The 288,358-nt window shown below is 48.8% G+C and overlaps 10 protein-coding genes across 11 annotated transcripts; 5 read left to right on the top strand and 5 right to left on the bottom strand.

The window, feature by feature from the left end:
- The first annotated feature begins 73,192 nt into the window (after positions 1-73,192).
- On the top strand, positions 73,193-75,488 carry LOC310954247 (retinol dehydrogenase 14-like). Its single transcript, XM_083923627.1, has 2 exons — positions 73,193-73,516; positions 74,662-75,488. The coding sequence occupies exons 1-2, from the start codon at positions 73,274-73,276 to the stop codon at positions 75,277-75,279; spliced, it is 861 nt and encodes a 286-aa protein (XP_083779753.1). The 5' UTR covers positions 73,193-73,273; the 3' UTR covers positions 75,280-75,488.
- Positions 75,489-87,729: 12,241 nt separating this feature from the next.
- LOC310955027 (protein YIPF7-like) lies at positions 87,730-95,896 on the bottom strand. Its single transcript, XM_083924749.1, has 6 exons — positions 95,806-95,896; positions 94,348-94,470; positions 89,764-89,900; positions 88,706-88,851; positions 88,389-88,570; positions 87,730-88,283 (listed from the first exon to the last, which is right to left on the bottom strand). Exons 2-6 carry the CDS (start codon positions 94,467-94,469, stop codon positions 88,121-88,123), a joined length of 750 nt encoding a protein of 249 aa, XP_083780875.1. The 5' UTR covers position 94,470; positions 95,806-95,896; the 3' UTR covers positions 87,730-88,120.
- Positions 95,897-99,204: 3,308 nt separating this feature from the next.
- Positions 99,205-103,969, top strand: lamtor3 (late endosomal/lysosomal adaptor, MAPK and MTOR activator 3). Its single transcript, XM_083923834.1, has 7 exons — positions 99,205-99,286; positions 99,536-99,585; positions 100,372-100,406; positions 100,853-100,911; positions 101,468-101,601; positions 102,586-102,649; positions 103,633-103,969. The coding sequence occupies exons 2-7, from the start codon at positions 99,577-99,579 to the stop codon at positions 103,704-103,706; spliced, it is 375 nt and encodes a 124-aa protein (XP_083779960.1). The 5' UTR covers positions 99,205-99,286; positions 99,536-99,576; the 3' UTR covers positions 103,707-103,969.
- Positions 103,970-106,235: 2,266 nt separating this feature from the next.
- On the bottom strand, positions 106,236-116,547 carry dapp1 (dual adaptor of phosphotyrosine and 3-phosphoinositides). Its single transcript, XM_083923737.1, has 9 exons — positions 116,433-116,547; positions 114,843-114,965; positions 113,711-113,844; positions 112,504-112,634; positions 110,550-110,597; positions 110,253-110,315; positions 110,052-110,137; positions 107,165-107,252; positions 106,236-106,712 (listed from the first exon to the last, which is right to left on the bottom strand). The coding sequence occupies exons 1-9, from the start codon at positions 116,486-116,488 to the stop codon at positions 106,689-106,691; spliced, it is 753 nt and encodes a 250-aa protein (XP_083779863.1). The 5' UTR covers positions 116,489-116,547; the 3' UTR covers positions 106,236-106,688.
- A 2,740-nt stretch (positions 116,548-119,287) lies between these two features.
- On the bottom strand, positions 119,288-153,046 carry atp10d (ATPase phospholipid transporting 10D; the record flags this gene model as incomplete). 2 transcript variants are annotated; one of them, XM_083924666.1, is made up of 23 exons in its annotated part: positions 152,946-153,046; positions 147,627-148,006; positions 146,594-146,788; positions 139,651-139,855; positions 138,660-138,745; positions 138,391-138,497; positions 134,777-134,908; positions 134,498-134,610; positions 132,915-133,167; positions 130,752-130,993; positions 130,226-130,417; positions 128,698-129,382; positions 128,506-128,612; positions 127,345-127,471; positions 127,059-127,243; positions 126,000-126,306; positions 125,731-125,807; positions 124,498-124,623; positions 124,168-124,368; positions 123,416-123,496; positions 122,152-122,256; positions 121,806-121,993; positions 119,288-121,365 (listed from the first exon to the last, which is right to left on the bottom strand). In XM_083924666.1, the coding sequence occupies exons 2-23, from the start codon at positions 147,911-147,913 to the stop codon at positions 121,170-121,172; spliced, it is 4,197 nt and encodes a 1,398-aa protein (XP_083780792.1). In that variant the 5' UTR covers positions 147,914-148,006; positions 152,946-153,046. The 2 variants fall into 2 exon arrangements, with proteins under 2 accessions (XP_083780792.1, XP_083780793.1); XM_083924667.1 differs by lacking the exon at positions 119,288-121,365 and having other exon boundaries at positions 121,802-121,993.
- A 1,772-nt stretch (positions 153,047-154,818) lies between these two features.
- On the top strand, positions 154,819-159,008 carry commd8 (COMM domain containing 8; the record flags this gene model as incomplete). The annotated part of the gene is given in 6 exon segments (XM_083924521.1): positions 154,819-154,836; positions 154,974-155,057; positions 155,059-155,157; positions 155,991-156,143; positions 156,471-156,626; positions 158,800-159,008. Coding segments are annotated over 6 exon segments (531 nt in total). The 3' UTR covers positions 158,821-159,008.
- A 2,052-nt stretch (positions 159,009-161,060) lies between these two features.
- cstf1 (cleavage stimulation factor, 3' pre-RNA, subunit 1) lies at positions 161,061-164,526 on the bottom strand. The gene is made up of 6 exons (XM_083924878.1): positions 164,429-164,526; positions 163,895-164,090; positions 162,973-163,250; positions 162,692-162,889; positions 162,209-162,599; positions 161,061-161,640 (listed from the first exon to the last, which is right to left on the bottom strand). Exons 2-6 carry the CDS (start codon positions 164,061-164,063, stop codon positions 161,381-161,383), a joined length of 1,296 nt encoding a protein of 431 aa, XP_083781004.1. The 5' UTR covers positions 164,064-164,090; positions 164,429-164,526; the 3' UTR covers positions 161,061-161,380.
- A 7,151-nt stretch (positions 164,527-171,677) lies between these two features.
- Positions 171,678-215,126, bottom strand: gabrb1 (gamma-aminobutyric acid type A receptor subunit beta1; the record flags this gene model as incomplete). Its single annotated transcript, XM_083924668.1, is given in 10 exon segments — positions 171,678-172,019; positions 173,313-173,566; positions 175,767-175,919; positions 176,993-177,136; positions 182,661-182,743; positions 197,894-198,114; positions 214,674-214,741; positions 214,862-214,913; positions 214,915-214,954; positions 215,047-215,126. Coding segments are annotated over 10 exon segments (1,437 nt in total).
- A 16,062-nt stretch (positions 215,127-231,188) lies between these two features.
- Positions 231,189-259,514, top strand: gabra2a (gamma-aminobutyric acid type A receptor subunit alpha2a; the record flags this gene model as incomplete). Its single annotated transcript, XM_083924820.1, has 9 exons — positions 231,189-231,256; positions 234,548-234,660; positions 235,470-235,537; positions 239,666-239,886; positions 240,587-240,669; positions 242,888-243,031; positions 246,344-246,496; positions 257,583-257,785; positions 259,212-259,514. 9 exons carry the CDS (start codon positions 231,189-231,191, stop codon positions 259,512-259,514), a joined length of 1,356 nt encoding a protein of 451 aa, XP_083780946.1.
- Positions 259,515-270,081: 10,567 nt separating this feature from the next.
- Positions 270,082-285,575, top strand: gabrg1 (gamma-aminobutyric acid type A receptor subunit gamma1; the record flags this gene model as incomplete). Its single annotated transcript, XM_083924520.1, has 9 exons — positions 270,082-270,137; positions 276,874-277,034; positions 278,917-278,984; positions 281,175-281,395; positions 281,665-281,747; positions 283,661-283,798; positions 284,637-284,789; positions 285,010-285,212; positions 285,294-285,575. The coding sequence occupies 9 exons, from the start codon at positions 270,082-270,084 to the stop codon at positions 285,573-285,575; spliced, it is 1,365 nt and encodes a 454-aa protein (XP_083780646.1).
- Positions 285,576-288,358: the final 2,783 nt, after the last annotated feature.

Below are 288,358 nucleotides of genomic sequence, written 5' to 3'. Positions count from 1 at the left end.
AAAGGGAATAAAATAGAGGGAAATCTTACGGAGTAAAACTTTAAAAGCTCTTTTAAAGCAGGACATCGCAGGTTCATGGCGTCTAACTCTACACAACCTTAAACTGTGCCTTCTGAATCATTAAAGTCTCGCAGACAGTGAAGTGTCTGCTTTGATGGATCATCCCGTAACTACAAATTGCGTCTGTAAGTGTCATAAACGGTGGGGAGTGTATTCCGGGTATAAAGATTAGTATCCAGTTTTGCAGCTTTTGGAAAAATGGTTTTGTAATTGCTTTGACTCGTGGTAGTTTGAGCTGTTGGACGCAGCATCGTGTTTCAGCCAAACCTCCGTCTCAGCAGTGGAGGAACAAGGGAAACTGTGCAGATGTGGCCAGCGAACACTGCTGATAAGATTCCTGGAGTACGACGGCGGAGCAGAGCTGCGGTTTTGGGAACTAATAAGGAGAGGTGCATTTGAGCGGCCTAAGATAAGCCTGAGTTTGTATTTAACTTGATTGTTGGCCATCTGCGCCTAATCTGAGAAGCATTTAAGGAGACTTTAGAGACAGTGAGAGAAATAATTAATTGCTTATGAAGAGAGGGCCTTGCCAAGGACCATATAACAAGAGCCCCTGCTAAATGAAGCATCATAATGTAGGAATGTCCAACATGAGCCCTATCAGACCGAGGCCAGTCAGCACTTGGCTCATAAACACACTGTTTGGTGCGTTTGGAAGTAAAGGCCCTCGTTGTTGGCGTCTGCTCCTCTTCGGCTTTATTTGCCTTGTAAACCAAACAACCAAACACTTCAAACCCAAAACGCATTGCATTTCAAACTTCTCTCTGCTTCTGGTTTGCAGTGCCGTGGAGGAGGACACCCTGAACCGCCCCACACACAGTAATATAAGAAGAGAATAGAAGCTGAGGGCAGGGTCTCTGCAGATACAGACACCATCACACACTTCTATAGGCCGAGTCTACCGATCACTCTGCAGTTAGTGTCCTCACTGAGCAGAGGGGGCTGCTGGGAGCCCCTTCACTCTGCAGTTAGTGTCCTCACTGAGCAGAGGGTGCTGCTGGGAGCCCCTTCCCCGTCCCAAAGCACTCCCAGGCGCCACTTTCTCACTACATTTAGAGACTTTTCACAGCTTCTTAGAACTGGATTTAGAAACAGAGCCTAGAGCAGTTTAGCTCCTTATTCAGAGCATCAGGGAAAAGGGAGACATCTGTGCTGGGCCTCATTCAGTCCCATGCATGTGGCTCAGAGTCCAGTTCAGGAAACAGTCTCTGGGTCCGTCTCTGTCCTCTCACGCAGCAGCACTGTTGTTGTTATGTGACGCCGCGGGGTCAGAGGTCGGAGGTGGGGCCATGACGCCGTCCTTTAACAAAGTCTGAGCTTTCACTGTCCAGACCACAACGCCATGGGGGGCGTTTTCAAATCTTCACACCCTGGGACCCGGTTTCTAAAGATCCTGTTTTCAGGCACCGATAACGTCGGCTGCTGTGGATGGAAGACTGAACCAGACTGAAGTTGTGTGGTTACAGGAAAACACGACTCTGTGTTGAGTTATGGGAAAAAAAACATGCTTGTGAAGTCAGTGACCTCGACGTTTGACCTCCAACACATAATCATTCATCCTTGAGTCTTGTGCCAAATGTGAAGACATTCCCTCCAAGGGTTCCTGAGATATCAGGTTAAAAATGTGACAAACAACTTGAAAACATACCTCCAGCCACAGCTGTCGCCAGCGTGCTGGCATAAAAGCAATAAACACAGTTAATAATAACACTGGTGGGTTGTGGGAGTGTTGACTGTAGCAGATTCCTGATCAATTGCTTGAGTATTCCTGAAGAGTGGACCTGACCGCAGACGGTCGGAGGTGGGGCCATGACGCTGTCCTTTAGCAAAGTCTGAGCTTTCACCGTCCACACCACAACGCCATGGGGGGCGTTTTCAAATCTTCCCACTCTGGGACCTGGTTTCTAAAGATCCCGGCAGATAACGCGGCTGCATGTGGATGGTCGGCCAAAACCAGACTGAAGTTGTGCGGTTACAGGAAAACGCGTCTTTGTGTGAACAGGCCCAACGTCTCGGTCGGCTGAAATTCTACCTACTATTCAACCAATCAATTGCGAGGGAGGGCAGGGGGGTCACAAGGGAGTTTTTCATATCTATTTTGGAGAACCAGGGACACAGATCGCACCAGGGATCCAAAACCCACCGAATTGAACATTGGGTCTCCAGCAATACACCTGCTGAGTGTGGATGAACGGTTCAAGAGATATGCAAGGAGATAGTAAGGTGTAGCCTAATCCGTTCAGTCACAGCGCTGCTCTGATGACACATTGTTGGCAGCTGTACTGTTAATATTTTAGTCCTCTGACACCAAAACTGACGCTGAGTTTGTTGTTGTCTGCAGGAAGGTCCTCGGTGTAAGTCTTCCTTTTACTCTTTAATAACACTTTTGCAAATGAACCACGCTCATAAACCGAGCACCAGCAGCTTCACATGGCAACTTTAGGAGGGTCGATAATGCTAATGATCAAATCTGGTGCCTCCTGGTGAACAGGTGCCATTTATCAGGCTCAAACGAGTGATTTACAACACATTGGTGCGGTTAAGAGAGTCAGCGGATCCAACTTGGAACCATCACAAAACAAATATGATAGAGACGACGAGTCCCACAGAACACGTCGTTCTCGTAAACTCAACGGTCGTTCAAGTGAACGGTCGTGAAATCGGTCAGAAATGGAACAAGCAGCTCGTGTTCCTGTGCAGTCGTCGTTGATCGTCCACATAGCGACGTGTTTGTCTGCAGAGCAGGTGTCATGCCACCGACAATTTATTGGTTTAATAAGGACTGGAGCTGGAAGTCAGGCGTTGGGTGTTGGTGACAATAAGAAGGAATGTTTTGCATGGAGGAATCCTTCGCGGCTTCCAGCTGCCAACTTTCACACAATGCTCATTTGTCAGAGAGACGCTTTTGGAAAACACCTTTCATTCTTTTGGCGCATTTCGGGATCAATTTCAGTTGAGTGCGTTGGACAATATGGCTTTTGTCTCACTTTCTGTGTTTATCTCCCAGATACAGACAGCAGATAAGAGACAGACAGACGGACGGAGGTATGGTGCAGGTATACATGAGGCAGCTGTCAATCACCTGCAGTGTAAAATCATTTGCAGATCACGTATGCGCTGCTTTACTGGGTGAATCATACGGGTAGTAGTCATTCTTTACCAGAGTCCATTAGTCACTGTTTTGATTACTCACTTTGTAACGTGTCACACCGCACCACATTGTCTTTCCAGCTCTTCAAACATTGTTAATTTTACTTTCTCTGACAATGAGACGCTCGGCAGAAAGGAGCCGGTGTGTTCTGGCAAAAGGAAATGAAAGAGAATCTGAGAATGTGAAAAGTAATGAGGAAGTCGTGTCACAGTAAGACGGCAGATAAGGAAACAGGGAAGAAGATCCAGCTGCTTCCTTCACTGTCATACCGGTAAAACAACACTCCCCGTTAAGTGCTGTGCGGATCATATATGGGTTAAGTCCTCTTCAGTCGTGTATGACCTTTTTTGGGACATCTAAAGTGCATTATGAGGGCGTTCATAGTGAATTTAATGAACATAATGCTTTATTATAACACCGTATCAACAGAAATATAAAGAATTATGGTCTAAGTGGCTTCTGGATGCTCAGAACTGGTTCTTAACTAGAGGTTGACTGATTATAATACATTTTAACTACCTACACACACCTACACACACCTACACACACCTACACACACCTCAACTACCTTCACACACCTCATCTACCTACACACACCTACACACACCTCAACTACCTACACACACCTACACACACCTCAACTACCTACACACACCTACACACACCTCAACTACCTTCACACACCTCAACTACCTACACACACCTACACACACCTCAACTACCTACACACACCTCAACTACCTTCACACACCTCAACTACCTACACACACCTCAACTACCTTCACACACCTCAACTACCTACACACACCTCAACTACCTTCACACACCTCAACTACCTACACACACCTCAACTACCTACACACACCTCAACTACCTACACACACCTCAACTACCTTCACACACCTCAACTACCTACACACACCTCAACTACCTACACACACCTCAACTACCTTCACACACCTCAACTACCTTTACACACCTCAACTACCTACACACACCTCAACTACCTACACACACCTCAATTACCTTCACAGACCTACACACACCTCAACGATCAGCTGTAGTGAGGACTCATAGCGTGCAATAACAGTATCATCACTGGTGGCAGACTGCAGATGTGCATGTGTTCCTTCTCTCCAGATGTGTAACGTTGAACCTTTCCAGTGCAGGTCCTTGTTCTTGTCGTGGTGTTTCTTCTGTTTGATTCTTTGGTCACAGCCACGGTGACAAACAGCTCTTTACCTTCACACACAGATCATCTGCTGAAAGCTCCTGTCCTCCATCTTTCTTTGGGTCGTTTTTGGGGAGGGGTGGATTCAGTGTGTCTGCAGAGACTGGTAGCATGGATGCTCATGTGTGTGAACAGAAAAGTAGACGTGTGTGTGCTTTATACTCACGGGCCGGCTCTCACAGAACCTGGATGTGATCTCAGGGACAAATATAATTACACCGCGGGCCAGATTTGGCCCACGGGCCTGAGTTTGACCCCCCTGCTCTAGGCTGACAAATTACAATATCACAACTTCAGTTTATCAGAGATAAGAAACTGTTTTCACCACAAATACATTTAACTGTTTGTCATTCATTCATCTTCAGCCTCTTGTCCCTGTCGGGGTCGTGGGGGGGCTGGAGCCGATCCCAGCTGACATCGGGCGTGAGGCGGGGTCCGCCCTGGACAGGACGCCAGTCTATCACAGGACACATAGAGACGAACAGAGACAGACAACCATTCACACCTACGGGTGATTTAGAGTCATCAATGAACCGAACACCTGCACGTCTTTGGACTGTGGGAGGAAACCGGAGAACCCGGAGAAAACCCACGCAGACACGGGGACAACATGCTAACTCCACACAGAAGGGCCCCAGCCGGGATTTGAACCAGGAACCCTCTCACTGTGAGGCAACAGTTCATTGAAACATATTCACCAATATGATGTAGGCTATGATTAACCATAGTGGAGGAAATCACTTTGTAACACTTTATACTGTATGTGTTCATCCATGCTGAGTGTGTGTGTGTGTGTGTGTGTGTGTGTGTGTGTGTGTGTGTGTGCAGAGATGAGTATCCAGACTGGGCCTCTGGCCTGCACGGCAGCTCTCCACGTCGTACCTGGGAGGACCCGACATGTTGAGTCGTGCTTTTATCCGTCAGAATAAGAAGCTGGATGAAAAACAGGTTCTTAACACTGTGGTGCTCTGTGAGCGAACACATACAGGTGTTTGTTATGTTAAGACTCACCATCGACCAACTCCCCAAATTCCTGCCTTAAACTCTTTCACATTATGTGTCTGTGTGTGTGTGTGTGTGTGTGTGTGTGTGTGTGTGTGTGTACTGTCAGACACTGCACATTAAAGGCAGCACATCTCATTCATGTGTGCCCGTTTGAACAGTGACATGGAGCCGACTTGCTGTCAAAGGTTCTCATTGTGAGGAAGTCGCAGGCAGGGCCGGGCGCTGTGACCCAGAATAATAATAATAAAATGTCACAATGTTTTCACACCTTCATAAAACAAACAATAAAAATGATTGACGAAAGCCCTAACGACAGAGACTTCCTGTTTGATCCAATCAGGAAGCTCCATACAGCGCCACCTCCAGGCCTGGCATGTGTACTACAGCGTTTGGAGTCCCTGCACCTGGTTTCCTGTGGACGCAGAGATTTATACAGCGACTTCCTGTTTGATCCAATACAGAAGTGCCAAAAACTGCAGTTCTCTGAGTGTCCACTAGGGGCAGGTTTCATAACAGAGCAGTTTCTCATTGAGCCCCATGTTAAACAGGCCGTTTACACAGCATCATTAAACCTGTTTAAGGACAAAAGAACATTCTAGTCTGTGTGTTTAGCTCAGATCTCCATGACAACACTGAGGGGGAGGGGCTAGTTTTTATTTTATTGGAGGTTTAAGTTTATGAATAATTAGGGGCGTGGCCTCTTGAGTGACAGCTAGCCTCTGGCCCTCACTTCTCCTCGGAGGTAAACGTCAGCCAGATGGACGTACGCCCCTCCCCCCCAACGTCACATACATGCCCTTTTTTGGTCAGAGGAAATGAGGCGGAGTCAAAATCTGACAAGATGGAGACTCGTGTAGGCGAGGACGATTGGATCAAGGTGAGAGAACGGACCTGACGGAGTCGCTACGTCAGTTTTTATACAGTCTATGGTATTTTCATATGAAGGAAGAGGAGACAAGAGCATCTGTAATCCCTGGACTGCATTCAGTCACTAAAACTCACTCTAATGTGCTCATGACATGGTCTAGTTTAAGGTCAGGGCCATTTTGGAATGCTTGAAATGCTTGGAATGAATTTATTTTATATGATATATAATAATTTCACTCATCTTTGTGACATTCACATCAGGAGTTGCTTTGCACATTCAGATTTCACTGTAACCATAAACCCCAAACTCCATTTCCTCCTTCTGTTCTCACTGCCCCATCTAATTTGAGTCCTCTGTCCTTCTATCAATCGTTTTGCACCATTATGCCACCATTACTATTGTATTGTTTTCTAGTTACTACCGCACCGTTGTGATGAACAGAGAGCTGAGGAAGGCAAAGCTCTGGATCTACCGCTCAGTCCTGGTTCCTACCCTCACCTGTGGTCATGAAAGCTGGGTCAGGACCCAAAGAACCAGGTCCAGGTCCAAGCGTGTGAAATGTGTTTCCTCAGGAGGGGGTCTGGAGTCTCCCTTAGAGAGAGGGGGAGAAGTTCAGCATCCGTGAGGAACTCGGAGTAGAGCCGCTGCTCCTTTGCGTTGAAAGGAGCCAGTTGAGGTGGTTCAGGATCATCTGGTAAGGATGAACCCTGGGCGCCTCCCTAGGGAGGTGTTCCAGGCACGTCCAGCTGGGAGGAGGCCTCGGGGAAGACCCAGGACCAGGTGGAGAGATTAGATCTCCACACTGGCCTGGGAACGCCTCAGGATCCCCCAGTTAGAGCTGGTTAATGTGGCCCGGGAAAGGGAAGTTTCGTGTCCCCTGCTGGAGCTGCTGCCCCTGAGACCTGATCCAGGATCAGAGGCTGAAGATGAGATGAGAGATGTTACTATAGCAGTTAGATCATTTGTGTTGTGTCACTTTAGTAATTGTGTCTTGTCTTTGTCTTGTCTAGTCGACGCATGAGAGAGACACAAACGTCTTGTTCATGTGGAGAATTGACCATAAAGTCGACTTTGACTTCAGGAGTTTAGTTAACAGATGCTCGGATGTCCTGCTGTCACTCAGACATTTGAATCCACCACAGACACTTTCCTGGTTCATGGACTCGCTGGAGTTACACGCTGATGTATGAACCTGCCAATCACATTAATTACTGATTAATTAAAGCTTGTTCAGGAGGACTCTAACCCCGGCCTAACCTTAACAAAGCGGGTTTCGTGCCTACTCGCACAGGTTCCCACATGCACATCCACATCCACATCCACCAAACACTTCCCTGCCAATGGTTATTAGGCAATTCCACAGAACAAGTGGCAATTATGCACCTGGGAGCATAGGCGTGTGAAGTGTATGTATCTATATTTATCTGTAGATAGCTTTCCAGTTGTGTTCTTCAGAGGGGAATGCATTGAACATGTTTGTTGGGCCCCTGCAACGCACACACGAGAGTGGGTAAGAAACTCCACAGGGCACCTTTGACCCCAGTGAAGGAGCATCAGGAAACACTAACATGAGTCCATTTGGAAAAAGGCGTATGCATCCAGACGGCACTTAACTGGGTTGGTGTGGAAGGAGATGATGAAACAATGTGTTTTGTTGCTTGTCGGTTGCTTATGAACGCAGCTCACCCGTGTGAAAGGGAATACGATATGCGACATGCACACGTTTTCTCCGTTCGTCTTCACCTTTCCCCGGGAAATGTCTCAGCAGCATCACAAGCAAGTGCGTTCAGGTCTGCGCCCAACTGTCCTGACACTCCCATCAAATGAAATTCAGGTGTTGGCAGCTTCCTCGCGGAGCTGGGACCTTACTGCAAAATGGCTCCAACGGGGCCACATTGGAGCATGCTAACGCTAATGCTAGCGCTTATATGGCTTTGTTATCTTTACATTTACATTTGCTTCTACCATTACATTTTTTGTTTGTATGTTTAGACATCCGCGTCGTACCGCAACCCCCCCTCCTCCTCTCAGCCAGTTTTCATATCTGCAGCTATTTGAATATGCTTGTATAAACAATAACAGTGCGTCAGCCGCGTGAAGTATTTGCCTGCGGGCGGTTCAGCCTCCCCAACAGACAGACAGCACAAACCTCCTTTGTCTCACCTGAAGAACAGAAGTTGTATTGTGGTTAAGCTGTTTCGCTGCAGAGGAATGTGCTGTTGAGAGAAGCCAATTGAAAACACACACCTGTTTTCTCTGCAGATAGCATCGCTGGTGTCACAATGACGGCTGCTAATTTTTGGACGCCCAGAGATGAAGATTTATGATTGATTTATGGCATTAAAATTGCTCTCAGTGAGGTGCAGAACAGACAGAAGGTGTCTGTTTAGTGTGTAAACCGAAGCCTTTCCAGAACTTCTTCTTAAAGACTCCGTCGTTGGCGTGTTTGTGGACGGTGCTGGTGGTCTGTAGGTCTCTAAGTCCATCATGGATGCTTAGATACCTAGGTTACAGCGCAGTCTGCTTTCAACCCGGCCTTCTAAAGATATAAACACACTCTTTAAAGCTCACACCCAGTACAGTGAAATAAGCTCCACGTTTTAAAAAGATACATGGAGTCACACTGCTCTCTTCTCTGTCGTTGGCGTGTTCATGGACGGTGCTGGTGGTCTGTAGGTCTGTTAGTCCATCATGGATGCTTAGATACTTAGGGCGCCCTCCCACTGTGCCTCCGTCCCGTGCCCCGTGCTTTAGGGTCCTTGTCCCCCCCTCCAGGCCCGTTTGTACTCACACTTCCTGGGCCTCGGAGAATGCTTCTTGCTGCCTATACGTCATCACGCCGTAACACGTCACACGCATTGATGACGTCATCGCGATGCGTCTCTTTGTTTCCAGATCTTTCCGTAGACCTCGGAGTTTTTGTGCGTCTTGTCGACTGTTTTTGAATCTTTTCATCGACCAAATCTGCAGTAAACACTCCACCTCCGCATCACAACAACGTGAACTTTTCGCCGCCATTGTTGTTGTTATTAAATGTCCGCGCATGGTCCCTCCTTCTTTTTTCTACGTCCGAACAGGCGCACATAAATGAAGTCAGAACCGCCGTAGGCCTCTTGCTCGTACACGTGCCACGCTCATGCTCGTACATGTGCAAACGTGCTTTACAAAAGCCCACCTCTCTCAGGCGGGCCGTGGACGGCCAGCTGTCCGCAGTTATGCACGGAGCGGGTGCACTCACACTGGCCAAACGCACTAGGCTTTAGCTGAAAAAACGATTTTGGCCCGGTACGGAAGGACTGTGTGAGTGCGCCCTTAGATTTCTGCGCAGTCTGCTTTAAACCCGGCCTTCTAAAGATATAAACACACTCTTTAAAGCTCACACCCAGTACAGTGAAATAAGCTCCACGTTTTAAAAAGGTACATGGAGTCACAACGCTTTCTTCTCTGTCGTTGGCGTGTTCATGGACGGTGCTGGAGGTCTGTAGGTCTCTTAGTCCATCATGGATGCTTAGATCCAGAGAGGGGCGTGTAAAGATTTCCCGGGGAGCTGGATTTCTGCGCTTTCAACTCTGCCGTCTAAAAATAACCTTCATATACAAATCGATGCCATGAGCAGAAACATTCCATAAGGCTGCAGGAAGCATAAGTGATGTGTACAGTAGGGTGTGGACCGCATAGGTTTTGAGTGAAGTCAGAGTTTGTTTCATATTTAAAACACATTTTTATCCCAAAACGTGTTCAGGGGTGAATTCACAGGAGGGTTACGCGGCTTCTGCAGCTGCTGAACCTGCAACAATGAGTCTAAAGGAAACGTGTTGTTCTAAATGCACCTGCAGAAATACAGGCTTAAAGGGTGACTATGGAGAATGAGCAGAACAGCGCCATCTAGTGTCTCAACATCTTTGTTGCAGCATCAAAATATAAGTCCAGCAGTGGGGTTGCCAGGTTGGTCAGACCCGGCCCAGTAGCTCCAGGAGAGCGGAGTCTGTTTGAGCCTGTTTGAACCCGTCCCCTCCAGAAAATCACAGCATCAAAACAAGGATTAGAGGAGTTTGACTGACAGTTAGCGTTAGCCGTTAGCGTTAGCCGTTCCAGCTAAGTGCAGATGAAAGTGATGTTAGCATCAAGGAGCAGCGTAGCCATGTGGGCGTGCGTTTGAATGGCGTTCCTCTCCTTTCTCTCAGTCCATGGAGTGAATGCTCGGCCTATAGTGACTCTGGTTGTTGCCCGTCTCCGCTCACTCAGCTGCTGGGACAAAGAAGCAGCTGCAGGATTGGCTAACTCCATTTCACCCAGTGCCAGCCTACAGTAGCTGCACCCAACAACAGACAACCCTGGCAACCAGCAACGCCCCAACAGCTCACTGCTCCTGTGCTGTTTGCATGTATTTAAATGAGGTAATATTCATCTAATTGGCCCCTTTCTTAACAAATGGGCATTTTTACAAAAAAGAATTGGTGCCGTACACAGTTGCAGTAAAATCATTAGTGTCTTCAGAGCGTTGGAGGCGATGAAGTGCTTTTATACGGCGTGTCCTAGACTTCAAATCAGTCTTCTTTTACAGTGTGAAGGTGGACGGGAGTCCTGCAGCACTCCAAGGTGTTGAGAAGAAGAAGAAGAAGAAGAAGGTGTTGAGGACGTTTTCGTTTTGCACTTTGCTGCAGAGAAGCGCAAAAGGACGCCTATAACATAACAGCTGAGAACGGCATTTCGACCCTCCGGCAGAACAACGTAGCGTCTGCTTACGTATGAGAAATGTGTGTAATGATGTAGTGTGTTTGAAGGAGTGTCCCATTTCGTAGGGGTAGATTGTTAACGCAGAGGCGAGGGGGAGGGGTACCAAAGAGAAATGGGATTGGGCCGCAGTGTCGGTGCATTCTTCACCGCGTTCACACTGAACTGATTGTCTGGACACTTGCTGTCAGTTTCCCATTCACTGATCACTGGTCAGCTGTTAGCCATGCATGCCTGCTGCTCAATGATCCTGCTAATGCTCAAGGTTAACGCAGGCATTTGATCTTGTCTCTGGTCCTAACTGTGATGAAGACGGATATCGAACCTGTCATTTCCTCACTGCATTTCATGGTTTACCCCAGAACAAGCATCAGCTGCTGCACGTCAGCGTGACGTTAGCGAGAACGGAAGCAGCAGCCTCACACCAGAAGAAATAGAAACAGGGATGTTTTAATATTAAAGTATTTTAAATGCTTTATCTGCTCCTTATAGAGCATTATGGCACTCATGATTCTCCTTTGCAGCACGGTGAAGGCATTCAAAGGTCTTTTTTTAACCATTAATGCTGCTAAAAATAACTCTGCAGCAGCATGAGAAGAGTCCCTACACACAAAACAAAGCGTCATCAGCGTAGTTAGTGAAGCCAGAGTTTATTAAAGAGTGTTTTAAAGACTTACCTACTGGCCCCTGTACCAGCTCCTCTCATAGTAAAGTCCATTACAGTGGAAGGAGTCCATTGGTGCTTTGTTGTGTGTGTAGGGACTCTTCTCATGCTGCTGCAGAGGTTTGCTGTTATTTTCAGCAGCATTAAAGTTAAATATTGCATCAGTTAATAAATACAAATGTGAGTTTTGTTTCTGCAGCTTTAACTAAAGTCACATTCAAGCACTTTCCTGTCACTCTTTTAATAAACCACACTAAAAAGATACAAAATGACCACAAAAAGATGCAAAATGACCACAAAAAGATTCAAAATGACCACAAAAAGACTCAAACCCACCAGCGGCTTCACTAACTACGCTGATGACGCTTTGTTTTGTGTGTAGGGACTCTTCTCATGCTGCTGCAGAGGTTTGCTGTTATTTTCAGCAGCATTAGTGGTTAAAAAAGACCTTTGAATGCCTTCACTGTGCTGCCCCGAGCTAATCACTGTTAGCTGCATTCGGCTGTTAGCATCTCTCCTGGATTTCTCCGTTGAAAAAGACCCTGGGATGATTTTACACCTGACCGTCCAGCGTACTCGCTCAGACCACACCCATCTTTGAATCATGTTGATCTAAACTACACTCCTGTTACGTTTCCTGTATCGTGCACGGTTTTCCAGCACTGTGACGAAACCTGGTCCACCTTTATTTCGCTCCGCTGTCTCTGTGAAAGGCGTAGAGACAGAAACGGGGGACGGATCTGTTGCAGCTTTGAGCTCGCAGCGGAGGAAGTCCCAGAGCTGTGACGGGGGCTAACTGGCATCTGTGTGAATGGGGAAAGCTAGAGAGGAGCAGAACAACACACATCAGTGATGGAGGACTGGGTTTAACTCTGCGTGCACGAACATTGAGAAGTTATGAATCCGCTGTTGCTGTTACACTTCTTTCATTCAATAAAAACGACTGTAACCGATACAAACAGGATAAGTCAGACACCACACGTGTTCTTTTCTACGTTTGAAATAGTTTTGTCTCAAAAAGAAGAAGGATTAAATGGTTTAAACTTAATTTAGGGTGTTTTCACAGCAGTTGCGGGTGCGTTTTTCCCCAAAGAGCAGTTCTTCTGGGCGTGTCTGAACACAGCAATCAAACTCGGTCGTGGGACAAAACAACAGAGCTGAGATCGCCAAGAAATGGTGGTCTTGACTTGCTTCCAGTCGATCCCCGGAGCGGTTTGTTTGCAATCGACCCAGCAACCGAAACGACTGTGGTTCACAGTCCAACACAGTAGGTGGGCATCCGTCATTAAACGGAAAGAAGAAGACTTGCACCGTCCATGACGGGGTGCATCATATGTTTACAGCGTGTCACTGAGGCCTCTTTTAGCTCCTAGAGGACACTTTAGCACACGTTTTGGCTCCTAGAGGACACTTTAGCACACGTTTATGCTCCTAGAGGACACTTTAGCACACGTTTTGGCTCCTAGAGGACACTTTAGCACACGTTTATGCTCCTAGAGGGCACTTTAGCACATGATTTGGCTCCTAGAGGACACTTTAGCACACGTTTATGCTCCTAGAGGACACTTTAGCACACGTTTTAGCTCCTAGAGGGCACTTTAGCACACGTTTATGCTCCTAGAGGGCACTTTAGCACACGTTTTGGCTCCTAGAGGGCACTTTAGCACATGATTTGGCTCCTAGAGGACACTTTAGCATACGTGTAGGCTCCTAGAGGGCACTTTAGCACATGTTTTGGCTCCTAGAAGACACTTTAGCACCTGTTGTGGCTCCTAGAGGACACTTTAGCACATGTTTTGGCTCCTAGAGGACACTTTAGCACATGTTTTGGCTCCTAGAGGGCACTTTAGCACACGTTTTGCAACAATTGGGCCAAGAGGGGGCAGCGACCTCCCCTGTGCACGCCAGTGGTTCACTGTGCCAAGATACAAGTTTAACTGTTCAGTCAGAACTTTTTATTACAGCCATTTTGTTACGATTATCGGCTTCTAACAATTATGAAAACAAGAAAACCGAGGTATTATGATAAAATAATTGTGCTATATTCAGTTTTCAGCGATCATTTCATTGTGTCTTGTGTTTTAAACCCAACCCTCTCCATTACAGCAGTGCACTGAGTTACTGACGGGAGCTGAACCAATGCACGGTGCTTTCAGAGTCATTGGGTAACTGTGGGATCAACGATCGTGTCCACACAGATCATTTTAAACTGATTTCACTGAATACGTTTCTGACGCGGCTTCTTCTCAGCTGTGTTAAACCTGACATTAATTTACTGCTTGTTAGAGCACAGAACAGACAGACAGAGAGAGAGAAGAGTGCATCCCATCTCACTCACACACTGTAAACTATACACTGTACAGTATATTCATTTGATTCCCGCTAGGGCTGCACTCTCGCCATGACGCATTTGGTCCTGGGACCCATGTTGCATACCTCAGGCCCTTGTCTAAACAGGAAAAGAAGTTTGAATCAGTAGTCCTTTGTAGTGGATAAGTTTGGCGGGCAGCCAGCCAACTCGTCTCGGTGTAACAGCGCTACAGTGAGCGGGGCGGAGGAGGAGGATCCCGATCTAATGACGGCCTGCTTCACTGGCTCTGTTTACATGTGCTGAGGAGACTCTTCTCGACCTCTTCCTCGTGTTGCTCGGGCTTGACTCGAGGCAGGTTAGAGAACAGTGTGTGCAGAGCATTGTGTGTGTATACGCCATTCAGTGTGAGCATGAACACAGTACAGGAGCGGTACCACGACACAAGACGTGAGGTATTTAATATTAATATTCATAATAAACTTTATTTGTACAGCAACTTGCACACATGACATGCAGCCCAAAGTGCTTTACAACAAAGAGGACACGCACTAATGTGCCAAACATGAATATAAGAAAAAAGACAATAATAAAACCCACTTAATAATACAATAAAAGAGAGAGTAAGGATTAAAAATAGATAATAGAATTAAAGTTCAGTTAGAATTGGGTAAAAATGACCAGGTTAATTAAAAGTTAACCCTCCTGTCGCCCTCAAATTTGTCTAACACCATTTATTCTAGGGGTCAATTTGACCGCAGTGGTCAGCACTGTCGCCTCACAGCGAGAAGTGTGTGTGTGTGTGTGTGTGTGCATGTTGTCCCCGTGTCTGCGTGGGTTTTCTCCGGGTTCTCCGGTTTCCTCCCACAGTCCAAAGACGTGCAGGTGTTGGGTTCATTGATGACTCTAAATCACCCGTAGGTGTGAATGGTTGTCTGTCTCTGTTCGTCTCTATGTGTCCTGTGATAGACTGGCGTCCTGTCCAGGGTGGACCCCGCCTCACGCCCGATGTCAGCTGGGATCAGCTCCAGCCCCCCCGAGACCCCGACCCCGGGATAAGCAGTTGAAGATGAATGAATGAATTTAAACATCTGTAAAATGATCCTAATCAATGTGTTACTCAAGTGAAGTCGGGTCCTTTATGTTTTTATTTAACAGAATGAAAAATATCACTGATGTTAAACTGCATGGAGGGATTTCTGTGTGTGTGTTTTACAGTAAGTCTGTTATTTTAAGTGCTATTTTGTGTTATTTGTAACATCTGGAATGAAAGTAACGTCCGTTATCAAGGACAGCAGCATGAATTTGACCTCATATAATATTTGAATTGTAAAATAAACAATAATAATAATGATTAAATCATCCAGATGATCAAACTGACCCAAAGGAACACCGATGCCACAAGTACATGTACGATAAGAACAATAAAAAAAATATATAATCATGACAATTTTAGGTTTTTCATGAGTCGTCCCCATAAAATGAGGAAAAGTCAGAAATATAAAGCAAAAAAACACAAAAAGACATCGTTATTTAGAGATTTTAAACATTAAATGGGGTCAAATTGGCCCTTAGGAGAACAGGAGGGTTAAAGTAAAGAGATACGTTTTTAACTTACTCTTAAAAATAAAGCTACACTGTGAAAGAAATGGCCATAATTTTAGATTAAAACATTAAAAATGAACTTACATTATAAAAAAAGAGTAAAGAAGTAACAGTTGTGAAGTCTGTGTATCTGATATCTACTGAAGTTAGCATGCTAACCAGCTAGCCACCACCACAGCTTCCTTCCTGTTTGGTCCAATCAGGAAGCTCCGTCAGCGTCAGTTCTCTGAGTGTCCACTAGGGGCAGGTTTCATAACAGAGCAGTTTCTCATTGAGTCCCATGTTAAACAGGCCGTTTACACAGCGTCCGGTACGCTACGTCCATTTTTCATACAGTCTATGATCGGGATACAGCTAGACTCTACGGGGACCCATCCATTACAACAGCCTCCTAAATGCAGATGTCAGGGCGCACTCACACTGTCCTTCCGCACCGCGCCAAAACCGTTTTTTCAGCTAAAGCCTAGTGCGTTTGACCAGTGTGAGTGTAACCGTACCACGTCTAGGAGCGCCATGCTTGCCGTCCACGGCCCGTTTGGGAGAGGTGGGCTTTTGTAAAGCACGTTTGCATGTGTACGAGCACGAGGCCTACGGCGGTTCTGAGGTCATTTCCTGTGCGCCTGTTGGGACATAGAAAAAAGAAGGAGGGACCATGCGCGGACATTTAAAACAATGGCGGTGAAAGGTTCACATTGGTGTGATGCGGAGGTGGAGTGTTTACTGCAGATTTGGTCGATGAAAAGATTCAAAAACAGTCGACAAGACGCACAAAAACTCCGAGGTCTACGGAAAGATCTGGAAACAAAGCCACGCATCGCCATGACGTCATCAATGCGTGTGACGTGTTACGGCGTGATGACGTATAGGCAGCAAGAAGCATTCTCCGAGGCCCAGGTAGTGTGAGTACAAACGGGCCTGGAGGGGGGGACAAGGACCCTAAAGCACGGGGCACGGGACGGAGGAACAGTGGGAGGGCGCCCTCAGTTACATTTTTTATGTTTATCGTTTGTTTAACTGACACAAGTTTTACCTAAAGCCTGAAACTCTCTCACACGGTGAAATGCTGCCCCGCAGTGTTTAGAAGCGTGTTGCCAGGAACTACACCTTGCACCTTTGTGTCTTATCCTGCCAATAACTGTTTAGTCGTACGTGAATGACAACAGGGACTTGCTCGTACTCGCCGACTCTGCTGCCGTCCAGCTCCGAGGACTGATTGTTGAGTGTTGAGGATGTCGTGTCGGAGCTGTGGGACATCTGAAGCGCAGCAAAGCCAAATCAGAGCCATGGTATAAATGTGCAAATATTACAGAATGAGGACAAAATATTTTTCTTACTTTGAAGCTGCAGGGACGTTAAGGGGAAAGGGGGGGTTTGGGTTTCAGTTATCTGATTACACCCATCATTTCAAGAGTCTCACATGTGGATAAAAAACAGATAAGTTGGGATAAGAAGACACATCTGTTCTCCTTAATGCATCTCCGTTGGCCAGAAAACAAATCTGGGCGATCCGTCTTGGTTTTCCCAGACTACATGTAAATCAGAGTGGGCCCCACACAAACCCAAAGCAGCACCAGATGAGTAACCCGAGCACTTAAGCAGGTTAGTAACAACAATAACACTTTAAGTAGGTCGCTAATGGTGCTTGTGTACCAATAAATCACACACAGATGACTTGGTTGGAAAACTATGAGCTCGACACTTGTTTCATCGTCTTCGTCACACTGTTGCTGCCAAACCCTCCCACACACAGATCAGCGCTCCCTCAACAACACAGATCAGCGCTCCCTCATCAGGCCTCGGATCAGCACTGCAGCAGCATTCGCAGCTCTGATGCTGGGTTCTTCCTGTTGCTTCACTCCTGTTGGAGAGAGGGACGCACCTCCCTTTCACATTTTAACCCCTCTCTAACGGTTCTTCGTTGTTTCCGCACTGACAACAGTGAATGTGCACGGATAGAAAGGGCGTAGTTAAATTAAAGCTGCAGTCGGCAAATCTGGCAGATGGAATTGACTCAAATTTTGAGTAACTACAACTCTCACGCCCCTCCCCCTCTCCCACCGAGCTCCTCCCCTCCCTCCCATTGAGTGCTCGTCAGTGTGCGTGCACCAGATTCCTGTGAACGTGCCCGTGTCTTCTCTCATCAATAAACAGCATGGAGTACACACTACATGGACGTAGGCTGGCTAACTTACCCGTAGATAACAACTGCTAACGTCATTTAGCGCATGCTAGCTTGAGGCGTGTGCTTTTGATATTGTAACATGCGCGAGCGTGGAAGGGGGATCTGTGGCGTGTGCACAAACTGTGCCTGAGAGTCAGCTCTGAGTGGACACGATGATACGGGCTCTACGCGTTCTTTTCCTAAAACACGATAATTTATGTTTTTCTATCGGAGCGTCGGCTTCAGTGAATATGATCAAACTAATGTCACCAACTGGGATTTTAAATATTGAATTAAAAAAGACATAAAAGAAGAAGAGTCTTTCAGCACTGACTGTTTGGAAATGACTAACGCTTCATCCACACACGTTTTAATTTGAAAAACGCACATTTTTTGCCACATTTATGCCTCTGGATAAAGCTCCGTGTATATGGATATCATATCTTATGTGTTGCTGTATTTGTTTGTTTTAATTAGGCTCCCCATTAACATTAGCATAACCGTTAGCTTTGTTTTTCAATGACTTCCAGTCCGTGTTTTCCACAACCCTTACCGGCGTATACGTGTGTGACTTTCATTAGCACCTCTGAAGAAACCTCTGATCTTACGTTTCACCATTGTTTCACTTTCAACTTACAGTAACAGTAACATTCTGCTTCCTGTTTACATCGGCCCACACGTGCCCAGTATACGTGAAAGGTCACATGATATTTGTTTTAAAACAATTTCCCCCTGGGGTTATTAAAGTATTTCTGATCTGATTCTGATTTAAGTTGTGTTGATATGGAGCTAAAACGCTTCTGTGGATGTAGCTTAAGTTATTTTACCGTGGTTCTTTCGAGTCCGTAGCACCTAAGTTATGGAACGCCCCGCCTGCACCCTTAAGGCCCCTACACATTATACGCGGTAGAAACGCTGGTTGCGCCCATTGTAGCGGCGTGCAACGCTCAGATTTGCCTCTCTGCCGCTGCGCTCAAAGTTCAAATCAGTTGAACTTTGACCTTTCAAAAGCTCAACCAATGAGTTAGAAGCTTTGAGTGTGACGTCTACGTTTCCCAGGCAACAAGAGAGCGACATCAAGCCAGTTAGAAAGACGGAAGAAAAACATATTGTGTGTGTGTCCGAGTTTCCCGAACTATTTAACGTTACATTGAAGTCGTATCACGATCAGAAGAAAACGTAATGATGGAGGTTGATCAGCATCACAGCAGGTTTGTGAACAGGCAGTTTACGAGCTAACAGTTGTTTTAATACCAACGTTGACGTTTAACCATTTACAGCGTCTCTGTGCCCGACCTCGCTGTGAGCCCAGCACAAAGAGCTTATCATGGGAAGGCCCCTTTACGGTCTGTGGTGTCTGTGGATCCTCTTAAAGGACAGATAAAGATAAATCTGTTTAGACAGGCATTTGGTTAACCTGTCTGCATCAGGTCAACTAGACGTCTACTGGAGGTCTTAATTGTGTATTGTGTTTCCTCTGTGTTTCTGTGTGTCTCGTAAAGAACTTTGTTTGTCTGTCAAAAGTGCTAAATCCATCTAGTCAGACGTAGTAATGCGTAATGTTTTTCAGCTAGAAGTCATCCGGCCAATCAGCATTGTGAGGAACTACTGGCAGTTGAGGGGGTAGTTGGGGCTGACGATCCCTATGTTCCCCAGGTCCTATGTTCCCTGGGTCCTATGGTCCCCGGGTCCTATGTTCCCCGGGTCCTATGGTCCCAGGGTCCTATGTTCCCTGGGTCCTATGGTCCCCGGGTCCTATGTTCCCCAGGTCCTATGGTCCCCGGGTCCTATGGTCCCCGGGTCCAATGTTCCCCAGGTCCTATGTTCCCCCGTCGCATAAGCCTCTGCCTTCGGATTTAATTCAGCATTTTGTCAGGGTTAGAGGTTACGTTACGATCAGGGTTAGGGGGTGGTGTCAGGGTCAGGGTTAGGGGGTAGTGTCAGGGTCAGGGTTAGGGGGTGGTGTAAGGGTCAGGGTTAGGGGGTAGTGTAAGGGTCAGGGTTAGGGGGTAGTGTTAGTGTCAGGGTTAGGGGGTAGTGTTAGGGTCAGGGTTCGGGGGTAGTGTTAGGGTCAGGGTTAGGGGGTAGTGTTAGGGTCAGGGTTAGGGGGTAGTGTTAGGGTCAGGGTTAGGGGGTAGTGTTAGGGTCAGGGTTAGGGTTATGTTTAGGGTCGGGGTTAGGGGGTGGTGTTAGGGTCAGGGTTAGGGGTTACGGTTGGGGTCAGGGTTAGGGGGCAGTGTTATGGGGTAGTGTTAGGGTATGGGTTAGGGGGTGGTGTCAGGGTCAGGGTTAGGGGGTAGTGTCAGGGTCAGGGTTAGGGGTGGTGTTAGGGTCAGGGTTAGGGGGTAGTATTAGGGTCAGGGTTAGGGGGTAGTGTTAGGGTCAGGGTTAGGGGGTAGTGTTAGGGTCACGGTTAGGGGGTAGTGTTAGGGTCAGGGGGCAGTGTTAGGGTCAGGGTTAGGGGGTAGTGTTAGGGTCAGGGTTAGGGGGTAGTGTTAGGGTCAGGGTTAGGGGGTAGTGTTAGGGTCAGGGTTAGGGGTAGTGACAGGGTCAGGGTTAGGGGGTAGTGTTAGGGTCAGGGTTAGGGGGTAGTGTCAGGGGCAGGGTTAGGGGGTAGTGTTAGGATCAGGGTCAGGGGGTGGTGTTAGGGTCAGGGTCAGGGTTAGGGGGTAGTGTTAGGGTCAGGATTAGGGGGTAGTGTTAGGGTTAGGGTGGAAGTGTTAGGGTCAGGGTTCGGGGGTAGTGTTAGGGTCAGGGTTAGGGGGTAGTGTTAGGGTCAGGGTTAGGGGGTAGTGTTAGGGGTCAGTGTTAGGGTCAGGGTGGAAGTGTTAGGGTCAGGGTTCGGGGGTAGTGTTAGGGTCAGGGTTAGGGGGTAGTGTTAGGGGTAGGTTTAGGGGGTAGTGTTAGGGTCAGGGTTAGGGGGTAGTGTTAGGGTCGAGGTTAGGGGGTAGTGTTAAGGTCGAGGTTAGGGGGTAGTGTTAGGGTCAGGGTTAGGGGGTAGTGTTAGGGTCAGGGTTAGGGGGTAGTGTCAGGGGCAGGGTTAGGGGGTAGTGTTAGGATCAGGGTCAGGGGGTGGTGTTAGGGTCAGGGTCAGGGTTAGGGGGTAGTGTTAGGGTCAGGGTTAGGGGGTAGTGTTAGGGTCAGGGTTAGGGGGTAGTGCTAGGGTCAGGGTTAGGGGGTAGTGTTAGGGTCAGGGTTAGGGGGTAGTGTTAGGGTCAGGGTTAGGGGGCGGTGTTAGGGTCAGGGTTAGGGGGAAGTGTAAGGGTCAGGGTTAGGGGGTAGTGTTAGGGTCAGGGTTAGGGGGTAGTGTTAGGGTCAGGGTTAGGGGGTAGTGTTAGGGTCAGGGTTAGGGGGAAGTGTAAGGGTCTACATAGACCTATTTGCCGAGGAATTCGGCACCGATAACAGACCGGGGAAAGCGGGGAACACCAGACCTTCTTCTTTAAAAAGGGTCTTCTTTAAAACCCGGTCCCCTCCCAAAGACGTTAGCTTAGATGCTGCCATAGCATCAGTTTGATCAAAATTGGAGAGTGTGTCAATGACACTTAAGGCTGTTTTCGATCGAAAATATGTTTTGATTGACTCCAGCAAGAGTTTGATAGACAGATGGTTCATCCAATCCCCTGCCAGGTGTGATTTGAAAGCATCTGCCCTTTCCCAAACACTTTCTAACGAGGCCTGGTCACATGGTTCTGTGAAACAAACCATCTGACCAGGCGGGTTAGAAGTTCTCAGGGTGTGTTCCTAAAATGTAGCTTTGCTTGGAGGGGAAAATGCTTACCCAACATCCTGGATATGCTCTGTGTAATAGTTACCAAGTGTTACACAGAACACCACCCACACAGAAATACCCAAAGTGACCCAAACAAGTGGGATAATGTTCCCTTTTCCTCGAAACATTAGAATCAATGTTCACTGACAAACCAACGATCTCGTTTGTCAGGGGACATTTGATTCGATTTTAGCGGAGTGAGTAAACTGGAGTTTTCATTGGTAATGCAATATTTTCCCTCTTGTATTGATTGTATCTCGTCGTGCCTTTAAGCTTGTCATTTCCTAATCTGCCTCATGTAAATCCTCTCTAATTTCTATTTTCCATGACTTCAGTCTGTCTTAAGATGGGAGCGTACCTGTGTTCCCCGGGTCCTATGCCCCGCTTTGTATGTGACCGGGGACCTTTTTTATTAGGTCTGCTGTTCCCCACTTTTCACAGAAAGGGTGCTAAGTTCCCCGATCTACCCCCAACCCTGCCCCTAACGCTTTAGGGTCCTTGTCCCCCCTCCAGGCCCGTTTGTACTCACACTACCTGGGCCTCGGAGAATGCTTCTTGCTGCCTATACGTCATCACGCCGTAACACGTCACACGCCTTGATGACGTCATGGCGATGCGTGGCTTTGTTTCCAGATCTTTCCGTAGACCTCGGAGTTTTTGTGCGTCTTGTCGACTGTTTTTGAATCTTTTCATCGACCAAATCTGCAGTAAACACTCCACCTCCGCATCACACCAACGTGAACCTTTCACCGCCATTGTTTGAAATGTCCGCGCATGGTCCCTCCTTCTTTTTTCTACGTCCCAACAGGCGCACAGGAAATGACCTCAGTACCGCTGTAGGCCTCGTGCTCGTACACGTGCGCACGCTCGTGCTCGTACACGTGCAAACGCGCTCTACAAAAGCCCACCTCTCTCTGGCCGCAGTTATGCACGGAGCGGTTGCACTCACACTGGTCAAACGCAGTAGGCTTTAGCTGAAAAAAACGGTTTTGGCCCGGTGCAGAAGGACAGTGTGAGTGCACCCTAAGTCGCACCCCCGGACAAACTACGAGAAAAACTGTGACATATAATCCGAAACATACGGTAATAGTTTGCCATTAAGAGTCTATTATTACAAAGGATTAGATTAAGATGGGGCAGCCGAGTGTTTCTCATAGATGTGCTACCTTTCCGGCCGGCTTTAGTCCCAGGACGACATGACGCTTTAACACAAACAGTGTAGGTAGACACAGATAATTCCTTGGGTCATGTAAACGTTGCTGTAGAGACAGGCCTGTTTTAGATCTGACACACACACGGCTTCTGGCGAGGGAAGACACTTGTGGAACTTCCGGCAGCTTCCCTCTCGCTAACGCTCGTGTTTTGACAAGAAATTCTTTTTGTGAGCCACTGTTTGAAATGTGGGGCTGTGTACACAGTGAGTGTGAACGCCTGCACCCCTCTGCTGCGGACGCCCGCGCTCCGCTCAGGTGGTTACTGTGTGTGTGTGTGTGTGTTACTCTATGAATGAAAATAAATACATATACAGTACGGAGCAAAAGTTTGGACACACCTTCTCATTCAACGAGTTTCTTTTCAAGACTATTGACGTTGTAGATTCACACTGAAGGCATCAACACTATGAATGAACACATGTGGAAATATGAACTTAACAAAAAAGTGTAAAACAACTGAAAACACGCCTGATATTCTAGTTTCTTCACCTAGGAGCGCCTAGGAGCGGTACGCTTGCCGTCCACGGCCCGTTTGGGAGAGGTGGGCTTTAGTAAAGCACGTTTGCACGTGTACGAGCACGAGCGTGCGCACGTGTACGAGCACGAGGCCTACGGCGGTTCTGAGGTCATTTCCTGTGCGCCTGTTGGAACGTAGAAAAAAGAAGGAGGGACCATGAGCGGACATTTAAAACAATGGCGGTGAAAGGTTCACGTTGGTGTGATGCGGAGGTGGAGTGTTTACTGCAGATTTGGTCGATGAAAAGATTCAAAAACAGTCGACAAGACGCACAAAAACTCCGAGGTCTACGGAAAGATCTGGAAACAAAGCCACGCATCGCCATGACGTCATCAATGCGTGTGACGTGTTACGGCGTGATGACGTATAGGCAGCAGGAAGCATTCTCCGAGGCCCAGGTAGTGTGAGTACAAACGGGCCTGGAGGGGGGGACAAGGACCCTAAAGCACGGGGCACGGGACGGAGGCACAGTGGGAGTGCGCCCTAAGTGATGTTATCAGCCTTGTGTGTTTGCAGACACTGGCTCATCAGAGCTGCAGTGCTTGAAAATAAGTGGTTTTGATTCAAGACAAAGGGAGAAATGTTCTTCAGCGGGGGACGAGCGTGTTTCCAAACTAAGAAAACACTGAAACAGGTAAAACATGTGGTTTCTGCCATCCACAGAAAAAGAAAATGATTTGTAAGTTCACATTTTTGTTGGACACAGATGAGGAATACATAATGTGAGAGTGTGAGTGTGTGTGTGTGTGTGTGTGTGTGTGTGTGTGTGGGGGGGGTTATATTTGTATCACACCTCATAAATCCACACTATACAAATCACAGCTGCCCGCGGCAAATGCTCAATATTCCCAGCACATGGGGAAGGACCTGCTGCAGACCCTGGACCTGGTCTCACCAGCCTGGTCTCATTCCCGGGGTGCATGGCCGTTTGTCAAAACCCTCGTACGGAGTTATATTTGTGCCACATTCATCAAGGAGCACAGGGAGAAAATATATTTTGCAAGCATGTGAATTATACTTACTATACTATGAACTATGCTTTTTTACAAGCCTTTATTTATAGCACAGACAGGAAATGGGGTGAGAGAGGGGGGGAGACATGGAGCAAGGGCCGTAGGTTGCAGTCGAACCCGCGGCTGCTGCCTTAAGGACCTTCAGCTTCTTTACACGGGGCGACTGCTGCAACCACTGTTCCACCCGACGCCCCATTAACTATACTGTTAAAAGAAATCATAAGCGAGCAAAACAGTATTTTGAGAACCACCAAATTTAGTGCCTGTTTCTATTGTCTACCCCACTTTCCAACGGGCACGCAATTTCAGGGACCACAACTGCACCATTGAGAGTCTTCTGGCAGTCTGGCACTGTCCCGGTCGATGTCTGGCTCATGAAGTTCCTCCAGAGATAAAGCTTGGTCTTCATGTTCACTACGTCTGACGGAGCAGCAGTGGAGAAGACCAATGTGAATAGATGAAGTCCGACAACAGCACCTGGAGAATTGCACCCCAGGAAACATGTTCTATTAAATATGAAGTGCGTGGGTTCTCCGGTTTCCTCCCACAGTCCAAAGACGTGCAGGTGTTAGGTTTGTTAATGACCCTAAATCACCCGTAGGTGTGAATGTGATTGTGAATAGTTGGCATCCTGTGCAGGGTGTACCCCCGCCTTACGGCCAGTGTCAGCTGGGATTGGCTCCAGAACCCCGCGACCCAGTCGGGCACAAGAGACTGCAGATGACGGATGGATACCCACATGCTATTTTTCATGTTAATGTAATAGCCCCTCTCGATCAGTTTTACTCATATGCCAGGTCACAAACCTGCCCGCTGCGCTGCAGACCGCTGCAGCCGCGGTCTCAATCTCTCCCCTCTGTCACTCTGAACTTTACCTGAAATCTCCATGAAAAAAGAATGGATAGCGGACGGGAAAATGGCGCCCATTTAAAGCCGCTCAGTGGCGCGGGTTCCCTTAAGGACGCCTCCATTTTTGGTTCTCGTGAACACGGGAGGACAAATCTTTGCGTTCCCGAGTCCATGCGCGAGCGACGAGCACGAAACAACACGAACAACAACATAAGAAATCATCGACACAATGCAGAAAAAGTGTGAGCAGCAGAGTTGTGTCTCTGTGCCTTTACGGAGACGGGACCTAAGCTGCTGGAGATGTTTAACTACGGCTCTTTTTAGCCGTGCACCCTCCTTCTCCTGCACATTACTCCATTTTGGTCGGGTCTAAAATGATGAACACATGTACATTCTTTTAGTAACTTATTCTGTAGATAATTATGAGCCTTTCAATTGGAGGTGAGCTACTCTTCCCCGCATGCAGGACCGCCACTCAAACAGGCGAATGCTGCAGTCCGCGCTCGGTCGCTAAGCCCATGGCGGCCTGTATTTACTGATGACCCTAAATCACCCGTAGGTGTGAATGTGATTGTGAATAGTTGGCGTCCTGTGCGGGGTGTTACCTCGCCTCACCACATGGAAAATGTTCTGCTCTCATCTGTTCTATTGTATTAGACTCTTCTGGCTGACGCGACGCGATGACGTCATCAATGCATGTGACGTGTTACGGCGTGATGACGTATAGGCAGCAAGAAGCATTCTCCGGGGCCCAGGTAGTGTGAGTACAAACGGGCCTGGAGGGGGGGACAAGGACCCTAAAGCACGGGGCACGGGACGGAGGCACAGTGGGAGGGCGCCCTTAGACTCTTATGTCTGGCCTCTGAGCTATTACTGTTGTATTCTACACAACGTTGATCTGAAACACACAACTACACCTGCAGCTGCATCTGCATCGTGTGTTTTTGTGTAAGACATATGTAAGTTAAATGTTTAAGACGTGCAGCCTGAGTGATTACAGCCGAGTGGGCAGATTTTTTAAAGGCACTAAATCAACGCTCCCTCTGGATGCTTCGTATTTGAAATGTCCCGGAAATTAACCTGAACTGAAGCCGCTCTCTGTCGGTCGAAAAGCGCTATCTGTGAAATCGACTTCTACTCTAATTGATATTGTGTGTGAAATGAGTGCATGCTTCAGTTTTTCACCAGGACAGATGAGGTGGAGGGGACACATGTGCACAGCAAACCTCCGCTCTGGCACAGTGGATGACTCCCGGTGCATCTGACAGCCCCTTGTACCCACTGTCAGCGTGCCTGATGTATGGCTTCTGAAGAGCCCGGCACACCCTCGTCCTTGATGTGTCGTCCTGTTTAACCGCGCTTGAGAAATCCTTTTTCTGTGTCGCTCTTTGAGGGCCCTATTCCCCCGTTGAGTCACTGGCGGTCATAACGGGGAAGGCGTCAGCGGGGCGTGGACAGGCACGCCACGCTCGCATCACTCACCCCGTGTTTGAGTTTCAGTGGCAGAGAGTCAACAGCGCTGAATAGAAGTTTACTGAAGCAGGACAGAGATGAAATGACGGCTTTGATCTGAGTTCAAACGCAGCAATTTAAAATAAATCAGCTTTTAGCGAGGGACACTTTTCCTCTCCTGAACACTAATAGGTTATAAAGCCGGCTGCAGTCGTTGTTGCACGTGATAGGATGATGACCAGCCGCTCTGGATGCTCACAGATACACAGCCACTGTTACGTACTGTACACGTGTTACACCTTTTCCTCAAAGCAAGTTCAGTCCAAAGCAACTGGACTTGGTTCTTTGTCAGGAAGACGTTTCACCTCTCATCCAAGAGGCTTCATCAGTTCATGTACGCATCTGACCAGGACCAGGACCAGGACCAGGCTGGGACTGGACCAGGACCAGGACCAGGACCAGGCTGGGACTAGACCAGGACCAGGCTGGGACTGGACCAACTAACTGCTGTGGAGATCCAGGTATTTAACCTCTCACAAGGCCGAAGATGTCACTGGGACCCTTTGTGCTAAGTTGGACCAGTCCCAGCCTGGTCCTGGTCCTGGTCCTTCAAAATAAAACAGGAAATCCATAAGACAGAAAACCCAAAGACAGGACAGACCTCACCGCAGTGTGACACTTAGTGGTTAAAAAAAGCTACTCGGTGTTAGCCTTGTCTGGCCATTAGCGACTGTCCTGGGCTTCAATGCTAGTGGCCGATGATGTCACTTGGACCCTTTGTGCTTAGTTGGACCAGACCCAGCCTGGTCCTGGTCCTGGTCCTTCAAAATAAAAGAGGAAATCCACAAGACAGAAAACCCAAAGACAGGACCTCACCCCGGGTAGACACTTCGGATGGTTCAGCGCTCCGCCCTAAGCTACTCGGTGTTAGCCTTGTCTGGGCATTAGCGACTGTCCTGGGCTTCAATGTTAGGAAGTGATCACCCACAAAAACCTGTCACCGTGGCTTATTTGATATATATTCATGCAGAAAAAGGTTGTTTTTTGCCGGAGTTACGCTGTAAAAGAGTTCCTTTAATGGTTAAATTGGTGATATAAGCCTCGGTGTTTGAGCGCCTGCTGTCCGTTAGCGATTAGCTGGAGTGGCGGTCGGTCCCACTGAAGTCATGGAGAAGATGCTCAGTCTGTGACCACAAAGGCTCAATCTGGTGTTATTGAAGTCACTTGTTGCTATGCACGTCCGCCTGTTTATCTCTAAAAGCGTCTTAAACGAAGACTAAGTGATTTTTTTAATACACTCTGCATGTTTTCATTTGGGCTCTTGACAAAGCTGTCGAACGTCGACAGCTGCAACATGATGCAGGCACTTTTTCAGGCACTCAGTTCAATAAAAGAACTTCCCCCATCCTCCTGTAAGACACTTCCCCTCCTTCTGTGAAGGTTCGGAGGCCCGGCTTTTGTCATTCCACCTTAAATGAGAGAGATCGTGTGTATTAAGCATGTCCAGTTCCTCAGAAAGCTCTCTAAGTAGCTTTACTGGATGAAGGGTGTTCCTGCTTCTTATCAGAGCTATTCCCTCTGCGGTGAGAGCTGTCAGAGAGGCCATAAAACACTGTCCTCCCGCGGACTCTGTCCTCTCTCTCTTTCGCTGTCTCTCACTTTATATTGAACAGTTAAAAACACTGTTTCTATCCAGAGGGATGACAGCATAGAGGCTCCACTTCTACTTCTATTATTTACCCCATTGATGATCAGTAAAGGGTTCGTACAGGGCCGTAAAACATATTTCTATAACACGTGTGTGCAGTTTGTAAGGTTGGATAGTCTCAGGTCCCAGGTCTGCTGCGTGGTGATTTATTAAACAAGAAAAATTAATTCATAAAGCACATTTTAAAACAGTTCACGTCGGACAAAGGGCGGTGCAAACCAGAGCAGGTCGCTGAAACCACACACACACACACACACACACACACACACACACACACACACACAAAAACCTGACACACAACCGAGGCCCTATTGGTTTCTGTATGCAGAGTTCATATCAGCTCAAAGGCATAAAAGGTCAGCCATTGATTGGAGATTGGACCCTTTGGCAGTCTGGGTCTGGCCCCTGGACCCGGGACCAGGTACCTGTCACGGGTGCTGTGTTCTGGAGAAATTACAGACAGGATGAGGACGACTGACCCAGTTTACACGGTCTTACAGTTACAATATTAAAGTCTGGATGAGTTTCTCATGATCTTTGGATGAAAGCAACAGTTTGATTTTGGATTTTGTCTCAAACAGCAATTTAGGGTGCACTCCCACTGTGCCTCCGTACCGTGCCCCAGCACGTTTTACGGGTAAAGTCTGGTTCCTTTGACCAGTGTGAGTGCAACCGTACCACGTCTAGGAGCGGCACGTTTGCAGTAAATGGCCCGCTTGGGAGAGGTGGGCTTTTGTAAAGCACGTTTGGTGTGTTTAACAGTCATGAAAAACTAAACACAGAGGCGTTCACCAGGACAGCTATGGATTCTCTTCCTGTTTCTAACATCTGCCGTCACTACGGTAACCGCAGACGCTTTCAGCCTAAAGCGTCCAGTTAACGGGTCATTGGTTAAACCCAAACACCTGCGTCCGTCTGAGCAGTGATGACAGTTTCAGGACCTGCAGTGGACTCAACCCGGTCCACCTGACACCGGGTCGGTGCACGTCAGTGTTTCTGAGGCTGCGGGCTGTTCTCATGTCTCATTCTGCTGCTGGGGTCTGTGCTGACCTTTCCTATCCTTAACAGAAACATCCAGTACCAGGACCAGGACAATGCTTGGACTGGGACTGGACCAGCACTAACGAGGTCCAGACCTACTTCCACCAACGACTGTCACTCTAACGACGTTCGTTGGCACTTGGAGACAAAGGGTTCCAGTGACATCATCGGCCTTGTGAGAGGTTAAATACCTGGATTTCCACACCAGTTAGTTGGACCAGTCCCAGCCTGGTCCTGGTCCTGGTCCTGGTCCCTGTCCAGTCCCAGCATGATCCTGGTCCCAGCCTGGTCCTGGTCCTGGTCAGATGTGTACATGAGAGGTGAAACGTCTTCCTAGACAAATAACCAAGTCCTAGTCCTCTACTCAGTAGAGCTGCCCGACAGGAGTCACACATGACCACAGGTCTTTCCTGTCCTTCTACGTCACAACTACATGTCCAGCCTGATTTTTCCGGGTTGAGAAACCCCCGAACCCCCGTCTTAAAGAGCCGGGAATGTTTTCAATAGCTAGCGACGCGCCTGGTTAGCGGCTGTGATTGAATCTTTGACTTGTAAGCAGCACCGGACCCTACCAGCCCACTTTGACCCCCTATTTAAAGTCCATACGTGTTGTTGCTGTAGCCTGATAACGGCGAGGCACCCATCTGCAATCACAATGTTCCAGTTTTGGTTGAAAAAGTCCTTGAAACAAAGCTGAAGAAGGGGGATTTCTAACCAGTGAAAGGAACAATAAAGACCACCTGTGTTGTATTGTGGGCAGTTAAAGATGGAGCGCAGCCTTTCGTGGACGGAGAGGGTGCCAAATCCTCCAGATGTCTACCATTGCTGCACAGATTTATTGGACGGGTTGAGTGTGAAGAGCATGTGAAAAACATGCTGTTAGCCAGAGGGGCTCTCTGCAGAGGAACCAGATCCTTCTTCAGCAGAGATGATGTGGTTGTTGTTCTTGTGATACAGTGGGAATTCAGAGGTTATGGAAGAACGTTTTATTGTGCGTGTTCTCTGAAGATAAAGCTTAAAATGTAATACCCGACGGGTGTACAGTGCTGGGGTAAGGCCTGACCCCTGGTACGTGGCTGGATGTCAGGCTTTCTCCTTCCTCTTCCTCCTCCTCCTGCATGTTAGCGTTCTCAAAATCCTTTCGCCGTGAAGGAACAGCAGGGAACGACCTCCAAACATGCAATCGACACAATAAAAAATGGCGAGTTTTCACTGAGATTTGGATCAACAGAGAATATATTAACATTAGTGTTAAGGTTTGTGTTTGATCCGGACCCAAATGCACGACTTGACTCTGGTTCAAAGTGCAACAAACAGTCGCACTAATGTTCGAAAAGGTGCAAGCATAGGTGTGAGGTGGAGGGCCCCAGAAGCATTTAGAGACTCTGGAGGTGACGGATCACTCTGAACGGGTTTGGATCTACGGTGATCAGCTGATCAGTGACACAGCGGCGCTACGTTCGCTCTCAAAGTGAGAAACACAGAATAGTGTCAGTTGGATTTAAGGTGGACGTGTGATTCACACCGAAAGAGAGAGAAGGGGGAGAGAGAGAGAGAGAATGAATGCAGCAAAGGTCCGCAGGTTAGAACCCCACCCGGCTGCTGCAGCACTCATTTAACAAGCCTGTGTACAGATGCTCGTGCACAGATCATTTTCTGCGCTGCGTTCTTCTTCTCCACTGGATAAAAGTGTCGACTCTACTTCCCCGTGTTGTTGTGGCGTCTGTTCTACCACACGCCACATCCCGCTGAGAGCTCCGTCCAATCAGCAGCCGGCTTCTCTCAGGGGAGAAACACGGCCCTGCTCTCCCACAGGGAAACAAATGGGCGCTCGAGCGACTCACGTGCAAATTAGGGAAGTTTCGGCGAGATAGACCCGCCTCATTTCAGGTATTTGAGCCCAATGGAAACGCACCTTAGGGTGCACTAACACTTTCCATCCGTACCGTGCCCAAACAGGTTTCAAGGCTAAAGTCTGGTTCCTTTGACCAGTGTGAGTGCAACCGTACCACGTCTAGGAGCGGCATGCTTGCCGTTAATGGCCCGTTTGGGAGAGGTGGGCTTTTGTAAAGCACGTGCACACGTGTACAAGCACGAGCGTGCGCACGTGTACGAGCACGAGGCCTACGGCGGTTCTGAGGTAATTTCCTGTGCCCCTGTTGGGACATAGAAAAAAGAAGGAGGGACCATGCGCGGACATTTCAAACAATGGCGGTGAAAGGTTCACGTTGGTGTGATGCGGAGGTGGAGTGTTTACTGCAGATTTGGTCGATGAAAAGATTCAAAAACAGTCGACAAGACGCACAAAAACTCCGAGGTCTACGGAAAGATCTGGAAACAAAGCCACGCATCGCCATGACGTCATCAATGCGTGTGACGTGACTCTATTTACTACCTGCAGACATTCTCTGGAGCTTAGCATCATGATTGTTTAAAGAAATGCAAACAAGTCAGAGCGTTTCGGAAATGCATTGAGGCGTTAACACGTGAAATGCGGCATTATGTAGCGACGGCGTGGTGTTTTTCTACTTCAACCTTCTCTCCATTGTTTTTCAGCGGTGTGTAACGCCACTCTGGGGTCGGTCGGGGTCACGTCATGCTGACTTCTTGAATGCACATCTGAAACAAATACCCGCTGAGTCATTTCAGGCCACATTCATTTCTGTGCGGTTACGTGATCACACATGAATCATTATTCCTACCTGTTAATCACATAAGAACAGAGGATTCATCTCTGACCTGAGTACAGTCTCTCAGTGTTAAATGTACTTAAGCGATCCCTGCTGTGTGTGTGTGTGTGTGTGTACACACTCCTGGCTCCTTTGGAGTGGTTAAGCAGCAAGTCCGAAGTATGCTTAAGAAGTCGGTGCTGGAGTTTTCCCAACACACCTGTTCTTTTCATTGTGCCTGGATTCTCTCCCCGCGGGTCTGTGAGCTCATTACCGCAGACACAACTGCATCATAAATAAACACTGGACATACTTTATCAATTAAACAGACAGCGCGGATGGTAGCTCGACCTCCTTTGCAGGAGAACGTGTTATGAAAGAACACAAAGACTACACACGTACATAACATGTCCACTGTTTTATAGAGCTGCTTAAGTCTGGAAATGTACACAGTGACCATAAGGAGGTGTTGGTGTTGTTGACAAAGATGGTCCTCTGTGCCGCTCCAGAGGCCTAACTGTGGGTTACAGGCACGTACGCGCCACACACCCAACTCTGGTTTCCTGTTTGGAGCACCATCGAACACCACAGGAGTCCGAGGTGTCGCCCTGACGTCACGTAGGTGAACAGCGACAGCACATCTATCCACAGCTCAGAGGAGACACACGGTAAACGTCAGTACATGTCAATGGCAAGTTAATCGACTGTTCTGTGTTCAGAACTTCACAAGAGAGCTTGCTGGCTGCCATGAACCCACTACATGAACATTACTGTCACGGCCCGTCTTATTTTAAGCTCGGACCTCCACTGGACCGACTTGACTCCTCCAGATTGATCCTCATGGTCTCAGCAGATCCATCTGAACTCTGGTTTAAAGATCTTTATGAAGGGGTGAAAATCCTGGTTTCTGATTGGATAAACCATCTGTCTATCACCAACATACGGGCCAAACCAACCAATCAGATGACTGAAGCGTGTGACGTGCTAACAGCGTGGAGGCAAAGCTCAGAAAGGAAACAACATGTGGGTAAAGGAGATTTTCCCTTTGTGTTTAACGTGAATTTACGGATCAAAGGCCCAATTTCAGGAGCCCGGTCCATATTCAACAGAAGGATCCAGAGAACAAAGAGTTGCTCCAAACACCGGGGACTCTCCAGGGAGTGTAGTCCGCGCATGGTCCCTCCTTCTTTTTTCTACGTCCCAACAGGCGCACATAAATGACCTCAGAACCGCCGTAGGCCTCGTGCTCGTACACGTGCTCACGCTCGTGCTCGTACACGTGCAAACGTGCTTTACTAAAGCCCACCTCTCCCAAACGGGCCGTGGACGGCAAGCGTGCCGCTCCTAGACGTGGTACTGTTGCACTCACACTGGTCAAAGGAACCAGACTTTAGCCGTGAAACCTGTTTGGGCACGGTACGGACGGTCAGTGTGAGTGCGCCCTCAAAATGTATTTTTGTTTGCATGTCATGTATATTTCCCATCATGCTCCGTCGTGTCACTGCCGTCCGTAGTGACACACCGTGAGGGACCGTGTGACAGGCACTTGGCGGTCAGTGGGCAGTAGTTTTCCACAGCTGTGTGTGTGATAAGCGGCCTGTTGAGTGCCGCGTCTGCTCTGTGTGCAGCTCTACATCACAAGTGCGTTGTTTTCCATCCTCTAAAGAACATATTTACTCAACGTGACTAAAAACTGCATGTTTGATATGTGCACGACACGTCATTCATTCTCTTTGCTTAGGAAAGTTCCAGAGTCCCGGAGCATTTTTCACACGTTAATTATTAATGAGCTCAGCTGATGAGAGCGATGTCTGAGGCTTTTGAAGTGGCACCACCTCGATCGATGTCCGTCCACCAGGTAAACACTCAATGAGGCTTTCTTCTCAGCTTCATTGTCGGCCGGTGCTGACGAATGTGTCGACCTGGTGGTTCCCTCTTTTGGAGGTCACATAGATCGGCAGCCTGGTCCACGGTTCGAACACTCTCTGAGGAGTTCTGTATTCAGAACGCTGTTTTTGAACCAAGTCCTGCTTTGTAAAAGGGACGTTTAGGCTCATTTTAACAACGTTACCAACCACTTTCATTTTCTCATACTGTGTCAGAGTAGACCTGTATTCACCCTGCCTGAAGACGCTCCGTTTTGGTGCCTGTCCTCTTTTATTAAGGGCGCACACACACTGTCCATCTGTACCGTGCCCGAACAGGTTTTACGGGTAAAGTCTGGTTCCTTTGACCAGTGTGAGTGCAACCGTACCGCGTCTAGGAGTGGCACGCTTGCCGTCCACGGCCCGTTTGGGTGAGGTGGGCTTTAGTAAAGCACGTTTGCACGTGTACGAGCACGAGCGTGCGCATGTGTACGAGCACGAGGCCTACGGCGGTTCTGAGGTCATTTCCTGTGCGCCTGTTGGGACGTAGAAAAAAGAAGGAGGGACCATGCGCGGACATTTCAAACAATGGCGGTGAAAGGTTCACGTTGGTGTGATGTGGAGGTGGAGTGTTTACTGCAGATTTGGTCGATGAAAAGATTCAAAAACAGTCGACAAGACGCACAAAAACTCCGAGGTCTACGGAAAGATCTGGAAACAAAGCCACGCATCGCCATGACGTCATCAATGCGTGTGACGTGTTACGGCGTGATGACGTATAGGCAGCAAGAAGCATTCTCCGAGGCCCAGGTAGTGTGAGTACAAACGGGCCTGGAGGGGGGGACAAGGACCCTAAAGCACGGGGCGCGGGACAGAGGCACAGTGGGAGGGCGCCTTCTACGTAGATAAATTCACGAAATTCGCAGAAATCACTAATGGCAACCAAATCCTAGTGTTTAGAGCTGAGCCAAGCCGACTCAGACGGTCGACAGGGCTCAAGTCTCAATGCAAGGACTTAGTTATTCGAGACTTTGGTGTCTTTTAACATGATAATGAGTTTATAGGTCAGAAAAGACAGAAAGCATCATAGGTCCTCTTTAAGGAAATAAAGCACTAAGATGATGAACTCAACCAACAGCCGACACAAAACCAGGAAACCCAGAAAACACTAAACTAAAGGCAAAGGCTGCACCAGCACCACTGCTACACACACTAGGAAACAAATACAAATACACACACACTCACACACACACAGCTCTGAGACAGTGTTTGTATTTACACCTGAGAACAGGGAGAAGCTCTCATCACCTCTGATGGTGAGATAATGAGTCAGCACTGAGCACTGGAGACTCAGGGCATATGAAAACTCCCCACACCTGGGCTTCATCAGCGCCAATCAGTACCACACACACACACACACACACACACACACACACACACACACACCTGACTGCAGTGAGCGTCTCAAGAATAAATCAGGGACAAATATTTCTGTTGCCATAAAAAAGTGAATTTTGTTTAATACTTTTTGTGTGTGTGTGTGTGCGTGCGTGTGTGTGCGTGTGTGTGTGTGTGCATGTGTGTGCGTGTGTGTGTGATAGACCTGAAGATGATTTTCATGATAGAGCAGGTTTTATTTGTGCCTCCATCATTTCTTTATTTGCCTTTTAACATCACTGCGTAATGGAAATGACTGTTCTATGAGGAGTTGCTTCTGCTGTAGCTCACACAGTGCGGGTGTGTGGGTGCGTGCGTGTGTGTGTGTGTGTGTGTGTGTGTGTGTGTGTGTGTGTCTGGGAAGCTGAGGCCTGATCTCTGCACTGTCCCGTCACCTCGCCCTCAGATTTCAACATTCGCTCCATCACTGTCACTGCAGCGCCGCCGTGTTTGCTTTCCTGGGGAGGAACCGCGGACTGCAGCCGATGACACGCGTGACTGTGCACCCACACCGCCGCGGACACGTCCAGCCAGGCTGACGGATCGAGGATGCTCAAGCATGCTTTGGTGGTTCGGTCACACGTCTTCAGATGAAATGTACTGAGAGTTTTAATCCAGTGTGTTAATTGTGCGTTGATCTCTCGGTTTATTCCAAGTCCCCGTCAAAAAAGGATCCCTGCGTTTTCTCTTCCTGTAAAACTGTTTCAAATGTTTGGTGACTCATCCTGAGCTCAGGGGCGTTCATGAGAATGGATCCAGTCCGATGAGACTTCGCCACGGCGCTCCAGTAAAGCAGTGTGTTCCTGTTGCAGTGTGTGAATGACATCAAGGATTCTCCGTACTGAGGAAAGCACAGGAAGTCGTGTGGATGGATGAAACGTAATATACCTATAATTTAGTCATGTTTCCTTTTTCTAACATGAGAAAGTTCATGTTCTCCTGATTTGTCTGAAAATGACCTTTTAGCGTAAAAGTGTTTGGGTGGAAAACGGGTCAAATGCTTAGTTCAGGGACTACGGGTCAAAAGAGAACTGGTCATAAAAGTGTTTACATTCACGTCTCCCATAAAAACGAACACACTCAGGACCTGCTGCTCGTCTCCTGCAGAGGCAGAGCAGTGGGCAAACACACAGATACAGGAAATATAAAACACTATATACGACATCACCAAGCCCCGCCCACAGCTTCCTTCCTGTTTGATCCAATCAGGAAGCTCGGTCAGCGTCAGTTCTCTGAGTGTCCACTAGGGGCAGGTTTCATAACAGAGCAGTTTCTCATTGAGCCCCATGTTAAACAGGCCGTTTACACAGCATCATTAAACCTGTTTAAGGACAAAAGAACATTCTAGTCTGTGTGTTTAGCTCAGATCTCCATGACAACACTGAGGGGGAGGGGCTAGTTTTTATTTAACTGGAGGTTAAAGTGTATGAATTAGGGGCGTGGCCTCTTGAGTGACAGCTAGCCTCTGGCCCTCACTTCTCCTCGGAGGTAAACGTCAGCCAGATGGACGTACGCCCCTCCCCCCAACGTCACATACATGCCCTTTTTTGGTCAGAGGAAATGAGGCAGAGTCAAAGTCTGTGACAAGATGGAGACTCCCGTAGGCGAGGACGATTGGATCAAGTTGAGAGAACGGACCCGGCGGAGACGCTACGTCTGTTTTTAAACAGTCTGTGGTTGTTGAGTTCTCCCACATTTGTTGTAACGTCGTAGCGACCTCTTGTGGCAGCAGGACCCCTGTATTTCCTGTATTCACGCTGTTGTTTTGATCGGTGAGTGAAGAGATGTAATGTGATTACACCTTATGTTGAATGTTATAAGCATGTTGGTGTACGCGGGTTATACAGTAGGTAACACGTCCGTGTCGTTAATATTGTGTTTATTTTGTGTCGTTTCAGTTGATTACCTGGCGAACGGCACGGTTACGGTTCAGGTGCTAGCTAGCTTAGCACGCGCGTAAAGGAAAGCTTACGCAAATAAACGAGTGGAAAACATTGAGATAAGATAAGAAAAACTTTATTGTCTTTCACAAGTGACAGAAATTCGTCTTTGACAGGACAGGTTCAATTCAGACAAAATAAATAAATACGTACAACACAGATGTCCGAGTCTGAGTGTGACACTGTTTCACCGGTTTAACGCGCCCTTTACGGCGGGAGTAATTAGGCAAGGCAAGGCAACTTTATTTGTAACGCACCTTTCATACACAAGGCCGACTCAAAGTGCTTCATGAACCTTTCACCGCCATTGTTTGAAATGTCCGCGCATGGTCCCTCCTTCTTTTTTCTACGTCCCAACAGACACACAGGAAATGACCTCAGAACCGCCGTAGGCCTCGTGCTCGTACATGTGCAAACGTGCTTTACTAAAGCCCACCTCTCCCAAACGGGCCGTGGACGGCCATTTTGAAATCGATTCTCTGACGTACAGGAAGCCAGTGTCATGATTTAAGAACTGGCGTCATGTGCTCACATGTTCTGGTCTTTACTGTGGTGAATGACAGTATTCTGGTTGGCAGATGTTATTTGTCCTGGTTCTGAATGAGTTGATGCTATGACATGTATGCTACATTATTTGAAGCTTTGGTCACGTTTAATATGAACACACACACACACACACACAGACACAGATACAGTATACATGAAATCGTGTCCTTTAAAAGATAAGCGATGCACAAACTTGAGACTCCTGGAGCACCTGAAAGGAAACCCAGTGGATCCAGAGAGGGGAAGGAGCCGTCGCGTTCGCTCGCTGGGAGTCTCTGGAGGAATTTAATGGTCTTATGATGACCTCCTGGCCGGGGCAACCGTGGGCTGCAAAGCTCTGGGTTTAGACAAACACAGGACCCTGGGGAGCATTACAGCTCTGAGGGGCGCTGACAAGCATGATTGGCTACATGTGGGATATTTATTTAAAATTTCACATATTGTTAATTCAGCTCTCGTGTGTAACGGCCAAGAAATGTTAACCATTTGAAAAGCAACATTCTTGAGCTCGGCTTTGGCAGACGCCGTCCGAACGGGGAAATTAGCCCAAAACACTGTTTGGTTGCACATGTGAGGTCACACTTGCCAAAAGGAGTGTTTTCTTAACAATTTCTTCACTTAGCAACGTCCCAGGCTCCGCTTCCCCCTCTCTAAACACACACACACACACACACACACACACAGATGGAGAGAGAGAAGCTACTCAATCAGTCATCAATCATTTCGCTCGGCAGAAAACAATTACGAGCGAGCGCCGACGGTTCAAACATGAAACGAATGTCAGAGGAACATGCGGGCCGAGCGCTCGCTCTCTGCGTGTTAAAGAGAGATTCTCTTCAAACTGAGGGATCAAGATCAAGGTTATGTGTTTGAGTCTGGAGCAGAGCGGGGGACACGCTGACTGCCGTCCTGAGAGCCACGCTGGTCTTCAGTTCCCCCGTTTAGGTCGGGGAAGGGCGTCGCCATTCAGGATTTAATCATTTAATAAACAAAAACTGTTGTTATATGATCCAGTACACATGATAATATACAGGCGTATGTAGTGTCGGTGAAGCATCCCATGAATAATAACTCATCTCATCTTCAGCCTCTGATCCTGGATCAGGTCTCGGGGGCAGCGGCTCCAGCAGGGGACCCCAAACTCCCCTTTCCCGGGCCACATTAACCAGCTCTAACTGGGGGATCCTGAGGCGTTCCCAGGCCAGTGTGGAGATCTAATCTCTCCACCTGGTCCTGGGTCTTCCCCGAGGCCTCCTCCCAGCTGGACGTGCCTGGAACACCTCCCTAGGGAGGCGCCCAGGGTTCATCCTTACCAGATGATCCTGAACCACCTCAACTGGCTCCTTTCAACACAAAGGAGCAGCGGCTCTACTCCGAGTTCCTCACGGATGCTGAACTTCTCCCCCTCTCTCTAAGGGAGACTCCAGACCCCCTCCTGAGGAAACACATTTCACACGCTTGGACCTGGACCTGGTTCTTTGGGTCCTGACCCAGCTTTCAGGACCACAGGTGAGGGTAGGAACCAGGACTGAGCGGTAGATCCAGAGCTTTGCCTTCCTCAGCTCTCTTTTCGTCGGTGCGGTAGAGCGACTGAAGCACCTACTCAAGCCGGACCAACCTACCAGTTCGGCCCCGGATCGCTGTTTCAACTCGTACGAGAACACACCAAACCAAACCAGAACCTGCTCTCTTGTGACGTTCCTTATGTTAACTTCTTTTTCTCCCTGTCTCACCACAGACCGTGTCGCCCTGAGTTTGGACCCAGTTACCACAAAACCCAGAGCACCGGAGCCCAGACCCCTTTTCCATCTCTGAACCGTCTGAACTTCATCCATTCAAACCACGACCTGTTTTGTGCATTCTAATAAATGCCCCATTATTGTACTTAAGTCTGGGTCTGCGTCTGAGTCCTGGACACCGGTCCTGACAGATGACACCAATAACCCCTAACAAAGGCAACGGAGCAACAAGTCCCGGGTCTGACAGTGAGGTTGGACCCGAAGCTTCAAGCGTTCCCACTCCAGCAACAGCAGACGGGCCAGTCGTGTTGAAGTCCTCAGCTCTACGTCGACGCTCTTTGACACGTTATGCTACTATCATACATGTGGGAACCACGCGGATGAAAGGAAAACACGATGTCATTGATGTCGCCTGCTTTTCATTAAGCATCCATTCCAACGCAGAAGCAAATGTTTCTGCTCAACCTTTTAAATTACAAGCATCAGTCAAAGTGTCATTTACGCCGTTAATGTTCGGTAATGATGAGAGCTGTGCACTGAGAAAAGCTCTCCCTGTCCACGCAGCACAAACTGTGCTAAGTAATGGCATGTTTAGTGAAGAGAGCCCCGCCTCGCCTCACTGCGTTCACTGTGAGCTCAACTGCGGATAAAATGCCCGACAATTAGCAGAGTTGATTGCAGTCGCGGAGGCTGCCAAGCAGCAATTTCCATTGTTAATAACCAAAAGAAAACATTTATGTCTGATGCTGGAAATTGTTTTGCTTTTAGCGGCAGTGGCCCTCAGCCATCTGTGGTATTTTATTATAATTAGCTAGAAAAACAGCAAAGACTTGGACCCGAGGTGCCTCCAACCGGAGTGACATATTTTTCCAATTAGGTGCCATTTTACAAATAACTGTGTACACTCCTAACATACATACCAAGACTGTGAGCCTCTATGAGCACATTTCATGACTGATAACGACGTGAATCAAAGGATATGAGTTGAGTCAACAGGTGCATTCCTTATCATACTCTGCCGTGTGACATATATGGAAAGATTTTTATTTTAGAAAACGCCGTAACACGTCACACGCATTGATGACGTCATGGCGATGCGTGGCTTTGTTTCCAGATCTTTCCGTAGACCTCGGAGTTTTTGTGCGTCTTGTCGACTGTTTTTGAATCTTTTCATCGACCAAATCTGCAGTAAACACTCCACCTCCGCATCACACCAACGTGAACCTTTCGCCGCCATTGTTTGAAATGTCCGCGCATGGTCCCTCCTTCTTTTTTCTACGTCCCAACAGGCGCACAGGAAATGACCTCAGAACCGCCGTAGGCCTCGTGCTCGTACACGTGCGCACGCTCGTGATCGTACACGTGCGCACGCTCGTGCTACTACATGTGCAAACGTGCTTTACTAAAGCCCACCTCTCCCAAATGGCAAGTATACCGTTCCTAGGCGCGGTACGGTTTCACTCACACTGGTCAAACGCACTAGTGCGCCCTTAAAATAAAAGAATCAGTGAAGCAACACTGTTCAGCAAAAGGCAAATAGAAATAACTGTGTGCAGAGACTGTGAGCATGTATGAGCACATTTCATGACAGATAACGACGTGAATCAAAGGATATAAGCTGAGTCAACAGGTGCATTCCTTATCATATTCTGCCCTGTGTGTAATATATGGACAGATTTTTATTTTAGACATTTAAAAAACAAACTAACATCATCGACGTAGTGTTAAAGTCCCAGTCCCAGTCCCATATTCACTGAAGCCGACACTCTGCTCCGCTAGAACGACAGAAATCATCCGGTTTTAGGATAAAACGGGCCTCTTTGTGCACGTAGAGCCTGTTTTTTTGGGTGTTTCTTTTATCCACAGCGCCCGTATAATCCGGTCCAGCACAGAGCGGACCGTCAGGCACAGTTCGTGCACAGCCACAGACCACCCCCCCCCCCCCCCCCCCTTCCCAGGGAACACAGGTTTGATGTTCCCCCCTTTGTTTGTGACCGAGGAACATCAGACCTTGTCCGATGTTCCCCGCTTTTCACAGAAAGCATCCTATGTTTCCACAATCAGTGCCGAATTCCCCGGCAAATAGTCTTATGTAGACCCTAACACTACCCCCTCACCCTGACCCTGACCGTAACCTCTAACTCTGACTAAATGCTGAATTGAATCAAGGAAGGCAGAGGCTGATGCGCCCGGGGAACATAGAGGTGACCCCGCCTTTTCTACGGGTCGATCATCTGCGTGTTTTTAGTCAAGGTAGGTTTTTGGCTTCATGCACCACAGAGACGTGAACGGGGCTCCGCATCCAATGCTATATCCAGTTTCTTTATACATCCATGAAACAGCCACGACGTAAGCAGTTCAACAGGTAGCAGCTTTTTATCTAAACCTAAAACCACCTCCTGTAAACCTGAACTGAGGTTCTGTGTTTAAGACACTGTTGCAAAGGACGGGTCCTTAGAAAGTCTAACCAGCAGAAATGACTCCCTCAGCGGAGGGGGAAGGTAGACGATGCAGCCTGCCAGCTCCCCGGCTAAGTGGGGGGTGTCTTCATGCAGCCAGGTCCCTGTAATCATCATGACGCAGCTATCAGTGCTCTCAGGTCGTCCAACTTGTTGATGAGACGGCAGGTTCAGTGTAACCCGACTCCTCCAGATGGATCCTCCTGGTCTCAGCAGATCCATCTGAACTCTGGTTTAAAGATCTTTTGTGAAGGGGTGAAAATCCTGGTTTCTGATTGGATGAACCATCTGTCTGTCACCAACATACGGGCCAAACCGACCAATCAGATGACTGAAGCGTGTGACGTGCTAACAGCGTGGAGGCAAAGCTCAGAAAGGAAACAACATGTGGGTAAAGGAGATTTTTCCTTTGTGTTTAACGTGAATTTACGGATCAAAGGCCCAATTTCAGGAGCCCGGTCCATATTCAACAGAAGGATCCAGAGAACAAAGAGTTAGAGCGCCCTCCCACTGTGCCTCCGTCCCGTGCCCGGTGCTTTAGAGTCCTTGTCCCCCCCTCCAGGCCCGTTTGTACTCACACTACCTGGGCCTCGGAGAATGCTTCTTGCTGCCTATACGTCATCACGCCGTAACACGTCACACGCATTGATGACGTCATGGCGATGCGTGGCTTTGTTTCCAGATCTTTCCGTAGACCTCGGAGTTTTTGTGCGTCTTGTCGACTGTTTTTGAATCTTTTCATCGACCAAATCTGCAGTAAACACTCCACCTCCGCATCACACCAACGTGAACCTTTCACCGCCATTGTTTGAAATGTCGGTGCATGGTCCTACGCCTGGCGTAGGCGTAGGCCTCGTGCTCATGCTCGTACACGTGCGCACGCTCGTGCTCGTACATGTGCAAACGTGCTTTACAAAAGCCCACCTCTCCCAAACGGGCCGTGGACGGCAAGCGTGCTGCTCCTAGACGTGGTACGGTTGCACTCACACTGGTCAAAGGAACCACACTTTAGCCGTGAAACGTGCTCGGGCACGGGACGGAGGGACAGTGGGAGTGCGCCATTAGTGAGCGGCTTGCTCCATAGCTGCTCATCTCATCCGTGGAAGCCTCCATGACGTTTACACTCAACAGTCTCTTCTCATTTCACTTAAATCCACCTCTGAACCACCGCTGATTGGTTCGGCTGCTGCTCAAACTTTACAGCGCGTCCATATGTGATAGACTCTATGCTTTGGATAAGCACCATACCCATTTTGTCCCTATGCACCTTGAGATATCACCACTCACAGAGGAGATTGAGTGGCCTAATCGCTGTCCTCAACTCAGTGATGCACCGTACTTCATACAGACAGCTGTGTTTCATCTGTCCAACAGCGAGGGAGCAGAAGCTGAGTACTCACTCCTCTCCAACATCAATACCGAGGCCGTATCTGCTGTCATGATAAAATAGCGATTGAAAGAGAAGAGCTGGAGCCTAAATACCTCTTAAGAGACTATCAGAGAGTGAGCTGACCTCTCCTCTCTGTCTCCCTGCCACAGTCAGGGAGGCTGCCTTATCATGCCAACACACTTTTAAATAAGCAGTGAAAAATCATAAATATGCACAAAACGTGACCTGAGGGATGTGCTACGGAGCGCGCTGAACATACCCAGGGTTTCTTTGGATAGCCTGGATCGACAAATACAAAACTCAAATGCAATCAGAGTTAAATGGTTCCAAGAAGCTCACTTTAGAGTTTGTTTGTCACTTTGTAAGTGAAAAGATTCGGCTTATTGTCTAAAGATAACTTTGCCAAATGCAGAACTGATCTAACCTGACTCTTGAAAGATGAATTTCCTTCCTCCCTGACTCCTCCCAGCTCCACTCAACCATCTGGGGTCGCTCCAGAGGAAAGTGATTTCAGGTGCTCGAGCCAATCAGGAGGTTTTATAGATGTGACGTAGCTGAGAAGCGACTGTTGTGATTCAGACGACAATGGCGTCTCTCATGGAGGAAGCAGGCGTCAACATGGACGCTGCTGTTTCATCCGCGTTCTCCGATCCAGAGAATTTTCTTCTTTAAAAGAACCAGAGAACGGCTCTGAAGGCGTTTGGTGTTGGAAACCATGCCGGCTGTTCTGTTTGGCTTTTCCCTGCGTGGCTCTCATCAGCGTCACAGGTTGGTTTCCGATCTGACGCCAAAGTCTACGTCACCGAGCTTTAAGGAGCCGATCCGACACCAAAGTCTACGTCACTGAGCTTTAAGGAGCCGATCTGACGCCAAAGTCTACGTCACTGAGCTTTAAGGAGCCGATCTGACACCAAAGTCTACGTCACTGAGCTTTAAGGAGCCGATCTGACACCAAAGTCTACGTCACTGAGCTTTAAGGAGCCGATCTGACGCCAAAGTCTACGTCACTGAGCTTTAAGGAGCCGATCCGACACCAAAGTCTACGTCACTGAGCTTTAAGGAGCCGATCTGACACCAAAGTCTACGTCACTGAGCTTTAAGGAGCCGATCGGACACCAAAGTCTACGTCACTGAGCTTTAAGGAGCCGATCGGACACCAAATTCTACGTCACTGAGCTTTAAGGAGCCGATCGGACACCAAAGTCTACGTCACTGAGCTTTAAGGAGCCGATCGGACACCAAAGTCTACGTCACTGAGCTTTAAGGAGCCGATCGGACACCAAAGTCTACGTCACTGAGCTTTAAGGAGCCGATCTGACACCAAAGTCTACGTCACTGAGCTTTAAGGAGCCGATCGGACACCAAATTCTACGTCACTGAGCTTTGAGGAGCCGATCTGACACCAAAATCTACGTCACTGAGCTTTAAGGAGCCGATCGGACACCAAAGTCTACGTCACTGAGCCTTAAGGAGCCGATCCGACACCAAAGTCTACGTCACTGAGCTTTAAGGAGCCGATCTGACACCAAAGTCTACGTCATTGAGCTTTAAGGAGCCGATCTGACACCAAAGTCTACGTCACTGAGCTTTAAGGAGCCGATCGGACACCAAAGTCTACGTCACTGAGCCTTAAGGAGCCGATCTGATACCAAAGTCTACGTCATCGAGCTTTAAGGAGCCGATCTGACACCAAAGTCTACGTCACTGAGCTTTAAGGAGCCGATCTGACACCAAAGTCTACGTCACTGAGCTTTAAGGAGCCGATCGGACACCAAAGTCTACGTCACTGAGCCTTAAGGAGCCGATCCGACACCAAAGTCTACGTCACTGAGCTTTAAGGAGCCGATCTGACACCAAAGTCTACGTCACTGAGCTCTGAGTATGAGCTGAGACCCTCCAGACCAGGTTTGGTTGAAAGCATCAGTTACCATGGTGATACAGACTCCATAAGTCAACACACCTTCGTAGTACAACCCTCTGCAGGCTCCAGTATGCAGCAGTATTGGGCTCAAAACAAGTAATCAAGTGTTGGAGGCTTAATTGATAATTGCTTCATCAGGTGGTGGCAGTGCAGGGCTGCATGTTCTGTAACTGTAGAGTAATCAGTGCAACACGGCCAAACTCCTCAGGAGCCTGAAGTCATCGCAGCAGTACACTTAGAAATCAAAGCGGAGCTCGATGCCAGCTGTCTTGTCGAGCACTTTAGGATAGCTCATGTAACATAATACAGTTTGCATCAAAATCTCACGAACTGCAGAACCCACTTCCACAGCAGAACCGTACGAAAGCAGGAAACATTTGAACCGTTCCTCTCACAGAGATGAAAGCAGAGTGTTTCCTCTCTCCAGAAACAGATGGGGAGGTTGGCTTCGCTTTAGAAAACACTCAATCAAAACAAGATTTCATGTTGGAACGGCAACGATGCGATCACTCGCTCAAAGTTCAGCGATCGACTCGCTTAGGAGGCGTGTTTTGTTTCCTTCCCAGACTTCATCCATCGCACCGCGTTACTCACCGAAGTCACCGTCAGAGACACTGGTGCCGCGAGGTCAAACGCGCAGCTGACGGACGAATTACACACGCCTAATCTGTTTTCGCGAGACTTTGTTCCCATGGTAACGGGCTCAGGGTGTCAGGGGCTACTCTGAGGCCCCCCACCTGTACACAAGGAGGGGGATATCCTCCGGTTCAGCCATGAGCTCCAGCAGCCAGACGCACAACAGCAGCTTGACAAATGAATGCAGATATGTGGAAATAATTACCACAGGAGTAACGGTAATACAGACGGATGAGTGGCGAGCAAACGTAATGCAGCGTACGGTGCTCCAGAGGTGACAAATGTCATGCAACAGGAGCTATTTTGACTTTTTGATACGACAAACGTTACATTAATGTCTTTGATTAATACATTTGGGAGTTCAGTTTTAATGTTTTCATTGTATAATATAAAATATTTCCTTGCTCCCCTTTAACCCTTTGAATCTTGGGGCGCCCTCCCACTGTGCGTCCGTCCCGTGCCCCGTGCTTTAGGGTCCTTGTCCCCCCCTCCAGGCCCGTTTGTACTCACACTACCTGGGCCTCGGAGAATGCTTCTTGCTGCCTATACGTCATCACGCCGTAACACGTCACACGCATTGATGACGTCATGGCGATGCGTGGCTTTGTTTCCAGATCTTTCCGTAGACCTCGGAGTTTTTGTGCGTCTTGTCGACTGTTTTTGAATCTTTTCATCGACCAAATCTGCAGTAAACACTCCACCTCCGCATCACACCAACGTGAACCTTTCACCGCCATTGTTTGAAATGTCCGCGCATGGTCCCTCCTTCTTTTTTCTACGTCCCAACAGGCGCACAGGAAATGACCTCAGAACCGCCGTAGGCCTCGTGCTCGTACACGTGCGCACGCTCGTGCTCGTACACGTGCAAACGTGCTTTACTAAAGCCCACCTCTCCCAAACGGGCCGTGGACGGCAAGCGTGCCGCTCCTAGACGTGGAGCGTTTGCACTAACATTGGTCAAACGCGCTAGGCTTAACCCTTAAAACCTGTCTTGGCCCGGTGCGGAAGGACAGTGTGAGTGCGCCCTTGGGCTTCTTGTCCTTGGTTTTTAACTCTCTTCATGCTTTAGCTAGGTATACCATGTATTGTTTTATTTTATTTCAATAGTGTCACCACAGAAATTTGACACCAAGCCAAATTATTATGTTTTTTTATTATTATTATTATTATTAGTTTGGCAGTTTTTAAGCCTTTATTATAAAGGACAGACAGGGAAATGGGGTGAAAGAGAGAGAGGGGGGAGACATGCAGCAAAGGGCCGCAGGTCGGAGTTGAACCCGGTCGGGTGAAAATAGAGGATTTGATTTCTAAACTAAGCAAGAAGTCGTTTACAAGTAAAGGTAAGATATGCTGCAATATACAGTGGCACTGGTGTTTTAAAATGGTTTCCAGCTTCCTGTTCGCTCCTATTCTCTCATCCTATCCTGTCGGCGTCCTACTGTATGTTTGTAAATCTGACTTGTGAGTCAGTGCCTCCCCAACCCCAACCCTCACTGCACGTCACTGACCAATACAGCAACAAATCATGTGTTCACTACTGTACGTTCAGCGTATCGTCCTAATCTGTGACCCTAAACTGTGACTGAGGGATCCCATAAACTCCAGTTTGACGTAAACTGATTGTTGCCCTGTTTGTTTCTTGGTGCTGGTCCTTCAGTATTGTGACAGTTCTTCTCATTCGGGTTCAAACTTCACTGGTGCCGTCTCAAACAACACTCCACATTTCCCAACCCAACAGAAACACATTGGTGACAAAGTCGATGAGAGGACCGAGGCCTCCCGGGCCCCACGCTCTGGCGCTTTCAGTGTTGTGCTGTGTTTTGTGTCCTGGTCTTGAGGCACTGGGGACATTCCTGGCGCTGAGCTCTTTGGTCTCAATTGCAAGCAGCTGCCCACTCCCATTTCCAGAGAGCAGACTCTATCTCCCTCAGGATCTGCTGCACATATTCCTATGAAATCATTCCAACAGGGTAGCTTTTAAAAGATGTCATCTCACATTTGCTTTTGCTGTCCGTGGGGAGATTGCACTAGTTTACACACATCATCAGGTGGGAGGGAACGTCATGGTGCTGCCCCCTTTGGTTTCCATCAAAAGCTGTACATTAAAAAGGGAATAATTGGTTTTAACGTTTCAAAAGATGCAGCATGCGATGTTGTTAGGCCTCTCATGCTGTTATATTATATATTAAACTGTTTGCAAAACCTCATGTCATGCTGATACTGATGTTTAATAGTTGATGTTTACTGTGTTCAGCGTCTAAGGGCGCACTCACACTGTCCTTCTGCACCGGGCCAAAACAGGTTTTGCGGGTAAAGCCTAGTGCGTTTGACCAGTGTGAGTGCAACCGTACCACGTCTAGGAGCGGCACGCTTGCCGTCCACGGCCCGTTTGGGAGAGGTGGGCTTTAGTAAAGCACGTTTGCACATGTACGAGCACGAACGTGCGCACGTGTACGAGCACGAGGCCTACGGTGGTTCTGAGGTCATTTCCTGTGCGCCTGTTGGGACGTAGAAAAAAGAGGCAGACGAGGAACAGGAAACAGGCAGACGAGGAACAGGAAACAGGCAGACGAGGAACAGGAAACAGGCAGACTAGGAACAGGAAACAGGCAGATGAGGACCAGGAAACAGGCAGACGAGGACCAGGAAACAGGCAGACGAAGAACATGAAACAGGCAGACGAGGAACAGGAAACAGGCAGACGAGGAACAGGAAACGGGCAGACGAGGACCAGGAAACAGGCAGACGAGGAACAGGAAACAGGCAGACGTACTCGTGGTCAGGACAGAAGGCTGGTGGATTAACCGGGGCTTAGAGGCGAAGGTCAGAGGCAAGTCGGGTCGATACCAGGTAAGCAATCTGGGAACAAGTGCTGGAGAGTCAGGCATGAGAGCGAAGACAACCTGGCAAAGAGTGAGTGGAGTGAGGCTGCATATACGGGGTTGATTGGAGATGGTGAGCAGGTGAGAGCAGCAGGTGAAAGCCGGAGACTGATCAGGGGTCAGCTGAGCAGCAGAGCAGGGGAGGAGCCGAGCAGACTGTGACACCCAGTGTGGACCTGAAGGTTGATCATGTAAAGAACAGGGTCCGCAATCAAGAACATTTGGCCTTCCCTCAAGGATCACCCCTAAAACGCACTTTCATTCCCTAACTGAGGTTTTCAAATCAAATACCGTATTTTCCGCGTTATAAGGCGCATAGAACAGACGCTACAGTGGAGGCTGGGGTTACGTTAAGGACCGCCTCTAAACCCATTGATGCTAAGTTGGCGTGCTAGCGCTGTTGCCTTCAGTGGAACAGTGATCGTACGGACTCTTCTACTTGCTGCTCTCTGTTCAACAACCCACTGTTGGAGTTTGTCCTCCAGCTGCAGCCGTCTCGCTCTGTTCCCTCTAAACTCTGTTTAGTCTTCTTTACTCGGCGCAGGTCGTCTTGTTGCTTCCTCCACTTCGGCACCATTGATTGGTTCATGTTCAACTCTCTGGCTGCTGCTCTATTCCCGTGTTCTGCTGCGTGACTAATGGCCTTGAGTGTAAACTCTGCGTCGTGAGCGTGTCTCTTAACAGGAGCCATTTTGGGCTCTTTACACGATTAATGAAGATAAATAAAGTTTACAGTTGCACATAATGCTCGGTGGCTCCTTCCTGATATGAATCCATAACAGTCTGTAACGTGAAGTATCCGTAACTTGTGAGTTCTTCTTATTCCCTCCACTCATAGTCAACAAGTTATCATTATTATTATTACATTTGACATATAAAATCTGTCTCTTTTTGTAATCAGAAGTTCTTTACTGTACCACTAACACCTGAGGCACGTCCACGCTAAGGCTGAGCAGCAGAGGTGATGTTATTACACATGAATCAAAGGTTTTGTGTTGCGTTGTGAGGTCGGTAGGTGCCCCCCCCCTCCCCTCAGTGAGACAGGAGTTATGAATATGTCCCGATGTGAGGAGCAGACTCTACAGTAATCACTCTTTTACTCCTTCAGATCCTTTTTTTTAATCCTGCATACGAAGAAGAAATAATTACACAGTTGAGTAAAATGCAATCGGGGTCACATTCCTCTGCACCGTTGACACGAATGGAAGGGAAGACGACGTATGCAGCGATTTTCTTTCTTTCAGCAGCTTCAGCAGGAGAAAGAAAGACGATGACGTTGGAGCAAATCAAGCTAGCTCCGGATCACTTCGGTGTGATCCAGCGGCCGTGACACGGAGGATTGTTACAGGAGAGCTGCCAAGAGGAGCTGATACCATCAAGACCCTTTCATACCTCCACGTACAACTGCTGTAAAGACACTGAGACTTCAAACCACAACCTTTGTTCGAATCCTGACCAGGAACTGTTGATGCCTTAGGTCGCACTCCCACTGTCCATCCGTCCCGTGCCCAAACAGGCTTCACGGCTAAAGTCTGGTTCCTTTGACCAGTGTGAGTGCAACCATACCACGTCTAGGAGCGGCACGCTTGCCGTCCACGGCCCGTTTGGGAGAGGTGGGCTTTTGTAAAGCACGTTTGCACGTGTACGAGCACGAGCGTGCGCACGTGTACGAGCACGAGGCCTACGGTGGTGAAAAATTTGAACTTTCCAAGCGCCATTTTGTGACGCTGTGCGGCGACAGCCAATCAGTGTAGAGACTGTGGTTAGTTCTCAAATAACAAAACAACAAAAACAAAGAAACCTATCCAAACATAAAGCCTCGTGACTTCTCCTCGTATCTACCTTGGTATCGTACATGCTCTCTCTGAAGCAGCTGAATAAAACAGAGCCAGTGCTAATGTCATCAGTAACACCTGTGACTTTTCTGCTTTGAGAAGTCAAAATGTGCGTTGTGAACGTCACAAGTAATCTCCACCGTTCAGATGGCAGCAGAAGTCTGAAAGAAAGATCGAGCGTAAAAAAAAGGATGCAAGTGAAGGCAAAATCAACACGCTGCAGTGCAAACTCAGGTCAAGTCGACAATACTGAGGGAGAAATGCGTGCTTATAAATCTATAAATGTACGGAGTCGAGCAGCGGAGGAGAATGATGGAAATAACCGGGGTGACTTCTGAGAGAGTCAGAGGCTAAGCTCTTATTCAAACAGTACAGACACACACATTTATTGCAAGGAGACAGATTGTTAATCTTAAGTGAAAATGTACTTTTTCTGTTCACGAACACAAACATCAGACGTAATCCCGTTTTTTCAAAGTTGAAAAACAAAAATGAGCATGTCCTCCAAATTAACAGAGAGAGTCTTCTACTTCTACTGACTTGTTGACTCGTCCCGACTGGAAGAGGCCGTGCCAATTTAAGCACGTCTGTGAAATTTGGGTAAAATGTAGTCAAGGCTGCGGCGCTGAGATATTTCAGAGAGACATCACGCAATTTACAATGCTGCCCTTTCATCCCTTCATTCAACAATCTAACCTCAAAGAACAACTGTTCCCAAACGTCCTCCTGTGACTCCAACGACTGTCGTTCAGACTCAATAGAGCACTAACCAAGTCCAGACCTACTTCCACCAACGACTGGACCAGGACCAGGACCAGGACCAGGCTGGGACTGGACCAGCACTAACCAAGTCCAGACCAACTTCCACCAACGACTGTTACTCTAACGACGGTCGTTGGCACTTGGAGCACAAAGGGTTTTAGTGACATCATCGGCCTTGTGAGAGGTTAAATACCTGGATCTCACACCAGATAGTTGGACCAGTCCCAGTCTGGTCCAGTCCCAGCCTGGTCCTGGTCCTGGTCCTGGTCAGATGTGTACATGAACTGATGAAGCCTCTTGGATCAGAGGTGAAACGTCTTCCTGGACAAATAACCATGTCCAGTTGCTTTGGACTTTAAAGTCTTTGGGGATAACGACGACCTGGACACACGGATGACGCTCTGATGCCGTCTCCAACCAGGTTCAAGTTATTTCAAGTTAAGTTTGTGTATCAGCGCAGTGTAAAGAAGTCCCAAATTAGTGAACTATGGCATCATTTACATTACTTATAATAGATACAGTTCAGACATCAACAGTGAGCTGGAGTCAGAAACTGAACAGGAAGGATTTTCCTCTCTGCTGCAGATTCAAACGCCGGCACACGTCACCACAGGGCGGCCTCCAGTTAATGTCTCCATCCTGGGTGAAATGGTGAAATGTGGAGGGAAGCATGTGGGGAAACGGGAGTTCTCATCCTTAATTGAACATCAATCTTGTGCATAAACGGGCGAGTGAAAGGGATACTTAGTGAGAGAGATCTCCCCCTTTTGGACAGTCCTCAACAAAAACAAGTAAATCTGAGGCAGAAGGAGGTGGAGGAGAGAGCTGACGCTGCTGCTTCATTCTGTAGAACGCGACCTAAACACACTAAAGAGTGCACATGGGATCCAAAGTGGGGAATGGGACATTCACAGTGTGTGTATGTGAGAGTGATTGATGGCTCACTCTCTGGGGTGGACTGGGAACAGGACAGCAGCAGCATGAACCCAGCTCAGTGTCAGGACTCAGGCTGACGGCCTTCAAACTGTGGAAAGGCTGCCCTCAGCTGTTGAGACGCATCAGCCATGAAAGATCCCAGTAAGAGGAACACACAGCACTGGTTAGAGCAATTCAATTCAATTCAATGCACAGTGCTAATTCATAACAGGACACACTCTATGACTTATTTATGATTTACAAAGACCCAACATTTCCCCCATGAGCAGCGATCTTGTGCACAGTGGCGTTGAAAACCTTCACTATAACAGACAGGAACGTCAGACAGACCCAGCTCTGGAGGCGGACGTCTGTCTGCGCCGGAGAGAGGAAGACAAGGAGAGAGAGAGAGAGAGAGAAAAGACGGACAGACACACTTCCAGTAACTATAATAATATCTATAGTAATGTGAATATGACTTATTAATACAGCAGAACAGTAGAAACAAGCACAGCTAAGGTGATAGATTATAACAGCAGCAGGAAGCGTCATGCAGGACCACGGCAGCAGGCACCACCACCATCAGCAGAGACCTGCACACAGGACCACGGCAGCAGGCACCACCACCATCAGCAGGGACCTGCACACAGGACCACGGCAGCAGGCACCAACACCATCAGCAGAGACCTGCACACAGGACCACGGCAGCAGGCACCACCACGATCAGCAGAGACCTGCACACAGGACCACGGCAGCAGGCACCACCACCATCAGCAGAGACCTGAACACAGGACCACTGCAGCAGGCACCACCACCATCAGCAGATACCTGCACACAGGACCACGGCAGCAGGCACCACCACCATCAGCAGAGACCTGCACACAGGACCACGGCAGCAGGCACCACCACCATCAGCAGAGACCTGCACACAGGACCACGGCAGCAATAACAATAAAAATTATAATATTTCACACTAATAACAATAAATCCAAGATCATACAAATTAATTTACGCTGTAAAAGAGCAAGTGAAACAGCCACGTAGCTGCTCTTTCCTGGGTTTTAACTGCGTGTGTGTGTGTGTGTGTGTGTGTACGTGTGTGTGTGTGCGTGTGTGCGTGTGTGACGGACCACAGTCGTCTTAGAGGAGTTATTGGTTATTGAAGCCGCTCCATGTGGTCCTCAGGAACAAACACAGTGAAAACACAGCTGTGGATGTCCAGCGCTCTGACAGGCCAGACCTCTACCGCGGAGGCCAGAGCATCCGTCTGCCCGAGGGGTCCGAACCCCACGCTACATTCCCGCCTCATGCCGTTCGCTTTATTTACTCTCTGGTCACATGTTCCCCGCTCGGTCGCAGCGGCCCTGGCAGAAGCAGTTAGCCGGGCCGAGCCTCCCGTCTCTCTGTCCGCAGATGTTACGGAGGTTTATTTGTATTTAGAGGGCCTTTGTTTTCTCCAGTTGCATCAGTAAGCTGTCCCTCCACCGGCGGGGTCACATGTCTTTGTGTCAGACTGTTTCTAGCAGTTGAACAGCTGAATCTTCAGGGGCCAGAGTGCTCATGTGCTCCAGCCGGACCCCCAGAGGGGTCTTACTGCCCGCGATGCTCTGAGTCAAGATCTGATGATGAACTCGGAGCTTTACGTAAAACATCTCTCCACCTGGGGATTGTTTGCTCTGGTTTCATGTCTGCACTCACGTCTGGAATAAATTTGTTTTCCGCAGCGACAGAAAGGTTCTTAGGAGAGGTTTTTCATTCTGGAGTAAATGAAACTAATGTTCCCTGAGAAGCTTCAGAGTCCCTGTTTGGTTCTTTGGTCTTATTTTGAAAACCGCCACCTTTTGCTGAACAGTGCCGCTTCACTGATTCTTTTATTTTAAGGGCGCACTCACACTGTCCTTCCGCATCGGGCCAAAACAGGTTACACGGCTAAAGTCTGGTTCCTTTGACCAGTGTGAGTGCAACCATACCGCGTCTAGAAGCGGCACGCTTGCCGTCCACAGCCCGTTTGGGAGAGGTGGGCATTAGTAAAGCACGTTTGCACATGTACGAGCACGAGCGTGCGCACGTGTACGAGCACGAGGCCTACGGCGGCTCTGAGGTCATTTCCTGTGCGCCTGTTGGGACGTAGAAAAAAGAAGGAGGGACCATGCGCGGACATTTCAAACAATGGCGGTGAAAGGTTCACGTTGGTGTGATGCGGAGGTGGAGTGTTTACTGCAGATTTGGTCGATGAAAAGATTCAAAAACAGTCGACAAGACGCACAAAAACTCCGAGGTCTACGGAAAGATCTGGAAACAAAGCCACGCATCGCCATGACGTCATCAATGCGTGTGGCGTGTTACGGCGTGATGACGTATAGGCAGCAAGAAGCATTCGCAGAGGCCCAGGTAGTGTGAGTACAAACGGGCCTGGAGGGGGGGACAAGGACCCTAAAGCACGGGGCACGGGACGGAGGAACAGTGGGAGGGCGCCCTGACCGTGCATTCACAGCAAAAGTGATGGAGGCGATAAAAGCGTCAAGCTTCCATTCAAAATCTAAGTCCCGCAATGTCGCTTTGGACGTCAGGATGTGATGAGGCGTGTCGCTTGAAGTTGAAAAATTTGATCTCTCTCTCTCTCTCTCTCTCTCTCTCTCTCTCTCTCTCTCTCTCTCTCTCTCTCTCTCTCTCTCTCTCTCTCTCTCTCTCTCTCTCTCTCTCTCTCTCTCTCTCTCTCTCTCTCTCTCTCTCTCTCTCTCTCTCTCTCTCTCTCTCTCTCTCTCTCTCTCTCTCTCTCTCTCTCTCTCTCTCTCTCTCTCTCTCTCTCTCTCTCTCTCTCTCTCTCTCTCTCTCTCTCTCTCTCCCTCTCTCTCCCTCCCTCCCTCCCTCACACGTGTGCACCATCAAAGAAAGAGCAGACAGTGTCGGGTTGACCGCCTAGACTCAGGGAGTCATGTCAAACAGAGAGCGTACACACACGTGCACGCTCCAGTCTGGCAGCCCCCCCTCCCCGGTCCCTCTGTGGGGCACCATGTCACTTCCTCCTGGGAGCACAGAGTCATAGGATCTCCCTAAGTTTTTCCACCTGCTCCTCCGCCTCTGGTGTGAGACCCGCCGGAGCAAACTGACAGGAGTCACAGCCTCCGTGTTGATTCAGCTTCCTCTCATCCAAAGCATTCCCCGAGGAACAGATCCTGTGTGTGGAGCAGGGGGCGGGTGGGGGGTGGATGTGTCCTGCAGCATCCCATGGGACATGTTTAAGTCCGTGAAGAGCTGATTAAAGTAATGTGCTGTTTAAGTTTGGTCAGTCAAAGTGGCAGGACTGGTGAAACGCTGCCATCCTGAGTCAAACAGAACGTAGCCGCTCTGCTCCCATTGGATCTGTTCGAGCACACGCCACGCCGCCGAGGGAGAGGGTTAAGCAAACATACACACTCCCTTTGAAGTCCCCTCTTCATTCACCTATGTATAGCCACAAGAACACATAGGAAAATATTGATGCGTCCAAAAAAAGACCCTTGAAGTCCCGGCTCGGTGGAAGTCACACGACATGAAAAGCTTCCTGGTCGATGCAGAACAGAGCGCTGCCGTGTCGCATCTGGACACCGAGACTTAATGTAACTGCCCTTGTGTCCCGTGGAACATGTGCTGCGTGTATTGGGGTCTTTGACTTGTTGTCCTGACATATGTGTTGCTTTTTTGTTACTTAATTGTTTATCATCGTCTTTCTTTGCTAAACGCCATTATGATCGAATATAAAAGTATAATAAGTTACTTCAAGTGGATCAGCTGCCTAAACATCATGTAAGGTGTTGGTTTCATTCATCTTCATCCTCTTGTCCCTGTCAGGGTCTCGGGGGGCTAAAGCCGATCCCAGCTGACATCGGGCGTGAGGCGGGGTCCACCCTGGACAGGACCCCAGTCTATCACAGGACATAGAGACGAACAGAGACAGACAACCATTCACACCTACGGGTGATTTAGAGTCATCAATGAACCGAACACCTGCACGTCTTTGGACTGTGGGAGGAAACCGGAGAACCCGGAGAAAACCCACGCAGACACGGGGAGAACACATCCGCACAGAAGGGCCCCAGCCGGGATTTGAACCGAGAACCCTCTCGCTGTGAGGCAACAGTGCTAACGACCACATCACCGTGTCGCCCACTCATTGTAATCAGAAATCAGGAAAGTGCAAATTCTGAGTCAGGCTTGTAGTAAGGACAGAAGTGTTATAGCGACGTGTGTGTGTGTGTGTGTGTGTGTGTGTGTGTGTGTGTGTGTGTGTGTGTGTGTGTGTGTGTGTGTATGTGTGTGTGGATTTAAGAGGGGAACATTTAGGGGACGGACCAGAACTAGAGAGGTGAATGTGTTTCAATAAAGTTTACAAAAGTGCAAAGAAAAAAGTCAAGATCCTCATCTCATCTCATCTCCAGCCTCTGATCCTGGATCAGGTCTCAGGGGCAGCAGCTCCAGCAAGGACCCCAAACTTCCCTTTCCCGGGCCACATTAACCAGCTCTAACTGGGGGATCCTGAGGCGTTCCCAGGCCAGTGTGGAGATCTAATCTCTCCACCTGGTCCTGGGTCTTCCCCGAGGCCTCCTCCCAGCTGGACGTGCCTGGAACACCTCCCTAGGGAGGCGCCCAGGGTTCATCCAGACCAGATGATCCTGAACCACCTCAACTGGCTCCTTTCAACACAAAGGAGCAGCTGCTCTACTCCGAGTTCCTCACGGATGCTGAACTTCTCCCCCTCTCTCTAAGGGAGACTCCAGCCCCCCTCCTGAGGAAACACATTTCAGACGCTTGGACCTGGACCTGGTTCTTTGGGTCCTGACCCACCTCAACAGTTGGCTGAACCATAACGAGTGGTACCCCTCAGCGACTCCTGCAGGTGTCATTTAAAACCAGGATTTCTCATGTAAACATTATCGTAACGGACGAGGGTCGGATTCTGGGTCCCGCCTGTTTCCGATCATCCTCTTGTTCCAGTTTTGTGTTTGTGTTTTTATTTTTCTGCTCGTGCGACGCCAGATCTCCGAGAGGACCTGGAGAACCCAGTGATGGATCCGTTGTTTGCACAGCGCACCGCTTTGGTTCTGGACGCTGCTCGTCTGATTACCACTTGCACATCGTCCAAGACGTGTTGAAGGAAACTTGGTGTGTCACTCCTTCTGGTTCCTTTACAAACAGCTGCTTCCTCCATCTCATCCATCCTCATCCAGAGGGTTTTTTTACTTTCAGACTCCCATCAAGTTGAACCTCTTCTGCAAATGTTCGTGGCATTTTTCTTTTTCCAGAGAACCAATAAATTGATTTCCGTGTAATGGGAACAACTTGTGACCTGAGACACAGCTGAGGGAGCTCCAGTTCAGCTCCATCCTCAGGATCACACGAGTGTTTTTAGGATCAACACTACTGAATTGTTTTTGACGATGCAAAGATTAGTGAAGGAACAACACACTGACCTAACTCACATGTGTAGAGGAGCAGCTGGATCCTGTTCTGACGCTAATTATACTTTAAAACCTTCTTTCTTTTAAAGCGTTTTCAGTCATTTGTCCGGTGCTATGTGTGTACATGTATCACCAGGATACCGTCAGGCCCAGGCAGGAAAGAGGACTCAGGGCGCACTCACACTGTCCTTCCGCACCGCGCCAAAACAGGTTTTTTGGCTAAAGCCTTGATTTTGTTTGTGGCTTTTTTTCTGTGGCACAACCCAGTCGTCAAGTTAATAAATTCAGTGTTGATCCGCGAACCTCCGCATTTGAGGGCGCCCTCCCACTGTGCGTGCGTCCCGTGCCCCGTGCTTTAGGGTCCTTGTCCCCCCCTCCAGGCCCGTTTGTACTCACACTACCTGGGCCTCGGAGAATGCTTCTTGCTGCCTATACGTCATCACGCCGTAACACGTCACACGCATTGATGACGTCATGGCGATGCGTGGCTTTGTTTCCAGATCTTTCCGTAGACCTCGGAGTTTTTGTGCGTCTTGTCGACTGTTTTTGAATCTTTTCATCGACCAAATCTGCAGTAAACACTCCACCTCCGCATCACACCAACGTGAACCTTTCACCACCATTGTTTGAAATGTCCACGCATGGTCCCTCCTTCTTTTTTCTACGTCCCAACAGGCGCACAGGAAATGACCTCAGAACCGCCGTAGGCCTCGTGCTCGTACACATGCGCACGCTCGTGCTCGTACACGTGCAAACGTGCTTTACTAAAGCGTTTACTAAGAGTAAAATACACTGATCTTGGGAGGCTAGCTATAGTGCGCCATCCCATACTAAATGTATCATTTTGTATATTTACATACGTAGTGAAATGTTTGACCTTTGTCCAGCTTTGTCGAGTCAAATTCCTCGTATGTGTGCACACACTTGGCCGATGAAGCCGATTCTAATCTGAGTAGCGCGGGGCGTCGAAGTGCAGGCTCAACATGTGGGTTCCCACGACAGAGAAGAGCCAAGACGAGCGAGCGCAGGGTCCTCGCACTGACGGGGCAGCCAATAGTCGAGAGGCAGAGGAGCACAATGGCTCCACAGACGGTTTGATTTAGCACTGTTTGGGACTAAGTGGGACATCCTCTGCGTGGGAGACTTCCCCAGATGCTTCCCATTGCAAAGCTTATGGAAGCAGTTGTGGCGCGCTCTTTATCGGACGCACCTTTGCCAAAGCGACGCAGTTCGTCGTCATCTCTGAAGCACTTTCTCTTGTAAAAGCAGAACATGTGTAAAGTGCTTTAGAGAGCAGGTTACAAAGTGTTTCACATACTTTAAAATAGAAGACAAACAGCAACAGCTTTTAACTAACCCTGGTCATTTTTACGCAACTTTAACTGAACTTTAATTCTATTCTCTATTTTTAATCCTTACTCTCTCTTTGTTTTGTATTTCTAAGTGGGTCTTATTCATTCATTCATCCATCTTCAGCCTCTTGTCCCTGTCGAGGTCGCGGGGGGCTGGAGCCGTTTACTGCAGATTTGGTCGATGAAAAGATTCAAAAACAGTCGACAAGACGCACAAAAACTCCGAGGTCTACGGAAAGATCTGGAAACAAAGCCACGCATCGCCATGACGTCATCAATGCGTGTGACGTGTTACGGCGTGATGACGTATAGGCAGCAAGAAGCATTCTCCGAGGCCCAGGTAGAGTGAGTACAAACGGGCCTGGAGGGGGGGACAAGGACCCTAAAGCACGGGGCACGGGACGGACGCACAGTGGGAGTGCGCCCTGAGATGTGTGTTCTGGCCATAAGGCACTTCCACGTTGGCTTCACTTGTCAGACCTGGAAGCCTGAACCGAAGCATCCAACTGAACCCACGACCCGAGTCTGTGGATGGCACCGCTGCTGCGTGATGGACAGTTGCATCAGTGTTGCTCGTCCTGACGGGCTGCAGGGTTACTTAAGACCTCTCTGACTGAACGGACAAATGACCGTTATCTCAGTGATGTTTTTGGCTTTGGTCGGTTCTCACAACCATAACTCCCCTTACATACGTTCAGTTCCAGCTCATCCTGTTCTCTCACACTCAACTCCTCCTCCTCCACATCTACACAGCGTTTAACTGCCAAGGCCAACAACCTGACAGGACCAGGCAGACAAATGAAGCAAACACACACCTTTAAATGAGCAAAGTGAGCCCGGCGGGGAGACGTTTCACCGCAATTTCTCATTCACTATTTAAACTGTGAGGTAGAAGCATATTCTGTATTCCTGGTTCCAGTAATTGAGGTTTTCCCCATAAATCACTGCCTGTATTTTGTGGGGTCTCCACTCTCCTCATCACTCCCCCGCTGTGTCACCCTCCGCTTGTTATTGCATCTGATATGGAAGTGCAAACGCCTGGCACGGGAACATGGGAACCAACCGAGAGCAAATGGTGCGTTCGAGCTCTGTTAGACCGAGGGAGACCTCCATCTTAGAATCAGATAGGACTTATCCGTCAGAATGACTTAAGTGGCTCCTTTAAAAGGTATTTTCTATATGAACGCTTGTCTGCAGAACAGACACTGCAGACCTGACGATATTGTGCAAATTAGTTGATTTTTAGATACAAATTAAAAACACTATCGGCACACAAGCGAGACTGACACCGTCTGCTGGAGGCCCAGCGAGGCTCCAATGTTCAGGACTTTGAAATAAAGCTGCTTACTCGACAAATTTTTTTTCCGCATCCGCATGTATGGTACGAAAGCCCTAAAAGGTCATACATCATTCTTTCATTCATTCATCTTACGCCTCTTGTCGGGGTTGTGGGGGGCTGGAGACGATCCCAGCGTTGCCCTACCTAGTGGCCCAAGTGTTGAAAAATGTGTGCTAAAGTGTCCTCTTGGAGCCAAAACCTGTGCTAAAGTGCCCTCTAGGAGCCAAAACATGTGCAAAAGTGCCCTCTAGGAGCCAAAACATGTGCTAAAGTGCCCTCTAGGAGCCAAAACGTGTGCTAAAGTGTCCTCTAGGAGCCTAAACCTGTGCTAAAGTGCCCTCTAGGAGCCTAAACCTGTGCTAAAGTGTCCTCTAGGAGCCTAAACCTGTGTTAAAGTGTCCTCTAGGAGCATAAATGTGTGTTAAAGTGTCCTCTAGGAGCCAAAACATGTGCTAAAGTGTCCTCTAGGAGCCTAAACGTGTGCTAAAGTGTCCTCTAGGAGCCAAAACCTGTGCTAAAGTGTCCTCTAGGAGCCAAAACATGTGCAAAAGTGCCCTCTAGGAGCCAAAACATGTGCTAAAGTGCCCTCTAGGAGCCAAAACAAGTGCTAAAGTGCCCTCTAGGAGCCAAAACGTGTGCTAAAGTTTCCTCTAGGAGCCTAAACCTGTGCTAAAGTGTCCTCTAGGAGCCTAAACCTGTGTTAAAGTGTCCTCTAGGAGCATAAATGTGTGTTAAAGTGTCCTCTAGGAGCCAAAACATGTGCTAAAGTGTCCTCTAGGAACCAAAACAAGTGCTAAAGTGCCCTCTAGGAGCCTAAACGTGGACTAAAGTGTCCTCTAGGAGCCTAAACATGTGTTAAAGTGTCCTCTAGGAGCCAAAACGTGTGCTAAAGTGTCCTCTAGGAGCATAAATGTGTGCTAAAGTGTCCTCTAGGAGCCAAAATGGTTTCAACTCCCTGCCTGATTTTCCTCTTTAATGTTACACTTTTTGCTACTTTTGACAACTGAGAAGTTAATGTTTATATAAAGATATAATGTTTGTAATCTATCTTCAGCCAAGACTGCAATATTTCCAAATCTTTATGCACCTCATCGGACCCTTATTAATTATATAATAAGGGGGAGAGTGTGTCTGTGAGTGTGTTTGTGTGTTGATTAGTCGTCTAACTGCTCTAAATAACGACTGGTCGACCATGAACATCCTTGCTCGGGGGCAAGACAGCGTCCTGAGGGGTATTCCAGTGGTTTCGGAGCGTACTGTGGTCATCTGCGGGCGGTTTGTGCTCCGGAGGCTGGTGCAGTGCAACCAGCAGGTTACGGAGAAGGTAATGATGCTCTCAATGAGGGAGGAGTAAAATGTCCAGAGGATGATCTTTTAAGGAAGGAATAATATGAAGTAATATGAACACCCCAGTAAATGATAGAAGGCCTGTCATTACCTTGCTCTTGTGTCACGCTCATCTGAAACCAATGTGATAGCGGAGGACGGGGGGGGGGGGGGGGGGGTGTTTACTTTTATATATATATGTAAACCAGCTCGTTCCACTGGCATTTCATCCATCAAATTAACTCAAGCTGTAAAAACACGAGCTGTTGAGCTTGGAACGAGCGGCAACAGTAAAATTACAGGTGTAAAATGATGTCATGGTGGCGTGTTTTAAAACGCTGCAGAGAACAATGTGTGGAAGTGTTGTTATTGTTTTCCTAAGCTTGTGTAATGTGTAATGTGTAATGTTCTGATGAGCGAACACAACGCGTCACATCAAAAATCTCTATTTATCGGCTGCGGCTTCTTCCCACAGCTCGTTGTCAGGCCCGTTGTTATGATACTATCAACTTGCTACTAATTCTTTTAAAGATACACTTAGTGCGGTTTTTATTGGCCCGCGGCGCTCAATGAATCTCGTATATCTGCCGAGGTTGATGGGGTTGTTAATCAATAGCGATGACTCATTGATTTCTTGGCCGGGGCGCTGAAACTCCCCACCCGCTGGAATCTCAACTCCCAATTCCCCACGACTGCCGGGTATTTTCAGCGGGGCCGGTCACGGAGGACGGTGTAATGAGTGAGGGAGCTGTGTTGCAACACACTTCGGGCTCAAACGGCCTTGTTCCTCAGCCAAGAGAGCAACGCAGAGCAGCGAGATGAATCCAGTGCTGCCAGACAGTATTTATTACCGCCGAGGTCCCAGGTGGCTGATGACTACAGATTGCTAAAAGTCATTTCATTCAAAGCACATCTTAGTCTAATCAGCGGACGTTTGTTTTTAGCATGGACGTCTCCAATGAGAGTCCGACCTTCGGCCCCTGGACTGTTGCGGCGCCGTGTTTTTGTGCGTGTATCGCAGTGATGTTGACGACGATCCATGAAATGACTCTTCCGAGGAAAATACCGCAGATGAGTTCCACCCAACGCCAGATTTTATGTGGGATTCTTGTAACATTTACCGGGCAATGAATCCCAAACGTATTCTAAAGCTACTGAAGACACAAGGCGTGATGTAAACAACGCACTACTCAAATATTTGACCCCTCGTTGGCAGACTTCTCACCTCCCCGGAGAACCTCAGCGGATTCAGAGGAAGACGGCTTTTAATCAACTGTTGGCCAAATAATCCTTATCTCCTTTTTTAGTTGCGTGTGTGTGTGTGTGTGTGTGTGTGTGTGTGTGTGTGTGTGTGTGTGTGTGTGTGTGTGTGTGTGTGTGTGTGTGTGTGTGGCAGGTATCTAAATTAAGGTATCGGATCAGAACTGAACTGACTAATTGTGTGGTCATTTCAGAGACGAACGTAGCGTCTCCGTCGGGGTCCGTTCTCTCAACTTGATCCAATCGTCCTCGCCTACAGGAGTCTCCATCTTGTCAGACTTTGACTCCGCCTTGTTTCCTCTGACCAAAAAAGGGCATGTATATGACGTTGGGGGGAGGGGCGTACGTCCATCTGGCTGACGTTTACCTCAGAGGAGAAGTGAGGGCCAGAGGCTAGCTGTCACTCAAGAGGCCACGCCCCTAATTATTCATAAACTTTAACCTCCAATAAAATAAAAACTAGCCCCTCCCCCTCAGTGTTGTCATGGAGATATGACCTAAACACACAGACTAGAATGTTCTTTTGTCCTTAAACAGGTTTAATGATGCTGTGTAAACGGCCTGTTTAACATGGGGCTCAATGAGAAACTGCTCTGTTATGAAACCTGCCCCTAGTGGACACTCAGAGAACTGACGCTGATGGAGCTTCCTGATTGGATCAAACAGGAAGTGTATAAATCTCTGCGTCCACAGGAAACCAGGTGCAGTGACTCCAAACGCTGTAGTACCCATGCCAGGCCTGGAGGTGGCGCTGTAACTGCCACAGAAACACACCAACAACAGAGAAGAAGAGACGGGGAGACGCTGTGGAGAATCCAAACACCGGAGAGTTCCTCTCCAGATCCTCCTCCATCCTAGAGACAAACGTGTCCCTGGTTCTGGTCTTAGTGGAGACTTTGGTGCTGTTCTGGACTCTGATGCACCCATCACTCTGCAGTTAGTGTCCTCACTGAGCAGAGGGTGCTGCTGGGAGCCCCTTCACTCTGCAGTTAGTGTCCTCACTGAGCAGAGGGGGCTGCTGGGAGCCCCTTCACTCTGCAGTTAGTGTCCTCACTGAGCAGAGGGTGCTGCTGGGAGCCCCTTCACTCTGCAGTTAGTGTCCTCACTGAGCAGAGGGTGCTGCTGGGAGCCCCTACCCTGTCCCAAAGCACTCCCAGGCGCCACTTTCTCACTACATTTAGAGACTTTTCACAGCTTCTTAGAACTGGATTTAGAAACAGAGCCTAGAGCAGTTTAGCTCCTTATTCAGAGCATCAGGGAAAAGGGAGAAATCTGTGCTGGGCCTCATTCAGTCCCATGCATGTGGCTCAGAGTCCAGTTCAGTAGACAGTCTCTGGGTCCGTCTCTATCCTCTCACGCAGCAGCACTGTTGTTGTTATGTGACGCTGCGGGGTCAGAGGTCGGAGGTGGGGCCATGACGCCGTCCTTGAACAAAGTCTGAGCTTTCACCGTCCAGACCACAACGCCGTGGAGGGCGTTATGGGGGGACCTGGTTTCTAAAGATCCCGTTTTGCGGCTCCGATAACGCCGGCTGCTGTGGATGGAAGACTGAACCAGACTGAAGCGGTTACAGGAAAAGGCGTCTCCGTGTGGGCGGGCCCTAAGCCTCGTGGTGATCCTCTCCGTCTCCTTTGGAAGGCAGAAGTGTGAGAGCGACCTGATGGCGAACATTTCTGTTGCTCCAGGTGGGGAACATTTGACAGCAACACAGTGCACAGATTATAGGATAGAGTTTAAAATGGACCGAGTGCGCTCCAGGGAGAACATGTAGGAAATTATAACTCATTGTTGCAAGTCACCGGCTGTGCCAAAACAACCAAGCTTTGAAGGGCTATAAACAGCCGGGCAGAGCTGCACCGAGGGAGTCGACAAAAAGTTCAGGAGAGCCGGCCAGCGTCCCGATATTTCACCCTGCGCTGTTTCATCTAACCACAGAGGCTTTGAATCATGGGGAAATCTTCTCGCTAAGTGAAAGGCATAGACCTCCATGATCTACCCCAGAGTCTGCACTCTCCTGGACTCCCACACCCGCAACAGCGCTTCCCCCTCCTTCCCCTTCTCTCTCCCCGGCCTGTAAACCTAATTAACATGAGAACCAACAGTGAGCGCGAGGGTCAGAGTGTTAATGCGGAAAATGGCTACCACACTTTTAAGTGGGCCGTACTTCCCTCATGCATTAAGCTGAACGAGAAGGAGGGAGTAGATCGCAGGGTCCACTGGAGAGGAGGGGGGGGGGCGGTTGAAGCGGGCCGTGGCCCTGCGCTTTTGCATGAAAGTCAGTCAAGTGTAATCAGTCATCCCACACAGTACAGGAACATGCCCACTGTTAAGTTGTTTACATACCCCGCGATGACTCTGGAGTAGGTAGTAAGACGGAGGGATTTGGGCGAGCGCTGCAGCCCCTGATGCAGCCCAGGCTGACAGTACGCAGCCCTATGATGGATTAGTGCAGCTGGCAAATTACATCTCTCTAATTATGCTTTGCAAAGTGCGTTACGACGTATCACTCTTGCTTTAATCTCAGCTAAACACGGGGCTAATGCTTTGTGGAGAAAAGAGTAAAGGGTGGACACAGGACTTCAGTTCAATGCTGGGAATTTCTTTTATTTTCATTTAATGTAAAGTTTGAGTAGAATGAGACGTGCACGAGGATGATTGGACCTTATCTAAACCTGGGAATCTCGCGTGGCTGCAGCTGTGGCAGTGACAAAATCTGGACGCAGAAACGAACTTAGCTGCGGTTGCATCGACAATATTTCTTCAACCCCATTGAAATCGTCATGACCGAGGTCGATCGAGCGATGAGACAAAATGTCTGTTTACATCGTTTACATTCAATTCAATTAAATTTTATTACATTTGTAAATGAACAATTTCTTAAATATGGAGGGAGTTCTGCTGGAAAAACCTAACTCGCTCTTTTATCAATTTATCAATTTTCAAATCAGTCGACAGTAGCTTGCTCACACCTTGCGCATGGTATAACGCAGGGCTATTCAATTGGCGGCCCGCAAGGTAATATTTTCTGGCCCTTTCTGTAGAAGCCTGTGTGAAAAAGTCATTAATGGTCATTTCTGTGCAACAGTCTCAGCGCGTCAAATACTGGCGTGCGGGAAGAGTTACTCCACGCGCCGGCACAACGCTCCGCACGCTCCCGCTACGCTCTTCTTCGTTGGTTCTGAATCCCCTTGGCAACAGCTGGCCAAGCCTCGTCTGTCCACACAGGTCGACACAGAAAACCGGCAATTCAGTTTTAATTCAGTGTTTCTGTCACTGTGGAGCCTGTGTTACTCTGCAGCCATATCTGTGTGTGAAGAGGAGAAGTAAAATCATGCTAACGTCAACACCACTTTCCCACTGAACTGTAAAAAATACTCATTTATGTTAAGTTCATTTGTGTCAATCCAGTTTTTGATGAGGGCGACACGGTGTTGTAGTGGTTAGTTTGCATGTTGTCCCCGTGTCTGCGTGGGTTTTCTCCGGGTTCTCCGGTTTCCTCCCACAGTCCAAAGACGTGCAGGTGTCGTAAGCGTGTCTCTTAACAGGAGCCATTTTGGGCTCTTTACACAAACACACACATGGAAATGAAACGGCACGCTTCACGCAGTCGTATATCTCAACATGCACCGCGCGTTACTTCTTCTACGGGGGAAAATAGAGTCGGCGGCTGCTCACCGTAGTTGGAGACCTGTTGTGGCTCAATATTGGTCCATATATAAGAGCACCGGATTATAAGGAGCACTGTCGGCTTTTGAGACATTTGAAGGTTTTAGGTGCAACTTAGAGTGCGGAGAACACGGTACTTAAAAAGTGCATTGGTTGTAAAGCAAAGGCTGTAGCAGACATTGAGCCAGAGTGATGTTTATGGCTTTATAACTTTCCATTTGTGGAGGAGTGCATCATTAATGCTTTAGAAGTTACACAGTCCGTAAACATATCATCTTAGTCAACAAATCTAGTCCTAGATCGAATCCAAAGCCTCCAAAAACAATCAGACCATGTTGTTTTCTGCGTAAATCCCCAACATCCATTGTGCTCTCAGGTTTCCAGGGCCTCCTCCTGCTGGATGGTAATCACAGGCGGGGTCAGTCGAGGTCAGGCCTGTCAGTGCGGCTCCCAGGAGAAGCTCCGAAGGCCAAGAATCCAAACTATTTCTGAATTCACCCGGGACTCGGGCTGAGACCAATTTGAGTGACTGTAGCACAGGAAACTAATCAGCTAAATGCACGTAGGTGGAGTTAGTGCTTTCTCAGAATTTGGTTAAAGTGCTTCACGACGAGAGGTCTGTCCGACATTAAAGAACAGCAAACCTCTAAGAAGTGAATGCAAACGGGGATTTGTGTGGGTGTTTTAGGGCGTTGGAACATTTGGATCCTTACTAGTTACTTTGGACCCTTCATGCTTCAATCCGTGGGCCTCTTGTTGGTGCAACACGACTTTTGCGGCTCTACGCGCCCTCCCCTTGGTCTGAAGTCCTAGTACCTGATGCTAGTTCTTGCTGAGTCTTGCAGAAGCCCCGACTACAGCGACTTCCTGTTTTATCCAATCAGGAAGCCCCGTCAGCGTCAGTTCTCTGAGTGTCCACTAGGGGCAGGTTTCATCACAGAGCAGTTTCTCATTGAGCCCCATGTTAAACAGGCCGTTTACACAGCATCATTAAACCTGTTTAAGGACAAAAGAACATTCTAGTCTGTGTGTTTAGCTCAGATCGCCATGACAACACTGAGGGGGAGGGGCTAGTTTTTATTTTATCGGAGGTTAAAGTTTATGAATAATTAGGGGCGTGGCCTCTTGAGTGACAGCTAGCCTCTGGCCCTCACTTCTCCTCGGAGGTAAACGTCAGCCAGATGGACGTACGCCCCTCCCCACAACGTCACATACATGCCCTTTTTTGGTCAGAGGAAATGAGGCGGAATCAAAGTCTGACAAGATGGAGACTCCTGTAGGCGAGGACGATTGGATCAAGTTAGAGAACGGACCTCGACGGAGACGCTACGTCTGTTTTTATAACAGTCTGTGTTTGTGGAGTTCTCCCACATTTGTTGTAACGTCACAGCGACCTCTTGTGGTGACAGGACCCCTTTATTTCCTGTATTCATGCTGTTGTTGTTCTAGTCTGTATGTTTAGGTCAGATCTCCAGATCTGGTCCCAGCCTGGTCCTGGTCCTGGTCCTGGTCCTGGTCAGATGCGTACATGAACTGATGAAGCCTCTTGGATGAGAGGTGAAACGTCTTCCTGACAAAGAACCAAGTCCAGTTGCTTTGGACTGAACTTGCTTTGAGGATTCTTATTTATAATAAAGCTCCTCACTGAATTGATTTGATAAACCTCTTTGACATAACATCATAAATCAGGGTTATTCAATTGGAGGGAGTATTTGCACTTTGCACTTTGAGGCCTATTGCTACTATTTACATTGATAAAATAAAGACAATATAATATCTGCACTCCTATGTCGCTGTAGTGTTTTACAAAATCCATTAATGTGATGCTCAGATTTTTCCAGCCCCTCATTTTGGATCATTTCTGTCAACCTGACATAACTGTTACATCACATCTCCACCCTCTGTGGATAATGTAATAATAAAAATCTGGCCATTCATTACACGTTGCACCTTAAAAGGCTTAATATGTGATTTAAGGCATGCATGTGTTCAAGGGGGAGTCACACAGCAGATGAGACCGTATGTGCCCGAAACCTGAAAGTCAGTGAGAAGCTCACGGTTTAGACCAGGGGTGTCAAAGTGATCCAGTAAAGAGTCGCTGTGGCTGCAGGTTTTTATTCCAACCAAGCAACAACACACCTGATCCAACAAATCCACTGTGTGAAGGCGGTTCAGGTGATTGCACGACTCAAGTCAGGTGTGTTCTTGCTCGGTTGGAATGAAAACCTGCAGCCACAGCGACTCTTTACTGGATCACTTTGACCCCCCTGTCCTAGAACATGCTCCAGATCGTGCCGAGTACTGTGGGGCTGTACATTTGGACTCGTTCACTGTGGCAGGATTACAACATTAAGACGGGTAAGACCACTACCCAGGGAATCCTGCGTGTCGTCTCGTAGTCTCGTAAAGCACCTTGGACCCACCTCTGTGTGTGAAACATGCTTTATTAATTAAACTGTGTCGCTTTGGACAAGAGATCAGAGATGAAACTCATTTTCTCAAGTCCAAATTTACAGCCCCACAGTACTCGGCACAATCTGGAGCATGTTCTAGGACAGGGGGGTCAAAGTGATCCAGTAAAGAGTCGCTGTGGCTGCAGGTTTTCAATCCAATCAAGCAAGAACACACCTGATCCAACAAACCAACTGTGTGAAGACAATTCAGGTGATTGCATGACTCAAGTCAGGTGTGTTGTTGCTTGGTTAGAATAAAAACCTGCAGCCACAGCGACTCTTTACTGGATCACTTTGACACCCCTGGTTTAGACGACATAGTTAGGCGTTAATAGACCAAACATCTCACTGATTTCTTTGTTTCAGCATGAAACATTGAGACATTACAGCCGTGACACTTCTGAACACTGGAGCTGCGGACGGCTGAGGGCGAAGGTGAGCGCTGCCTCTCGTTCAAACATCACGCGATGTGCAGCCGGGGGCCCGACGCAGTCACCTCCAGGGCTCGACGGGTCACCCTGGTCAGGGCTGCGCGCGGACAGACGCGTGGGAGCGCTCTGCTCCAAGTGTTGAGCTCCACAGTTGAGGCGGACCAATCCTATTTCTTCACCTCCGCAATGAGCGCAGCCTTCATTTATCAAAACCCAGTCTTGGCCCGGGCGAGTGACACACTGGGACCGCGCTTGTCATCTAGGCCATACATTATGTCAGTTAAAGCTGTTTTTTATTAGCTGGATGATAGATATTTCTTTAATTGTTTTGTTATTTTTGTCCTCCTCGTGTGAGAAAACACCGGCCCGAACGTGGGAATGCGCGGACCGGTGTTGCTATGTTTGGACGGAAAAATGGAAAAGTCTTACAGAACACGTGTGATGGGATTTCTAATGTGTTGATATACAGAAAGCTGATAGCGCCGCGAAGTGCGTCCAGTTCTCGGGACATGGTTTCAGTTAAACATGTAACGTAGATGGCTTCATGGTTTGAGGAGGGGGGTATCTCGGGCGTGTGGTGGTGAGGTTACACTGAGGTGTAAGCTCTGACACAAGACAGGAGATTTGTTCGGGGTGCAGACTCAGATTTAAGGAAACAAGAGCCTAGTTTATAACCAGGGTGTTTGGAAACTCCTCTGTTCAGCGTGGCTGTGCCTTATCGTTCTGGATTGGGATCATTTCAAATGTATTAGGGTCTGCTGAACTTGTGACCTGACGTCCGTTGCGTATATCTATAGGTTACGATCAGGTTACCAAAAAAAAACTCGCACTCGACAGAAGATTAATTGGCAACAGTTTTAAGTTATTTAGTGGTTATTTATCAAGAGGAAAGCTGCCGTCACCAGCTTCTTAAAATGTGGGGATCTGTTAGCGGCATAGACCGTATGAAAACTGGACGTAGCGTCTCCGTCGGGGTCCGTTCTCTCTGCCAGAGATGGTTAGCCTAGCTTTGCTCCAACTGGAAAGAACCAGTCGGCCTAGTACAAACCAAGGTGTGAGGGTTTTAGGGGGAGTTACACCGAAGAACAGTTTATCCATCCACCCAGTTTTAACCATAAACTGATCCCAGCTGACATCGGGCGTGAGGCGGGTCCACCCTGGACAGGACGCCAGTCTATCACAGGACACATAGAGACGAACAGAGACAGACAACCATTCACACCTACGGGTGATTTAGAGTCATCAATGAACCGAACACCTGCACGTCTTTGGACTGTGGGAGGAAACCGGAGAACCCGGAGAGAACCCACGCACACACGGGGACAACATGCAAACTCCACACAGAAGGGGGAGGAAACCGCAGAACCCGGAGAAAACCCACGCAGACACAGGGACAACATGCTAACTCCACACAGAAAGGCCCCAGCAGGGATTTGAGCCAGGAACCTTAGTCCTAACCACTACACTTCACAAAAAGTTACAAATCTCATCTCATCTTCAGCCTCTTATCCGGGGTCGGGTCTCGGGGGCAGCAGCTCCAGCAGGGGACCCCAAACTTCCCTTTCCCGGGCCACATTAACCAGCTCTAACTGGGGGATCCTGAGGCGTTCCCAGGCCAGTGTGGAGATCTAATCTCTCCACCTGGTCCTGGGTCTTCCCCGAGGCCTCCTCCCAGCTGGACGTGCCTGGAACACCTCCCTAGGGAGGCGCCCAGGGTTCATCCTTACCAGATGATCCTGAACCACCTCAACTGGCTCCTTTCAACGCAAAGGAGCAGCGGCTCTACTCCGAGTTCCTCACGGATGCTGAACTTCTATTGCGTTGTTACTTTATAGTGGGACTACCACACATACCTGTATATTATTTAAAATAACTTTATTTGTATAGCACCTTTAAACCATAGTGACAAAGTGTTTTACAATAAAACAAAACTAAACAGAACAGACTTTACATGACGCTCCGGCTCGTAGGGGGTTAAAAGGTCCAATGCAACAGGGAATGCAAAGTCCAAACCTACTTCCACCAACGACTGGACCAGGACCAGGACCAGGCTGGGACTGGACCAGCACTAACCAAGTCCAGACCTACTTCCACCAATGACTGGACCTCCCTAGGGAGGCGCCCAGGGTTCATCCTTAACAGATGCCCAAATCACACGCTCTTATTCAAGCTAACCCTGATATCGTTGGTTAGTGTCATGTGTTTCCTCCGCTAACAACGTCCTGGACCTGCTCTCCCAGTATTTATGATGACATGATTGGACCTTTGCGTTTCACCGTGCAGCCGTAAATGTGTCCATACCCTCGTCATAGTTTGTGTAAGGGTACAGCGCTTTATGTTCCTCTGTAGGCCGCTCCGCCACAGCAGCTACCGGTGATGGTGGGAAGCTGCTGCGGAGGAGCTGAAGCCGCGGAGCTGAAGAAGCGGAGCAGCGAACTGGACCCGGGATTATTTGTCTGTTACAAGCTCGGCTTTAACTCCGATGTTTTCCAGATGTTACAGATGTTATTACCACATTATTGCTGCTGGTAGAGCCCCAACTGTGAAAGCAACCACAACAGGCCGGGCCTAGTGGTGGAAGTGGAAGAGTTTGAGTCGCTGTTGTTGCTCTTGGCTCCCGGCCACCGGGGCCTCCGAAGGCTTTAACTGATTTATTTAGGAAATCTGAGACTCCAGCAAAGACATGATGAGGTTTTTCAGTAGCATGTTGATGGTTTAAAGACTCTGTTACTATATATATATATATATATATATATATATATATATATATATATATATATATATATATATACACACACACTGGTGCTGTGGAGCTGCAGCGCAGCGTTAATGTTCATATGATAACGATTCATCCAATGTCTGAGTCTGATATACGAACATGACTGCACGGTTAGTCGGGCTGCCCCCGACCGAGGATGTTCATGGTCGACCAGTCGGTATTTAGAGCGGTTAGTCGACTAATCGACCCACACACACGCACAGACACACACACACACACACATTATGTTAAATCTTTATATAAACATTAACTTTTCAGTGTCAAAAGTAGCCTAAAGTGTAACATTAAAGAGGAAAATAAGGCAGGGAGTGGAAGAACTGAGTGTGTGTGTGTGTGTGTCTGTGTGTATGTGTGTCTCTGTCGGTGTGTGTGTGTGTGTGTTTGTTTGTCTGTCGGTGTGTGTGTGTGTGTGTGTGTGTGTGTTTGTCTGTCGGTCGGTGTGTGTGTGTGTGTGTTTGTTTGTCTGTCGGTGTGTGTGTGTGTGTGTGTGTGTGTGTGAGTGTGTCTGTGTGTGTGTGTGTGCATGTATGTGTTTGTTTTTCTGTCAGTGTGTGTGTGTGTGTTTGTTTGTCTGTCGGTGTGTGTGTGTGTGTGTGTGTGTTTGTTTGTTTGTCTGTCGGTGTGTGTGTGTGTGTTTGTTTGTCTGTCGGTGTGTGTGTGTGCATGTGTGTGTGTGTTTGTCTGTCGGTGTGTGTGTGTGTGTGTTGTACAGCTACTTTTTTTCGAATCTCCACTTTTACGAGCTTCCCTGAACGCACCTGTCAGCCGTGTTGAATTGTGGGTAATGTAGTTATTCCGTGCGGTTGTAGCTCCGCGGCTCTGGAGCTAACGCTGCCCGTGTGCCCGTGTTTTGGGGCTTGTCTGCGGTCAAACACGCACCATGATGAAGGGCAGGACCGTCATAGTGACCGGTGCTAACAGCGGGATAGGGAGAGCCACGGCAGCCGGCATCGTGCGGCTCCAGGGCCGGGTGATCATGGCCTGCCGGGACCTCAGCAGGGCCGAGGAGGCGGCTCTGGAGATCCGACGGGAGACGGGTGCAGACGGGTCCCAGCTGGTGGTGAAACACCTGGACCTCGCCTCGCTCACGTCCGTCCGCACCTTCTGTAGAGACATCATCCAGGTAGAGACGGTGTTTCCTCCCCGCCTGCGCACAAAGAGGTCACGCCAGGCTTCATTCAGAAAGTGCGCATTTTTGCGTTACTGCGCATTTATCACAGATCTGCACTGAACCACAGGATTCAACTGTGTGTTTCCTGTTTGACCCAATGACAGTCTTTAATTCGGCTTTACTGCATCACACAAATATCACGTATTTAAGCAGAATTTTAACTTTATAAGCCCCCCCCAGTACCTGCACCCGTGCAGTGTGAAAGGTACTGGTGCAGGCGTTTTGCAGTAAGGTTATCTCAGGACACTTTACAGAGAAGGTAAAGTACAATAACTAAATTCATTTAAAAATAAATAAAAAGTAGATTTAGTACTAACTAACTCAGGGCGCCCTCCCACTGTTCCTCCGTCCCGTGCCCCGTGCTTTAGGGTCCTTGTCCCCCCCTCCAGGCCCGTTTGTACTCACACTACCTGGGCCTCGGAGAATGCTTCTTGCTGCCTATACGTCATCACGCCGTAACACGTCACACGCATTGATGACGTCATGGCGATGCGTGGCTTTGTTTCCAGATCTTTCCGTAGACCTCGGAGTTTTTGTGCGTCTTGTCGACTGTTTTTGAATCTTTTCATCGACCAAATCTGCAGTAAACACTCCACCTCCGCATCACACCAACGTGAACCTTTCACCGCCATTGTTTGAAATGTCCGCGCATGGTCCCTCCTTCTTTTTTCTACGTCCCAACAGGCGCACAGGAAATGACCTCAGAACCGCCGTAGGCCTCGTACACGTGCGCACGCTCGTGCTCGTACACGTGCAAACGTGCTTTACTAAAGCCCACCTCTCCCAAACGGGCCGTGGACGGCAAGCGTGCCGCTCCTAGACGTGGTACGGTTGCACTCACACTGGTCAAAGGAACCAGACTTTAGCCGTGAAACCTGTTTGGGCACGGTGCGGAGGAACAGTGTGAGTGTGCCCTAAATGTGCAGTGTCCCTGAAATAAAGCAACAAATAAATGAAATAAATGTTCTCAAAGTCTGAAACGCCGTGTCGACCTTTGAAACAGACGATTCAAGGACGTGTCAGAGGTCACATTTGCAGGTCATGTTGTCAAAGACGTGTTTCACAGTCTCTCTTCTTCTTCTGTGCCGCTGAAACAGGAGGAAGCTCGGCTGGATGTGCTGATCAACAACGCAGGTGTGTACCAGTGTCCTTACACCCGGACAGAGGACGGCTTTGAGCTGCAGTTCGGGGTCAACCACCTGGGGCACTTCCTGCTCACCCACCTGCTGCTGGACCTCCTGAAGCGATCGGCGCCCAGTCGCATCGTGGTGGTCTCCTCCAAGCTCTACAAGCGCGCTCACGTTAACTTCGAGGACCTGAGCAGTGAGCAGAGCTACGACAAGGCCTTCGCCTACGCCCGCAGCAAGCTGGCCAACCTGCTGTTCACCTGCGAGCTGGCACGCCGCCTGGAGGGCAGCGGGGTGACCGTGAACGCCCTGACCCCGGGCATAGTGAGGACTAATCTGGGGAGGCACGTTCACGTCCCGGCGTTAGCTAAGCCCCTCTTCGGGCTGCTCTCCCGGGGGTTGTTCAAGAGCCCAGAAGAAGGGGCTCGGACCTCGGTCTACCTGGCCTGCAGCCCAGACGTAGACGGCGTGCAGGGCGAGTGCTTCGCGGACTGTCAGCCTCAGGTTCTGCTGGACAAGGCCACAGACCGGGACGTGGCCGGTAAACTGTGGGACATCAGTGAGGTCATGGTGGGCATCACCACCTGAGGTCCTGAAACACTCGACATCAGCGTCACACTTGTTATTGAGTCCAGCTGCAGATGCTTCGTCCTCCGTCCAGTGCTTCATAAAACAGTGAGAGCTCATCGTTCCTGTGATGCTCCACACTGAAGTGAGAGCGTTGTTAAGTTCAGTCCCAGTATCTTAAAGGACTCTGCATCAGGCGGGAACATCAGGGAGTTTGAAAAATGTATTTTTAAACTAAGATCTGTTTTAAAAGGGGCAAACTTTAAGGAGTTCAGTGTGTTTTTGTGTGCCTGCTCACTGTCCTCTCTGTCTGTGTCACAGTTACACACACACACACACACACCTGCACACACGCACACACAAACACGTGGAGTGTGTGTACAGTGGACAGATTACCTGTGGACATAATGCATTGAATGCACTTCTTAATGAAGAGAAATCGAAGTCCACATTAAAGGACATGAAAGTTATGATGCTTTTTAAACTATATGTTAAATATAGTGCTGTGGTGGTTAGCACTTTAGCCTCACAACAAGAGGGTTCCTGGTTTGAATCCCGGCTGGGGCCCTTCTGTGTGGAGTTTGCATGTTGTCCCCGTGTCTGCGTGGGTTTTCTCCGGGTTCTCCGGTTTCCTCCCACAGTCCAAAGACGTGCAGGTGTTCGGTTCATTGATGACTCTAAATCACCCGTAGGTGTGAATGGTTGTCTGTCTCTGTTCGTCTCTATGTGTCCTGTGATAGACTGGCGTCCTGTCCAGGGTGGACCCCGCCTCACGCCCGATGTCAGCTGGGATCGGCTCCAGCCCCCGAGACCCCGACAGGGACAAGCGGCTGAAGATGAATGAATGAATAGAGAGGAACGATCACGCTGCACTGGCAGACATGTCTGCATTGCACAGACATTAATGACACGGACTACAACCGTCAGCCTCCTCAGTGTTAAACATGGACTGATCCACACACACCTGGTGACGCGTGTAACAACATTATTGGGACATTTCAGCTTTGACGAATCGGCGAATTTGGAGAACGAACAATCACCGATTTGTCGTTCGTTCCCGTAAATGATCGCGCTCTCTCTGAGGCGGGTCTGTGATCGTACAGAGCCTCAGTGATCAGGTGCACACACTGTAATAGAATAATGCTCAGCGACGCGCCTCATTTACACACTGCCTCATTTACACACAGGCTCCAGGGGAGGGGTTAGTTAGGCTCCACACAGCCGTGCTGGTGGCTCCGAGGGTCCGTCATTAGCGTTAGAGACCCCCCCCCCCCGGGTACGTAATGACTTTCCCACCTGTTCTCTTCATCAGGACATTTTCTGGATCATTTATAGAGAAACGAACAATCAAAGAATAAACACAGAGGCAGCCGCTTTATCAGATTAGTCCCACACAAACGGCTCCCGGGGCTTTTTAACGGCTATTTATTTTACAAAGAACTCCAATTAGTGCAATTACAGAGTTGAGTTTCTGTAAATAGCACAGCAGTATTGATACTGGTGCTGCGGTGCTCGTGAAGATGTGAGGGCCGGCTCAGGCTCCAGGTCCGGCACATGATGGTTCCATTAAAAGTGCATTAAAAGGGTCGGATCCTCAGCTTCTGTTGCACTGACGACGCTCACCGTGCACATGTTCAGTACCACCGCTCCCACATGTCAAACAGTTCTCCTGCAGTCTTTGAGATTGGGACACACTGAGCTTCAACGCCATGCTTTAGTGAAGTGTAATCTCCACAGGCGACAATTCAGATTACACTAATCTGCTGCTGAAGTTTCCAATGATCAAAGTCAAAAGCCTCAGTTTCTCTGTGGACTTTCTGGTTTTGTAGCAGATATTGTGGATCTTAGTCCCAACTCTAAAAACACTGGGTCCTACATTTCCCATAGTGCAACTCAACAGCATCAAATTACCAGGGGGGGTTAAAGTGTCTCCTAGGACCCAAAACATGTGTTAAAGTGTCCTCTAGGAGCCAAACATGTGCTAAAGTGTCCTCTAGGAGCCAAAACATGTGTTAAAGTGTCCTCTAGGAGCCAAAACATGTGCTAAAGTGTCCTCTAGGAGCCAAAACATGTGCTAAAGTGTCCTCTAGGAGCCAAAACATGTGCTAAAGTGTCCTCTAGGAGCCAAAACATGTGCTAAAGTGTCCTCTAGGAGCCAAAACATGTGCTAAAGTGCCCTCTAGGAGCCAAAACATGTGCTAAAGTGTCCTCTAGGAGCCAAAACCTGTGCTAAAGTGTCCTCTAGGAGCCAAAACGTGTGCTAAAGTGTCCTCTGGGAGCCAAAATGTGTGTTAAAGTGTCCTCTAGGAGCCAAAACATGTGCTAAAGTGCCCTCTAGGAGCCAAAACATGTGCTGAAGTGCTCTCTAGGAGCCAAAACGTGTGCTAAAGTGCCCTCTAGGAGCCGAAACGTGTGCTAAAGTGTCCTCTAGGAGCCAAAACATGTGCTAAAGTGCCCTCTAGGAGCCAAAACCTGTGCTAAAGTGTCCTCTAGGAGCCAAAACCTGTGCTAAAGTGTCCTCTAGGAGCCAAAACGTGTGCTAAAGTGTCCTCTGGGAGCCAAAATGTGTGTTAAAGTGTCCTCTAGGAGCCAAAACATGTGCTAAAGTGCCCTCTAGGAGCCAAAACATGTGCTGAAGTGCTCTCTAGGAGCCAAAACGTGTGCTAAAGTGCCCTCTAGGAGCCGAAACGTGTGCTAAAGTGTCCTCTAGGAGCCAAAACATGTGCTAAAGTGCCCTCTAGGAGCCAAAACCTGTGCTAAAGTGCCCTCTAGGAGCCAAAACATGTGCTAAAGTGCTCTCTAGGAGCCAAAACATGTGCTAAAGTGCCCTCTAGGAGCCAAAACATGTGCTAAAGTGCTCTCTAGGAGCCAAACATGTGCTAAAGTGCCCTCTAGGAGCCTAAATGTGTGCTAAAGTGTCCTCTAGGAGCGAAGACTTGTGCTAAAGTGTCCTCTAGGAGCCAAAACGTGTGCTAAAGTGTCCTCTAGGAGCCTAAACGTGTGCTAAAGTGTCCTCTAGGAGCCTAAACGTGTGCTAAAGTGTCCTCGCTAAAACATGTGCTAAAGTGCCCTCTAGGAGCCAAAACGTGTGCTAAAGTGTCCTCTAGGAGCCAAAACATGTGCTAAAGTGTCCATTAAGAGCCAAAACGTGTGCTGAAGTGTCCTCTAGGAGCCAAAACATGTGCTAAAGTGTCCTCTAGGAGCCAAAACATGTGCTAAAGTGCCCCCTAAGAGCCAAAACGTGTGTTAAAGTGCCCTCTAGGAGCCTAAACATGTGCTAAAGTGTCCGCTAGGAGCCAAAACGTGTGCTAAAGTGTCCTCTAGGAGCCAAAACGTGTGCTAAAGTGTCCTCTAGGAGCCAAAACATGTGTTAAAGTGCCCTCTAGGAGCCAATACGTGTGCTAAAGTGCCCTCTAGGAGCCAAAACATGTGCTAAAGTGTCCTCTAGGAGCCAAAACATGTGTTAAAGTGCCCTCTAGGAGCCAATACGTGTGCTAAAGTGTCCTCTAGGAGCCAAAACATGTGTTAAAGTGCCCTCTAGGAGCCAATACGTGTGCTAAAGTGCCCTCTAGGAGCCAAAACATGTGCTAAAGTGTCCTCTAGGAGCCAAAACATGTGTTAAAGTGCCCTCTAGGAGCCAAAACTTGTTCTAAAGTGCCCTCTAGGAGCCAAAACGTGTGCTAAAGTGTCCTCTAGGAGCTGAAACGTGTGCTAAAGTGCCCTCTGGGAGCTGACTTGCCTCTGACCTTCGCCTCTCGTCTAAACCCCGGTAAATCCACCAGCCTTCTGTCCCTGACTGCGAGTACTGCCTGTTTCCTGTTCCTCGTCTGCCTGTTTCCTGTTCCTGGTCTGCCTGTTTCCTGTTCCTGGTCTGCCCGTGGTGGCTGGTCGGTGCCTGGCCTGTTTCTGCTCCACCTGGCTTCAGCTTCACCTCACCAGCTCACATTCTCTGGTGAAATCATCTCAAGCTCTGGATCCACTCCCGGCCCTCATCCTGAACCACTCTCCAGTCGGACCTTCATCAGCAGTGAGTTTGCGTTACTTCCCCTCCACCACACTTGCTGAGCCTGTTAAGAACTATTGGACTGTTACCTGCTCACGAGCCCACACTGACCTGGATCCAGTTCTCTGCTGCTCTCCTCTGGTCGGCCGTGTACCTGCTGCTTTTACCTGCTGAATAAAGACGGTTTTAAAACCAACACCTGGTTCATCTGTGCTGCAGTCGGGTTCACTCCGCACCCGTTAAACTGAGTTCTTCAGTGAATGATTCGAAGCACGAACCGGCCTCAACTCTGACATCTTGTAATCCAACCAGCGACCAAGTACCAACTCTTTATCTGCATCCTTCATCTTCTTTCCCCGCAGCGGCTGCAGCAGCACCCAGCGAACGGCGCGCTGAAGGAAAACAGCTGGAGTGTTTAGTTTGGCCCCGGTCGCTGCACATCCAAATGTGTCATGTGCTGCCGTGGCCTCGGACCACCACTCTGAACTCTTCAACTTTCCCTCAAGTGTGTAACAAACGACCGTGAGCTGTCCTACCTTGGGTCTCTTTTATTGTTTTATAATTATAAAGCTGGGAATTGAAGCAGAGTAATCGGTGAGTGATAAAGCACATATTTGCGTTTGCACACAGAGATTCTTATTCACACGGTCAAATCATCAAATCAACCTTTATTTATTTATACGGCGCGTTTCATACAGAAAAGTCTCGCAGAGTGCCTCACAGAGACGTACAGAAGAAGAGAAACATCAAATAAAACCAGGAGAAGGAAGTTAAAAGAACCCACAGTCATGCACAGAGACACACACACATGTATACGTTCATACACACACACACAGCCACGCTGACACACACACTCACACCCACACAAACACTAGCTGTCACTACAGAGACATGGCCGGGCAGCGAGACCTGGGGTACAGAGGAGGCTAGAGGAAGCTACCTTTGGGAGGGGGGGCAACCACACCGGGAGAGATCCCAGTCCAAGGTCACAGGGAGCACCGCCACAGAGACCCCCCCAACGCGGGCAGACAGGAGCCTCCTCACCAAGGTGCAGAGCCCTCTAGTTGCCCGGGCCGGAGACAGCAGCCCCCGCGAGAACAGACCAGAAACATTACCAACCTGGCAGTCCAGTTGGTAGACGCGTACTGACGCTGCTCCGTCTCCAAGTCGACCTTTTCAGATTCGGAGAGCAGGATTAGATTTGTGCACAGGAGAGGACAGAGACAGGAGCGTTACCGACGACATGAGCATGCAAGTGGAGTCATGTCAGTACATTTGAGCCAGTGATGGAGGTTCTCAGGCTGTTAACGATCAAAGCTGATTAAAGCCTGAACTCAAACTCAGATCAAGACTGTATAGATCAGGGGTGGGCAATTGCGGTCCTGCAGAGCCACTGTCCTGCATGTGTTAGGTTCCTCCCTACCCTAACACACCTGAGTCTGACACACCTGAGTCTAACACACCTGAGTCTGACACACCTGAGTCTAACACACCTGAGTCTGACACACCTGAGTCTAACACACCTGAGTCTGACACACCTGAGTCTAACACACCTGAGTCTGACACACCTGAGTCTAACACACCTGAGTCTGACACACCTGAGTCTAACACACCTGAGTCTAACACACCTGAGTCTAACACACCTGAGTCTAACAGTAATCAAACTGTGACGAGCTTCAGCTGCTTGATAACGAGCAGATCATCAGACTCAGGTGTGTTGGAGCAGAGAGAAACCTAAAACATGCAGGACAGTGGCTCTGCAGGACGGGATTTGCCCACCCCTGGTATAGAAGAGGTGGACATAGTCACGGTGACGTCCCCCTTTGGTTTATGGAGTTTGACATTTTGGATGTCACAACCTTATTTTTTAAAAGTGATTATATGTGGACAGGTGAGTGGACGGTGGATCTAAGTTAGCAGCTAACGCTAGCAAGGTGCAATAATTCACATTGGCTAATGAAAACAGGCTTGAAACTAAATGTACATCCAACCTCCTTTGGTGTCTTTCTACCATCATCATAAGTCCAGGTTTGAAACACAGTTCAAGGTCGTTTAAAACTACTTGACAGTGGTAAATACCTCGTGAACAAAAGCTACGAACGACATTTGTCCCAAAAATCTTTTAGACCCTGAAGTAAACTTGACTTTGTTAGATGTCCTAGTCTTCCACTGTCTCGGGGGCAGCAGCTTTAGCAGGGGACCCCAAACTTCCCTTTCCCGGGCCACATTAACCAGCTCTAACTGGGGGATCCTGAGGCGTTCCCAGGCCAGTGTGGAGATCTAATCTCTCCACCTGATCCTGGGTCTTCCCCGAGGCCTCCTCCCAGCTGGACGTGCCTGGAACACCTCCCTAGGGAGGCGCCCAGGGTTCATCCTTACCAGATGATCCTGAACCACCTCAACTGGGTCAAGTTATCCTGGTTAAAACGGTTGGCCTACCCAAGTTCTTATACCTTATCCAACACATCCCTGTTCTCATTCAAAAGGCCGTATTTAGATCGTTTTATCAACTAATCCTTTCTTCTTTGTAACGCAGCAAAACTGTGTTTGCATATCCGTTTTACAGCTCTTAAAGGATCTTGGTATTGGCATATTTTATACACTACTAAATTGTATACAGATAACTTACGTCCTGCAAAGGTTAATATGGAGCTTCCACGCACTGAACTCCTTCTGCGTTCCCTGGTTTGTTCTTCACTGCCCTTAGATGATCATTTTACCATTAACCCCATAGTTTAAACTCAAATTAGCAAGAGCCCGGGCCTTCATGGAGCCTCAGCACTCTGCCCCACTTTAAATATATATATATATATTTTTTGTCATGAGGTGAAGCACAGAGCAGGAACAACAGGCAGCGGACGAAACTTAAAGAAATAACTGAGCCAAGACTAATGACAGACAAGACACAGCTGGGAGGGCAATGAACACAGGTGGAACCAATAAGGTCAGGGCACACAATCAAAGACAGGAAGTGAAACAAGACGGGGCACAAGAGGAGAGAACTACCAAAATAAAACAGGAAACAAACTCAGAACATGATAACCGAACTAGGATCCTAACCCTTTGGACCCTCTTCTCAGCCCAGTCGCCAGAAAACAACGTTGGTATTAGACATTTCTGCTAAAACAAGAACTATTAATGTAAATTAGGTTTACTCAACAAAACTGCTTGGTTAGGTTGAAACATCAAAACTACATTAGATGTGGGAAAAGTATGTACTTTGGAAACAAACCACGGACCCTTGGGTTAAAGTCCGGTGTGTGTGTGACCCAAACATTCAGCCCGACCTCCTCCCTAAGCGTGTGGGCCCTCTCAGGGCGCACTCCCACTGTGCCTCCGTCCCGCGCCCCGTGCTTTAGGGTCCTTGTCCCCCCCTCCAGGCCCGTTTGTACTCACACTACCTGGGCCTCGGAGAATGCTTCTTGCTGCCTATACGTCATCACGCCGTAACACGTCACACGCATTGATGACGTCATGGCGATGCGTGGCTTTGTTTCCAGATCTTTCCGTAGACCTCAGAGTTTTTGTGCGTCTTGTCGACTGTTTTTGAATCTTTTCATCGACCAAATCTGCAGTAAACACTCCACCTCCGCATCACACCAACGTGAACCTTTCACCGCCATTGTTTGAAATGTCCGCGCATGTTCCCTCCTTCTTTTTTCTACGTCCCAACAGGCGCACAGGAAATGACCTCAGAACTGCCGTAGGCCTCGTGCTCGTACACGTGCGCATGCTCGTGCTCGTACATGTTCAAACGGGCTTTACTAAAGCCCACCTCTCCCAAACGGGCCGTGGACGGCAAGCGTGCTGCGCCTACAGGGACTGGGCTGCAGCGTTAAGACAACAGACTACAGAAGCAGGGAGTCGACTCATCCCAAGAGTAATTGATCCGTAGAGCTTCCCTGTAACTGAAACAAGAACACTTCATAAACCTGCTGCAGGGAGTAAACATTTGAAGCAGATTAAGCGAGCGGCTGATCGTCGACTGAGTCTGTAATTTATCGAGTGGAGCGTTCTGGTGAATGATGGGTCGCCGTGCACCGAGCAGAGATCCCCCGTCAGCCCCTGGGGAACCAAAGTCTCTGAGAGGAGAGTGCACATCCATCATCTGGAAGAGTTCAGTGTAAAGTAGCAGGCGAGGTACACGCGGGGCCCAGGGAGCGCTTCTCTCCAGCCTGCCGCTTGGCCAGAAGGGGTTTGTTTGCTTTAAGCAGTCCAAACAGTCAGGAGAAGAAAGACCGGGCCTGTCCTTCCCTTCCCTCCTCTCTCTGTCAAACACGCACACATGTTCCCTCGCATATATCCTCACTAATGTAAACACACTCTTAGGCTATATTGTTTATGCTATCACTTCAGCTAACCGTCTTCTTTCCTCCGAGTCAGACTCAACGTAGGGATCGAGCACGTTCCCTCTGATGCAAGGCCTTAAGGAGAATTAACCAATTAAAGGGTTATGGTTAAGGCTGTTCTGTGGAGGACTTCAGCGTGTTCACGGCTATTACAGAAACTCTGTGTGTGTGTGTGTGTGTCACTTGTAAGGCTGTGATGTGAGGTTAGTGGTCACATCTATCCCGTCCCTGCAGTCCCTGCATTGCCGTCAGGTGCTATGAGGCGCCTCAGCAGCTCTGACTCTGTTGTCTTTCAATACAAACTCAAAGCTAAGTAGGGACGAACCCCAGAAATGGATAAAACACATGTTTCCTCTTTTCTGCAGGGCTATTTATGAGTCGAGATAGTTTGGGTGTGAGTCGCTCAGTGTTGGAGATATCAGCCGTAGAGACGCCTGCCTTCTCTCCGCTATAATGGAACGAATGAAAACCTCAACAACAAAGAGTCTCTCCAGAAACGTGACCTGGTTACTCCAGATAATCCACAGACCTGCACGCCGTGTCATGTCCTCTTCTCTTTATAACTAACTGTGTCACCTTAAAGTCCAGAACAATCGTTTCAGCCTCATAAAGTGTCCCGCGTCACTGACAAGTCCATCCTGATCTCTGGGCTCCAGGTTTGAGCAGCGACCGAACCGATCAGCGTTGATTTCTTCGATGGATTGAAGTGAAACAGAAGAGACTGTTGAGTGTAAACAACATGGAGGCTTCCCCGGATGAGATGAGCAGCTATGGAGCAAGCCGCTCTCTAACTCTTTGTTCTCTGGATCCTTCTGTTGAATATGGACCGGGCTCCTGAAATTGGGCCTTTGGCTCCTAGAGGGCACTTAAGCACACGTTTATGCTCCTAGAGGACACTTTAGCACACGTTTATGCTCCTAGAGGACACTTTAGCACATGTTTTGGCTCCTAGAGGACACTTTAGCACACATTTTTGCTCCTAGAGGGCACTTTAGCACACGTTTTGGCTCCTAGAGGACACTTTAGCACACGTTTGGCTCCTAGAGGGCACTCTAGCACACGTTTTGGCTCCTAGAGGACACTTTAGCACATGTTTTAGCTCCTAGAGGACACTTTAGCACATGTTTTAGCTCCCAGAGGGCACTTTAGCACACGTTTTGGCTCCTAGAGGACACTTTAGCACATGTTTTGGCTCCTAGAGCGCACTTTAGCACACGTTTATGCTCCTAGAGGGCACTTTAGCACATGTTTTGGCTCCAAGAGGGCAGGCTGGTCCTGGTCCTGGTCCAGTCCCAGCCTGGTCCTGGTCCTGGTCAGATGTGTACATGAACTGATGAAGCCTCTTGGATCAGAGGTGAAACGTCTTCCTGACAAAGAACCAAGTCCAGTTGCTTTGGACTGAAACTGCTTTGGGGAGAACGACGACCTGGACACATGAGAACATTCACAGGCTTAAGAACACTGTAAACTTTCCTAACGTCCTCTGTTGTTTGTACCTCACAGTCACAGCTCTGTCACATCTCCCTCTCTCTCTCTCTCTACATCATCTGTCCTGGGACTTCTCTCACTCCTGGCTGTCGCTGCCTCATTCCACATGTAGCGTAGGATCTGGATCTCCGTCCTGAGATTCCCCCTCTCGTCTCCTCTCGTCTCCTCTCGTCTCGTCTTCCTCTGTGTATTTGTTTTCTGACTGTTTATGTGAATGCTTCTCTTGAGCTCGGTCCTCTTGTGTTTGTGTAGTCTGTCGTCTTCCACGTCTCCACGGTGGAGAGGAGGTCACGTGGCCTGGGGCTGTTGGGCGACACTTAGTCTCGCTGCAAGTTAACATTCTCAACCGTGATGAGCGACGCTAAGCCCTGGATGCAGCAACCGTGCTCCCGAAAACAGCTAGTGGAGATAACGGAAGTGGCCTGACACCCAACACTGCGCTGGACAAAGGTTATAACCACTCTGTACATCGAGCTAGGCGAAACTTGGAGTTGTCCAACATCCTCCTGGACCTGTAATTCATTTGTCATCCTGTTTATTTACACTTTAACTGTAGTTTGTGGATGTTCTGTACACACATCCTCTACTCCCTGACTGTCCATCCTACTTCTCCTGAGGTTTCTTCCATGGGCTCTCAGGGCGCACTCACACTGTCCTTCCGCACCGCGCCAAAACAGGTTTTTCGGGTCAAGCCTAGTGCGTTTGAACAGTGTGAGTGCACCCGCTCCGCGTATAACTGCGGCCAGCTCGCCGTCCACGGCCCGTCTGAGAGAGGTGGGCTTTTGTAAAGCGTGTTTGCACATGTATGAGCACGAGCGTGCGCACGTGTACGAGCACGAGGCCTACGGCGGCTCTGAGGTAATTTCCTGTGCGCCTGTTGGGACGTAGAAAAAAGAAGGAGGGACCATGCGCGGACATTTCAAACAATGGCGGTGAAAGGTTCACGTTGGTGTGATGCGGAGGTGGAGTGTTTACTGCAGATTTGGTCGATGAAAAGATTCAAAAACAGTCGACAAGACGCACAAAAACTCAGAGGTCTACGGAAAGATCTGGAAACAAAGCCACGCATCGCCATGACGTCATCAATGCGCGTGACGTGTTACGGCGTGATGACGTATAGGCAGCAAGAAGCATTCTCCGAGGCCCAGGTAGTGTGAGTACAAACGGGCCTGGAGGGGGGGACAAGGACCCTAAAGCACGGGGCACGGGACCGAGGCACAGTGGGAGTGCTAACTACACTGACCATTCTGACCTTTCATGGATAAACAGCATGTACATACTACATGGAGAAGGCTTAGCCAACTTCTAGATAGCAACTGCTAACAAAAAACCTGTTTTGGCCCGGTGCGGAAGGACTGTGTGAGTGCGCCCTGGGTCTCAGTGAAGTACACAACACTACAGTCAGACATGAGTGGAAGGGGACTTTACATTTAGCACCAAATCAAATGGTCGATTAAAAGATTGTTGCAACAGCTTATGAGACATAATAGAGCATAAGAATGTGCATCAGAGACTCACATCATAGTGTTCAAAGCCCTGATACACACACGCTTTAAATGGCTGCCTAACCAAAACACAGCGTTTAGTAAAGATTTATGGCTCGAAGACGTAAAGTTCAGCTTGAAATGATGGAAACAAAACATGAGAACAACAGCAGAGCAGCGTGGGTAAAGGAACGGCGTGCTGATGGAGCTCCAGCTCAGAGCCGAGAGGGATCATGGCCTTTGTATTCGACCCTGTCAGCTCCAGCACGACCTGAGGGACTGGATCCACCTGATTGGGCCAGGACCCTTAGAAGTTACCCGTTGTTAATATCACAGCGAACTGTGTGGACATCCGCGCCCCCCCTCTCCCTCCCCCGCCCGTTATCTGCAGAACATCACCGACTCTGCGGTTGTCACAGTGCGCTCAGACCCCCATACATCATGGAGGCCGCGTGAGCAATGAGTTCCCTTTCTTCCTCTGAAAGCTCCACATCTCTGCGGACTGTGACTGTCGACATCCTACGCACACACACACACACACACGCATACAGACACACAAACACACACACACACTGAACAATATCCCAGCAGTGTTTCAAGATGACAGGAAATAGAATCAACTTTTTGTCAAGTTGGCAGCGACTTCCTCAGCTCATGACTCTGAACTTGTGGGAGTGGAGAGAACGACGTCCTCACTCAGTCGGTGAGAATGGTTTAACGTCACAAAAGTGATATTGTGGCTCCCTCTGCTGTCGTAACAGAGGACGGAGCCCACTGTCACTTTAAGGGAACTGTGTGAACACTCCCATTCACACCTGCCTGCACGCTGAAGTGTCTTAAGATAACTTGGGGCGACTGTGTCTCAGTGGAGAGTGGGTCGTCGGGTCGTCCTCCATTTGAGATATCAGCGATTCAATCCCCAGCTCCCTGAGTCCGCATGTCAAAGTGTCCTTGGACAAGACCCTGAATTGCTCCCTGTGAATGTGGTGTGAATGGTTAGATTAGATGGTCTGTAGATGTCCACTGCCATCAGTGTGAACAGGTGAATGTGACAGACACTGTGAAAGCGTAGTCAGAAGACTAAGTCCAAGTCCATTTACCATAACTTTTATTATGATTTGGCAGTAGCTCAGTCCATAGGTGACTTGGCTGGGAACCGTAGGGTCGCTGGTTTGAGTCCCTGTGTGGACCATGAATGGAGCGTGGACTGGTGGCTGGAGAGGTGCCAGTTCATCTCCTGGGCACTGCTGAGGTGCTGTTGAGCAAGGTACCGAATCCCCAACTGCTCAGGGCGCCGGTCACTGGCAGCCCCCTCACTCTGACATCTCTCCATTAGTTGCATGTATATGTGTGTGCATGTGTGTTTATTTCGGGCCTGTGTGTGTAACAGGAAATGTAAGATACACTCATTACATAAACATTTATTCAGGAGTGTGTAGTGTGCAATCATCCTTGCAAGTTTCACCAAACTTCCCTTTAACTGTGATGGTTAATAATAATAAAAAAGGCTGTTTTTTGAATAGCACAGAAATAAAGAACTAGAATACAGTGAGCAGTGCAAAGAGCCCGTAGAGCAGGGCACACGGGTACGCCACCAGCAGCTGCTGGCCCTCCATAGCCAGGGTGGAGATGAAAATCTTGGAGGCAGAGAGGCTGCACCAGCTGATTCCTACCACGGCCAGCACCGTACCCAGGACGCCTCTGTGGAGACAAAGAGAGAGAGTCTCATTCTGCATCTCAGTGCCGTCTGACGCTCGCAGAAGGTAATGTCACAAGTTATAATACACAACCACTGAATGGACTTACTGCAAAGAGTAGAAGACAGCGAATGCAGAGAGCGCCACCATGGGCAGGAGGCAGTAGCCCAGGACGCTGGCCACGCAGCCGTAAGACACCGCCGGGGAACTCATCAGACTCAGCAGGATGTACATCCCAATACATGCTGTCGCACTGATGCCATACACATACCCAAAGTGGACTTTACCTGCCTGAACACATGGGAATGAAGAAACAGACAGGTGCTTCAGTCTTAACGAACGTACCATAGAGCAGTGAATGCTGAATACGGGTCCTAGTCATGGCCATTGGTCGAGCTGGGCAGTAGAAGCATGCCGGTGGCTCACCATCATTAAAGTGACCCCCAGTGCGACGCAGAACAGGATGGGACCTGTCAGATCCGTCTCGTTCATAATGCTGCCATCTGCAGGCTTAAAGGGGTTCAGCACCGTCAGCGTCTTCTGCCAGATGTGATCGAAATTAATGCCAAGTTCTAGACAATCAACAGGAAGGAACATTGGTAAGGACAGTTTCAACGCAGGAATGTTGCTTTCAGTCATTATTTGGTTCCCCAGATGTTTCCTGGGGTCGACACATCTGACCTCTATGTTCCCCGGGTCCTGTGTTCCCCGCTCGCATAAGTTAGAGGTTAGGGTTAGGGTTAGGGTTAGGGGGTAGTGTTAGGATCTACAGATTGATTGTACGCCTCCTACAGCGCCTTGGGTCAGCTGCAGGGTCATCAGCCGGGGACCACCGCTCATTGGAGTATCGCTCTCTTTAACCCCGGTACGCCTCCTGGTGGCGGAGCGGGGACGTCTCCCTGCCACCCCCTGCAGCTAACCCATCTCATTGCTTTGCCCCCCAGTTCTTATCCCTTCTCCTCAGCCACAGCCAGAAGCTTCCCTTCTCTGCTTCCTCAGCGAGGGCCTTGGTTTCCCTTCGGAGCTTCGCCCCGGTTGTTCCCACATCTCGAAGCAGCCGACAGCCTACTTCCACAGGGTAGACGGTAGTGGACCAGCCTGCCTCTCTGCGCTCAGCCGCCAGGTCTGTTTACTTGGCTGCTTTGCGCTCGTAGGCGGCTTGGATTCCCTCCTCCCAGGGGATGGTGAGCTCTACGAGCGTGGCAGACCTGGTAGCAGCGGACCACAGTACGATGTCTGGCCGGAGTGATGGGGTGGTGATCTCCCAGGGGAACTGCAGCTGCTCATAAGCCTATTTGCTGGGAAATTCAGCACTGAAAACATAACAGACCAGGGAACATAGGACCCTTTCTGGTCCAATGTCTTCCCGGTCACATACAAAGCAGGGAACATAGGACCCGGGGAACATAGGACCCGGGTAAGGTCCTGTGTAGTTATAATGACCTAAAGAAAACACATTTGTGCAGATGTAGATTATTTTTCACCCTCGAGAAGGGGAGGTTCCTCTTCAAGAGCATCTGTTCCCTCAGTCCCAGAAGGTGTTGCAGGTTGGTAGAACTGACCAGAGTACTGCTGCTCCAGGGAAGGATCCAGAGCACCCGGCACCAAAGTCTGCGCTCCGCTGGAAACAACAGTTAAAAGAGAGAAAATATATTTATCTTTATATATTTATGTAAACCCTCAGTGAGAGAGAATTAAAGTAGCAACGTCGTGGTAAGTCGTGGCAACCATCTAACTTTAACCATTCAAGATCAATGTCTAACCTCAACCATCTAACTTTAACCATTCAAGATCAACGTCTAACCTCAACCATCTAACTTTAACCATTCAAGATCAACGCCAAACTTCAACCATCTAACTTTAACCATTCAAGATCAATGTCTAACCCTCAACCATCTAACTTTAACCATTCAAGATCAACGCCAAACCTCAACCATCCAACTTTAACCATTTAAGATCAACGTCTAACCTCAACCATCTAACTTTAACCATTCAAGATCAACGCCAAACTTCAACCATCTAACTTTAACCATTCAAGATCAATGTCTAACCCTCAACCATCTAACTTTAACCATTCAAGATCAACGCCAAACCTCAACCATCCAACTTTAACCATTTAAGATCAAAGCCAAACTTCAACCATCTAACTTTAACCATTGGAGGCCAACACCTAACTTCAACCATCTAACTTTAACCATTTGAGGCCAACACCTAACTTAAACCATCTAACTTTAACCATTCAAGATCAAGTCAAGTCAAGTCAGTCAGTTTTATTGTCAAAAATTGCAATATGTATGACATACAAATGCAAAAAAGGAAATTACAGTCCTCTCAGATCCAGTGCAATCGGCATATACATACAACATAATAAAAATAATAAAAATATACAAAGAGTAAAAATATACAAAGAGTAAAAAATGTAAAGTGGCAGTGGATTGTAAAGTGAATAGATAATAATAATAATAAATAGACAGTAACAGTGCAATGACATTTGTTGAATCGAGGTAGAGCGGTATTATTCATTAAAGTGAGGTAGTGCAGTGAAGTGCAAATAGCAGTTCGAGTCCGAGTTCAGATGTAATGTGTGTGTGTGTGTGTGTGTGTGTGGGGGGGGGGGGGGTAGGGGTAGGGGGGGCATGATGTCAGATGACGGAGGGGAGGGGAGGTGTAAGGGTGGCTGTGGCAGGGGGCAGAGTCAGAGGGGGGAGGGGGGGCAGAGTAGGGAGGGAGTTGAGTCTCCTGACTGCCTGGTGGCAGAAACTGTCTTTTAGCTGGTTTTGGCTCGGAGACTCCGCAGTCTCCTCCCCGACGGCAGCAGGCTGAAGAGGCTGTTGGAGGGGTGGGTGGGGTCACCTGCGATCCTGATGGCTCTGCGGGTGAGACGGGTGTTGTAAATGTCCGACAGGGGGGGGGGAGAGACACCAATAATCCTCTCAGCTGCCCTCACGATGCGCTGCAGAGTCTTGCGGCAGGACACGGTGCAGGCGCCGTACCACACGGTGATGCAGCTGGAGAGGATGCTCTCGATGGTGCCTCTGTAGAAGGTGTGCATGATGGGGGTCGGGGCTCTTGCTCTCCTGAGCTTGCGGAGGAAGTACAGGCGCTGGTTTGCTCTCTTGGCCAGTGATGCTGTGTTGTTGCTCCAGGACAGGTCTTCAGAGATGTGCACTCCCAGGAACTTGGTGCTGCTCACCTGCTCCACTGCAGCACCGTCGATGGTGAGTGGAACATGCTGGGAGTGCCGTCGTCTGAAGTCCACAACAATCTCCTTCGTCTTCTCCACATTCAGGCGGAGATTGTTGTCCTTGCACCACGTGGCCAGGTGGCTCACCTCGTCCCTGTAGGCGGTCTCCTCATCGTTGCTGATGAGACCGACCACAGTTGTGTCGTCCGCAAACTTGATGAAGAGGTTGGAGCCGGATGATGGTGTACAGTCGTGGGTCAGCAGAGTGAAGAGGAGGGGGCTCAGCACACACCCCTGGGGGGCCCCTGTGTTGAGCGTGATGGTGCTGGAGGTGTTGCTTCCAACTCGAACTGCCTGTGGTCTCCCTGTCAGGAAGTCCAGCAGCCAGTTGCACAGGGAGGTGTTGAGCCCCAGCTGACTGAGCTTGTGGGTGAGCTGCTGAGGGATGATTGTGTTGAATGCTGAGCTGAAGTCGATGAACAGCATTCTGACGTAGGAGTCTCTGGTCTCTAGGTGGGTGAGGGCTGAGTGGAGGGCGGTGGAGATGGCATCGTCGGTCGAGCGGTTGGACCGATATGCAAACTGGAAAGGGTCCAGGGTGGGGGGGAGGGCAGACTTGATGTGTTGCATGACTAGCCGCTCGAAGCACTTCATGATGATGGGAGTGAGTGCAACCGGGCGGTAGTCATTGTGGCAGGTGGGGGACGACTTCTTCGGGACCGGGATGATGGTGGTGGCTTTGAGGCACGTGGGGACAACAGCCTGGCTCAGTGAGGTGTTGAAGATGTCCGTGAAGACATCTGTGAGCTCCTCAGCACAGTCTCTCAGGACACGACCAGGAATGTTGTCGGGACCCGGGGCTTTGTGCGCGTTGGTCCCTCTGAGGGATTTCCTCACGCTGTCCGGGGATAGCGTCAGCACCTGGTCGCCGAGAGGTGGTGAGGTCTTCTGTGCCGGGGTGCTGTTGTCAGCCTCGAAGCGAGCAAAGAAGTCGTTCAGCTGGTCTGGCAGAGTTGAGGAGTTGTCACAGGTCTGTGGAGAGGGCTTGTAGTCTGTGATGGTCTGTATCCCCCGCCACAGGTTCCTGGTGTTTCTGCTGTCTCTGAATTGGTCGGCGATCCTCCTGGAGTATTGTCTCTTGGCTATCCTGATGCCACGTGACAGGTTGGCCCGGGCTGTCCTCAGGCCCATCTCGTCGCCGGCTTTAAAGGCAACGTTACGAGCCTTCAGGAGCCTGTGGACCTCCTCTGTCAACCATGGCTTCTGGTTGGCCCGGATGGAGATGGTTTTAGTCACCGTGACGTCTTCCATGCACTTCCTCATGTAGGACATGACGGTGTCTGTGTACTCCTGGAGGTCTGTGGTGTTGTCGTAGGTGGCTGCTTGTCTGAACATGCTCCAGTCAGTGGTGGAAAAGCAGTCCTGGAGTGCCTCTGACGACCCCTCAGGCCACACCTGAACCTGCTTCTTGACTGGTTTGATGACCTTCACCAGGGGCCTGTGAGCTGGCATTAGCATGACATGATCAACGTCTAACCTCAACCATCCAACTTTAACTATCTAACTTTAACCATTCAAGATCAATGTCTAACTTCAACCATCTAACTTTAACCATTCAAGATCAACGTCGTGGTAATCTCGCACGTGCTTTAGAGGTGGAAAAACAACAAACACTACAGGTTCAGAGTGCCGTCAATCAGTAATGTTCAAGTCTTTATAAAGCTCTGATGCTTTTCCTTCAACACATCTCTGAATGCCGTTTAACAGCCCCAAGGAAAAGAGGAAAAGGCCTTAACCTCCGGTGCCCTCAAGTGTCAAGTTAATTTTATTAACATGGCCCATCACAAATTTGCCTCGAATCAATGACGTGTAAGATCAACTGACTGAGTGCATCTCTCTACTTTTAGAGGAAGCATTCTGTGTGTCGCGTGATCATAGTTGGACCGTCATGGTCCAACTATGATCACGCCAGACATTACTTGCATTTCAAGCTGAGCAGTGCGGATGCGACTTCCATGGCCCGTATAGCTGTTTCAGTTGGATATAATGGACACGTGCTGTGGGCATCCTACGACAGCCAGGTCCAGCGACCCACGCAGCCCATGTGGTTTGACCGTTACATCTCCATTAAATCTGGGGACAGAATCTGTTCAGCAGAGGCTGAGACTTCCTGGGTGTCCAAAGCCATTACAAATGTACTTTTCTCTTGGTTCATTTTGCACAAATCAAGCAAGGATATTCATCATTTCTGGCTTCTTCGTTTGGGTAAAGGAAATAAAGTCGCACAGGAAACGGGTTAATGCTACTTTTCATTGTGCAGCAGAATCATTTTTGATCCAGTTTGATTCTGGAAAAACATCCAGAACAAGCAGTTGACTATCTCTTGTTAAAGATGTCCTGTGGCGCAACAAACAAAGTTTATTGTCTGTATATAAAGATGGACGACACCTTCCCAACTGTACAAAAGTGAAGCCAAAATATCCTGGATGCAGGCACCACCATGTAAAAGCAGTAGTGCAGCAGTTATCAGCAGTATCGAAGTCCCATCCACACACCAGCCCGACCAATCACGAGTCAATCAGGATGTTTCACCAGGTTTTTATAGCATCAAATAACAATTAAAACCAAACTTTTGTTGTAATACCATTACATGTAGGTACTTCACATGTATGTACAGTATATGTGTATACTGTATGTATGTATAGTAGTTGTATTAGATGTTTGTACTTGTTTGCTGTTAAATAAAAATGAGTATTATGGTTTCTTGATAAGCCTGTTGAACAGTGGAGTATTGTCTTGAATGTGTATCGCATCACCCACGTGCACACATGCACACACGCACACATGCACACATAGGGCTGTCCTCAAAAGTCTGAACACTTACGTGTCGTAGTACGCAGGGCTCGTGGGGTCGTAGGTGTCATAGCAGGCCATGGTGTGACCCTGGTCATCTATGTAATACCCTGTCTGGTAGAAGTCCTGCTCAAAGTCCTGAAAGTCCCCCATGCTGATCAGAAGAACAGAGTCAAGACAAAACAACACACAACAGTTGACCGGACATAGAAGTGAGTACTTCCTCATTAGTGCAGAGAAACAGAAGAGAGAGGCTTCATCACCCGCCCCAATCCCACAGTTGCCTGCAGGACAATACAGGAGGGAGTATGAATAAAGTATCCAAGTTGAGTCAACGCCATGGCCAAGAACGAAAGCTGGAGTTTCTTTAGTGCAAATAAACAGTAAGTCACATTTTCTCCAACTGTCAATCATGGACGAATGGACCAGTTCTCCCGGCCGGGACATACCAGACATCATGTATGTTGTGTCCATTGTGTCGGGACATTGACTGAATATAAAGATGGACACTGTCCTCCAACTGTACACATTTCGGATAGGGATGTACCCCTAGAAGACTTGCATGAACTCTTGCGAGACTCGCTTCTCAACCACCTATACTCACTTCAACCAGTTAGATCAACACCTAACCTCAACCATCTAACTTTAACCATTTGAGCTAAATGCCTAACCTTGACTATGTCATGAGACGTTCACAAATCTACAAATGATCCCAGTATGGGTGCTGCCATCTTGTAATTTTGGAGCCGACGTCTGCACGGTCGTGATAGTCCAGTGACCTGCGGTATAGCAGTCCTTCCCATACACCCGCACGACTAATCACGAGTCAATCACAGCTGTCAATCATGATGTTTCATCCCGTTTTTAAAGCATCACGTGACTACTTAAAACCAAACTGGTTAAAAAAAAGAACTCTTGAACAACATCAATGTTAAAAAAAAAAGACCTAAAACGATAGAAAATAAATTTGGGAAGAATGAATTTGACATAAACTGTGATGTTCTTTTAGTTTGGACCTGAACGGGCGGAATTTATGACCTACAGTTACGTGGGCCAGGACCTTTGCTGCCATATATGACTTGTTGAGTATTATTGGTGCGTTTACTTGCGTGTAACTTTCAACTGGAACGACCCCCGAAGTTTGATTTCCGACTCGGAAAGTCGGACGATCCACACAACGCCCGAGTTGACACTAAAAAAGACGCTCCATGCTCTTTCCTCTCTTTGCAGTTTCCCTTTGTAGCCGTTTTATAATGATAGTGAACTTCTTCCTAATTTAATCTCTTCATCATGAACCAAACACTGTCTTACTTCCTGAACACACCGGACTGGAGCTCCCATGTCTCTTTATCTTCCCCAAAATGAATGAATCAGATGTTTGGACCTTTTTTTGCAGCAGGTTATTTTGAAAAATGGAAAACTATCTTAACGTAATGGGTGTTAATAATAAGAGCTTACAGGCCTAAAGGTTAGACAACAGTAGACTCACCTGTTTAAGTGTACGGTACACAGCCACACAGTGCAGTAGGCTTCCTCTCAGACGCTTCACAGAGCACTGTGGTGTTGTCCGAGCAGGGAACATGTTCGGATACTCTATTCATAGTTGGCTATATTTGGATTTGGTCTCTGGGCTGTGACGACGGCTCTGCGCCTCTTAACTCTGTCTCTACCTCTGAAGGGTCACCTCTGTATGCTTGGTGATCCTTCATTTACTCCAAACCACAAGTATTGTCAGAACAATACACTTATATACTATATACACAGAGTTAAAGACACATGTTTAGCTGTTTTTGAATGTGGGAAATCCTCCGACAGCAGCTGCTCCTGGGTCCGGCTTCAGTGCGGCACCAGCTGGCAGCTGCAGGGGAACAGTACAGGGCCATTGAACCCCCGCTCTATCTGATATTATTCATGTTTAAAAATGTCAAAATGTGACAAAGGTCAGCCTCAGGTCATTGTATCTATTGTTTACATTGGTTTCTAAATGACAAATACTTCGTATGAGTAACAGGACTGAGGTTTTTCTTTAGTTTGCATTACATTGAATTAGCAAATACGTGAAACATAGCCACATGGCATCGATGGGGGTCATCACTATGTTCCCGGGTCCCATAAGCCTCTACCTTCACGGATTTAATTCAGTATTTCTTAAGGCTAGAGGTCACGGTTAGGGTCAGGGTCAGGGTTAGGCGGTAGTGTTAGGGTCAGGGTTAGGGTTAGGGTTAGGGTTAGGGATAGGGTCGGGGCGGTGTTAGGGTCATGGTCAGGAGTTGGTGTTAGGGTCAGGGTCAGGGTTAGGGTTAGGGTTAGGGATAGGGTCGGGGTGGTGTTAGGGTCAGGGTCAGGAGGTGGTGTTAGGGTCAGGAGGTGGTGTTAGGGTCAGGAGGTGGGGTCAGGGTCAGGGTCAGGAGGTGGTGTTAGGGTTAGGAGGTGGTGTTAGGGTCAGGTTCAGGGTCAGGAGGTGGTGTTAGGGTCAGGGTTAGGAGGTAGTGTTAGGGTCAGGGTTAGGAGGTGGTGTTAGGGTCTATTCAGGGTTAGGAGGTAGTGTTAGGGTCAGGTTCAGGGTCAGGAGGTGGTGTTAGGGTCAGGGTCAGGAGGTGGTGTTCGGGTCAGGGTTAGGAGGTAGTGTTCGGGTCAGGTTCAGGGTCAGGAGGTGGTGTTAGGGTCAGGGTCAGGAGGTGGTGTTAGGGTCAGGGACAGGGTCAGGAGGTGGTGTTAGGGTCAGGAGGTGGTGTTAGGGTCAGGGGGTTGGTGACAGGGTCTACATAAGCCTATTTCTCTGGGAATTCAGTGCTGATTGATTGTAGAAAAAACAACAGACCGGTGAACACAGGACCCTTTCTGTGAACAGCGGGGAACATCAGACTCTTTATTTATCTATTTTTTTTTAAAGGATGATCAATACATAAAAATGTCAGCACTAAAATAATGTGAATGTATCTGGCTGTTATATGTATGTGGCTATATATGTATTTAAAATGTCAGGGGAGTGCGGATGACACGTCCTGGCATGTTTAACCCGTGCATGATCATGTGTTTTCAGTGGCGGGCCGTGCATTTCAGACCTGCTGCAGCGATGCCCTACCACACTTCATCCACCTCTTAAAACCATGATTATGATGCCATGGCTATACACATAATGCATTTAGACCAAAACACAGTACAACTGGGCGTTGCATCACCTTAACATATAGTCAAGTACAACAGAGTTATATTACTCTACTGAGTTTTATTCACTCCACCAACAGGATGAGCTTTAACACGTTTGTTCACTGTCAAATCACTTCAATCAACCAACCAATCACGTCACAGCCGAAGCAGCGTCACAGAAACATTCATTTTATATTTTTTAACAATATTAACTCAGCAAAATAAAGAAAGCTGCAAAAGTCACCCACGAAAATACAAAAATAACTCAACTATAAGCTTTACTCTCACGTTCATTTGCTCCATGTATCCCACCACGGGCTCACGCGCCTTTATAAATCACACAAAGGCATCATTTCAGAAAACAATAAAAGGCTTTTAAGGTAAAATACAAAGTTGTATTAAATCCAGCAACACGACAGCCATGAGCTTTAACAAGTGTGTTCTCCAAACAGCGCGTCATCACACACAAACCGACGCACATTCATTGCAAAATAAACAATTTACAGAATATTTGCCAAAAATAGGTTGTTAATACATATTTAACATTATTAAATAAAATGGGGAAAATCATACAAATCTAATAAAACATAAAGTTCTCTGTACTCACTCAGGTCAAGTGTGTTTGAATAATGCTGAGTCAAGCTAGCTAGCTAGCTAGCTAGCGTCGGGTCGGACGGCCTCTCTTTACGGTGTTTAGCTTATCTTGGTTAATGCCACAGGTCCGTTATCATTGACTTTAAGAGCGTACTCACACTGTCCTCCCGGACCGAGACCCGGACTTTAGGGTACTTGTCCCCCCTCCCTCTCCCCCCGCGCCCCAGCCCCGTTTGTACTCACACTACCAGGGCCGGCCAATGCTTCTTGCTGTCCATACGACATCACGCCGTAACACTTCACACACATTGATCGCGTGTGTGTGGCTTTGTTTACAAATCTTTCCGTAGACCTCGGAGTTTTTGTGCGTCTTGTCGACTGTTTTTGAATCTTTTCATCGACCAAATCTGCAGTAAACACTCCACCTCCGCATCACACCAACGTGAACCTTTCACCGCCATTGGTTTAAATGTCCGCGCATGGTCCCTCCTTCTATTTACATGTCCGAACAGGCGGACATAACGCTACTGCCGTAGGGCTCGTGCTCGTGCGCACGCTCGTGCTCGTACATGTGCAAACGGCTCCGCTAAAGCCCACCTCTTTCAAGCGGGCCGTGGACGGTCCGCTGGCCGCAGTTGAGCGCGGAGCGGGTCCACTCACACTGCCTAAAGGTACGAGGCTTTAGCTGAAAAACCGGTTTTGGCCGCGGCCAAAAGGACAGTGTGAGTAGGCTCTAAGCTACCATGCGCCCGCACTGTTGCTTCTGAAGGCGTAAGGGCAGATTGGGACCTTGGCAACACATGATGCTGAATAATGATTGGATCAAAACTCTAACATAAACGCCAGCCCCCCCAGATCTCAACCCTGGGCTGGAAGCAGAGCAACCAACTTAGCTATGAAACAAAGCTATGAAATGGAGAGTATAGACTATGGGGAACAATTTAATACATATTTGTGGAAAGAATATATATTAAAAAAAGTATATATGAGGGTCCACCACTGTGTGTTTTATTCATTTGCACTTCCCCCTTCTTAAATGTGTCCTGCGCAGCTCTGCAGCACTGTTGCGCAGCGTATTGCGCAGTGTGTTGCGCAGTACCTCCGCGCAGTACTGACTCTCCTCAACACTTTGCTCCAGAGCCGGAAACAAAACAAGAGTGTCATGTGACGGCTGCCTGTGTGACACACTGTTCGATGTAAAGTCCGTTAAACAGGCTTCAAAGCAGGTACGTGAACACATCATCGGTATATCTGTCACTTAATACTTTTAAATTAACTCAACATGCAGAGTTAACTTTACCTGTTTAACGTTATTTAAATAACTTAACGTTAGCCGCTATCGCTAGTTCCGCTGCTAATGAAACATGCTAGCATGGTTAAACCCACTTCACGGAGCCTACGGACACATTACCGGGTGTGTTTAACGGTGCTCTTGGTGTCTGAGGACCGTAACGGAGGCTGTTTTCTCCCCGCAGGTGCTGAGCGGTCTGGATAACACCAGGACACACTGGCCACCATGGCTGATGTGAGTTTAATGCTAATGTCCCTGTTTAACCCCCGTGCACACAGAGAAGTAAGAGCTGCAGGTGGTTTAAAACAGTGTATATATGTGGTGTCAACTCTGTAACATGTGGGCAACGTACAGCTGAGGTCAGGTGGTCTCTTCTTCTGTGTTCATGAGTAATGTGGAACAAACATGGACGCCACAAACCAGATGTGTTGTTTTTACATGTTTAGACTACACGCTGAGAGCTGTTTCCACTGTTTACTTCCAGTTCTGAATCTTAACATCAGTGGATTTGTCTTGTGAACAGTCAACATTCCCTCAAACCAGTCAAATATACGTCATTACCTCAGTATTTGTCATGTTCATACTACTTACCTAATCTAGGTCACTTTGCATGGACAGCACCTAACAGTTACATCCTAATCAGTGGCGTGCACATGGAAAAATGTGTTCTCTAGGAGCCAAAATGTGTGCTAAAGTGTTCTCTAGGAGCCAAAACGTGTGCTAAAGTGTCCTCTAGGAGCCAAAACATGTGCTATAGTGTCCTCTAGGAGCCAAAACATGTGCTATAGTGTCCTCTAGGAACCAAAACATGTGCTATAGTTCCCTCTAGGAGCCTAAACATGTGTTAAAGTGTCCTCTAGGAGCCTAAACATGTGATAAAGTGTCCTCTAGGAGCCAAAACGTGTGCTAAAGTGCCCTCTAGGAGCCTAAACATGTGTAAAAGTGCCCCCTACGCTCTAAGCCACCTCACTGTGACTTACGATGACTCTAACACTCTATCACACACATCTGTCTTTGCAGGATTTGAAGAGATACCTGTACAAGCAGCTGCAAAGGTGCGTATGACGAACGCTGATCAGATAATAGCATAACATCAAAGGTGCAGTGTGTCAGATGTGGCCAGACTTTGAGTTTAAAACACTTAAAAATGGACTAGCATCATCAACAGAGAAGTAGGAAGAAGTGAAGAAGTAACAGTTATGGTGTTATGTCAAAGAAGTCTATGTGTAATGTTGAGATACCTTCTGAAACTAGCGCGCTAACCAGCTAGCCCCCTCATGTGCTGTCCTGAAAATACCTCTTGTGCCTCTAGAGACGGTAGCGTCCACTCCTCATGAAGAAGTCACACCGTTAGCATCACAACAGTTAGCAGCTTTACTGTACACCTGAAACTCAAACCACCTCCATCTGAAATGACATTATTATCCCAGGGTCTTTTTTGGCAAATACACTCATCAAATAATCCATGGAGACAATTTTTTTCATGTCTGCTCTCCCTCAGCGTTGAAGGCCTCCATGCCATCGTAGTGACAGACAGAGACGGCGTCCCAGTCATCAAAGGTGAGAGACCGTCTACAAAGCCCTCCTCCACCACGACCCCACAGTTACCACACGGATCCGTGACGCTGTAGTGTTGCTGAGAGCAGGCACATCTCCTTACGTCCGTGTGTGTGTGTGTGTGTGTTAGTTATAAAACTAAATAAACTGGTCTTCTAGAAATGCTCCTGGTTACAAACATGTTACATAAAGACTGCAGAGGACAACAGGACCGGGTAGAAATGCAGCACTCTTGTGATACCTGGCACCTGGACTCTAATGTGTATGTAATGTGTTTTTAAAAGGGTGCTTAAAACTGTGTGGATTGATGTTAAATAGTAATGTAATGTGCTGAAGGAGTGCAATAATCAGTGTACCATATATACTGTATGTATTATATATACACATGTAATGTACTGCGGCTGTACGGTGCTGGAAAAGCTTTAAAAGTGCTTCAATGACTTTGGAAAAGGTGTAGGAACCCTGTTTATTATGCATGTTTAGTCTGAAAGTGAGCAGATATTCACTGTTTGGAAGGTTGTTGTTGTTGTTGTTTATGGTTGCGTCTGTGTCCCTGCAGTTGCCAATGACAACGCCCCAGTCCATGCTCTGAGACCTGGCTTCCTGTCCACGTTTGCTCTGGCTACAGATCAGGGCAGTAAACTGGGCCTCTCCAAAAACAAGAGCATCATCTGCTACTACAACACCTACCAGGTAACATGCACCATCCGTCCACACGGCTCTTGTTATACTCTACATCAGAACGTTCTCCATGGTTTAAAGATGGAGCAAAGTCCAGCTGTGAGAGCTGTCAGCTGCAAAAACAATCACGTGATCTGTCAAAGGATCGAAAACAGTGTTTCAGTAAAGCTGCATGTCTCACCCAAGCTTTCATCATCACATCCCTGAGTCCTGCTCCTTTAAAGGTCCCAGTTCATGCATGTTTATTGTACCTACCTGTCGTCTGTACGTATGACCCCAGATTTCCTGTTAAAGTGAAATGACGCGTTCAAACAGGAAGCGATAGACGCGACAGAGGCAGCGTGATTACGTACAAAGTCAGTCTACAGACCGGCTTTCAAGACGTGCAGCGTCTCACGTTTTTTTTGTGGTTCCCCGTCAGCAGAAGCACAGAAGCACAGACTTCCACTACTAATAGTAGCGTAATGTGGGCACGCTGAGCTTCCACAACAGGTACAATGCAGCAGCGGTGGTTATCTCAGCTACGGTTGGTGAGAGAAAGAATATATATGTATGGGTTTATAAAGGTTTATATATATATATGGGTCCGCATCATCATCGCGTGGATGTCTGATTCGACACGCCTGCCGCGTTTAGCACGATGGTCCAGAGAAGATCGAGCAGTGCGTCACTCGCTCGGTCTGAATGCAGCATGAAAGCTGTCAGGACGACCATCATATGACCCAGAGCTGTGATCGTCTTCACTCAAACAGCTGCTCTGAGGGAGCTGACACACCAGCTGATGGGTGGATGATAGTGAGTTAGTTCTGAAGATCAATTTGAGTCTTTTGATCTGTATCCAAAAACATTCGGAGGTGAGCTCCTCTTCCCGCACGTTTGGTAGTGAATGGGCGAATGTGCTTCCAGGCACAGGAGCGCCACTCAGACAGGAGAGTGCTGCAGGACCACGCTTGGACACTAAGACCGTGTGTGTGTGTTTGTTTGTTTGTTGAACAGATCGTGCAGTTTAACCGGTTACCACTGGTCATCAGTTTCATTGCCAGCAGCAACGCCAACACAGGTAAAGTGTCTTTCATGGATCATTGCACACGCTTCACCTCAGTGCACTGTAACAACACTAGTCTCTGCACTCAGAGTCACACGTTCACAGTTACTGATAAACTTTCTGACTCCAGGTCAAAGATCCGGCCACACAGTTGTTAACCAGACTGAGTACGGCAGACCGCCTTAACTGAAACGTTCCTCTGCAGACCAAAACACGTTCACCCCTGCTCCCTCACAAAGCTCAGAGTTTAGCAGGAATGACCCCGAGCCCACTGGTGCTCAGCCTTTTAGAGGAGGAGACCCCCCATCCAGACAGACAGGGTCACAGGGTCACAGACAGGGTCACAGGGTCACAGACAGGGTCACAGGGTCACAGACAAGGTCACAGACAGGGTCACAAGGTCACAGACAGGGTCACAGACAGGGTCACAAGGTCACAGACGGGGTCACAGGGTCACAGACAGGGTCACAAGGTCACAGACAGGGTCACAAGGTCACAGACAGGGTCACAAGGTCACAGACGGGGTCACAGGGTCACAGACGGGGTCACAGGGTCACAGACGGGGTCACAAGGTCACAGGCGGGGTCACAAGGTCACAGACGGGGTCACAAGGTCACAGACGGGGTCACAGGGTCACAGACAGGGTCACAAGGTCACAGACAGGGTCACAGACAGGGTCACAGACAGGGTCACAGACTCTAAAACAGGGTCCACACAGGCCATAAAACCCGTCCTGAGTTCTCTGTAGAAACAGGATGTACAGAAGCACGGATCTGCCGTTACACCGTCATGAGGCTGTAATTTACGTTTTCCATTCAGCACAAACAAGCTCTGCACCGGTCTCATGATCAGGTTCGACAGAGGAGACACTGAACTGCGTCTGACCTGATGAAACCAGGATCATGAATCACAAAGATCCAACATCCCCACAACAGTGACGTGGTTCCTGTTCCCTCAGCTCTGTGTTCAGTGACCTCTTGTCGCCTCTGTGTCCTCAGGGCTCATCATGAGTCTGGAGAAGGAGCTGGCTCCACTAATAGAGGAGCTGAGGCAGGTGGTGGAGGTGACATAAGCTGCGACGGACACACAGCCGTCCCGAACGCCGTCACCGGACCCCTCTGTCTCTGATGATGCCTTCAGGTGCCGTGGGAAACCCTGTCAGGAGGCTTTTGATCTTCATCTGTTTACACCGTGATTGAACTTTTCCCGCCCTCTCTGAGTTCTGTTCATTTCTGCTTTCTGACGTTTCCTGTGGAGTCGAGGTGCGTTTTCAAGCTACGACGGTTTCTCATTTGTCAACAAATCTGAATAAATGTTTCATTTTTAGCACCTGAAGTGGTTTCCCCGCCTGTCTTCATTCGTGTTGTTCAGTGTGTCGACTTCAGCTCGTTTAAGCCGTTTCCTTTAATGCTGACGAGAGATTCTTGAAGAAGAACTTTATTTCTCACACACACACACACACACACACACACACACACACACACACACACACACACACACACACACACACACACACACACACACACACACACACACACACACACACACACACACACACACACACACACACACACACACACACACACACACACACACACACACACACACACACACACACACACACACACACACACACACACACACACACGTGACCGGCGCCCCGAGCAGTTGGGGGTTCGGTGCCTTGCTCAACAGCACCTCTGCAGTGCCCAGGAGATGAACTGGCACCTCTCCAGCCACCAGTCCACGCTCCATTCATGGTCCACACAGGGACTTGAACCAGCGACCCTACATTTACCAGCCAAGTCACCTATGGACTGAGCTACTGCCGCCCAAACCAACAGTGTGTGTCTGTCTCCTCAATCAGATGCTGAAGACGTTCAAACTCTTCACACTGTGGTCATTTAAATATGTTTAGATTTATAAACTCCAGAGATGCGAGTGTCCCCGGCCCGGAGTCAACAGGATGTCTCTGTCTTACCTGTTTGCACTGATTCTCTTCAGGACTGCGTTTGCCTCAGACCCGCGCACGTGTTCAAACCTCCAAACACTGACAGTATGGCACAGTGGAGTGCAGCAGCATGTCCTAAAGCACAGGCAGTGTAGCAGCAGATAGTTACAGTACCATTAATAAATAAATACAGTGATGTAGTGGTGATATAAAGAAGAGACAGTGTAGTATAGCAGCATTACTTACTAAACTAAGTGACAGTACAACTGAATAAAGTGGTGCAGTGATGGTATAAAGTGTCTCCACTGTTCCTTACCTGACTGGGGGGAGATGAATTATAAAGTTTGATGGCCGCCAGAAGAAAAGACTTCCTCCGGCGTTCAGTGTTACACCGGAAGAGTTACATCCTTTAGATCAGAGGGGTCAAAGTGATCCAGTAAAGAGTCGCTGTGGCTGCAGGTTTTCAGTCTAACCGATCAAAAACACACCTGGTCCAACAGGTCCACTGTGTGAAGGCAGTTCAGGGGATTGAGTAAGTGGAGACAGGTGTGTTCTTGCTTGGTTGGACTGAAAACCTGCAGCCACACGGCCAATCTTCACACTCTGGGACCCGGTTTCTAAAGATCCTGTTTCAGGCTCCGATAACGCCGGCTGCTGTGGACGGAAGACTGAACCAGACTGAACCAGACTGAGGTTGAGCGGTTACAGGGAAACGCGTCTGTGTGTGGGCGTCCCTTAGCTTTCTCTCTGCTCTAACACACCTGAGCCGAATGATCTGCTCGTTATGGTGCAGCTGAAGCTCGTCAAGGGTTTGATCATCAGCATCAGGCAGATTAGAGCGGGGAGACACCTAAAACACGCAGTACAGGAGCAGGATTGGACACCCTTAGGGCGCATTCACACTGTGCCTCCGTCCCGTGCCCCGTGCTTTAGGGTCCTTGTCCCCCCCTCCAGGCCCGTTTGTACTCACACTACCTGGGCCTCGGAGAATGCTTCTTGCTGCCTATACGTCATCACGCCGTAACACGTCACACGCATTGATGACGTCATGGCGATGCGTGGCTTTGTTTCCAGATCTTTCCGTAGACCTCGGAGTTTTTGTGCGTCTTGTCGACTGTTTTTGAATCTTTTCATCGACCAAATCTGCAGTAAACACTCCACCTCCGCATCACACCAACGTGAACCTTTCACCGCCATTGTTTGAAATGTCCGCGCATGGTCCCTCCTTCTTTTTTCTACGTCCCAACAGGCGCACAGGAAATGACCTCAGAACCGCCGTAGGCCTCGTGCTCGTACACGTGCGCACGCTCGTGCTCGCACACGTGCAAACGTGCTTTACTAAAGCCCACCTCTCCCAAACGGGCCGTGGACGGCAAGCGTGCCGCTCCTAGACGTGGAGCGGTTGCACTCACACTGGTCAAACGCACTAGACTTGACCCGAAAACCCTGTTTTGGTGCGGAAGGACAGTGTGAGTGCGGCCTTAGTCTAGTTTCATCTTCATCCAGCTTCAATCCTGATCCTGCTGCAGCCTCTGAGAAAAAACGGTCATCCGAGGAAGCCGGCCTGATGGATCTTAGTCCTCTGTGACACAGAGCTCCATTAAACAAACCAAACACAGCCACACGCTTTCTTCAACACACACTGTCATTTATTTGGACTCAATTGTACATACACAGTCCTGCTGCTGGAAATATACAGTGAGTTATGTTTGCTGAGAACAGAAAAGTGGTCAGCTGTAGCGGTTTCCTCACCGGTGGGCCGAGCTGAGAGCCACAGACAGGAATTCAGGGTGTTGGGAAACACGTTGGTCCTATACAATCATTCTAGCGACACCCTTTGAGTATTAAAGCAAATGTTCCCGTTACATTAGTTACAAACGTCCCGTGGGTAAGAAGAGCAGACTGCTATCAGCACAGTCAGGAGACATGAAGCATCAGTGGAGCCCCGTCGCTGCGGTCAGGACACCGAGACGTGTCCCGCGGTCGCTCACTTTGATGTCGATTATGTTCTTCACTCTCCGTCCAGCAGATGTGACGCCTTCTTGAACGCGGCGGTGCTTCTTTCCCTCCGTAGGCAGCAGTCAGTCTTTCCCCCGACAGCGGTCATCGACCTTTACTGATCTGCGACTGGAAACAAACACAGAGTCACCGACGGCTGCAAGAGCGACGGCTGCAAGAGCGAAGGACGCAACTCAGGCTGCGTTCACACTGCAGCTCACACTGACCTGAACCTGAATTAGTTCCCTTTTAAATGTGCTACTGACTCGGATACGATCGGATTTTCTCAGGTCTCGTTTAATGTGACTTTGACGTCATTCTGACAAACATGGAGGACAGCAGTGAAGCAGGCTCCATGTGCTCAGAGAGACGAGCCGGAGCTGCTGTCCTGTTTTTGTCTGCAGCGCTGCCGGGGGACGTTAAGGGTCAACTGGAGGAGGCCGAGGCTGCACTGTTGACAGCAAAGGTATCGATACTTTTGCAAATTAGTTTTTTTGTATCGATCACAGCCCTAACTGGTAACACATCACAGTTCCTGTCTCACAGTTGTGTGAGACATGATGCAGTCTGAACAAACCCACCAGCTTCCACCTCAGGATCTTGATCCACTCGTCTGCCTCCACGCCCGTCTTTGCACAGAGATAAAAGGTTCTCTCAGGAAACACCAGGCTGTGGACACACAGAGACGAGGAGATGAGGAGAGGACGATGATTTCATCTCGTGTTTTGAAAATCCTTTTTCCGTCTGTTCTCAGAAACATCAAAAGTCCATGTGTAGATTGAAACATGGTTTAGCAGGGTTCCTCCTGCGTGTTTAGCTGAGCTGATAAAAATGTTCTCTTCACAAAACTTCTTGTTAGTGATTCAGGAAGAAGAACTTACCATCCTGGTCCATGGGTTCAGTTTGCCTGGCCCAGCACTGTGTGTGTGTGTGTGTGTGTGTGTGTGTGTGTGTGTGTGTGTGTGTGTGTGTGTGTGTGTGTGTGTGTGTGTGTGTGTGTGTGTGTGTGTGTGTGTGTGTGTGTGTGCGTGTGTGTGTGTGTGTGTGTGTGTGTGTGTGTGTGTGTGTGTGTGTGTGTGTGTGTGTGTGTGTGTGTGTTTTATGTGCTTCAGTGTGTGTGGGTCCGTATACGTTTAAAGCTGCAGTCATCAAGTCTGGCTGATCGGTTTGATTCAGTCAAATTTCAAATGTTTACGACTCTCACGCCCCTCCCCCTCTCCCACCGAGCTCCTCCGCTCCCACCCATCGAGTGCTCGTCAGTGCACGTGCACCAGATTCCTGTGAACGCGCCTGTCTCTTCTCTCATTGATAAACAGCATGGAGTACACGCTACATGGAGCTAGGCTGGTTAACTTACTCATAGATAATAACTGCGTGTGCCTGTGATATTGTAACATGTCCTCTAGGAGCCAATATGCATGTTAAAGTGCTCTCTAGGAGCCAAAACATGTGCTAAAGTGCCCTCTAGGAGCCAAAACATGTGCTAAAGTGTCCTCTAGGAGCCAAAACATGTGCAAAAGTGTCCTCTAGGAGCCAAAACGTGCTAAAGTGTCCTCTAGGAGCCAAAACATGTGCTAAAGTGCCCTCTAGGAGCCAAAACGTGCTAAAGTGTCCTCTAGGAGCCAAAACGTGTGTTAAAGTGTCCTCTAGGAGCCAAAACATGCTTAAGTGCCCTCTAGGAGCCAAAACGGGTGTTAAAGTGCCCTCTTCAGTGGCGCTATATGTGGCCATTTTTTCCCTTTTCGGCCCCTGCCCTTCAAAAATCTGTGCACGCCACTGGATTCTAGCAAAACACAATCAGAACAATTTGCATTGTGCTTAACCTCTACTTCACACTTCAGTGCATCCACCTGACACTACAGGAGAATCAACGCCCCCTGTTCACCTGCACTTCCTGTTGGGTATGATATCTAACTGCAGCACTGGACACTGTGTGAAAGGGTTAGAGGCTGTAATCTCTGCAGAGCCGCTGCTGTATTCTGTTTGTGTGTACTTCTCCTTTTTTCTCTCCCTCCCTCCCCGTTTCCTTCTCTCATTAACTTCTCACACTTCCCCTTTTTCAAACGGCACCCTTTGTTGCCATGGGGAAGTACAGCTTTGCAGTGCTTTGCTGCTTTTTGTTCATGTTGTTTTGGTGCCAGTGATGTGCACGGACATTTTGAGGGCTGTTGCTCTAACCCTAAAAAACATGGGCTCCCCTGAATATACCTACCTACCTTTATTCTATCTATAGTCCTTCTACCCTCCCCCCCTGTAGCTGGATTTCCAACTACAAGGGGGGGGGGGTAGGCGAAGTCAGGAGAAATTCACCAACCCTGACCCTCAAAATCCAACATGGCCGCTCTGAGCATTGATGGTAGTTAAAGCTGTAGCCTTCCTACCTTCTGTTTTATTAGTGTCTCATTAAATCAGTCATACACACAGTTGTGTGCATCTTCTGTCTGTGTTGCTACAGTGTTTGCATGTCCAAAAAAACGCAACTGATACTGCTAACAGTGGCTAACCTAGCTCGAGTCGCCCCGCCCATTAGTTAATGGTATTCTGACTTGTCATGGTTGGTCATGTGTGTGTGTCCACGGTGTTTTCTGTCAGGAGGGCGCTGGGGAACGCTTCATCTCAGCACTGTTTCTGTGACAACGGCATTAATGTTACTGTAGCTAGATGGCTACACAGCTAACGACAAGCTAACAACAAGCCTACAAGGGGGAGCGTACCTTTGTCCCCCAGGTCCTATGTTCCCCACTTTGTATGTGACCAGGGAACCCGGTTGTCTCAGAAAGGGTCTTATGTTCCCCGGTCTGTTATTTTTTCCACAATCAGTGCCACGTTCCCCCGCAGAAATGCCTATGTAGACCCTAACACTACCCCCTAACCCTGACCCTAACACTACCCCCTAACCCTAACCCTGACCCTAACACTACCCCCTAACCCTGACCCTAACACTACCCCCTAACCCTGACCCTGACCCTAACACTACCCCCTAACCTCGACCCTAACACTACCCCCTAACCCTGACCCTAACACTGCCCCCTAACCCTGACCCTAACACTACCCCCTAACCCTGACCCTAACTGGAACCTCTAACCCTGACCCTAACACTACCCCCTAACCCTGAGCCTAACTGGAACCTCTAACCCTAACAGAATGGGGAATTAATTCAGTGAACCCTTTTGGGGAACGTAGGACTCTTTCTACGAGAAAGCGGGGAACACAGGACCCGGGAAACATAGGTACACTCGCAGACACAGGCCTTAACTGGAACATCATTCCAAGTTCTGACCTCCGACTCCAGAGGTGCATGCAACGCAGCATCCCTGCTGTGCCTTTACAACAGCCCAGTTAAGCCACAGGAATAATTGAGTGTTATCTTGTTTAAATGAAGAGTTTGGCTCCTATTGAAGGAGGAAACAGACACGTGGAGTTGCCACGTTGTAAAGTCCTCTCTGCGCTGATGACCGACCCACTCACCAGAAGCAGTTGACCCGGTCCTGAGAGTAGTCAAACTGGACAGCAGAGCAGGCCTTCAGGTCCAGGGTTCGAATGGGCTCCTCACACTGCAACAGAGACGACAGCTCACACATGCCCATCACAAGCCCCACCTGTCTGTCTGCTGTGAAATAGCAAACTCAGCACGCCGTGTCCCAGAGGCTGAAGACAAAAGAGACTCACCACTTTGTCTTTGAAGTATTTCAGTTCGTATCTGTTGAGTGTGAACCACCGCTGTTTCCAGTTCTGCACAGAGGATCAAAGTGGATTTTAAGATGAGCTCAGGCGCACACACACACACACACACACACACACACACACACACACACACACACACACACACACACACACACACACACACACACACACACACACACACACACACACACACACACACACACACACACACACACACACACACACACACACACACACACACACACACACACACACACACACACACACACACACTGCTCTTACCTTCACTATTGCTCCTTGTTTCACCAGATAGCCTTCCTTCGTGCCCAGCTGCAACGACATGCTTTGTGTTAGCAGAGAAAAGTGTTGACTTTGAAAGAAGCTTCTGGTTTATTGCAACTTCATCTGAGCTAAAATCATCTAAACTCACTTTCCAGCTTTGTTTTAACCCCCCGCCCAGCTTTCAACCACATCTCACGGTTCTTCACAAGTGTGTGGAGTTGTTGGCTCATTTGTCACGGGGTTGGTTCAGTCAGCATTCTGTAGCGCCCATCACACGATGACCTTTGACCTCTCCCACTGGAGGCTGGGACTGGTTCTGCTCTGGTGTTTATTCAGTCCAGGGTTCTTACTGTTGCACTCACTTACTCTTCCCCTCAGCACGGGTAGGTATTTCAGGGCGCACTCCCACTGTCCATCCGTCCCGTGCCCCAGCACGTGTCACGGCTAAAGTCTGGTTCCTTTGACCAGTGTGAGTGCAACCGTACCACGTCTAGGAGCGGCACGCTTGGGAGAAGTGGGCTTTTGTAAAGCACGTTTGCACGTGTACGAGCGCGAGCGTGCGCACGTGTACGAGCACGAGGCCTACGGCGGTTCTGAGGTCATTTCCTGTGCGCCTGTTGGGACGTAGAAAAAAGAAGGAGGGACCATGCGCGGACATTTCAAACAATGGCGGTGAAAGGTTCACGTTGGTGTGATGCGGAGGTGGAGTGTTTACTGCAGATTTGGTCGATGAAAAGATTCAAAAACAGTCGACAAGACGCACAAAAACTCCAAGGTCTACGGAAAGATCTGGAAACAAAGCCACGCATCGCCATGACGTCATCAATGCGTGTGACGTGTTACGGCGTGATGACGTATAGGCAGCAAGAAGCATTCTCCGAGGCCCAGGTAGTGTGAGTACAAACGGGCCTGGAGGGGGGGACAAGGACCCTAAAGCACGGGGCACGGGACGGACGCACAGTGGGAGGGGGCCCTTAGAATGGTCTTTAAACTGTTTTAGCAACTCAGCCCTCAGGCTAACTGTGGACAAAGAGCCATCTTATTCAGGTGCATTTAGACATCTCTCCAAAGTCTTAGCCTCTCTCTCTGACAGATGTTGATACAATGTTTTGTAGTTCTAACCCAGGGGTGGGCAGCTCCGGTCCTGCAGAGCCACTGTCCTGCATGTTTTAGGTTCCTCCCTACCCTAACACACCTGAGTCTGACACACCTGAGTCTAACAAGAATCAAACTGTGACGAGCTTCAGCTGCTTGATAACGAGCAGAGCATTAGACTCATGTGTGTTAGAGCAGAGAGAGAAACCTGAAACATGCAGCACAGTGGCTCTGCAGGACCGGCAATGCCCACCCCTGTTCTAGGCTAGTAAGGCTTCATGAAGCATCCGTTGTTTCTTTTGCGGCCACTTGATGGAGCTCTAGGTTTAAAGAAAAAGGCTCAATGAAGGGTAGGGTTGAGTATCAAAGCTCGGCGCCTCTTTGACCGAATGCCACACTTTGGTTCCTCATTTTGGCCCCACTCTGGTGCCTGTATCGTCCGTTACGAGCACCAGAGCCGTAGAGTTCAGAGTGAGTGGGTTTCTCGTAAACTGTGATCTGTTGTAGTTTGATGCCATAAGTGCCAAACTTTGGTCATGTGATGTCAAGTGAGCCAACAACTCCATTCTCTGGTGAAGACCGAATGCTCAGCTACAGCCGGGGTCGGTTAGCCGTTAGCCAAATGGTTACGGTGCAAACCACATAACTCCGCCCACTGTAAGCTGTGAGTGTGCGGAGAAATGTCGACAAATGCCAAAACTATGAAATAATACACACGTTACAATAATCTAGAACTATCTTCATGGCTGACTTGCAGGAAGTTGGCCCCTCCTGTAGGTTACCATGGTCACATCACATCACACGGGTGTTTATATCTTTGGTATCAGCTGCTCACAGACGTGTGCAGTAGGGGTCATACCGATGGGGCGTTCGGCACCAGGTCGTTTTCCGTGCGGCCCGTCTGCAGCGCTGTGTGAACTCGCACGGACTCGTAGATGGACGGCTCCTCCACACGCCACGGGTACGGACACTTCAGCACGATGAGGGTTCCTGGTTCAGAGGCAGAGGGGAGGTCACAGGCCCGACCGCCTCACATTCAAACACAGCAGACACGTAACAGTGCGTGTGTTGCAATGTCACGTGTGTGAAACCACGCAACACTGGAAAGTCAACAGCTTCTTGGCGTCTAGTGGGTGTTAAGCAACGCGGTGTTACTTCAGCCTGACAGCAGCCAACAGACTACAGCTCCTTTCATTTCACACTGTTTTCTCAACCAAAGATTCAAGTTACATAATAACTTTACAACAATGGTTTGTTTTAACCGTCTAGCACATGTTTTGGCTCCTGGAAGGCACTTTAGCACATGTTTTAACACCTACAGTACACTTTAACACAAGTTTTGGCTCCTAGAGGGCACTTTAGCACATGCTTTAACACCTAGAGGGCACTTTAACACACGTTTATGCTCCTAGAGGACACTCTAGCACACGTTTTGGCTCCTAGAGGACACTTTAGCTCATGTTTTGGATCCTAGAGGACACTTTAGCACATGTTTTGGCTCCTGGAAGGCACTTTAGCACATGTTTTAACATCTAGAGGGCACTTTAGCTCATGTTTTGGATCCTAGAGGACACTTTAGCACACGTTTTGGCTCCTGGAGGGCACTTTAGCACACGTTTTGGCTCCTGGAAGGCACTTTAGCACATGTTTTAACACCTAGAGGGCACTTTAGCACACGCTTTAACACCTAGAGGGCACTTTAGCACACGCTTTAACACCTAGAGGGCACTTTAGCACATGTTTTAACACCTAGAGGACACTTTAATGCGTGTTTTGGCTCCTAGAGGACACTTTAGCACATGTTTTGGCTCCAATGAGAGCACTTTAGCACACGCTTTGGCTCCTAGAGGGCACTTTAGCACATGTTTTGGTTCCTAGAGGGCACTTTAGCACACGTTCTGGCTCCTGGAGGGCACTTTAATGCGTGTTTTGGCTCCCATGAGGGCACCATGATGGGTATTATTAACAACAATGAATGATCAGACATTCTTTTTTTATTGTTTTGTACGAAAACGTCCTCCTCAGATGTTGAAATGTCTGAAAATGAGAGAAGGTTTTGCTCGTACCTGCGTCGCTGCCCAGCAGAGGCTGGTTAGCGAAGTGACTGACGAAGTCTTGGAGGCTCGGGAACTCGTTGAACCCAAACGCGTAGCTGCTGTCTCTGCGAGTCACGTGGAAATGCTTGACAGAGTCCTTTGCCCTGTGCGCCACAACACAAACAATATGTAATGCCACGATCTTTCAGCTGCAAACATGCACAAATACAGTAATCTCTGTATTCTGTGAGCATTAGCGAGGGGGGGGGGGGGGGGGGGGTACGAGATGAGCGCTATATTTACACACACTCGTTTTTGTAACCTGTGGATTAAAAGAATACACGGTGGTGTGGTGGTTAGCACTGTTGCGTAACGCCAAGAGGGTTCCTGGTTAGAATCCCAGCTGGGGCCCGTCTGTGTGGAGTTTGCATGTTGTCCCCGTGTCTGCGTGGGTTTTCTCCGGGTTCTCCGGTTTCCTCCCACAGTCCAAAGACGTGCAGGTGTTGGGTTCATTGATGACTCTAAATCACCCGTAGGTGTGAATGGTTGTCTGTCTCTGTTCGTCTCTATGTGCCCTGTGACAGACTGGCGTCCTGTCCAGGGTGGACCCCGCCTCACGACCGATGTCAGCTGGGATCGGCTCCAGCACCCACCGCGACCCAGACAGGGACAAGAGGCTGAAGATGGATGAACTAGGGGGCAGCTCAGGGCTAATCCCTCCCATCTGACATCAGATTATCAACTGTACCCCAAAAAGACATACATTCTAGTCTGTGTGTTTAGCTCATATCTCCATGACAACACTGAGGGGGAGGGGCTAGTTTTTATTTGATTGGAGGTTAAAGTGTATGAATAATTAGGGGCGTGGCCTCTTGAGTGACAGCTAGCCTCTGCCCCTCACTTCTCCTCGGAGGTAAACGTCAGCCAGATGGACGTACGCCCCTCCCCACAACATCACATACATGCCCTTTTTTGGTCAGAGGAAATGAGGCTTAGTCAAAGACAAGATGGAGACTCCTGTAGGCGAGGACGATTGGATCAAGTTGAGAGAACGGACCTCGACGAAGACGCTACGTCCACGTTTTAGACAGTGTGTGGGTGCCACATAGTGAGCCCTAGAGTTAAAGTGACCACGTCCATGGTGGTGTGTAGACGGACTGACCTGACGGACAGGGCGAAGCAGCCGGGTCCTTCGTTGCTGTTTCTCAGCAGATAACTTCCATCAGTGCCGTTGGACAAGAGGAGAGCCTCCGCAGCGTGGCGGGACAGGTCGTAGTGGTACCACCTTCAACACAACACACAACACGCAACTCAATGCTCTGCAAGGTGTGTGTGTGTGTGTGTGTGTGTGTGTGTGTGTGTGTGTGTGTGTGTGTGTGTGTCTGTAGGAAACTGGTGAAGGGAAGTGAAAGCTCCTCGTTTGCATCAGGAGTTGCTGAGCGTGTAAAAACAAAAGCATCTGTGAGAGTCTGTGAAGTGAGAGTGAAGGATTCTGGACGATGCTAATCAATGCTAATCAATGCTAATCAATGCTAATGAGTGAACCTGTGTTAAACAGCTGTTAAAGGCTGCTGACACCTGCTGACACCTGTGTTTCTAATTCACCCCAGGTAACACAGCAACAGGACGATCCAGAGCTGAGCCATTGTATTGAATTGTATGTGTGTTAATCACTGAGTCTGTTGTGTTCTGTTATTGTGTTATATTGTGTTGTTATTGTGTTGTTATTTTGTTATTGTGTTATTGTGTGTCTTGGCGGTGGCCTGATGTCAGAGTCCTCCGAGCTGCTCACACAGAACCGGCTCCTTCACATTCTTGGAGTCAGCTGGGCCCTGTGTGTGTTTCCTGAGTCACTGTAGGAACCTTTCTGTGACGCGTCACCTTTACAGCTGCACACCAACACACACACACCTGTCTCTCTCTCTTTCTCTGTGTGTGTGTCTCTCTCTCTCTGTCTCCCTCTCTCTCAGTCTCTCTGTCTCTCTCTCTCTCTCTCTCTCAGTCTCTGTGTCTCTCTCTCTCTCTCTCTCTCAGTCTCTGTGTCTCTCTCTCTCTCTCAGTCTCTGTGTCTCTCTCTCTCTCTCTCTCTCAGTCTCTGTGTCTCTCTCTCTCTCTCTCTCTTTCTGACACATGATGTTTACAGCTGCACACGACCAACACACCTCTGTCTCTCTCGCTCTCCCCCCCCCTCTCTCTCTCTTTCTCCCTCTCTCTCTCTCTCCCTCCCTTCCTCTCTCTGTCTCTCTCTCCCTCCCTTCCTCTCTCTCTCCCTCTCCATCAGGCTCCTGTAAACAGAGCCAAGAGGAGGAGCAAAAGTTTCCTCTCAACTCTAGAATCAGGCTTCAATCACACAAAAAAGTGTTTTAATGTAAATAAAGAAATGTTTCACGGTGATAGTGTTAAATAATAATATATAATATAAAACATTTACTGTCATTTTACCAAGTCACTTACACATGTTTGAAGTCCATAAACTGTAAAACCAACAGTCAAACTATTTAAAGAGGAAACTTCTGTGATTTAAAATCTACTCCACACAAAGTGCTGGAAACACAAGATAAGACTTCATGATGATGTAATATAATTATTATATAAGAGGTTTAAGCAGCACAGTCGTCACAAAGGTGCATATGTTTATGAATAATCAGATCTCCTTCTAACTGTGATGTGGTGCCGTGTGCCAGCTCGTGCCCCTGGTGCCACAGCAGGAACACACACACACACACACACACACACACACACGGGCTCTTACCCCAGAGTCTCCAGCTCGCTGGGGTCCTCTGCAGACCCGTCACTGTGGAAGCTCATCTCTCCTCAGGGTGTGTGAACGCCTCGAGCCTGCGTGTGTGTGTGTTTGTGTGTGTGTGTGTGTGTGTGTGTGTGTAAGGGTGCAGCAGGCACACAGAAGTGAAAGCTGAGGGCTCGACACGCCCACAGGAAACAAGCTTCACTGGGGCTCATCTGTTAAACTGCTGTTTCCCCCGACGTTAACGCTCATGACGGGTCTGAGCGTGCGTGCACACACCTGCAGGAGCGTGTGTGCACACCTGCTGGAGTGTGTGCACACCTGCAGGAGCGTGCACACACCTGCAGGTGTGCACGCTCCTGCAGGGGCGTGCATGGACACTGTGAGGGGCTCCAACCTGAAAGAAGCCATGACTGATTTACACACTGTCACATGACTCATTTAAGCTTTGGTTGGACATTAAATTTAGACTTTTTCCACCTCCTACACTCTGACTTTTCTTGGCTCATGTTTGGACACTCTATAAGAAGAAGAAGAATTAACTTATTAATTGAAAATTCAATTTTTCACTCTGTCATTATACAGGTTACTCACACACACACACACACAAGATATGTCACACGACTGCCAATGGATCAACGCCCCAAGTTTGGTGCCCGACTGCTTGGGGCACATTTACAGCTAAGCTCGTCAGTACACGCTCCATTAATGGTCCACACAGGGTCTCGAACCAGCCCTGCAGAGCCACTGTCCTGCATGTTTAGTTTCTCTCTGCTCAAACACAACTGAGTCTAACAATAATACACTTCACTGTGCTTTACTGTCACTTAGTTCAGTCAGAAATGCTGCTTCACTTTAACACTGTTATCACTTCTTTAGTTTGTTCTTATTTTATTTAATCTGCTGTTAAACTGCACGCTGCGTATTGTTGTATAAACCTGCGTTTAACCACAATGTCTGTTACACTCTGTCACATTTAGTTATTGTTTTATGCTTTATTTTGATTTGATTGCTGTTTCTATGCTTATTGTTACTCTGATCCTTTCATCTTTGTGTTGAAACTGTTGCACAATCATTGACCTCGGGATAAATGAAGCTTCTTCAATCTTGAATCCTGAATCTAATCAAACTTTGACGAGCTTCAGCTGCTTGATAACGAGCAGAGCATTAGACTCAGGTGTGTTGGAGCAGAGCATTAGACTCAGGTGTGTTGGAGCAGAGCATCAGACTCAGGTGTGTTAGAGCAGAGCATCAGACTCAGGTGTGATTCATTAGACTCAGGTGTGATTCCCCTCCTACACTATGACTTTCTTGTTTTTTTTAGTGTGTTCTCTGGTGCCACATGGTGGACATCATGCATGGTTAGTGTCTCTGGTGCCACATGGTGGACATCAGAAGAGATGCAAACATCTAAATCCATCATTTGCGGTGCCCAGTGTCTTACCTCATGCATGCCGTGTGTCATGGTTGAGGGGACGTATGGTCGGTCTGACAGCGTCCCGGCGGACATCCGTGGACCGCAACGGCCTGTTCGATGCTGCAGGTCAGAGCAACTAAAATGCCCGTCCATGTCCCTGTCATAGGTTTGAATGAGCGGTAGTAGCTTAGTCTGTAGGTTACTCGCCTGGGAAAGAATGGTTGCCAGTTCGAGTCCCTGTGTGGACCATGAATGGAGCGTGGACTGGTGCCAGTTTACCTCCAAGCACTGCCGAGGTGCTTTTTAGCAAGGCATCGAACCCCCAACTACTCGGGGTGCCGGTCCACTGGCAGCCCCCTCGCTCTGACATCTCTCCATTAACTGCATGGATGTGTGTGTGTGTGTGTGTGTGTGTGTGTGTGTGTGTCATGATTAATAAAGTGAAAACATTGAATTTCCCCTTGTGGCATTAATAAAGTAATAATTCTTCTTAATCACACAGACGACACAAGATGTGAACAACTGTGAGTTTATTGTCTGAAACAGAACAAACAGTCATTTGTGTCACACATTAAATAAAAAACACACAAAAATCAGTGACGGCTGCATCAAAGTTAAGGCTTCGTGTGATCACTGGGCTCACTTCACTTAAACGCTGTGTCCCTCTGCTGGGGCGGCACACACGACCACCATGGACCTGCTGTGGGGTGAACTACGGAGCTGGATCAGTGTGTTCGCAGGTGTGTGGCGCTCAGAGTGGCTCTCTTTCAGCGTAGAGGATTCTGGTCCTGCACACACACTTGTTATGTAAACAGCAGTGATGTGATGTGTATGATAATAACAATAGCGTAGCTTCAGGGCGCCTCCTAGTCCCCCTTTCTAACGTCAGTCTGTATCAATTTGATATTTTAGAAATGTGAGTGATTTATTTCTGTCAGGACCCAAAGAACCAGGTCACGGGTACAAGTCCAGCTGGGAGGAGGCCTCGGGGAAGACCCAGGACCAGGTGGAGAGATTAGATCTGAGCTGAGGAAGGCAAAGCTCTGGATCTACCGCTCAGTCCTGGTTCCTACCCTCACCTGTGGTCCTGAAAGCTGGGTCAGGACCCAAAGAACCAGGTCCAGGTCCAAGCGTGTGAAATGTGTTTCCTCAGGAGGGGGTCTGGAGTCTCCCTTAGAGAGAGGGGGAGAAGTTCAGCATCCGTGAGGAACTCGGAGTAGAGCCGCTGCTCCTTTGCGTTGAAAGGAGCCAGTTGAGGTGGTTCAGGATCATCTGGTAAGGATGAACCCTGGGCGCCTCCCTAGGGAGGTGTTCCAGGCACGTCCAGCTGGGAGGAGGCCTCGGGGAAGACCCAGGACCAGGTGGAGAGATTAGATCTCCACACTGGCCTGGGAACGCCTCAGGATCCCCCAGTTAGAGCTGGTTAATGTGGCCCGGGAAAGGGAAGTTTGGGGTCCCTGCTGGAGCTGCTGCCCTCGGGACCTGATCCAGGATCAGAGGCTGAAGATGAGATGATTTATTTACAGGCATCCGTCGCCTTACTGTCACCTCATAGTTCTGATTTATTTATCATTCATGAGGATATGTTTATGATCAAAGCTGAGTCATCATCCATCATCAGAGCTGAAACGTGCGTTAACCACGTGAGGGTAACGTGACGTGACGCACACACTGCCCACGGATCTGGATACTGTTGCAACAGCATCTCCAACGACGTGGAACCGCTGTGCATCTGAAAACAGTAAACATGATTTATAGTTTTAAAGAAGTAAAACACCAGCCAGGTGGTTAGCACTGTCGCCTCACAGCGAGAGGGTTCCTGGTTTGAATCCCTGCTGGGGCCCTTCTGTGTGGAGCATGTTGTCCCCGTGTCTGCGTGGGTTTTCTCCGGGTTCTCCGGTTTCCTCCCACAGTCCAAAGACGTGCAGGTGTTGGGTTCATTGATGACTCTAAATCACCCGTAGGTGTGAATGGTTGTCTGTCTCTGTTCGTCTCTATGTGTCCTGTGATAGACTGGCGTCCTGTCCAGGGTGGACCCCGCCTCACGCCCGGTGTCAGCTGGGATCGGCTCCAGATTCATTCAATATTCATAAAATAAAAACAGTGAGCTGTGAAATGATATGAACCCCCTTTAAGTCTTGATTCTATGGGATCTTTGGTACCGTAACGGTTGCAGCAGGTCCTGAGTGTCGTGTCGAGAACCTGAGGCCGCGTTGATGTTTCCTACTTCAGTAACGTGTTTGGTGGGTCACTCCTGTTATGCCGCCATATTTCAGTCCCACTGAACGACTCTATACGTTTATCAAGAGGCTTAAATGATGGATTTAGACCTTCATCCAATAAACACAGTTTCTCATTGAGCCCCATGTTAAATAGGCCCCCACCCCTGGTTGATCCAATCAGGAAGCTCGGTCAGCGTCAGTTCTCTGAGTGTCCACTAGGGGCAGGTTTTATAACAGAGCAGTTTCTCATTGAGCCCCATGTTAAACAGGCCGTTTACACAGCATCATTAAACCTGTTTAAGGACAAAAGAACATTCTAGTCTGTGTGTTTAGCTCAGATCTCCATGACAACACTGAGGGGGAGGGGCTAGTTTGTATTTTATTGGAGGTTAAAGTTTATGAATAATTAGGGGCGTGGCCTCTTGAGTGACAGCTAGCCTCTGGCCCTCACTTCTCCTCGGAGGTAAACGTCAGCCAGATGGACGTACGCCCCTCCCCCCAACGTCACATACATGCCCTTTTTTTGGTAAGAGGAAATGAGGCGGAGTCAAAGTCTGACAAGATGGAGACTCCTGTAGGTGAGGACGATTGAAGGTGAGAGAACGGACCAAGACGGAGACGCTACGTCCGTTTTTCAGTCTAAGGTTGACGCCAGAAAGTTTCAAAATGGCTTCCGGTTCAATATTTTGGCGGTAAAAAGACCCGTGGCTGCAGAAAGAAGCCGCCTCCGGTAGTGTGAGGTCTGTCGTTGTACAGCGTGGGGTGATGGCGGGTATCAAACACGAACACATCGGCATAAATAATAAAACACAGTCTGATTGATAGCATGTTAGCATGTTAGCTGTAGTGCAAAGGCCTCAGTCCTTCACGATCACGGAGAAGAAGAAGAAGAAGCTCCTTTAAAGTTCTCATCGTCTCTTTATGTTTCACATGATGTTCATGTTTCACAGGTTCGATTCCCGCACGCAGTGGTGACAGGTTCAGGAGCCGGGGAAGTGCGCTTGAATCCAGCACACACTGGCGTGAGTCTATCTGCTCCGGGGGTGTGCAGCGCTCTGTGTGTGTGTGTGTGTGTGTGTGTGTGTGTGTGTGTGTGTAGGGGGGTCAGGACAGCACTGAGGCCGTGCTGGGCTCCAGGCCGGGGTTGTCGGCACACACCGGCAGCCTCCTGCCTGTGGAGCGGCTCAGGTTCCAGCGCTGCGTGTTCCCGCGGTGCGTCTCAGGGTCCGCGTGGTCCGTCCGGGCTGATCTGAGAGCAGCGGGGGGCCGGAAGGTGCTGAAGAGAGATCGACACAACAGCCTGCAGACGAGGACACGCAGGACAGGGGGAGCAGACGAGGACACGCAGGACAGACGAGGACACGCAGGACAGGACAGGGGGAGCAGACGAGCACAGGGGGAGAGGGAGAAGAGGACACGCGGTACAGGGGGAGCAGACGAGGACAGGGGGAGAGGGAGAAGAGGACACGCGGTACAGGGGGAGCAGACGAGGACACGCGGGACAGGGGGAGCAGACGAGGACAGGGGGAGCAGACGAGGACAGGGGGAGCAGACGAGGACAGGGGGAGCAGACGAGGACACGCGGGACAGGGGGAGCAGACAAGGACACGCAGGACAGGGGGAGCAGACGAGGACACGCGGGACAAAATTATGACTTTTTATCTCATAATTTACACTTTTTGTGTTATTTTTGTGTGTCTGCACTTACAAAAGTGTAATCGGGGGTGTGTGTGTGGTTACCTAGGTAACAGCGCCGTCACAGTAGTGAGCGCACAGACGACGTAGAACAGAGGCGTAGACATCTGGAGCGTCTCCACGCCCACGGGGTTGGTGGGGGGGCTGCAGGTCACGCACAGCACACTGAAGAGCAGCACGAAGCCGAAGTAGGAACCGGCGCTGAGCACCAACACCAGCACGTGGATCCACGTCTGCAACACACACACACAGGCACGCACACACACACACACACACGCGCACACACACACACACACACGCACACACGCACGCACACACACGTTTGTCATTATTCCAACGTTAAGACACTGGAGACTAGCTTCGAGCGGCGTTGAGCAGCGGTGCGTCTGACCAGAGTGTGGCTCTCGATGACTTGGTGCAGCAGGATGATGAGGAGCGCCGAGGCGTTGATGGAGGAGCCGAAGGACAGCTCGCTGATGCTGGATCCTGCGAATGCCTGAGAGACACATCACAACCAGCTTACAGAGGGAGGGGACCTGGACCGTGTGAGCAGAGTTGTTGGTTCAGGGGGGGAAGGACGGCGTTTCCACTGCAGGGTACGGCTCAGTGTTACTTTCACACTGTTGCTGATGTGTCAGCGTTTTGGTTCTGATGCTCATCAGCGCGCCTCAGGACCGCCGATAACCAAAGACCCCAATACCGATGAAGTTGGGACGTAAATAAAAACATAATGCAAAATCCTTTTTAACCTGTATTCAATTGAATACACTATGCAGAAAAGATATTTATTTTGCGTTGAAAGGAGCCAGTTGAGGTGGTTCAGGATCATCTAGTAAGGATGAACCCTGGGCGCCTCCCTAGGGAGGTGTTCCAGGCACGTCCAGCTGGGAGGAGGCCTCGGGGAAGACCCAGGACCAGGTGGAGAGATTAGATCTCCACACTGGCCTGGGAACGCCTCAGGATCCCCCAGTTAGAGCTGGTTAATGTGCAGCACATCAAATATCTTGTGTTTGTAGTGGATTCAGTTGAATACAGGAAGAAAAAGGATTTGCAAACCATTGTTTTCTGTTGTTATTTACGTCCAACTTCATGTGAATTGAGGCTGTAATTCAGTCTCATAGATCGTGTCTACATGGAGGATATGAGGATGTGACGCGTAATTCCTCCTGGATTAAAGCGGCGAGCCTGAGGAGCTTCTGCAAAACTGCAAATAAACACATTTATGTTCATGTTAAAGTCCCCGGATGTTTTGTTACGTGAGAGTTTTTATCACAAAGATGTTGGTTTCCCATCAGCGCTGAGTCACAAGTCACAACACGAGCTCGACTCCCCCTGGGTCCCAGCTCCGCTCACCTGGACCCTCGACTGAGGAGCCGGACTAAAAAGGTGCCAGGTTCTATCCACGACGTCTGCTAACGGAAAACCCCCCAAAAAAGAGAGGAAGTGGAGTCGTGCACCATGCAGTGGAAACAGACCATGTGTGAAATGTCACGTGGTGCCATCTCCATCAGCTGTGAGGCGCTCGGATGGAGGGAGAAAGCCTTTGCACCAGTGTTGGGGAACAGCATGCAGCAGAAGTAGAAGAGCGTAGCACGCATGGAATAAGAAGGGTGATGGAGGAACGACAGTGCAGGGATCAGACGCAGTGTACTCACAAAGTAAGGCACGAAGAAGCAGACGAGGCTCTGGTAGAACGCGTCCAGGACCGTGACCCAGAACATGTAGGGGGCAAAGACCTGCAGAGAGACAGGGTTCACTCATTCTGAACACAGGGACAACAGGCTTTACTCAGGGCGCCCTCCCACTGTGCCTCCGTCCCGTGCCCCGTGCTTTAGGGTCCTTGTCCCCCCCTCCAGGCCCGTTTGTACTCACACTACACACACACTACTTGTCGACTGTTTTTGAATCTTTTCATCGACCAAATCTGCAGTAAACACTCCACCTGTCCTCAGAACCGCCGTAGGCCTCGTGCTCGTACACGTGGGCACGCTCGTGCTCGTACACGTGCAAACGTGCTTTACTAAAGCCCACCTCTCCCAAACGGGCCGTGGAAGGCAAGCGTGTCGCTCCTAGACGCGGTACGGTTGCACTCACACTGGTCAAAGGAACCAGACTTTAGCCGTGAAAGGTGCTCGGGCACGGTACGGAGGCACAGTGGGAGTGCGCCCTAACTGACTTCACACATGCTCTCCTGGCTTTTATCTTTCTATCTTCATAAGAAATTAAACATGGATGAGCTCCAGTTTCATTGTGTCTGATATCACTCTGGAGTCATTACAGTTTAATGACGGATGTATTTGACTCTTTTACAAAGGTATCGCACGGATCTTACAGAAAGTGTTGGGTTAGGGTTAGAGGGGCTGGTGTGTGTGTGTGTGTGTGTGTGTGTGTGTGTGTGTGCACTCACCTCGGAGGTGTGCGCAGCCCCGTAGAGCTCAGGCCGCTCCATCAGGGTGTCTGCGGGCGTGTCCTGGTCCAGGACGCCGTAGACGAGAGGAGGGACGGAGGTGAAGACCAGGTTGAAGAGGATGAGCACCCAGGCGTTGGTCATGACGCTCCCAGAGAAGCCACAGAAGAACTGATACCAGAACAGCAGGTTGACGTACATCTGCAGGACACACACACATCAAAAATCACGTCTTTGTGCAGCTTTCCCCAAAGTGAGAGTCAGAACCACTTGATAGCAGCGATATTCGACCCCCTCAGAGGCTCAGTGGAGCGGGTAAAGAGCTCCTACCACGTTCTTGTAGATGAAATAAAGGATCATGTTCGCCAGGCGAGAGTAGCACCAGTGCCCATGGACCAGCAGCAGCCGGCTGAGGTGTTTGAACCTGGAGATGGCAAAGTCACTGGACATCACCGCCTGGGGAGCGACACACACACACACACACACACACACACACACACACACACACACACACACACACACACACACACACACACACACACACACACACACACACACACACACACACACACACACACACACACACACACACACACACACACACACACACACACACACACACACACACACACACACACACACACACACACACACACACACACACACACACACACACAATCATGCTAATAACAAGAATAACAAGAATACTAAAGAAAATAAATATCTGTTCCTACCGGCAAGACTATAATAATACAAACTACTGTAATATCATATAGATGACTTATGACCAGTGTTAAGCTGCATCTTAGGACGCACTCCCACTGTTCCTCCGTCCCGTGCCCCAGCACGTTTCACGGCTAAAGTCTGGTTCCTTTGACCAGTGTGAGTGCAACCGTACCACGTCTAGGAGCGGCACGCTTGCCGTCCACGGCCCGTTTGGGAGAGGTGGGCTTTAGTAAAGCACGTTTGCACATGTACGAGCACGAGCGTGCGCACGTGTACGAGCGCGAGGCCTACGGCGGTTCTGAGGTCATTTCCTGTGCGCCTGTTGGGACGTAGAAAAAAGAAGGAGGGACCATGCGCGGACATTTCAAACAATGGCGGTGAAAGGTTCACGTTGGTGTGATGCGGAGGTGGAGTGTTTACTGCAGATTTGGTTGATGAAAAGATTCAAAAACAGTCGACAAGACGCACAAAAACTCAGAGGTCTACGGAAAGATCTGGAAACAAAGCCACGCATCGCCATGACGTCATCAATGCGTGTGACGTGTTACGGCGTGATGACGTATAGGCAGCAAGAAGCATTCTCCGAGGCCCAGGTAGTGTGAGTACAAACGGGCCTGGAGGGGGGGACAAGGACCCTAAAGCACGGGGCACGGGACGGAGGAACAGTGGGAGGGCGCCCTCACTGGCTCTGCTCGTGTCAGAGGACAGTGAAGTGTTGAGGTTCATATAAACAATGTTTTCTTTATTGCACAGTCGGCAGTTCTGGCTCCTTTGTGGCAGCTAAATAAAGAAACCAAACAACAACAACAACATCAGGATGAGTCCCGTGGTTCTTACCTGCATACCCTCCTGACCAGATATCCCGATGCCCACATCAGCCACCTGAATCATGCTGACATCATTGGCTCCATCACCTAAACAACAACAACAGAACATGATTTCCGTTGTCCTGCATGTTTAGATACTAAAGCACACGACCTGATAGGTTACACGTTCTGTTTTGACCAACAGCTCTGAACAGGTGTAGCAATAACTGCCCCTTCCATGCGTCCCAGTTCAGGCTGAGACCTGAGCGTGTAGTTTGAGAGAGCGTGTTTTTCCCTTACCCACAGCCAGGGTCATGACGCCCAGCTGGTCCCGGATCAGCCGGACCACCTGGCTCTTCTGCAGCGGAGTGGACCTGCAGCAGATGACTGCCTTGCATCGGCGACTCAGCTCCAGGAAGTCGCCCTTCAGCTCCTCCTGCAGCGCCAAGTCCAGCGTCCGGCCGTCTATCACCAGGATGAAGCCGGCCACGCCGCCCAAGGGAGAGGACGAGTCCCCGTGGCTCTCTCCTGCAGCCCGCTCACCCGAACTGCTCTCACCACGCTGCACTTCCAGCTTCAGCTCCTCAAGTAGAGCTGCACACACGTCCTGGTGCACGGAAGAAACCGTAAGTGCTGTTGCAGGTTACAGGACATTTAAATCACTGCATTTATTACAATGATTATGAAATGCATGCAGCTCTCTTCTCATCTTCAGCCTCTTATCCGGGGTCGAGTCTACGGGGCGGCAGCTCCAGCAGGGGACCTCAAACTTATCAAACGAACGTACGGCAGAAAAACGTGCGTACGACCAAACTGCATTAAATCAAGCAAGGTATCAGATGATTAACATCTTGGTTTGGTTCTTCTAGGTGAATTCTAGCCCCGCTGGCAAACCCCGCTACAGAGCAGAGGAGCGCAGGTTCAGCAGTGCGCGCACACACACACGCACACGGGTCTCAGTGGAGCGCTGCTTCGGGTTGACTGCCTCCGTTATTCTTTTCCATACAGCGTTTTTATGGGCCCCTTTTATTCCACTCTTAAGACAAAAAGCACGTCTTTATTTTGCTCCATGTCGGATGTCAGGAGCCGATCTCTGTGTCGGAAAAGTGTCTCTTCTAACCAGCGTTCCTTCTCTCCGTGTTTGAACTCAGTGGGCGAGGACTCGAACCAGGAATATTTGAGGGCGTAACATGTTAATGACGATCGAATTCAGCCGTACGCTGAGACTGGTCAGATACGAATGTATTGATAAGATTGATAAATGAGGCCCGCTGAGAGGAAGAGAGGTAAAAAAAAGGAAATGCAAGACCAAACAGTAAACACGCACGTTTCCAGCGCTACGGCCCCTCAGCCACTGACCTTGCTCCCACAGCTGACTGTCAGCAGCTGGTCGTTGGGACAGAGGAGTTTGCAGGCGTAGGCGATGTTGATGGCCGTCTCTTTTTTGTCTCCGGTGAGGATCCAGACTTTGATCCCAGCCTTCTGAAGAGCTTCGATGGTTTCCGGGACCTCTTCCTGCAGCCGGTCTACGATCCCCGTGGTGCCTGAACACACACACACACACACACACACACAGAGAGACAAAGCACTTTGAAGCACCGCTGCTCTCAGCTCCAGTGGGTCCACGTGTGAGTGGCTCTCCTACCCAGCAGCGTGAGGTCGATCTCCAGTCTCTGCGCGGACTCCAGCAGCAGACTCTCCCTGTTCTCTATGCTGCTCTCTGCCAGCAGCTGGCCCTTCAGCCACACCTGGTACTCCTCCTCCTCCAGAACCTGCTCCAGACACAGAACACAGTCACTGAGGGTTCAAACTCTGGTGCGCAAACCAGGACGGAGCCCGTTACCCGTCAGTGGAAAAAGGAGACACACACACGTCTTCTTACATACAAACAGACAGACACACAGACGGACACATGTCCATCTTTAAGAAGGCTGGGGCCCGTTCTAAAGAGTCAGAGTGTGTCAGTGGACACTGATCACACGGCCGTATGACCCCGTGAATGAGACAAGAGGCAAAGAGAAACACCTACGGCTGTTGCCAAGGAGATCCAAGTGTGTGTGACACAATCCGCCCTTCAGACTGCAGACAACCAATCACAATTGAACTTCATAAAATCATCCCAGGGTCTTTTTCGGCAAATGCACTCATCAAATAAGCCATCGAGAAATCAAGTGTCGCTAACAGCTGGACGTGGCTAACAGTGATTAGCTCGGGGCAGCACGGTGAAGGCATTCAAAGGTCTTTTTTAACCACTAATGCTGCTGAAAATAACAGCAAACCTCTGCAGCAGCATGAGAAGAGTCCCTACACACACAACAAAGCAGCAATGGGCTCCTTCCACTGTAATGGACTTTACTATGAGAGGAGCTGGTGCAGGGGCCAGTAGGTAAGTCTTTAAAACACTCTTTAATAAACTCTGGCTTCACTAACTACGCTGTTGCTGCTTTGTTGTGTGTGTAGGGACTCTTCTCATGCTGCTGCAGAGGTTTGCTGTTATTTTCAGCAGCATTAGTGGTTAAAAAAGACCTTTGAATGCCTTCACCGTGCTGCAAAGAGGTTTGCTGTAACAACTATTATCTTTAATATCTCCGTTAATAGTTGTAACACAAAAGAAAATGGCTTATGTGATGAGTGTATTTGCCAAAATAGACCCTGGGATGATTTCACTCTAATGTGCGGTCATGTCTCTACAGCCAGCATACGTGTATTAGATGAACACGCCCGTCCCGATCGGTCCTGCACCGGTGTAAATAATGTGATAATTGAAATGTAATAATGTAAAATGCTTCACCTTCCTGAACATTACCTTCTTAGCGACGCAGAGTGTGCGGAGGCCCTCTCTGGCATAGCCGTCTAAGTGGCTCTGGGTTTGTTCTCTGATGTGACTGTAGATCTCCGGAGCCTGCTCTGCACCTGCACACAACCACAGCCACACTGTTAACACCGTCATCACGCGTCGTCTGCAGATCTAATTCTCCGTCCGTACTTCCTGAATCACCTTTGGGCGTCTCCGTCAGGTCCATGATGACGGAGTCGGCTCCCTTGGTGTAAACCACCACCTGTCCCGTGAGTGGGTGGCGCACCACCACTGACATCTTCTTCCTGTTGGAGTCGAAGGGCAGGATGTGGAGGAGCTGGACGGCCAGAGAGCCGACGCCCGGCAGTTCAACCAGCAGGCTCTCCGGGGAACGCCCCCTCAGGGTGCAGCGGTACGCCTGGGCTGCGTGGACCAGCGCCGCCTCGTCTGGACTCTCCGCCTCATACAGCAGCTCCTCGTCGGCGTCGCCCTCACCGTCCGCTTCTCTGAGCAGGTCGTCTGCGTCCAGCCTGGCACCGTCAGGCTTTGCATCCTCAATATCGTCCTCTGCGTCCCTGTCCTCCGTCCGTCCAGCATCCGCTCCTTCCACTTTGGAAGATAGGTCCAGTTTACGCCTCACGTCGGAGGTTTCCAGGTGGCTCTCTTTGCCCGGTTCCGACCCGTCTGCGGTGCCGTTTGTGGGCGTGGAGGAGCCTGAGGAGCCGGTCTTCCCCCGGGCAAACAGCCTGCTGGTGAAGCTGCGAGGGCTGCCTTTGATCTGGGGAGGGGTCAGGGTGGAGAGGGCTGAGAGGGGAGAGAAGCTAAAGCGCTGGAACATGGACTTGATTTCCTCCAGGGACTTGAGAGGAGTTGGTGCATCAGGAACCTGCAGAGGAGGAATAACAGAGAGGACGTGGGATCAGGAGCTCTTCAGGTGAACTGCTCAATACGTTTTTTATCTTAATGTTATGATAGTTTCTGAAGTGAAAGTGACAGTGAGAGTGACTCATGTTTGAAGATCCAATGAAGACTTCAGTAACAGTTCCAAAGTTCCTGTGTTTCTGCTTATTTCTAATTATTTATTCATCTCATCTCATCCCCAGCCTCTTATCCGGGGTCGGGTCGCGGGGGCAGCAGCTCCAGCAGGGGACCCCAAACTTCCCTTTCCCAGGCCACATTAACCAGCTCTAACTGGGGGATCCCGAGGCGTGTCAAAGTGATCCAGTAAAGGGTCGCTGTGGCTGCAGGTTTTCAAGCAAGAACACCTGACTTGAGTCATGCAATCACCTTTGTTTGATCATGTGTGTTCTTGCTTGGTTGGCCCTTTACTGGACCAGTTTGACACCCCTGCTCTACGGCCCCCGCTGATGCTGGTCGTCGCCACGATGACATGGTGCTGTGTTTGTTTGCACTAAGACACCACGGCACACGGCTCACTGTCGCTTCAAATCTATTTATCTCCATCGTTTCATTCCTAGGGAACCGATCCTGTCCGGGCTGGATCCAGAATTTCCCAATGAGGTAGAAGAGAAGAGAGGAAGAGATGTGCTTCCAGCCCCCCTTTTTACTAAATATGAATCACAGCAGAGGATTTCCACAGACGGTGCTTTAAGATGAGTCTGGAGGAGGATTTTAGTAAACAACTGAAAACATACGAAACTAATCTTGACCCTGGATGTGAAATACCCTCCTGGAGACTCTTTCACCTCTGCAGAGGGCGCGTACTCACCACGTGTCGCGGCTGGCTGGGCGAGGAGACCACCACGCTGTTGCACATGGCCAGAGCGAGGAAGAAGTCCGTGATGTAGGTGAGCTCCAGGCTGGAGGGAGTCCCCGAGGAGCCATCGCTCAGGGCCAGCTCAGGGGAGCAAAACCAGTTAAGCTTCCTCACCAGCTCCGGGTCTGGGACCACCTCCTTAGCCTGAGCAGACGGACACAGGAGCAGCAGCAGGAGCTCAGCGGGGAACGCAACAACACTCAAACAGGAGACAATGTGACATTTGTTCTGAAGCGCGGAGCTGAATAAATGCTTTAGTACGCTCTAAGAGTAGTACACACCTGTGCGCGTGTGTGTGTTCGTGTGTGTGTGTGTGTGCGTGCGTGCCTTTGTGTGCATGCTTGTGCGTGTGTGTGTGTGTGCGTGCCTTTGTGTGCGTATGTGTGTGCGTATGTGTGTGTGCATGCGTGCGTGCCTTTGTGTGTATGCTTGTGCGTGCGTCCCTTTGTGTGCATGCTTGTGGGTGTGTGTGTCTCACCACGCGGCTGCAGAAGGCACTGGTCCTGGTCCTGGTCCTGGTGTGAGTGGACACCTGCTCCTCCTCCTCCTCCTCTGACTCGGCGGTGAGTGTGTGCAGAGACACGGAGCTGTGTTTGCAGCTGAGCGAACGGCAGCTCAGAGATTTACCGCTGCAGCCCGACCTCAGCGTCACAGAGCGACCGGACGCCTCCTTCCTCTCTGCCTCGTTTTTCTCCGCCTCATACACCTCCAGCCTCCGAGCTGCCACGGCGACAGGAACACAGCATTTACAGCAGTGCAGGGCAGAACTTCTGACTACTACTGCACACAGGAAGTCTGAGTACAGCACAATTTGATGTTTACTTGATAATTAAATAAATAGAAACTAAAGAAAACTGAGGAGTTAAGCTGAAAGAGTGTTGGAGAAAAACATGATGTGCTCAGATTTCTTAAATCTGGAATTTACAGACGTCAGAGACTGTTGGTGTCTGCTCCACATGTGTGTGCTGAGGACTGTTTTATGATTCTGGCGCCTTGGCAGATAAGGTGCTCCTTGGTCCTTGAGACGGTTCTCTTTCTCATGATAAGCGTGTTTCCATCAGGGTCAAATGTGGCCGCTCATAAATTGTCAGGCCGTTCACTCGCCGTGTTTCCATTACAAGAAAAGGCCCCAGAGGGATTTAGAGACTCTGGAGGTGACGGATCACTGCACGGGTTTGGATCTACGGTGATCGGCTGATCAGTGACACAGCGGCGCTCCGTTCGTTCTCAAAGTGAGAAACACAGAATAGTGTCAGTTTGCTTTAAGGTTAGGGTTAGGGTGTGATTCACAACATAGACTTATTAAGTAACATGAAAGGAAACACTCTGGGTGCTGTAATCACACGCAATCAGAGCTCCGTCCAATCAGCATCCGGCTTCTCTCAGGGGAGAAACACGTCTCTGCTCTGCCACAGGGGAAACACGCACGCTCGAGCGACTCATGCAAATTAGGGGCGTTTGTGCGAGAACGACCAGATTAACTCCGGGTAATTAATCATGTGGAAACCCCCCTAATGTCTCTTTAAGCGTTTTGTATCTGAATGTGTCCATGCAAACATGCTGCACCAAGATATTTGTATGACACATGAGTCGAGGTTAACTGAGCTCTTTGAGTTTCCTTCACTCATCTACGGAGAGGATCATCATCCAGGTGTTTAATGAAGTGGTGATTTATTTCTCATTAAAGCTCAAAATGTCACTTTTAGCAGGTTGATACACATGTAGTGTACCAGGGCTGGGTGTTGCACAACCTCACACTACGACACGTATCATGATACAGAGCACCACATGTGCAGCAACACACACTGACTCTTAATGAGAACAGTGTCCAAAGGCTGAGTGTTGCCACTGGTTCCCTATTGTTATTTTTTAAAGATTTTTTGGGGGCTTTGAATTTTTTCTGCCTTTATTTGAAAGTACAGCTTGAAGTTGACAGGAGGAGAGGGGACGACATGCAGCAAAGGTCAGAGTCCAACCCGGGCCACTGGGGCGAGGACTTAAGGGGGCACTCACACTGTCCGTTCGTCCCGTGCCCGTGCTTGTGTGCAAACGTGCTTTACTAAAGCCCACCTCTCCCAAACGGGCCGTGACCGGCCAACTGGCCGCTCCTAGACGCGGTACGTTTGCACTCACACTGGTCAAACGCACTAGGCTCTACCTGCAAAACCTGTTTTGGCCCGGTGTGGAAGGACAGTGTGAGTGCGCCCTAAGACTCTGTGGGGGACACAGTCCACCGGGTGAGCCACAGGGCGCCCCAAAGTGATTCGATTTGATTTGATATCAGTTGCAAAAGCCTGGTGCCTTATTAAAGGTGTTCACACTCACACCTCTCAAACGGCGGCGGATGGAGCGGCATAAATTGTCCAGATAGACTTCGAACGATGATGCACCACGTGGAATTAACTCAGCGCGGTTGACACTATTTCTCTGCTAACAAGCGCCTCATCTATCAGCGCACAGTAACAACGATCTAAACGTAGTCCAGCCTCACACAAACGGTGCATGTCTTCATTCAATCTGCCTTCATTAACACCTCTGGGGTTAGATAGACTGAACTCTGCGGCCTGGATTCAAACCATTTAGAGCTACGACGTGCTAACATGTGAAACCACGTCTCCCACAGAGGTAGATCAAACGTTACCGTTCTCCTCATGAGGGTACTCCACCCCGTAGATGCTGCAGCGGCGGAACACCATCTTGTTCTCCGTCAGGGTTCCCGTCTTATCGGAGAACAGGTACTGGATCTGCCCCAGGTCCTCGGTGATGTTGAGGGCGCGACACTGAATCCTGGAGTCCAGCTGCTTGTTGTACAGGGCCAGGTCGTTGTGGATGAAGTAGATCTGCCCCAGTTTCACAATCTCGATGGACACGTACAGAGAGATGGGGATCAGCACCTGTGGAGCAGCGCGTGCACAACGCGTTCATGGGTAAGACTTCGGAGACTGCAAAGGTTCCACGTGAGCGCACAATAAAGGTCTAGATATCCCCAAATCTACTTTATGTGATTTAATAAACATTAAAGAATGACAGTGGAGTTCGTTGAACCCAGACTTAAAGACGTAAAGTCAGAAAGGTAAGTGACATCATCTGGCTTGTGGGAAACAACCAGGGTTTTTCTGTCTTTCCTTGTAAGTGTTTCTGAGCTGCTGTTGGTAGTAGAGTGAGACCTCCTGCTGCATGTAATGGCTAGATTTCTAAGGGCGCCCTCCCACTGTGCCTCCGTCCCGTGCCCGTGCGGGCAACAACCGACCGCCAACAACCACGATATCCTAACCGTGTGTGTGTGTGCGACTGTTTATTCCCCTAAGTGTGATCCAAGAAAAATAGTCGTGACTCAGTTGTTTGAGCTCTGATCTTTCTCTCGTAGCTGTAGTTTAAGCAAAGAAACCCTTAGGGCGCCCTCCCACTGTGCCTCCGTCCCGTGCCCCGTGCTTTAGGGTCCTTGCCCCCCCCCTCCAGGCCCGTTTGTACTCACACTACCTGGGCCTCGGAGAATGCTTCTTGCTGCCTATACGTCATCACGCCGTAACACGTCACACGCATTGATGACGTCATGGCGATGCGTGGCTTTGTTTCCAGATCTTTCCGTAGACCTCGGAGTTTTTGTGCGTCTTGTCGACTGTTTTTGAATCTTTTCATCGACCAAATCTGCAGTAAACACTCCACCTCCGCATCACACCAACGTGAACCTTTCACCGCCATTGTTTGAAATGTCCGCGCATGGTCCCTCCTTCTATTTTCTACGTCCCAACAGGAGCACAGGAAATGACCTCAGAACCGCCGTAGGCCTCGTGCTCGTACACGTGCGCACGCTTGTGCTCGTACACGTGCAAACGTGCTTTACTAAAGCCCACCTCTCCCAAACGGGCCGTGGACGGCAAGCGTGCCGCTCCTAGACTCGGTACGGTTGCACTCACACTGGTCAAAGGAACCAGACTTTAGCGGTTAAACGTGCTCAGGCACGGGACGGAGGCACAGTGGGAGTGCGCCCTTAGTGCCCTTAAGCCTAAAAACAGAGTCCAGAGGAGGTGCAGAAGTCTAGTTTTCTCTCAGAACACTTGAATTTCAATTTGTTAAAGATCATTTTGCCCAAAGATGCCTAAACTAAACTGCCCCCGCCTCCTTTAACAGTAAAGATTTATTCATTATCAAATGTCTTTGTCATCCTGAAGAAAAGAAAAGTGTGATAAGATAATAATAAGCAAAAATGCATTTAACTGTCACCTGCAGAACAATGATCATAGTCCAGAAGACGTAGAACCCGGCCAGAGCAGGAGAAGTCTCCAGGTCCACCTCAAAGACGGGCTCTTTGAGGTTCTTCAGCCAGAGGCCGTGACCTGAAACACAGACACAGCAGAGCGCCCGTCAGGCCCCGGAGCATTCACCGGCCCCCTGTCACCCACAGTACCAGGACCGCTTTGATGGAAACACGTGTCCTCTGTAGTCCCCGTGCCCTTTGACACCGTCAGCCGTGTGGTGAAGGCAGAGCCGTGTTGTACGCACCTATGGCCGTAGTCAGGCACATGATGAGGAGCAGAAGCACGCACCACAGGACGTCCGTGTTCAGATGCTTCTCCAGCTGGCTGCGCTTGTACCGCGGCCCGCTGTTGTTCATCATGGCTTTGGTCTCATGACCTGAGGCACACGGTAAAGAATAGACAGCAGCTCGGTTAGACGGAGAAGGTTCGTCACTCAAACAGACTCTGGTGCGTTTGCTCATTGGTCTCAGTTGGTCTCAGGTGTGAAAGCTGGAAAAAAAATCTATTTTGAACAAACAGTTCATCTAAGTCAAGCATCAGGGTCTCTTCTCATCTCATCTTCAGCCTCTTATCCGGGGTCGGGTCTCGGGGTCAGCAGCTCCAGCAGGGGACCCCAAACTTCCCTTTCCCGGGCCACATTAACCAGCTCTAACTGGGGGATCCTGAGGCGTTCCCAGGCCAGTGTGGAGATCTAATCTCTCCACCTGGTCCTGGGTCTTCCCCGAGGCCTCCTCCCAGCTGGACGTGCCTGGAACACCTCCCTAGGGAGGCGCCCAGGGTTCATCCTTACAAGATGATCCTGAACCACCTCAACTGGCTCCTTTCAACGCAAAGGAGCAGCGGCTCTACTCCGAGTTCCTCACGGATGCTGAACTTCTCCCCCTCTCTCTAAGGGAGACTCCAGACCCCCTCCTGAGGAAACACATTTCAGACGCTTGGACCGAAATTGGACCTGGTTCTTTGGGTCATGAAGCATCAGGGTATGGAAGCAAATAATGAGCCAGTGAAGCTCAGAGGGAGTCCCACTGAATCAGACTCCTCTGTGGTGGCACTGCACTGAATAACAGTGTGAAGCCTTTTGAAAGGGTCACGGACGGATGTATAATTAGAACTGGATTTGTCAGGGGCTCAGCCTTGCAGACATTTTCTCCAGTGGACACTCGCGGTACTACAACAAAAAATCCCCCTCCCTCTCTGTAAACTCTGAGGAGCTAGCGATTAGCTTAGCAGCTCAGCTACCAGAGCTTCTGTTACCTCGGAGAAGGGAAAGACAGACACCAGCAAGAGACCTTCGCCTTTTAGGACAGGAAATGAGGTGAGAGAGAGAGAGAGGGGGAGACATGCAGCAAAGGGCCGCAGGTCGGAGTCGAACCCACGGCTGCTGCCTCGAGGACCTTCAGCCTCTTTACACGGGGCGACTGCTCCGACCCCTGAGCCACCAGCCGCCCCTTAACAGCTCATTTGTGTGTTTTAATGTGTTAATGTTCCATAAACAGCCTCCATTAGTCTGAGCCAACACTGGCGAATGACTGTGAACGTCCCTGCTCTGATAAACACACACGTCAACACATGTTAGCATACGTTAGCCGTGTGTTTTTAGCCGGCAGGCGTGTGTGTGCGTGTGTGTTTAGTAATAACAATATTCACTTTACTCTCATCCACTGTGTCCATTCCCACAGCAGTCGGGTTCTGACACATGTTGGTTCAGCCGGTCTAATCTGGGTCGGGGTGTCGCGGGCCACACACAGCCCAAAGAGTCCCCTCAGCGTCATGGCTGAGTGATCAGTGTGGTGTTTAGACTGTACACTGGGCTCTTGCTGGCCTCCATCTTCCTCTCAGGCTGTGCACAGTGAGTGAGTGAGTGCTGTAAAAACACCTGCATACAGTTTGGTGCAGGCTCACACTCACCTGACTGGTTCCACGTGTCTTATCTCTGCTGAGAACAGACACAGAGAAGCTCGGGTTCACTGAACGTTTTCATCAGGCGACCATCTGAGACACACGGCTCTGACACCGCAGCTAAATACTGTTCATTTCACTGGGGGTTGGATGTCCCATAGACTGAAATGAGCCCCTTTAGGTGTATTGATGCACTGATGTGACTACACTGATTACAGATCTGTTGACTGAAGCTGCTCCACGCTCACAAAAGATAAACAGGTCAATGCTAGACTGACACTGATTGACTTTCGAGTGCCACCGGTGGTACAAGTACCACAGTTTGAGAAACAGTGTAGATGATGAGGGCGCACTCACACTGTCCATCCGTACTAGGCGCCTAGGCGAGGTAAGCTTGCCGTCCACGGCCCGTTTTGGAGAGGTGGGCTTTAGTAGAGCGCGTTTGCACATTTATGAGCACGAGCGTGCGCACGTGTACGAACCCTACAGCGGTTCCAACTCACCGTAGCGGGTCGCCTGAATGATCTTTTCTTGGCGTGCCGGCCGGTGTTTATCAGACAATTTAATGATGAGTTTGTATTAAAGGTCGATCTCTGAGAAGTTTCAGTTTCGTTTTCCCCGTTAGGAGTGGAAACTTGAGAGAAATGACTAAAAACAGATGCAAAATGACTAAAAGCAGAAGCAAAATGACTAAAAACAGAAGCAAAATGACTAAAAACAGAAGCAAAAATGACTAAAAACAGATGCAAAATGACTAAAAACAGAAGCAAAATGACTAAAAACAGATGCAAAATGACTAAAAACAGTTACAAAATGACTGATAACAGATGCAAAATGACTAAAAACAGATACAAAATGACTAAAAACAGATACAAACTGACTAAAAACAGATACAAAATGACTAAAAACAGAAGCAAAATGACTGATAACAGATGCAAAATGACTAAAAACAGATACAAAATGACTAAAAACAGATACAAAATGACTAAAAACAGATACAAACTGACTAAAAACAGATGCAAAATGACTAAAAACAGAAGCAAAATGACTAAAAACAGATGCAAAATGACTAAAAACAGATACAAACTGACTAAAAACAGATAAAAACTGACTAAAAACAGATACAAACTGACTAAAAACAGATACAAACTGTCTAAAAACAGATGCAAAATGACTAAAAACAGATGCAAAATGACTAAAAACAGATGCAAAATGACTGAAAACAGAAGCAAAATGACTAAAAACAGATGCAAAATGACTAAAAACAGATGCAAAATGACTAAAAACAGATACAAAATGACTAAAAACAGATGCAAAATGACTTAAAACAGATGCAAAATGACTAAAAACAGATGCAAAATGACTTAAAACAGATGCAAAATGACTAAAAACAGATACAAAATGAATAAAAACAGAAGCAAAATGACTAAAAACAGATGCAAAATGACTTAAAACTTAACGCTAAAGCACGGTGCAGATGGACAGTGTTTCCCCAGGTTTACAGTGTTAGGGGGGCAGTGAGTTTCAGTTTCTTTTTTTCCCGTTAGGAGTGGAAACTTAAGAGAAATGACTAAAAACAGATGCAAAATGACTAAAAACAGATACAAAATGACTAAAAACAGATAAAAAATGACTAAAAACAGATGCAAAATGACTAAAAACAGATGCAAAATGACTAAAAACAGAAGCAAAATGACTAAAAACAGATGCAAAATGACTAAAAACAGAAGCAAAATGACTAAAAACAGATGCAAAATGACTAAAAACAGAAGCAAAATGACTAAAAACAGATGCAAAATGACTAAAAACAGATGCAAAATGACTAAAAACAGATGCAAAATGACTTAAAACAGAAGCAAAATGACTAAAAACAGATGCAAAATGACTAAAAACAGATGCAAAATGACAGGAAATGTAACGCTAAAGCACGGAGTTTTGGAAGTGATGCTGTGCTCTTACCAGCGTAGACCACGATGCCCACCACAGTCTCCGTGTTGCGGATGGTGCAGCTACGCAGCAGCAGGTTGCTGTTGTGGAGGCCGACACGAACCCCGCTGGGGTGCTCCCTGTGGAATAACACGCACGGTCACAACAGACCGGAGTCAAGGCTCAGCTGCACGACATAATCCAGCTTTACCCCCCGACAGAGTGACAGACACATGTAAACGCTGCACACACACAACCTTTAAGGGCGTTTAGACGGGTGTGTGTGTGACGACTCAACTCACATGTAACCTCTGAACCTGCTGAGGTCATTGTTGGGGTTCTCACACTCAACGCGACTGTGGAAGCTCTCAAGAGTGAACTCTTCCTCCTGGAACACACACACACACACACACACACACACACACACACGCACACACACGCACACACACGCACACACAGAGACACACACAACCACGCACACACACACACACACGCATAAGCACACGCACAGTTATTTTTAACAGCAATTTTAGGACAGAGTGGGATGTTCCCCATCTACTCGCCGAACACTACAAGTAATTTGGTTTTAACTTCAGGGCGCCCTCCCACTGTGCCTCCGTCCCGTGCCCCGTGCTTTAGGGTCCTTGTCCCCCCTCCAGGCCCGTTTGTACTCACACTACCTGGGCCTCGGAGAATGCTTCTTGCTGCCTATACGTCATCACGCCGTAACACGTCACACGCATTGATGACGTCATGGCGATGCGTGGCTTTGTTTCCAGATCTTTCCGTAGACCTCGGAGTTTTTGTGCGTCTTGTCGACTGTTTTTGAATCTTTTCATCGACCAAATCTGCAGTAAACACTCCACCTCCGCATCACACCAACGTGAACCTTTCACCGCCATTGTTTGAAATGTCCGCGCATGGTCCCTCCTTCTTTTTTCTACGTCCCAACAGGCGCACAGGAAATGACCTCAGAACCGCCGTAGGCCTCGTGCTCGTACACGTGCGCACGCTCGTGCTCGTACACGTGCAAACGTGCTTTACTAAAGCCCACCTCTCCCAAACGGGCCGTGGACGGCAAGCGTGCCGCTCCTAGACGTGGTACGGTTGCACTCACACTGGTCAAAGGAACCAGACTTTAGCCGTGAAACGTGCTGGGGCACGGTACGGAGGCACAGTGGGAGTGCGCCCTAAACAGGTGATCATACCTTTAATGATAACCATTAACACAATATACAGGATGGTTAAAACGACTGCGCTTTGTTATAAAACTGACAAGAATTGCATAGTTACCTGCAACGGGAGGTCTGAGACCACCTGCCTCTGTTTGAGGTTGGTCTCCCCGTCCAGGTTGGCCGTCTCGATGTAACAGACGCCGCGCCGGTCAGAGGAATACAGCAGCAGCATGTCGGCCGGGATGATCTCATTACAGGACAGACGGACGAAGTCTCCAACGCGCACATCCTTCCAGCACTTCTCGGTGTAGGTTTGCTGCTCGCTACGGGACGAGGGGAGCGGACACAGAGGAGGAAGAAGAAGAGGTCTCAGTTAAACGATCAAAGAAAAGAGCAGGATTTAAAGAAATCAAGGCTTTTAAAAAGAAAACAAACAACAAACTTTGTTGGGAAGAGGACGAAGAAATCCAAGGCAGTGATGGAAACACACGAGTGCAACATGATAAACTTTACTTGAGTATTTCATCTTTTTAGACATTTATCTTTCGTTCCTAAAGCTGGGTCAGGACCCAAAGAACCAGGTCCAGGTCATGACCCAAAGAACCAGGTCCAGGTCCAAGCGTCTGAAATGTGTTTCCTCAGGAGGGGGTCTGGAGTCTCCCTTAGAGAGAGGGGGAGAAGTTCAGCATCCGTGAGGAACTCGGAGTAGAGCCGCTGCTCCTTTGTGTTGAAAGGAGCCAGTTGAGGTGGTTCAGGATCATCTGGTCTGGATGAACCCTGGGCGCCTCCCTAGGGAGGTGTTCCAGGCACGTCCAGCTGGGAGGAGGCCTCGGGGAAGACCCAGGACCAGGTGGAGAGATTAGATCTCCACACTGGCCTGGGAACGCCTCAGGATCCCCCTGTTAGAGCTGGTTAATGTGGCCCGGGAAAGGGAAGTTTGGAGTCCCCTGCTGGAGCTGCTGCGCCCGAGACCTGATCCAGGATCAGAGGCCGAAGATGAGATGAGATGAGATGTTGCTTTGTACGTGTACTCTGCTACGTTTCAGGACGTGATGGATGGTGATTAAAGCAGGTAAAGGCTCTCCAGGGGCGGCAGCAGCTCAGTCCAGAGGTGACGTGGCTGGGAACCGGAGGGTCGCCGGTTTCGAACCCCCAACTTCTCTAACATCTCTCCTTAATTGCATGTATATAGGTCCTGTTTGTGCATGTGTGTGTATTTTGGGCATGTATGTGTAACATGAAAGTGAAAATTGAATTTCCCCGTTGTGGGACTAATAAAGGAATTCTTCTTCTTCTTCCAGATCTCCAGTTGACCAATTTCAGGACCTCGTCTGATTCTCAGGAGGCTGGGAGGGATTTTTGCTCGTGCAGCATTTGACATCCTGAACACGACTCCAGAGAGACGAGTGACTGTGCGTGTTTTTGGTTTTTTAACACTTAGACACAAAGACAAAGACCGACCGAACCCAAAAACAACCTGACAGACGGACATAAAATAATAATATATATAATATAATAATAAATAATAATGTTTGTGTACAAAAAACAATCCCAACGAGAAAAAGACAAAGACCGACCGAACCCAAACAACCTGACACACTTGTCACAGACAACAGACGGACATAAAATAAGATCAATAAATAAATAATACAAAGAATAATAGTAAATAAAGGGTGAAAGGTGCACCTAACTTTCCTTATCACAGGATGGACCATGCATGAGCAGGTATACACAGCCAGAGATCCAGTTCCAGACCCGGTAAAGGATATCAGAGGGTCCCAGGTTTAGTAGAATCTGCTGATGCATCTGATTTTTTCCAACTTAACGTTCTGCGTAACGTCCCTAATCTTGACTTTGCGTTTTCAGGGGAATCACGTATCGCTGCACGTTGTCATCGTAGCAATGGTAAAGGATGTATTTTCTAACCACAGAGCCCAGTGGGACTAAATATTATGCAAATAAAATAAGATGGAGCCTGATGTACACCCAGGCTCCAGGGAGTCAATGCAAATTCCACATAGTTGCCAAATAGTGGAATTACAACTTCTGTGTCAGTCACGTGTTCCCACTGAGACTAACAGCTAACAGCCATACGTGGCTAACAGTGGTTAGCTCGGGGCAGCACGGTGAAGGCATTCAAAGGTCTTTTTTAACCACTAATGCTGCTGAAAATAACAGCAAACCTCTGCAGCAGCATGAGAAGAGTCCCTACACACACAACAAAGCAGCAACAGCGTAGTTAGTGAAGCCAGAGTTTATTAAAGAGTGTTTTAAAGACTTAGTTACTGGCCCCTGTACCAGCTCCTCTCATAGTAAAGTCCATTACAGTGGAAGGAGCCCATTGGTGCTTTGTTGTGTGTGTAGGGACTCTTCTCATGCTGCTGCAGAGGTTTGCTGTTATTTTCAGCAGGATTAAAGTTAAATATTGCATCAATGAATAAAAACAAATGTGACTTTTGTTTCTGCAGCTTTAACTAAACTCACATTCAAACATTTCCCGTCACTCTTTTAATAAACTCCACTAAACGATGCACAATGACCAACAGCTTCACTAACCACACTGTTGCTGCTTTGTTGTGTGTGTAGGGACTCTTCTCATGCTGCTGCAGAGGTTTGATGTTATTTTCAGCAGCATTAGTGGTTAAAAAAGACCTTTGAATGCCTTCACCGTGCTGCCCCGAGCTAATCACTGTTAGCCACGTCTGGCTGTTAGCATCTCTCCCTGATTTCTCCGTTAACAGTTGTTATTTGCAGAAAAATACCCTAGGATGATTACAACGATGATTAAGCCGGAATTTTACTTTAATGGTCGACAATTTGGAGGTTCATTAAAGAAGAAATGTGAAACAAAAGACGCATTCAGGTGAAAAGAAGCCAAACGACGGCAGGAGGAGAGACAAATGTACACAGTGCACAGACACAACATGTCCTTCACACCCCCTCTGGTCTATAAAAGTGAGTATGAAGACGACTGTGATTAACAAATAACCATTATACCGACACTAGTGCGTGACCTTTAATTTGGTTATTGACCCTGGAAACTACTACTACGGCTCCCGGTGCTATTTGCCCTCATGGGTCGGCATTCTTCTTACAGTTCAGGGAGAAACACACCCCTCTAACTGACGGGTATGATTCACACACACCGTGGACACAATCTGGGGTTAATTATTACACACACACACACACACACACACACTCTGACGCCCTTTCCAGGCAGGGCAGAGGAATGACTGGAAGTGTACGGTTAAATACTTGAACAATGAGAGGTTATGAGGTCATCAAAGTTAAACATCACTGTTTTTAATTGCAGTCTAAATAAAGGACGTAGACATAATGTGCAAAAATATGGAAAAGTTCATGCAAGGCTTCTTATAGAAGCCACAACTGTTACAAGACGGTGTGTTATTTCAAACAGACAGGGAGCAGGGTCAGTTAAAAAAGTCCAACAGTTTAACGTTTCTCAAGGTACAGTTGCAACATATTAAAGGATTTCATCATCTACAGTTCATAATATCAGCAGAAGATTCAGAGAGTCTGGAGAAATCTCTGCACTTAAGCAGCGAGGCCCAAAGCCAACAGTGAATGACTGTGACCTTCGACCCCTCAGACGACCCTGCATTAAAAACCAACATCCTTCTGTAAAGGATGATACCACGTGGGTCAGTTCACACAGTTCATCTCTACATCTGCAGGTGCGAGTTCAAACTCTCCCATGCAAAGGTAAAGTATCACCAACAGCCAGAACCACGGCCGTCTCCTCTGGACCTGAGCTCGTCTGAGACGGACTGATGCAAAGAGGAAACGTGTGCTGTGGTCGGACCAGTCCACATCTACGAGTGTGTTTGAGATCATGGACGTGAAAGAGGAACAGAACCGTCCACTTCATCATCAGTGCAAAGTTCTAAAGATGTTTAAAAGCCAATACTTTTGCCGTCAGTGACGCGTAACGTCCCCCTGCAGCGCTGCAGACAACAACAGGACAGCAGCTCCAGCTCGTCTCTCTGAGCACATGAACGCCGGTTCATCACGTTAACTACACTGAGAGGACTGAACACAGATGCTGCTGCTGTTGGAGGTCCTTCAGAACCAGCTTAAGTGGAAAATGAACAAAGCAAAAGTGCCGTTTGGAAGTATTACGCATACGAGGCTAACAACCAGGGACAGGCTAAGGAAGTAAACAAGTGGTGTTGACAAAGTGTTGTGGTGTTGGGCGACTGTGGCTCAGTTGATAGAGCGAGTGTTCCGAATGGTCAGTGGTTTGATCCCCGCCCCTGCCCTACTTGTGTCATGGTCGTTGTGTCCTTGGGCAAAACACCTTGCCTCGTGTGAATGTGTCTGACTGCTGTATGTTTGAGGAGGTGGTCGAGGGGCTGTAGGCGCTGATTAGCAGCCACGCTCCCGTCAGTCTGTCCCCGTGCAGCTGTTCACCACCACCACCATGTGTGTCTGTGTGAATGAAGGGAACCTGGACTTTGTAAAGCACCTTGAGCACTGAGAAAGGCGCTATATATTAAATCAAAGCCATAATAATAATGTAGAGTACCACAACTAAGTTGGTGAGGCGTCTTAAAGACCAACACCCCGGTCTTTATTGGGTATGTGGAGAGTCAGTAAAGACTTGGACATCATTGAAGTATTAAACACATCTGTTAAGTTATCATTAAGCTAGCAGCTAGAGTCTAATATTAAACAGTTAGCGGCGGAGCTAAGCAGCTAACATCATCAGTCCTGCCCGACATAATAACGTGTCTGAAAAGTCAACAATAAAAGATTTACATTTATTTGGAGCTGAGGAAATCAACATCAGGTTTTGCAAGTGTTGATGTGAGGGGGGTCAACAGATGCTGTCTTGTGTCTACTGCATCTGCTGTCATGAACACTGGGAGGAGTGGTTTTCCCTAAAGCACGGGGCACGGGACGGAGGCACAGTGGGAGGGCGCCCTAACGGTTTCTTTGACCGGTTGGTGGTTGAGCTCTTGTTGTGTTGATGAAGAGCAGCCTCACCATCTCTGGCTACTTTCAGTTTAGGATATACTGTAGATGGGGAAAGTCATTTACCTATTAAGGTTGTAGGTTAGGTTTTGTTGCCCTCTGCTTAAACTACAGCTATGAGAGAAAGATCAGAGCTCAAACAACCGAGTCACGACTAATTTCTTGGATCACACTTAGGGGAATAAAGAGTCCCACACACACACGGTTAGAATATCGTGGTTGTTGGCGGTCGGTTGTTGCCCGACCAAAGGAACTGAAAGCAGCATTGAACCTACCTGCTGTACACGCGGCAGAGGAGCCCGTTGACGGAGCGGTCGGATTTAAACCTGCGGTAGTCTTCCCAGATTTCCTTGACAGCCGTCACCGACAGCACCAGTGCGATGGGCACCAGAGCGACCTCCGGCTGGAAAGCCTCAACCACGGGAACGAAGTTCAGAGCGGCGAGGAAGATGAAGTAGACGTTGGCGTAGCGATGGAGCTGCTCAAACAGATTCTTGGGCAGGAAGGAGAGGAGCGTGTACTTTGTGGTCCGGATCTTGTTGCTCTGATACGACTTGAGGAGTGCGCTCAGCTCCTCGTCCTCGGTGGAGGACCGCACCACCGTCCTCTTGTTCCGCGGGCGCTCCTCGGTAGAGTGAAGGCGGGGCACACGTTTCGAGCTATACATGAGTCCACTGCTCCAGTGGATTCAGAGCCGCCTGCCACTTTGCGTCTCCACGTAGAGCCTTACCTGCCTGCGACCGCTCTCCAGCCCATTCTGACGCGGACTGGTTTCCCCCTGTTCCCGTAAAGGCGCGGAGAAGTGAGGCGGGAATGGGAGGGAGGAATGGATTAACTACCTCGATGATTCACCACCACTCCTCCAAAGGGCACTCATGTTGTAAACAAACTCAAGGTTCAAGGTTTACAGCTGCCTCAAAAGACGGACTGTGTACTCAGATCAGCGAGGGAGGGAGGGAGGGAGGGCCACGGAGCAGCAGCGCGCATTGTGCCGTCGTTGGTTTCCTGCAGATCCTCGGGGATCAGAGCACCGGACAGATTCAGAGATCAACCAGTGAAATACTCCTGATGAGGGGAAACCAGCTCTTCCAACTGATGAAATGATTATAAACATGGTTTTCTAAATGCATTTGTGAGGAAACACAATGGTCGTCTGGGTTACCGGCAACATTCCAGGACTTTTACGGCCAAGGACCCTAAAGCATGGGGCACGGGACGGAGGAACAGTGGGAGGGCGCCCTATGACGAACAATCTTTTACCCACTCTGCTATTCGTCTCTTAAAATCTTTAGAACGATCTTATTCCTTTTACCATGTGCATCTTAATGGTCAGACGTGCAATCTATGCATTTGTCCACTTTGTTTGGCTGATCCGTGATGACACTGTGCGTGCGTCCCGTGCCCCGTGCTTTAGGGTCCTTGTCCCCCCTCCAGGCCCGTTTGTACTCACACTACCTGGGCCTCGGAGAATGCTTCTTGCTGCCTATACGTCATCACGCCGTAACACGTCACACGCATTGATGACGTCATGGCGATGCGTGGCTTTGTTTCCAGATCTTTCCGTAGACCTCGGAGTTTTTGTGCGTCTTGTCGACTGTTTTTGAATCTTTTCATCGACCAAATCTGCAGTAAACACTCCACCTCCGCATCACACCAACGTGAACCTTTCACCGCCATTGTTTGAAATGTCCGCGCATGGTCCCTCCTTCTTTTTTCTACGTCCCAACAGGCGCACAGGAAATGACCTCAGAACCGCCGTAGGCCTCGTGCTCGTACACGTGCGCACGCTCGTGCTCGTACACGTGCAAACGTGCTTTACTAAAGCCCACCTCTCCCAAACGGGCCGTGGACGGCAAGCGTGCCGCTCCTAGACGTGGTACGGTTGCACTCACACTGGTCAAAGTAACCAGACTTTAGCCGTGAGACGTGCTGGGGCACGGTAGGGAGGAACAGTTGGAGTGCGCCCTAATAAAGTTGTCTGATGACGTCCCCGTACCAAGTTGCTAACTCTGGTGTTCACGTGCAAATTAAAAATCATCCCAATGAACTGATAGACGTTGACTCACCCACAGTACACGCGCACCACATTGTTGTTGACCTTCCTGTCGAACAGGTAGCGCCTGTAGTCTTCCAGGGCGTCTTTGATGGCGATAACGGTCAGAACCACCAGCAGAGGGATCATGGTGATTTCCTTTTGAAAGGCTTCAACAACCGGCACCCAGTTCAGCAACACCAGGAACAGGAAGTAGAGGTTGGCAGCCCTGCAAAGGAAGGCCAGAGCGGGAAGTTAGCATGAAGACGCGACTAGTGAGCAACCGAGTGCTGCCACCACTCCACTGGTTGGTCCAACGCTTCAGACTGAAACATCTGATCTAAACTAATAAACTGAATCAGATCTTTACCCAAATAACAGACCGGAATAGACCGCAGAAAGGCCGACACGAATGGGTGAATCCAAATTACAAACTACACTATCAACAGATTAGAGAGTAGTTCAAACGTAAAACAAGAGCATCTCTGAGTTATTCGTCCTGTTCACAAAGACAGGAAGTGAATTTAATCCACCAGTAGGACCAGGACCAGGCTGGGACTGGACCAGGGCCAGGACCAGGACCAGGCTGGGACCAGGAATAGGACCAGGACCAGGCTGGGACTGGACCAGGGCCAGGACCAGGACCAGGCTGGGACCAGGAATAGGACCAGGACCAGGCTAGGACTGGGCCAGGACCAGGACCAGGACCAGGGCCAGGACCAGGACCAGGCTGGGACCCGGACTAGGACCAGGACCAGGCTGGGACTGGACCAGGGCCAGGGCCAGGGCCAGGGCCAGGACCAGGACCAGGCTGGGATCAGGACTAGGACCAGGACTAGGACCAGGACCCGGCTGGGACTGGACCAGGACAAGGACCAGGACCAGGCTGGGACTGGACCAGGACCAGGACCAGGACCAGGACCAGAACCAGGACCAGGACCAGGCTGGGACTGGTCCAACTATGATGAGAGGAGTCCAGTTGCTTTGGACTGAACTTGCTTTGGGGAGAACGACGCCCTGGACACATGAGAGCGTTCACGGTCTTAATCCACCCGTAAGAGTCTGACCTGTGGAACTGCTGGAACAGGTTCATGGGGATGAAAGTCAGCAGGCTGTACTTGGTGGTGCGGATGGCGTTGCCTCTGTAGCTCTTGGAGACGGCGTCGTACTCCTGCCGGTGCGGCCCGTGGCGGGCGAACACCGTCCTCCGCTTCCCGCTGCCTCTCTGTGGAGAGCTGTGGGCGTCCAGGGAGGCTTTGTTGGGCAGGCCATCCGGGGCGGAGTACCAGCCCCTCCCCGGGTTGCTCACCAGCAGCTGCCGACAACGATGCTGCACCCAGTGGAAGCGCTCCATCTACGCGGCAGAGGCTGCGGCTGAGCTGGGCCCCCTCCTCTGTGGCGTCCTGCTCCTCTGCGCTCCACACTGGACGTTCACAGCGTCCTCATCCTGCAAAGAGAGAACACAGAAACGCTGTCTGAGAGTTCAGAAAGGATCAGTCTGGTCTTCAAATCAAATCTAATCAAATCAACCTTTATTTAGTTATTTGGCGCTTTTCATACAGAAAAGTCTCGCAGAGTGCCTCACAGAGAGGGACAGAAGAAGAGAAACATCAAGAACCCACAATCATGCACAGAGACATACACACATATGTATACGTGCATACACACATTCACACAGACACACACACTCACACCTGCACTAACACTAGCTGTCACTACAGAGACACGGCCGGGCAGCGAGACCTGAGGTACAGAGGAGGCTAGAGGAAGCTACCTTTGGGGGGCCGACCACACCGGGAGAGACCCCAGTCCAAGGTCACAGGGAGCACCGCCACAGAGACCCCCCCAACCCGGGCAGACAGGAGCCTCCGCACCAAGGTGCAGAGCCCTCTAGTCGCCCGGGTCGGAACTGTCCACGGGACAGCACCCCCGTTCACACTGCAGGTCTTGATGCACGATCCTGATTTATTGCTCAGATCCGATTTTTTGTTTGTCTGTTCATGTCACGTCTTTAAATGTTGCCTGTCTACGGATGTCTGTGTGAACAGCTCACGCTCCTGAAGTGACCCACATGAGCTGTTGATCATTCATGACATCACACCACGACGGTGTTTACGGAGGAGAACATGGAAATGGAAACTGGATTGTAGGACTTTATGGTTTAATGCTAAAACAGTGTGTGAGCCGCGGGCCGTCTGCTTCACTGCTGTCCTCCATGCTTATTCTGATTCTGTTCCTGACTCACACCAGTGTTCAACAGGGTAGTCCACAAACCAATGGGTGAGGTCACGGTAGAGCTCTGCCTACTTCTTTTACATAGTATATGGTACACAGCGTCTAGTTTGTGTGTAGTGGTGTAGCCTGTTGGACCCTCCATGCTGATGGTGTTATTCTGGTCCGTCCCTCAGGCAGAGGAACCAGGAACTGTAACAACGGGATAGTGTGATACTCTGCTGCAGCTGGCCTGACCAAGAGACACCTGACCTAACGACGCTTCATCATAATGAGCACTCTCACATTACAGTCAAAAGCTCGACAGCCAGGCAATGCAAACTTCCACGTGGGCTCATGTGACTCGGTAACACGCCACATCAGCCCACATCAGCTGACCTAATGTTAGAAGATCAGAGACTAGCAAAAAGTTAAAGGCTGACTGTGGAGAATGATCAGATCAGCTCCATCTAGTGTCTCAAGATCGTCGTCTCAACAATAAAAAAGAAGTCCAGCAGTGGGGTTGCCAGGTTGGTCAGACCCGGCCCAGTAGCTCCAGGAGACCTGAGTCTGTTTGAGCCTGTTTGAACCCGTCCCCTCCAGAAAATCACAGCATCAAAACAAGGATTAGAGGAGTTTGACTGACAGTTAGCGTTAGCCGTTAGCGTTAGCCGTGCCAGCTAAGTGCAGATGAAAGTGATGTTAGCATCAAGGAGCAGCGTAGCCATGTGGGCGTGCGTTTGAACACCGTTGAATCTAAACAACATTATCTACAACACCATCGCAGCTGTGATGATGTTCAGTGCAACATCAGTGCCCTGGTGTGAAGTTATAGCTTCTATCAATGTAGAGGACAAAGTGATTAAAGACACAGTTCTTCCATCTTTACAGCTGTAGGTAAGAGAAGATTTAAGCGGTATCTTAGGGCGCCCTCCCAATGGTCCTCCGTCCCGTGCCCCGTGCTTTAGGGTCCTTGTCCCCCCCTCCAGGCCCGTTTGTACTCACACTACCTGGGCCTCGGCGAATGCTTCTTGCTGCCTATACGTCATCACGCCGTAACACGTCACACGCATTGATGACGTCATGGCGATGCGTGGCTTTGTTTCCAGATCTTTCCGTAGACCTCGGAGTTTTTGTGCGTCTTGTCGACTGTTTTTGAATCTTTTCATCGACCAAATCTGCAGTAAACACTCCACCTCCGCATCACACCAACGTGAACCTTTCGCCGCCATTGTTTGAAATGTCCGCGCATGGTCCCTCCTTCTTTTTTCTACGTCCCAACAGGCGCACAGGAAATGACCTCAGAACCGCCGTAGGCCTCGTGCTCGTACACGTGCGCACGCTCGTGCTCGTACATGTGCAAACGTGCTTTACTAAAGCCCACCTCTCCCAAACGGGCCGTGGACGGCAAGCGTGCCGCTCCTAGACGTGGTACGGTTGCACTCACACTGGTCAAAGGAACCAGACTTTAGCCGTGAAACCTGTTTGGACACGGTACAGAGGCACAGTGGGAGTGCGCCCTAATACTGCAAAGACGCAGCACACAGTTAAATGATGTACCGACAGTTTGGAAACAGAACTGGACGTGCAGCAGGACAACGCTGATGTCTCTCCTCAGTTTCTCATTTCAAACACTGATTCAGTCCGAGCTCAACGAGTATTTACCTAACTTAATTTGCACGTAAGCCCCCCCACACACACACACACACACACACACACACACACACATTGCTCTCTCACAGCTCTGTGACAGGCCCAACCTAACATTCTCTGCACAGGGGTGAGATAAAGACTCACACTGGAGCTACATCACACACTGTCCGCTTCTATGATAGAAAGGTAAATACTGGACTCGGCTGTAATCACAGAGATCGTTCTGCTTAGTCACCGCTGATGACGGCTCATAACTATTTGCTGACGCCCGGAGGGAAGTTAATCTCAGTTTCTCAATCTCCGGATAACATCGCAAACCCACGAGTGCAGAGAGAGTTGAGCCTCCAGCGTAGCGTCCTCCCCGGAGCAGCTGCTGTCACGTGTGCTGTCACAGGCCTGAACTCACACGTCAGAGTCAGATCCCCCAGGTTTCAGTGACCTGCTGCAGGTCACACGGCGTTACTGCGTCACTGCGGGGAAGAGAAGTTTAAAAAGTCCCAGCCTTCCCTGTGCGTGAGCTCCGTCTTTACAGTTCGTCCTACTTCCTGATAAAAACCTGCTTTTGGAGAAGTGTAAGTGGAACAACATCACTGCTCATGGGCAGATCTGATCATTCGAGATGGTTGCAGCACGGTGGCGTGGTGGTCAGTGCTGTGAGGCGACAGTTTGAATCCCAGCCTGGGCCCTTCTGTGTGGAGTTTGCATGTTGTCCCCGTGTCTGCGTGGGTTTTCTCCGGGTTCTCCGGTTTCCTTCCACAGTCCAAAGACGTGCAGGTGTTCAGTTCATTGATGACTCTAAATCACCCGTAGGTGTGAATGGTTGTCTGTCTCTGTTCGTCTCTATGTGCCCTGTGATAGACTGGCGTCCTGTCCAGGGTGGACCCCGCCTCAAGCCCGATGTCAGCTCGGATCGGCTCCAGCCCCCCACGACCCCGATAGTGACAAGAGGCTGAAGATGGATGGATGAATGAATGAGGCACCGGGTGAAGCAGGATGTTGAAATGTTAGAACACAGAACCTCCTCTGCCATCTCTGAATCTCTGGAACTGAGCTGCAGAGCTGTGAACACTGATACTTAAACCTCATCTCATTTCATCTTCAGCCTCTTATCCGGGGTCGAGTCTCGGGGGCAGCAGCTCCAGCAGGGACCCCAAACTTCCCTTTCTGGGCCAGTTTAACCAGCTCTAACTGGGGGATCCTGAGGCGTTCCCAGGCCAGTGTGGATCACTAATCTCTCCACCTGGTCCTGGGTCTTCCCCGAGGCCTCCTCCCAGCTGGACGTGCCTGGAACACCTCCCTAGGGAGGCGCCCAGGGTTCATCCTTACCAGATGATCCTGAACCACCTCAACTGGCTCCTTTCAACACAAAGGAGCAGCGGCTCTACTCCGAGTTCCTCACGGATGCTGAACTTCTCCCCCTCTCTCTAAGGGAGACTCCAGACCCCCTCCTGAGGAAACACTCTTCACACGCTTGGACCTGGACCTGGTTCTTTGGGTCCTGACCCAGCTTTCATGACCACAGGTGAGGGTAGGAACCAAGATGAATCCATACTTAAACCTGTTTAAAAAATCAGCCGGTACACGTTCTACATCATTTCCTTGTCTGGGACCTGGAGGTTCTCACTGGCCTTGTTAAAACCACAGACGCAGCCCTGTACATCAGTCGAGCCGGACCAGGTTCTGGTGTGTACAGTGGGTTACCCGAGCGCCCTCTGACTCGCTCATTACACCCTTATGTGCATGTGATCTGTGGGCATTAATCTGCTCTTTGGGCTCCGGACCTTCCACTGAACCCGCTGCAGGGATCCGCTCCCATGCAGCCACCGGAGCCTCAGAGAGGTCCGACGCTGATGTGGGGGGACGAGGCCTGACTCAGCGATCCTGCTCATCCCACAGGTGTACGAGGTCAGGGCTCCTCCACCGTGTCTTTATGGAGCGCTGTCATGTTGAAACAGGGCAAGCAGGGAACAAACACACACTGTTGACACAAGTGAAAGTGGAATAACCATCACATGGATTTGAGCTGTTGACCAGCAGGACTCTGCGGTGCACAGGGACGTCATCTCACCGTCCTCATCTCTTTTACATTATTACTAAATCAGCCCTTTCCAGTAAAGCAGGTGTTCACCACCAACCAATGACCCTCTTTTATGATGCATCCACAAACCATGTCAGTACAAACTGGATGCTTTTAAAGTTAACTACAGGAACTTAGAGTCAGAGAGCATGCAGACTGCACTGCAGCCACAACCACGCCTGTTTACTCAGCAGATCTCACCTGGTTTCAACTGAAAACGTCTACAAAGACTTTAACTTGAACCCACTTTACTGTTTGATCAGAGTGAACACATCATGGTGAGGGTATAGCAGCTATAGTTAGGAGTTATGGTGCAGGATACACACTCGACCGACTGACAACAGCACGGTTTACCTGCTGTACAGTGTCGATCGCCTTTTGCATGTCGGTTAGCACCGGTGTGATGAATGAACAGGTCTCAGAGAGGGTGTCAGGCGGCGCTTACCTTTCCCGTACGATGCCTGTCTGCAGACAATCACGTGAAATAACACAGTACACACACACACAGTCACACACACATAGTCTCTCACACACACACAGTCACCGAACCACCCTGCAACACAAAGCAGGATATGAACTTCTCCCAATCTCTCCTGCGAGACCTTTCACTTTCCTCGGGAGCGACGTGCGTCAGAACTCCAATGCCAAATTGTTAATTTTAAGATTTTTACATTATTTACAACACTTGCGTGATTTAAAACAAGTTAAAATAAAGTGCTGGGGGTTTGTTTTATATTCGGCATCCACGTGATTCACAACATGCATTCAGAAAAGTAACACTGGAGACAATTAGGATGGGTCCAATGCGTCTTTTGCCCACTCCCCAACCCCCAAGGTTACGCTAAATTGGTAGAAATATAAAGGGAGTCCGGTGTGTAATCCAACATAAGTACAGTTATTTATATTATATTGCATTTAAAGGCTTAACACACACAAACACACACACATAAGTGTATTTATGGCTCAATATTTCCATTTACTCACGTTTAACGAGCTCTGAAGAAGCCATTAGAGATGAGGGAGTTCCTTTGTCCGAGTCCCGTGAACGCAGCTCGTTCTACCACGTGACCGACGTCAGCTGACCGTCAGGCGGAAGCGGAAGCGGAAGAAAACATGGCGGTTCTCCTGAACAGGCTGTCAGCGGCACACTGCCTCAAAGTGAGTGTTTCCCGGGTGTCAAACACGAAGATGCTCCTCTATGTTTTAAAGCTCCTCTCAAAATGGCGGACACGGTAACGCGAGAGCTGCCCGGTCACGGCGGCGGGACGGAGCGGCGTGACCGTCGGTGTCCTGTTCACGGTGCTCTGTGAGAGATGGAGGCCGGTGTTTCGGGGTGCACAGCCCTCCGGTTCTGTCAGATGAGCTCAGGCTCCCTCTGCGGAGGAATGCCATTGCTAGGCAACGTGACACGGTGGTGTGGAGAGGCGGAAGGTCCTTGAGGCAGCAGCCGCGGGTTCGAGTCCGACCTGAGGCAGCATCTCTCTCTTTCTCTTTCTCTCTCTCTCTCTCTCTCTTCCTCCCTCTCTCTCCCTCCCTCCTCTCTCTTTCTCTCTCTCTCCCTCCCTCTCTGTCTCTCTCTCTCCATCTGTCTCTCTCTCTCTCTCCCTCCCTCCCTCTCTCTTTCTCTCTCTCTCCCTCCCTCTCTGTCTCTCTCTCTCCCTCCCTCTCTCTCTCCCTCTCTCTCCCTCCCTCTCTCTCTCCCTCTCTCTCTCTCTCTCCCTCCTCCCCTCTCTCTGTCTCTCTCTCTCCCTCTCTCTCCCTCCCTCTCTCTCTCCCTCCCTCTCTCTCTCCCTCTCTCTCCCTCCCTCTCTCTCTCCCTCCCTCTCTCTCTCCCTCCCTCTCTCTCTCCCTCTCTCTCTCTTTCTCTCTCTCTCCCTGTCTCTCCCTCTGTCTTTCTCTCTCTCTCCCTCCCTCTCCATCTCTTTTTCTCCATCTCTCTCTCTCGCTCCCTCTCTCCCTCTCTCTCCCTCCCTCTCTCTCTCCCTCTCTCTCCCTCCCTCTCCCTCTCTCTCCCTCCCTCTCCCTCTCTCTCTCTTTCTCTCTCTCTCCCTGTCTCTCCCTCTGTCTTTCTCTCTCTCTCTCTCTCTTTCTCTCTCTCTCTCCCTCCCTCTCTCTCTCTCTCTCTCCCCTCCCTCTCTCTCTCTCCCTCCCTCTCTCTTTCCCTCCCTCCCTCCCTCTCTCTCTCTCCCTCCCTCTCTCTTTCTCTCCCTCTCTCCCTCTCTCTCTCTCCCTCCCTCTCTCTTTCTCTCCCTCCCTCTCTCTCTCTCTCTCTCTCTCTCTCCCTCTCTCTCTCTCTCTCTCCCTCGAGAGTGGGGGGCATGCAGCAGGGGCCACAGGTGGGAATCGAACCTGGGCCGCTGCGTAGAGGACTCAGGGGCCTTGGTACATGTGGCCCCTTAGCTATCTATTCCAACTGTCACCCGTTGCCATCAGAGGCGGTGTCGTGTGTTTGTGTCTCGTTGTCACACACCAGAGATCTCACGGTGCCTCCTGTGTGCAGCTCTGTCACAGGGTGGTGGACGGGCTCTGTGGGCGGGAGCCTCCTCGCCGGGCGGACCTACGGCGCCACCTGGAGCTCGGGCGAGTGGCTGCAGCTGCTCAACTCCCTGACGGCCCTCTTCCGCCTGGCAGTGGGGAGCAGCAGCTCTGATGAAGAGGTGAGAGCATCGCGCACACCGGGCCCCCGTGAACACATCACAGAGCATCAGGCACACATCACTCCCGTTCTCTGCACCCTCCACTGGCTCCCCCACCCCCCACCTCATCTCCCATCGCCCCTCCATCCTCCCCTACTCTCACCCCGACCGCTCCACCCTCACTGCCTCCCCCCACCCTCCCTCGTCTGACCTCCTCATCCCCCATCGCCCCTCCATCCTCCTCCACTGGCTCCCCCACCTCATCCCCCATCGCCCCTCCATCCTCCTCCACTGGCTCCCCCACCTCATCCCCCATCGCCCCTCCATCCTCCTCCACTGCCTCCCCCCACCCTCCCTCGTCTGACCTCCTCACCCCCCATCGCCCCTCCATCCTCCCCTACTCTCACCCTGACCGCTCCACCCTCCACTGCCCCCCACCCTCCCTCGTCTGACCTCCTCACCCCCACCTCATCCTCCAGATCAGCACCCCGACTTTGGGAGCCTGTCCGCGACTCTCCCTCACGCCCCACGTTCAAAGCGTTCGACCTCCCCTACCCCTAACCATCTTCCCCCGTCTTCTCCCCTCGCCTTCCCCCTCTCTACTCTCCACAGCCGCCCCCTCCCTCTCTACTCTCCACAGCCGCCCCCTCCCTCTCTCCAACCCTCCTCGCCACCGTGCCCTCCTGTAACTGTAACTGTATCTGAACCAGCTCGTCCGTGGCTTTGCTGGACTCAGGAGCTGACGGAGGCGTGGAGTAGGGTCTCAGTCAGCACTCGTTGCTCTCTGCAGCATCAGCGAGCGGCTGCTCCTAGGTCAGATTCTCAGGTGTCTGTCTCCTGCTGGCTGTGTGCAGGTGCTGGCCGGGCTGTCAGACGTGGGCGGCAGCCACGCCGAGGCCGTGCTGAGCGTGCTGAGAGCCCGACGGGAGGAGATCCGCGACGCTCTGCTCCACAGAACCGACTCCATCTCCTCTGCCACTCTGCAGGACTTTGACTGGCAGCTTAAGGTGACGCAGTGCTTTATTATCTGAATGTATTTCCAGTGTAAACGCCATTAACAGGTGAGCGTTGTGTTCTGAAGTCACTGTGAAGGCGTGAAAGCATCTGCACGCTCATCTTGACTGCAAACAGCCGGTTTCAGCACCGGGCGAAAGCTCACACACACCGAAAGGCCGAAAGTCATTTGACCTGATGAGAGCATTATCTGCACAATCGCTGGGTCAGCAAAACCTTTTTGAACCATAATAATGTGGTGACGGCTGCTTTGGGAAGAGACGTCCTACTCCAGCTCAAAGTTGACCTCTGATGTTCCCCGTCCCCGTCCTCTCCTGCAGTTGGCGCTGTCCAGTGACAGGATGTCGTGTCTCCACACTCCTCTGCTCAGCCTCAGTCTGGATGTGAGGGAGAACCAAGCCCTTCGGTCCGTCACCATGGAGATGAACAGAGAGGAGTTAAACACACTCATCAGTTCACTAGAGGCTGCTAATAAGGTACGCACACACACGCACACACACACACACAGATTGTGGGATACCCCCAAGGGGAAGTGAACGAGGGGAAGTGAACGAGGGAAGTGAACGAGGGGAAGTGAACGAGGGGAAGTGAACGAGGGGAAGTGAACGAGTGGAAGTGAACGAGGGAAGTGAACGAGGGAAGTGAACGAGGGAAGTGAACGAGGGGAAGTGAACGAGGGAAGTGAAGGAGGAGGAGTGAACGAGGGGAAGTGAACGAGGGGAAGTGAACGAGGGGAAGTGAACGAGGGGAAGAGAACGAGGGGAAGTGAACGAGGGGAAGAGAACGAGGGGAAGAGAACGAGGGGAAGAGAACGAGGGGAAGAGAACGAGGGGAAGTGAACAAGGGGAAGTGAACAAGGGGAAGTGAACGAGGGGAAGAGAACGAGGGGAAGTGAACGAGGGGAAGAGAACGAGGGGAAGTGAACGAGGGAAGTGAACGAGGGGAAGTGAACGAGGGAAGTGAAGGAGGAGGAGTGAACGAGGGGAAGTGAACGAGGGGAAGTGAACGAGGGGAAGTGAACGAGGGGAAGAGAACGAGGGGAAGTGAACGAGGGGAAGAGAACGAGGGGAAGAGAACGAGGGGAAGAGAACGAGGGGAAGTGAACAAGGGGAAGTGAACGAGGAGAAGTGAAGGAAGGGAAGTGAAGGAGGGGAAGTGAACGAGGGGAAGTGAACGAGGGGAAGTGAACGAGGAGAAGTGAAGGAAGGGAAGTGAAGGAAGGGAAGTGAAGGAGGGGAAGTGAACGAGGGGAAGTGAACGAGGAGAAGTGAAGGAGGGGAAGAGAACGAGGGGAAGTGAACGAGGGGAAGTGAACGAGGGGAAGTGAAGGAGGGGAAGTGAAGGAAGAGAAGTGAAGGAGGGGAAGTTGGATCACCACAGGTCTCTGCCAGGACGAGTAGAAAGAGGAGGATTTTATACACCACATGTGTTTAGTACAGAAACAAACATCAGTGTGTGTCTGTGATGAACTCTGGGTCACACTGAAAACATGAGTTAGTAAATATTCATAAGAAACTCTGCCACCTGCTGAACGCTGCGTTCATGCAGAGTAAACACCAGGGGGCAGTGTTTGACAGCTTAAAGCCTCTGCTACATGAGAAATGCCACACAATGTCAGCTTCATGGTGACTGTCAGGACGCACTTCATCAACATCAACTACATAAACTACAGAGATGAAACCATCACAGCTCTGTTCACTGACTCAGACACATTAAGAGTCCACAGGCTGTTAAAGGCAACAGAGGAGGTTATGTTAAAAAGTTACACACAGAACCTTTAAATATTCTCTCTATTAAATAAAAATAGTGTATTTAAAGGTATTACAGCAAGAGTAAAGTAGAGTCATTTTGAGTTGTTGCCCTCGGGCAGAAGTTTCAGGTCGTTGCTCGGACTAAGAACAGTTTTTATCCAAAAGCTCTAACAGTGAATTAACACCGCAAACACCTTTACCTATGATGGTCCATGATGCTCAGGGTCTCTGCATTCATCCATCTTCAGCCTCTTGTCCCTGTCGGGGTCGTGGGGGGGGGGGGGGGCTGGAGCCGATCCCAGCTGACATCGGGCGTGAGGCGGGGTCCACCCTGGACAGGACGCCAGTCTATCACAGGACACATAGAGACGCACAGAGACAGACAACCACACACACCGGTCTCTGCAATTTACTGTTTTTTGTTTTTGTCTCCTTAAGCTGCTACGGTGTGTGTTCGCGTGTGTCCGTGTGTCCGTGTGTGCATGTGTGTGTGTAAGGTTGTCGTTTTAAATGTGTCTTTTAAAGGTCTAGTCTTTTCTTTTTGATGCTTTTAATGTTAAATTATTTCTGCACTTTAAGGGATTTTACTGTAAATGTCGTTGCACTGGAACAACGACAATAAAGACATTTCTATTCTATTCTACCTCAGAACACACACACACACACACACACACACACACACACACACACACACACACACACACACACACACACACACACACACACACACACACACACACACACACACACACACACACACACACACACACACACACACACACACACACACTTCCGCAGCATTCGTCTGAACAGTAAACCATCTAAAGTACCGAAGCTGTAAACATCTGCACTTAACCCGTCCAATGAAACTCCAGCGGTGGATCTTTGTGTCTTGCAGGTGGTTCTGCAGTTGAAGTGAGGGACAGACTGTGGACCCCTGATCCCACCTGAACCAGGACTGAAGGAGGTCCAGGGGATGGACGCCACGCCCGAGATTACAACCATGTTATTATTCAGTCATGTCAACGAGCGGCTGAACACTCACCTAATGTTTTGCACCTCACTCTGTTTTATCACGAATATATCAAACGTTTCTTTGCCTTTTGATTCTGTCTCGGTTTATGGAGAAGAATAGTCCGATGGTGCGCGACCACGTGAAAGTACGGGTGCACATCAGGGGTGAGCATCACTCCCTTCACAGGACCATCTGATACGTATCTAGATACGACCTCGATTCACATGAAGGTGGATGTTTATATTCAACTGAATACACTACAAACAAACACGTCCTTACCTCACGTCCGCGTATGAAACTACTCCCGTCTGAACACGGCTTTAGTCTTCCTGCTCCTGCTCGTGTTAGCTGCAACGTTAGCATCCTCCTGACCCTCGTCACCTGCGTAGCTTCCCCCGTGTCGTCGCGCTGACGCTGGACTCTACAGCTGCTTCTTCAGACCTCACAGCTGTTTTTCCTTCTTCCAAACTTTACACTTTAGATTCGATGGTGCATCGTTAACAGTGTCGACCATGTTGTTCTTCGTCACAGGCAACCATAGCAACGCTCAACGCTGTTCTTACATTAAACTCTTGTCAATGTCCCGTCAATGAGAGTGGAGCAGGGTGAAGATTCTGTGCAGGAGCAGCAAAGCTTTAGCAACAGGTTCATAACTTCATAACCGAGCCATCGAACCGTTCACGGTACGTTCGGACCGAACCACGGGTCCGTGCATCGATGTGATCAAGTGAAACCACATGACGATGTTCTGTGGAAGCTCGTTTCAGTGTCAGGTGCACACGCGGCCGCAGAGAGCAGGTTTGAAGCCACTTTCTCCCATTTTCAGCATCAATGCAGCAGAAAAATAACACATTAATGTTTCAAAAGTTACGCAACAGAAGAAGGGCCGTGTTGAATAATTTGGTACCTGTTTCAAAAAGGAGATTAACTTTAATAAGAAGCAGCCGGACCTTGGAAAGTGAGTTTCCTCGCACACTTTCAGGGACGGCAGAGACGCACCACACGCAGCTGCAGGGATGCAAACATGGAGGGGCAGTAACAGGGTGGAGGACGCATCAGCAGACCAGACAATCCAACTCTAAGACAATAGATCTTTAAACAAACCATTAATCTGGGCTCCAACTGTTCACACACACACGTCTGAGCCATTAGCGGTGAGGACAAACATGTCATGGTCGGTGACGCCTGCCTGTTCTTCTAGAGGAGCTCACTGGAACCTGCGGATGATTCTCCAGCTGTCTCCTGCTCTTCCATAAATGTATTAACGTGTTATCACAGAAGTTCGGGGCAGGTGGAACGTGCTGCTGCAGGTTAATCAGGGCGGCCCGGTGGATCAGTGGTTAGAGCAGGCGCCCCTGATCAAGTACAGATCAACATCAGCATTAGATTCCTGACAGAGGCCGGTCTGTGTGTTTCAGTCCTGTAACTGCAAATGCCATACAGACTAAATGTGGTTTGCTAGTTGAGTTTTTGTTGTTTACCGTAAAGGAGTTTTGACACTGGCGTGCATGGGGAGCACTCTAGGAGTCACAACGTGTGCTAAAGTGTCCTCTAGGAGCCCAATGTGTGCTAAAGTGTCCTCTAGGAGCCAAAACATTTGCTAAAGTGTCCTCTAGGAGCCCAAAGATGTGCTAAAGTGCCCTCTAGGAGCCCAATGTGTGCTAAAGTGCCCTCTAGGAGCTAAAACATGTGTTAAAGTGCCCTCTAGGAGCTAAAACGTGTGCTAAAGTGTCCTCTAGGAGCCTAAACGTGTGTTAAAGTGTCCTCTAGGAGCTAAAACGTGTGCTAAAGTGTCCTCTAGGAGCCTAAACGTGTGTTAAAGTGCCCTCTAGGAGCCAAAACATGTGCTAAAGTGTCCTCTAGGAGCCACAACATGTGTTAAAGTGCCCTCTAGGAGCCAAAACATGTGCTAAAGTGTCCTCTAGGAGCATAAACGTGTGTTAAAGTGTCCTCTAGGAGCCAAAACGTGTGCTAAAGTGTCCTCTAGGAGCATAAACGTGTGCTAAAGTGCCCTCTAGGAGCATAAACATGTGCTAAAGTGCCTAACAACTGTAAAGTATCTGCAGGGTTTGACCACAGCTGTGGTTTTGGGTTCTGAGGGGACTTCTCTCCATCAAATGCACAGAAGAGGCTTTTTCTTTTTAATTGTTTAATAAAAACCTGAATTACAACACAGGACATGGACAAAACTCTAAAAGTGGAAAAGACAAAACAACTCTGTCAACAGAACTGAGAAATCTGAGATGTGAGGAGATTTAAAGTCTCCGAGCAGTGAAAGAACTTTTAAAAGGTCGGACTTCAACACGGTAAAGAAACGTGGCTTTTTACTCTGAACGCGGTAAAAGGACGACTTCTTTACTGCACAAGTGTCCCACTACTTCCGCCGCAGCCTCATCGAAAAACCAAATGGATGCGAAGACCGTGACGGGTCCACTGAGGTGCTGGAGAGGAAGCGGGATGTGTCTCAGTCTGTGGTGGTGCGGCGGTACCAGAAGCGGGCCCTGAAGTCGTCGCTGCAGGTCATGAAGCCCGGGTTGGTGGGCGAGTGGACGATGCAGCGGACGATGTTGTTGTGTCCCAGGGACAGCAGGTTCTTCCTCTCGGCCGTGCGCGAGTCCCAGCAGCACAGGCTGATGGTGCGCTCGTCTGGCAGCAGCACGTAGTCCTCCGTGTGGTTGAAGACGCCCTGCGTGCGATGCATCTGACGGCCGCTCAGCCCCGCACCTGTCGACAGACACATGATCAGATCAGAGCCGAACGACAAACCCTGAACATGCGTTTGATGGCTCCACACATGGTGGCGTCCTTAAAGACGGAGGCTAGATGGACCCCCCCCTGCTTCTAACCCCCTTAGTTCTGATGTCAGACCACTACTCATATTTTGATCTCAACTACACACCTTGAGTTTTGTATCAGTGTCAGACAGACACACACACACACACCTGGAAGAATACTCAAACCCTCCTCTGTGGTAGTTCCCACTACAGTAAGGGCGCACTCCCACTGTGCCTCCGTACCGTGCCCAAACACATTTCACAGGTAAGTCAAGTCTGGTTCCTTTGACCAGTGTGAGTGCAACCGTACCACGCCTAGGAGCGGCACGCTTGCCGTCCATGGCCCGTTTGGGAGAGGTGGGGGACAAGGACCCTAAAGCACAGGGCACGGGGGCACAGTGTGAGGGCGCCCTGAGTGATCATTGCTTGTTTAATGTTGTTAGCATGAAAGTGTCTTAGCGTGTTAAATATAACGTATTCTGTATAAACAGAGGTTCTGCAGAACCCGTCCTCCTCACCCGTGTACTTGACCAGCGTCCGGCCCGTAGAGATCTCCCACAGTTTGACCACGGAGTCTTTGCCGCTGGACAGGATGTACTTGGAGTTCTTGGAGAAGATGGCGGAGCAGACCTCGGCTCCGTCGTGGGCCTTGTCGAAGGTGGTGACGCAGCGGTTGGAGACGCCGTCCCACAGCTTGATGCTGCCGTCCTTGCTGCAGGACACGTAGCTGTTGGCCGTGGGGTTGTAGCTGACGCCGCTGATGGTGTCCGTGTGCTGGTCCAGCGGGTTGCAGGAAACAAAGCACTGGAAGGTGTTGACGTCGTAGAGGCGGAGGGTGGGATGCTGCGTCCCCACCAGCAGGAAGTCACCTGACGGGTGGAAGGAGATGGAACGCAGCATTTCTGCTTCCTGTCGGGAGAGAAGTTAAGAGAGGGTCGAGTTACATCGTTTCACCAGAACCACGACAGACAAACTGTGAGGAAAAAGACACAAAGTCTGACTTGTATATATTTGAACGCTCTTTTGGCGGAGGGCTTGGAGTAGTCAAACAGTTTGAGGGTGTAGTCCCGTGAGCCCGAGGCCAGGATCTGCTCGGTGGGGTGGAAGGCGAGGCAGGTGACTTCGTCCACGTGGTCGTACAGTGTTCGGATCACAGGGTGGTTCTCCATGTTCTGCTGGGCCGTCTCATTCATCATCACCTAACGTTAAAGGGAGGAAACGGTCAGTTTAAGCCTGCTGAATAAAGTATATGCGGCGTGCTCCGATCCCAGACCCCGATCACCTCGATGGGCATCGCGCTCTTGGCGAGCATGCGTTCCGTATCCAGGATCTTGATGGACGCGTCGGCAGAGCCGGTGGCAATCAGCTGGCCATCGCGGCTGTACGAAGCGACGCGGCACGGGCCCTTGTGGGATGTGACGTAGCAGGTCTCGTACTCGGACGCCTCTGGGGACATCGTCTGGACGTCGGCATCAAATTCCAGATCAATACCGACACCGGGCGCCACTGTTTCGGAGCGCCCGATGGCGTACTGAACCGCACTGTCGTCATTCTCCATCCCTGAAAAGGATGGGAAATGGACAAATTAGTGCGAAAGCGACTAAAATTGGTCGGTCGGTTCTTTCCTCCCCCGCTCCCCTTGGCAGGTGAGCAAAGTGAGTTTACAGCCTGGGTACAAAGGTGAATCAGTGCGTCTCCACCATCACACAGTCAAACATATCATCTCATCTTCAGCCTCTTATCCGGGGTCGAGTCTCAGGGGCAGCAGCTCCAGCAGGGGACCCCAAACTTCCCTTTCCCGGGCCACATTAACCAGCTCTAACTGGGGGATCCTGAGGCGTTCCCAGGCCAGTGTGGAGATCTAATCTCTCCACCTGGTCCTGGGTCTTCCCTGAGGCCTCCTCCCAGCTGGACGTGCCTGGAACACCTCCCTAGGGAGGCGCCCAGGGTTCATCCTTACCAGATGATCCTGAACCACCTCAACTGGCTCCTTTCAACACAAAGGAGCAGCGGCTCTACTCCGAGTTCCTCACGGATGCTGAACTTCTCCCCCTCTCTCTAAGGGAGACTCCAGACCCCCTCCTGAGGAAACACAGTTCACACGCTTGGACCTGGACCTGGTTCTTTGGGTCATGACCCAGCTTTCATGACCACAGGTGAGGGTAGTAACCAGGACTGACCGGTAGATCCAGAACATGTCTTACCTATCTTTGCCAGCTGCATGAGCTGCTCGGAGGGCGACACTACATTCTGTGGTATGACCTCGTTGATGAGGCTGTTGGCGATGTTGGTGTATCCGTCATAGAGCAGCTGGCTGATGATCAGCTTGTACAGGTGCTGTCGGTCCTTCAGGGTCGGTTTGGGTCGGTACATGACGGCTCCGCGGGGCGACTGAAGTGGCTGAAACAGAAGACACAATGCTAACAGTTAGCATCGTGTCTAAATGAGTGGACGACAGTGCTTTCTAATAGTAGCAGTAATACTGAGAGTGCTAGCTAACCCACCGTTAGCTTGGGCTACGCTAACGTGATAGCTAGCTATAACGAATGGATGGAGCTGGAGCTTAGCTTAGCAGTGTTGCTAGTAATGTTAGCTTTGTTGCTACAGTGAAGAGTAAACACAACAGTCACACAGAGGCGGGCTTAACGCTAAGGCTCGAGCTGACCGGATGTCTGTAACGGCAGCATTATGTGCCGTTTAACGCCGTGAACCGGAAATAACGTTAGAAACTCTCCGACCTTTCTCTAACTTGTGTCGCTCCTGGACCATGTCCTGCACCGACACGGTCACTTCTCTCAGCTCCCCCGGTCTCAAATCACACACTGCCGCTCTGCTCTAACCGGAAATGACGTTCGTGTTTCTTCTTCTTCTGTGTATTTTTCCCCGGAGCGTTTCCATCATCTCGTCTGACTCAGCACAGCGCCACCTTCTCATGTGTCCGTGACGCCACCGCGGTGTTAGCGGCCGGGCGCGGTACTGCAGCGCGCTCCTGTGACCGGAAGCACCTTCGCCCATTCACTCCCATGCACGCGGGGAAGAGGAAATCACCTCCGAAATTAAATTTTAGAAACAAATAAAAAGGTTTGTAATTATCTTCAGACCCTTTACTACATAAATGTGTGTTTTCATAATTTTAGACCAGACCAAAGTGGAGTTATGAGCAGGAGAAGGAGGGTGCGCGGCTAAAAAGAGCCGTAGTGAAACACCAGCAGCAGCTTAGGTCCCGTCTCCGTAAAGGCACAGACACAACTCTATTTATTATTATTTATTTATTATTATTATTATTATTTTATTTTTTTAAAAGCTTTAATCAGAACATTTCGTAATCAACAAAAACATTTTAAGCACATTCGAAAGGTTTTTATTAACAAAACAATAAAGTACAGAATTTATATTTTTCAGTTTGTTATTGTACATTTATTGTTTTATTTTTCTTTGACTGCCCACTAATGTATGATCATTATGTTTTTTCACATATTCGAAATAAGCTACCTAAACTAAAGTAACAAAACAATAAAGTACATAAAAAAAAACAAAGACAAAACAAAGAAAATAGAATTAAAATAAAGTACGCAGTACATGCTGTTTATCTCTCCTCTCTCATCTTCATCCGCTTCTCCGGGGTCGGGTCGCGGCTGGGAGGAGGCCTCGGGGAAGACCCAGGATGCTGTATATAAGGCCCAGGTAGTGTGAGTACAAACGGGCCTGGAGGGGGGGACAAGGACCCTAAAGCACGGGGCACGGGACGGAGGCACAGTGGGAGGGCGCCCTTAAAGTCCTGTGGAGGTTCAGCGTCCGTACTGTGATGCATCTCACAGTGAAACTGAATATTTGAGCAGCGTTCAGTTACAAGAACGATTGAAACACAAACCCCAATTCACATAAAGTTGTGATGTTTTGTTAAAATGTAAATAATTGTACGTTGAGAAACGTTGTTCTTAAACTCTTGGACACACAGCTGTTCACAAAGTGGTGCACCTCGCCCCGTCGTGGCTTGTGAACGACTGAACCTTCCACGGATGCTCCTTTTATCCCCAATCATGACCCAACAATGACACTCACCTGTTCCCAATGAACCTGTGGAAGGATCCAAACAGGTGTTTTTGGAGCAGTCATCAACTTCCCCACTCTTCTGCTGCCCCCGCTTGTTTTGAACGTGTTGCAGGAATCAAATTCAAAATATCAGGAGATAAATAAACAATGAACACAGGGACACCAGATTAAAACTGGGACATTTTATTTTAAATCTTTACTGGGGATTTAAACACAGAATGTCAGTTCAGGTGGAGGTGGGTTTAGTTTCAGGTGTGAAGCTGCCAGTGCTAACGGTTGTGCTGCTAACGGTGTACCTGCTCCATGAGCCGGGGCGGCTCTACTTCTTCATCCTCTGGTGTTGGTGGACTGGACGCTACAGTGACTCACTACCACCTCTAGAGGTTTTAGAGGTATTACAAGACAGGACGGGCCGAGGCGAGCTGGTTAGCATGCTAATTTCAGTAGATATCTCTTCAACACTATACACAGACGTTGTTTTAAACAAAACATGTGGCTATAACTTCCCCATTGGACCGTTAAAGTGTAATTCCATGGTCTTTTTCACCATTGAGAAAGTTTTTTGTTTAATGTGTAAACGATTAACGGAGAAATCCCAGAGAGTCGCCAACAGCCAGCCGTGGCTAACAGTGGTTAGCTCCGGGCAGCACGGTGAAGGCATTCAAAGGTCTTTTTTAACCACTAATGCTGCTGAAAATAACAGCAAACCTCTGCAGCAGCATGAGAAGAGTCCCTACACACAAAACAAAGCAGCAACAGCGTAGTTAGTGAAGCCAGAGTTTATTAAAGAGTGTTTTAAAGACTTACCTACTGGCCCCTGTACCAGCTCCTCTCATAGTAAAGTCCATTACAGTGGAAGGAGCCCATTAGTGCTTTGTTTTGTGTGTAGGGACTCTTCTCATGCTGCTGCAGAGGTTTGCTGTTATTTTCAGCAGCATTAAAGTTAAATATTGCATCAATGAATAAATACATATGTGACTTTTGTTTCTGCAGCTTTAACTAAAGTCACATTCAAGCACTTCCTGTCACTCTTTTAATAAACTCCACTAAAAGACTCAAAATGACCACAAAAAGATGCAAAATGACCACAAAAAGATACAAAACCACCACAAAAAGACTCAAAACCACCACGAAACGATGCAAACCCACCAACAGGTTCTCTAACTACATTGTTGCTGCTTTGTTGTGTGTGTAGGGACTCTTCTCATGCTGCTGCAGAGGTTTGCTGTTATTTTCAGCAGCATTAGTGGTTAAAAAAGACCTTTGAATGCCTTCACCGTACTGCCCCGAGCTAATCACTGTTAGCCACGTCCGACTGTTAGCGACTTGCGTCTAGATGCAGAACACATCCTTGAATTTAATCAGTGTGAGGTTCATATCATCGGGCCTGGATTAACCCGTTCAGGGCCTCATATCTAAGATGGGCCCTCTTAACCCCCCCGGTCCCCGTCCTCTGTGTGTTTCTGAGTTATGATGTTTATTAGACACACAAACAAACGAAAAGCCCGAACAAACGTGTTAATTTCCGATTCTGTAACCCAGCAAAAATACATGGTTGGTAGAGATGTCATCAATTTTATTTAAACTCTATTCTTTGAAGTCTCTATAAGTGGACACAAAGAAATGGTATTTTGTGTTTTCTCCCTCTCACTCACACGCATCCATACGCTCGTACTCTCTCTCTCTGTCTCTCTCACACACACACACACACACACACACACACACACACACACACACACGGTAACGCAACCACTCCTGCAAAGTGTCTTATGTTCGCCTGTAAACAAGCGGAAACACACACACAAGGAAACCCATTCCACTCGAGAGCACATATAGAGCAGGAGAGAAAAATTGTACAGTAATTTTACACAATAAGAGTCCAGCACATGTCCCCCCCCCCCCCCCCTCCTCCGCAGCCCGGAGGCAAACCAGTTGTTCGGGGCCTCCATTAGCGCGTCCGCTCACGGAAAACACGTGTCCGTCCGCTCCGGGTGCTTCGTCGTGAAGAAAGCCGAGTTGTTTCTCTTTATTTTGTCCTCCACCTCCCGTCCGTGTGGAAACGGCGACGCTGGAAGCACGGAGACCCCGTCTGGGAGGAGATTTCCTTTCAGCATTGCATTCAAAAGATTGTCATCGTGATGCTGGAATGTCTCACTACTACAATCTACGCTTAGATAATGGTACTGCGCCCTCAGAGCCTCAGAAGAGACCTTAAAGAGTCCGCTTCTGTTTTTTTGGTTCTCCTTGTTCTTCGTCATCTAAAAAAAGTACAAGATGATTTCGTTTTAAATTCTACGCACTAGATAGAAGTTAAGTTAAACCCTGTGAAAATATTGAGATTCTTGGTAAAGGCACAATATTCAGCCATGAGGAAAGAGCGTACTGCTACTATTGTGTCCTGTAGAAGCCTATCTGCTTTTGCTGCTGTTGTGTTTTTTTGTTTAAAGCCCTGATAAGACAAGCGCCGCGTTCTCCCGACCACACTTTGCCTTTACGACGCTGCAGGTTCGTCCTCAACTGGGGAAACTTTGCGGAAGAAAGAAACATATTACTTGAACCCCTTTTTGATTGTTTTGCCCAGATCGATCAGTAAGACTGTCCAGGAGAGTAGGAGCATCACTCAGGGCGCCCTCCCACTGTGCCTCCGTCCCGTGCCCCGTGCTTTAGGGTCCTTGTCCCCCCCTCCAGGCCCGTTTGTACTCACACTACCTGGGCCTCGGAGAATGCTTCTTGCTGCCTATACGTCATCACGCCGTAACACGTCACACGCATTGATGACGTCATGGCGATGCGTGGCTTTGTTTCCAGATCTTTCCGTAGACCTCGGAGTTTTTGTGCGTCTTGTCGACTGTTTTTGAATCTTTTCATCGACCAAATCTGCAGTAAACACTCCACCTCCGCATCACACCAACGTGAACCTTTCACCGCCATTGTTTGAAATGTCCGCGCATGGTCCCTCCTTCTTTTCTCTACGTCCCAACAGGCGCACAGGAAATGACCTCAGAACCACCGTAGGCCTCGTGCACGTACACGTGCGCACGCTCATGCTCGTACACGTGCAAACGCGCTTTACTAAAGCCCACCTCTCCCAAACGGGCCGTGGACAACCAGCTGGCCGCAGTTATGCGCGGAGTGGTTGCACTCACACTGGTCAAACGCACTAGGCTTGACCTGAAAAAACGGTTTTGGCGCGGAGCGGAAGGACAGTGTGAGTGCGCCCTGAGACAGGAGAGGTTTCAAAAGACGCCCGCTTGATTTTTTGTTCCTTCATCGTCTTCCGACATTTCCTCGCGTTCATGTTCACCTCCAAACATGTGGTTTAGGTCAGTTGATTTGGACGTTATCGGCCGATTGATTTGGCTTTACCAGTCGTCACTATCACAGATATGAGGCAAGGACCAGGTAAAGGACTGAGTAGTTTATGGCAAAATTTAACAATGAGAGGACTCGAACACAAAGACGCCCCATAGCTGTGGTTGCTCAGGTCAGTCTCTTGGGTTACCAAGATAAGATGGGAACGTGGGAGAAATCAGGGGCCAGAGCGAGGAATCACACCAATACACGATGTGACTGTGTCTCCCTCTATGAGGGCGAAACACTGCTGAAAGTGTAGTGACACATTTCTATCTCATGATTTAAGCCTAATTTTAGCATTCAGTGCTAATGCAGGAAGTATGGTGTAAGGCAGGGGGGTCAAACTCATTTGAGTTCAGGGGCCACAACAGCCGAGTGGGCCGTCCAGTGAAGTCCCAGCAGAACCACGAATAACGACAACCTGGACTTTTTCTTTTTGTTTAAGTGCGAAAAAGAACATTTTGATTACTACTGTGTTTATACAAATCATTATGAAGCCTCTTCTAATCCTAAATATTAGAAAATCTACATTTAATTTGACTTTTAAAGTTAAAATTCAAATTGAGTTTGGGCCCAGAACTGCTGCCGTGGTTCGGGCTGGAGCTGGGATTGGACAGCGGGTTCCTGCAGGGTCGGGCCTGATCTTGGGCCTTGCATGCTTATTATTGGTGTCTGCACCAAGAACGCCGTCACATGGCCAATGTTAGCCGACAAACGGGGACGGTTAGGGTGCGGCATGGAAACCACTCGGTTAGGAACTGATCAGAGGCCGTGGTTTGGTTCAGTGCGTCTATCCGCATGAATAAGAGTCGACCTGAACACCGCAGTTCAGTTGCTAATTTTTAACCTTTGCAACGTCATCTCTTGGGCCGGATTGGACCCTTCGGCGGGCCGGTTCAGCATCCGTGAGGAACTCGGAGTAGAGCCGCTGCTCCTTTGCGTTGAAAGGAGCCAGTTGAGGTGGTTCAGGATCATCTGGTCTGGATGAACCCTGGGCGCCTCCCTAGGGAGGTGTTCCAGGCACGTCCAGCTGGGAGGAGGCCTCGGGGAAGACCCAGGACCAGGTGGAGAGATTAGATCTCCACACTGGCCTGGGAACGCCTCAGGATCCCCCAGTTAGAGCTGGTTAATGTGGCCCTGGAAAGGGAAGTTTGGGGTCCCTGCTGGAGCTGCTGCCCCCGAGACCTGATCCAGGATCAGAGGCTGAAGAGGAGATGAGAGATAATTGTTGTTGGTACCTCTTGGTGGCCTCACTGTCCTCACCTCACGTCACAAATGGACTTTGGTTCTGACTGTAGGACGGTAACTGGAGCAAACTTGAACCTGGGGCTTACATCTGACCTATAGTCCGGACGACGAAAGCCTTTATCATACGATGAAAGGCGAGCCATTGACCTCATACCTGCCCTTTAATAACACATTGAGGTGGACGAGCCTCATACGTACAGTGTAATTTCATTTATCTGACCTGTAACGCCACACGTTCCAACACCAGCGGCGAGTTTTATCAGGGCTTGAAGTTTTGAGTGTGACTTTGAAAGCATGGTGACATCATTGGTCATTCTTTACCTGATTTCTTTGAAAGGAAATTAAACCCGTGCACGCTCACAGACGCCGTGCACGCTCACAGACGCCGTGCACGCTCACAGACGCCGTGAGAATACCCTGGGTACAAATTTGACTACGTTTAGTTTTAGAGAAATTAGCGGAGTCCCGATTAACATCTATCCTGTACTTCCCTTAAATGCAATGATTGTTCGAAAGCATACAGTATAATTATTATAATACAGAGGGGCCCCGAAGAGCCATGCAAAGCTTCTTTTTTCTTATTTTTTTTTACAGAAATCAAAACAAACTTGTCAAAACAACCCTTTGTCGTTCATGAAAAGCGACCTGACATGTTTGGTAGCTCACAGATGGCATCAGAGAAGGATTTCAACACAACACACATCCAACGCCACACAGACGACCCCAGTCAGAGCGCTGACCTTGAATAAGGACGACCTTACAACGATGGATTCAACCAAAGGTCTTCTGTCGATCGCTGATCGGATGAGCTTCAGTCACAAGGTCGTGTAGAAAAAAACGCCTTTAGTCGCGTACTTCTTTTGCACCTTTTGTTCTTGTTGTTTTGTTTTTTTTAACCTTAAGCAAACAAAAAAAGTCGTGTTTTCATTCACATGCAAAAAGTGAGATAACAGAAGACGGAGAGATCGGACGCATGAAAGATCGTCGCCCGTAATTTCAGAGTCACCAAAGTCTTTTTTTTTGGCAAATTTGAACTTAGAAATACCTTTACTGTGTCTTATATTCCATTATTTTGATCTATCTATTCTGTATGGATGAGTACAGCAAAAGTGATAGGATCTTTAATAAAGTATACCTCTGTTATATATATATTTATATATTATATATTAAATTGTATTTACATTGTAAAGACATCCAGTTCTACTCATTCCAAAACAGGTTTTTATACAAATGGACGGAGCGCTCCTTCGTTTTCACCGCTGTACAAGACCTAGGTAGCTTTTCTATCAAATCGCAAGCAGTGGTGCCGCCACGCGGGCTCGCCGCCGCCGCCTAATGGACGTAATAAAGCCAGTAGACCAGGTTGAAGAAGGTGAACGCGATTGGGAAGACGACACGGGACCACTTGTCTATGGCATTGACATCTGTGAGGTCGGGGATCTTGACTTTGAGCTGCGAGGCCCTCCTTCGCAAGCGGCCCTTCTTGTGGCCCATCGGTCGGTCGATGGCCGGTCGTCCGTACAGGTCTCGGCTGGTCATGGGTTTGCGGTACTGTATGCTGGCGCTGTCGTAGGAGAACATCGTGGCCCGTGGATCGTTGAGAGCCCCCATCATATCTGCTCCGCTCATCTCGCTGGTCAGGTTGGTCAGGAGGATGTTGCCGTGAGCGTCGACCTGAGGAGAGAGGTCAATTCGTTACGTAACCAAAACCCAAACAGAGGGAAAAAGTCAAAGGATGCGTCCCTAACAACAAGCTGTTAGAACGTGACGTAACGCCTTTTTAAAATATGATCTCTGGGTCCGAGACGCTCAGAGCCTCGTGTAAAAAAAACCCACTGTAATTGTAATTTTACCTCTTTGTTATGGATGAAACAGACGTCTAAGGGCGCCCTCCCACTGTTCCTCCTTCCCGTGCCCCGTGCTTTAGGGTCCTTGTCCCCCCCTCCAGGCCCGTTTGTACTCACACTACCTGGGCCTCGGAGAATGCTTCTTGCTGCCTATACGTCATCACGCCGTAACACGTCACACGCATTGATGACGTCATGGCGATGCGTGGCTTTGTTTCCAGATCTTTCCGTAGACCTCGGAGTTTTTGTGCGTCTTGTCGACTGTTTCTGAATCTTTTCATCGACCAAATCTGCAGTAAACACTCCACCTCCGCATCACACCAACGTGAACCTTTCACCGCCATTGTTTGAAATGTCCGCGCATGGTCCCTCCTCCTTTTTTCTACGTCCCAACAGGCGCACAGGAAATGACCTCAGAACCGCCGTAGGCCTGGTGCTCGTACATGTGCGCACGCTCGTGCTCGTACATGTGCAAACGTGCTTTACTAAAGCCCACCTCTCCCAAACGGGCCGTGGACGGCAAGCGTGCCGCTCCTAGATGCGGTACGGTTGCACTCACACTGGTCAAAGGAACCAGACTTTAGCCGTGAAACGTGTTTGGGCACGGTACGGAGAAACAGTGGGAGTGCGCCCTAACTGATGAAAGAGGTGATCGTAATTGAACAGCCGGATTGTGTTTTCTTTGAGGAGCTGGAAATCCGGTAATAGCTAAAAAGAGTTAGAAGTAAACTCCAGGGGCCTCATTTATAAAAGTGTTTGTTCACGTCAAAGGTGGCGTACGGACAAAACACAGGACGTGAGTGTGCGTTCATGTCCTACGCTCGTTTCCTTACATAACTCACAATCAACTCTAAATGTGCTGCAGATCATGTGAGTAGGCTCTGCAGCAATCGACGCCAGATCGTACTCACAGAGAGCTGTGACGAGCAGCTGTTAGCGTGCTAATTCCCCCACAAACTATAAATATATAAACATAATAATCTGTAATGTGAAGTCACAATAACCACGTGTTCCCCGAGTCTAAAACAGACTGTAGTGGAGCATCATGCGTTACGCAGTGCACCCTGGGCTCTGTGATGTCATTAACCAATAAAAAAAATACACCAGGCCCCTCTCCCACCTGCACTTTGTTGCTCTCCAGTCTGCTTTTGTTCTCGTTGTTGGACTTGGCGGCCTTTTCCGCCACCTTCTTCTGCAGGTGCGGACCTCGACCGAAGAAGATGTAGTTGACAAAGGCGTACTCCAGCAAGGCCAGAAAGACGAAGACGAAGCAACCCATGAGGTAAATGTCGATGGCCTTGACGTAGGGGATCTTGGGTAGAGTCTCCCTCAGGTGGGTGTTGATGGTGGTCATTGTCAGCACCGTGGTTATACCTGCAGACAAGCGGCGAGGGAGGGAGGGGGCGGTTAGAAGGACAAGACTGCATGCTGAGAGAACACCGTAGTGCCAGAAGAAGTCAGGCTTTTATTAGCCCTTATTACAGAACAACCATACAGTCTGTGGTGTCATGAGTCCACCATGGCAGCCCTGCGTTTGTTGCGTGTGTTGTTGTGTCCCTGTCTGTATTATTCCTCCTGTCTGTGCTGTGTGTGCATGTGTGTGTGTGTGCATGTGGGCATGGCTTCTGCTCCACAGGTGAAACTGGTGAACTCACTCTACAGTCAAGTCTCCCATAAAGCCACTGGTTTCTCTCCTGCTCATCCCCAGATCGTTTCGTCAGTCTACGTGGTGGTTTGGATCCTAGCTTCTGTGCTCTGTGCTTAGCTTGTGAAGCTAATCTCCTTGTGTTTTTGCTACCTTGCTTCAGATTACTGTGTTTGCTGCGCAGTCCTGAGCGTCGCTCCCTCCCTGCCTGCCTGCTGCCAGCTCCCCGGAGCTCTCTCACCATTACCCTACAGCGGACCTCACATCACGCCACCTGCATCCACATGCTCCTCGCTGACTCCACCCACCACATCAGGATCTTGGGACCTCGCACCACCCCCTCCACCTCGCAGCTATGCTTGCACCCTTTTGAACATTAAAGAGTGTTTGTTGCACTTTGAACCAAAGTCGAGTCGTGCATTTGGGTCCTGATCAAACACAAACCATAAAATGTGGCTGATTTAAAGAATTTTCCAGTCACTCAATGTTTACCCACACAGGTAACCATTGACAAAGTGACGAGACATACATAGGACCAAGGGAACATAGCGATGACTCCGCTAACATTGATTAGCAATAACACTAATAAAGTGTTATAGGTCAAATAAGGCAACTTCTTTGGACAAATACCATTTAAATCACTGGAAAAAACGGATGCACAGACAAATATTATCTCACTGCATCCACTGACAGAGTACAAAAACTCGACTGTTGACACCATCTGTGCCAGCTAGCTGCTATTTTAGTGCAGGAGCGGGACACTAGGACCCTGGGGATCTGGGGTGCACGTTAATACATCCATGGTTAAAGTTGACCCAGTTTGCCATCTAGCTAAATAAACAGCCAGCACATCGGGGTCCTCCCCATGTTCCCCGGTCTAAGCCTCTGACTCAGCATTTTTTTAGGGTTAGAGGTTAAGGTTAGGGTCAGGGTGAGGGGCCGGGTTACGGGCTACGGTCTACATAAGCCTATTTGGGGAACATAGGACCCTTGTTGTGTTAAGATTATACTTTACTTTATTTGATAGTGACAGGAAACAGGAGAGAGAGAGAGAGGGGGGGTGACATGCAGCATTGAGCCAGAGGTGGGAATCGAACCCAGACCACTGCGTTTAGGACTTTAGCCTCTGAATATGGTGTGACCACTCTAACCACTGAGCCACCAGGCGCCCTATCAGACTTTTTTATAAAGGTCTGTTGTTCCCCGGTCATGGTGGCACGGTGATGTGGTGGTTAGCACTGTTGCCTTACAGCAAGAGGGTTCCTGGTTTGAATCCCGGCTGGGGTCCTTCTGTGTGGAGTTTGCATGTTGTCCCCGTGTCTGCGTGGGTTTTCTCCGGGTTCTCCGGTTTCCTCCCACAGTCCAAAGACGTGCAGGTGTTCGGTTCATTGATGACTCTAAATCACCCGTAGGTGTGAATGGTTGTCTGTCTCTGTTCGTCTCTATGTGTCCTGTGATAGACTGGCGTCCCGCGACCCCGATAGTGAAAAGAGGTCATAGATGAATGAATGAATCCTGGACACAGACAAAGACCTGCGCAACACAGGTACGCTCCCCTAACCGTGAATGGTTTGCAGTAATGTTAGAGTTATAAATAACAACTCCTCAAGACCCAAACTAAATTGCAGTGTCTTGCAGCGACCCACTCATTAAAGTGAAGGTTAGCTCTGACATTAGCAAAAGCTACGTAAACCGTAAGACTGTGTATGCAAATTAACCTATAGACCAACATGCATGACCGGTCAAAAATGTTCTCAGTGTTGAACCATTGACGTCCCTCAGTTTGACCTGATAATGGTGCGAGATCGCTTGGGGACCAGGACTCATGACTCCATGTTATAGATGTTGAGATACTTCAGTCTGGACCGACTTCCCAGCAGACATAAAGATCCTTTAGCACCAAAAACCACCATGAAAAAAGTCACTGACCCAAGGCGACTCTGGCAGCCGAGGCATCGTAGTTGATCCAGAAGGAGACCCAGGACAGGATGGTGATCAGGGTGGAGGGCATGTAGGTCTGCAGGATGAAATAGCCGATGTTCCTCTTCAGCTTAAAGCTCAGTGACAGACGCGGATAAGAGCCTGTCACACACAAGAACAGTGTTATTGCAGCGCCCACAAATCACAGAACTATGAAACATGACGTGCAGTTAACAGGACAAGTGTCTGAATGGCCAATCACGCAGCAGCTTGGGGTCGATTGTTGAACAAACCACTATTTCATATTTGTCTGACAACAGAAACGGCTAAATCAGGTAAATAAAGGCGCACTCACACTGTCCTTTCCGCACCGCGACCAGGGCTTTAGGGTACTTGTCCCCCCTCCATCTCCCCCCGCGCCCCAGTCCCGTTTGTACTTACACTGCCTGGACCTCGGCCAATGCTTCTTGCTGCCTATACGTCATCACGCCGTAACACGTCACACGCATTGATCGTGTGTGTGTGGCTTTGTTTCCAGATCTTTCCGTAGACCTCTGAGTTTTTGTGCGTCTTGTCGACTGTTTTTGAATCTTTTCATCGACCAAATCTGCAGTAAACACTCCACCTCCACATCACACCAACGTGAACCTTTCACCGCCATTGTTGTTGTTGTTAAATGTCCGCGCATGGTCCGTCCTTCTATTTACATGTCCGAACAGGCGGACATAACGCTACCGCCATAGGGCTCGTGCTCGTGCTCGTACACGTGCGCACGCTCGTGCTCGTACATGTGCAAACGGCTCCGCTAAAGCCCACCTCTGTCCGCAGTTCTGCGCGGAGCGGTTGCACTCACACTGCTTAAACGTACTAGGCTTTAGCTGAAAAAACGGTTTTGGCCCGGGACGGAAGGACAGTGTAAGTGCGCCTTTAAGAACAACTATACTGTGAATTATAACGTATAAGAGGAAACATGGGTGTGTCCTGTGAGGATGCACATTCTGGATAAAACATATTACATGTTATTTAATTGGAGCGTAATTCATAAGTAAATTAAAACAGTATTTGTGTGTTAAATGCATACATACATACAATACATGCAATGAAGTATGTGAGCAGCAGAGTGGTGGGTATGACATGACTGTCATCGTGCTGTGCTGGAAACGTGCATCATGCTGAATTTACCACCTCATATCTATCTTTACTAACATTCAGGCGTCAGGGTTGAGCTCAGTTACCTGTGGCAAACACAGCTTTCTTCGAGAGGGTCTGGTAGTCTATGATGGAGAACTGGGGCAGTTCGATGTTCTCCACACCGGTGACGGAGCCTATGTTGGCGCCTCCCTGCCAGTAGAATTCGATGTCGTCGGTGGTGTATCCATCTGAGAGGTGAGGGAACACAAGTTAAACGTCAGCTGAAGCACAAGGACGAGCACATTTACATCCAGGCACCAGGAACAGAATGAGTTGACAGCTGAGGACGCTTTCACACCTGCTGTGTTTTCTCACTCTGGTGCAGTTCAGCCATGGAAAGGTGAGAATGCTGTTATCACACTCTAGCACTGGCGTGCACGAGGGGGTGCTAACGTGCTAAAGTCTCCTCTAGGAGCCAAAACGTTTGCTAAAGTGACCTCTAGGAGCCAAAACATGTGCTAAAGTGCCCTCTAGGAGCCCAAACATGTGCTAAAGTGCCCTCTAGGAACCTAAACGTGTGCTAAAGTGTCCTCTAGGAGCTAAAACGTGTGCTAAAGTGCCCTCTAGGAGCTAAAACATGTGTTAAAGTGTCCTCTAGGAGCCAAAACGTGTGCTAAAGTGTCCTCTAGGAACCAAGTCGTGTGCTAAAGTGTCCTCTAGGAACCTAAACGTGTGCTAAAGTGCCCTCTAGGAACCTAAACGTGTGCTAAAGTGCACTCTAGGAACCCAAACGTCTGCTAAAGTGCCCTCTAGGAGCCAAACATGTGCTAAAGTGTCCTCTAGGAGCCAAACATGTGCTAAATTGCCCTCTAGGAGCCAAAACGTGAGCTAAAGTGTCCTCTAGGAGCCAAACATGTGCTAAAGTGCCTTCTAGGAGCCAAAGCGTGTGCTAAAGTGCCCTCTAGGAACCAAAACGTGTGCTAAAGTGCCCTCTAGGAACCAAAATGTGTGCTAAAGTGTCCTCTAGGAGCCAAACCTGTGCTTAAGTGCCCTCTAGGAGCCAAAGCGTGTGCTAAAGTGCCCTCTTCAGTGGCGAGGCTGCGCTATATGTGCCTATGGTGGTCTTTGGTGTCAGACGTGAAAGTCCTCCACGATCGTTCTCCAACTGTCCATTGACTCCTGGTCCGTGACCTTTGACCTTTCGTTCAGCCTGCTGTCCAGGGTCCTTACTGTTTCACCGATGCACGGCTCTGTCTTTAGGGTGAACCAGGAGAGAACTTTAGAGGATTAAAGTTGATGTTTTGGATTTTATATTGAGCAAATGACAATGTGACGATACGTAGGTCGTCCACAACTTAATGGTTTTGGTTCACCGGGCTCTTCGGCCGTTTTCAGCGACGCCTTCCTGCTCAGCAGCAGACAGATGACCGAGCAACAGTCATGACGCAAGCACCACAAACTCTTGTTGAGTTCTGTTTTTAAATGCATTACAGTCTTGAGTTCACCAGGATCCAAAAATAATTGTAACAGCGAAGTGCTCCTGGTCCATCATCATCATCATCATCATCATCATCATCATCATCATCATCATCATCATCATCATCATCATCATCGTCATCGTCGTCGTCAGAGGGAGCGTCACAAACATCTCCTCCAGGTTTTTAAGGAACTGAGGGAAAAATAACTCATCGTTGAATCACGGAGAGTGCTGATGCGGAAAGTCGGCCTCGTCTCCTGTGAAACAGTTTCCCACGGGCTGAGCGGACACAAGGAACACGTCTCTGGGCTACGTCTACAGCCCGAACCGGGGTGGAACAAGCCCCCGCTGCCCTTCCAGTAATTAGACCGATTTAATTGGGCCAGCGAGTCTCTCTCTCTCTCTCTCTTCAGATTCTCCGTCTTATCTAACAGCAGGATTTTAGGGAATTAGCTCCTTCTCATTACTGGAAGAGCTTCATTATCATTTTACCTTCTTCTCATTGACTCAATGTACGTGAGAAGACCTCCAAACGTTCATTTTGTATTGCAGTAGGCTTAGTTACTTTAATTAAAACAGTAAAATAGAGTAAAAGTACGGATGTATTATCTTGTTTTCGTCCTGCTGATATGCTCATACCAACCAGGTCCCCAGGACGTGCGCCACGCTTTGAAGCCAATTTGACACAGTGGCCAAACAGTGGAGTCGTGGTCTGTCGTCTGGCACAAAAATACGTTTTCCCATAGACGTACGTTGGGAAAAGAACATTTTTTTGAGCTTTACAGCCCCCACAAAAGAAGCTCAGACAGAGCCTGCCACACAGAGGTGCTGCAGCAATGGACGATATGAGAAATATAATGTGTTTTTTAAACATTAAAGCGTGTAAACCTAATGTAGTTGATTAAAAAAATACAAATATGACCCTGAAAACTAGCAGAATAAGGCTTCTTTAAGGATTTCCTGTCCCATAAGTGACCTTCAAAATTTAGTTTCCATGGTTTCAGTCCTCTAGGAGCATAAACGTGTGCTAAAGTGCCTTCTCTAGGAGCATAAACGTGTGCTAAAGTGCCCTCTAGGAGCGAAAACGTGTGCTAAAGTGTCCTCTAGGAGCCAAAACGTGTGCTAAAGTGTCCTCTAGGAACCTAAATGTGTGCTAAAGTGTCCTCTACGAACCTAAACGTGTGTTAAAGTGTCCTCTAGGAACCTAAACGTGTGCTAAAGTGCCCTCTAGGAGCGAAAACATGTGCTAAAGTGCCTTCTGGGAACCTAAACGTGTGCTAATGTGCCTTCTCTAGGAGCCAAAACGTGTGCTAAAGTGTCCTTTGGAGCCAAAACGTGTGCTAAGTGTCCTCTAGGAGCCTAAACGTGTGCTAAAGTGTCCTCTAGGAGCCAAAACGTGTGCTAAAGTGAACTCTAGGAGCCAAAACGTGTGCTAACGTGTCCTCTAGGAGCCAAAACGTGTGCTAACGTGTCCTCTGGGAGCCTAAACGTGTGCTAAAGTGAACTCTAGGAGCCAAAATGTGTGCTAAAGTGCCCTCTAGGAACCTAAACGTGTGTTAAAGTGAAAACTAGCAGAATAAGGCCTCTTTAACGATTCCCTGTCCCATAAATGACCTTCAAAATTTAGTTTCCATGGTTTCAGTGAGTTCAGTGTGTCATCACGTTCAGATCTGACATCCAAGCATCACTGACTTGTTGACTGGCACACACTCACCCTCACCTGAGTGTTTCTATGCATATTTATATATATATTTATATATATTATGTGTGAGACTTTAACTATGCATGTCGGTATTATCCATTATTTAACTGGAGCACTCCAGCCAGGTCGGATTCAACAAGACATGTCAGTTTGCATTAGTTGGCATAAAGTGCAGCATGACCTCCGTGACCAATGAGAGTGGAGTTCTGCAGGAAGTGGATTCTGACCCGAGGCGCTGTGCGGACAGGAACAATAGGTGGGGAGATGTGTGGAAGAGGAGCATTTAAAGCTGTTCAAGGCTCGATGAACCGAACGACCCCAGTGAGGCTGATAAGTCGACGTACTCAAGCTGTGTGTTAATTAGAAATCATATTAAACACTGTCACTGTGGGTGGATCCTTCAATGTGACCTCAGACTGCAAGTGTTTCACAGACAGCAGCTGACTGGAAAAGATGGATCCTCATGGTCTCAGCAGATCCATCTGAACTCTGGTTTAAAGATCTTTGGGAAGGGGTGAAAATCCTGGTTTCTGATTGGATAAACCATCTGTCTGTCACCAACACACGGGCCAAACCAACCAATCAGATGACTGAAGCGTGTGACGTGCTAACAGCGTGGAGGCAAAGCTCAGAAAGGAAACAACATGTGGGTAAAGGAGATTTTCCCTTTGTGTTTAACGTGAATTTACGGATCAAAGGCCCAATTTCAGGAGCCCGGTCCATATTCAACAGAAGGATCCAGAGAACAAAGAGTTAGTGAGCGGCTCGCTCCATAGCTGCTCATCTCATCCGTGGAAGCCTCCATGTTGTTTACACTCAACAGTCTCTTCTGTTTCACTTCAACCCACCAAAGAAACCAGGAGCCAAAACGTGTGCTAAAGTGTCCTCTAGGAGCCAAAACGTGTGTTAAAGTGTCCTCTAGGAGCATAAACATGTGCTAAAGTGTCCTAGGAGCATAAACATGTGCTAAAGTGTCCTCTAGGAGACTAGCACATGTTTTGGCTCCTAGAGGACACTTTAGCACACGTTTAAAGTGCCCTCTGGGAGCCTAAACGTGTGTTAAAGTGTCCTCTAGGAGCATAAACGTGTTATAAAGGTTCCTCTAGGAGCCAAAACGTGTGCTAAAGTGTCCTCTGGGAGCCTAAACATGTGTTAAAGTGTCCTCTAGGAGCCTAAACATGTGCTAAAGTGTCCTCTAGGAGCCAAAACGTGTGCTAAAGTGCCCTCTAGGAGCATAAACGTGTGATAAAGTGTCTCTAGGAGCATAAACGTGTGCTAAAGTGCCCTCTAGGAGCCAAAACGTGTGCTAAAGTGTCCTCTAGGAGCATAAACATGTGCTAAAGTGTCCTCTAGGAGCATAAACATGTGCTAAAGTGCCCTCTAGGAGCTAAACGTGTGCTAAAGTGTCCTATAGGAGCCAAAACTTGTGCTCAAGTGTCCTCTAGGAGTATAAACGTGTGCTAAAGTGCCCTCTAGGAGCTAAACGTGTGCTAAAGTGTCCTATAGGAGCCAAAACTTGTGCTCAAGTGTCCTCTAGGAGTATAAACGTGTGCTAAAGTGTCCTCTAGGAGTATAAACGTGTGCTAAAGTGCCCTCTAGGAGCTAAACGTGTGCTAAAGTGTCCTATAGGAGCCAAAACTTGTGCTCAAGTGTCCTCTAGGAGTATAAACGTGTGCTAAAGTGTCCTCTAGGAGTATAAACGTGTGCTAAAGTGTCCTCTAGGAGCCTAAACGTGTGCTAAAGTGTCCTCTGGGAGCCAAAACGTGTGCTAACTTCTCTAAATTTTCTCCGCTGCACGTTACCAGACTGATCTGAGAGTAAACTATAACGGAGCTCAGAGATCAGGATGATCTTATGAGGCTAACTACGGTGCTCTTTAAACTCCCAAACTGCTGTGCGCGAACACTTAGAGCAGGTGTGTCAAACTCAGGCCAAATCTGGCCCACGGTGTAATTATATTTGGCCCCTAAGATCATATCAAGGTTCTTTGTGAACTGGCCCGTGAGTATAAAGCACACACACACACACACACACACACACACACACACACACACACACACACACACACACACACACACACGTCTACTTTTCTGTTCACACACATGAGCATCCATGCTACCAGTCTCTGCAGACACACTGAATCCACCCCTCCCCAAAAACGCCCCAAAGAAAGATGGAGGACAGGAGCTTCAGCAGATGATCTGTGTGTGAAGGTAAAGAGCTGTTGCAACGTTACACATCTGGAGAGAAGGAACACATGCACATGTGCAGTCTTATTTTTTTTAGTTTGGCCCTTAACGCCTCGTCAAGGCGGCAGAGGGAGGGAGATCGCACCTGTTAAACCTTTATCTGCACCCATGCGTGATCTGTTAGGATCATTCAGTGGAGCCGTTTCATTACGGCTCTGGAATCATCTCCAGTTTTCTGTTGTTAGTCATCGCTCAACATTGATTTCCTAGAAGTTTCCTCATCGCCTCCACGTTGAAATCAATCTCTGTACCGCTGTCAACATATAATGTTCCACCGTGCGTCAATTAATTCGTCATTAACAGAGTTTATTTATTGATAAGAGCGGAACAAAACAAACACTCACAGCTCTCGATCTCCAGGGTGCAGTTCTGCTCATCCAGCGGGTATCGACGCAGGTCCATCATGCAGGCGGCCGTCGTGGTGATCCTGGAAGGAAGAAGGACTTAAGTCACACATCCAAGTTTCAGAAGAGGGAAACCTGAAGTCCTGAAGCCTGAGGAAAGCACAGGGAACACTACGTCTAACCCGTCGCACTCCCCCGGCACACTTCCTGCCTCCTCAGCCCTCAATCACACAAATCCTTCTCCATCACATCTGGAACGGCACCATCTGTGTCTTCGCACCGCTGAAGTCACGGCCGCTGCCCCCCTCCTTCTGAAAAAAGCCTCCTGTTCAGTCTTAATTACAACTGCGAGCAATTAAGAGTTAACACTAAAACCCAGGCAATCGGTTTAACCCCCCCCCCCCTTTGAAGTCTTACATCTGAAGGAGGAAACGCTTCAGTTTTACAGTTTATTTAACCCTAACCCCAACCCCTAACCATAACCCCTAACCCCCTAACCCTAACCCCTAACCCTAACCCTTACCTGACCCTAACCCCCTAACCCTAAACCCAACCCTAACCCTAACCCCTAATCCCTAACCCCTAACCCTAACCCCTGACCCTAACCCCTAACCCACCCTAACCCATCCTAACCCTAACCCCTTACCCACCCTAAACTCTAACCCCTAACCCTAACCCATCCTAACCCTAACCCCTTACCCACCCTAAACTCTAACCCCTAACCCTAACCCCCTAACTCTAACCCCTAACCCACCCTAACCCTAAACCCTAACCCCAACCCCTAACCCTAACCCTAACCCTGCGGTCTGAAACCGAAGGGGGACTGTTACAGCCTCAACCCCTAACCCTAACCCCCTAACCCTAACCCCTTACCCACCCTAAACTCTAACCCCTAACCCTAACCCCTAACCCACCCTAACCCCTAACCCCCTAACCCTAACCCCTAACCCACCCTAACCCCTAACCCCCTAACCCTAACCCCTAACCCACCCTAACCCCCTAACCCTAACCCACCCTAACCCCTAACCCCCTAACCCCTAACCCCTAACCCAACCCTGACCCTCACCCTGCGGTCTGACACCGAAGCAGGCCTGTTGCAGCCTCACACACTTGATAACGGGCTTGTATTGTGAAAGGGTCGTCATGATCATTTGTTTGGAACAGAAAACACAATTAAACCTCATCCCAGCAGACCACTAAAACCATTTAGGCATATAACATTTAATGTGCTGTAATGGGAAAATATATTACAGTGCTTATGGACGAGCAATTTTCTTGTTGACACGTAGCAACGATCATTCAAAGTGGCAGCAGAGTGGATGAACAGGACCAGCACGCGGGGCACGCATCGTGCACCAAAGGGAGTTCTGCAATACGCTCAGTGAGGCGTTTTAACTGCCTTAGTTGAACAAATATGTATAATAATTAGTCATATCTACGATTTACACACTTGAACCAAATGTATCCAGAGGAACCTGTGGGTGAGGAGGTTAAAGAGAGAAGACGTCGTCTAAAGAACGAGTGCGACAGACGGAGGAGGAGAAGCCTCCAGTCCTCCATCATCGTGTTGTGGAGATCTGTGTCTGCTGACGACACTTCCTGTTTAACTCCAAATCTAAATAATGGTGTAATGTTTAGAGTTCATTTAATGTGTTTAAACTAAAGTCGAACTTCTTCTCTTTGGAACCAGATCTGGTTTGAACGTCCTGATTTATCTTTGTGTGAACCAGAGCGCTCAAAAGGATGCTAACACGCTAACACGCTAACACGCTGAATTAGCCGCATGCTAACCCTTTAGATCTCCTCTCTCCGTAAACACTGGAGCTGCTCCTCGTCCACATTAACATCAATGTTGTTCAGTCCTTCACAATAAAAGCCCATCAATGTTGTCCAAACATCCAGGACCAAAGTTCAGTCCTTCACAATAAAAGCCCATCAATGTTGTCCAAACATCCAGGACCAAACTTCAGTCCTTCACAATAAAAGCCCATCAACATTGTCCAAACATCCAGGACCAAAGTTCAGTCCTTCACAATAAAAGCACATCAATGTTGTCCAAACATCCAGGACCAAAGTTCAGTCCTTCACAATAAAAGCACATCAATGTTGTCCAAACATCCAGGACCAAACTTCAGTCCATCACAATAAAAGCCCATGCTTTAACAGCTCCAAAATAAAGCGTAAAGTCTGCACACATATGAAATTTACCTTGGAGATTCTTACAAGGGTGTAAATTACCTCTACCTCCACTTCTGTGCAGATCACCCACTAAAGCAAGACATTTACTCCGTTTCTCCGTGGTCAAATGACACCGAAGGGTTTGTTTACTCGTGGTGCCGTCGGACCGGAAGAACGAATATTATTGCGACGTCACCGTGAATGATCGTATTTTACTGCAGTAGCATTTTATGTAACGTCTGCACTCGTTTCACTTCTTATTGTTTTAAGCAGAATGTCAAAAATGATGTGGGAAATCAAACAACCCTATCCCCGCACTATTAAAATGACCTTTCACATAAATCCGCATGTGTGTTGGTAACCATTTGACCCCTTGTTCGCTCAGTTTTTTAGCTTTAGTGTCGGGCATGTGCCATTAGCCCCTTTCACACATGCACAGCAGACCTGAAATTATTTGGACATCACCCAGCGGGGCTGTGTGTGAGAACACAAGTGTCTGAATCAGTCCGACGGGGCAACAAAGGCTGTTTACCCCGTCAGCTCCCTAGTTCTGAGTCTGTGTGATGTCCGAGTGAGGCCATGTGTGAATGCAGCCGCTCACTGGCCTCAGTATCCACAGACAGATGATGTTGTAAGCGCTGAAATCAACGCTCAACTCATCAGACAAGAGACTTGGTTGTTTACGACCAAATTACAAACTGGCGCCATCAGCAGTGTGTAATCGGGCGGCGTCAGGAGACCACGCTGAGGACAGGGAACCACACATCAAATACAAAGTCAAACCGTACAGACACTTCCGGTGAAGTCATCATTTTCCAATATCATCAACATAAACACGTAAACTCGGTTCGCAGCCGAGTGTGAAAGGATCAGCAACTCTAAATCTGAGGCCGTGGCTCTCGGCAGGAAAACCGGTGAATTGTTACTCCAGGTAGGGAATGAGTCCTGAACCCAAGTGAAGGAGTTCAAGTACCTCGGGATCTTGTTTACGAGTGAGGGGACGATGGAGCGTGAGTTTGGCCAGAATCGGAGCAGCGGGGGCGGAGCTGCAGTCGCTCTACCACACCGTTGTGATGAAAAGAGAGCTGAGGAAGGCAAAGCTCTGGATGTACCCTCAGTCCTGGTTCCTACCCTCACCTGTGGTCATGAAAGCTGGGTCAGGACCCAAAGAACCAGGTCCAGGTCAGGACCCAAAGAACCAGGTCCAGGTCCAAGCGTGTGAAATGTGTTTCCTCAGGAGGGGGTCTGGAGTCTCCCTTAGAGAGAGGGGGAGAAGTTCAGCATCCGTGAGGAACCCGGAGTAGAGCCGCTGCTCCTTTGCGTTGAAAGGAGCCAGTTGAGGTGGTTCAGGATCATCTGGTAAGGATGAACCCCCGGCAGACCAGGCCTGTAGGACTCTTTCAGATGAGTGGGGAAATGTCTCACTTTGAACAACAAGGTCGAGTGGATGGTTTTATTTGGACTAGACAAAAGTCCAGGTGGTTGGAAATCTACGTAACATGTATCTGTATCACCTCTGAGGAGTCTGTTCTGGTGCCGAATGTGGCACGTGGTGCACCCATACGCTAAGTGCAAGTATGCAAACCATCACCGGTGAGATAAAGGTGATGACAGCCGTGACTTTGGAAGCCAAGAACAATCCACTGATGCTCCTGTCCGATCTTCCCTCTTCACTCTGCGGAGCGAGTGTCCGGCTACACGCGAATCTCCTCATACTCAGCTCTTCTAGTGTCAGGACGTAAAAAGCCCCTCAGGAGATGAATATTCATTATTTTCTTACCTTGTTGAATATTCTGGGGCTGTGCATGAATGTCCTGGACACACTGAATGCATTAGGAAGCACTAGATGAATTATAAAGCAGGTGCAGAAAGCATGGGCGGGCAGTAAAAATAGTGTGTCAGCTCTGCTGCTTGTCAGGACGGACGGCTAGGAATGGCAATCATTAGCTCTCCACCATAGACTGTATAAAAACAGAGGTAGCGTCTCTGTCGGGGTCCGTTTTCTAACTTGATCCAATCGTCCTCACCTACAGGAGTCTCCATCTTGTCAGACTTTGACCCCGCCTCATTTCCTCTGACCAAAAAAGGGCATGTATGTGATGTTGGGGGGAGGGGCATACGTCCTTCTGGCTGACGTTTACCTCCGAGGAGAAGTGAGGGCCAGAGGCTAGCTGTCACTCAAGAGGCCACGCCCCTAATTATTCATACACTTTCACCTCCAATGAAATAAAAGCTAGCCCCTCCCCCTCAGTGTTGCCATGGAGATCTGATCTAAACACACAGACTAGAATGTTCTTTTGTCCTTAAACAGTTTTAATGATGCTGTGTAAACGGCCTGTTTAACATGGGGCTCAATGAGAAACTGCTCTGTTATGAAACCTGCCCCTAGTGGACACTCAGAGAACTGATGCTGACGGAGCTTCCTGATTGGATCAAACAGGAAGTCGCTGTGGTGGTGGTTTTGTCTTCACTGAACCAACTGTTATAACTAATTATATACACATTAGATTGAGGACGACTGGTATCTGTTGATGACATCTTGCTCTCAACAGCGTCGGCGAACAAGAATGGTTTTGTCCCATTTGCAAATTGAGCAAACTGTGTCCTCCTGTACTCTGGAGTTTGGACTTGCGTGCTTGGGTATTGGTACATTTGAGTATTCGGTATAAACAAAGGCTTAATAACTAAGAGAAACTAAGGGCGCCCTCCCACTGTGCCTCCGTCCCGTGCCCCGTGCTTTAGGGTCCTTGTCCCCCCCTCCAGGCCCGTTTGTACTCACACTACCTGGGCCTCGGAGAATGCTTCTTGCTGCCTATACGTCATCACGCCATAACACGTCACACGCATTGATGACGTCATGGCGATGCGTGGCTTTGTTTCCAGATCTTTCCGTAGACCTCAGAGTTTTTGTGCGTCTTGTCGACTGTTTTTGAATCTTTTCATCGACCAAATCTGCAGTAAACACTCCACCTCCGCATCACACCAACGTGAACCTTTCACCGCCATTGTTTGAAATGTCCGCGCATGGTCCCTCTTTCTTTTTTCTACGTCCCAACAGGCGCACAGGAAATGACCTCAGAACCGCCATAGGCCTCGTGCTCGTACATGTGCAAAGGCGCTCTACAAAAGCCCACCTCTCTCAAACGGGCCGTGGACGGCCAACTGGCCACAGCTAGGTGCGGAGCAGGTGCACTCACACTGGTCAAATGAACTAAGCTCTACCCGAAAAACCTGTTTTGGCCCAGTGCGGAAGGACAGTGTGAGTGCGCCCTAACTGTCAGGTACACTCTGTTTCCATCTTCAGCCTGACTTTGCCTGCACTCTGTGAGGGAGGGGGGTTTATTTTCCCAATCGCAAGAGTGAGCTCTCTCGATGGGCTCCGCCATCTCCGCCATGGACTCAGCTGAACTGTCCCCAAAACAGCCGACTAATGCCAACAGCATTGGACACAATACAGACACTAGGGTGCAGGACGCACACTGTAAACCTATGTGTGCATAGACGCTAATTTATCGTGCAAAAATTGGGTTTTAACGTGAAATAAAACTGGTCTGATACTCCTCCGGTGTGACATACCGACTGTGAGCATCTCTCCAAACCAAGGTGTTCAGCCACTAACACAAATGTCCATGTGCCAGTCAGCGCTGAGGTCATTTTGGCAAACCTAAATATAGCCCTTATGTCAGCAGCGAGCACGCTGGATGAATAATTGTGGGAGGCTGCAGGGGATAACGATTTTGCAGCATGCCAGTGTGAGAGAAATCTTCCCAGTTCTTTCAGGAACTGTGGCGGGGGAAAGAGACGCATCCTCCCACTGTCTGATAAAGGGATTTCAGGGCAGAGGCGACCTGGTCTCATCCCAACACGTCACACGTTCCACTTTCTCCGGCTTCTTTGACGTCGCTTGTTAAACAGTGACGCTCCGCTACGCTGGCTGTGGTTCACGTTGTAAATCAAACTAAACTACAGGGTTAGGTTGAGGCAACAAAACCACTTGGGTAGGTTTGGTGCGTGGGGTTAAAGTAAGCACGTGTAACACAACTATAGCGATGCACAGGATCACCAGGATCCATCCACCACCGCAACCTTCTCGCTACGCAGACTTGGTTTTCCTTAAAGTGTGGTTCCACCGCCAAATCATCCCATGGTCTTTTTCGGTACTTACTTATGTCCAATAAGCCATCAAGTCATTTTTTTTTCCCGTGTATGAACTATTTACGTAGAAATTTGGTAGAGTTGCTAACAGCCTGACGTGGCTAACACTGATTAGCTCGGGGCAGTGGCACTCACAGGCTTTTTTAAGGGCAGGGGTACATATAACGCGTCCTCGCCACTGAAGAGGGCACTTTAGCACACGTTTCTGCTGCCATGAGAGCACGCTAACGTACCGCCATCCCTCCCTATTCATGCCAGGTGCTCGGGGCAGCACGGTGAAGGCATTCAAAGGTCTTTTTTAACCACTAATGCTGCTGAAAATAACATCAAACCTCTGCAGCAGCATGAGAAGAGTCCCTACACACACAACAAAGCAGCAACGGCGTAGTTAGTGAACCCAGAGTTTATTAAAAGAGTGTTTTTGTCAGGATCCCTGTTCTGCCAGCCTCTTCCTTTCCTTTTGTGCTTGTGTTTGTCTCCCTCTGCATGTGTCTCCCCTCTTGGTGTGTGTCTGTCTGGAGCTGGTAGGTGTGGTCCCATCCAGCTTTGATGACCTGCTCTGCGGCTCAAAAAGCCGGATGTGGGACACATTTGGCGCTAGATCGTTTCCTCATTTACGTGGCAACTTCGCGTCGGTTGGCTCCCGTACTTTGTTGGTTTGTATCTTTATTAACGATTGTTTCTTTGTTCCCTTTTGTTATAGTTTCCCGCGATCCCGCTCCCGGTCCCGTTTGGTCCCTTTTCCCCTGTTTTTGGATTCCCTTGTTTTCTGTATTATTTCCTTTAAACCGTTCTTTGTGTCCTTTTCTGCATTTGGGTCCGATTCATCGTGGTATTCCCCGCACCGTTCATGACAGTTTTAAAGACATACCTACTGGCCCCTGTACCAGCTCCTCTCATAGTAAAGCCCATTCAAGTTGATTTCGAGCAGTCTTCAGGGTTCAAAAGGTGTTTTAATGCCTTCACCGTACTGCCCCGAGCTAATCACTGTTAGCCACGTTTGCTTTTATTTTCAGCAGCATTAGTGGTTAAAAAAGACCTTTAAATGCCTTCACCGCATATTTTTTCAAGATTTTCTGACATTTTTTACTTTTCTCTCAATATAATTACGACTTTTTGTCAAATTATTACGACTTTTTGTCACAATCTTGTCTTTTTTTCCAAAATATTACGAGTTTTTCTTCTTAATCTTTCGACTTTTCTCTCAAAATATTCTGACTTTTTTGTTAAAATCTTTATTTCTCAAGGTTTTACAACTTTTTGTCAAATTATTTCATAAATATTAATATTTTTCAAAGTGTTATTCCTGTTTTTTCACAATCTTCTGACTTTTTTTTCTCAAAATGTTCGACATTAAATAAATAATTCTGCTGCAGAGGTTTGCTGTTATTTTCAGCAGCATTAGTGGTTAAAAAAGACCTTTGAATGCCTTCACCGTGCTGCCCCGAGCTAACCACTGTTAGCCACGTCTGCCTGTTAGCATCTCTCCTGGATTTCTACGTTAACATGTAGGAAAAAACTGTCTCATGGATGATTGGATGAGTGTATTTGGTGAAAAAGACCCTGGGATGATTTTACATTGGTGTTACACTTTAAGCTTAAATCGTGCCGTTCTTTGCAATACATAAAACACTAAAGCTTTAATTGTCAACAACTGCTTTGCTACTTCACCACCCAGGACGTAAACGATGAGAGAGCTGTTGCAAAACTTCCCTGATCTTTCACTCACCACAGAAGTGGCTCATACGAACAGTTTTAGCTATTTGGGTAATTTTGGGAGCTGACCAATAACTGGTTTTTGTCATTTAGCTGGACTCACTGAGAAAAACCTGAACCGACATGATAGTTGCATAATGCAGCCGTCCTATTTTGAGTGAATCTGAACGACGGCGTGTTCTTTTACATCAGCACCTTTCAGATTCAGATGGACGCTGTTCCCCGAGCCGACGGTACCACCGTAAAAAGGAGTTTTAATCACTGTAATGTTTTCTCCCCCCAACATGGAAACGACCTCCTCAAGGGCGGTATTAAAAAAGGGAGAAAGGGAGAAAGAAGAAGGGTTGTCGGGCGGCTGGGGGTCAAATAAGCGAGATGGAAAGATCCAAAAATGGAAGGAGACTTGGGCAAGGCGGAAGGGATATGTTGTGTGAGGATGGACTTAGGGGGAATCAAGCGCTGCCTATCTGGACACACAGAGAAGTGTTTACCTCGGAGGAGACACGCGGAGTGATGAGGACAGCCCACAAGGCCTGTGTGCGCTCACCCGTGACGGCAGGGCCAGCCGCTGTTGTTTTTGGACAAATCCAGCCGCTGCTCTCTGTCCTTTTCAACACGCACTTTCCTGTTTGGGCCTAAATGGAAAAAGCACTCTGGCTCTCTCTCTCTCTCTCTCTCTCCCTCCCTCTCTACGTCAGTCTCTCTCTTTGTATGTGTTTTTCTATGTGTGTGCATGTGTGTGTACGTGCCATCTGTGCTGACTTCGTCTCAATCACGGGAGCTCAGCATCCTTCAGGGCGATGCACCCGACACGAGCAGGAGTAAAACTAACTATTACTGTACAGTAAGTAACAGGGGTACCGTAGTACCACACACTGGGCCGTCGGTGATGCTGTGTTCACCCGTGAGCCTGAAGCTTGCATCTGTACCGGTGCACAACAAAGCGGTTCACTTCATTAGTCTGAAGTGCTTTTACGGAGCCGGCCCCCACATCTCAGCTCACAGCCGTGCTTCCGCTCACAGATGGGATCAAACCACGCGTGACTGCTTGTCTCCAGTTTGTTTTATCATCGCACAAAGGGCGCACTCCCACTGTGCCTCCGTCCCGTGCCCCGTGCTTTAGGGTCCTTGTCCCCCCCTCCAGGCCCGTTTGTACTCACACTACCTGGGCCTCGGAGAATGCTTCTTGCTGCCTATACGTCATCACGCCGTAACACGTCACACGCATTGATGACGTCATGGCGATGCGTGGCTTTGTTTCCAGATCTTTCCGTAGACCTCTGAGATTTTGTGCGTCTTGTCGACTGTTTTTGAATCTTTTCATCGACCAAATCTGCAGTAAACACTCCACCTCCGCATCACACCAGCGTGAACCTTTCACCGCCATTGTTTGAAATGTCCGCGCATGGTCCCTCCTTCTTTTTTCTACGTCCCAACAGGCGCACAGGAAATGACCTCAGAGCCGCCGTAGGCCTCGTGCTCGTACACGTGCGCAAGCTCGTGCTCGTACACGTGCAAACGTGCTTTACTAAAGCCCACCTCTCCCAAACGGGCCGTGGACGGCAAGCGTGCCGCTCCTAGACGCGGTACTGTTGCACTCACACTGTTCAAAGGAACCAGACTTTAGCCGTGAAACGTGCTCGGGCACGGTACGGAGGCACAGTGGGAGTGCGCCCAAAGTCTAACCTCAGTTTCTACAGGAGAATTGAGGGCGCGAGGATGATATTTGGAGGTTCTGCTGTATTAACATATAAGTCATATTCACATTACTATAGATATTATTATAGTAACTGGAAGTGTCTCTCTCTGTCCATCTGTCCGTCTTTTCTCTCTCTCTCTCCTTCTCTTCCTCTCTCCGGTGCAGACAGATGTGCGTCCTCCACAGAGCTGGGTCTGTCTGACGTTCCTGTCTGTTATAGTGAAGGTTTTCGTCTCCACCGTACTCTACGGGGGAATTGTTTGGTCTCTGTAAATCATAAATAAGTCAGAGAGTGTGGTCTTTACCTGCTCTGTAAAGTGTCCTGAGATCACTGCTGTTATGATGTGGCACTGTAAATAAAACTGAATTGAATTGAATTGCATCTTTACCAAATCTGGACACTCAAACATCACAGTCAGGACAGTCGCGTGCTGTCTGCAGACCTTCCTCTCGGACTAGTTACAGCTACAACGCACTCCACCAATCAGAGCGGAGACACCCAGGGCGGATGAATGTTCCCACAGATGCTGCTCGAGCACATTGCTGTGAGTGTTCGCTCATTATTAAAAACCACCTGGACGACATCTCGGCTTTGTCTGCCAGCTGGAGAGTGAAGAGCACACGCGCTAGAATCACGCTCAAGGCCGCATCCGACAGTCGATCCTCACACGCTATAGGATTCACACTCACCGCAGCGGCGTCCTCTCAACGCGGCGTTGCCATGATAACCGTTTGGTTGGTGTTTGTGTGCTGATGGACTGTGAGAGAGGCCTGCTGCTCCGCCACCTGCCACACCGTCACCAAACCCTGGGCCTCATGACGGTGCGGACCGACTCCAGCCAAAACCATCAGACACACAAATGTAAAGTGGACAATGGGTGATAATGCACGTCAATAATAATAATAATAATAATAATAATAATAATAATAATACGGAGCTGCAGTCGCTCTACCGCACCGAAGAGAGAGCTGAGGAAGGCAAAGCTCTGGATCTACCCTCAGTCCTGGTTCCTACCCTCACCTGTGGTCATGAAAGCTGGGTCAGGACCCAAAGAACCAGGTCCAGGTCAGGACCCAAAGAACCAGGTCCAGGTCAGGACCCAAAGAACCAGGTCCAGGTCAGGACCCCAAGAACCAGGTCCAGGTCCAAGCGTCTGAACTGTGTTTCCTCAGGAGGGGGTCTGGAGTCTCCCTTAGAGAGAGGGGGAGAAGTTCAGCATCCGTGAGGAACTCGGAGTAGAGCCGCTGCTCCTTTGTGTTGAAAGGAGCCAGTTGAGGTGGTTCAGGATCATCTGGTAAGGATGAACCCTGGGCGCCTCCCTAGGGAGGTGTTCCAGGCACGTCCAGCTGGGAGGAGGCCTCGGGGAAGACCCAGGACCAGGTGGAGAGATTAGATCTCCACACTGGCCTGGGAACGCCTCAGGATCCCCCAGTTAGAGCTGGTTAATGTGGCCCGGGAAAGGGAAGTTTGGGGTCCCCTGCTGGAGCTGCTGCGCCTGAGACCTGATCCCGGATAAGAGGCTGAAGATGAGATGAGATGATGAACTTGCAGTTGCTCAGCACGGCTTGACTCAACAGGGTTTGACTCAGCGCGGTTTGACTCAGCACGGTTTGACTCAGCGCGGTTTGACTCAGCACGGTTTGACTCAGCACGGTTCGACTCAGCACGGTTCGACTCAGCACGGTTCGACTCAGCGCGGTTCGACTCAGCGCGGTTCGACTCGCCACGGTTCGACTCAGCGCGGTTTGACTCCGCATGGTTTGACTCAGCGCAGTTTGACTCAGCGCGGTTTGACTCAGCGCGGTTTGTCTCAACACGGTTTGACTCAGCGCGATTTGACTCAGTCTGGTTTGACTCCACGCGGTTCGACTCAACGCGGTTTGACTCAACACGGTTTGACTCAGCACGGTTCGACTCAGCACGGTTTGACTCAGTAAGCACCTCATATGTTCCCATGATCCGTAATGCCAGACTTGGATGCGGGTCCGGGGCCGGCCTTGATGTGTGAAACAGCACCTTATTAAAATGTGCAGCTTTGCCTCAAAGCTAAAAAAAAAAAAATGTCTCTCAGCTGAAAACTGCCAAGTCATCATTCCTCTACTTCTGAGGCAGGATGCCTTTGAACTCAGGACTGAATAATTGACAGCGGCCGGCCCACTGTTGCCTCAGTTAACTCCACGCAGCTCACTCCATCGGCGCTGCGCTCTGCAGCAGAGGGCACGGCTGTGTGTACACTGCACCAGGAGAGACTTCATCAATGATGCAGCCGCTCGTTCTCCCTCAGAGCTTCAGAGGAGACGCAGGCGAACGCACTCTCGCCCGTCTGAGGGACGCCTTTAGGAACGCGCCCGCGCTAATCAGCCGCTAACTCAATACTGCCGTGTTTTTGGATGCAAACACCAAGAGTCATGTTCTAATTAGGACAGAACACACACACACACACACACACACACAGACACACACACACACACACACACACACACGCACACACACGCAGACGCATGCATACACACACACACACACACACACACACACACACACACACACACACACACACACACACATGCATGGGGGTAAAAAAGCTGCATTATTGCCACTCAGCTTTACAGTGTGACTGTGTGTCCTGTCTGTCCTGTCTGTCCTGTGTGTCCTGTCTGTCCTGTCTGTACCGTCTGTCCTGTCTGTTCTGTCTATCCTGTCTGTCCTGTGTGTCCTGTCTGTCCTGTCCGTCCTGTCTGTCCTGTGTGTCCTGTCCGTACTGTCTGTCCTGTGTGTCCTGTGTGTACCGTCTGTCCTGTCTGTCCTGTCTGTCCTGTCTGTCCTGTCCGTACCGTCCTTCCTGTCTGTCCTGTCTGTCCTGCCTGTCCTGTCTGTACTGCCTGTCCTGTCTGTCCTGTCTGTACTGTGTGTCCTGTCTGTACTGTGTGTCCTGTCCGTACCGTCCTTCCTGTCTGTCCTGTCTGTCCTGCCTGTCCTGTCTGTACTGCCTGTCCTGTCTGTCCTGTCTGTACTGTGTGTCCTGTCTGTACTGTGTGTCCTGTCTGTCCTGTCTGTACTGTGTGTCCTGTCTGTACTGTGTGTCCTGTCTGTCCTGTCTGTCCTGTCTGCCTTGTCTGTCCTGTCTGTACTGCCTGTCCTGTGTGTCCTGTCTGTACCGTCTGTCCTGTCTGTCCTGGCCGTCTTGTCTGTACTGTGTGTACTGTGTGTACTGTGTGTCCTGTCTGTCCTGTCTGTACTGTCTGTCCTGTCTGTACTGTCTGTACTGTCTGTCCTGTGTGTACTGTCTGTCCTGTCTGTACTGTCTGTACTGTCTGTACTGTGTGTCCTGCCTGTCCTGTGTGTCCTGTCTGTCCTGTCTGTACTGTCTGTCCTGTCTGTACTGTCTGTACTGTCTGTACTGTTGCTTTAAAGTGGATTAGATCAGGAAGCGAGTTTCAGTCTGGGACTTGAGTCGAACACAAGTGTGAGACTTTTTGGTGCATCACACTCACAGCAGAAGGCCTTTCTCTCCCCCATGCGTGACTTGATGTGTCTAAAGTTCATGTTCTTGCTGTATTAGCTTTAACCGTGACGCTGCGTTTGAGAGGCTGCAGCACTTTTATTTATTTAACAGGAAGACACTTTTTTCAGAGTGTCCTGAGACAGACAGCAGCACCACTGACAGACGTAATGAGCAGCCAATACAAAAAACATGGCTATAATACAATAAAAATATATTAAATGACAAGTTAAAAAGCAGATATACGTCAAAATCAACCATAACCTTGAATATATCCTGCAGAATATCTACAACCAGGTCAGCAGGAGCTGGAGTTTCAGGTGCGTCTGTGATGAGATCAGGTAAAGGGAGCAGCAGACTTTCTTTATTTACAGGGACTATGTGTAATTATACAATACGGTTGCACTCGAACTCTGTATTATTATTTATTAAAACCATAAGAGACTTGATCAGGACTCGCTGCTTCCCTCAGAGACTTGAGACTTGCAAAAAGTGACTTGCTCTCTGCATTCATCCACAGAAAACACTACAATTACACTAACTGCATCTACTACAGCGCTGCTAAAACCCCTGAATAAGCAGTTGTGTCACAGAAAAGACTCTTGACATGACAGCTCATATTTGCCTGTTGCCATGGTGACATTGTCCAGGTGCACAGTAGTCAGAAATAGCAACGTCAGAGCAAGCGATTCTCCACTGTAAACAAATCTGAATAAAACGCTCAGACGTCTCAGTTTCCAACGCTCTAAGACGACCAAACACGTCCTGCTGCTTTATGGTAACGTTGTCTATCGGAACGCCAACGAGAGGCTTTGGGAAAAACTGAGTCACGTTGTTACAAAGTCAACGCAAAGTCCCAAACACATGCACATGATCAGTTGTACGTGAACTCGCATCACTCACAATAAAGTGAAGTGGAAGTCGAATCACTCGTATCTGTACACGTTTGGATATGACGAGCAACGCGCCATGAAGCAAATACGGTCTAAACAACAAACATAATTAGTGGTGCTATCATTCATTCATTCATTCATAAACACTGGTCTAGTCAACAAGATATGGACGTCCAGCTGCATCATGGAGTCCCTTTGGAAGACAGCATGAAGTATGTATGTGGTTAAACAGTAACCAGACAAAAGCAGGAACTAATCTGATGTGCTGGACACTGTTTCAGGTCACCGACAGTCTTTGGTTAGCATTCACTTCTGTCATCTACCAAACAGCACGTAAAAATGACATAGTCAATCTCACGTTTGCCCTTTTAAATGGTCCCAAGTCCCAGTTTGGAAACACAAGAAAGAAGTTTGTACCAAAGTTCTTCGAGGTTCAGGTTTTGGGAAGCAACAAGTTACAGCTAATTAAGGGCGCACTCCCACTGTCCCTCTGTACGGTGCCCCAGCATGTGTCACAGCTAAAGTCTGGTTCCTTTGACCAGTTTGAGTGCAACTGTACCGCGTCTAGGAGCGGCACGCTTGGGAGAGCTGGGCTTTAGTAAAGCGCGTGTTGCACATGTAGGAGCACGAGCGTGCGCACGTGTACGAGCACGAGGCCTACGGCGGTTCTGAGGTCATTTCCTGTGCGCCTGTTGGGACGTAGAAAAAAGAAGGAGGGACCATGCGCGGACATTTCAAACAATGGCGGTGAAAGGTTCACGTTGGTGTGATGCGGAGGTGGAGTGTTTACTGCAGATTTGGTCGATGAAAAGATTCAAAAACAGTCGACAAGACGCACAAAAACTCCGAGGTCTACGGAAAGATCTGGAAACAAAGCCACGCATCGCCATGACGTCATCAATGCGTGTGACGTGTTACGGCGTGATGACGTATAGGCAGCAAGAAGCATTCTCCGAGGCCCAGGTAGTGTGAGTACAAACGGGCCTGGAGGGGGGGACAAGGACCCCAAAGCACGGGGCGCGGGACGGAGGCACAGTGGGAATGCGCCCTAAGTGTCTGTATTTAAAAGTCAGGAGTGGACGCAGCTCTCACCTGAGGCCGTAGAGCACAGTTCCATCGGGGTGCAGCCTGATCATCCTGTTCTTCACTGTCACCCCATGGACAAAGGACTTCTTGTCATTGATGAAGTAGGTGTCAGGGACCCACAGCTGGTCTGCCACCCGGTTGTCCAGGGTGAGGTTTAGAGGAATGCCCGTGTAGGAGAGGCGCTTGTCTCTCCAGGACTGCTGGAAGTACATGGTGATGGTGTAGTCCTGCGGGAAAGACACAACATGAGTGGAAGGTCAGCAGCACAACATTACCAGCTCCAAATAAATACATACATACATTTGCGTGTTGGTACCCAGTAAAACGTGTTTCATGCTTGTAGACGGCGATATTACGCAATTGCAGCCTCGGTCACCGAGATTTTGTAAAGGGGCCAAAGTCACACAGACTACAATGATTGGCTACAGGACCCTGAATTTCCATTGGCTGAGAGCCTACATCCATGGTTGAGAGGTCCGTTCTTGGAGCCGTTCTGACCGCATTCGTTATGAAACACCAGACATTTGCAGGGACCGTGCCCGCCGACCGCACCGCACCGCGCCGACCGCACCGCGCCGACCGCAGCGTGCTGACGAAAGAACTATGAAACAGACATAAGGGGCTGCTATTGTAAATTATAATAACTTGGGTTTTTATGGAGCCTTTCAAGAGACCAAGGACACTTTCAGGAAGACAAGTGAGGTGAAGAGGATGAGGCGATTATTGATACGTCATCAGAGAGCCTCAAAAAATGGGGTGAAATAAGTTTTTGGAGGAATAACCATAAAGTGTGCAGTGGAGGTGCTAGATCAGGGGTGTCCAACTCTGGTCCTGCAGGGCCGCTGCTCTGCATGTTTTAGGTTTTGTTTGAAAATGGTTAGACTCAGGTGTGTTTGAGGAGGGAGAAACCTAAGACATGCAGGGCTGCAACCCTCCAGGAACAAAATTGGGCACCCCTGCACTAGCGCTAGCGTGCTAACGTTAGCTTTGTTAACAAGGTCCAACTGAACCCTGAACGAGACGAGTTCACAGTTACTTTTAATGTACACTGCAGAGGATTAGCATTACTTGCATGGCGACATGTCAATGATAAGGTAGTCCCACCTTAAAGCATCCCCTGCTTTAGGGTCTATTTTACTTTATTAGACTTAAAACAAGCATTTGAGACCATGAAGTCAAAATAAAATAAATGAAGTCAGAAATAAGGCCATTTTCTCATTGACTTCTATACAATCAGACTTCCTCTTTGGAGCCAGTTGAGCCACCACCATGCTAGATATTATAAAGAAAGCAGGTTTGAGACCCGGTAGCTACGTCCGTCTCTCCCATGGTTCAGGGGAGTTGGTGCAGTGACAGGGTTGGCAGGTAACCTTGTTAACAAAGCTAACGTTAGCTCGCTAGCGCTAGTGCAGGGGTGCTGTTCCTGGAGGGCCGCTGCCCTGCATGTTTTAGGTTTCTGAGACAACTTTTGTGCGTTAGTGTCATGGGTTGCTTCTTTGTGAGTTGTGCGCCATGATTCACAGTGTGGGCTGTCAGAGTGCCCGTCTCTCCATTCAGTCTGTGCCTTACGTTTTAAAAATAACTTGTTCCAGCTGCAGCACAGACTGCTGAGGTGGATAATGTTGTGTAACATCAGTTCTTATTAAAAGCCGCAGGAACAGTCACCGGCCCGCTCACTCCACTGCTCCTCAGAGCTGGAGCTCCCTCCTTCACCTGCCCTTCAGACGCTCCTGACACCTCATCAGCCTGAACCCTGAACTGCTCCTGCTGCAGAACCTGTGGTCAGCAGATCCACCCACTCCCAAACTCCACTCCTCACATCGTAAAGCTATCAGGACAGCTCATTTCATCCAACACAAGTATCTGTTTTCCAGCCGGTGTTACTACAACAACAGAGCCTCATGTCTTCCACTGTTCTGGGTAAATAATCCTGCACCACATGCTCCATGACAGCACGCCCCATAATTCTTTACATTGACTTGTAAAATGTCAATACTGTACGGTAACACATGTCTTATACTTGATAAACTCAACACACATGAGATGTTAATGGAAGTATGGATGTGCATCATCTGTAGCTGTACTCTGCAAACCTGACTCCTCCAGATGGATCCTCCTGGTCTCAGCAGATCCATCTGAACTCTGGTTTTAAGATCTTTATGAAGGGGTGAAAATCCTGGTTTCTGATTGGATAAACCATCTGTCTGTCACCAACACACGGGCCAAACCAACCAATCAGATGACTGAAGCGTGTGACGTGCTAACAGCGTGGAGGCAAAGCTCAGAAAGGAAACAACATGTGGGTAAAGGAGATTTTCCCTTTGTGTTTAACGTGAATTTACGGATCAAAGGCCCAATTTCAGACTTATTTCAGACCACCTCATGACGTATGGACAGCAAGAAGCATTCTCCGAGGCCCAGGTAGTGTGAGTACAAACGGGCCTGGAGGGGGGGACAAGGACCCTAAAGCCCGGGGCGCGGTGCGGAAGGACAGTGTGAGTGCGCCCTAAGAAACTCACTGCAGTTACTGAACTGTGAAAGACATTATTAGTTTGTGCTTGTGTATGTTTATAATGTAACCACAATAACTTGTAGGACTCGAACCACAGATTTGGGGCGTCAAATATTGCCACAGGTGGGTTTACAGTTGAAGACGGAGGTTCGAGGTTGCCTTGTGTGTCAGTGTTTGGCAGTGAATGGCCGTATTTGACACCCTGGGAATGATTCTGCCAAAGTTTGCATAGAGTCTGCCAAGAAGTTTGACCCGAGCTCAGATGTGGGACCAGGTTTTACGGTCAGATGAGACCAAGATCTTGCTTCTCTCAGCAGATTTTAAATCCTTCTGTGTGTGGTGCAAACCCAACACTGCCCAGGCCTCAGCAAACACCACCCCAGCACAAAACCTTTCCCTCAGCAGGGACCAGGCGAGAGAACCTGCCTCAGTCTGCAAAACATAACTGAGGGCGCACTCACACTGTCCTTCCGCACCGCGCCAAAACAGGTTTTACGGGTAAAGCCTAGTGAGTTTGAACAGTGTGAGTGCAAACGCTCCGCGCATAACTGCGGCACGCTTGCCGTCCACGGCCCGTTTGGGAGAGGTGGGCTTTAGTAAAGCACGTTTGCACGTGTACGAGCACGAGCGTGCGCACGTGTACGAGCACGAGGCCTACGGCGGTTCTGAGGTCATTTCCTGTGCGCCTGTTGGGACGTAGAAAAAAGAAGGAGGGACCATGCGCGGACATTTCAAACAATGGCGGTGAAAGGTTCACGTTGGTGTGATGCGGAGGTGGAGTGTTTACTGCAGATTTGGTCAATGAAAAGATTCAAAAACAGTCGACAAGACGCACAAAAGCTCCGAGGTCTACGGAAAGATCTGGAAACAAAGCCACGCATCGCCATGACGTCATCAATGCGTGTGACGTGTTACGGCGTGATGACGTATAGGCAGCAAGAAGCATTCTCCGAGGCCCAGGTAGTGTGAGTACAAACGGGCCTGGAGGGGGGGACAAGGACCCTAAAGCACGGGGCACGGGACGCACGCACAGTTGGAGGGCACCCTGAAGCTTCGGAGCAAGTTCACCATTCAGTGGGATCTGGGCCTCGTGCGTGAAACGTCCTAACGCACAGATTTGATCTTACATTGTGCACACAGATCTTTCCCATTTAATTTAACAGTGCCGCGGCAGCAGAAGGGGGGGGGGGGGGGTATAATAATTAATTCAAGACATTTTAAAAGTCTCTGTGTTCAGCTCAGCGGTGGCTTTAGTTCCCCATCATATTAAGTTGCTGCAGACGAAGCCCTATTTCCTAAAATCGCAAAACAAGTGTCTTTTATTGTGAAGTTCATCCATTTCACAGCCGCTGCGACATGTCAACACAAGTGGCTGACGTTACAACGAAGTAACAGGAATATCTGTAGCAATAAATCCACAAATTCATGAATTCTGGTACATTTTATTAACCATGAAATAAGGTTATTATCCAGCGGCGGGTCCTGGTTTAAAGGCAACCACGGAAAAGCTCCAGAGACCCGGGTCGGTTCATCTGCAGCTGAACAAACGGACACAAACGGACACAAACGGACACAAACGGACACAAACGGACACATCGCCAACAGTCTGGTCATAACCAAGCCCTCACCACAGCGACTTCCTGGTTGATCTCATAAGGAAGTGCCAAAAACTGCAGTTCTCCTAGTGAATATGAATCATAAATAGTATAAGAGTATAACTAAGAACCGACTGAATCACCATTGGATCCTCAAACTGTCAGCAGAACCTCACATTCCTGAAAAATGGCGGTTTCTGGACATCCGAGGTTCCCACCCCGACAGCGACGCTACAATCCCTGCCCCTCTTTCCACTTCCCACCCCAGCATCTCTCACTGTACCAGCACGCTGAAACGCCAACCCTACCAGTGTATCGTAGGACTTTAGACGCAGCGAGTGTGACTTTCACGCTGCAGATCCAAACGCAGCTAACCGCGTTCACACTCTCATTATAACTCATGCTTAAATCGCCCGAAGCATTAAAGGAGCCCTGGTGAGGAACGGAGCAGCCTGTATTTATATGTGCTCTGATGCCAAAGCACCAATGTGCCACACACACACCTCCCCCCAACACACACACACGAACACACACACACAGTCAGTACCATTGGCGTGCCAACTGTTTGAAATATTAATCATTTGAATAAACCACAGTTACAAAAACCCCCGTCAGTGTTGGATTGCGGACACCCATCTGAGACCTCTGGCTGCCTTCACGTGCACATTGATCGGCTGTGAGGGCGACGAGAGAGACAAGCACAGAATAACAAGAACAAGGCGGATCATCAGTTAGCAGCATGGGCGCTGGTTATTCATAATCTGAAGGTCAGTGAGTAAAAAAACCCACGACAGAGGAAATAATGAAGCAATCAGACACAAAAACACATGTAAAAGCTGATAAAATTGGGCTTAATTGATGTCATTTCAAGACATCTGATGTGTTCTGATGAAGCACCGGTGAAAACGCTTCGGTTGACTGCGAGTAACCTTTGGAGAGCCGAGCGTTGCACCGCTGCTCCTCTATCGAGTTAATCTGAGGTGCAAAGCTGCAGTTAAGATTCCACTCACAGCTCTGTGGCTTTACAGCACTCGCTGCACTTTGTAAAGGTGCTTATGCGTGCATTTCCCAACGAGCTGGAGGGAAAGGAAACTTTCTGGGAGAAAAAGGGGGCAGGCGTGTACTCGTACGCACATCTACTCAGTTTACCTCTGTGAGCACAACACGCAGAGAAAGAGAGGAGGGTGGTTAAAGCATAAAGACGACCATTGTTGGGGCGCCCTCCCACTGTGCCTCCGTCCATCCCGTGCTTTAGGGTCCTTGTCCCCCCCTCCAGGCCCGTTTGTACTCACACTACCTGGGCCTCGGAGAATGCTTCTTGCTGCCTATACGTCATCACGCCGTAACACGTCACACGCATTGATGACGTCATGGCGATGCGTGGCTTTGTTTCCAGATCTTTCCGTAGACCTCGGAGTTTTTGTGCGTCTTGTCGACTGTTTTTGAATCTTTTCATCGACCAAATCTGCAGTAAACACTCCACCTCCGCATCACACCAACGTGAACCTTTCACCACCATTGTTTGAAATGTCCGCGCATGGTCCCTCCTTCTTTTTTCTACGTCCCAACAGGCGCACAGGAAATGACCTCAGAACCGCCGTAGGCCTCGTGCTCGTACACGTGCGCACGCTCTTGCTCGTACACGTGCGTACGCTCGTGCTCGTACACGTGCAAACGTGCTTTACTAAAGCCCACCTCTCCCAAACGGGCCGTGGACGGCAAGCGTACCGCTCCTAGACGTGGTACGGTTGCACTCACACTGGTCAAAGGAACCAGACTTCAGCTGTGAAACGTGCTGGGACACGGTACGGAGGGACAGTGGGAGTGCGCCCTAACTATTAGTAATTGCATTAAAGTTTTACCCCGTAAAAAATGTATCTATTTAATTGTCTCTTAAGTTCCTATCTATCACAGAGTGAGTTCAACCACGGTGACTGATCATATGAACCAATATCAGTGTCTGTGGAGACGTTCCCTCCCTGGTTGTTAGCGGTCGTCATTGATCCGGGATCCATTAGGATCAATATCTGCGGTTCGGCACACGTGACCTCCACTGTCAGCTGTATTGATGAAGGACAGTTTGGTCGGCTAATGATCTTTTGTTTAGTTTAAGTGCTTGGTCGATGATTTGGGGGCAAGAACCTGGAGAAAACCCACACTGACACAGGGAGAACATGCAAACTCAACATGGCTGTGCCCAAACTGGCAACCCAGAACCCTCATGAGTCGACAGTGCTAACCGCTACACCACCAGATTAGTGTGACTTTTCATACCGTACTATCCCTTCTACACGATAGTGGTGTTACTAGGCACTTGTGTTACATTACAGTGAAGAAGCCCTACACGTGAATCCACACACAGTCTGAAATGACTCATTTTATCATCAGGATTCATTCAGATTCATTAGATTTGAAAAAAAAGCCTCAGTAAATGATTTAACGGCGTTGACGTGTGGACAGTCAGCAGGACGCCAGCTGGCTCAGCTCGAGCGGCGCTCTGATGGGCTATTTTCAGACCTGAGAGTCATCACTCACATCTCTGCTCTTTGTCTTTCTCTTCACTCGTTCATAAAGTGAAACTAACTTAAAGTTCACACTGAAAACCACAGAAACACGTCGGACACATGTTTCTCCAGTCACAGAGGAATCGAATCATCACCTGTGGGTCACAAATGTCCGTAACACAGTTTAGAGAAGTCTGGTTCATACTTAAAAAATAAACATGTCTTTGGTCAATAGTTGTCTCTGATGTCTGTGAAGGGGCCGTCACATGACGAGTGCAGGGACGCAGTAAACGGCTAAAACAACGTTAGCATTGTAGCAACCGTTAGCTCGTAAACGTCACAAACCTGCTGTGATCTTTACGACTTTAATGTAACGTTCAATAGTTCGGGAAACTCTGACACACACACACAATACGTTTTTCCTCCATCTTTCTAACCGGCTTGATGTCGCTCTCTGGTTGCCTAGGAAACGTAAACGTCACACTCAAAGCTTCTGTTTCATTGGTTGAGCTTTTGAAAGATCGAAGTTCAACGGATTTGAACTTTGAGCGCAGCAGCAGAGAGGCAAAAATGCGTGTCGCGTGTGACGTGTTACGGCGTGATGACGTATAGGCAGCAAGAAGCATTCTCCGAGGCCCAGGTAGTGTGAGTACAAACGGGCCTGGAGGGGGGGACAAGGACCCTAAAGCACGGGGCACGGGACGGAGGCACAGTGGGAGGGCGCCCTTACATTTGGCAGGAAGTGCTTTGGTCTTTGAAGGAGCTCTTAAAGCCTCCTGTTGTAGAACTAACCATCCAGACAATTCGACAGATGGAAATCTCACGGCGTGCAACGACTACAACGCAAAACTTTGTGGCCCTGACAGTAATTTGCATTAGGGAACGTAACCCCCCCCCCCCGGACTCTTGTTTCACCTGTGAAGCTCTGTAACGTTGAGTGTGACTCGCTCTCACAAAGCGGTGTCAGGGCTCCGGATCCAATATCTGTTTACAGTAACAAGACAAGATACAAGCGCCCCGCTCTGCGTCGCACGGCAGCAGAGCCCTGAGTAATAAAACAGACGGATTAGCCATTTAGCCCGCCACTGGAACCGTTAGTGGCCAATTATAAACGGGGGATGACATCACCTCTCATGAGGCAGCAGAGAGAAACTGCTGCCTCATGAAGCTGGAGACACGGAGTAAGGAGGACAACCAGCGCGCGTGTGCGTGTGTGTGTGTGTGTGTGTGTGTGTGTGTGTGTGTGTGTTGGGAGTGGAGGGGGGTTACAGTATCATTGGGGATGAAGACTTTCTGAGCGACTATTATTAGAAGCAGCTGTTCCTCTCAGCAGCCGCTTCGCCATCACCGCTGTGGCGATGGCCGTAACGTGAGCTGAATACTGTTGTGCATGTGTGCTGTGCTCAACCACAGCAGCAGGGAGAGGCAGGGCTCCACCGCCACCACCGCCGCTGCTGCTGCTGATGCTGCTGCTGCTGCTGCTGCTGCTGCTGCTGCTGCTGCTGCACTGCACCGCGCTCCAGCAGGACGGGAGAACAGGGCCAGCAAATGCCCTTGGTTAGTTTCCCTTTCCCCCCCTCCTGTGAGAGTCTGTGCAGCTGCACCCCTTCCCCTCCTTTACCTCTCTGTCCATTTCACTGCAGCAAAAATCACAAGCAGCAGAGCGGAACATGGGCACCTATGCCAACCCCACTGCAGTATGCTCCTGCCTGACCCAATTCTTTATACCCACAGCCATCTCTGGGTGCAGCCTGGGAGACATCATAAGAACTGAGGGAGGAGGAGGAGGGGAGGAGGAGGGGGAGCAGTGCACTCCTGCAGCTTCAATTTCTGCTCTGACAAATGCTGAAGCTGCAGACAGTAGTGCTGCCAATAACTAACGGTCTTTATCAGGGTGAAGCACCGCGGCACACACACACACATTTGTGCCACAAACCCTTTTTAACACTAATAATTGGACATTTACAGATTGACACCATTGAATGCGGTTACAGCTGCACGCTAGCGAGCACACGTCACGGCTAAATCCAGTTTGTTTTACCAGTGTGAGTGCAACTGTACAGCGCAGAGGCACGGCACGCTTGCCAGCCCGCGGCCCGGTTGTCAGAGGTAACTTCTGTAAAGCACGGATGCACGTGTACGAGCACGAACGTGAGCATTGACGCCGGCCCTGGTGTCTATTTATATTCGACTGCTCCCGGACAATGACCGAAATTTAAAAAGATGCACCGCACGCTTCACGTTGGTGTGATGCGGAGGTGGAGTGTTTACTGCAGAGACTAAAGATGAAATCTCTGAGGGGCGATGATACGATAAGAAAGAAGCAATCGAACCGGGGCCTGGATTGTGTGTTTTTATGTGTCTTATACCTAACTGCAAATTAAAGTGTCCCAGGGTCTTTTTCTTCAAATTGGGTCATGGAGACAGTTTTTTACGTGTAACAACTGTTAAGGTAGAAATCCAGGAGAGATGCTAACAGCCGGCCGTGGCTAACAGTGATTAGCTCGGGGCAGCACGGAGTCCCTACACACACAACAAAGCGTCATCGGCGTAGAGAGTGAAGCCGCTGGTGGGTTTGTATCTATTTTTAGTAATTTTGCATCTTTTTGTGATTAGCTCGGCGCTGTACGGTGAAGGCATTCAAAGGTCTTTTTTAACCACTAATGCTGCTGAAGATAACAGCAAACCTCTGCAGCAGCATCATATATTTTATGTCGAACATTTTGAGAAAAAAAGTCAGAAGATTGTGTCAAGAAGTCGAAAATAATCGAAATATTTTGAGAAAAAAGTTGCAAGATTGTGAAAAAACAGGAATAACACTTTGAAAAATATTATTATTTATGTAATAATTTGACAAAAAGTTGTTAAACCTTGAGAAATAAAGACTTTAACCAAAAGGTCAAAATATTTTTGAGAGAAAAGTCGAAAGATCGTGAAGAAAAACAAAAAAAAAAGACAAGATTGTGACAAAAAGTCGTAATTATATTGAGAGAAAAGTAAAAAATGTCTGAATATCTTGAAAAAAGGTGCGGTGAAGGCATTCAAAGGTCTTTTTTAACCACTAATGCTGCTGAAAATAACGGCAAACCTCTGCAGCAGCATGAGAAGAGTCCCTACACACACAACAAACAAACCCCGGGTCCACTGACCCCCCCCTCCGATGACCCCATGAGCAGGTTAACGTTCACTACAAAGCCCTGGACTCATGTCTCAGCCACAGCCTCGTCTTGTGCACGGCCTCATAACTCACTGCTAAGCACCGTGTCCGGCTCAGGCCAGTGCTGCTCTTCATCACTCTGGTGTCATGTCTGAGCATGTGATCGAACGCAGCTCCATTAACCTCCTGTCTAACAGCTCTGTCTGTCTGGAGAAGGCGAACGAGTGGAAGTCAGAGGTGTTAAAAGGCAACACTGGCTGCGTCTGACACATTTCAAACATGAATGCAAACATGAAGTGTTGCTCATGCTTTTCCTTGTTTCCTGTCACATGTGACTCTGTGAGGTCGGCAATGGCGGATGTTCGTATTCAGACCAAAGCTTCAGGTAACGAGGTGAACGTATGAAAAAGTAGATCTCAGATTTCAGATTGTCCTGAATGCTACGTGTCTAAGGGTGCACTCCCACTGTGCCTCCGTACCGTGCCCGAGCACATTTCACAGCTAAAGTCTGGTTCCTTTGACCAGTGTGAGTGCAACTGTACCACGTCTAGGAGCGGCACGCTTGCCGTCCACGGCCCGTTTGGGAGAGGTGGGCTTTTGTAAAGCACGTTTGCACATGTACGAGCACGAGCGTGCGCCCGTGTACGAGCACGAGCGCAACACACACACACACACACACACACACACACACACACGTTCCTATTACACTTCTGACTCAGCCTGACTCAGAAGTTGGAATTTCCGATTACAAGTGAAAGCAGCATAACCTTTAATCATGATCTGGGCCTCAGACCAGCGTCTGTCAGCAGCGTCACCAACACGCCGTCTTATTTACATCTAGAGAGGGAACGTCTCCACTCACACACACACACACACACACACAGATGTGAATACTCAGCAAAAAAGTGCTTTCATCAGTGGGTCACATGATCAATCACCATGGTTTTAACTCATTATTTGATAAATAGAAACTTAAAAGATGACGAAATAGATGAAAACCTATAACTTCAACGCAAACTCTCAGTCAGATTTGGCAGGAAGTGCTCTGATCTTTGCCGGCGCTCTTAGAGCCTTCGGTCGTAGATCTAATCGTCCTGTAACACACACATGAACATTAGAGTTTAATCAAATCAGCGCGACCACAGGCTCCGCACATAAAGAGGGGCCCGGGGTGATGGAGGGTGCTGGAGCAGCAGCTGATGGTGTTGGCATGAGCACGTGAGCAGAGTCACAGTGACGAGCGTCACGATGGTACACATGCACCGGACACGCGGGCGCAGATCACCGGACAGTGCTGGTTAGCCTGGTGGGTCTATCTCCCCCCTTAAAGACCCTCACTGTTCATGAGTTTGGCACAGATACAGCGCGTGTGCGTCCCACTGTAGGTGTCACTTTATGGGAAATGCATCGCTGATTCACCAGCTGTTGGATTCATATGTAAATGTTTTGGCCGCTCTAACTCGACATGCTGGTAAAGCTTCAGACCGCAGCTCCACTTTCCTGTGAAGCCCGTGGAGTCGGTGGGAGCAGCTGGGCTGATCTATCCCAGTGAGGGCGCCCTCCCACTGTGCCTCCGTCCCGTGCCCCGTGCTTTAGGGTCCTTGTCCCCCCCTCCAGGCCCGTTTGTACTCACACTACCTGGGCCTCGGAGAATGCTTCTTGCTGCCTATACGTCATCACGCCGTAACACGTCACACGCATTGATGACGTCATGGCGATGCGTGGCTTTGTTTCCAGATCTTTCCGTAGACCTCAGAGTTTTTGTGCGTCTTGTCGACTGTTTTTGAATCTTTTCATCGACCAAATCTGCAGTAAACACTCCACCTCCGCATCACACCAACGTGAACCTTTCACCGCCATTGTTTGAAATGTCCGCGCATGGTCCCTCCTTCTTTTTTCTACGTCCCAACAGGCGCACAGGAAATGACCTCAGAACCGCCGTAGGCCTCCTGCTCGTACACGTGCGCACGCTCGTGCTCGTACATGTGCAAACGTGCTTGACTAAAGCCCACCTCTCCCAAACGGGCCATGGACGGCAAGCGTGCCGCTCCTAGACGTGGTACGGTTGCACTCACGCTGGTCAAAGGCACCAGACTTTAGCCGTGTAATGTGCTCGGGCACGGTACGGAGGCACAGTGGGAGTGAGCTCTAACACTACCCCCTCACCCTGACCCTAACCTCTAACTCTAGGCAGAGGTTTATGCGACCGGGGAACATAGGGAGGACCCCGGTAGATCAGCTATCAGTGCGGTGACCAATCAGATTTCAGGGCCGCCCCGTAAAAGCTACCTGCACGGCTGGATCGCACTACAGGGGAGTAAGAAAAGAACTTTAGCTATAAGCAGATATTGAATTTCAGGCCTCTGTAAATGTAATGTGGAGCATTAGAGGTGCGCGGCCCCCGTTGAACCCGTCTGTGCGAGCCGTTGGAAAGCAGGACACTTCCTGGCACCGTGACATGTGCTGTCAGCAGAGCGTCTCCATGAATCCTGATCCTGAGGTGGTGCCGGACACATCACTCTGCTCGGCCGATCAATAACAGCTGCTGAGAGGACGGACACGGACACAGACACGGACACGGACACGGACACGGACACAGACACAGACACGGACACGGACACAGACACGGACACGGACACGGACACGGAGGACGCACGGCACACTCCTGTGGGAGGTGTCTTGTGTTGGTTCTCGTTTCGCAGTATCTGGAACTTTAGATCATCGCGTATGTTGCTTGAGCCTCGTTAAGGAGCCGCTATTCTGCAGGTTTTCAGGGTGATACATGCTTTGATCTTTAAAGACCCCCTCTGTGTGTCAGGCTCTGGCTGAGCTTCACACTGGAAAGCCCGGTGTGCTCTGATTGGTCAGCTGTTTACGCTGCGTACCGGGAAATGTTACGCCCCCTTACCATATACGGAATCAGTGACCTCAGCTGCTGAAAACACTATATGGTCTATATCAGGGGTGTCAAACTCTAATTCACAGTGGGCCAAATTTAAAAACTGGGACAAAGTTGCAGCCAAACTCTATATTTACTAAACAAAGACTGCAAATGTGCATGTGTTCCCTTATATCCAGATGTGTAACGTCCTTGTTCTTGTCGTGGTGTTTCTTCTGTTTGATTCTTTTGTTTTGCCGTTTTTTTTGTGTGTGTGTGTGTGAGTGTGTGTGTGTGTGTGTGTGTGTGTGTGTGTGTGTGTGTGTGTGTGTGTGTGTGTGTCTGCGTGTGTGTGTGTATGTGCTGGTACAAAGACAACAATGACAATTCATTCATTCATTCATTATTTACATAATCAGCATCTAATAACTTGTGTCAGATGTTTAATATTGACTGAAAAATCCTCAGAGAAGTCTGAAAAAGTCTGATTTAGAAATGCAAAGTGTGTGTGAACACTTTGTATTGGCAGTGTATGCTGGTGTCGCCAGTGTTCGACATTCACAGAATCAAAACAACAACGTTTCTCTGGACATGACTGCACGTTGTGGTCCTTTTTGCAGAGAGCACTGTGCTCCGAAAACAAAGCCACAGCCCGTCGGTTTGAGAGCTGAGAGCAGGCGCCGGACGTCAGCGAGTGAGCGAGCGGCAGAACCTCACGTTGCGTCACTGTCGCTTTAACTCACTTTAGCTCCTGACAGCGCAGCATGTCTGATGACTGAGGCCAGCACGGGCCTGACAATGACCTGGAATCTTCCTGTAATCTGTTACTAACTGCCAAATCCACCACAAAAAGACTCAAAACCACCACAGAAAGATGCAAAACCATCACAAAAAGACTCAAAACCACCACAGAAAGATGCAAAACCATCACAAAAAGATACAAAACCACCACAAAAAGACTCAAAACCACCACAAAAAGACTCAAAACCACCACAGAAAGATGCAAAACCATCACAAAAAGATACAAAACCACCACAAAAAGACTCAAAACCACCACAAAAAGATACAAAACCACCACAAAAAGACTCAAAACCACCACGAAAAGACTCAAAACCACCACGAAAAGATGCAAAACCATCACAAAAAGATACAAAACCACCACAAAAAGATACAAAACCATCACAAAAAGACTCACAACCACCACAAAAAGACTCATAACCACCACAGAAAGATGCAAAACCATCACAAAAAGATACAAAACCACCACAAAAAGATACAAAACCACCACAAAAAGATGCAAAACCACCACAAAAAGACTCAAAACCACCACAAAAAGACTCAAAACCACCACAAAAAGACTCAAAACCACCACAAAAAGATTCAAAACTACCACAAAAAGACTCAAAACCACCACAAAAAGATACAAAACCACCACAAAAAGACTCAAAACCACCACAAAAAGATACAAAACCACCACAAAAAGACTCAAAACCACCACAAAAAGACTCAAAACCTCCACAAAAAGATACAAAACCACCACAAAAAGATGCAAAACACCACAAAAAGATACAAAACCACCACAAAAAGACTCAAAACCACCACAAAAAGATGCAAAACCACCACAAAAAGATACAAAACCACCACAAAAAGACTCAAAACCACCACAAAAAGACTCAACACCACCACAAAAAGATACAAAACCACCACAAAAAGACTCAAAACCACCACAAAAAGATAAAAAACCACCACAAAAAGATGCAACACCACCACAAAAAGACTCAAAACCACCACAAAAAGATACAAAACCACCACAAAAAGACTCAAAACCACCACAAAAAGACTCAAAACTACCACAAAAAGACTCAAAACCACCACAAAAAGATACAAAACCACCACAAAAGGACTCAGAACCACCACAAAAACACTCAAAACCACCACAAAAAGACTCAAAACCACCACGAAAAGATACAAAACCACCACAAAAAGACTCAAAACCACCACAAAAAGACTCAAAACCACCACAAAAAGATGCAAAACCACCACAAAAAGATACAAAACCACCACAAAAAGATACAAAACCACCACAAAAAGACTCAAATCCACCACAAAAGACACAAAAACACCACAAAAAGATACAAAACCACCACAAAAAGACTCAAAACGACCACAAAAAGACTCAAAACCACCACAAAAAGACTCAAAACCACCACAAAAAGACACAAAACCACCACAAAAAGACTCACAACCACCACAAAAAGACTCAAAACCACCACAAAAAGATACAAAACCACCACAAAAAGATACAAAACCACCACAAAAAGACTCAAAACCACCACAAAAAGATACAAAACTACCACAAAAAGATACAAAACCACCACAAAAAGACTCAAACCACCACAAAAAGACTCAAAACCACCACAAAAAGATAAAAAAAACCACCACAAAAAGATGCAACACCACCACAAAAAGACTCAAAACCACCACAAAAAGACTCAAAACCACCACAAAAAGACTCAAAACCACCACAAAAAGATACAAAACCATCACAAAAAGACACAAAACCACCACAAAAACACTCAAAACCACCACAAAAAGATACAAAAGCACCACAAAAAGACACAAAACCACCACAAAAAGATGCAAAAACACCACAAAAAGACTCAAAACCACCACAAAAAGATACAAAACCACCACAAAAAGACTCAAAACCACCACAAAAAGACTCAAAACCACCACAAAAAGACTCAAAACCACCACAAAAAGACTCAAACCCACCAGCAGGTTCACTCTCTACGCTGATGACGCTTTGTTGTGTGTGTAGGGACTCTTCTCATGCTGCTGCAGAGGTTTGCTGTTATTTTCAGCAGCATTAGTGGTTAAAAAAGACCTTTGAATGCCTTCACCGTGCTGCCCCGAGCTAACCACTGTTAGCCACTCTCCTGATTTAGTTGTTACAGGACAAAAACTGTCTCCGTGGATGTTTGATGAGTGTATTTGCAGAAAAAGTGTAAATGTCCCTTTAACCAGGCGGATGAAAGGAAGTCACAAAAACAGAACTGCAGTGAAGCAACAGTTTAAATGTGCATCAATATTTAAGTGTGAATCCGTCCCACACACACACACACACACACACACACACACACACACACACACACACACACACACACACACACACACACACACACACACACACACGCCGCATCTGTATTAAGTGGTGAAATCATATTCTGCAGACACTCTGCTTTTCTGGGCCTCCTTCCTCCTGTTGACTCACTCTCAGCTCTTATGTAATTACTGCACCGAGGCCCCGAAACTCCACACACACAGACGTCTCACTATCATCTGTCCCGCCTCAGCCGGGCTGCTCTGACACCGGGCACCGGGCACCTGGTACCGGGCACCGGGTACCGAGCACCGGGCACACACACGGGGCACTGGACACCGGGCAAACACACGGGGCCGCAGACGCGTGTGTGGAATCACTGAGGAGGCTCTCTCTCTCTCTCTCTCTCTCTCTGTCTCTCTCTTTCTCTCTCTCTCTCTGTCTCTCTCTTTCTCTCTCTCTCTCTGTCTCTCTCTCTCTCTCTCTCTCTCTCTCTCTCCCTCTCTCTCTCCCTCTCTCTCTCTCTCTCTCTCTCTCTCTCTCTCTCTCCCCTCTCTCTGTCTCTCTCCCTCTCTCTCTCTCTCTCTCTCTCTCTCTCTCTCTCCTCTCTGTCTCTCTCTCTCTCTCTCTCTCTCTCTCTCTCTCTCTCTCTCTCTCTCTCTCTCTCTCTCTCTCTCTGTCTCTCTCCCCTCTCTCTCTCTCTCCCTCTCTCGTTAATTCCCATCCTCCGCCGGTTGTGACACCGCGGGGATGTGCTTGATGCATACGGATCGGCTTTGACACATTGCGGATCTCTCCATGGTGCTGAAAGGGGAGCGAGGGAGGGGGAGAGAGAGTGGAGAAGGAGGGAGAGGGATGGAGGGAGAGAGAGGATGGGAGGGGGGTCTTTTTGAGTTCCCTTCAGGAGTGGCGCTGCACCAAGTAAAGAGGCAAAACCGGACTGACACGGATTCCTCCTCTCCATCTGTCGGGGGAGAGTGCGCTGAAAAACAGCCAATGGAGCGCGCGACAGCTGCGCGTGTCTCCTTCCTACTCACCATGTTGACTTCAGACACCATGTCGATGCTGGCGATGTCTATGCTCATGCCGACGTCCACCGGGGCGCCTATGGCACAGCACACACACAGCACAGCACAGTGTTAGTGAGCCCCGCGCTGCTGCAGCGTCACATGGTTTTAGTTACATCAACACACACACACACACAGACACACGCGCGCACACACACCTCCAAAATCAGGCCGCAGACGGATGTCATAGCCCTTGAGCAGCTTGTCCACGGGTGGCTTTCACATACGACATGTTGCTCGGTTCGTTTGCGCTGAGGAGAGAAAAGCAAAGGTTTAAATAGAGGACCGAGGGACACGTCCGGGGCCTGCGGGAAAAAGCATCCGTGCTGTCCGATCCCCTCACCTCTGCGCCCCGCTGACTGCAGCCGCCAACAGGGACAAGCAGCAGAGCCCCCAGCACCCGCGGTCCAGGGCGGCCCACATCACCAACTCCGATCCTGCCAACGACTTTGACACGAGATCTCAGGGATGCAACTTAGGCTGCACAGTTATTCCGAGAGCAACGCATGCGCGGCGTCTCATCAACATCCGAGCGTCCGCGGCGAGGTGAGGGCAAAGCGGCGTGGAGGGAAGATGGAGCCGCGGCGGCGGAGACCAACTAGAGGAGCGCAGAGTTCACTTCAGGAGGGATGTTGGCGCATGAAGCGGCACATGCATTCTCCCGGCGCACACACACACACCGCACCACGCACGCGCGCACACGTACACACACGCACGCGCCACACACACACAGACACACACAGACACACAGACAGACCACCCTCCCTGCAGACACAGCAAGTGTCCGGAGCACCGGAGCAGATCTGCGGCGAGCCTCGTCTTTTCCCGCTGCCGCGCAATTTAGCAAGACGTTAAATAATGAGCAGTGAGCGGCTCCTCGGTCACCTTAGAGAGAGAGAGGGAGGGAGAGAGGGAGAGAGAGAGACAGAGAGAGAGAGAGAGAGAGAGAGAGAGAGAGAGAGAGAGAGAGAGAGAGAGGGAGAGGGAGAGGGAGAGAGAGAGAGAGGGAGCAGGTCTGAGGAGCTGCGCATTTTCAGCGAGTCCCATCCAGCCCCGCGTCACGCGCTGCACACCAACTTAATTAATTGTTTCAAATCCCAGAAAAATGCATTAAAAAACGCAACGCACGGCTGACTGATGAGAGGGGGGATAAGAGACGAGGTACGGGAGCCGACATGGCCTCTGCTCCCGCCAGGGCGTGAAGGGAATGGGAACTATTCCGGATCTAACCCGGCACCACTGGATCATCATTCACACACATCACAACACAAGATTCTGTTACAACGACAACTCAGTGGATTCAATTAAATGATTCCTCACACCTTACTGGTGTGTGTGTGCCCCCCATGGCCCAATTATTGAAAACCATGTGCTAAAGTGTCCTCTAGGAGCCAAAACATGTGCTAAAGTGTCCTCTAGGAGCCAAAACATGTGCTAAAGTGCCCTCTAGGAGCCAAAACGTGTGCTAAAGTGTCCTCTAGGAGCCAAAACATGTGCTAAAGTGTCCTCTAGGACCCAAAACATGTGCTAAAGTGCCCTCTAGGAGCCAAAACGTGTGCTAAAGTGTCCTCTAGGAGCCTAAATGTGTGCTAAAGTGCCCTCTAGGAGCCAAAACGTGTGCTAAAGTGCCCTCTAGGAGCCTAAACGTGTGCTAAAGTGTCCTCTAGGACCCAAAACATGTGCTAAAGTGCCCTCTAGAAGCCAAAACATGTGCTAAAGTGCCCTCTAGGAGCCAACACGTGTGCTAAAGTGCCCTCTTCAGTGGCGAGGAGGCCCTTCAGAAAGTCTGTGCACGCCGCTGCTTGTGCTCTGTCTCTAGAAAGAGCGATGCAGCTTCTCCAATAACTCCTGACAGTGAACAAGAAGTTGGGCTTCAGGGCTTTCTCACAGAAATCTTCTTATGTTAAAGGAGCATTTCAGTGTTTTTCAACCTGGACCCTTTTTCTCAATGGAGTTCTGTGTGAGGGACTCATGGCAACAACCTTTTTTTAAATAGGTCCAGTGATGAGCACCAGCGCTGCGGCCTGACCATGGGTCGTTGCTTCATTCTGTTTTTGACATCTGGACGGAGCTGTGTGCAGCCACAGCTGCTCACTGGTTCACAGTTGTTCTGGTTTCTGGAGGTGTGCACTGACCTCTGGTGGCATATCTGAGGTATGAGTGTGTGTGTCAGCTACAGTGAGTTTGAGATTATTATGCCGAAATGGCTTCTGCTCCCGCCAGAGTGTGAAGGGAACGGGAGAGGAACTATTCTGCATTTAACCCGTCACCACAGGATCATTATTACCATCACGTGCTAAAGTGTCCCCCAGGAGCCTAAATGTGTGCTTAAGTGTCCTAGGAGCCAAAACGTGTGCTAAAGTGTCCTCTAGGAGCATAAACATGAGTAAAAGTGCCCTCTAGGAGCCAAAACGTGTGCTAAAGTGTCCTCTAGGAGCATAAACGTGTGCTAAAGTGTCCTCTAGGAGCATAAATGTGTGCTAAAGTGTCCTCTAGGAGCATAAACGTGTGCTAAAGTGTCCTCTAGGAGCATAAACATGTGCTAAAGTGTCCTCTAGGAGCCTAAACATGTGCTAAAGTGTCCTCTAGGAGCTAAAACGTTTGCTAAAGTGCCCTCTAGGAGCCAAAACATGTGCTAAAGTGCCCTCTAGGAGCCAAAACGTGTGCTTAAGTGTCCTAGGAGCCAAAACATCTGCTAAAGTGCCCTCTAGGAGCCAAAACGTGTGTTTAAGTGTCCTCTAGGAACCAAAACACATGCTAAAGTGTCCTCTAGGAGCTAAAACGTGTGCTAAAGTGTCCTCTAGGAGCCAAAACGTGTGCTAAAGTGCCCTCTAGGAGCCAAAACGTGTGTTAAAGTGCCCTCTAGGAGCCTAAACGTGTGCTAAAGTGCCCTCTAGGAGCCAAAACATGTGCTAAAGTGTCCTCTAGGAGCCTAAACATGTGCTAAAGTGTCCTCTAGGAGCTAAAACGTTTGCTAAAGTGCCCTCTAGGAGCCAAAACATGTGCTAAAGTGCCCTCTAGGAGCCAAAACGTGTGCTTAAGTGTCCTAGGAGCCAAAACATCTGCTAAAGTGCCCTCTAGGAGCCAAAACGTGTGTTTAAGTGTCCTCTAGGAACCAAAACACATGCTAAAGTGTCCTCTAGGAGCTAAAACGTTTGCTAAAGTGCCCTCTAGGAGCCAAAACATGTGCTAAAGTGCCCTCTAGAAGCCAAAACGTGTGCTTAAGTGTCCTAGGAGCCAAAACATGTGCTAAAATGCCCTCTAGGAGCCAAAACGTGTGTTTAAGTGTCCTCTAGGAACCAAAACACATGCTATAGTGTCCTCTAGGAGCATAAACATGTGCTAAAGTTTCCTCTAGGAACCAAAACACATGCTATAGTGTCCTCTAGGAGCATAAACATGTGCTAAAGTTTCCTCTAGGAGCCAGAACCTGTGCTAAAGTGTCCTCTAGGAGCAAAAACATGTGCTAAAGTTTCCTCTAGGAGCCAAAACATGTGTTAAAGTGTCCTCTAGGAGCCAAAACATGTGCTTAAGTGTCCTCTAGGAGCTAAAACGTGTGCTAAAGTGCCCTCTAGGACCCAAAACATGTGCTTAAGTGTCCTCTAGGAGCTAAAACGTGTGCTAAAGTGTGGGTTGTCGCCTCCTTGTGTGTTTGGGATCTGGACGGAGCTGTGTGCAGCCACAGCTGCTCACTGGGTCACAGTTGTTCTGGTTTCTGGAGGTGTGTGCTGACCTCTGGTGGCGTATCTGAGGTATGAGTGTGTGTGTCAGCTACAGTGAGTTTGAGATTATTATATTTACAGTTTTTCAGTCCATTAAAATTCCTTACTAACGAAAGAAGTGATGCTTTTAACCGCTCATCTTGTCTCTCAGGTGTTGTGTTCTGATCCAGCCGACCACACTTTTGGTTTTCCCATCATTGTCACCAGAGAGTCCAAGTGTCTTCACCGTGACCGTCTGAAGTTACACCAAGAAGCTTTGTTTCCTGTGCCCCAAGGCTCTGGAACAGCCTGCCAGAGGAAATACGTCTGTCTGAGCCGGTGTCTTCTTCTAAGTCTCTGGTAAAAACGCACTTTGCTTTGGGGATAACGACGACCCGGACAAATGAGGCTCACCCTCATACAGTGTCAAGTGAATAGCAGTGAAATTAAGGTTGTTGTCATGACTGAAGACGGAGAACACACGGAGGAGGGAACCCAAATGCATTCATGGAACTCAGGAGACGGTATTAACAAATTTAATAAACTTATTTTACAAAAGGTGCACTAACACAAGGGAACAACACGAAGAACTAGATACAAACTGACACGATGAATGGACACAAGAGGAACAGGTACGCAGGGAGACATCTGGGTATGTTGAGGGTATGATCCGGCACCGTGTGAGGCTCAGGACCGGGTTAATATACAGAGAGGCAGGTGATCAATGCTAACGAGGAGCAGCTGCCAGGAAACAAACTCAAACCAGAGAACAGAAAGAAAGGACACACAGAAAAACACAGACAGGGGGAGACAAAAACAACGACTAAAGAGGAGAGGGAAACTGTGCAGAATGACAACAGTTGTAGCACACACTGCACGAACAAAACAAGATTACAACAAGAGTATAAACGTGTAACTGAAAACTTATAATCAAAATGAAAGTATAACTAAAAATACATGTTAAGGATGAATCACATGACACTGGGACCTGCCTCTGTGCACACGCTGCAGTGATCAAAGCCAAATATGGCTCTTCTCTTTGCTCTCAGTGGAGACAGTGCTCTAACTGGGGGATCCTGAGGCGTTCCCAGGCCAGTGTGGAGATCTAATCTCTCCACCTGGTCCTGGGTCTTCCCCGAGGCCTCCTCCCAGCTGGACGTGCCTGGAACACCTCCCTAGGGAGGCGCCCAGGGTTCATCCTTACCAGATGATCCTGAACCACCTCAACTGGCTCCTTTCAACGCAAAGGAGCAGCGGCTCTACTCCGAGTTCCTCACGGATGCTGAACTTCTCCCCCTCTCTCTAAGGGAGACTCCAGACCCCCTCCTGAGGAAACACATTTCACACGCTTGGACCTGGACCTGGTTCTTTGGGTCCTGACCTGGACCTGGTTCTTTGGGTCCTGACCCAGCTCTCAGGACCACAGGTGAGGGTAGGAACCAGGACTGAGCGGTAGATCCAGAGCTTTGTCTTCCTCAGCTCTCTTTTCATCACAACGGTGCGGTAGAGCGACTGCAGCTCCGCCCCCGCTGCTCCGATTCTCCGGCCAAACTCACGCTCCATCGTCCCCTCACTCGTGAACCAGATCCCGACTTTTATAACAAATACCAAAACCATATAAAGAAATAAACACCGTGCCAGTATTGACGCTGAAACAATGCTCAATAATTTTATTAATAAAGCCCCCCCCCAAAAAAACAAACAAAGGTAAAGAGAAGAACCAGCAAAACGAAACAAAGGGTGGAGGAAGTCTGGACCAGCCAAGCAGCGGACCCTGGGATCCAGAACGCCCTCCCCCTGAACTAAAGACCCCCCCCCCGGGGAAGACCCAGGACCAGGTGGAGAGATTAGAACTCCACACTGGCCTGGGAACGCCTCAGGATCCCCCAGTTAGAGCTGGTTAATGTGGCCCGGGAAAGGGAAGTTTGGGGTCCCCTGCTGGAGCTGCTGCGCCCCGAGACCTGACCCCGGACCCCTGAACATGACCCTGATAACTCCTTAGTTTAGTCTGTGAATGTTCTCATGTGTCCAGGTCGTCGTTCTCCTCAAAGCAATTTCAGTCCAAAGCAACTGGACTTGGTTATTTGTCAGGAAGACGTTTCACCTCTGATCCAAGAGGCTTCATCAGTTCATGTACGCATCTGACCAGGACCAGGACCAGGACCAGGACCAGGACCAGGACCAGGCTGGGACTGGTCCTTAGTTTATGTTATACAGATTTGAGGGATATGAAGTATTTATAATTCTCCATAAATGACGTCACAGTGAGCAAAAGTACCAAAGTAGGCACTGACGTATATTTCTGTGCAGTGTTTAACAGGTTTCATCAGGATCAGGATCAGGATCAGGATCAGGATCAGGATCACGATCAGGATCAGGTTTAATGCCAAGGAATTTCCCTTGATCTGACGGTGCTTCCATGGAAACACACATAAACATGAATAGAAAGTGCATATATGTATTTGCACAGGAGGTCGTGTGACAGTGTGACATGAAGTCTTTCCTCAGCACCATGATGCTCCACTGTTGCTCTGACACGTTTGACCATAAGATGGCGTCCTTGGTTTGCTTTTCTTTCTGCACCCCCTCCAGAAATCTCCCCGTGGTGACGGAGTCTCTGGGGCCTTTTTAATCAACGCTACAGTACAGTGGGATGTCCTCCTCTATGGACGTATGCATTATTTGGGGGTAAATTGACGGGCGGCTCCTAATGAGCAGCTGGATGCTGCTCTGCGTGTCAATGACGGAGACATGAATCTGTCATGATGAAGTCTGCAGGAGGGTCTGCATGGTCCACAGCAGCGATTCCCAACCTATGGCACTTCCACCCCAGGGGGAAGATCCTCGAGCAGCTCAACGCATGTTTAAAAAGTACATTATTATTATTATAATTTGATTAAAAGCACATCAGCTCCGTCACCTGAACACACAGGTTCGAACATGTGGCTTTGATACATGAATACATTAAAGTCTGAGTGCCGACCAAACCCGCTGAAGTGTTGATATTAAAGAATGAAGAATATCCAGATTTATAAAATGAATGGTGTAAAGTTTTATAGAGGATGGATGAAGGTGTGAGATCATCTGGTTCATAGTTATTAACTGATTTATACTTTAGTTCTGTAAAGAACTATGAGGGGAAATTCAATATTTTCACAGGTTACACACACACACACACACACACACACACACACACACACACACACACACACACACACACACACACACACACACACACTTAATGGATAGACATATATACACATATCATGTAACTATCTGGTAAAGGAGTGAGTGTGGAGCTGGTGATGATGTGCTGGGCTGATTGCATGTGATGAGAGGCAGCTGTGTGCACAGGTGAGGAGAGTGACCTGACGAGATCTCATCTCTCCACCTGGTCCTGGGTCTTCCCCGAGGCCTCCTCCCAGCTGGACGTGCCTGGAACACCTCCCTAGGGAGGCGCCCAGGGTTCATCCTTACCAGATGATCCTGAACCACCTCAACTGGCTCCTTTCAACACAAAGGAGCAGCGGCTCTACTCCGAGTTCCTCACGGATGCTGAACTTCTCCCCCTCTCTCTAAGGGAGACTCCAGCCCCCCTCCTGAGGAAACACATTTCACACGCTTGGACCTGGACCTGGTTCTTTGGGTCCTGACCTGGACCTGGTTCTTTGGGTCCTGACCTGGACCTGGTTCTTTGGGTCCTGACCCAGCTTTCATGACCACAGGTGAGGGTAGGAACCAGGACTGAGCGGTAGATCCAGAGCTTTGCCTTCCAGCTAATCATTAGTGGCGTTTGAGGTTAGAGACGGACGGACGGGGTTCTCTTTCTGGTTGTGTCCATTTTGACTTCCTGCAAGATTTCATATTGCTGACATCACTCAGAGCGTCAAACCATCAGTGTCAAACTGGGGAGCAATACCAAGTATGATCAATTACAATGAGAATAGAGTAATATTGAATTCATTATTCATACCATTGGGTGCCATGGCAACCGAGATATTATCCAATAAGCCTCTAATCTGCGTTTGCATCGTTCCTCTGTATATAACTGAGTAAATAATGGTTATTCATTAGTAGGTAAAATATCAACATTTCGTTAATGTTCTCTGTGGTTTATTGAGGTCCGTGCGGTAAAGTCAACCTTGTTCCTCCACACAACACATTTACCTTAAAGCGTTAGAGCACAGAGCGATTCTGAGGACGTCTCCATTACCCCTGACACATGGGCTGCATCACACGGTCTGATTTCTCGTTAGCATCAGTCAGTTTTCGACAGCTGGAGCTTAATCACATGGGTTAGGCGTCACAAAGGCATTAGAAACACCATGAGTGCACGTGTTTTACTGGTCCCAGTGCAGCCATTTGTCAGGCGATGTTGACCCAGCAATGAGGCAGAGGCTTGTTCTGGATCGAAAGTCCAGATAATGAAGAAATGAATGTATTCTCTCATGTAGGGAGGACCACGCGGAGTGGAGGGGGGGGATGTTCAAAGAAGGGCTGATGGAACAAGACCGTCCCCAGAAATGATATCCTCCTTCTGATGATGATAATGTCATTTCTGCTTTTGCTTTTCATCTTGTTTAAAGTGCAGTATGTGAATGTTGAGTTTGTGCAAACGTTTATTTGTGTTAGAAGAGAAAAATGATTGCCCTAAAAGCGTCCTCCCACTGTGCGTCCGTCCCGTGCCCCGTGCTTTAGGGTCCTTGTCCCCCCTCCAGGCCCGTTTGTACTCACACTACCTGGGCCTCGGAGAATGCTTCTTGCTGCCTATACGTCATCACGCCGTAACACGTCACACGCATTGATGACGTCATGGCGATGCGTGGCTTTGTTTCCAGATCTTTCCGTAGACCTCGGAGTTTTTGTGCGTCTTGTCGACTGTTTTTGAATCTTTTCATCGACCAAATCTGCAGTAAACACTCCACCTCCGCATCACACCAACGTGAACCTTTCACCGCCATTGTTTGAAATGGCCGCGCATGGTCCCTCCTTCTTTTTTCTACGTCCCAACAGGCGCACAGGAAATGACCTCAGAACCGCCGTAGGCCTCGTGCTCGTACACGTGCGCACGCTCGTGCTCGTACACGTGCAAACGTGCTTTACTAAAGCCCACCTCTCCCAAACGGGCCGTGGACGGCAAGCGTGCCGCTCCTAGACGTGGTACAGTTGCACTCACACTGGTCAAAGGAACCAGACTTTAGCCGTGAAACGTGCTGGGGCACGGTACGGAGGAACAGTGGGAGAGCGCCTTAACACAATGTTATCAAGCTTTGTGATGGGAAGACTCAGAGAATAGCCAAGCTAGCAGCTCTATTTAAGTACAGATAATGCTAAGGTTAGTATGCTAACATGCGGATTAATAGGTTGGAGCAGCCACACAGCTTAAGGCTCATTTCTGCTTCAATTTGGTGTGTGAACAGAGACGTGCGTTACCATGGAGAAGGAAAAGGCCGATACTAACAAGCAACTCTGCTCACCCCGATGGAGACGGTTAGAGGAAACGTAAGTGGAGCGAGGAAAAGGCAGAAACCAGGAGGTGACCATCGGGGGTTCCCCTGAGCGGTGGAGAAGCCTACGCCAGGATCCGGGGCTGGAAACAGACGCTGAGTCAGCAGACTGATCAGGTCATTTTTGTGTTTTATTGTGTTAATGTTCCATAAACAGCCTCCATTAGTCTGAGCCGATCTGGTTTATGACTGTGAACGTCCCCGCGCAGATAAACACACATGTCAATGCACGTTAGCATACGTTAGCACACATTAGCATACGTTAGCATACGTTAGCCGTGTGTTTTTACATCTAAGTGTTCAGCAGAATAGAAACCTGGGTCGGTCTTAACTGAATGGCTACGTTCTTGACTCTTTAACATAACTTTCTCTGTTCTTACAAACAACGACAGCGCCTCTGTTTCTCATATTGATTGCAGGGTTTCTCAGGGGTCCAGTCTTGGCTCACTTTACATCCTTCCTCTCAGCCAAATCAATTAGGGCGCCCTCCCACTGTGCCTCCGTCCCGTGCCCCGTGCTTTAGGGTCCTTGCCCCCCCTCCAGGCCCCTCCAATACTGGTTTATGACTGTGAACGTCCCCGCTCTGATAAACGCACACGTCAACGCACGTTAGCATACGTTAGCCGTGTGTTTTTAGCATTGTAAACCAACGTAGGGACGCCAGAGGGGGCGCGTGGTTAGGAGGAGAGGGAGGGCGATGCGATTTTTCATATCTGTTTCAGGGGCTGAACTGATTCCCTGAATGTAGACCATAGCTTTAATTTATTAAGCCCTTTAGAGGAGATTTCAAATCGAGATATATATCGTGTATTACAATATTATTTAGTCTATTCTATACACGCCCGCTGTGGAGCGCTGACGGGTAGGAAGCAGAGCGACGTCCCTACGAAACAAAGCTTTCCTGATACCATGGTGAGTGCGAGCAGGAGATGAAAGCACAGCCTGTGACAGCAAAAGAAAAATGGAAGTCAAACCATTTCAGGCTCAGTGTCAAGACAGAACAATTGAGACATTAAAGCAGGTTATGAAGTGGAGGACGAGCGCCTGCGAGGACACGGCCGTGTAACAGACGATGTCTGAGAGACCAAAGGAGGCCACTTTGAAGCCACATGCTCTATGCTCACTGTCATGAGTGATGATTCAAATAGAGCTGTCATGACCACCTACCCTAATTTCCCATGAACGCCCTCCCCCAGCCGCCACACACACACACACACACACACACACACACACACACACACACACACACACACACACACACACACACACACACACACACACACACACACACACACACACACACACACACATACAGTATAGCCAGCTGTGTGTGTGTCATCATCCCTTAGTGTCATAATCACATGTCCACAGAAGGAGCTGCTGTAAGTGGGCCGAGCCACAAATGTTAACAAATGCCACACACACACACACACACACACACACACACACACACACACACACACACACACACACACACACACACACACACACACACACACACACACACCATCATAAACACATTAATGTAACGTTCCTACTTGTGTTTTTAGACAGGATCCCATTGACCTGTGGTCATGAAAGCTGGGTCAGGACCCAAGAACCAGGTCCAGGTCCAAGCGTGTGAAATGTGTTTCCTCAGGAGGGGGTCTGGAGTCTCCCTTAGAGAGAGGGGGAGAAGTTCAGCATCCGTGAGGAACTCGGAGTAGAGCCGCTGCTCCTTTGCGTTGAAAGGAGCCAGTTGAGGTGGTTCAGGATCATCTGGTAAGGATGAACCCTGGGCGCCTCCCTAGGGAGGTGTTCCAGGCACGTCCAGCTGGGAGGAGGCCTCGGGGAAGACCCAGGACCAGGTGGAGAGATTAGACCTCCACACTGGCCTGGGAACGCCTCAGGATCCCCCAGTTAGAGCTGGTTAATGTGGCCCGGGAAAGGGAAGTTTGGGGTCCCCTGCTGGAGCTGCTGTAATTTCCCTGCACCGTTCATGACAAAGAGCCTTTAAACAAGCCCATATTTAATGCACACTTTTCTGTAAATACCACCTGCACTATGTTTACGCCCTGGTCTTCAGAGGTTTCCCTTCCCATCACATGCACCCCCTTACTAAATAATGCATGAGCATGTGATCCTCTAAATGCATATGTATTGAGGACAGAGACGCACCTTATGAATACTCGCACACACGACTGGAAAACTGTGTCTCCGACCTGTGGGGACCAAAGACAAATGGACGCAGCGTCTCCGTCGAGGTCCGTTCTCTCGACTGGATCCAATCCTCCTCGCCCATGGGAGACGCCATCTTGTCAGACTTTGACTGCACCACATCTGTTTTGGGGGGAATGTGTCACATCTGTGCCTGAGCAACTTTCACAGAGCTCAGTTGGATCGTCATCTGTGTCTCACGTCTTTACTTGTTCGGAATAAATAAATACAAATACAACCCGTCTCCTGGACCGGGGCTCTTCTTCACTCACCCAGTGTTTTACCCTGTGCGTGCATGTACATCCATTACGCGTATAAAGGTAGATGGCCACTTGCATGTCAAATTATTAGACGAAAGAACGTTGTCAGAACGTTTGGGCGCTGCGCTCAGCCCGAGCAGCTCAGTTACTGGTTTACATTCAAAACAGCGCAGTAGAGTCTGAGCTACGGATTCAATGTGAATGTGCAGAAATCTCCACAAGCATTGTGTCACAGCAGCAGGAGTCTAGAAGCTTCCTGGGTCAAGCTGATCGCAAGATGGAGCACTCCAGATAGCCTCGGGTGGATTCTTCATACTGGACTGAACCTGTCACAACTCATCTGGCTGCAAAGTTCAGCCCTAAGTAGAGCGCCGCGGCCGAGGCTGATGTCCTGTAGGAAGCAGCCACCTACTGTAGGAGCTCGGGACGGATCTACCAAGATGAGAATGAAATATTGACGTTGATATCACCATTTTTTTATTAACCTTTATTTAAACAGGTAAAATCTCACTGAGACCCTGGGACTCGTTTGCAAGACACAGAAAAACACAGAGTTACAGACTAACTGAACACACAGGAGACACAACACACAACACAAACAGTACAAACTGCAAAGGGCAAAGAACTAGTAAAGTAAAAGTTAAGTTATGTACAAGTGCAGACCCCCACAGACTGTCTCAGCAGCCTCCTACGAGCAGTTTAAAGTCCCGTAAAGAAGTAAAGCTGGACCGCTTCAGCCTCTTATGGAGCTGGTTCCAGGTCTCAGGTGCAGCTTCAGCCTCTGCTGGAGCTGGTTCCAGGTCTCAGGTGCAGCTTCAGCCTCTGCTGGAGCTGGTTCCAGGTCTCAGACGCAGCTTCAGCCTCTGCTGGAGCTGGTTCCAGGTCGCAGGTGCAGCTTCAGCCTCTGCTTGAGCTGGTTCCAGGTCGCAGGCGCAGCTTCAGCCTCTGCTGGAGCTGGTTCCAGGTCGCAGGTGCAGCTTCAGCCTCTGCTGGAGCTGGTTCCAGGTCGCAGGTGCAGCTTCAGCCTCTGCTTGAGCTGGTTCCACGTCTCAGGTGCAGCTTCAGCCTCTGCTGGAGCTGGTTCCAGGTCTCAGGCGCAGCTTCAGCCTCTGCAGGAGCTGGTTCCAGGTCTCAGACGCAGCTTCAGCCTCTGCTGGAGCTGGTTCCAGGTCTCAGGTGCAGCTTCAGCCTCTGCTGGAGCTGGTTCCAGGTCTCAGGTGCAGCTTCAGCCTCTGCTGGAGCTGGTTCCAGGTCTCAGGCGCAGCTTCAGCCTCTGCAGGAGCTGGTTCCAGGTCTCAGACGCAGCTTCAGCCTCTGCTGGAGCTGGTTCCAGGTCTCAGGTGCAGCTTCAGCCTCTGCTGGAGCTGGTTCCAGGTCTCAGGTGCAGCTTCTGCTCTGCGCGTGGAAAGTAAAGACCAGTGTGTGAGAGAGTACGATGTACAGTGATGTGTGAGGGGTTTACAGCCAGGTATGAATCTCAAGGCCCCGTGATGTGAGTGAGCAGAGTACAAAAGTACAAGTACAAAAGCCAAACCACAACCTTTTTCCTAATATTGGAAACACAGATTTGTGTGACACTCCTACCATCACTGAGTTTCTTCCACACGCACGCTGTGCCTTTTGTAGTGTCCGTGTTACGGTCGCTGTGACTGTGTCTATGACTAAGCATTTGCTCTGGATGCCCGGGTCCACTCTGTGACCACAGCTCTGACCTAACACAGCCAGGAGACGTGCAGTCCAGAGCGCTAACAGTCATCAGCCCCGGCAGGAGGGTGCACGTGCTGCTGCAGGTCACGTCCGTCAACTCACAGGAGGTTCCTCAGACCGAAGAATGTTCTGCCACGCCTTTAACTTTGCACTGTCAGTTCACACAGTTCATCTCTACATCTGCAGGTGCGAGTTCAAACTCTCCCATGCAAAGTTAAAGTCATGTATCACCAACACCCAGACACACGGCCGTCTCTTCTGGGCCTGAGCTCGTCTGAGACGGACTGATGCCCAGAGGAAACGTGTGCTGTGGTCGGACCAGTCCACATCTACGAGTGTGTTTGAGATCATGCACGTGAAAGAGGAACAGAACCGTCCACATCATCATCAGTGCAAAGTTCCAAAGACGTTCAAAAGCAGCATCTGGGATGGTTTTGGGGGGGCGGGGTGTTAGTGCCCATGGCATTATGGGTAACTTTCACATCTGTGAAGGCCCCATTAGTGCAGAGAGGTTCTTAGGCTCTGGAGCAACATCTGCTGCCGTCCAAGCAGCGTCTTCTTCAGGGACGTCCCGGCTTATTTCTGCAAGAGGATGACAGGACACGTTCTGCACGTGTGACACGGGTTCAAGAGTGCAGGTACTGGACCGGCCCGCTTCAGTCCAGACCAGACCGGACTCCCACTGAATATATGTGCAAGGTAGACGCAAAAGCTATAACAGTGCTTAACACCGCAAACACCTTTACCCATGATGGTGCATGACGCTCAGGGTCTGGAGAGTGATACACCAGTATCTGCTTCCATCCGCTTTACTCCACCATGAAACACTTTTCCTGTGTATCATAAAGGGAATACAACTTTCAATTTGTTGTACAATGACAATAAACGTACCCTGAATGAACCAGGGTTTCTAAATATCCGAGCACTCGACCTTTTGCAGGTGCGTCGTCGTGGTGATCTGACGGACGTGTGTTGTTCTTTCCCTGTGTCTTGGGGAACAGTCAGTGCTGCTCATCTCTTGATTGTGAAGGTTGCTGCCGTCAGGGACTATTACCTGAGACGCTTACGACCTTTCAGGTCTCGGTGCCTCGACGATTCATCTCCTGACGCTTTCCTTCTTTCACATTGTGTTCAACAAATTGTGTAAATGGCAGTTATGCTGTGTTCAGCTTGTGATTGTCGACTTTTGTCTTTTGTTTTGTTTCTAAAGGGGGGACAGGGTAGAACCAGGGCTCCTCTGAGAGAACCAAACTCTCTGTCACCATATTATGCTGTGCATACTGAAGGACCGTGTCTGGTCCGTCGAGGCCCCTCACCTTCACTGCCACCCGTGCAGCAGCGCACCCGACCCAAGTGGTTCCTCCTGCGAGTGGTGGGCCCACAGGATGGAGAGGAGGGAGGGGCCACGTCACTTCTTAGGGCTGTCAGGCTCCGTGGAGGCCTCGGGGAAGACCCAGGACCAGGTGGAGAGATTAGATCTCCACACTGGCCTGGGAACGCCTCAGGATCCCCCAGTTAGAGCTGGTTAATGTGGCCCGGGAAAGGGAAGTTTGGGGTCCCCTGCTAAAGCTGCTGCGCCCGAGACCTGATCCAGGATCAGAGGCTGAAGATGAGATGAGATGATGAAGGCCAATTAAAGGGTATTACACCAAAAACGACCACTATTCATTTTTTATGCCAGTTTTTTGTAGAAGAAGAAGATGCATCTATTATTCATGTTACACACACACACACACACACACACACACACACACACACACACACACACACACACACACACACACACACACACACACACACACACACACACACACACACACACACGTGCACCGACATGGCCTCTATACACATGACATTAATGGAGAGATGTCAGAGCGAGGGGGCTGCCAATGGATCAGAGCCCCGAGCAGTTGGGGGTTCGGTGCCTTGCTCAACCGGAGATGAACTGGCACCTCTCCAGCCACCAGTCCACGCTCCATTCATGGTGCACACAGGGACTCGTACCGGCGACCGCACGGTTCCCAGCTCACAGCCCACAAAATTTATAGATGTACATTTTATTGTGAGCATAATTTCTGGGGATGGGCAGAAGCGTCCACTGTTGTACCTGTAACTACATGTATATGTGTATGTGTGTGTGTGTGTGTGTGTGTGTGTGTGTGTGTGTGTGTGTGTGTGGTGTGTGTGTGTGTGTGTGTGTGTGTGTTTCCATTGTCTTTAAATGCCCTTTTATGTGTTTCCATTGTCTTTAAATGCCCTTTTATGTGTTTCCATTGTTTTTAATGCCTTTCTGTGCGCGTTTCCTTCCAAAGCTTTTAATGTTTCATCTGAAGCACTCTGAATTACCTTCATGTTGATCTGTGCTCAACAAACAAACGTGCCTTTCCTCGCGCAGTGGTGCGCGTTAATGAACGCCTCATCACCAGGAAATGAACGCTTCCCTGGCGGCGCCGCGCTGCGCCTCAGTGGCGTCTCTCCATCAGTGCGCTGTGTGTGTGTGTGTGTGCTACAGTAGGACGCTGCTCTTCGTACAGTTCGCTCTCAGGTTAGCCTCTGAGTGTGTGTGTGTGCGTGTGTGTGTGTGTGTGTGCTACAGTAGGACGCTGCTCTTTGTACAGTTCGCTCTCAGGTTAGCCTCTGAGTGTGTGTGTGTGTGTGTGTGCGTGTGTGTGTGCGCGGCGGGGACTCCCTGTTGGAGGAGCGGACAGAATGGACGGACAGTGAACGCTCTCCTCTCCTTGGCTCCTCTCTTCTTCTTCTCCCAGAGGCTTGTTCGTCTCCCACGGTGACTCACTGTCACGGTCTCTCTTGGCAACCCCCGGGGACACCTGTCGCGTCGAAGGTAGGCGCAACACTTCACTAATAGTCTTAATTGGACGCGTGAAAAAGCTGCGGAGAAAGCTCCTTGTTCGGGTGTTTGGATAGAGTTGGGTTGACCGAACTGAACAGAACCCTCAGTGAGGATCCTGACACGGTGTCATGTGTGTGTTATGGGGACAGAAGCCGGTGTGCGGGTCCGTTCACACTCATCTCCACCGCTCCGGGGGGGTCTGTGCCGTGACATTACGCGCTCTGAACTGAACGCGTCTCCCGTCTTGTTCGCAGGCTTCAGCGATGAGAGGACGATGGAGCGCACAGTCCATGCCCGTGTTGGTGTGTTTGATCGTGCTGTGGCAGACACGGTAAGTTGTGGATCCGTGATTTGTGATATTTAAATGTATTTTTGTATAAAAACACAGAGAAAAGCGCTGAACGGCGGAGTGACCGCGTGTAAAGGGAGCAGCGGCGGCTCTCTGGCTCTCGATCGGAAGGATGTTTAACCGATGTCCTGTAGAGCAGAGTAGCCTATAGTCTACTGCAAGAGGACCTTAAAGAACCGTGTTAACATGAGTATTTATAATAACACGGTGTTCCTTTGTGGAGACTTGCTCTACGCGCACGATCCAACCCCGCAAAGGACGCGCAGCACCGCACCGATCAGAACCACATCACACGCAGCTCACACGCGGTTTATTCACATTTCTGCTACATTTGATAATAATCCAATTATCTTTTTATTAAGACTAAGCTCAACTTTATGCATTACGTCCCGAGCACTTCATTAGAAACAGATGCAGTAGATGAGCAAACGTGTCCAGAAGTTAAAACCCTAATTTACATGAATCCACGCTTCAAACTGGAGCAGAATTCATCTCTGAAGCATTAAAGTGGGTTTTTTTTAGGTGCTGTGAGATTAGAAAAGCACGCACATTAAAACCATCCACAGAAAACAGCCTGAGGTTCAATGGAAATTCTTCCTTTTCTTCATATTGAGACTCATGTGTTAAAAGCAACAAATGAAGAACAGGGCGTTCTGTCACTGTTTCCTGCCTGAGTGCATCACAACCCTTTAATTTTCATTATAATTAATAAATACATGACATATGATGCTTATAGATTCATGTTTAAGGGTAAATGTGTTAGTTGTGTCTGTGTTAAGTACGACTTATATATAAAAATATGGGCAACACTTCAGGAGACAGTCTGCAGCATGCGGAGTCATTCTTCCTTATAGTGCAGTGTGCTGTTGTGTGCTGTGTACGAGTACAGTAGGTCTGTGTACAGCGTGTGATGTGCAGCCACAAGGCAACAAGAGGTGAAGTGAGGGAGTAAGCGCGTAATAATGTGGGCAAACAGGGCCCTTCTGAGTGCATGTTGTCCCCGTGTCTGCGTGGGTTTTCTCCGGGTTCTCCGGTTTCCTCCCACAGTCCAAAGACGTGCAGGTGTTCGGTTCATTGATGACTCTAAATCACCCGTAGGTGTGAATGGTTGTCTGTCTCTGTTCGTCTCTATGTGTCCTGTGATAGACTGGCGTCCTGTCCAGGGTGGACCCCGCCTCACGCCCGATGTCAGCTGGGATCGGCTGACATGGGGCGGTCATACAGGCTGTTCTTAGCGGGTCTAATATGGCGGGGTACGTAGGGCTGGGCGATAATTCAGTATGATCGTTTATCATCTGTCAGTGGAAATGCCATCTCATCTCATCTTCAGCCTCTTATCCGGGGTCGCGTCTCAGGCGCATCAGCTCCAGCAGGGGACCCCAAACTTCCCTTTCCTGGGCCACATTAACCAGCTCTAACTGGGGGATCCTGAAATCATATATTGAGACATCCGGCTGTTAAGATGTGACGTAACATTCATTCATCCATCTTCAGCCTCTTGTCCCTGTCGTGGTCGCGGGGGGCTGGAGCCGATCCCAGCGGACATCGGGGGTGAGGCGGGGTCCACTCTGGACAGGACGCCAGTCTATCACAGGACACATAGAGACGAACAGAGACAGACAACCATTCACACCTACGGGTGATTTAGAGTCATCAATGAACCCAACACCTGCACGTCTTTGGACTGTGGGAGGAAACCGGAGAACCCGGAGAAAACCCACGCAGACACGGGGACAACATGCAATCTTGTGACGTAACAACCTTTCAAAGATATGATTTCTGGGTCCAAGCTGTTCCGAGCCTCGTATTTCTACAACGCAGCTGTGCCGTGTTCCCCGTCGTTCGAACAGATCTGAGTTTAAACCCACCCCCAAAAACAACGTAATTGTCATTTGACGTCTTTCTTATGGATGAAAAAGAGTCTAACCGACCACAGAGGTGATCGTAATGGTTCACGTTCAGCCGTTGTTGTCCGTTTTGTGTCAATGAAGAGCTTGCACCCGGAAATCGTGACATATTTGGGGGCTCGTCCAGGATCCCCAAATATCTGCGGGACAAAGAGAGCGAGCATGTGCACCTCAGACTGCTGCTTTTGATCGCAGCGGCTCCAACCCTTCATCTATACACCTGAGAGTCGTTTGAGGTAGAAAGATAGAAGAGAAGAACAAAAAGGGGCGAGCGCGTAACAGCCGCATGTCTTTGGACTGTGAGAGGAAGCCCCAGCCCCTATTTTGAGTTTAGATTTTGCACTAAAGTCCTTAAAAAACAGAATAAACTCAGTACTTTTCATTTCTAAAGTACTTAATTCACACAGGAGTATACAACAAATTGTCTTTATTCAGAAAAAATATATATGTCATGTAGAATATTACCAGAAAACATGCTGAATCACAATGTTATGAGATATGAAATGTATTGGCAGAGGTATATTTGGGACACATCGGGTATAGTATAACCTACCAGGCCCGATGTGTGTGTGTGTGTGTGTGTGTGTGTAACGGAGCTCTGAGATCTTTACAGATGTGGTTTATTAAAGAAATACCACGCACCAACACTAGAGGGGCACAGATGATAAGCAAACTGCATTCACATCTAATTACAGGGAAACTTCCTGTTATGAACAAACAGAGGTTGAGGGAACACACTGTAGACCTACGCACAGGATTGGGTAACGCATGATAATAACATCAGCAGCCTGAAGTGGGTTTGACACTGTTGCGACTGGGTTCAGTCCATTGTTGGGTTGGGTTGTTGGGAGTTGATAGTGTAGGTGGAAGTTACACAGATGTGTCCTCACCCTACCGTCGGAGGCAGTGAAGGACGCAAACACTAGTCGTTGCACAACATCTCTCATCTCATCTTCAGTCTCTTATCCGGGGTCGGGTCTCGGGGGCAGCAGCTCCAGCAGGGGACCCCAAACTTCCCTTTCCCGGGCCACATTAACCAGCTCTAACTGGGGGATCCTGAGGCGTTCCCAGGCCAGTGTGGAGATCTAATCTCTCCACCTGGTCCTGGGTCTTCCCCGAGGCCTCCTCCCAGCTGGAGGGAGGGCTCCAGCCCCCCACGACCCCGACAGGGACAAGAGGCTGAACATGAATGAATGAATGAATCATCATATCGTGCTACGACACGTTTTTACGGCGTTGCGTGAAATAATCTGGGTTAAAATGGATTTGATAGTGTAGGTGGAGGTTACACAGATGTGTCCTCACCCACTGTTCTCAGTACTTCAGGACTTCTGTGTTCATAATCACACATTTGTCTTTATTTTAGGTCACAAGCAGATTCCAACTCAACAAGTAACTTTAAAGACATCACAACCTTCACCAAGATCCTGGACAGTCTGCTGGATGGATATGACAACAGACTGAGACCCGGCCTGGGAGGTAAGAAAGAGAAGAGCATGCATACACTTGTTCATGTGCACCAGTGAAGAGCTTCTCTGCTCATTTAGGGCGCACTCACACTGTCCCTCTGTACCGTGCCCAAACAGGTTTCAGGGCTAAAGTCTGGTTCCTTTGACCAGTGTGAGTGCAACCGTACCACGTCTAGGAGCGGCACGCTTGCCGTCCACGGCCCGTTTGGGAGAGGTGGGCTTTAGTAAAGCACGTCTGCACATGTACGAGCACGAGCGTGCGCACGTGTACGAGCACGAGGCCTACGGCGGTTCTGAGGTCATTTCCTGTGCGCCTGTTGGGACGTAGAAAAAAGAAGGAGGGACCATGCGCGGACATTTCAAACAATGGTGGTGAAAGGTTCACGTTGGTGTGATGCGGATGTGGAGTGTTTACTGCAGATTTGGTCGATGAAAAGATTCAAAAACAGTCGACAAGACGCACAAAAACTCAGAGGTCTACGGAAAGATCTGGAAACAAAGCCACGCATCGCCATGACGTCATCAATGCGTGTGACGTGTTACGGCGTGATGACGTATAGGCAGCAAGAAGCATTCTCCGAGGCCCAGGTAGTGTGAGTACAAACGGGCCTGGAGGGGGGGACAAGGACCCTAAAGCACGGGGCACGGGACGGACGTACAGTGGGAGGGCGCCCTGAGTTCACCTGCTTCACCTGTGGAGAAGAAGCCACGCCCACATGCACACACAGCACAGACAGGGACACCAAAACACACACAAGCTCAGGACTGCCATGCTTGAATCATGACATGTGTGCTCTAATTTTAACTTTGTCTTCACAGACCGAGTGACGGAAGTGAAGACGGACATCTATGTGACCAGCTTCGGTCCAGTGTCTGACACAGATATGGTAAGTCTCACACCTCACCTCAGCTCATAGTGCATCTTCTCAGGACCCGAGATAACACACGCACACAAGTGTGGAACGAAGATGGCTTTGACTTCACACTCCGAGCATTCAACACGCAAATGTGCAGTTTCAGACTGACTCTCAATGCTTGTAGGATTTTTTGCTGCAGGCGCGAACAAGGAACTTGACAAAGTGACAACATGTAAAATGTAGGAGGCTCTGAGGCTCTTATGTCGCTGAGAGAGTGAATGTATCAGGAAGAGCTCGTTTGGAAAGAGTCAAGATCCTACTGTAAGGATCAAATATGGGGCTGTTTTTGGAAAGGAGGGCCCATCTTGTCCTGGCCAAAGCTTCAATCAAAGGTTGAATCTGTAGAATGAGCAGAACAGCTCCATCTAGTGTCTCCAGATCGTGGTCTCAACAACAAAAAAGAAGTCCAGCAGTGGGGTTGCCAGGTTGGTCAGACCCGGCCCAGTAGCTCCAGGAGACCGGAGTCTGTTTGAGCCTGTTTGAACCCGTCCCCTCCAGAAAATCACAGCATCAAAACAAGGATTAGAGGAGTTTGACTGACAGTTAGCGGTAGCCGTTAGCGTTAGCTGTCCCGGCTAAGTGCAGATGAAAGTGATGTTAGCATCAAGGAGCAGCGTAGCCATGTGGGCGTGCGTTTGAATGGCGTTCCTCTCCTTTCTCTCAGTCCATGGAGTGAATGCTCGGCCTATAGTGACTCTGGTTGTTGCCCGTCTCCGCTCACTCAGCTGCTGGGAGGAAGAACGCGCCCAGTTTGAACCGAACCAACCACAAAAAACGACGCCAGACACAGATTTTTTGTCGGGAACTCAGCCTGTAAACCGACATAATCATAAAATCTCAGGGTTGTCTTGCCGGCCGGTTCAATTACACACATCCAGCAGATACAATCTCCCAGACGGAGACCTGTCGGCTCGGCTCGGTCTGTTGCTACTGGAAACCAAGTCGTTCCAACCAGCAGAGTAATGACATGGCAAGGGTCAGGCTGTGTTATTAAAAATGAGATCTGATCATCCACCACCGTGCAGCGCTAATGCAGAGCAGTTTGAATGTATTACATATTAATGATCATTATCATGCATTGGCTGTCCGCGGTGAAGCCCGCGCTGAAACGCTTCTAATGCAGCTTTTTACTGGGACGACACAACGGCTGCGTTCACACACAGAGACCTGAATCTGATGTTTGCTCTCATGCGTGACGCAGATCTGATGCTTCTGACAGTGTGAACAGCACAAGTCCCATTGAATCTGACATTTCCATCAGAATTAGTTCACTTTTAAATGTGCTACTGACTCGGATACGTACAATCTGAACATGCAGGTCTCATTTAATGGGACTTTGACGTCATTCTGAGCCGCGCTGCACTGTTTTGGAAGTGAACGACAAGTAAAGTTGATTGAAAAAGAGGACAAATGAGGACAGCGGTGAAGCAGGCGGCCCGTGGAGGGATGAGAGGAAGTTTTAGACCTCATTAGGACTTAAATAAAGTCCTTTAATCCCGTTCTCGTCGCCATGCTCTACCATTGTGGTGTGATGTCGTCAATGATCAACTGTTCATGTGAGTGACTTCAGGAGCGTGAGCTGTTCACACTGAAATCTGTAGACAGGCCACATTTTAACCACATTTTGCGGGTCCAAGCGTGTGAAATGTGTTTCCTCAGGAGGGGGTCTGGAGTCTCCCTTAGAGAGAGGGGGAGAACTTCAGCATCCGTGAGGAACTCGGAGTAGAGCCGCTGCTCCTTTGCGTTGAAAGGAGCCAGTTGAGGTGGTTCAGGATCATCTGGTAAGGATGAACCCTGGGCGCCTCCCTAGGGAGGTGTTCCAGGCACGTCCAGCTGGGAGGAGGCCTCGGGGAAGACCCAGGACCAGGTGGAGAGATTAGATCTCCACACTGGCCTGGGAACGCCTCAGGATCCCCCAGTTAGAGCTGGTGAAGCAGTGTGAACGGAGCATTATTGTAATCCTGCACGTTGTATTTTAGCTGTAATTCTGTCAAAGACATCATCACATAATGTAAGAGCCATCAGCTCAATACAATTATCATTCATCCATCTTCAGCCTCGTGTCCCTGTCGGGGTCTCGGGTGCTGGAGCCGATCCCAGCTGACATCGGGCGTGAGGCGGGGTCCACCCTGGACAGGACGCCAGTCTATCACAGGACACATAGAGACGAACAGAGACAGACAACCATTCACACCTACGGGTGATTTAGAGTCATCAATGAACCGAACACCTGCACGTCTTTGGACTGTGGGAGGAAACCGGAGAACCCGGAGAAAACCCACGCAGACACGGGGACAACATGCAAACTACATGCAAAGACCAAATGACCTCCAGCTAAATACAGTATCATGTATATCTATAGATATACATACATACATACATGGTGGTGAATGGATGCATTGCCTCACGGGCCGTTTGTAGAGGATGAATGATTTGATGCAGCATGTGATATAATCTGAAGATGGGATTTTTTCATGTCTCTTAATATAAACTATACTCTTTATTGACAGGGGGCCCCTCACTTAACTGCTCCATCTCCCGTGCACACATGGGATATATGGATTAAATGTCACACACACACACACACACACACACACACACACATACACAGATTGCTTCCTGCCTTAAAAGCTTTCCTCAGTTTTTCCATCACGAGCCCGGCCATCACCCCGTCTTCCCACCTGGCTCGTCTCAAATATTTAAGTGGCGCAGCAGCGAGGGGGCAGAGGGGCGGAGGGATGGAGGGATGGAGGGACGGAGGGATGGAAGTGGTCGTGATCAAGCCGGCGCCTCCATAAGAAAGAAAAAAAGAGCGATGGTCTCATGTTTAATTCATGCAACGTCTCCATCAAACTTGCAGCAGATAATTTCGCCCCACCACTGTGTCTGTCTCCCCTCTGCCTTTGATACACACACACATCCCCCACGCCAGAACACGCACGCACCACTTCCCTTTCCGTGATAGATTGGACGCCCCCCCCCCCTCACACACACACACACACACACACACACACACACACACCGGCGCCCTGTTCGTGAAGGTTTCCCATTGCTGGATTATAATGCCCTGTCTGTCTTTCTAACACAAACACTGTGAAAGCACAAACGCAGCGAGAGGCTTCAGAATGCTGCTTATTTTGTCGAATCCTCCATTTTGATTGGCATCAGACGGGGGTTTGCAACCTTTACTATCAAAAGAGCCATATTTCCCCCTCTTCCACCCAATAACATTTGTCTGGAGCCGCATTTCTCACCACATATCAAGCACACAGCACAGGTACGCCACCATCATGTCAAAACAAACGAATATGTCCGTGCAACACTATTTATCCATGGTTAGCTTAGCAGCAGCACGGCTCAGGCACCTGCAAGGAAAGGCGCTAAATAAAAACTAACCTGGTCCAACCCCACCTCTCCCTCAGTGTTGTCATGGAGATCTGAGCTAAACACACAGACTACAATGTTCTTTTGTCCCAGGCCTTAAACAGGTTTAATGATGCAGACTAGTGCTGTAGATGTTCAATGTTCAATCGTGCATTTTACAGATAATGGACTTGTTTTGAGGTGGTAAAAGAGATTTATATACTGCAGCTTTCAAATGTATTGTTTAAATACAAGACTCCTAAGAACATCAGTTGCTTTAGTTGGAGTTTTTCCCAAAGGAATTAAAAAGAGAGGTCAATCATATCTGCGTAGGATTCATTAAAGGAATCACTGTAAACGTTTTAAAACCGGTCACTATAACGTGGAAGAACTGATGCATAACTCGAGGCTCCAGAAGAAGAAATTATTGGATCCCTTTCTATTTCAGATTGCCAAGTGTCAATAAATCAATAAACATTTAGTTTAAAAAACTAATTCTTGAAGCCCTGATTCTTAGATTAGGAAGGAAAAATGGTCTTTTTGATGTTTAACTTAGACACAGGCGAACCAGTCATTGCATTTCACATGCTGGACCAATGCCAGGGCTCGCCAACACCCTGAAAGTGAATAAAAGTGCTTTGAGTCAGCATCTCCACACATGTCAGCATCTCCACACATGGGCCTGGGGGGGCCACGCTCCTCTAAACACTGTTTCCCCTGCGCTCTGTCTCTCAGGAGTACACGGTGGATGTCTTCTTCCGTCAGAGTTGGAAGGACGAGCGATTGAAGTTCCACGGACCGATGAACATTTTGCCTCTCAACAATCTGATGGCCAGTAAGATCTGGACCCCCGACACGTTCTTCCATAATGGGAAGAAGTCGGTGGCCCACAACATGACCATGCCCAACAAGCTGCTGAGGATCATGGAGGATGGGACCCTGCTCTACACGATGAGGTGACTGGCTGTTCATTCCTGTGTGGTGGTTCTTGTTCAGTGTATCTGTGTTTAAGTTGTGCATTGTGAAGAAAAGAGAGCTGAGGAAGGAAAAGCTCTCGATCTACCGCTCAGTCCTGGTTCCTACCCTCACCTGTGGTCATGAAAGCTGGGTCAGGACCCAAAGAACCAGGTCCAGGTCAGGACCCAAAGAACCAGGTCCAGGTCAGGACCCAAAGAACCAGGTCCAGGTCCAAGCGTGTGAACTGTGTTTCCTCAGGAGGGGGTCTGGAGTCTCCCTTAGAGAGAGGGGGAGAAGTTCAGCATCCGTGAGGAACTCGGAGTAGAGCCGCTGCTCCTTTGCGTTGAAAGGAGCCAGTTGAGGTGGTTCAGGATCATCTGGTAAGGATGAACCCTGGGCGCGTCCCTAGGGAGGTGTTCCAGGCACGTCCAGCTGGGAGGAGGCCTCGGGGAAGACCCAGGACCAGGTGGAGAGATTAGATCTCCACACTGGCCTGGGAACGCCTCAGGATCCCCTAGTTAGAGCTGGTTAATGTGGCCCGGGAAAGGGAAGTTTGGGGTCCCCTGCCCTGTCGATTCATTTATGTAGAACTCATGCTCAGACATGTACCCTGGGGAGGTCTTTCTAAGCTAGAATTTAAAGAATATATAATAAAGTCTGTGTGTGTGTGTGTGTGTGTGTGTGTGTGTTTCCTTCCAGGCTAACAGTTCAAGCCGAGTGCCCGATGCACCTGGAAGACTTCCCCATGGACTCTCACTCGTGTCCTCTCAAGTTCGGCAGCTGTAAGTTTGAGCAAAGTCCCACAATGCATCCTGCACGGAGTCATGCACAAGTGTGTATTCATTTCAAACCTGTCAGTCCATTTAGACTTGGAAAACTACCAGAAAATAACCTTAAAAAAAAGTATAGTTTATATAATAAATAAAAAGAAATGCAAGTTATTGTGTCAGTGCATCAGTGACGTTGTAACCCAGGAATGTAAATGATATAAACAACATTTGATCACGGTCTGGGTTGAAAAAGAGTGAACCTGTTGTTGCGGTCGTGATAAGAATGCACCATGGTCGTGATTCTCTGTGTATTAACAATAATAACTTATGTAGCGCCTTTCATGGTACCCAAGGTCGCCTAACAATGTTTCGAGGTGCTGTTTGAACACAGGCAGGGACGGGGCTGAGCGGACATTGAGTGGTCGGCTGTTCCAGAGTGTGGGAGCGTTGACAGAGAAAGCCCTGTCCCCAAAAGTCCGCAACCTGGTGCAGGGGTTGGGGCCAGCAGGTCCTTGTCAGAGGACCACAGGGAGCGTGACTGAGTGTAGGGATGGAGGAGACCTGTGAGGGGTTGTGGTGAGAGTCCATGGAGAGGTTTGTAGGTGAGCAGGAGGATCTTGTAGGAGGTGTGTGACTTGACTGGCAGCCAGTGGAGTTGTTTGAGAATGGGAGTGATGTGCTGCCAGGGCTGTGTGTGGGTTCAAACCCTGGCAGCTGAGTCCTGAACATACTGCAGTCTGCTGAGGGCCTTGGTGGGCGGTCCAGACAGGACACCATTGGAGTAGTCCAAACGGGAGGTGATGAAGGCACGGACGAGTGTCTGCCGGAGTGGTGAGATGCTTCTGAGGTGGTAGAAGGCTCGGAAAGACTTGATGACATTGTTGATGTGAGAAGGAAAGGAGAGAGTGGAGTCCAGAAGAACACCCAGGTTGTGCACCTCAGTAGATGAGGAAATGGAGCAGCCATCCACAACCAGGGCCAGGTCTCCAACTTTCCTGAGCAGTGGTGTAGGAGTTGTTATCGCTCTCCTGGTGTCAGGGTATGAAGGGGAGGTGTATCTGGACGTGTGACCTCATGATTAGGTGCTCTGGTATGAGACTGAATGTTGACTATGATGAAGAGGGGTCTGTAGGACTGGTTTGCTCACGGTCTCCTTCATCAGACGCCTACACTAAGACAGATGTCACCTACATCTGGACTCGTAACGCCTCCCAGTACGTTCAAACCCTGGCAGCTGAGTTCAGAACATGCTGCAGTCTGCTCAAGGGCCTTGGTGGGCGGTCCAGACAGGACACCATTGCAGTATTTCAAACGGGAGGTGATGAAGGCATGGATGAGCATCTCAGTTACTGAAGGAGAGATGAGATACTTCTGAGGTGGTAGAAGTCTTGGAAAGACTTGGTGACATTGTTGATGTGAGACCGGAAGGAGAGAGTGGAGTCCAGAATAACACCCAGGTTGCACCTCAGTAGATGGGGAAATGGAGCAGCCATCCACAACCAGGGCCAGGTCTCCAGTTTCCTTGAGCAGTGGTGCAGGAATTGTTATAGCTCTCCTGGTGTCAGGGTATGAAGGGGAGGTGTACCTGGACGTGTGACCTCATGATTAGGTGTGAGACTGAGTGTTGAATATGATGAAGAGGGGTCTGTAGGACTGGTTTGCTCACTGTCTCCTTGCTCTCTCTGCATCAGACGCCTACAATAAGACAGAGGTCACCTACATCTGGATTCGTAACGCCTCCCAGTCCGTTCAAACCCTGGCAGCTGAGTTCAGAACATGCTGCAGTCTGCTCGGGGCCTTGGTGGGCAGTCCAGACAGGACACCATTGCAGTAGTCCAAACGGGAGGTGATGAAGGCAAAGACGAAGGATGAGTGTCTCAGTTACTGAAGGTGTGAGTGAAGGCCGGAGTGGTGAGATGCTTCTGAGGTGGTAGAAGGCTAGGAAAGACTTGGTGACATTGTTGATGTGAGACCGGAAGCAGAGAGTGGAGTCCAGAAGAACACCCAGGTTGCACCTCAGTAGATGGGGAAATGGAGCAGCCATCCACAACCAGGGCCAGGTCTCCAACTTTCCTGAGCAGTGGTGCAGGAGTTGTTTTAGCGCTCCTGGTGTCAGGGTATGAAGGGGAGGTGTACCTGGACGTGTGACCTCATGATTAGGTGTTGAATATGATGAAGAGGGGTCTGTAGGACTGGTTTGCTCACTGTCTCCTTGCTCTCTCTGCATCAGACGCCTACACTAAGACGGAGGTCACCTACATCTGGACTCGTAACGCCTCCCAGTCCGTGGATGTGGCAGCTGACGGATCCAGACTCAACCAGTACGACTTGGTGGGCCAGACTGTGGGGAAGGAGACCATTAAGTCCAGCACCGGTGAGCATCATGCATCCACACACACGTACTGCACCAGTCCCTGAACCAAGGAAAAGGTTTGAGGAGAATTTAATTTGTGCTGGATGAAAATGATGAAAGACCAAATGAACAGTGATGATTATACTTTCTGGTCACTTGTGAATTGCAAGTTTGCAGATCATATATTGGATAAATACATTTTTCCTACCCTGGACCAGACATCCACAGGCTGCTGAGGGGACATATCTCTTTATTCTAATATGTAATGACATTAATAACAATTCCATAATATTGTATTATCTTAAATTTGACTTCATTCATCCTCAAAGCAAGTTCAGTCCAAAGCAACTGGACTTGGTTCTTTGTCAGGAAGACGTTTCACCTCTCATCCAAGAGGCTTCATCAGCTCATGTACGCATAGGACCAGGACCAGGACCAGGACCAGGCTGGGACTGGACCAGGACCAGGCTGGGACTGGTCCAACTAACTGGTGTGAGATCCAGGTATTTAACCTCTCACAAGGCCGATGATGTCACTGAGACCCTTTCTGCTCGCAGTGCACTTGAATAACCAAGTCCAGTTGGTTTTGACTGAAATTGCTTTGAGGATCACGACGACCTGGACACATGAGAACATTCACAGGCTTATTGACTTCATTCAGTTTGTCATTAATATCATCTGCCAATCACCTGTTATGACTTATCCTTGTTTTGATTTTGTTTAGGATATGATATTAAACGTAACCTTGTTATTTAAAGCGTAATTCCAATGTAAAATCATCCCTGGGTCTTTTTCGCCACTTACACTCTAAAAGCCGGACGCGGCTAACAGTGATTAGCTCGGGGGAGCACGGTGAAGGCATTCAAAGGTCTTTTTTAACCACTAATGCTGCTGAAAATAACAGCAAACCTCTGCAGCAGCATGAGAAGAGTCCCTACACACACAACAAAGCATCATCAGCGTAGTTAGTGAAGCCAGAGTTTATTAAAGAGTGTTTTAAAGACTTACCTACTGGCCCCTGTACCAGCTCCTCTCATAGTAAAGTCCAGTCAAGAGTCCCTACACACAAAACAAAGCAGCAATGGGCTCCTTCCACTGTAATGGACTTTACTATGAGAGGAGCTGGTACAGGGGCCAGTAGGTAAGTCTTTAAAACACTCTTTAATAAACTCTGGCTTCACTCTCTACGCTGATGATGCTTTGTTTTGTGTGTAGGGACTCTTCTCATGCTGCTGCAGAGGTTTGCTGTTATTTTGTCCACTTTACAGAACTTTCAAGACCCTCAGAACTGTTCACTCTCACCCGAGCTGCCTCTACCTTTAGCTAATTTCATTGTCGGTGTGTAGATTTGTAACCTCCTCTGGCGTTGACCGTCCTGGTGTAATTCGTCTGAGCAGGTGTGAACACAACGATCACACTTGGACACCTTGAGGACGAGGTCTGGGTACAAATCAAACCACCAGTTCTACTCCTGCAGTCAGCTCTGCTTTGCGATCTGTGATTTCTTTCAGTATCATCGCACACAAATCTACTTTTTCTAGTGTTATTGGAGACTGTTGTGATGTGTGGAGCCTCTCAGAGAGCGACCACACATCCTCAAACATCTCTCAGCTCATGAATGGCGTCGTTTGTTGGTCCAGTGAGAGTTTCTCTTCGCAGCACCAGTCTGCTTTCCTTTATCTGTGCTTTATGGCTTAAAGTCCACTCTCTTCACTGCTCTTTGAAGTTTGTTTTTCTCATCCTCAGCCTGGAGGAAGTAAAGGATGGAGAGGGAACATGGGAGCTGCAGCAGCTCTCAAAGTACGCAGCACTGCAGGGCCGGGGAGATAGAACAGGGAATTCAACACAAACCAAACTGCATCAGACTTCTCACCAAGACAGCTGAGCTTAGAGAAACACACTGAGTGATCAAAGCAGCCTGTGACAGGCGCACAATGCAGTCTTTCTTTAGATCCGTCAGGTGCAGGTATTACTCTCCATGCTCAACGTGGATAATTATTTATTTAGATGCATTAAAGATGTAATGTGTAATAACTGGACAGATTTTTAGTTTGAGGTACCGCTCGTGCTTTGAGAGGTGGTAGTGAGTCACTGTAGCGTCCAGTCCACCGACATGAGAGGATGAAGGAGTAGAGCAGCTACACTGTTAGCATCACAACAGTTAGCAGCTTTACTGTACACCTGAAACTGAAACTAAAACCACCTCCACCTGAACTGAGATTCTGTATTTAAGACACTTTTGAAAACGACGGGTCGGCAACTACAACAAGGACCTCATTCCATCAGTGGAGGCAGCGGGTAGACGATGCGGTCTGCTAAGTCCACGGCTAAGTCAAGGATGTTTTTGTGCAGCCAGGTCTCTGTTGACACCATAAAGCAGCTATCCAGCAAGTCGATGAGAGAGCAGGTGCTGGTAAAGAAAGACTCTGGGGTGCAGCAGGTTTACGCAGGGTGGCTCTAGACTGGTTTAGCTCATCCCTATGTTCCCCGGATCCCGCCTTTGCTGATTTAATTCAACATTTTCTTAGGGTAAGAGGTCAGGTTTAGGGTCAGGATTAGGGGGTAGTGTCAGTGTCTACATAAGCCTATTTGCCGTGGAATTCGGCACTGATTGTGGAAAAAATTTGGGAACGTAGGATCCAGGGAACATAGGTACGGTACCGACTGGTTCCCCGGGCTCTCATCGCACCACCTGTCCCTCCTCTTTTGCGTGTTTTGTGCACTCTGAGCTGAGAAAGTTATCCTCTTCCAGGACCCGTCCATTACAACAGTCAATCAAACTCGAACGCTAAAACTCAGTTACGTTGTATACCTTAGAGGATATTGCAGGTTTATTGGGTTTAACTGTCTCCAACAGTGTCATCTAAACCATGACATTCTTGCACAAGGTGAAATGCTGCCCCCCATTCACCCACGCATTGGGGCGGCTTTGGCTCGGTGGTAGGGTCGTCCTCCATTTGAGAGATTGGAGGTTCGATCCCCAGCTCCCCCAGACCACATGTTGAAGTGTCGTTGGGCAAGACACTGAACCCCAAATTGCTCCCCGTGCTGCTCATGGTTGTGTGAATGTGGTGTGAATGGTTAGATTAGATGGTCTGTAGACGTCCACTGCCATCAGTGAGAATGTGACAAACACTGTGAAAGCACCTTGAGTCGTCAGAAGACTAGAAAGACGCTTTGTAAGTCCATTTACCATTTACCATTACCACATGTGGAACGTCACATTTCCCCATTAAACATGAATACAACACTCTGAATACCTTCCATTCATGTACCCTTTAATGTACTCAAACCGTCCACGTCTCCCTCACTCAGCCGCACTTCTCTCCTCAGGTGAATACACGGTCATGACAGCTCACTTCCATCTGAAGAGGAAGATCGGCTACTTTGTGATCCAGACGTACCTGCCCTGCATCATGACCGTCATCCTGTCACAGGTCTCCTTCTGGCTGAATCGAGAGTCGGTGCCAGCCAGGACCGTCTTTGGTGAGTGCTTTAGATTTGTCCCACACACACGGCTGTACTGTACGGTGTATGTGTTGGTGGTTTATGAAGCTTCATGGCTCCACTCGATGGTGCTCTCACGCGCTCTTTTCTGGCTCTGGAACTTGGTGATTTCAAACTACAAAGTATTGAAACTCACTGAAAGGTTTCAAAATAAAGTGTCCCCTCCTGTTACTGTGACATGTGTCTGAGGGGGTCTATGAAAAATCAAAAGTACGTCAGCTGATGCTCCATAATCAGACGGACGGACTGTGGGAACAAACCAAAGGATTATGGGTTGTAGAAATCAATCACGACGTCAAATATCGTTAAAAATGCAGAACAGAGCGTTTTTAATATCATCTTCTAACACCGTACACAATCACACAAGTATGATTTTACCTACTTACTCAACTCTATACTTTGTACTCTATATAACTATAAAGACACGGTGCTGTCAGGTGCACGGTGCAGACCAGAGACGCTGAGTTTTATCCGCAGACGGTTGTTTAAAGTTTCTTTTTTCAGTGGTGTGAGTTTGGGTGTGAACACCAGTGACCGACACACTCTGACCGTAGGAGGCAACTCTTTTTGTGTTGGCTCCACTTTGAGATCTGAGCACTTTTTTGGATTTCAGGTACTGTCCTGTGTGATGAACTCACTGCGTTAACCTCAGCAACACGATGAACTCACTGCGTTAACCTCAGCAACACGATGAACTCACTGCGTTAACCTCAGCAACACGATGAACTCACTGCGTTAACCTCAGCAACACGATGAACTCACTGCGTTAACCTCAGCAACACGATGAACTCACTGCGTTAACCTCAGCAACACGATGAACTCACTGCGTTAACCTCAGCAACACGATGTACTCACTGCGTTAACCTCAGCAACACGATGAACTCACTGCGTTAACCTCAGCAACACGATGTACTCACTGCGTTAACCTGAGCAACACGATGAACTCACTGCGTTAACCTCAGCAACACGATGTACTCACTGCGTTAACCTCAGCAACACGATGTACTCACTGCGTTAACCTCAGCAACACGATGAACTCACTGCGTTAACCTCAGCAACACGATGAACTCACTGCGTTAACCTCAGCAACACGATGAACTCACTGCGTTAACCTCAGCAACTCGATGAACTCACTGCGTTAACCTCAGCAACACGATGAACTCACTGCGTTAACCTCAGCAACACGATGAACTCACTGCGTTAACCTCAGCAACGCGATGAACTCACTGCGTTAACCTCAGCAACGCGATGAACTCACTGCGTTAACCTCAGCAACGCGATGAACTCACTGCGTTAACCTCAGCAACGCGATGAACTCACTGCGTTAACCTCAGCAACACGATGAACTCTCTGCGTTAACCTCAGCAACACGATGTACTCACTGCGTTAACCTCAGCAACACGATGAACTCACTGCGTTAACCTCAGCAACACGATGTACTCACTGCGTTAACCTCAGCAACACGATGTACTCACTGCGTTAACCTCAGCAACACGATGTACTCACTGCGTTAACCTCAGCAACACGATGTACTCCCTGCGTTAACCTCAGCAACACGATGAACTCTCTGCGTTAACCTCAGCAACACGATGTACTCACTGCGTTAACCTCAGCAACACGATGAACTCACTGCGCTAACCTCAGCAACACGATGAACTCACTGCGTTAACCTCAGCAACACGATGAACTCACTGCGTTAACCTCAGCAACACGATGTACTCACTGCGTTAACCTCAGCAACGCGATGAACTCACTGCGTTAACCTCAGCAACACGATGAACTCAATGCGTTAACCTCAGCAACACGATGAACTCACTGCGTTAACCTCAGCAACACGAACTCACTGCGTTAACCTCAGCAACACGATGAACTCACTGCGTTAACCTCAGCAACACAATGAACTCACTGCGTTAACCTCAGCAACACGATGAACTCACTGCGTTAACCTCAGCAACACGATGAACTCACTGCGTTAACCTCAGCAACACGATGAACTCACTGCGTTAACCTCAGCAACACGATGAACTCACTGCGTTAACCTCAGCAACACGATGTACTCACTGCGTTAACCTCAGCAACACCATGAACTCACTGCGTTAACCTCAGCAGCACGATGTACTCACTGCGTTAACCTCAGCAACACGATGAACTCACTGCGTTAACCTCAGCAACACGATGAACTCACTGCGTTAACCTCAGCAACACGATGAACTCACTGCGTTAACCTCAGCAACTCGATGAACTCACTGCGTTAACCTCAGCAACACGATGAACTCACTGCGTTAACCTCAGCAACACGATGAACTCACTGCGTTAACCTCAGCAACACGATGAACTCACTGCGTTAACCTCAGCAACACGATGAACACACTGCGTTAACCTCAGCAACACGATGAACTCACTGCGCTAACCTCAGCAACACGATGAACACACTGCGTTAACCTCATCAACACGATGAACTCACTGCGTTAACCTCAGCAACACGATGAACTCACTGCGTTAACCTCAGCAACACGATGAACTAACTGCGTTAACCTCAGCAACACGATGAACTCACTGCGTTAACCTCAGCAACACGATGAACTCACTGCGTTAACCTCAGCAACACGATGAACTCACTGCGTTAACCTCAGCAACACGATGAACTCACTGCGTTAACCTCAGCAACACGATGAACTCACTGCGTTAACCTCAGCAACACGATGAACTCACTGCGTTAACCTCAGCAACGCGATGAACTCACTGCGTTAACCTCAGCAACACGATGAACTCACTGCGTTAACCTCAGCAACACGATGAACTCACTGCGTTAACCTCAGCAACACGATGAACTCACTGCGTTAACCTCAGCAACGCGATGAACTCACTGCGTTAACCTCAGCAACGCGATGAACTCACTGCGTTAACCTCAGCAACACGATGAACTCACTGCGTTAACCTCAGCAACACGATGAACTCACTGCGTTAACCTCAGCAACACGATGAACTCACTGCGTTAACCTCAGCAACACGATGAACTCACTGCGTTAACCTCAGCAACACGATGAACTCACTGCGTTAACCTCAGCACCGCGATGAACTCACTGCGTTAACCTCAGCAACGCGATGAACTCACTGCGTTAACCCCAGCAACGCGATGAACTCACTGCGTTAACCTCAGCAACACGATGAACTCACTGCGTTAACCCCAGCAACACGATGAACTCACTGCGTTAACCTCAGCAACGCGATGAACTCACTGCGTTAACCTCAGCAATACGATGAACTCACTGCGTGTTTGTTCCTTCGTCACCTCGCTGCTGCTCTGTGCTTTCTAACCTCCACTTCACCCACGAGCACCTCGGTTTCCTCTTGTTGCCGTGGAAAAACCGTTGATCAGGCTAATTTCTATGCATCAATATTCATATTGTGTGCTTTGCATTGACCATTTATGGTGGAATTGTTGTGTGTAGAGTGTGAGGTACGAGGCCATGCGCGCACAATTCCACGCTGATTTGGGATTCATAAAGGTATAAATGCGCAGTGGCAGGTGTACGCAAGGTTTTCTAAATGTGAAATGTAAAAATTGACTGTCAGCTCCCGGTCTCCTTGGCAGGTGAGCCAAAAAGTGAGTTTACAGCCCTGGTGTGTGTGCAGTTCCTCATTTGTACAACATTTAGTGGAATCCACACGCGTTTCGATACATAAATGACCGTTACGACCATCCGCACAGTGCCGACCGCAACATGCATAAAACAGACATTAGGGCGCACTCCCACTGTCCTTCCGTCCCGTGCCAAAACAGGTTCTACGGGTAAAGTCTGGTTCCTTTCACCAGTGTGAGTGCAACCGTACCGCGTCTAGGAGCGGCACGCTTGCCGTCCACGGCCCGTTTGGGAGAGGTGGGCTTTTGTAAAGCACGTTTGCACATGTACGAGCACGAGGGTGCGCACGTGTACGAGCACGAGGCCTACGGCGGTTCTGAGGTCATTTCCTGTGCGCCTGTTGGGACATAGAAAAAAGAAGGAGGGACCATGCGCGGACATTTCAAACAATGGCGGTGAAAGGTTCACGTTGGTGTGATGCGGAGGTGGAGTGTTTACTGCAGATTTGGTCGATGAAAAGATTCAAAAACAGTCGACAAGACGCACAAAAACTCCGAGGTCTACGGAAAGATCTGGAAACAAAGCCACGCATCGCCATGACGTCATCAATGCGTGTGATGTGTTACGGCGTGATGACGTATAGGCAGCAAGAAGCATTCTCCGAGGCCCAGGTAGTGTGAGTACAAACGGGCCTGGAGGGGGGGACAAGGACCCTAAAGCACGGGGCACGTGACGGAGGCACAGTGGGAGGGCGCCCTGCGAAGCTGTGACAGTTAAGGCCGAGCACATTTGTGACGTTCCTCCCGTTTAACCACGGTGCTCAGCGCGTCCTTTTCCTCTGAGGAAACTTATTATTATCTTATTGATGTAGATACGAAAGTAACTGCTGACAATAACAAAACATAAGAGTTTCCTCATGTTGTGGATCAGCTTTTTTATAAATAGTCCTAGTGCGACATCATCACATCATGTTGCTCATGGCAGCCACACGTCTGCCTGTATTGTCATTTTAATGCAGCGCTCCACGCACGTCTGAGGCAGGCTCTTATAACAATGACGCGCACAGCCGTTGCCGTGGTTACCTGATGCTGTTGGACAGAGGTGCAGGAGAAGGACTGTTAACTGCTTTCAATGTGTCTCTTTTATAAGACGCGTTTGCTCAAAGGTTCCTGTTGTTGATGGTGGCGGTCTGCAGCCGTCTCTGCCGGGTGTTGTTCTGGTGTGAGGCTACAGATGGAACAGATGCCTGCTGCAAGATTTATATATATTTGGCTTTGATTTAATATATAGCGTCTTTCTCAGGGCTTAAGGCGCTTTACAGAGTCCAGAGTCCAGGTTTCCTTCATTAACGCAGACACACATGGTGGTGAACTACGTAGTAATCACAGCTGCCCTGGGACAGACTGACGGAAGCGTGGCAGCCCAGCCTGGTCTCACTAAATGGCGTGTGAATGACACGCTATTTCTCTCAAGCCATCTCGCGTATAATTACAACGCATTTCATGATTTTTGAGTGTCATTTCACGCCATGTAGTCTCAATTGACTTGTATAGTGCAGAGATGGCGTTGTCATTTCACGCACAAATGTCATTGAGGGAAAACCCACGTGTTCGTATTTCTCCGCTACTTTCCGGAGAAATACGAAGTGGTGGAGCTTTCTGTCAGAGGTTTGTTTTTAAATCAATATTTCATGTGAAGGATGGCTGAAATAACGGGCGTGAAATTACCTAACCCTAACCCTAACACTAACCCTAACCCCTAACCCTAACCCTAACCCCTAACCTAACCCCTAACCCCCTAACCCTAACCCTAACCCTAACCCTAACCCCTAACCCTAACCCCTAACCCTAACCCCTAACCCTAACCCCTAACCCCTAACCCTAACCCCTAACCCCTAACCCGACCCTAACCCTAACCCCTAACCCCTAACCCCTAACCCTTACCCCTAACCCGACCCTAACCCTAACCCCTAACCCTTACCCCTAACCCTAACCCGACCCTAACCCTAACCCCTAACCCCTAACCCCTAACCCTAACCCGACCCTAACCCTAACCCCTAACCCTTACCCCTAACCCTAACCCGACCCTAACCCCTAACCCTAACCCCTAACCTAACCCCTAACCCCTAACCCTAACCCCTAACCTAACCCTTAACCCTAACCCTAACCTAACCCCTTACCCCTAACCCTAACCCGACCCTAACCCTAACCCCTAACCCTAACCCTAACCCCTAACCCGACCCTAACCCTAACCCTAACCCTAACCCCTACCCTAACCCTTAACCCCTAACCCTAACCCTGGGGAACTACGGGCGTTAAATGACACGCGAAAAGCTTAATATGCGTAGACATGCACGCGAAAAGTCATGCAAGTCATGAAAAGTGGCGTGCTATTTATACGCCCTCCCATGAGACCACGTTGGGCAGCCAGTCAGCGCCTACGGCCCCTCGACCATTTACTACATTAAAGGAAAAGTCCAGTTAGATCGAACTGCGCTCTGCTACGACAGCGTCTTCTTTTAAAAGTAAACTTAAAACGTATCTTTTTTTCAGAGCTTTTAATTATGTTTAAAGAACGTGTTTTATTTCTGTCCTGTTTGTTTGTTTTTTATCATTATTATTATTACTATCTCCTTTTTAAATGATATATACATCATACACATTATAATACATTCTGGTGCATGTAATATTTTTTGTTTTATTTATTTTATGCATGTAATATTTTTTATTTCATTTTATTTTATGCATGTAATATTTTTATTTCTTTTATTTTATGCATGTAATATCTTTTATTTTATTTTATTTATTTTGTGCATGTAATATTTTTTATTTTATTTTATTTTATGCATGTAATATTTTTTATTTATTTTATTTTATGCATGTAATATTTTTATTTTATTTATTTTATGCATTTAATAATTTTATCTTATTTTATTTTATGCATGTAATATTTTTATCTTATTTTATTTTATGCATGTAATATTTTTTATTTATTTTATTTTATTTAAATTGTTTTTATCCTTTATGCTATTTTATGTTATACAATGTGTCTTTGTTTTAATTTCGGGAAGCACATTACGTTCACGCCGTATGAAATGTGCTATATAAATATTTAAATATATAAATATATATATATGTAAATTTAACTTTAACCTGAGCAGTGAAAGTGAAATAACCATGAATGGAAGGAGAGGTGTGATTTTAAAGAGGATAAAGAAATACGCAGAATGCTTTTGAGCACGTTTGCTGAGCTGTTGACCTGCTGTGAGCGCGCCCACCTGCTCCCAGGCTGCTTCTCCTCACCAAGATTGCAGCGTGCCCCTGGATTGGCATCGCCACGCCCCTCCGTGCGCCTCTCCTCCCGTCGGAGCGCACGCTGAGTCACGGAGAGGGAATAATCACAGCGTGCCTCGGGAAAATACCTGCTCTCCAGCGCCGCGTCGGTGTCGTGCTGACACTGAAACAGAGCCCTAAAGGCCAGAGTTGTCTCACACTCAGTGTACATTATAATTAAGGAACTGTTCTTTTCTTGGATGTTGTCGACTGTGTCTCCTGTTTACACACACACGGTGATTATTCGCTCACACTAAAGCGATTCTTTCTAAAAGCTCCGGTTGCACGTTTGCCTGTACACGGAAACACGCAGCCGACATCACGACCTGCACCTGCGTCATGGGTCGACCTTTGTTTCCATATGATTTTGCAGATCAGCTGCGCAGATGCGTCTTCCTTCGTAATGTTTATCATTCATTTCCGAGGCCCAGGTAGTGTGAGTCCAAACGGGCCTGGAGGGGGGGACAAGGACCCTAAAGCACGGGGCACGGGACGGAGGCACAGTGGGAGGGCGCCCTCAGAAACGTGTTAATGTCTCTGACCCTGCTCGCGGACGGCTCCTGTGCTGCATGTTTGCAGTCTCTCTCTGCTCAAACACACCTGGTTGCAATGATCCGCTCGTTATCAGGCAGCTGCAGCTCGTCCTGGGTTTGAGTTGAACCATTAAAAGCAGGTGTGTGAGGACGCACGCACACTGTCCAATCTGCAGTAAACACTCCACCTCCGCATCACACCAACGTGAACCTTTCACCGCCATTGGTTTAAACTAGACTTTAGCAAAAATCAGTGAAGGAAACTGAGTAAATATAACTTAAGAGTTCATGATTGTGTAAAGAAGATGCAAGTTCTGTTTACACATTTAAAAACATTTGAACAAATGCAACATTAACCCTCCTGTTACCTTCAAACTGTACTAACGATGTTTAACCTTGGGGTTAATTTGAGTTTAAACATCCAGAAAATGATCAGAATCAAAGTTGTTGCTCATGTTTTTATGTCTTATGTCCTCTGTGTGTATTTGTTTTCTGTCTAAATAGCATTTTAAATCAAACACAGCAGCAAACACCTTCTTATACGTGTATTTGGAAATATAGAATATCTCACTAATTTACCTAAAATTGGATTGAAGGACGTTCGTGTGTGTTTTATAGTAAGTTTATTATAAGTAAGTACAATTTTGTGTTATTTATAATATTTGGAAATAAAGCAATTTCCATTATCAAGCACAGTAATGTGTATTTCTGAATATTTTTACTGTAAAATAGATAAAAATAATAATGATTATATCATCCAGATGATCAACTGGACCCAAAGGAACGACGCTGCGACAAGTTTGTGTTCACGACATGAAAAACACAATCACGTCCATTTTAGGTTTTCCCAGTTGTCCACGTTAAATTAGGAAAAGTCATAAAATATAAAGCAAAAACAAATTATGTTAAGTGTGAAGTTAGAGATGTTTGACGCTGAATGGGGTCTAATTGAGTCTAAGGAGAACAGGAGGGTTAAGAGTGAAAATACCAAATAGTTTAAGTTCAATTAACTGAATTGAATTAGTATTCATTAATTCATTCATCTTCAGCCTCTTGTCCCTGTCGGGGTCGCGGGGGGGCTGGAGCCGATCCCAGCTGACATCGGGCGTGAGGCGGGGTCCACCCTGGACAGGACGCCAGTCTATCACAGGACACATAGAGACGAACAGAGACAGACAACCATTCACACCTACGGGTGATTTAGAGTCATCAATGAACCCAACACCTGCACGTCTTTGGACTGTGGGAGGAAACCGGAGAACCCGGAGAAAACCCACGCACACACGGGGACAACATTAATTCACTTTTGTTGCCTTAACAGTAAATATTAGAGTTTCTTGTACTTCCATTGTTTGGGTTTTCCAACTTTAATGATTAAAGGCATCGAACTAACTCGAGGTTTTACAGTGTGGGGTTTGGTTTAACCTCCTGTTGCCCTCAGATTTCACTAACACCATTTATTCTCGGGGTCAATTTGACCGTTAAACACCTGTAAAATGATCCTAATCAATGTGTGACTCAAGTGAAGTCGGGTACTTTATGTTTTTATTTAACAGAATGAAAAATATCACTGATGTTAAACTGCATGGAGGGATTTCTGTGTGTGTGTTTTACAGTAAGTCTGTTATTTTAATGCTATTTTGTGTTATTTGTAACATCTGGAATGAAAGTAACGTCCGTTATCAAGGACAGCAGCATGAATTTGACCTCATATAAGATTTGAATTGTTAAATAAACAATAATAATAATGATTAAATCATCCAGATGATCAAACTGACCCAAAGGAACACCGATGCCACAAGTACATGTACAATAAGAACAATAAAAAAATATATATAATCATGATAATTTTAGGTTTTTTATGAGTTGTCCCCATAAAATGAGGAAAAGTCATAAATATAAAGCAGAAAAACAAAAAAAGACGTCGTTATTTAGAGATTTTAAACATTAAAAGGGGTCAAACTGACCCTTAGGAGAACAGGAGGGTTAACGTCAGATCAGAAGTTTCTCCATACGGCGACAAATATTACAGAAAAATGCCTAATGCTGAATCTTCAGGATGAAATATAGAAGGGGAAGAGGTGTGTGTGTGTGTGTGTGTGTGTGTGTGTGTGTGTGTGTGTGTGTGTGTGTGTGTGTGTGTGTGTGTGTGTGTGTGTGTGTGTGTGTGTGTGTGTGTGTGTGTGTGTGTATAAGGAATGCAACATCAAAAGGAAAGCACATTATCCTCTTACAGTGGGTGGTGATGTGTTCACGGTGTGATGGAGAGCTTTTAAATATGACCTGCAGCGTGTGTGTGTGTGTGTGTGTGTGCGCGTGCGTGTGTGTGTGTGTGTGTGTGTGTGTGTGTGTGTGTGTGTGTGTATGTGCACGCTTAGATCAATGGATACACATGGAAATTGCATGTCCTATCCCTGCTGTCGGCCTCTGATGAGCATGAAGAAGTCCTCCCACTCACTTGCGTGCGTGCGTTAATGAAAATGAGTTTCATCTCTGATCTCTTGTTCAAAGCGACGCAGTTTAATTAATAAAGCATGTTTCACACACAGAGGTGGGTCAAAGGTGCTTTACGAGACTACAAGACAACACGCAGGATTCCCTGGGTAATGGTCTTACCCGTCTTAATGTTGTAATCCTGCCACAGTGAACGAGTCCAAATGTACAGCCCCACAGTACTCGGCACAATCTGGAGCATGTTCCAGGACAGGGGGGTCAAAGTGATCCAGTAAAGAGTCGCTGTGGCTGCAGGTTTTCATTCCAACAGAGCAAGAACACACCTGATCCAACAAATCAACTGTGTGAAGACGACTCAGGTGGTTGAATAAGTCGAGTCAGGTGTGTTCTTGCTCGGTTGGAATGAAAACCTGCAGCCACAGCGACTCTTTACTGGATCACTTTGACACCCCTGGTCCAGGACATCACCAATGACATCGGTGGATTCACCGGTCTATGATGGATTTAAGTGAGGAAGGCAAAGCTCTGGATCTACCGCTCAGTCCTGGTTCCTACCCTCACCTGTGGTCATGAAAGCTGGGTCAGGACCCAAAGAACCAGGTCCAGGTCCAAGCGTGTGAAATGTGTTTCCTCAGGAGGGGGTCTGGAGTCTCCCTTAGAGAGAGGGGGAGAAGTTCAGCATCCGTGAGGAACTCGGAGTAGAGCCGCTGCTCCTTTGCGTTGAAAGGAGCCAGTTGAGGTGGTTCAGGATCATCTGGTAAGGATGAACCCTGGGCGCCTCCCTAGGGAGGTGTTCCAGGCACGTCCAGCTGGGAGGAGGCCTCGGGGAAGACCCAGGACCAGGTGGAGAGATCAGATCTCCACACTGGCCTGGGAACGCCTCAGGATCCCCCAGTTAGAGCTGGTTAATGTGGCCCGGGAAAGGGAAGTTTGGGGTCTCCTGCTGGAGCTGCTGCCCCCGAGACCCGACCCCGGATAAGAGGCTGAAGATGAGATGAACTGTACCCAAAACTCGAGGTGTCATTGACTCCAACTAAACCATGATGGTGCACACAAGTCTTGGACATATGATCCAAAATTGATTGCTGCCGTCATGGCTACTGTAGGATTGTTCTCTTGTACTGAAATCTTGTTTCTCTTTGCTGTTGCCCTCTCTCTCCAGGTGTAACCACAGTTCTCACGATGACGACTCTGAGTATTAGCGCCCGTAATTCGCTGCCCAAGGTGGCCTACGCTACAGCTATGGACTGGTTCATCGCCGTCTGCTACGCCTTCGTCTTCTCCGCACTCATCGAATTTGCGACCGTCAACTACTTCACCAAGCGAGGCTGGGCCTGGGACGGAAAGAGTGTCGTCAATGAAAAGGTAGAGCTGTCACACACACAAAAGGACCATTCCTCTTTATTTTAATTATAGTTGGTTATGCTCGGCTACAGATGGGTAAGGGCCGGTTACGGACGTGGAAACAAGAATAGACAGAGGACCTAGAAATGGAGCCCATGCATTCCTATGGAGAGCTGCTCAGTGGGGCAGGTTCCCTTAAGGACGCCGCCATATTTGGTTCTTGTGACTACGGGAGGACTTACCGGATGTAGAAATCTTCGCGTTCCTGAGTCCATGCCCGAGCGCCAAACAGGAAACAACACGTAAACAACAGGAAACACATCGGACACAGTGTTTTAAAGTGTGAGCAGCAGAGTTGGACCTTTACGGAGACGGGACCTAAGCTGCTGGGGGTGTTTCACTACGGCTCTTTTTAGCCGCGCACCCTCCGTCTCCTGCCCATGACTCCATTTTGGTCGGGTCTTATATTACGAACACATCCATTTTTTCTACACAGAAAACAAAGCATCATCAGCGTAGTTAGTGAACCCAGAGTTTATTAAAAGAGTGTTTTAAAGACTTACCTACTGGCCCCTGTACCAGCTCCTCTCATAGTGAAGTCCATTACAGTGGAAGGAGCCCATTGGTGCTTTGTTTTGTGTGTAGGGACTCTTCTCATGCTGCTGCAGAGGTTTGCTGTTATTTTCAGCAGCATTAGTGGTTAAAAAAGACCTTTGAATGCCTTCACCGTACTGCCCCGAGCTAACCACTGTTAGGGCACACTCCCACTGTGCCTCCGTCCCGTGCCCCGTGCTTTAGGGTCCTTGTCCCCCCCTCCAGGCCCGTTTGTACTCACACTACCTGGGCCTCGGAGAATGCTTCTTGCTGCCTATACGTCATCACGCCGTAACACGTCACACGCATTGATGACGTCATGGCGATGCGTGGCTTTGTTTCCAGATCTTTCCGTAGACCTCGGAGTCTTTGTGCGTCTTGTCGACTGTTTTTGAATCTTTTCATCGACCAAATCTGCAGTAAACACTCCACCTCCGCATCACACCAACGTGAACCTTTCACCGCCATTGTTTGAAATGTCCGCGCATGGTCCCTCCTTCTTTTTTCTACGTCCCAACAGGCGCACAGGAAATGACCTCAGAACCGCCGTAGGCCTCGTGCTCGTACACGTGCGAACGCTCGTGCTCGTACACGTGCAAACGTGCTTTACTAAAGCCCACCTCTCCCAAACGGGCCGTGGACGGCAAGCGTGCTGCAGCTAGGAGTGGTGCGGTTGCACTCACACTGGTCAAAGGAACCAGACTTTGGCCGTGAAACCTGTTTGGGCACGGTACCGATGGACAGTGGGAGTGCGCCCTTAGGGACGATTTTACGCTGGAATTTGACTTTAAGTTCTGGATAATTTGTGATATTTACTATAAAGAGTCTCTAACTCTGACGTATTTCCCCGCAGAAAAAGGAAGCGGCAGTCATGAAGAAGAACAACGCCTACGCCGTCGCCGTGGCCAACTACGCTCCCAACATCATGAAAGACTCCACGCTGCCCACCGTCTCCAAGTGCGCTCTCAACGACTCCAACAAGACCAGCGCAGACATGAAGCCCGAGCAGAACAAGAAAACCTTCAACAGTGTCAGCAAGATCGACCGCATCTCCCGCATCATGTTCCCCGTGCTGTTCGGGAGCTTTAACCTGGTCTACTGGGCCACCTACCTGAACAGGGAACCGGTCATTAAAGACCTGAATCCTGCCAAATGAAGCGTCAGGACTCACTCCGAACCCCTCGCCCGTTCAGGACCCTGTTGGTTTTCAGAAGCTGTTGACATGAGGGGGTGTCCCTTCTCTCTTTCCGTACTTGTGCAGTTTTGCATTGATGCAGGTAAACATCACAACTGGGTGGGAATAGACCTCGGAGCAAGAGTCAGTCAGACATCTTGACCAGGTCGTAGTCAAACAGGATACTTTTTACCTTCTGCTGCAGAAACTGAGAGAAAAGGAAACATTTAATTCCTCTCAGATCACAAAAAAACAAAACAAAAGTGCATAAAAAAGACATTTTCTTCTAATTATGGCTTCCAAATGTTGTTATTCTGATAGCATCTGGTAACATCGTCGCTGTCCAAACGGTATTTTTACAACAAGCCAGCTCTGCGTCGTCAACATTGGTATTGTCTTTATTTATCTCATCATCTCATCTCATCTCATCTCATCTTCAGCCTCTTATCCGGGGTCAGGTCTCAGGGGCAGCAGCTCCAGCAGGGGACCCCAAACTTCCCTTTCCCGGGCCACATTAACCAGCTCTAACTGGGGGATCCTGAGGCGTTCCCAGGCCAGTGTGGAGATCTAATCTCTCCACCTGGTCCTGGGTCTTCCCCGAGGCCTCCTCCCAGCTGGACGTGCCTGGAACACCTCCCTAGGGAGGCGCCCAGGGTTCATCCTTACCAGATGATCCTGAACCACCTCAACTGGCTCCTTTCAACTGTCTTTATATATGGTCATATTTTTGGTAGATGGCGTTATTTTATAACGATTTAACCACAATCAAACCCAAATGGACTTACGAGGTTTTTTGACCGGTGAAAATGGAGATGCGTGTTTTGTCAGTGATTAGAACGGACGCATCTTCAATTATCAGCAGTTTACAGCGTACGGATTTCAGTGCAGCTGTGTGTGCACACTTTTGTGAACACATTTGACCAAAGTAGACGTCTGCGTTCTGCGGCGTGTCCGCGGGAACTACAGGTCCCTCACAGTTTTCTGCGGCGTGGGTGTTTTTTATATTGTGAAAGAGATTTCTGATAAAGCCACTAAACAGACTCAGCTGTTGAGCGTAGTGCAACGTTTAGCAGCTAGAGAAACAGATATTTCCCTCAGGAGTTTGGAAATATCTGTAAATCAAGTGGAAACAGAGAGAGAATATTGGATTTACATTCATAATTACATTCAAACTCCTACTAGACGTGAAAAAGGGCAAATGATTGCATATTCACCAGGTGAAAATATAGACATTTGGTGTTTTCAACTTATTCTGCCGCCCTCAAAACTTAGTTTGCAGGAAGTAGTGTGCTTCTGTGGGGCCAGCGAGTTGTCACATTAACATCTACACCAGAGGTTTTGGAAAGCCCTTATTTAAAGGGGTGTAGACGGACACAACGCTGTCATAACTCTGACGTAACACCTGTCGTGAATATGAAGAAGTCTATAAATGTTCATGGCTGTTGTCGTTAAGTGTAATTCGATTAGGACATTGAATTATTACAGTTTAAATGTGAAGTTTACATTGTTTAAGATGTCTTTATTGTGACATCTACGTTTAAATCTGCCATAAACATCGCAGCAGTCCTAGTTATCAGACTCTTTAGCGAGTAATTTAATGAGTAATTCCCTTAAACCTCAACTAAACTATCTGGACTTCTCGTTAAAATGTCCTTAAATGTTAAATGTTGAGGCCAGTTGGACACCAGGGAACACAGCACCACAGGTGATTTACAGCTAGCTTCACCTGTTGCTACAATAGCTGCTAACTGTAGTTAGCTGTGGTTAACCAGTTAGCTTTGTTAGCTGCACAACAACAGATTATGGAAGTCATGATTAAAAGAAAATGTCTTTGGATTTTATTTTACCGTGTCAAAGACTTCATCTCATCTCCAACCTCTTATCCGGGGTCGGGTCTCGGGGGCAGCAGCTTTTTCCCAGGCCAGTGTGGAGATCTAATCTCTCCACCTGGTCCTGGGTCTTCCCCGAGGCCTCCTCCCAGCTGGACGTGCCTGGAACACCTCCCTAGGGAGGCGCCCAGGGTTCATCCTTACCAGATGATCCTGAACCACCTCAACTGGCTCCTTTCAACACAAAGGAGCAGCGGCTCTACTCCGAGTTCCTCACGGATGCTGAACTTCTCCCCCTCTCTCTAAGGGAGACTCCAGACCCCCTCCTGAGGAAACACATTTCACACGCTTGGACCTGGACCTGGTTCTTTGGGTCCTGACCTGGACCTGGTTCTTTGGGTCCTGACCTGGACCTGGTTCTTTGGGTCCTGACCCAGCTTTCATGACCACAGGTGAGGGTAGGAACCAGGACTGAGCGGTAGATCCAGAGCTTTGTCTTCCTCAGCTCTCTGTTCATCACAACGGTGCGGTAGAGCGACTGCAGCACCGCCCCAACTCCGCCAAACTCGTCCTAAATTATAGTTTTGTCATTAATGAACACGTAGGAACTGTTGGGTGCCGTCATCTAAACACTAAATATTAGTTCCTCGGGCCGTTTTCTCTGGGGGGTAGTCTGGTTCTGGGCGAGCAGGGTGTCCCGTTGATGTCCGCACCACACCGCGGCTCCCACCCGGGGCTACATGGTGCTTTGCTGCTCACTGTAGCTTTTGTACAGCTTTTTAGACTTACGTCTTCCACGCATGGACTGTGTCGCACTGTGGAAGACGACCCTCACTGGACACAAATCCATCTGTGTGTATGAAATATGCGTGTTATAAAGCGTCTCTGTGTTTATTTAGACAAACGTTTGGTTTCATTGTAGTCTTTTTATAGGCAACGTAGCAGAAACAACGGGCCTACACATGTTTAATAGTCTCAACCTTAACCACACCCCCCTGTGTCAGTAATACGGCATTCATTGGATTTTGTTGGAGAATTGAATTTGTCTTTGTGTGAAAGTTTTTCAAATATATATTTATACGTGTACGAACCCTGTGCTTCGTTTAACCCACTTTTCCACTCAGAAGAGAATTGTTCTAGAGACCTTTTCCATTTTCAACACTCGACCCTGTGGTTCTTTAAATGTTGGAGTGTAGAAACTCATCTTGACTCATATCAACACTGAAATAAATGTGTTTTTCACTGACTCAGAGTCCAGGTGTGGTTCTGATTTTATCTGAGCAAACGAGCGACAAACAACCCTGCAGGGAGCCAATGAGGTGCACCTTTGAGAATACGTCTGAGACAAGCCCCGCCCACACCGACTTCCTGTTTGATCAAATCAGGAAGCTTAAAAAATGTCGTATTTTTTAGGAAATACTTCATTAACACTCATTGTTATGCAGATGATACCAGATTATAGCTATCAATCTACCCTGGAGAAACCAACCCACAGAGAGAGACTTCCTGGTTGATCCAATCAGGAAGCTCCGTCAGCGTCAGTTCTCTGAGTGTCCACTAGGGGCAGGTTTCATAACAGAGCAGTTTCTCATTGAGCCCCATGTTAAACAGGCCGTTTACACAGCATCATTAAACCTGTTTAAGGACAAAAGAACATTCTAGTCTGTGTGTTTAGATCAGATCTCCATGACAACACTGAGGGGGAGGGGCTAGTTTGTATTTTATTGGAGGTTAAAGTTTATGAATAATTAGGGGCGTGGCCTCTTGAGTGACAGCTAGCCTCTGGCCCTCACTTCTCCGTCGGAGGTAAACGTCAGCCAGATGGATGAACGCCCCTCCCCCCAACGTCACATACATGCCCTTTTTTGGTCAGACGGAATGAAGCGGAGTCAAAGACAAGATGGAGACGCCTGTAGGCGAGGTGCACCTTCGAAAATACGTCTGAGACAAGCCCCGCCCACTGCTTCCTTCCTGTTTGAGGCAATCAGGTTAGCTAACATTAGCTTCCAACAAAGGCTAACACAAACATTTAGTGTTAATAAGAAACAACACGTGTCAGATAATCACAAACAAACAAAATCTCCATCCGTTGTTTTCAAGACGAGCAGAACGAATGTGTTGTTGTTGTTGTTTTTGTTGCTGTTGTTGTTGTTGTTGTTGTTGTTGTTGTTGTTGTAGTGCTTGCAGTGGACGTTAGCATTTCTGGGGGAACCTCAGACATATGCAGTGACGTGATGACGTGGCTCTCTGACCTGTGGAAGAACCAAACAGGTTCTGAGAAGGTTCAGCACCAGAACCAGGTCTGGGTTGGGTCAAAGAGGGACTGGTTGCAGGTCTATCCAACCAGACCCAGGGTCCAGACCCAAACACATCTGCCAGTTTGAGGAACAGAATGACTTTATTTGTATTTTCCTCAGCTGTTTCTTCCAGTTAGACGTTTGGACCTGAGGGCAGCAATGAAGGAAACGTTACCTAAGTGGGATTCATCCTCTCAGGTCCATAACTAAGTGCAGTGTCAGGTCAGTCCGGCTTAAAGCTGTCAACACATCATCGTGCTGCGTCGAGACTAAAGTGACCAACACACCGACATCACTGCCTTCACACCGAGCTGCTGCTGCTGCTGCGGCTAAAATCTTACACTGTGGAGCCTTTAACCTTATTTAAGGTTACTCCATACAAAGCTGTCCAGATATCCTGAACACACACACACACACACACACACACACACACACGCACACGCGCGCGAGTCAGCAGGCAACGAGGCATCACAATCCTATCAGTGCTTAGATGCACAGTCCTGCTGAATGGTGAGTGTTGCTGAAGAGGCTGTAATCAGGGCCAGCACAGCATCCACTGCCCCTCAGCACATTTCCTCCTGTCAGACGGATCCACCTGCCTTTGATCTGCACCAGCATCACCTCATCCCCTCCATCACCTCATCCCCACCATCACCTCATCCCCAGCATCACCTCATCCCCACCACTCTGTCAGTACGTGTCATCTGTTCGTTCACACTAAGAAGAAGAAGAAGAAGAATTCCTTTATTAATCCTGCAAGGGGAAATATTATAATATTATTATACAGGTTACACCCGAAATACACACACATGCACAAACGGGACCTATATCCATGCAGTTAATGTATGTGAGAGAGCTGCCAATGGATCGGCACCCCGAGCAGTTAGGGGTTCCGTGCCTTGCTCAACGGCACTTTGGCAGTGCCCACCTCGGCACCTCTCCAGCCACCAGTCCACGCTCCTTTCATGGTGCACACAGGGACTCAAAGTGGCGACCCTCTGGTTCCCAGCCGAGTCTCCTATGGACTAAGAAAACTCAAACCTCAAAAGACAGGTTTTCAATGTCAGGAGCCGTAAAATCCACATTAAGGGCGCACTCACACTGTCCTTCCGCACCGGGCCAAAACAGGTTTTACAGGTAAAGTCTGGTTCCTTTGAACAGTGTGAGTGCAACCGCACCACTCCTAGCTGCAGCACGCTTGCCGTCCACGGCCCGTTTGGGAGAGGTGGGCTTTAGTAAAGCACGTTTGCACGTGTACGAGCACGAGCGTGCGCACGTGTACGAGCACGAGGCCTACGGCGGTTCTGAGGTCATTTCCTGTGCGCCTGTTGGGACGTAGAAAAAAGAAGGAGGGACCATGCGCGGACATTTCAAACAATGGCGGTGAAAGGTTCACGTTGGTGTGATGCGGAGGTGGAGTGTTTACTGCAGATTTGGTCGATGAAAAGATTCAAAAACAGTCGACAAGACGCACAAAAACTCCGAGGTCTACGGAAAGATCTGGAAACAAAGCCACGCATCGCCATGACGTCATCAATGCGTGTGACGTGTTACGGCGTGATGACGTATAGGCAGCAAGAAGCATTCTCCGAGGCCCAGGTAGTGTGAGGACAAACGGGCCTGGAGGGGGGGACAAGGACCCTAAAGCACGGGGCACGGGACGGAGGCACAGTGGGAGGGCGCACTAAATTAATATGATTTACAGCGTATTTTCCTTTTTTTCTCCCACAAGAATTCACATTCATATACACTGACATGAAAATGCGCATTATTTCATCTGTCAGTATGACTTTAATCATTTACTAACACACACACACACACACACACACACACACACACACACACACACACACAGTGAGTCTTCTGTCCTTTAGGGGAGTCTTGATGTCTGAGGTGGAGCAGCCTTCTAAGGGCTCGAGTGTAGCCAGAGGCCGGAGCTGTCCACACTCATCCCAGTGTTCATCACAGGCCCCACCCCCACCTCCACATCACACCCAGCCACCCCTCTGCATCCAGGGCTGCAGCTGACAACCCGTCAGGAGAACTTACACCTCAAGACACACAAGTGCAGCAGAAAAGTAAGTGAGGTGTGGAAAGATGCACTGGCTCAATCCGTCTGTTCAGTCGTGATGTAACACCCTTTCAAAATACGATTTCTGGGTCCGAACCACAAATTTGGGGTCCGTTCTCTAACTTGATCCAATCGTCCTCGCCTACGGGAGTCTCCATCTTGTCTTTGACTCTCTTCATTTCCTCTGACCAAAAAAGGGCATGTATGTGACGTTGGGGGGAGGGGCGTACGTCCATCTGGCTGACGTTTACCTCCGAGGAGAAGTGAGGGCCAGAGGCTAGCTGTCACTCAAGAGACCACGCCCCTAATTATTCATAAACTTTAACCTCCAATAAAATAAAAACTAGCCCCTCCCCCTCAGTGTTGTCATGGAGATCTGAGCTAAACACACAGACTAGAATGTTCTTTTGTCCTTAAACAGGTTTAATGATGCTGTGTAAACGGCCTGTTTAACATGGGGCTCAATGAGAAACTGCACTGTTATCAAACCTGCCCCTAGTGGACACTCAGAGAACTGACGCTGACGGAGCTTCCTGATTGGATCAAACAGGAAGTCTCTCTCTCTGTGGGCGGGGCTTGTTCTAAACGCGGAATAAAAGTGAGTATGCAACGCCACTTTTGCGTGTCCTTTTCTTGATCGTCTTCGTCTAAAAACGGCCTAAATCTGATTGTAGATCTGCTTCAGTTCTTCCCCTCCAGCCTCAGGAGTCACGGTAGTTCGGCGTAAAGGAACTTGGTGTCTGACAGACTGAGGTCACACAGATGAGAATAATATCCTTGCGGGCCGCGTATTCATTTGTTTCATATCACATCTCTGGATTACACATTCGCTGCCTTTGTTTTGGACTCACCCAGGTAATTAGCACTAATAGCTTTCTCTTATCACACACGGTATCTTTGACTCAATCAGCGTCTCGGTGTAAAGGGAAACGCCGCCTTGCAGTAACGCGCCCTCTGATTAGCTGATGTAAAGTGTAAACGCAGCGGCATCTCCGGGGGGGCGAGGCTGCTGTTCATGACTCTTTTCATCATGTGTGAATAATCTACCTCTCTGTCTGCTGCCTAAGTCAGCAAGAAGGGACTCAGAAGTGCAAACATACACAAATACAACACAATGCAATCTGCTGGGAAACACACGCACGCACACACACACACACACACACACGCATGCACACACACACACACACGCACACACACACGCATGCACGGGCAAGCACGCACAATCCTTGCTGCATTAAATCGATTTATTTTGGATGATGTTTCCAGTTCTGCCGAACATAATCCATCATGATCAACGCATAGAATAAGAATTTCTGTGCTAATGATTCATAAAGATGAATATAATATATATCACTCCACCGCAGAAAGTAGTCCCCAACAAAAGCCTGAGAGATAGATATATGGATGGATGGATGGATGGATGGATGGAAGGATAGGTAGGTAGGTAGGTGGTTGGATGGATGGATAGATGGGTAGGTGGATAGATGGATAGATGGGTGGGTGGGTGGATGGATGGATAGGTAGGTGGATAGATGGATGGATGGATGGATGGATGGGTGGGTGGGTGGGTGGATGGATGGATAGGTAGGTGGATAGATGGATGGATGGATGGATGGATGGATGGCTAGGTAGGTGGATGGATGGATAGATGGGTGGGTGGATGGATGGATGGGTGGATAGATGGATAGATGGGTGGGTGGATGGATGGATGTATGGATGGATGGATGGATGGATGGATTAGGTAGGTAGGTAGGTAGGTAGGTAGGTGGATGGATGGATGGATGGATGGATGGATGGATGGATGGATGGATGGATGGATGGATGGATGGATAGGTGGGTGGATGGATGGATGGATGGATGGGTGGATGGATGGATGGATGGATGGGTAGGTAGGTAGGTAGGTGGTTGGATGGATGGATAGATGGATAGATGGGTGGGTGGGTGGATGGATGGATAGGTAGGTGGATAGATGGATGGATGGATGGATGGATGGGTGGGTGGGTGGATGGATGGATAGGTAGGTGGATAGATGGATGGATGGATGGATGGATAGGTAGGTGGCTGGGTGGGTGGATGGATGGATGGATGGATGGATGGATAGGTAGGTAGGTAGGTGGTTGGATAGATGGATAGATGGATGGGTGGGTGGATGGATGGATAGGTAGGTGGATAGATGGATCGATGGATGGATGGATGGATGGATTGCTGGATAGATAGATACTTTATTCATCCCCTCAGGGAAACTCTCTGTGTCCCGTAGCTCACAATACACATAATAATACATGCACCATAAAAAAGACTGTCATTCAACAGTAAAAGAAATATGAATAAATAATATAAATAAAGAATGATACAGTAATAAAAGAAGTGAGGAGGTGGAGGGTGGAGTGGGTCAGCGGCCCCGGGTCCACAGCCTGATGACCGTGGGGACGAAGGACCTCCTGTGGCGCTCAGTCCTCGAGCGCAGCGCAGTCAGCCGCCCGCTGTGGCTGCTGCTTTGCTCCATCAGGGTGTGGTGGAGGGGGTGGGGGGTTACTTCCTCTTGTCTGAGTAACATTCTGGATCTCAGATGTGCGTGGAAGCACTGACGCTGCGGAGTGGAAGCACTGACGCTGCGGAGTGGAAGCACTGACGCTGCGGAGTGGAAGCACTGACGCTGCGGAGTGGAAGCACTGATGAGAGGATAAAAGTGTGATTTCTTGAAATTGCTTTCTCTCGTATCTTCTTCTTTACGCTATTTAACCACGAGCAGCGACTTGATAAGAGGTACTTAGCAACAGTAATAATATTTCCCCCTCAGGAGGTTTACGTGATGATGTTTGATGTTTCTTAAAGACAATAACAAAACTGTGAGATAAATCTTAAAGGGGCCGAGCAGCGGGGGCGGAGCTGCAGTCGCTCTACCGCACCGAGGAAGGCAAAGCTCTGGATCTACCGCTCAGTCCTGGTTCCTACCCTCACCTGTGGTCATGAAAGCTGGGTCAGGACCCAAAGAACCAGGTCCAGGTCAGGACCCAAAGAACCAGGTCCAGGTCCAAGCGTGTGAAATGTGTTTCCTCAGGAGGGGGTCTGGAGTCTCCCTTAGAGAGAGGGGGAGAAGTTCAGCATCCGTGAGGAACTCGGAGTAGAGCCGCTGCTCCTTTGTGTTGAAAGGAGCCAGTTGAGGTGGTTCAGGATCATCTGGTAAGGATGAACCCTGGGCGCCTCCCTAGGGAGGTGTTCCAGGCACGTCCAGCTGGGAGGAGGCCTCGGGGAAGACCCAGGACCAGGTGGAGAGATTAGATCTCCACACTGGCCTGGGAACGCCTCAGGATCCCCCAGTTAGAGCTGGTTAATGTGGCCCGGGAAAGGGAAGTTTGGGGTCCCCTGCTGGAGCTGCTGCCCCTGAGACCTGATCCAGGATCAGAGGCTGAAGATGAGATGAGATGTTTTTAAAGTGACAGAATTGAATTTTCGAGGGGCTCAGGGTGCACGTGGGCTCCCAGAAACTGGCACAAAGGTCAGAAGTGGCGATATTTGCAAAGTTCAAAAGTCAGTGGGGTCGGGCGTGGCCAGCGGGCTCCATAGCGCCCCCCCAAACGCACGCCATGGTCGGGATAAAGCTGAGCTGGATCTCAGAGCTGATATCTAATCGGCGTATAAAGAACTGAACAGAAAACAAAGACCTAACTGAACAATTGCCTGTGACACTGCAGTACAACCTGGACGTGAATGTGACCGTCGCCCATCCCACGACTTTGTCAAGGTGCCTTTGACCTTGAGCAAGGCATCGAACCGTGAGTCCAACTGTTGAAGCTGCTGCTGGAGGCTGACAGCCTGCAGACAGATGCTGCACGGTGTCAGCTGCAGCTCCTGCACTGTGGAGGATTACACAGCAGCTGATGTGAATGTATATGAAGCAGGCTTCACCTGCACACACACACGCGCACACACACACACACACACACACACACACACACACACACACATCAGTCATTGTGTAAAGAGAAATCCATATGTTTGAGTGTGAAGCCGCGTGTGTGAGATCCGCCTGTTAGCAGCACTGCAGCTGGACCAGAGCAGAGTCAGCGCATCCTCCCCCTCCTCACACACACACGCACACGCACACACACACACACACACATCCGCGCACACGCACACGCACGCACACCATGGACGCATTCCTCACATCCTACCGTCGCTACAATTAACCATCATCGGCTGCGCTTAGACGCGTCCTGGCGACAGAACCCTCACATTTCCCGTGTGTGTGTGTGTGTGTCTCTGTGTGAGTGTGTGTGTGTGTGTGTGTGTGCGTGTGTGTTTTTCCTCCGCGGACACCGTTCAGCTCGTGCCCAGCTGTGGAGGAGAAGATGAAGCGGGACAAAGCCCTGAACCCCTGGCTGCTCTTGGCTCTGCTCGGACTCTGGTAAGTGTGTGTGGATGCATGTGTGTGGATGCTCCATCGGGAGCTTTGTCGGGGGAGATGCGCGCAGATGTCGCCGCCTCCCCCGGGCTCTGGTGCCGTCGCCCTCGGGGGGGACATCGCTGCGTCCCGCCGCATGTTAGCGGGGTGTACCTGTGATCACGGTGCAGAGGGTCGGTGCGGGAGCCGGGCCCGCACAGTGCATTTGATCGCGTGCCTCGTCGGTAGATGTTGTGAAAATGAAGCAGAGCCATATCTGATCATCTTTATTACACCTGCATGGCTGCAGAGCCCGGGGGGGGGGCTGAGTGATTCATAACGGAACATATGTATTTTCAGACTTCACAATTTAGATTCACATCTAAAAAGAAAGGATTGAAATGGTGGAAGAAATAATGTGTGACAAACGGGGGGGTGGTCCAATTGTTGAAAATCATGTGCCAAAGTGTCCTCTAGGAGCCAAACGTGTGCTAAAGTGCCCTCTAGGAGCCAAAAGATGTGCTAAAGTGTCATCTAGGAGCATAAACGTGTGTCAAGTGTCCTCTAGGAGCCAAAACCTGTGCTAAAGTGTCCTCTAGGAGCCTAAACGTGTGCTAAAGTGTCCTCTAGGAGCCAAAACATGTGCCAAAGTGTCATCTAGGAGCATAAACGTGTGTCAAAGTGTCCTCTAGGAGCCTAACCATGTGCTAAAGTGTCCTCTAGGAGCCTAAACGTGTGCTAAAGTGTCCTCAAGGAGCCAAAACATGTGCTAAAGTGTCCTCTAGGAGCCAAAACATGTGCTAAAGTGTCATCTAGGAGCATAAACGTGTGCTAAAGTGTCATCTAGGAGCATAAACGTGTGTTAAAGTGTCCTCTAGGAGCATAAACGTGTGTTAAAGTGTCCTCTAGGAGCCAAACTTGTGCTAAAGTGTCCTCTAGGAGCATAAACGTGTGTTAAAGTGTCCTCTAGGAGCCAAACGTGTGCTAAAGTGTCCTCTAGGAGCCAAACTTGTGCTAAAGTGTCCTCTAGGAGCCAAACTTGTGCTAAAGTGTCCTCTAGGAGCATAAACGTGTGTTAAAGTGTCCTCTAGGAGCCAAACGTGTGCTAAAGTGCCCTCTAGGAACCAAAACATGTGCTAAGTGTCCTCTAGGAGCCAAAACGTGTGTTAAAGTGTCCTCTAGGAGCATAAATGTGTGCTAAAGCGTCCTCTAGGAGCATAAACGTGTGTCAAAGTGTCCTCTAGGAGCATAAACATGTGCTAAAGTGTCCTCTAGGAGCCAACATTAAGCTGGTTTAAGTCTCAGGTCATATGAATCCTCCACTCCACTACTCTAAAGTTAGTCACAGGGTCAAACGTCCGTCTCATCGGCTCAGATGTCTTGTTCTGTGTGAAGGTGTTTGGACGGACGCAGACAGATTTACAGAGCAGCTCTCTCGTCCTTTAACCCTGCATGGAAATAAAGAAATAGTAGCATGAATGATTCACCAAGAACGTGGTTTGGCGGTGAAGCATGACACCGTCTTATTCTGTCGGAGTGAGAGCGCGGGGCGGCGAGATTAATGTCTGCTGCACTGGGTTACGGCGCCGTTGTCAGAGTCCCGTCCTTGGACCGAGAAGTCCCCCAGGAGAGGCTAATTTAACAGCCTGGGCTGAACGCCAAGTCCTCAGGTCTCTTTACAGTCTCAGGTCCATGTTCATTAACAGGACAGCAGCGGCACACCTTGGCATGGACCGAGAGCTCAGCCATGTGTGACCGCCTGTAACACACACACACACACACATGGGGAGACAGCAGAAAACAAACACACACACACACTGCCCACAGCACTGATTCAGTCCCAAGTTACATCCTAGAAATGCGCTGGATTCACTCTCCTCCTCTAAACCCACGGGCCGTCCTGAGTGACTCAGACTCTCATCTGAGGTGCCCTCAAGCTTTAAAAGTGCATGTTGTGGTTTTCTCAACTTCACAAAATAGAAACAGAATATGTTTGTGTCAGTGTTTGCAGAAACATCACAGAATAAATGCACGCTTCAAAAGCAAAACCCCGCTTTTGTCCTTGCAGAGTGCTGTTGGGCTGAGCCTGCATGAGTCTCAGGGCGCCCTCCCACTGTGCCTCCGTCCCGTGCCCCGTGCTTTAGGGTCCTTGTCCCCCCCTCCAGGCCCGTTTGTACTCACACTACCTGGGCCTCGGAGAATGCTTCTTGCTGCCTATACGTCATCACGCCGTAACACGTCACACGCATTGATGACGTCATGGCGATGCGTGGCTTTGTTTCCAGATCTTTCCGTAGACCTCGGAGTTTTTGTGCGTCTTGTCGACTGTTTTTGAATCTTTTCATCGACCAAATCTGCAGTAAACACTCCACCTCCGCATCACACCAACGTGAACCTTTCACCGCCATTGTTTGAAATGTCCGCGCATGGTCCCTCCTTCTTTTTTCTACGTCCCAACAGGCGCACAGGAAATGACCTCAGAACCGCCGTAGGCCTCGTGCTCGTACACGTGCGCACACTCGTGCTCGTACATGTGCAAACGTGCTTTACTAAAGCCCACCTCTCCCAAACGGGCCGTGGACGGCAAGCGTGCCGCTCCTAGACGTGGTACGGTTGCACTCACACTGGTCAAAGGAACCAGACTTTAGCAGTGAAACCTGTTTTGGCACGGTACGGAGGCACAGTGTGAGTGCGCCCTTAATAAAAGGATCTATCTTTTTATTAGTGGTGGTAATCAATCGCACATTTGTATCTATTCTAAATGTCTTTCTCATTTTAATGCTCTTATCGACACGGAAAAGTCTTTTTATTGAAAAACAACATTGTCAGCAGAGCGATACAACATATAACTATGACGTGCACATGTCAGTTAAACTAAACAGCGGTTCAAATCTTTCTTTTTCACAAGTTTGTATGGGAGATGCACCAATCCATGTTTTTCTGATCCAATCTGAAATCTCTAGTTTGTCCTGAACAAAGCAGAACCTGCTCTTTATTCCCCAGAGTCTCATCTCCTCCCTCCTACTTCAGAAAAGATTGAACATTAACAGTTAGGTTACAGTGGCTGTGGCTCTGTGGTAGAGTGGGTCGTCCTTTACAACCGTAACAAAACGCTGAATTAAATCAGCGAGCGGAGAACATACGGCACAAATGTTTTTATTGATTTTTGCCGACCTTAACAGAGAAACAGGTAAGACACATGTACAGAACATACGGGCGGCTGTGGCTCAGTGTCAGTGACCTCGTCCCTAGTGGGTCGTCCTCCATTCGAGAGCGGTTAGATCCCCAGCTCCCCCGGACCACATGTTGAAGTGTCCTTGGGCAAGACACTGAAACCCGAATTGCTCTCGCACGGGTGTGTAAGGGCGCAATCACACTGTCCTTCCGCACCGGGCCAAAACAGGTTTTTCGGCTAAAGCCTAGTGCGTTTGACCAGTGTGAGTGCAACCGCTCCACGCACAACTGCAGCCAGCTTGCCGTCCACGGCCCGTTTGGGAGAGGTGGGCTTTAGTAAAGCACGTTTGCAAGTGTACGAGCACGAGCGTGCGCACGTGTACGAGCACGAGGCCTACGGCGGTTCTGAGGTCATTTCCTGTGCGCCTGTTGGGACGTAGAAAAAAGAAGGAGGGACCATGCGCGGACATTTCAAACAATGGCGGTGAAAGGTTCACGTTGGTGTGATGCGGAGGTGGAGTGTTTACTGCAGATTTGGTCGATGAAAAGATTCAAAAACAGTCGACAAGACGCACAAAAACTCCGAGGTCTACGGAAAGATCTGGAAACAAAGCCACGCATCGCCATGACGTCATCAATGCGTGTGACGTGTTACGGCGTGATGACGTATAGGCAGCAAGAAGCATTCTCCGAGGCCCAGGTAGTGTGAGTACAAACGGGCCTGGAGGGGGGGACAAGGACCCTAAAGCACGGGGCGCGGTGTGGAAGGACAGTGTGAGTGCGCCCTCAATGTGGTGTGAATGGTTAGATTAGGGGGAATGTGACACGTGTGAAAGCGTCTTGAGTCGTCAGAAGAGCTTCTTTTGTCCAGACGCTGAAAACAACCGTTCAGAGGGTACTGCTGTTGCCGGTGCTGCTAAGTATGTGCGTGCCGTTTCCCTGTGTGCCCCTTCATGTGTGGGGACACTCATCCATGCTCTCAGTCATGTGATGTTGGTCTTCTCTTCACGGTCCTCTACGTCTGCGGTGAAGACTCCCTTGAACTTGATCATGTACGCCGGGTCGTCCCCAGTGACCTCCATCACTAGTGACGGATGACACATAGCAAGCAAGACACCAGCTTCTCTCCTCCCATACGTTCAGACACACACCTGCAATAATAGCCTACCTGCACGCACATACACACACACACCTGCAATAATAGCCTACCTGCACGCACATACACACACACACCTGCAATAATAGCCTCCCTGCACGCACATACACACACACACACACCTGCAATAATAGCCTACCTGCACGCACATACACACACACACCTGCAATAATAGCCTACCTGCACGCACATACACACACACACACACCTGCAATAATAATAGCCTCCCTGCACGCACATAAACACACACACCCCATCATTTACATTACAGTCCTGACACAGACCCACTCTGATTATTAAACAGACAGATACACACACGACACGAATACACAGTAAATTACCTGCAGTGCTCCAGCTCAGCTACAGCTTTGAGCGTCTTCAGTGTCTCCAGCTGAGGAGCTGTTGGCATGGCGACGCTGGTTATGTGCAGGGCCAGTGCATCTCTCAGAGGTGAACACGCTCGATCATTTCCAGGGTACTATTCCTTCTGGGTGACGCTTCCTGTGCTGCTTGTTGCTGCTCGAGCTCCGCTTGGTTTTCTGGGCTTCGCCTAAAAATGTCCAACGACTCTTCGGCAATTCCTTAATTTTCATGTTTCAAAACGTCCCGAGTCAGGAGGTCGCTCTGAAATGTTCTCCTCATGTCCTTTGTTACAAAGCAAACTCTCTCTTTATTGTTTTGTTCAATGATTCGTGGAATGGAGAGGTAACATGGTAGTAATAGTCAACCTTCATGCAGCATTACCTTTATTTTTTGAGCCCACTCGATGGCGTCTCGCTTTATTCAAAAAAGGCTCACGGAACGGTAATCCAGCACGCTTTCAACCCTTCGCTGAACAGAGAGCTTCATCTTTTGGGCGCACAAAATAAAGAAAATGCTTCATGAAGCTTCACAAGACTGCTTCAGCTTCCTTGCACAGCAGGAGAGTTTAAAGGCTAAAGTCTAGTTCGTTTGACCAGTGTGAGTGCAACCAAGTGCTGGCCGTCCACGGCCCGTTTGGGAGAGGTGGGCTTTAGTAAAGCACGTTTTGCACGTGTACGAGCACGAGCGTGCGCACGTGTACGAGCACGAGGCCTACGGCGGTTCTGAGGTCATTTCCTGTGCGCCTGTTGGGACGTAGAAAAAAGAAGGAGGGACCATGCACGGACATTTCAAACAATGGCGGTGAAAGGTTCACGTTGGTGTGATGCGGAGGTGGAGTGTTTACTGCAGATTTGGTCGATGAAAAGATTCAAAAACAGTCGACAAGACGCACAAAAACTCAGAGGTCTACGGAAAGATCTGGAAACAAAGCCACGCATCGCCATGACGTCATCAATGCGTGTGACGTGTTACGGCGTGATGACGTATAGGCAGCAAGAAGCATTCTCCGAGGCCCAGGTAGTGTGAGTACAAACGGGCCTGGAGGGGGGGACAAGGACCCTAAAGCACGGGGCACGGGACGGAGGCACAGTGGGAGGGCGCCCTTAGAGAGGGCTCCTTTGACTAGAAGAGTGTCTCGAATTTGAGACTGTGGCAGGGAGGCTATTTCTGTCTGAGTGAGGAGTGGTCTCCTGCTGGTGTTGGCTTTTTCCTCGGTGCAGGTTCTAGGACTGTGGGACTGTGAGGCTGTTAAACTAATGACAAATCACAGTAGGGGACTTTCACAGAGTGCTGCGGTCGATACAGGAGACTTAAGTGGTGTTTGAGGTCCGACCACCCTAAAAGAAATAAGACTGGATGAAACACGGAGTCTTTGGAGATTGGAAAACCAATGCAAATACATACTAGACCTAGTTTTAAATGTGTTTAAATTTGTCAGGAACGGTACTGGGATAGCACAAAAGGTGGACCCGATGCAGACACGGACAAAAAGTAAAGTTACAAATGAAACGTTTAATATAAAGAACGGACAAACGCAAAAACACTACAGAGATACAAACACAAAGACTAACTAAACGAACACGGGAGTAACAGGAACAGGAAGACGACGGAAGATCAGGAGATGGACGGGAAACGGGAACACGGGAAACTACGGAGAAAAGGCAACAAACATGATTAATGAACTTACTACGGGGAGCGTGAAACCACAATGAGAAAGGGGGGAATAGTTTTACCAATACAGGGTCGACGACGGTCTGGCGCTGCATGCCTGTCAGCTTTAGGTATTTAAGGTGTTGGGGTAATCAGCGTAACAGGCTGCAGCTTGGGGGGAACGCCTACCGGACCTACACAGAGACGAGGGAGAGAACATGCAGGGAAACACAGACAGGGGGAGACAAACTCACACAGAACGGCAGAGAGGAGGGTACTGGCAGAACCAGATCTTGACAAAATTGTTCAAAATCTACTGCAAATCCTGCGTTAACATCCCTAACAAGTATTTCTGTCATTCACAGATTATATGCATATTCTTTATTATGTTTGTTCTTCCTTCTCTCCACTCCACAGTGCAGCATTTGGGCCCAGCAAACAGGAAGAAGAGGACTACGAGGACGTGCCCATAAATAAGACATGGGTCCTTTCGCCGAAGGTCTACGAGAGCGACGTGACTTTGATTCTGAATAAACTGCTGCTGGGCTACGACAACAAGCTGCGGCCTGACATTGGAGGCAAGTCAAGTTCATGCTCTACTGGAAATGTGCTTTGTTCTAACTCTGTTACCACACAACAGATGACACACACAGATGCTGCGTCTGGGGGACAGCGTTGTATACAACAGTGCTTACATTATGCTACTGAGCACCTTAAGGACGTCTTGTCCAATGGTCCTGAACGTTTGTTATGTTATGTTTGCATGCATCCTTGTAAAGGTTCATGCAGATTGAAATTGAGAATTGTTAATGATCAGTTATGATGGCGAACCTCTTTGGTAGCCATTTTTACTGCTTATTGAGTGGTTGTGTAAATAGTTTTATTGCAGTCTCCCCAGAAATCTGTAGTGTTTGATACAACGATGGCTGAGTTTGCATCGTGTTCCTAATACCAGATATAAACATAGAGTAACTTCTAAAGTACCGTATTCTCCGCACTATAAGTTGCACCTAAAAACCTTCAAATGTCTCAAAAGCCGACAGTGCTCCTTATAACCCGGTGCTCCTTATATATGGACCAATATTGAGCCACAACAGGTCTCCAACTACGGTGAGCAGCCGCCGACTCTATTTTCCCCCGTAGAAGAAGTAACGCGCGGTGCATGTTGAGATATACGACTGCGTGAAGCGTGCCGTTTCATTTCCATGTGTGTGTTTGTGTAAAGAGCCCAAAATGGCTCCTGTTAAGAGACACGCTTACGACGCAGAGTTTACACTCAAGGCCATTAGTCACGCAGTAGAACAGGGGAATAGAGCAGCAGCCAGAGAGTTTAACATGAACCAATCAATGGTGCCGAAGTGGAGGAAGCAACAAGACGACCTCCCCTGACTGTTGACGTTCCCTTTAGAGCAGCTCCATCTAATGGATGCAGAACGTGACCCCAGCCTCCACCGTAGCGTCTGTTCTATGCTCCTGATAATGTGGAAAACACGGTACTTGAGATTAGAGATTAAAATAAACATTTGCTAACACTAAATCACATGATGGTTTCATCAACAATGTTAAAGCAGTGTATTTTAATGCATTCTAGCACTTTTGTACAATTGAAATGTCCATTTTTCAAGCACTGTAGTCCTCGTGTTATCTTTTTTATCAGAGGTGAACCCACTGAGCACACTTGCAAATATCCTAGTTTTTATTTTATTGGAGGTTAAAGTTTATGAATAATTAGGGGCGTGGCCTCTTGAGTGACAGCTAGCCTCTGGCCCTCACTCCTCGGAGGTAAACGTCAGCCAGATGGACGTACGCCCCTCCCCCCCAACGTCACATACATGCCCTTTTTTGGTCAGAGGAATGAGGCAGAGTCAAAGTCAAGATGGAGACTCCAGGAGGCGAGGACAGGTGATCAAGTTGAGAGAACGGACCCCGACGGAGACGCTACGTCCATTTTTTATAGTCTACGCGGATGCCCCTTGTTGCACTAGTATAGCGCACTGACCATCGGAGTTTGGAGGACCAACCACCAGTGTTTAGCTCCACTTTCTAGTATGGGCTCAGGAATATCGACTGAGGTGGTGCCAAAGAAAGTATCAGGTCCTTTCCACATCTTTTGGTAAACGGACTTAGCGCCTTTGTAGTCTTCGAACCATTCAAAGTACTTTTACACTACCTGCCACATACAGTACTCTGATGGCATGCAAGGGGTCATCGGCTCATCAGGACCTAATCTAGTCATTGGGGTTCTGTTTCTTACCCAAAGACACTTCGACCTGTAGCGTGGGGGAGCCAGGGATTGAACTACCAATCCTCCGATAGTAGACGACCTGCTCTACCTCGAAACAGCCGCCTTTTGCTAGTGGAAAACCAAAAAAAGCGAGTTAATTAAGTGGAGCCATGTTGAACCATGCATTGGAAACATGGCCTTTGTCAGCGTTGTATGTCTTGTGTTATCTTTTTCAGTGAGGCCGACAGTGATCGAAACAGCTGTATACGTCAACAGCATCGGACCAGTGGACCCCATCAACATGGTGAGAATGATGTGATTGATAAATCCCCTTCACTAATCTTTAATAACCCACACTTACAGGCTACAATGGAATCGTTTTACAGGTTTTGTTTTAGTATTTTCATTCATTCATTCATCTTCAACTTCTTGTCCCTGTCGGGTCTCGGGGGGCTGGAGCCGATCCCAGCTGACATCGGGCGTGAGGCGGGGTCCACCCTGGACAGGACGCCAGTCTATCACAGGACACATAGAGACGAACAGAGACAGACAACCATTCACACCTACGGGTGATTTAGAGTCATCAATGAACCGAACACCTGCACGTCTTTGGACTGTGGGAGGAAACCGGAGAACCCGGAGAAAACCCACGCAGACACGGGGAGAAGACGTCCACACAGAAGGGCCCCAGCCGGGATTCAGACCAGGAACCCTCTCGCTGTGAGGCGACAGTGCTAACCAACAGTTTAAGGAAATGATCAGGGTTCATCCTCTGGGTAACATGAATGTCTGTAGAGAAATAAATGGCAATCCATCCAGTAGCTGAATGCAGAATTTAATTATTTTAGTTCCTTGGCAACGGTGTTTTAACACAAGACAAAAACAAGGTCTACAAGGTCTCGTTGTTTTCTCCAGAGCTTTCAACCTCGAGCCATAAAACAAAAGTTACACAGTTACAACAAGTCCTTTTTCTCTGCGGGTAAATGTAACAGTTAGAAACAACGTTTACTACGGAAGAAGAAACTCTATTTAAGTTTGAGTTTCGTCACAAGATTGCCGACATGCTGCTTGAAGGTGAGGGAGTGATCGAGCAACCGAGGGGCAGTTGCTTGGTCTCAGGTCCCAAACACCCGACAAACGAACTAAAGTTAATTAAAACGCCATCGTCTTTAACTTACAGCGCATCCTTGGAGGTAGTTTGTAGTTTGAGAGATGCACAGGTTAACGAAGGAGGTCCCAGCAGGTTTGTCATGAACGGTTCAGGTGTAACACTAAAGGTGGACCCGATGCAGACAAAGAACGGACAAACGCAGGAATAACAGGAACGGGAAGATGACGGAAGATCAGGGAGACGGACGGGAAATGGGAACACGGGAAACTACGGAGAAAACAGAAAACAAACACGATTAATCAACTTACTACGGGGAGCGTGAAAACCACAACGAGAAAGGGGAACGCCAGTCCGGGGGGAATAGTTTTACCAATACAGGGTCGACGGCGGTCCGGCGCTGCATGCCTGTCAGCTTCAGGTATTTATGGTATTGGTGTAATCAGCGTAACAGGCTGCAGCTTGGGGGAACGCCTACCGCACCTACACAGAGACGAGGGAGAGAACATGCAGGGAAACACAGACAGGGGGAGACAAACTCACACAGAACGGAAGAGAGGAGGGAACTGACAGAACCAGATCTTGACAAGGTTATCCCGGCTCCAGGAGGATAACGGTCCTTACTCGTTGATCTGTGCTGTATTTATTTGAACTTAGGGCGCACTCACACTGTCCTTCCGCACCGCGCCCCGTGCTTTAGGGTCCCTCTCCCCCCCTCCAGGCCCGTTTGTACTCACACTACCTGGGCCTCGGAGAATGCTTCTTGCTGCCTATACGTCATCACGCCGTAACACGTCACACGCATTGATGACGTCATGGCGATGCGTGGCTTTGTTTCCAGATCTTTCCGTAGACCTCAGAGTTTTTGTGCGTCTTGTCGACTGTTTTTGAATCTTTTCATCGACCAAATCTGCAGTAAACACTCCACCTCCGCATCACACCAACGTGAACCTTACACCGCCATTGTTTTAAATGTCCGCGCATGGTCCCTCCTTCTTTTCTCTACGTCCCAACAGGCGCACAGGAAATGACCTCAGAACCGCCGTAGGCCTCGTGCTCGTACACGTGTGCACGCTCGTGCTCGTACACGTGCAAACGTGCTTTACTAAAGCCCACCTCTCCCAAACGGGCCGTGGACAGCCCGCTGTCCGCAGTTATGCGCAGTACGGTTGCACTCACACTGCTCAAACGCACTAGGCTTTAGCTGAGAAACCGGTTTTGACCCGGTGCGGAAGGACAGTGTGAGTGCGCCCTTAGGGACTTCAGATACAAATGAGCCTATCGAATGGTTACATTTATGTTTTTAATTGCACATGGTCCCTTTCAAATAAAACCAAATAAAGAAAGAAATCATTCTTAAAGTGTTTTTTCATAACTCTGTTGCAGGAATACACCATTGACATCTTCTTCGCGCAGACATGGTACGACAGCCGGCTGAAGTTCAACAGCTCAATGAAGCTGCTCATGCTCAACAGTAACATGGTAGGCAAAATCTGGATTCCCGACACGTTCTTCAGGAATTCCCGCAAATCGGACGCCCACTGGATCACCACTCCCAACCGCCTCCTGAGGCTGTGGAGCAATGGGAGAGTCATGTACACACTGAGGTAGGGCGCTTGCTAACCTCTTTGGCGGCCATTTTAACTGCTGAAGTATCAAAAATACTTGTTGTTTGTGCAGCTTTAGTGTGTGCGTCTGTATTCTGTACTGTGTGGTTCTCTTCTAGCTCTCTTTACATTTGATTAAATGTCCTTTGTTCTGTTTTGTTGGTTTATTTACAGAGAAATCATGAATGTTGTATGTTCAGTCGCACTTAGCAGGGTAAAAACACACGCTGAGACTTGCTTTCTCTCTGTCACAATTCTGTTTTTGTCAGGTTGACTATTAATGCGGAGTGTTACCTTAAGCTGCATAACTTTCCAATGGATGAGCACTCGTGTCCACTGGAGTTTTCAAGCTGTAGGTGGTCAAACATTTTCCCCTCTCATTTTCGAACCTGTCATCTCGCCTAACTCCAGTTACTTGCCCAGGGAGAGGAGCTTCTGTGTGGGCTAGCGTAGTGGCTGAGCCCCTGTTCCTTCTCCTTGCCAAAAGGCCCATCTGCTTGAGGCTGCCCTCTCTAAGCCTGTACCAATCTATCATCTGCTCCACCAGCGGAGAGAGGTCATCCAGTCCCATTTTTCTCTGACAGACTCAATGAATTATGCACCTTCTCCCAGTCTGATTCATGCTGTCTGTGTCATCCTTCATGCGTCCCTTGCATTGTGCTTTAGCCTCTCTTGTCGTGTCATCTTAATCTTCCACACAGTCGTGAAAAACGCAAAGATCATTTCATGGAGTTGAGAGCAAACGTCAGGACCAGTGCAGTCACACTAAATGTCCTCAAATGAGCACAAACCAGTGGTAAATCCATCAACACGAACTAAACAGAACATACGTTTGACTTCTGAGCGCTCATCTTCTTGCAGTTGTGCAATTCTCGCTCAGGAGCGGAGACAGAAGTCGCACGTCTTGGTTACGCCAATGCGACTCTGTCCTGTCTTAAAGGTTGAATATGTAGAATCTTCATTAAAAGCTTTAGTTTTTTTCAAAAATAATACACTTTACGGGGCGTTTTGAGGGGTACAAGCATTGCTAAAGACTGCTGAAAGCTCAGCAACCCCTAAAATGTCACCTCCTTGAAAGACAAGCAGCCACTGATCTGAATTAATTTTTTCTTTGAAATTTGAGGGTTTGACAATGACTTTCTGTCCCGTTCTGTTTCCATGGCAGCAGCCAATAGCGTTGGGTGTTGCTGGTTGCCAGGGTTGTCTGTTGTTGGGTGCAGCTACTGTAGGCTGGCACTGGGTGAAATGGAGTCAGCCAATCCTGCAGCTGCTTGGGAGCCTCAGTGAAGGGGGCGTTCTTTGTCCCAGCAGCTGAGTGAGCGGAGACGGGCAACAACCAGAGTCACTATAGGCCGAGCATTCACTCTATGGACTGAGAGAAAGGAGAGGAACGCCATTCAAACGCACGCCCACATGGCTACACTGCTCCTGGATGCTAACATCACTTTCGTCTGCACTTAGCTGGGACGGCTAACGCTAACGGCTAACGCTAACTGTCAGTCAAACTCCTCTAATCCTTGTTTTTATGGTGTGATTTTCTGGAGGGGACGGGTTCAAACAGGCTCAAACAGACTCCGGTCTCCTGGAGCTACTGGGCCGGGTCTGACCAACCTGGCAACACCACTGCTGGACTTATAACTTGTTGTTGTGACGACGACCTTGAGACACCAGATGGCAGTGTTCTGCTCATTCTCCATATTCAACCTTTAACTATGCTTACTACCTGTAGCAGTCCTTACCGTAACCAACCACAAACACAATATTTACATAACCACAGAGGTGGCATGATACTATAATACTACATTCATGAGAACATGTTTTGTAGTTTAGTTTGTTTGGAAACTTGTTGTCCAACGGTTTGTTTCAAGGAGAATATGGAATATTTCCAAACCTTGCAAACATGATCCTTCTTTGTTTAAATCCATTTTAGACGCACCACAAGCTCAGGTAGAGCAATTACTTCCACACTATATTGCCTGGGAGTAAGCACACATCTGCACAAACAACCTACTATGGACTCTAACAGGTATGTCTACTAAAGCTAACGCTCATACCTACCATAGTGTAGTAGTACTCTGTTATATCATTGCTCATTTGAAGACATTTCATGAGACTGGGCAGGTCAGTTCCATCTTGAATGCTCCCCTTTGCCTTCCCATGGTGCAACGTTTCCTTGTGACGTACAGTACTCTGAATGACCGATATACAGGAGTCAGTAAGACTTCTAATTCATTTGTTATGTGTCTATGTTGGGGGGTTCTGTAGATGGTTATCCCAAGAATGAGATAATGTACCGGTGGCAGAGACGAGCGGTGGAGGTGGCTGACCAGCGGTACTGGAGACTCTACCAGTTTGCCTTTGTAGGGCTGAGGAACTCCTCCGACGTGGCACACACCCAGTCAGGTGAGATATTACGGCCAAGTCCTTCTACATGTTGCCAGTCTACAGTTTTACTTGAAACATTAATAGTACAAAAACTGGGGGCGCACTCACACTGTCCATCCGTACCGTGCCCAAGCTCGTTTCACGGCTAAAGTCTGGTTCCTTTGACCAGTGTGAGTGCAACCGTACCACGTCTAGGAGCGGCACGCTTGCCGTCCACGGCCCGTTTGGGAGAGGTGGGCTTTAGTAAAGCACGTTTGCACGTGTACGAGCACAAGCGGGCACACGTGTACGAGCACGAGGCCTACGGCGGTTCAGAGGTCATTTCCTGTGCGCCTGTTGGGACGTAGAAAAAAGAAGGAGGGACCATCCGCGGACATTTAAAACAATGGCGGTGAAAGGTTCACGTTGGTGTGATGCGGAGGTGGAGTGTTTACTGCAGATTTGGTCGATGAAAAGATTCAAAAACAGTCGACAAGACGCACAAAAACTCTGAGGTCTACGGAAAGATCTGGAAACAAAGCCACGCATCGCCATGACGTCATCAATGCGTGTGACGTGTTACGGCGTGATGACGTATAGGCAGCAAGAAGCATTCTCCGAGGCCCAGGTAGTGTGAGTACAAACGGGCCTGGAGGGGGGGACAGGGACCCTAAAGCACGGGGCACGGGACGGAGGAACAGTGGGAGGGCGCCCTTAGATTTGGATTAGTTTTAATGAAGAGTACAGTTCAACATTATCGACTAAATTTGTTCTTGGGCTGCGTGTGAGAGTGTGAGCACAGGAACATGGTTTTACATCACCACCTGCATTGCTCCAAGACTTAAATAATACTTGCTTCTCTACGTCTACCTTTCAGGGGAATACGTAATCATGACCATCTTTTTCGACCTGAGTCGGAGAATGGGCTACTTCACCATCCAGACCTACATTCCCTGCAGCATGATTGTGGTCTTGTCCTGGGTCTCCTTCTGGATCAACAAGGACGCCGTCCCGGCCCGCACATCTCTGGGTTTGACATGTTCCTTTTTCATCCACAGTTAAACTGAAACTGGAAGAATGGAGAAATATGCAATTACTTATGTATAATATGCTTGTAACCAACTGCTTTAATATGTAATTGTACTTGTAATCACTCATCAAGGAATACCTAAGTGACGAGAAGAGATATGCAGACAGGTAGTATATGTATATGATACTGAGTAGTTTTGTCTCTGTGACGATCCGTATAGGTATCACCACAGTGCTGACGATGACAACTCTTAGCACCATCTCCAGGAAGTCCCTGCCCAAGGTTTCCTACGTCACCGCCATGGACCTGTTCGTCTCCGTCTGCTTCATCTTCACCTTCGCTGCCCTCATGGAGTACGGCACTCTCCACTACTTCACCAGCAACAGACAGACCAAGAAGGCTAAAGCCAACAGTAACCCACAGGTACCTATCACCCCTTTACTTTCTTTGAACCCGCCGATTGTCACAGTAACATACTGATGGGTGTGCGTTCTTCCTCCGTAGCAGCGAGCCTCCAGCATGGTGAATATCCGACCTGGCACGTCCCTGCTGCAGATGAACAACATCGTGCCCTATCACGAGGAGGCTGACTATGCTTACGAGTGTTTGGACGGAAAAGACTGCACCAGCTTCTTCTGCTGCTTCGACGACTGCCGCTCAGGTGCCTGGCGCGAAAACAGGATGCATGTGCGGGTTTCCAAGATCGATTCTTACGCGCGAATATTCTTCCCCACTGCTTTTGGCCTTTTCAATCTGGTTTACTGGATAGGTTATCTGTATCTATAAAACCAGGACCTCATCAAAGGATGACTGGAGTTTAACAACTGCAAGCATTTCACAGTAGCTGCTCTTTAAGCTAATAAGCAAACAAGAAACTCAATGAAAATATAAAGAGAAAGGCTTCTTCTCTCCGCACTACGGTTGATGCATGGCAAATAATTGACCCCAGTCACACTGTTCCACAATCTACCCCGCACCTTGTTGGTCAACAACTACTGGTCAATATGCTGTTAAGTAGAGTATGGACTAGGGCTGCCCTTGACTACAGATTTTCGTAGTCAATCAGCGGTCGTCATTTAGAGCGATTATTCGACTGATCGACTAACCAGTATTTGACAAGTGTGCACAGCCGCGAGCTATAAGTCTGCCGCCCCTTAATGACACCAGCAAATTATGAGACTGTGGGAACATGGGCAGGTAGCTAGGCTAACGTTACATGTTGAAGCTTGTAGGTCATGATCCCATGTTTATAGACGTCTTTCCCGACATGATTGGCTAATGATTTTTTGGTCGACCCGTGCTTGGGGGCAGCCCTAGGATGCATATGTCTTGTTCCCCAAGTTAAAGTCACTAATGATTGTGGTGACCCATTGACCTTCTCATTGTTACCAGGGGATTGATCCCAATATTAACGACCCTTAACCCTTGATGAGATACTCGAAGTCCGTCCCTTGTGGAATGCAGATAGAAAGTAGGTGTGCATCCTCTTTTGCCATGAATCAACCCTGGTGTTTGTAATTGCACCATTGTAATATCACCTTTATGTATGTTTCATTCATTTAAAATGGGGATCTTGACCTTAAAGCCCCTGAACACCCACACAGGTGTTGTCAGTTACTCTGGCTGATTCGACCTCTTCTTGGGTTGAAGGTGGGCGGGGCTTTGATGAGATGTTGACAGAAACAGAAATGTTTGCACAAGTTAAACTCCAGTCGACACAGAGGAGATATCGCCATCAAGACTAAAAAAAATAGCCCAAATGTTTGTTTACTCTTTGCCACCGTGCTATTGATATTGCCCAGAAGCAGGAGAAGCAGGGGGTGCATTACACTTGGTTGCTGTAATGTGGAAACGAGGGGTCTCTCTTAAAGGTATAGTCCCTGGTTTTTCTCAGAGAGGCCAATGGCGCTAATAAAAAATGTATATTCTGAGTTTCAAAAACAGCTTTTTCTTTAGAGTTCTGCAGGAATTTGGGGGTTCAGGGTGCAATGGTCACAACCAGGGAACATCTCATCTCATCTCATCTTCATCCGCTTATCTGGGGTCGGGTCGCGGGGGCAGCAGCTCCAGCAGGGGACCCCAAACTTCCCTTTCCCGGGCCACATTAACCAGCTCTAACTGGGGGATCCTGAGGCGTTCCCAGGCCAGTGTGGAGATCTAATCTCTCCACCTGGTCCTGGGTCTTCCCCGAGGCCTCCTCCCAGCTGGACGTGCCTGGAACACCTCCCTAGGGAGGCGCCCAGGGTTCATCCTTACCAGATGATCCTGAACCACCTCAACTGGCTCCTTTCAACGCAAAGGAGCAGCGGCTCTACTCCGAGTTCCTCACGGATGCTGAACTTCTCCCCCTCTCTCTAAGGGAGACTCCAGACCCCCTCCTGAGGAAACACATTTCAGACGCTTGTACCCGCGACCTCGTTCTTTCGGTCATGAGGGACCAGGGAACATATCTTTAAATATGTGAGCAGCTCCATTAATCAGGGCCGTCCTCTGCTCAGAAACCACTGCATGAAGAGAACCTGTAAACTCTGTCAGACCGTGAATTGTCAAGACGATGATGGTTGTTTTTCAAGCAGCCAGATTTTATACTCTGATGTGTCGTATGTTACAAAAGTGTCTTCATCGATGGACTGATACACTTTCAAAACCACTTGTGAGTCTAAAATGTCCATCTCTAAAGTTTAGATTTCCTTTCTGACCACGTTTGAGAGAAGAAAGTCCTTTACCACGCAGCTCACACGTGACTTGAATTTCCCTTGATAGCGTCCTGTTGCATGTTAAAGACTCCCTGTGTGGACAGATGCTGTTACGACCCTGCAAACCGACTCAGAAGAGATTCATTCCACCTGAATTCATCTTAGAATTACTTCAATGTAGTGTGTGAATAGCAGCTAAAGGAACAACTAACTATGATAAACCTAAAGGGATAATTTAACCGGGACTGTGTCATTGTCCCGTGGGCATTGGGTTCACATGAACAAGGTATGACCTGTCTCCGTAGAAGAACTCTGATGCCTCGTTCCTTGGGGTGAAATGCATCACGTTCTGCCACAATATCAGAAAGTCTCAGACGATCGGTTCTTCTGGGTACAAAGACAACACTGTTCATCTGAACACCATGACACAGCAAAATATCTCTTTAAAGCAGTTTTTCCCTTCATTGTTTTCTCCTCAGTTACACATCAAACAATTTCCCTCTGGGGTTATTTAAGTATTTCTGATTCTGATTCTGACAGTAGAGAAAAACAGTAGGTGTCTTCAGAAACGGCAGAGGTTCATGAAGTGTAGTTTGACATTGTCTACCACATACTGTCTGCGGAGAGACAGTGACTTGGACTTGAGCTGACGCAAGTCACTGTTTTGATGATGATGTGTTGCAACTTGACAGAAAAGAAATGACTTGAGACTCAGTGCAGAGTTAGGGTCCATCCACACGATCGAAAACTACCTTTTTTTGTCTCCATCGTTCTTAAAAAGTTTCCCATCCACTCGGCCTCGACTCTTAAATCGCTGCGTCCGCAGGAAACCAGGTGCAGCGTCTCCACACGCTGTAGTACCCATGCCAGGCC

Source organism: Echiichthys vipera (genome assembly GCF_963691815.1).
Source record: "Echiichthys vipera genome assembly, chromosome: 12".
In the NCBI taxonomy this organism is placed as follows: Eukaryota; Metazoa; Chordata; class Actinopteri; order Perciformes; family Trachinidae; genus Echiichthys; species Echiichthys vipera.
Note: the sequence above shows the minus strand (reverse complement) of the source record. Positions and strands in the feature narration are given on the sequence as shown.

Bases quoted from the DNA above. Each gene is read 5' to 3' on its own strand.
- LOC310954247 (XM_083923627.1), top strand. From the start codon at position 73,274: ATGATGAAGGGCAGGACCGTCATAGTGACCGGTGCTAACAGCGGGATA. The intron at 73,517-74,661 runs GTAGAGACGGTG...CCGCTGAAACAG, and splicing joins TCTGTAGAGACATCATCCAG to GAGGAAGCTCGGCTGGATGT.
- LOC310955027 (XM_083924749.1), bottom strand. From the start codon at position 94,469: ATGGGGGACTTTCAGGACTTTGAGCAGGACTTCTACCAGACAGGGTAT. The intron at 89,901-94,347 runs GTAAGTGTTCAG...TGTTGTTTCCAG, and splicing joins AGCCCTGCGTACTACGACAC to CGGAGCGCAGACTTTGGTGC. The intron at 88,571-88,705 runs GTGAGCCACCGG...CCATGTGTTCAG, and splicing joins TGGGGGTCACTTTAATGATG to GCAGGTAAAGTCCACTTTGG.
- lamtor3 (XM_083923834.1), top strand. The intron at 100,407-100,852 runs GTGCGTATGACG...GCTCTCCCTCAG, and splicing joins CTGTACAAGCAGCTGCAAAG to CGTTGAAGGCCTCCATGCCA. The intron at 102,650-103,632 runs GTAAAGTGTCTT...CTGTGTCCTCAG, and splicing joins CAGCAGCAACGCCAACACAG to GGCTCATCATGAGTCTGGAG.
- dapp1 (XM_083923737.1), bottom strand. From the start codon at position 116,488: ATGAGCTTCCACAGTGACGGGTCTGCAGAGGACCCCAGCGAGCTGGAG. The intron at 110,316-110,549 runs GTAAGAGCAGTG...TCCTCTGTGCAG, and splicing joins AACAAGGAGCAATAGTGAAG to AACTGGAAACAGCGGTGGTT. The intron at 110,138-110,252 runs GTGAGTCTCTTT...TCTCTGTTGCAG, and splicing joins AATACTTCAAAGACAAAGTG to TGTGAGGAGCCCATTCGAAC.
- cstf1 (XM_083924878.1), bottom strand. From the start codon at position 164,063: ATGTACCGACCCAAACCGACCCTGAAGGACCGACAGCACCTGTACAAG. The intron at 162,890-162,972 runs GTGATCGGGGTC...CTTTAACGTTAG, and splicing joins AGAGCGCGATGCCCATCGAG to GTGATGATGAATGAGACGGC. The intron at 161,641-162,208 runs GTGAGGAGGACG...GTCTGTCGACAG, and splicing joins GACGCTGGTCAAGTACACGG to GTGCGGGGCTGAGCGGCCGT.